Genomic DNA, 288,358 nt, shown 5'->3' with positions numbered 1-288,358 from the left:
ACGGAAACTTGTTAAACCGTCATTGACCAATGAAATTAAAGTATTTTACATGGAGGTAAGATAAATCATATTATTACAGCTACACGGCCGCATGTTCCTAGCGGGAGAACGGGGTCGTGGACGCTAACGCCATCCGTGACAAGCAGTGCAAGTGGACCAGGATCTGCAATATCGAACTGTCAACTGATCATGGCGCAACGTTTAACGTAGAGGGACGCAACTGTTCACAATGAACTGTAAGGTTTTCATAAAACAGTCGAAGAACCCAATCTGATTAATGGTGGAACAAGTACAATGATAGTGAAAGGCGTATTTTAGAGTGAGCTCCAGGGATGACGGATGAATGGATTCATCTCCAAATGATGGAGAGCATTAACTGACCTACGACGCCCTACAAAGGTCCTCACGTCAAATGGAGATAACAAAGGAGGGTATTGGCTAACTGTTATCTACAGCGTTACACTGGTTTTGAAGAAATCCCCAATGAAAGTTGCTAAATATCATGAAAAACTCCTATTGTTATCTTATTTTCGCAATATCACTGTAAGCCTGCTAGATATAAATAAGACTTTTCATGGACCCGTGAAAATCCGACTTAAAACAGGGTGCCGTTGTACAAAGGTGATCGTATATGCCATACCTTAACATACACGTACGAGCGTCTTAGCGCTAAGGTTGCTTTGTACAACTTTGATCTTCAGTAGCCCATGCTCGCCGTAAGAGGCGACTAACGGGATCGGGTGGTCAGTTTCGCTGACTTGGTTGACACATGTCATCGCAATCCAATGTTCATGGTGTTAATAACTGGATTGTGTGATTCAGAGTCGATTATTAACAGACTGCTGTCATATAGCTGGAACGTTGCGTTCAACAATAAGCAAACAACATTATGCAGTAGACATCCACAGTCTGGTGGACATAGCTTCTACCTGGGAGGTTCGATGCTTTGGCGGCATGTAGAAAGACGTTTAAAGCGAATTATTGGCGCTCGGCAGAAAAAACAAGGATAAACCAAGGACTGGTCAGTTCGGTATACTGTGTTTGGCTAGTACCAAAACACCAGCAGAAGCCCTCACACTCTCAGGTGTGTCGCAATGCAGGCGCAACACAATCGTGGCGTGTCAACCCATCATCTTTACAACAATAAGCAAAGGTTCTATATCTAGTCATTTTCATTTTATGACTGTAAGACTGACACACATGGTCCTCGTCAGTTGTAAACTATATTTAAGTGTGGGAAATCTAATTTTATATAAATTATGTAACGTACATAAATAAATCCATATGAATAATTGAACATATACATACTTATCAGATAGTTGAGGTATCACGGGGAAAATGTAATGGTTTGATTAAACATACATGAATAAATCCATAGATAAATACATATCAGATTTGCTGTAAAGGAGATGTCGTATTAAGAGAATAGTGGAATGACTTGATGATACAAGCTGATGACAGTAAACCATCTGGTTCTTTAGTATAACCATTGAACTTTAGTTTGGGCAGGGGGTCACAATCAAATATATACTCAAATAGTCAACATCACAGTCATGTTGATCTAATAGGAGAGTATAGCCTTGTTCCTTATCTTCACAGGTAGTTGTTGTCGACGATGCTAACGTCTGTCCAGTACCTTCCATAGTGTTCCACTGGGAGTTATACATTTATGTTGGATAAAAAAAACTACTGCTTAAAAGCGGCATGTCTAGTACAGACCTACCGCCGTGCGAATCCAACCTTTTAACCACATCACAAACAGTCTTCATTAAATTTGAGATTTCAGCTGTTGTCCTCCTTGAGTGTGGAGTACCCCAAGGTGCTCCGTTTGAGCCAGTTCTTTTTACATTATACACGCAGCCACTTGGAGCCATGATTGAATAAAAATGACTCAGTCGCAAATGACTCTACGACACTTTGCTGACAATTTCCCAACTGCTCTTCGCCTCTGACGTTAGAGCATCGCATCCACTCCATGAAATGTTGCCTATTAACTTCCTGTTATTCAGGTACAGTAACATCATCTGCTCTAACACTTCGTGATGACGAGGTAGGCTATGACGTTATTCCAGCCACAGTCTGACATGTCCTGTTGCTGTATATGCTCCAACAGTCTGTCATAGAAGGCGCTGACCACGTCCAGTCTGGACGCTCGGGATCTGCTGGACAAAGCCTGCAGGAAAATATGTTCTGTCCAGGATCGGATTGACCAAACAAATCTTCCAACTGATGTTTCTCCATCTTCCATCCCACCTGGAATCAGTAATAAGGATGCTACAATTGCAAGGCAGACAGACACATTAATGGGCTTTGCATTTTTTTCCTCATTGTCATAATACAATTACTCATTTAAACTTTATATTTATTCTGATGAAGTCGCATATTGCACTATGTTATTAGACAAGCTATGTATGTGTATCCACAATAGTACCAGTACAGCGGCAATAGCAAAAAGGAAATAATTGCAATAGAAGGTAATACCATTTTCAATACCATATCATACCACACCACACCACACCACACTATATTATATTATATGTACTGGAGATAGTCCCCATTGTCTTTACTAGTGCCTGTATACCGCATGTCATGCTGTAGGGTTCCTGGTGGCAGATCTCCAGGGACTTGATACGGAGGCCTGCCTTGACGACCGGGGAGTCGTCACAGAATGGTGCTCTCAGTTCCTCCTCACTTCTGTAGTAGGAGGAGTAGTTGGCTGCTTCGTACTCACTCTGAAGTTCAGGAACATCATCAGTGCCTGCTATGTATTGTATAGTAATATCAGCGGTGTACTTAACCCTCACCCTGGGTCCCTTCTGTTAGTCGCAGGCCCTGGGGCACTAATCTGTTTTTCTTTTCTTAAACAAGAAAAGTCTATGCCTTGTAAATATGAAAACCTATCAATACAGGTTCAGGAAATCACTATGGAGGTATTGCAGAGACTAGTAAAAGAAAAGGGGGTAAGAGTGTTGACGAACTGCGCCAAATCATCAAGGATACAAAACCAACTTGGTGTAACCGTGACTGTTGTCCAACCAAGTTACTACTTCAAATCATTGATTGTGTTCTGCCAGTTATTACCAAAGTTGTCAACTTGAGCCTGTCAACTGGAGCGGTTCCTGTAAGCTTCAAGACAGCTGTCATTAAGCCCACAATCAAGAAGCCTTCACTTGATCAAGACATCTTGAAAAATTACAGGCCAATATCCAACTTATCTTTTATTGTCCAAAGTCTTGGAGAAATTTGTAAACATCCAACTTTTGGACCACATGGAGCCATTGTCCCTTGCTGAGAAGTGGTATCAAGGCGCAACAATGTAACATAGAGCTTGGGCGATGCGACCGGGCCAGAGGGTTAACTAACAGTATCTACATGAATGGAATGACACAACGAATATCACCCTCGTCACAAAACAATTGCACCAAAAACATGAAGACAAAACGCCAACTCGAGGTCGAAGTCACTTTTTGCGCCCAGTAGATTTGGTGTAAATGTTTCTGCTGTGTTCTATGTCTTTATAAATACGAAATTACAAACGTAACGATCAAAGCCGCATTGCTTCTTTGACCTCAACATTTCATGGTCAGAATTTGTGTCGAGTGCATACACATCCTTTTACGAAAAACATCATAAAATCATAATATAGAAAAATGATTGTTGTGGCGTAATCTGTTAAAACACATAAACTGGGATGAACTGTATTTACACTGCGATGTTTGAAGACCTACATCCTTACCTATGTTCACGGAGAAATAATAGCATCACATCAGTTATCAAGTTACATGCTACTGTCATTTAAAGTTTTTATGTTTTTATCTTTTCAGCAAATGTAATCGTTTCAGCAAATACCTTAGTGATTACACGCAAATTCCGGAACAATCTCCATACTGTCGTCATAGCAACCCAGAGATTTTGTAAATGAACTCTGCTCTGGCCATATCGTCTTTTGGAGTCTTCCGCAGGGAGTATCAACATCATATATCCACCTATGATGGAACTAATATTATATACAACACAGTCGTTTTCATAATATACTGAGTCAAAAAAGAAACTTCACATTCTTTCTTCAGGGCACTATAAAAGAACAAGAGATGGTAAGATGGTTAAATTGTTATTATTTCATTGCTGAGGTCTGTGTGATGTACTCGATACACTGGTGACAGTGCCATAATCAGTTCCATTAGGCAACACCGCCGTTCCAAAACATGGGTATACAGAATGTCAAGGTCACAAGAATAAAAATGCGAAATTTCTCAGTTCAGTATTATCGTGTATGGCCGCCCCGCTATTCACCACTGCCAAACACCGTCTCCTCATCGACTGCCTGATGCTTGTGAACACGTGGTTGGGGATTCTGCGCCATTGCTCTTGAAAGGCAGCGCCAGAAGTTCCTGCAAATTCTGAGGTTGGTTCCTAAGACCACGAAGCCTTCTCCCAAGAGCATCCCAAACGTGCTCTATTGGATTAAGGTCAGGGGACCTCGATGGCCAGTCCATGACGTTGATTCCAGCGTTTTGAAGGAAATTTCGTGTCAAAATCGCGGTATGCGGCCGAGCATTATCATGCTGGAACTGTAGACCTGGGCCATGAGCCGCCATAAAAGGAACGAGTTCAGGGGTGAGCACCTGGTCGCGGTAAGCAGCAGCTGTGAGGTTTCCACGGATGACCAGAAGTCGGGAACGATTGTTCCACAGAAAGCACCCCCGCACCATGCAACTTCAGCCCCGAATCTGTCGACTTCCTGTACACAACATTGGGCATACCGTTCACGACGTCGTCTCCAGACTCTATGCCTGCCGTCCGCGAATCTGAGGGTAAACCTGGATTCATCGCTAAAGACGACTCGATTCCAGTCTCTCTGGGTCCATCGGAGGTGACGTATATTATATTATATGTACTGGAGATAGTCCCCATTGTCTCTTTAGGTAGTGCCTGTATACCGCATGTCATGCTGTAGGGGTTCCTGGTGGCAGATCTCCAGGGACTTGATACGGAGGCCTGCCTTGACCACCTGGGGAGTCGTCACAGAATGGTGCTCTCAGTTCCTCCTCACTTCTGTAGTAGGAGGAGTAGTTGGCTGCTTCGTACTCACTCTGAAGTTCAGGAACATCATCAGTGCCTGCTATGTATTGTATAGTAATATCAGCGGTGTACTTAACCCTCACCCCGGGTCCCTTCTGTTAGTCGCAGGCCCTGGGGCACTAATCTTTTTTCTTTCCTTAAACAAGAAAAGTCTATGCCTTGCAAATATGAAAACCTATCAATACAGGTTCAGGAAATCACTATGGAGGTATTGCAGAGACTAAGTAAAAGAAAAGGGGTAAGAGTGTTGACGAACTGCGTCAAATCATCAAGGATACAAAACCAACTTGGTGTAACCGTGACTGTTGTCCAACCAAGTTACTACTTCAAATCATTGATTGTGTTCTGCCAGTTATTACCAAAGTTGTCAACTTGAGCCTGTCAACTGGAGCGGTTCCTGTAAGCTTCAAGACAGCTGTCATTAAGCCTACAATCAAGAAGCCTTCACTTGATCAGACATCTTGAAAAATTACAGGCCAATATATATCCAACTTATCTTTTATTGTCCCAAGTCTTGGAGAAATTTGTAAACATCCAACTTTTTGGACCACATGGAGCCATTGTCCCTTGCTGACAAGTGGTATCAAGGCGCAACAATGTAACATAGAGCTTGGGCGATGCGACCGGGCCAGAGGGTTAACTAACAGTATCTACATGAATGGAATGACACAACGAATATCACCCTCGTCACAAAACAATTGCACAAAAACATGAAGACAAAACGCCAACTCGAGGTCGAAGTCACTTTTGCGCCCAGTAGATTTGGTGTAAATGTTTCTGCTGTGTTCTATGTCTTTATAAATACGAAATTACAAACGTAACGATCAAAGCCGCATTGCTTCTTTGACCTCAACATTTCATGGTCAGAATTTGTGTCGAGTGCATACACATCCTTTTACGAAAACATCATAAAATCATAATATAGAAAAAGAATGATTGTTGTGGCGTAATCTGTTAAAACACATAAACTGGGATGAACTGTATTTACACTGCGATGTTTGAAGACCTACATTCTTACCTATGTTCACGGAGAAATAATAGCATCACATCAGTTATCAAGTTACATGCTACTGTCATTTAAAGTTTTAATGTTTTTATCTTTTCAGCAAATGTAATCGTTTCAGCAAATACCTTAGTGATTACACGCAAATTCCGGAACAATCTCCATACTGTCGTCATAGCAACCCAGAGATTTTGTAAATGAACTCTGCTCTGGCCATATCGTCTTTCGGAGTCTTCCGCAGGGAGTATCAACATCATATATCCACCTATGATGGAACTAATATTATATACAACACAGTCGTTTTCATAATATACTGAGTCAAAAAAGAAACTTCACATTCTTTCTTCAGGGCACTATAAAAGAACAAGAGATGGTAAGATGGTTAAATTGTTATTATTTCATTGCTGAGGTCTGTGTGATGTACTCGATACACTGACAGTGCCATAATCAGTTCCATTAGGCAACACCGCCGTTCCAAAACATGGGTATACAGAATGTCAAGGTCACAAGAATAAAAATGCGAAATTTCTCAGTTCAATATCGTGTATGGCCGCCCCGCGCATTCACCACTGCCAAACACCGTCTCCTCATCGACTGCCTGATGCTTGTGAACACGTGGTTGGGGATTCTGCGCCATTGCTCTTGAAAGGCAGCGCCAAGTTCCTGCAAATTCTGAGGTTGGTTCCTAAGACCACGAAGCCTTCTCCCAAGAGCATCCCAAACGTGCTCTATTGGATTAAGGTCAGGGGACCTCGATGGCCAGTCCATGACGTTGATTCCAGCGTTTTGAAGGAAATTTCGTGTCAAAATCGCGGTATGCGGCCGAGCATTATCATGCTGGAACTGTAGACCTGGGCCATGAGCCGCCATAAAAGGAACGAGTTCAGGGGTGAGCACCTGGTCGCGGTAAGCAGCAGCTGTGAGGTTTCCACGGATGACCAGAAGTCGGGAACGATTGTTCCCACAGAAAGCACCCCACACCATGCAACTTCAGCCCCCGAATCTGTCGACTTCCTGTACACAACATTGGGCATACCGTTCACGACGTCGTCTCCAGACTCTATGCCTGCCGTCCGCGAATCTGAGGGTAAACCTGATTCATCGCTAAAGACGACTTCGATTCCAGTCTCTCTGGGTCCATCGGAGGTGACGTTGGGCCCACAGCAGACGTTGACGTTGATGAAACGGTGTGAATATTGGCCCACGATATGGACGTCGAGAGTGGAGATTGGCAGCCCGCAATCGATTTCGAAAGGTCTGTGAGGACAGTCGACCTCTAAACATCTCAGCCCTGGTTCGTGTAGCCGGCAGAAATCTGTCACGTAGGTGACGTAGGACGATTTAACGGTCTTCTGCTCGTGACGTCACACGGGGACGACCCGACCTTGGGCGATCAGAAGTGGTGCCAGTTTGTTGTAGACGACCTCGCAAGCCATACACAGTACGACGGCTGCATCCCATTGCTCTTGCGACGTCAATAACTGATCTTCCCGCTTGCAACATGCCAACGGCACGTTCACGTTGCACATTTGACAATCGTGGCATTTCAAGTACCGTTAGAACTGTGGTTTAAAATAGTTTTTTTCAATTCTTGAGGCCAATGCAAACACGTGCATATGAAGAAAACTGCGAAGATCACGTGATCGATTGCACGTGCAAAACCTGACTAACGTCATTTGCAGGACGAATTGATGGGTTTGAGTGGGTTTTGCTAACGTCTTTCTAGAGTGGAAAGATAGGGATCCCATGTCGGATACATAGATGTATCATCAGAGAACAATTATTCATTATTTTTCAAATTACATTTTGTGAAGTTTCTTTTTTTACTCAGTATATGTACAGAGTGATGTCTCGAATACAAGGCACATTTTAGGAATATTAATATATACATTGTTGGTGTTTGAAATAAGAAATACAGTTCGCTCTACCACCATGTATAGTGTAACAAAAGAACAGTTTAGCCCTGAACTATCATAATTAAAGCACTAGTACTGTCAGTGCCTTGATCTTTTATCGAAGCATCTTAGAATCATGAATAATCTTGCTACATTTCGCCAATAACCACATATAATATTACTGTACCAGGTTTTATTTCCTTGGCTCTGTTCAGGAGGAACTGTTGCCATTCGTCACGCGCCTGCGCCCCCACTACATCGGTTTCATCACGTGAGGCATCAGGGAACGAAAACAAGGAGTCTTTGTATGACACAGAGCTGAAATACAAATGTCATACTCTTGTTCTCAACATTGTAACACTGCCAAATGTTAATGAACATGCTAGAAAATCTAGAGATTTGAATGTAGTGTACATCTGTCCATAACATGACCCATCAACTGATATGAGCCCAAGGAGGCATCTCGCCATTCACGTTGCACAGAATATGCTAGCATGCTTACCTGGACAGATAGTGAACTGACCAGAAACTGACCAGCATGTGGAAGGTGTTGTCAGGGACACACTGCTCATAGAAACTGGCGGGACACATGGACATGTAGACTTTTGGGTGATCTCTAGACACCTTGCCGTTACCTACAGGAAGGAAGAGTGGACAGCTGGGCACATACGACGAGTATAAACTGTGTATAAAGTCCACATACACACACCCACACACACTGCTACACAGACACGTATATATAAGAAGAGTCCAGATATTTCTTCTTGTCAAAACACGTTTATCTACACAGGATCTTTCGCCGTTCATCGGTTCTTTACTTGTACAAGGAAAACTAAGTGTCGGCAGAGGCGTCGCGTAACGGTAACTTGTTAAGAATATTTCAAGATTTAAAAGAATTATCAATAACACTATAAAAAGATAAACACACTAATATATTCACACTTACCAAGTGATCATAACAACTCATCATTTATGCCATGACTTTATTTCTACTGTTCCTTTACCACCAATGGTGGTTTGTCGGAATAAAATATTGAAGTGAACTGACAATATATGTGATACAATGTCTGTATGTTCAATTATAGGCAATTACCTATGCCTGGAGCATACTAGTATACGATTATATAATAGTCTTGGTTTTGCTTTTTAATACATAAGTTGTTCAGAGATTATAACCACGTTGCCCTCATAAAACAGTACAAGCGCTTACTGCAAACTGTGTGAATCAAAGCATTGAAGTCGTTGTTGGCCAGGTCTTCATAGATTATATGAACGGGCACCTGGCCTCCGTGTCGTTGTTTCAGGGAATCTTCAAGGAAAGGTAAGTTTAAAACGTTATCGCCAGGTTTGGACAATAGTTTCGATCATGCAAGGAAACAGATTCCATTGGGCCAAACAGCAAACTTGGAGTGAAAATGATATGAATGAAAGTACTGGTGACACGAGGTGGTAGATAAAGATGTAAATATGTCCTGCCGTAAATGTTTCATCCAACAGCCTCAGCGTTCTCTTAATAAGGACAGTGAGATATGGGATACAGGGATTGGGAAGGGCAGGGGCCATGGGCCATTTTGTACATTAGAATAAAAAATGGCCCATTAAAATTTTAGAGTTTACTATTGATACGAAGAGAAGTGGCCCATTCTAAATTCAGAAAATGGCTAATAATCCTGAAAATGGCCCATTGTCAAAGTTCTCAATCCTATTCCCTGGGGATACATTCTGATTTTTTTATGCAGAGTGGTTTTGAGTTACCAACTATGTCCAAACCAATTTAGATGTTTCACCTTCAGGTAACATGCAAATACAGCTTGGAGATTACCTATGACACATCCAAATATCTCCTGGGTTGAGACACCGTCGCGGCATCCATAGTCTCCAACTGTAAAGGTGTCTCCTTTTGCGATTACTAGTGTATCTTTCCAGATCAGAAAAAAACATTTCATCACCATCTGTCAAAATGTGCAAGATTTAACGTCTGTCAAAACAAACACGCTTCAATATCTGTCAAAATGTACAAAATTTAACATCTGTCATAACGTTCAAGATGTAACGTCTGTAAAATTCTACCAGATTTAACTTCTGCCAAATTGTACACGATTTAACGTCTATCAAAATGTACAGTATTTAACGTCAGTCAAAATGTGCCACAACTAACGTCTGAAAAAATGTCATGTCCATGTTCAGGCAGATTCATTTTGTTACACTGCCCAAGCAGGGAGGTTGCTGACTGTATAAGGTATGTCCCTATACTCAGGATATTATGGATTTCTAATGAAGGCATCAGTTTGATCTTCATTGTGTGGATTACTTGGGAACTTGTTCCACTGATCAGTCAGGATCTGGAAGGGGTTATCTTTCTTTTCAGGCACTATATCACACCACAATTCTTTAAAAATAAACAATGCATTTCTCTCAATTATACGAACTATCAGCCCTCAGGAAAGCTACCATATAATTTCTTTTAAAAAATAGGTATTTAGATTACAATATGAAACTAAAAATTTCGAATGAATTAATGCAACGTTGCATTAAATCGAATCTGGCGCCCTCTACCGGCCGAACATTATTTCAAGCGAACACCAACGAGTTATGTCCCTTGGAATGCTCTTTACGAATATCCTACGCACAACCTGTGATTGAAACCAGTTCGCAAACACCGACAGTTTTTGATGTACAGAGCAATTGTTTATACATGTATTCCATAATTGGCAAGAGTTCTCTGTTTGTAAGCTATTCGCCTCGAAGTTTCAATTATCGATTTCAGGCAAGTCGTAAGGGATAATAAGACTTTTATTGCATCAAAAGGAAGCTGAAGTGAGTGCACATGCCCCAATATGTTTTATATAGGCCAAAATATTGTCGAAAATGTGTGACATTGTGACTTTAACGCAGGATTCGTCAGACGTGATAACAAATAAAACAGTCGTATCAGATAATGCTATCCCTAAATAATGAGCAGGTTAGATATCCCCACATTCCCCATGTGAGATCCTGTGTAAACTAGGTCGTGGTTACAGTACCTATGATCTGATGGACTGTTGCATCAAAGTAGCGTCCTTGAGATTGCAAGGAGGAGCCCACAGCTTGTGTGTAGTGGTCAGAGTTCATGGCGCTGTAGCCAATTCCAAACGTTACGGACGGTAAGGATTAAAAGTCACTCGAGTGGTGTCTGGAAATAGACAAGCTGGTTCTGAATACGAATTGTGTAGTTAAACAAGAACGTTCGCTTCCTATCTGGACTGTGGATCCTAGCCTACCATTACACATGGCTTCTTACACCAGCTGATGTCAGCGATGACAGGGGCTGCCCGTACCATGTATACCACGTCACTACAGAGGAATGCGCTTTTTCAGACTTACGTTACAAACATATGTTATATTTGGGAACATTATTCTCAACCCAAAAAGTACTAGAATCTCTACTTTACTAAGATAGTGTAATCCTAAATATAACATATGTTACATTTGACCACTTTCTAAAATGGCATTGTGTATTTAATTACGTTACAAAGTTTTAGACAAATGTATTTATATCTTATCATATGTTCATCATTGCCCGGCAGGCGTGGTAGCCTAGTGGTTTAAGCGTTCGCTCGTCACTCCGATAACCCGGGTTCAATTAACCCCATAGGTACAAAATGTGAAACCCTTATTTGTGTCCCCCGCCGTGATATTGCTGGAATATTGCTAACAGCTAACGACCATACTCACTCACACATCATTGTCCGTGCAGTCATTCTTCTTTTCCAACAGAAAAGAGCAAGCGTCTAATGGGTTAAATGTCACGAGGCACCAACAGTGTTGCAACAGCAGCAACATCCGAAATACACATTAACTTTAATGATATTGAAACGAAAAAAACATTTCAAAGGTAGCCCAAAGGGAAATACACCCTTTGCCGTCCTGCCACATTTTTAACAAACATTAATGCTAAGTGCTGCTTGTACTTGGACAACTGCTTCAGGAAGAGGTGTTAAAGTAGTGAACGTTATATTGCGTCAGATGCCAATGTAATATATTTTTTATAGCGTATGACTTCACTTACTGTAGAGATGTAATGAATATAACAGCTGTCTTTGTGAGATGACATAATCTACCTGTACATGCTGCATCCGATTATAATATAAAATGGCCTGTTATCTTTAATGTATAAAAACTCACCCTTTTTCTGTATATTTGTATAGGATAGGAAATGCCTGGTTGTTGATTATCTCTGATACAGGTTTGCCATTGGGGAAGCAGTTGTGTGATATATATCAAAGAAGCATCTTCAGTGGTCACTTCATAATTGTTATAGGTCTATATGCATAATAATTATTATCATTTACAATCTGTTTGTCCGTGAGTGTGAAAATTTCTTTGTTAATTGTAACTCCTATTCAAAGGGAGACATTAAGAGCGAAGAAAGAAAAAGGTTCCTGCCTTCAAACTTCGATTAGGAATATGGAAAGCTGAAGGGTATACCAATTAGCACCATACCTTGAAGTTTCTACGAGAACATCAACAATACCCAGTGATCTGCCATCTAAGAACTAACTGACGGCACTTGAATTTGGATTTGAAATATCATCACTTCGCGTTCATCGCAACGTCCCACTTTGTAACGCGAAGGTGGCACGATCTACATAGGCGAGGCTGTGAGATGACAGCTTAATGGCCCGTGTGACATCCTCATCACGTGCTGTTTAATATATGGTGTTACTCGTACATGTTCTGAATTACATTTTAGGTGCGCGAAATTGTTTACAAACGGCGATGAAATAAGTTCTCGTGATTCTGATAAAATGCAGCTTTGTTCGGTTTAAAAGTATCACAAACACGGTCAGCTGTTTTTACATGCTTCTGATTGTCTTTGTTCATGGAGAATTGTGCACAAAATGCCTTCACTATTTCATTAATGACAATGAAGTCGGATTTTAACAAGAGATCATGCAGTCTACATACGTGGTAAACTCACCTCTAAATCTGCTATAAGATGACAGTGCGCAGAAATGTGCGGAAGTGATTTGCGTATAATCGCGTGGTACGTCACGTGGTACTATTCAGGAAGCGAGATTGTATTCACGACTCTTACAGTTTATGGTATATTCATCGAAAGATTGTGCCAACTAATGCCTAAAAGAATAATTATGCAGGCAGTTGAAAGTAATAGATAGCAAGGCGTCTTTTATAAAATAAATGAGGCTAACAGTTTTAATGGACAAAAAGTGTTTTAGCAGCAATGGCTGAAAATATCTTGTCTTCATACTAAATCAAAGCAGCCAAAAGAGGTTCATTAAAATACCAGCAACACTTCTATACTAACACCGGAATCTTTAACATCGGAAATCTTCCATAGCCACTTCTCAGTTCAGATGGGATCCAGAATCCCCCCAGCTTCAACCCCCATCAGGGCGAAACTATCATTGTAGCAGGAAGGCAACTGCTTACATCTGAAAAAAACCACAATTTTATACACTTACAAACGCACAGGTAAATCTCGATTTGCCACCTATGCAGTCAATAATTAACCCAGGCTCAACACATTCGAACATGACACTTTTTGTGTAAAATCGGTAACTTTATGCCCGTTAGGAGTGAGTGAGTGAGTGAGTTGGGTTTTACGCCGCTTTTAGTAATATTCTTGCAATATTCTTGCTGGGGACATCAGAAATGGGCCTCACACATAGTCGCTTTATTACTTTCATTATAATGATAGGTCAGCTCTCACATTTTAAAGGTTGCCTTGTGCCCTCGCACGAATGGTTTAAATTTGCTTCACATAAAAATAGCACCAGTTGTAAATCAACTTTTTGCCAAGCCATGTTTACTGCTATTTTATGCATAACCCACCCACCCAACCCAACCCTCAACCCACCCCCAAAATGCAAACACACAAAAAGAGAGAGAAATAGGAAGGAAAATCCAAATAACATTTAAAACAGATACCCTCAGAATTAAAGTAAACAGATGATGTTCACTATATTTATTTTTTAAAGAATACAGATCCCTATATGTAACGCATTAAGCTTGCAGCTTAAGACGGCGCCATCAATACAAGTGACCACACTGATTAGTGAAAGTATATATTTTAGTAGGGTGTATGACAGGGCGGTGTGAGACGTTGTTGGATAAAAGTAACTGTATTAGCCGCAAGTGTGAGATATATCAGTTCCTAAATCAAGGAAATAGAAGCACATAGAGTAAATTAATATAATTTTGTTATGTAAAGAAACAATACAACAGAGAGAAAATGTGTTCGCCAAAACTCTTGGCTTGTCATAATTATGTCCGCAACACTGTGCCGTTCACATCACAAAGAAAGTGTTCTGAAGCACTTGTAAAATATACGTAAAGCTCGACTCCAGATAGGTAAAGCTATAGAGAATCTCACCCAAGTGTCTTCTGATATCAATTATATCAACACGAGTTGATAAAGTAACAAATATCCGAGGCTTGCCGAGGATATTTTTACTTTATCAACGAGTGTTGATATATTTGATATCAGAAGACACGAGGGTGAGATTCTATTTATCATCCAAAATCACTCTTCATGTACAAAATCTACTGTCAAAACGATATCTCCTAGGAGATATCGTTTGATCTCACACAAGCGATATCTCCTGTGGAACACAGTTTTGGATGATAAATCACTTTCCCCGCCATTATTCGAAAATATAAACAAAGCGTTAAGGTCTTGGATTATTCATCCCGACAAGCGATAATTTAGAACAGGATTTACTAGTTTCTTTAGTTCAAGTGACTATCACATTACATAACAGAATCCATCAGCATTGCATGGTTACTCTCGTAGAGACTGTGTGTAATGTCAAACTTTATTTCAGCTTTTATTTCTATCATTGTCATAATCATTTTGATAACAAAATTGACACAATCTCCAAGTCTTTGGGGTATTGACATGTTAAAGAAAAGGACATTGTTCGGTGTTACTGACAATGAGTGTTGCGACTGTGTTTTGTGTGCTCATATTTCCATCTTTTAAAAGCGATGTTGGCGATGAAGATCAAGATCTATTTCATGTATGTGTGTAAATCAGAACCTGTTCACACTCACCTAGCTCTGCTCATTATTTAATATGACCACAGGTGGCTTTCAAGCGTTCGGCATGTGAAAAATCTTGTCACAATTTGATGAAGTATTGTGGGAGATGATAGCAACTGAAGAACACGTGACCATAGTTATTACAATATGAATTCCTATATATTGTACATACAAAGGAATCATCACGAGTGGTTTTATTATGGGAAATATCAACTGAGTCTCAGTGTGTAGTCTACGTGGGTAGTCAGTGAAGGAACCACACAAATTTCACGTTCTTCCGAAATAAACGGTATGTAACGAAACCTGGTGGAGTTTTCTCATCGAAAATATACTCGGTCGCTCGTCACGCCGAAGTCCCGGGTTCGATTCCCCACATGGGTACAATGTGTGAAGACTATTTCTGGTGTCCTCTGCCATGGTACAGGTGGAATATTGCTAAAAGCGGCGTAAAATCATACTCACTCAGCCACTCCATATACTGTCACACCTACTGCAGTAAACTGCGTGAACCCCTGTTAATCTCATTTATCAAATGTCGGGTTGGTTTCTCGACTGAATAAGGCCAAGGGATAAAATCATCATCCGCTGGGGTCATATGCGGATAGAGATGCAAATATGAAAGGTCAAGAAGATACTCGTTTGAGTGTTTACAGGAACAATATGGCGTCGCCCTTCTCAATCAATCGAGTCAGAATGTCACCGCCGGTAACATTGAGAAACTACTGGGACAATTGTTATCATTATCAAAACAAAAGTGTCTGAGATACTGAAATTCTGTGTCTAACTAGGACCTAGCTGGCTGAGATATGTTACAAGTTTGGGCAACTTTGGACATATAGCCTAAATTGCGAAACCATTTAACCGAGGACACAAACCAAACGTTTTCCTTATCTGTGCTTGTCGACATAAGTGGCCCTAGATTTTTCCCCAATTTAAAACAGTTGGGTTTACTTGAAATGCATCCCAATTGTTGCTTTGTTATTCTGCGTACGTCGCGTAATGCAAAAGAAGTGAGACGCTCAAGTAGGTATACATATATTACATGCAATTAAACCAACCATCGGTTACACCTACTTGCGTTGTCAGTCCAGATTTGAAGAGGTCATCTTGCGACGATGTCGTATTGGCCACCCAAGATATACTCATGACTACCTATGAAAGGTGAGGATCCTCCGTTTTGCATCCCTTGTGATGAAAATATCGCGGTCAAGCAAGTCCTGCTTGACTGTATTGATTTTTCAATCACAAGTGATAAATATTTCAGTGCAAAAACAGTTAAGGATCTTTTTAGTAATGTCAATTGTCATTTAATTACTGATTTTTTAATAGAAATTGAACTAACTGAAACATTTTGGATAATATGTTTTGCAGATATATGTCTTTTTTATGTGTGGAAGTAAAAACTAGTATCTGAGATTGTTAGTGGCTGTATCCTCAAAGGGGGTTAAAGTATTATGAAATTATTGTCCTCATAAGAGGTCACGTAAGTCCCGAAATATTCTAAAGAAATTTCAACTTACCAGATTTTTTAAGCGAAGTATTTTTGTCATTTTAAATTATGACTAATTTTGACGACAATCGCCAGCGGCTGAAGGGTTGATATAAATTCAGCTAGGGTCCATGCAGCTAGCAAAAGTACTGTAAGTCCCCATGGTCCCTAGTATGGTGATCAGTCTTCAGTTGCTGCTGATTTATAGCCCCTTTTTATATATACTGTACTGTTGTCTATAGTGATACCTTTTATGAAAGCATATTAGTTTTAAGTTAAGAGCTGTGATACTCTAGTATTTTTTCTGTCTTTAGACGACAGGCGTTTACGTTCTAAATTTATTGATTTTAATATTCATATATAAATTGTTCTCGTCACAATATGGATGAAATATTGCCGATGTGACGCTATATATCAACTCACTCCCTCATTGTGAACGTCGCACTCTGCACTTCCTTATGTCGTGAAAGGGCAGGCAAAACAAACCTAGACAAAGGTTGGAGTGGCGTCCCTTTGATGAAGGGGCGTAACTCTAGATAGGTGACAGATATATGTAGAAACAATATGTGTGGTCATGTGTTATTTTGCCTTGTAAAACAAGGGAAAAAGTTAAAACTGCCGCGTTTTGTCGCTGAAGCTGTTTACAGTTATACAAAGATGACGTTTTGGCGCTGAAGCTGTTTACAGTTATACAAAGATGACGTTGTGGAAAGATTTGGAAATATTCTGAAAATCACCTATGCGTTTCCGTTTTGAAGAGTGTATATTAATGCGACTATTACACGGGAATCTAGATTGTTTAGGTAACGTTCATGGAAGAGACGAAACGGTGTTTGGACAACAGAATTTAAGAATGACATTATATGATAAAGAGGTTATCATGCTTATGTGTTTTGGGATGGTAAATATCTTGCATTAAGAATAAACACTACGTAATAAACCAGCCGAGGTTCGCTAAATACAATGTGCATTTCTAATACAGGATAGGACAAAATCCCAAAACACTCGCGCGATGACCTCTTTTTATCTAAACTGAGTTACGTGACGACGTACAAATTTAAGCACGTTGTAAACAAGTTAACCTTGAAATCTGTACGCTGTTTTTTTTAAACAATAAACTACTTATAATCGGGTTAACGCTTTATTTATAAAGCAAAAACACAACAAAACCACTATGCTTGATTAAGCTTTAATAAAAAACTTTTAATTATGACAAAATAAGAATTTAAATAATATTTGGCACAAATGAAACAAGGAAAAGAACAATTTATCATGAACACAGTGGTTACTAGTTTGAACTACTTTCTCCACTCTCAAAATAAAGCCCTCATATTTTAGACAGCAACTTGACCTGGTCAGGACATATCAGGGATCATTGGTCATTAATGAGTAAAACTTCAAAACATTCAGATCCCAAACATTGCGGAACACTTGAAAAAGAATTAAGAACACAACTTCAAACCGAACTTAACAATCTAGTTAAATGTAAAATCTTTGAAGGGCATGTAGAAGTGGAATGCAAGATTTATGTGTGTCAACTTCATTCACAATATACAAGTTGACATCCATAAATCTTGCTTTTCTCAGTTAAATGTAATTTTCACCACGATCATTCTCACCACCATTACCACAGTTGCCACGATCGTCAAGGTTTCCGAGTGTTACGAAGTTTTCCGAATGAAAATAATAATATCTTTAGAAATAATGATACTTTAGCAACAGAAATTCTCAAACCCAAATTTTGAAAATAAGAAAACGATTCCAAATTTGGTCATCAAGAAATTTATCAATTTTTGGAAGAATATTGCTTTCTAAAGGGGAAGGTTGTTCAAGGCTCATATACCAAAGCAGTATGATGCAGGTTCCAGCAAGTTTGTGAAAAGAAATCAATGTGGAATTGTTTAGATTTAGTTGGAATTATAAGAATGAAAAAGTGGAAAGAACAACAATGCTGAATGTAAAAGAACTAGGGGAGCTCCAGCTTTGGATTTTACCAGTATGAGTAAGGCACTCTGGTTGGCATGGATACCAAGATATTATTCCTCTGATGGAAGCTGGAAATTGTTTTTAGATAAAGGTTTGAAAAATGTAGGAGGGTTATCTTTTGTTCTAAAATGTAATTATGGCCTAAGAAAATTGCATATTGCTGTACCATCATTTTATAGATGTATGTTAAAGGGTTGGAGAGAAACTGTCAACATTGATGAAGATATATTTAATCAAATAATTTGGAATAATAAATTAGTCATTTTAAATAAGAAGTCTGTGTATAATGATGAATGGGTAAAAGCTGGCATTGTATATGTTAGAGATTTGCTTGATGAAAATGGACAGTTAAGAACTAGACTAGAGTTACAAAAGACATATAATTTGAATATTAACAGTAGGTATTTGTATAATATCAAACGAGCTGTTCAAAGGGCAATAGGGAGCAATATGTTTTATAAATATAGTTCAAAAATTCAGTTTTTGTTAAACACACCACCTAAATAACAGGGAAATATTATGAATGATAAGATTAAGTCTAGGCACTTTTATTCAATGATTGTGGATAACAAAGTCACTTTACCATAAAGATTTAATGATTCATCACATACTAGCAAAATGTACGGTCTCTTTACAACCCTCACCCGTTATCCAACAAGTTAAAAGAACTGCAAGTCAAGGTTATACACAATATTGTGCCATGTAAGAAATGGTTGTTTAAACTTCAATTAAGTGAATCACCAGAATGTGACGACTGTAAAACTTTGGAAGACGTTTCCCATTATTTCTATAATTGTAAAAATATTACTTCAATGATTAATGATTATGTAAAGTTTCTTTCTAAGTATGCACAGTAACAATTTTCTGTAGAATCCATCTTGTACGGTTCAACAGATCACTTTGACCCAATATTTGAGTTTTTAAATATGCATTTAAAATACTTTATATATAAGTCTCACAATACCGATATCAAAGTTTCTATGAAGCATTTCATTATAGATTTGTAATATGCTCTGGAAATATATAAATGTATATAGGTAAAGTTTGTGTATGTAGAAGCACTCATGTTAGATTTACAATAGAAATTATAATTGGTAAAAGGTTAATGCTATAAACCAGTAGTCCCTGACCACTTGGACGTGTATGGTTTATGTAAAACCGTGGTTACCGAGGCTGAATTAAAGACTGTAAAAAAAAAAAGTTTTCCGAATGCATGTCAAAATACCGGTTTTCGATCAACGTATCGCAATACGTATCGTTTTCATGTCTGAACCGGTTAATACCGGTAAACCGGTTATATTGCGTAGCCCTATTTGATGCTAACGTATTTTACGTTGTCTAACGATGTATTAATAACAACAAAACAGAATTCATCGTTATTGGCACCAAAAACAGCTTCATAAACTTGATAATTTTACCATTGATGCAGGAGGGCACTGTGTATCCACATTGAAGCAAGTTAAAAACTTGGGAATAATTTTTGATAAAAATCTTTCTCCAGAGAGCCATGCCCTAAATATCTCCAGAACAGCAAACTTCCATCTAGCAAGCATTGGCAAAATAAGAAACTATCTTGACCTTGAGACCAGCAGACTCCTCGTCCATGCATATGTGACCTCAAGGTTGGATTACTGCAATGCGTTGTTGGCTGGATCTAGTTCTATCTCCCATCTGCAGAGGATCCAGAACAAGGCAGCTCGCATTGTTACAAGGACCAAACCTCGTGAGCATATCACGCCTGTACTAAATAAATTACATTGGCTCCCAGTCCGGCTTAGGGTGGTGTACAAAGTCTTATCACTGACCTACGCTGCTCTGCACAATGATAACTCCCCTCTCTACCTAAAGGACCTGATCCAGATGTATACACCAGAACGATATCTCCGATCTCAGAATATGTACAATCTCTCGGTTCTCTCAACATCCACTAAACTTGCTGATCGTGCCTTCTCCAAAGTTGCCCCTACCTTGTGGAACAATCTACCATTTGAACTCAAAACAGCAAGCTCTCACAAATCCTTCCAGAACTGTCTAAAAACTTTCCTGTTTAATCAAGCATATGATATGTAAATTATCTACCCTGTTCAGCGCCATTGAGCAGCTCAAAGTTGGAAAATAGGCCCTATACAAATTAATTATTATTATTATTATTATTATTATATTATTTAACGTTAAGAGTTGAATAGATTTCCCAGTAGTGAACAGTGCATAAGAAACAAAGCACAAAGCAGAAGTTCACGTCAATGTTTATTCCTCAATTTGCATGTTGTTTTGAAGCTGTAGCTGAATAGTGAAGAAAGAATCTGATATAGAAAAGTTTTACAGAAAACTCTATCGTGACAAGTTATAAGAAACGTTGTTATAACGTTATGAGGAAGCCAAAACATAACTTTTCCTCGGCGTAAATTTGCAACGTTTTTATTACGTTGTGACATAACGTTATGAAATGACGTAAAACTAACGTTGTGACAACGTTGTGTCATGACGTTACCTATCTACAGCCTTCCCACAACTTTGCAAAACGTTGTGTGTCAGCTGGGAATGGCAGTACACAAAGGAACGGCAGTACATTCAAAATGGCAAGATCATATCAATAGTGGTCAAAGCAAAAACGTCATCAAGCCAACTTTACTTTATTCGACGTTATTATCAACATTAAACGAACCTGAGATTGTGAATTATTATGACACCCTATGGATGATAAACTGTTAATATCAGACAATCTTTGAAACTGTACTTTTAATATTTGTTTGTTGCTTATCACCGCACTAAGCAGCTCCGCAGCTATATGTCGGCGCTCTGTAAATATTCGGGTCTGGAGTAGACGGTCAAGTGATTGACATCATGAGCATCGATCTGCCGACCTGTGATACTATTATTTGCATCAAGTGAGCCTGACCACCTGATCCCGTTAGTCGCCTTTCACGACATGCATGGATTGCTGAAGACCAGTTCTAACCGGATATTCACGGGTTACTGTTATCGTATACCCTAGAACCTTGAATCTCCATAAAAATAAAAATAGTTCTGGTCGTGTTTGTGAGATGCCTTAAACGCTGCTTTGAACAAATGCACAGGATATGGAAAAAAGCAGAAATGTCAATCATCATTCTTTAGTATCTTTCAAATCTGAAGCAAATTTTTCGTTAAGTTATCATCAAGGAATATGTTCCTAGTCTACCACTGTGTCTGTTGACAGTGAGTGAGTGAGTGAGTGAGTGAGTGAGTGAGTGAGTTTGGTTTTACGCCACTTTTAGCAATATTCCAGCAATATCACGGCGGGGGACACCAGAAATGGGCTTAACACATTGTACCCATGTGGGGAATCGAACCCGGGTCTTCGGCGTGACGAGCGAACACCTTAACCACTGGGCTACCCCACCGCCCCGTCTTTTGACAGTACCCTATGTTGGCAATAATTAGTAAATAATTATGAATACAAAAAATCACAAGTGAAGAAATGTCATTGAAAGCATTATATGTCATCACCTTGAGAAACAAACTTAAAACCTTTCCACCAAACGAAACTGTGTTATCTGTGAACATGACGTTTGAATTATTGATATATATTTCTGGGTCGCAATAGTTGCCAGAACAATGTACCTACTGTTATCTGAATGGACAATGCTGACCTACACTTGAGTGGATCCTTTCTTCATAATTATGTCGTTAGAAACGCAAATGCTCACGTTGATAGTGTTGATTGGTGACTAAAAAATCTCGTTTACTGTTTTCAAAGGATGGATATGTTCGTTTCAAAAGACATTTACTCTCAACAAGCGTATTCTTGGTCACTCAAAGATCTGTGTGATGAACTACAGGTTCTGGAGTTCACCTTGAATGGTTGATTATCTATACGAATGAAATGGGCCTAGTCAGGGCGTCAAAACTGATTGATCGTTTATCATCATATGATATGAGTCCTTCATAATAGTTTCTAACTCGATGAAACATGTATATAATAATTTCATGCGTCAGTAATTGAGATATGCAACTACTGCTGCTTAGTTACAATATTCTAACATTAGGCAAGGCGGCTCGGGCGACGTCTGATACCAACTGATCTGAACACTCTGTCCGGGGGCGGTGGGGTAGTCTAGTGGTTAAAGCGTTCGCTCGTCACGCCGAAGACCCGTGTTCGATTTCCCACATGGGTACAATGTGTTAAGCCCATTTCTGGTGTCCCCCGCCGTGATATTGCTGGAATATTGCTTAAACTGAACTCACAAACTCACTCTGCCCTGAACATGTAATGGTAGGAAATTATTCATATATATACTCTCCCAAAAAAGAAACGCATCATGAAAATAGCAATTTCATCTAGCAATGAATTAAAACGTGATTCATTTTACAAAAGGTTTTGCTCTGTTTATGAGTCCTATGGTGTTTATGTTTTGAAACATCACAACAAAACGCACCATCCGTAAAATACCCGTATTTAACAGCATGATTTTCAATTTGGGCGTGTAGTGTCACAGAATACACAATTCACATGCAATGCACGTGAAAGTTGGGGATCAGATAGTCTCAATGATGGGTATAAAAGGCTGATCGCTGTCTGTCGATTATTCACTGTATTTGGAATATTGTTGACGAACGCAAAATGCCACGTCTAAGTGAAGCCAACCGTCATATCGCCATTGGTTTGCTTGAAGCTGGCCAGTCTCAACGCATGAATGTTCACCAAAGCACCATTTCACGGCTCTGGGAGAGATATCGCCGGCAGAATGCGGTAGCAGATGCCCCTTCGTAGTGGGCGACCTCGAGCGACCACTGCGGCGCAGGATCGCTACATCCGGGTACATCACCTGCGTCATCGAACAGCTTCGGCGACCAGTACCGCTCGACAAATACCCGGATTGAGGAGGCTTTCTGCACAGACCGTCAGGAACAGGTTGAGAGAGGCTGGTTTACGCCAGAAGACCTTATTTTGGCCCTGTGCTTCGACAACAACATCGTCGACATCGAGTTCAATGGTGCACCAACGTTCAGGCCTGAACCTACCGAATTGGCGTAGAATCTGGTTCAGTGATGAATCACGATTTCTATTGGAACGACGCGATGGAAGAATGCGGGTGTACAGACGTCGACGTGAACGTTTCGCCGACGCTTGCGTTCCCCAGGTGGACAGATTCGGCCGGGAAGTGTTATGATGTGGGGAGCGATCACCTGCCGTAGGAGAAGTGATTTGGTGATGATCCAGGGCAACCTGACAGCTCAACGGTACTGTGACGAAATCCTACGCCCACACCTCCTTCCAATCATTGATCGCCAGAGGGAGTTGTTTCAACAGGACAATGCCAGGCCCCACACAGCACGTCACACTAGAGACTTCCTCCAGAACCACAACATCAATGTGCTCCCCTGGCCCTCAAGATCACCGGACTTAAACCCGATCGAACATCTGTGGGCTGCCCTGGACAGACGGGTGCGACGCCGTAACCCTCAGCCCCAGACACTTCAGCAACTCGCACAGGCACTACAGGCAGAGTGGGCTGCGATTGGGCAACACGAGATTCTGAGACTTATTCGTTCGATGCCGAGGCGATGCCGTGCAGTTCTGGATGCCCACGGTGGTCACACGAGGTATTGACTTCAGCGCCACCACACGTCTCCATGTGACACTCAAACTGACTTTCCTCGAGTTGGTGCCAAAGACGGATAAGTCTGCATTCCCAGTGTGCACTATCGCTATATTTCATTGACTCATAAAGCCAACAAGATGTTTCAAAATAAACATAAAAATACAGTTGAAATTCCTATATGCGTTTCTTTTTTGGGAGAGTATATTTTAGGCTTTAAACCTCTTTCGTGTAAATCACGAGCACAGGTATGATGTTTGAACTAGGAAGCAGAATCCGAAAGAACAGGATTGTAACTTACGATCATACGTTACACGCGATGGCCAACTGGACAGCGAACTCAAGTCAAAACATTGATTACACAACAGTCTCGTTTCCTGCTGACTGGGTTCCGTCCTATTGCGCAACTTAGTACAATATCCAGTCCAGAATTTTGAGACCAATTCATTCAACTGGATACATTAATATTAATCAGTATTATTTGATACATCTAACCACTTGTACATTGCAACACTACGCTCCTTCTAGTCCTTGCAAACACGTCGTGCAGCATGCTATGTCGTACAGCTTGCTCTCATAAACGGAAACGTGGAAATCGTAGAAATCTCAAAACGAGGCTCTGCCGCTAGAGAAGTTTGGCGGTCTGGTACGGACTTGATATTATATCAATCATATTGTCCTTTGTAAAACCATACTGACTAAGCGCAAAGAACACATAACAAGTGTAACCAGTGAGACAGACGAATTTTGGCTCATTTTACGACTTCATCAAACAGGGGCAGTCTGTGACGGCTTAGTTAAAGACATGCTGCCTACACCTCACCATAAAATACAGAAATACGATGTTATTAAATTTTAAAATTAAAATTAACTTGTAAATACCATTTTCTTATGAAACAAGGTATTGGAATTCAGTGTAACCATAGTTGTTTGTGGTGTCTCTTTTTACTTTCACACGAGAAAATTGGGATCTGTTGAAAAGTAGGTCACTGCCTGAATAGGTTAATGAGACTTAAGTTTCGGTTTGCGGCCTCCCTTTCAAGTGAGTGAGTGAGTGAGTGCAAGGGGCAGTTTGTGATTTAGTTTGTTTGTTGTTTAACGCCACACTCAGCAATATTCCAGCTATATGGAGACGGTCTGTAAATAATCGAGTCTGGACCAGACAATCCAGTGATCAACAGCATGAGCATCGATCTACGCAATTGGGATACGATGACATGTGTCAACCAAGTCAGCGAGCCTGACCGCCCGATCCCGTTAGTCGCCTCTTACGAGAAGCTTGGGTTACTGAAGATCAATTTTAACCCGGATCTCCACGGGTCTGTGTGGATGAGATATAGACTGAGTGTTCTTTGAACATTATTAAAGAAGTGTGTCTGAATCGGAAATATATAGTTATCAAAGAAAATGATATGGCGTCTGGTTACGATTGACGAATCATAGTGTTGTACTGAGTGATGAAACTCTAAACACCACGATCGTCAACATCCCCATCGGGTACCACTTCGCAACACCATCAATCATCCAGACATGCGGCGGCAGCCGGAATCTATGTCTGAACACACCACTTCGATGTGCGATATAGACAAATACAACACGCGTGATACCCACCAGTCACTATCTCCTCGTGTAGTGCTGTATCCTGGATGGAGGAGTTGAGGCGTGTGCCAAGATTAGGGTCAAAGTCATCATGAACACAGATGGACTGACGTGTTCAGGTAAACCTGTGTATACAGGTCATGGGTTTTCCAAGGACGGGCTCCAATTATTGACACAAAAGAACTGGAGTCAGGGTACATGTCATTACTGAAAGACACCCATGTACTCCACATTGTTGACACCATACACAGAGAACTAAAGTCAGGGTACATGTAATTACTGACAGACACCCTTGTACTCCACATTGTTGACACCATAAACAGAGAACTAAAGTCAGGGTACATGTAATTACTGAAAGACACCCATAAACAGAGAACTGTACTCCATGGACATTGTTGACACCATAAACAGAGAACTAAAGTCAGGGTACATGTAATTACTGACAGACAGTACACCACCATAAACAGAGAACTAAAGTCAGGGTACATGTACATTGTTGACACCATAAACAGAGAACTAAAGTCAGGGTACATGTAATTACTGACAGACACCCCTGTACTCCACATTGTTGACACCATAAACAGAGAACTAAAGTCAGGCTTCATGTACATGTAATTACTGACAGACACCCTTCATGTACTCCACATTGTTGACAAAGTCAGGCTACATGTAATTACTGACAACAGACACCACATTGAACTGAAGTCAGGTAATTACTGACGGACCAACATTTAACACATCTTAAGTCTCTGTGTTGTTGAATTGTTAATTCAAAATCACCAGAGCACTGATCACTAACCACCGCATATGACCTTTACAGTGCTATGATATGCATATTGTGAAAATCGTGTTTTTATTAATCGCACGTGCGCGTTATCCGTCAACTGCATGGAACTGCAGCGGAGTGGGAACGAGCCATTGGAATGTCGCAGATGTGGCTTCGAACAGCCATGTTGCCAGCAAGTCCGGCTGTACAAGGCAGACCGTCATCAAACTGATGTGAATCGTCAACCTGACAGTCCCAGAAGGGCGAGAGTGACCACCCAGCAAGATGACAAACACCTGCGCAACCGGTATACTCACAGTGACGTCATCAGTATCAACAGGCACACAATGATAAGACGACTGTGTGATGTGGGCATCCGGGCTTATCTCGTCAACATCATCGGAATCGTCTACGTTGGGCTTGGAATGAGAGGTGATAGCAAAGTTGGATTTGGGTACAATATCTATGGTGTTTCGGCAACACGTCGACAGTGTCGAACTTTCAAGTCACAGCCGAAACACTTTTCAAAATATTTACGACCGTGTCTCTGTGTTTTAGAAAATAATCTCAAAACCCCAAGGGTGGACTTTCTAGTTATACGTTCTAGTTATACACAGAATTTTACTCACATACCTTGTGAAGAAACCTGGAACAGAATAAAAGAACACTTATACTTTCATGTGTTACCTTATTCATAAGTGAAGGAATACAGTGAAAGTAAACAGACATACATTTTCAAGTCAACATGTTATTTGTTGTCCTTCAAGAAGTCTGCTGGTTCATGCTTACACACATTGTACACGGAGTGTCTACACCCTAGGAATATCAACAGAGCCAGGGTAAGGCAGCAAGTATGAGAAAGAGGTTATCTAGACACAATGATATGTCAGTTCATATAACCGTCATGCATCTCAAAATAACAAACAAATATTAAAGTAAAGGGCACGCAGGTGAAAATTAGTTTCACAAAACTAACGTTATTGTTGGTTACAGTAGCGTAAAATGCAATTGGCATTGCACAAACTAATGTTTCAAATGTTCACGACAGATTATGTATGATTGACACTGAGGGTCGTGTTACGTTCTACAATTACATGTGCAAGATTTTTGTCATCATTTCTTACATGTAAAACATATACTAAAGGACAAAAGTAAATGTGCATAACATAAAATTGCAAAGAATAAACTTATTTTAAAATTTTCTAAAATAACCCTAAATAAACATGTAGCAGAGCATTTTGCATGGAATGTGATGTCACGTATCGTGCGTGGTATGTGTACTTTGTGCGCAATGAACTTACTTACTTTTTTCATGCTTTGTGAGACCTGATATTGAAAATAGAAAAATTGAAGTTGATTGTCCTCTAGCCTGTGAATGTTGTGGGGAAACATGTTAATTTCACCCCTAAACTGCACGCCGTACAGCATGATGAACATTATCACGGTTAACTCAAGCTGCCTTTGGGGCGCCAGAAGGTTAAAATGACTTATCCCACCAGGTACCCATATTCTGCTGAGTGAACAGAGATAATTTTGATCAAAAAAAAGAAGTTTATTCGTGTTCAAGGCCCCGTGGCCAAAAGTGTATATGCATAATTCCAGTGCGCATGGACATCGAGGTGATTATTTACATATAACTCAAATTAAATTGGCAGATTTCGTTTAAAAAAGATTGCAAGATATTTTAAACATTCTAAATTTTGCGAAGACATTAATAAATTAAACTTTTCAGAAAACTTGCCGAAGGTGAGACCAAATGAGTCATGTGTGCTTCGTTGTGGGGCAGGACAGAAGTCCTAGAAACTCTCAGGAGTCAAACCACCAAACACGGTCATCCATCCAAGGACTCGCTGTGACCAACGTTGCTTAACTTAACTAATTTGTGACCTGCATAGAGCACAAGTCCACATACTCGAGTTGGTGCCAAAGACGGATAAGTCTGCATTCCCAGTGTGCAATTTCGCTATATTTCATTGACTCATAAAGCCAATTAGATGTTTAAAAAAACCCATAAAAATACAGTTGAAATTCCTATATGCGTTTCTTTTTTGGGAGAGTATATATATCAAACGGGTCTAGTTGCACTATGTTTGGGAACCTGGATCTCTGCAAACACACCTCAGTGTTATGTCAGATGCCTGCCTCATATCTCAATACACTAACCAGAGCTTACTGAGCAAACATACACAGGTTGCTAGGAAAATTGAACCGTCAATAAACACTCGCAACTGTATGAAACATACCACAGATCATAAAGGCAAATAACTAATTGATTCAAATGAATTATTTCGAAATTTGTAAAAGAAAGCTCGTGCATAAAAAAATGAATCGTTAAAAGATCACCATTTAACAATGACAGAAATTGTTAATAAAAACCTAATTTAATGTCACTGACTATAAATTATCTAAATTAGTGATGTACATCTATTCTGGTTTCTGAAACCTACAAGAGACTACGCTACGTCCACACGATGTATTCCGTTAAATGCCAGATACAGCGAAGATATATATTTGACATCAAGCATATAGTTAGGTTATATTTAGGTTCAAGTCTTTGATCATTGGTTGATTGATTTGTAACTGTCCTTTTTCACAAGAGCTTTGAATATCAAAGCTTGTTACTTTATGCCGTACTTAGCATGCTTTGTTTGTTTGATTCTGTATGTCCGCACTCCAGCTATATGGCGGCGGTCTGTAGATAATCGAATCTGGGCTAGACAATCCAGTGATCAACAGCATGAACATCGATCTACACATCATGCAAAAAACGAATTCAGTCAAGAAAATAAATAGTTTATAATTGTTTCGAGCACAGAAAAGAGAATATCCAAATTGTATCTCTGCAGTGAATGCCTCTGGGAAATTCGCTGTTGAAATTCCATGAAAAACAAACAGTTTTATTTAATTCAAATATATTAATTTATGAATAATAATTTGTTTATAAATGATGTACCACTGAGAATGAGTGAATTAAATGGTCCAGGAATGGCCACCAATGTCCTTTTCTCAAATTTTACTACTATGTCTTCGCCGAGCATCTGCAACCATAGTTTGCTCTCGTGGAGCAACCGTCTTCACAGCCAAGGTGTTTCGGTAAGTGACTGGTGTTTACTACAGTTTTAGTTAAGCTTTGTGAAACAGTCTTATACCAGGGCGCATATGTGGAGTTAACTCCGCGGGTGTCGATGTTCGACTGGTTTGTGACTGAGGCTGGTTTAACGCCGCTTGGATCAGTGTTCCAGATACTTCATAGCGCCTCAGGGGCGGTGGGGTAGCCTAGTGGTTAAAGCGTTGGCTCGTCACGCCGAAGACCGCGTTCGAATCCCAACATGGGTACAATATGTGAAGCCCATTTCTGGTGTCCCCCGCCGTGATGTTGCTGGAATATTGCTAAAAGCGGCGTAAAACCAAACTCAGTCAGTCAGTCATAGCGCCTCAGCTGAATGCGTGGCATGTTCCCATTTCGCCTTCATCCCATTTCGCCTACAGCTTTAAAACAATAATTTATGGCCTGGTGATTGTTATTTCATGCATGAGTAATACGTTTACCCCCTTCAGATATAAATGAAATCTCCCTTAGTTTTCCTTTAATTTGATTAGTTACACGTGCAGGCAAAATGTTTTTCTGCATTAAAATAAAAACGTTTTTCTTTCATATGCAAAGCACGATATGATGCGGGTCCCAGTAACCAAAGTGTTCGAATCCACGAGCAGGGGCATGGTGGAGACAAACCAAGAATGAAACTGGCGTCGAACCGGGATTCGAGGGTTGGGTCTCATTTCGCCTACATCCCATTTTGCCCATGTAGGCGAATAGGGAATAGAAAAATGCACCCCTGTTGAGAGAAGGGACTTGACTTAGTGGAAGTAAGGAAGGTCAGTTTCACAATGTATGAGTAAAAAGATTAGTATATCATTGTCTTTAAAGGAAGTCAGCTTTTAATCAGTGTTTATATAAGCAATTGGCTTGAGGATTAAGGTTATGAATGTCAAACAGTTTGTGATTATAAACAAATATTAATCCTTTTCTTGCACATGAGTAAAAGGGATTGTGTACATAGTTTTACTTAGCTATTTAATATAAGATTAAAAGAGCAAAGTTAAAACTAATTACTTTGTTTAAAATTGGGATAGGATGATCTCATACTGATGTATAAAATGGGAAAGTCAAAAGGCTAGAAAGTCATCGAAAATGGCTAATCTTCAGCAAGCAGAGTCACAGAGGGGAGAAAGACAAGTTTTGCATGCAGGCCACAGGTACCGCCTGAATGTGGAGCGTCAGCTAGCTACACACTGGAAGTGTGTGATCCAGGATGCAGAGGAAGATGCAGTACCATTGTTTTATCATTTGCTATAATTAAAAATATGAAAGAAACACTTTGTTTTATGTTAATGCAAAAAGCCATTTTGTCTGCATGCACTACTAATCAAATTAAAGGAGAACTAAGGGAGATTCCATTTATATCTGAAGGGGGTAAACTTATTACTCATGCATGAAATAACAATCACCAGGCCATAAATTGTTGTTTTAAGACTGTAGGCGAAATGGGATGTAGGCGAAATGGGAGCATACCGGCTTCGAACCACACCGGCTTCAGGCGGGCCCAAACGACGCAGATCCAACACAGCGCATTGGTTACTGGGTCCCCTGTACTGCCTCCAAGCTAAACTGCGTAAAACTAAACTCACTCACTCACTCACTCAAAGTACGCCTGATTGATACTTATTTCCGTGACAAAAATAGGCAATCTTATGGTCAAGGTGTTAGCTCCTAAGATGTCTGATTTCCATCATTGTTGCAATGTGTGAAGACCATTTCTAAAGGCCGGAATATCATTTGAGAACTGTTCAAATTTTACAGTGACGGTTCATGACAGCTGGTGATCACGTTTTGCGTGAGCCGGTTACGCAAGGTGGGTCAACGCTCAGGTCGACAAGGTTTTTATGGGGATGTAGGACGAAGAATTAGTCCTAAGTTCCTCAGTCGTTAATCACATATAACACAATCATTGAGAAGAAATAGGTCCACTGGTGATGTCGCCTCTACTACAAGTCAAGAAAACAATTGTAATCATTCGAGCATTAAAACAGAAGCCTAATTACCAGTACAGATGTAACATGGGATTAGCGATGGACACATACAGTGCAGGGTAATTGAGTGATAATCTCCTAATGTCCATGAATAGCGTCTAAATAGGTATACTCCAACCTAGGAAAGAAGTTGACATATTTTACATGAGTTAGCCAATCAGAGTTATTTAGTCACTTCGTGGCATGGGCACTTCGTGGCTTATATAACACTGATAAGTTAAACACTGTGTCCTTGTCTGCATCCTACTGTCGGAGTCCTTGATACTGTGAGAGAAATGTCAACAACAGTTGGTTGGTCAGAATCTGAGTAGAGTGGGCTACTTTGTTCCTGTGATGACACGTCTTCATATCTCTGTCTTCCTTGCAGACGGCACACTACAAACATCGTGTGTCGTGTATAGTATTCTACCTTGAAGGCCCAAATTTGGCGAACACTCCTTGATGGATTCTCATTCTCCAGTTGGGTTGTTTACAGGAATGCTTCCAACCTATCAGCTGATAGTGACAACCCCATGTGACATTCACACGTCATTGTCATCCGTTATAAATACCCGGCCCAGTTGTCGTTTGTCTCACAGTTATGGCGGGTGTCCATGATGTTGTCGTTCTGCTCGCCAATTCTTGGATTAGGCTGTTCATCAGCGGGCTCAAATTCACATCTGGGATCTTCTATGTGGCCCTCCTGCAAGAGTTCCAGCTTACATCTGGCGTAACTTCGTGGATCACAACCTTGCAATATTTCGTTAATGCACTAACATGTATGTTAATTAATGATGAAATTCCCTATTTTCGCTTGTACCATATGTTTACGTGTTTTTTCAGTGAATAATTGACTTGCTTTTGCATGTGTCTGTGACTGGATGGAGCCACGTGTGGGGTAGGATAAGTTTATGATATTCTGTAAACACTATTTGATCAGATAACATTCTTCTGACAAGGCACTATGGACTCGAGTTGCTGTGATTATGGAAATGATTTTATCGCTTCTCTTCCAGCACTGAATGACCAAACTTGCCCACTATTTTCACACAGTAATAAAATAATAGGGCTTCAATTGAATATTGTTCTCCTCAATGAGGTCCGATGCTATATCATAATACGGTTCGTATGTCCGCTCTCCTCAGTGAACACGAATATATTGAATTTTTGTATCTATTGAAAGACAAGTAAATGGACACCATTTATTTTACTTTTAAAAGATATTTTTCAAATAGACATATCATGTTTTAAAACATATTGTATGCCTATCCTTGTACCGTGGGTAGTCCCAAGACATGTTTTCTTTCTTTATGTACTGAGGCCAAAATGTATGAATAATGAAAATGTTGATCGTTACTGAATGCTATCTATTTGTTTGACCAAAGTCATGCGTTCTTAAATTATTTTAACAGATTAAAATGCCACGGGGGTGTCATTTTTCATTTTAAAATGAAAACCCTCCGTAGTTATTTTTTACCTTTTTTGCGCAATATGAAGAGATATGAAATGATATCAGTGACATGATATCCTAAGATTGCGTTTCAGATATTCGTAGGAACCCCTTATGGCGTCGTATAGTGTAACTATTTTAGTACAGTCTGTCTTTGGTAAACGCATGATAGGGAAAAGGTTGATTCACCTGTATTATGTGTTCTGTGATTACAAATTGAATGACCTTTGTTACCTGCTAGGTGCTGTAGGAGGGATACTCGTGAGGCGCTATGGCAGCAGGATCACCACCATGGCGGGAGGAACCATCATGTTCCTGGGCATGCTGACCAGTGGCTTCGCTACGCAAATCTCCCATGTATTCATAACATTTGGAGTCGTGTCAGGTAGGTACACAAGATCTACACGTTTTACAACATATCTCATTCTCATCACAGGGTCGTGCAAAAGTGAACAACTTCCATTCCTTTAAATATCGACATACTGGCTTGAAGGGGCGGCGGGGTAGCCTAGTGGTTAAAGCGTTCGCTCGTCACGCCGAAGACCCGGGTTCGATTCCCCACATGGGGACAATGTGTGAAGCCTATTTCTGGTATCCCCCGCCGTGATATTGCTGGAATCTTGCTAAAAACTAAACTCACTCACTCACTGGCTTGAATATAACGACATACATCATGTTGCCTGTATTGATCAGGAGATTACTGCAGGCAGATTCAGATCTGTTTTCTATCCCTTTAGTGCCAAGCTCCAGTGTTTTTAAGAATTAGTAGCATCTTCAAAGGCCTTTTTAATATGACGCGTCAAAATATATCACAGTACTTGCATACAAACATACTACGACCTTATGTAAAGTTCTTTCAAAAAGTAAAGAAACACCTATTTCAGACATTATACTTTCTTTCAAAAGTAGTAATAGTGTTCTCATTGAACAATATTGACACATAACATTGGAGTGAATATTTAAAAGCCTATTCTCATATTTTGATTTTCCCCTGAAGGCAGACTATCTTACACACGCTGTGGAATATATAGATCATTGCATTAGTTTTTACACAGGTAAACGGTATACAGTACAACCAGAAATTATTCAGAATTTAAAGATTTTAATTTTTTTTTTAAAACTCCAGATTCAAAGACAGGTGAACAGTTAGTATTTTGTCAAGTCACCATAGGCAGCAATGTAGGCTTCAATGCGGCGGGGCATACTACTGATCAAAGAAGTTAGAAAGTCGTGGTCCATGCTGTCCCAATATCGGAACACCTCTTCTTTCATTTCAGCAATATTTGTCAGATTTTTCTTATTGACACTTTCCTTCATAAGTCCCCAAACATTTTCTATTGGATTTAGGTCAGGGCCATAGCTTGGCCAATCTAATAATGTCATATTTTGGGTCCGAAACAAGGCCTGTGAATGCTTTGAACGATGTTTTGGGTCGTTGTCCTGCTGGAAAATCAATTTTTGTCCATAGAACACGTGAGCACATGGAAGTACATGTCCCTCGAGAATATCTGTGTACCGCTCACTGTTTGTATTCCCTTCAAATACACAGAGGGGCGTTGCCCCTAACACAGATATGCCACCCCACACGTTAAATTTCGGACTGTACTTTGGGCGCTGATACAAAGGTTTTGTTGGTTTGTATGGTCCAGAATTTCAGTGTATTAGAACAGCCACACAGAACTTTCATCTGAGAAAATCACATTGTCCCAGTTGAAATTTCTATGCTGTAAGCACCAGTTCAACCTTCGCTCCTTTTGTTCAGGTTTCATGATAGGTGATGGAATTCCTCGACTTTTCTGCCAACCCATTGCATGCAGCTCAGTTCTAATTGTCTCCTTACAGACAGCCTCATATCCAGCCTTAAGTTTTCTAAACTCGTTAGTTTGTTTTTAGAAACAAGAATACCAAGCCGCCTCCGACAGTCAATTTTCTGGGCCTACCTGTGCCTCCCTGGTGCTCAATGCCATATCCATTTGCAGTATTTTTCCAAACACGATAAACAGTGGACAAAGGGATGCCTGTTCTACTTGAAATCACTTTAGCTGATCTGATGTCCTTGTTATATACTCTAAAATCAACTTCCTCTTCTCTAAATCATCCATACTGAGGATCACTGAAAATGTCGTCTGCTAGCAAGTAAACAAAGGGGGATAACTCTTCACAAACTAATGAAAAGGGATTAACGGAGTTGTCTCTCTTGAATGAAACCAAGCGCTTGATAGCTGGTCAAGGTTGTTTATACTAGAAATCCAATTAAACATATTCCTAAAATTCTCAATAATTTCTGGTCATACTATATATTATTTACATTAACACGTTTTCAGTGTTTTAGTCTGAAAATATTATATGTGGAAGTACATCATATGTTGTCATATGGAAAACATGTTTGAGGAAAATGCGATTATGACGCGATAGAGAATATATACATTTATTACTCGCCCGTGTAAGATGCTGCAGTGTAATATTTTTACAGCAGTATAACACTAGTGTAATACCGCTAAACATATGACATCATAATGGTTACAGTTATGACGTCACAATGCTAATACCTCTGTCACAATGGCATTAGACCTTACTTGACTCGAGGAAAGAAAGATGACTCAAGTCATCACACGCAGTTTCTATCAATTTATGTTGGAGAGTAATAAACAGAATACTAAACTCGCTTCCGTGAAATACCATTTCTATTAAACTCGTGAATGATTTAGTATCAAACTCGCTTTCGTTCGTTTGAAACCAAATCATTATCTCATTTTATAAAAATGGTATTACACGGAAGGTCGTTTAGTATCCTCTATGTATCTGATATTAATCTTTTTGTCCATCTGATATTAATCTTTGTACAACTGTCCAAATGGATGAAACATGTCCTTGCACAAAGAGCGATGTAGTGTTCATCCATATATTATTATCCTTCCTTACTACTCCAAAACCCGTGAAGATCCGGGTTAAAATTGGTCTTCAGCAACCCATGTTTGTCGTAAGATGATGAACGGGATTTGGTGGCCAGTCTCGCTGGTTTGGTTGACACATGCCATCGTAATTGCGTAGATCGATGTTCATGCTGTTTATCACCGGATTGTCTGGTCCAGACTCGATTATTTACAGACCGCCGCCATGTAGCTGGAATATTGCTGAGTGCGGCGTAAAACAACAAACAACCCCATTCCTCTATGTCACCATGAAGAATAGTTTCGTAAGACAAATGTTTCTTCACAAGAAGGTTTAAACAATATTAAATGCCAAATTACACCGTTCATATTCATTCTTAATCCCAGTTTGGCATGGACAAAGACGTAACTATACCGTCTCGTCCTTCAGGTATCGGATCAGGCCTTACTTACATCGGATCTTTCGAAGCCCTGAAGGTCAGCTTTACTACACACAGGAACCTGGCGTTTGGCTTTGGAGGTTTCATCAGTAGCATGGGCATTGTGGTTTATCCTCCGCTGTTGCAGTACCTCATTGACACGCTGTACTGGAGGGGGATGTTCCAAGTGATGGCAGCTCTCTACCTCAACATCGTTGTCACAGCCTACTTGTTTCCAGGTCGAGAGGAAGCGTCCCCGGATGATGACGTGGACGTTATTAGCGACATTCTGACCGACATCATCGTCACAGAGAGATTTGTGGAATACGAGCCAGGTGATGAACTCAGAGTGTATGAAGTTGACGTCGGGGTTCAGGACGACTTCAGTGACCAGAGCTCCAGTGATGCGGCTTCGCAGACAAAGCAGGATGTTCAGTCCATTAAACTGTCAGCTGATTATGATGATAATACCCATATAGCGAGTCAGGCCATTGAACAAGGAGACCTGTCTGTAGCGGATTCTGTTGAGAAAGAACCTGAAAATACCAATGACGACGATACACCTGAATCTGCAAAGAGTCCACTTAAAGATAACGCACCTGGTAAGAGTACAGGTGAAGATGACAAACCTGAAATGACTACAGATGAAGATAACACACCTGGAAAAAACACAGATGAAGATAACACACCTGGAAAAAGTACAGATGAAGATAACACACCTGAAAAAAGCACAGATGAAGATAACACACCTGAAAACTATACACATGTAACGTTTGATGCTGGAAAGAATAACACTGAGGACGATGTCAGGAACTACGACACTATTCAGATCATCAAAACAAAGTTCGAGCCTAACGGTAACGATGTAGGCGTATACAACGTAGCATTTGAAGACATAGACGAAACTTCCACACACGATTATCATGTTGGCACCGATACAAATCACCAAAATAATGTTATTGCTGCGTCAAACAGGACATTTAAAAAAAATCGCCAAAGATAAGTCACGAAGAAGGAGCAGTGTCATGGAAATAGAAGTCATAAAACATCCCTCTTCTCGAAAGAAGAAGTGGTACAAACGGTTGCATGGATCTCTAGAGAATAGCCAAGGATACTACATGTTTGTATTAAGTGGTATTATATCACTGTTCGGAGGAAGCATTCTAACAGGCCACCTCTCAGCCCACATCCTTGACTACTACCACACTGATAACTTCGCAGCCTCTATGTCCTACAGCCTTTGGTGTATCAGCAGCCATTGGGAAACTGATCCACGGCTTTCTGGCTACCAACAACAGAGTCAACCCAGCTTTTCTTTACATTGGTTTTGGGATTTTGGCCGGTTTGTTGACGTTCGTATTTCTCATTGACATTTCCCTCGTGGTGCTGTACGGCTATGTAGTGTTGTTCAGTATATGCTATGCAAGCAGAGGAGGTGCTGTGTTGCCAGCCATGATGATCCGTCTGGCAGGAGAAGACAACTTCGCCCTGGCCCTTGGTGTCTATAGCCTTGTGACTGCTGTAGGCTATCTTGTTGGAGCACCTGTAGCGGGTAAGTAGTAACAGTAATATACCTTTTTCATGGTTGCACACCAGCCATGTGAATTGACGTTTATTGTCCACTGTTTAAATCTTCAGTATCTCAGTTATTTATTCAACTGTTGTTTCTGTGTTACCACTGATTTTTAGAGACCCTTTCTTTTCATTTTCAAAGCTATTTTACATTTTCGCCAAATTGAATCTTCGTTGGAACATACTCTTGTACTATGGTTATACTCTTTTGTTGTGGTTTCATATTTTGTGAGTTATTAATTAGTCGCGTCAGCAGTATTCTCATGATGACGTAAGATTAAAACAGAATCGAGTGTCCTAGATTTGAGTGTCTGTTAGGTTCACACTCCCCTCCAGGTTGTGTCAGTGTAAATGTTCTCCAAGCAAACATGCGGCAGATGGTAAAAATTAAAAACTTTCATTAAATATGCAAACACGATATGGTGCTGACAGACCACAGTTTATAATTGGGCGAAGCAATGTCAGCGTATCCTAAACTTTTCAAAGGGGATAACTTCAGACAGCAAAGTGAATTACCTCAGTCGTACGCTAGTGATCCGCTACCTGTGCTCAAGGTCAAGACTGATCTTGTCCAACCTCCTTGTCTGTCTGTGCCATCATGGCTGCTATCAAACAGATCAATGTCTACACAGAGCGTCGATGAGGTTTCCTCCAGAACTATGCTCAAAGATACTGAAATATTTGCTCACGTGGTACTGTTTGAAGCGTCGGTAAAATATGCCCTATACCATTCATGTGTGCATGAGATTCAGACTTTGACGGGAAGATTTTTCAGTAAATGCTTTCAACTGCCGTTTTATTGATTTTACAACTTGAGGGAACTGGGACAGCAGAAATGTGTTACACACATTATAACCTTGCAGGGGATCGAACGCTACCCTAACTGAGAAATGCTTTAACCACTTGACTACCCGACCATCTTTTCTAAACAAGACACTGTAAAAACATTAGTTGCCGTTTCAGCTACTCCATACATATAATGTGTTGGTTAGATCAGTCAGTCAGGACCAAGTTACCGGGGTTAGATCAGTCAGTCAGGACCATGTTACCTGGTTAGATCAGTCAGTCAGGATCATGTTACCGGGGTTAGATCAGTCAGTCAGGATCATGTTACCTGGGTTAGATCAGTCAGTCAGGATCATGTTACCGGGGTTAGATCAGTGAGTCAGGATCATGTTACCGGGGTTAGATCAGTCAGTCAGGACCATGTTACCGGGGTTAGATCAGTCAGTCAGATCAGTCAGGATCATATTACCGGGGTTAGATCAGTCAGTCAGATCAGTTACCTGAGATCAGTCTGTCAGGATGTTCAGGACCGTTACCGGTCAGTTAGATCAGTCAGTCAGTCAGGATCATGTTACCGGGGTTAGATCAGTCAGTCAGGATCATGTTACCGGGGTTAGATCAGTCAGTCAGGATCATGTTACCGGGGTTAGATCAGTCAGTCAGGATCATGTTACCGGGGTTAGATCAGTCAGTCATCATGTTACCTCATGTTAGTCAGTCAGGATCATGTTACCTGGATCATAGTTACCGGGGTTAGATCAGTCAGGATCATGTTACCGGGTTAGATCAGTCAGTCAGGATCATGTTACCAGTCAGATCATGGGTTAGATCAGTCAGTCAGGATCATCAGTTACCGGGGTTAGATCAGTCAGTCAGGATCATGTTACCGGGGTTAGTCACCATGTTAGATCAGTCAGTCAGGATCATGTTACCTGGTTAGATCAGTCAGTCAGATCATGTTACCTGGGTTAGATCAGTCAGTCAGGATCATGTTACCAGTCAGTCAGGATCATAGATCAGGACCATGTTACCGGGTTAGATCAGTCAGATCATGTTACCTGGGGGTTAGATCAGTCAGTCAGGATCATATTACCGGGTTAGTTAGAACAGGCTATTAACCTGTTACCGCATTTAAATTGTCCATGTATGTTGATAATAACATGTAGAAATATTTGTATTAGGTTTTCATTACTGAAGGTCAGTGTTCATTAGGGACCGTTCATAATTTATGGGGTGGGGGTGGGGGTGATGATTTTAAGGGTCACCCATTTTGTTCTAGGGAGGTAGTGGGGCAGCAATTGTGTACAAATGTGGTAGGGGTCAGCAATTTTGTACACATAAATATGTTTAAAAATTATAGGAAGGGGGGGGGTAATTGATTTTGTACATGACATGCAGGAAGGGGGGTCACTTACTTTGTACATAAATTTTAGTGGGGGTCATTCACATTGTACATGCTACTCCATAAAAATCATCATCACTCCCTAGCCATAATTTATGAATGGTCCCTTCAATATTTATGATATTCTGCGGATTATAGCATACTGTTTATTGTATACCCGTCTCCTTCAGGCTGGATTTTCGACTCCACCCATTCCTACAAGTGGCCCTTCGTCATGTCGGCCATATCCCTGACGTCATCATCGCTCATCCTTCTTGTACCCTGCGCCTGGAGGACAAAGTCCTGAACTCTGACCCTTTGTGTCAACACTTTGCCCACGTGTTCTCCACCGCACGTGTCCTACCACAGAGGTCAAGGTATGACGCTTGGCATTGCAAGTGTTCTGCAGAAGACTTGTTTAACGAGGCTCCCTAAAACCTGATTCCAACTTACCCTACTGACAAGATGTGCGGGTGGAACATAAGCGGGATGTGCTGGAAGAAACATGAGTGCTGAGATGCATGTCGTTATAAACTCTAGTTGGTGTTGAGAGATTTAATGAGACTGATACAATGTGACAATATGTTATCTTTATTCAGGTTTAAGGGATTCAAATACTCCCACGCCGCCCGCGCACAACCGCTTGTATCTATAGGGATCACAGGCTTACTAAGATAAGCAGTCTTCGTGAAGACTCACTCTCAAAGTCTGTCCTTAATATACATTGCCCTTCTCTTTTATGATTTATTTCTGAAGTTACGTGTATGTCAATATTTATTTTATCTAAGATCGCGTTCAACATTATTTTGCTAACATAGTTGTTGGTTGGTTGGTTGTTTTACGCCGTACTCAACAATATTCCAGCTATATGGCGGCGGTCTGTACATATTCGAGCGTCGACCAGACAACCCAGTGATCAACACCATGAGCATCGATCTACGCAATTCGGATACGATGACGTTTGTCAACCAAGTTGTTGACACATAACCATGCATGCACGTACTTGTAATATTTAGGACTTAAACCTATTTTAAGACGCTAAAGCACTGAGATACCATAACGTTTAACATGGACACGTTACTCATAGTGTGTTGGGGCGGTGGGGTAGCCTAATGGTTAAAGCGTTGGCTCGTCACGCCGAAGGCCCGGGTTCGAATCCCCACATGGGCACAATGTGTGAAGCCCATTTCTGGTGTCCCCGCCGTGATGTTGCTGGAAAATTGCTCAAAGCGGCGTAAAACCAAACTCAGTCAGTCAGTCGGTCATAGTGTGCTGGCTCACACGGGATCCTTGTCTCATAATTTTAAGCTGAGCGCCAGGGTAACAATAAGTAACATATTTCGTCTTTTGGTATCGACGCAGCCTTAGGATCGAACCCCAGGCATTCCGAGTTTCAGTCTTATTCTTGTCATCACTGGCGAATATCCCCAAAACTAGAGGTTCGGGAGACAGTGTTACGAGAAAACACCCTTGTGTGCTCTCGTGTTTTAGCGTTGTGTTCGAAAGGACAAGTTTTATACAATAAAGTGCTACATGTTTATATATATCAAATCTGTCATTGATGTTTGTTTGTTGTGTAACGCTCAGAAATATTAGCTGGAGGCGCCTGTATATGATCGAGTCTGAACCCGAGAAACCAGTGGTTGATGTGGTGAGCAACACACCATACTCTCGGGTTGCGAGGACACCCAATCAACCAAATCATCGTACCCGACCACCCGATCCACTAATTCGCCTTGTACGACAAGCATACGTTGCTGGTGCGTCTAGGGCAGTTGGGTAGCCTAGTGGTTAAAGCGTCCGCTCGTCACGCCGAAGACCCGGGTTCGATTCCAAACATGGGTGCAGTGTGTGAAGGCAATTTCTGGTGTTCCCCGCCGTGATGTTGCTCGACTATTGCTAAAAGCGGGATGAAACCATACTCACTCACTCACTTGCTGGCTGGTGATTCGAATCATGCTGATAGACTAAAATCCTTTTGCTTGATTACGATCGTTTGATGTTACACAGAATTGAGTACAAACTTGCGTCGCGTCAGGCCTTAATCCTACATTATGCCTTGACATAACTTAAAGTATTTTCAGTGTGCATTCAGACAGGGTTATTCACGTACTGGTCTTGTCGTCGAGCCACGCCTTGTCGGCTTCAGATTCGCAGATTGCAGGGATAAACTGGTACAAGAACAATACCCCAGAGATGATTCCCTCTCTAACGGCGGGTATGTCGTTGCAGCTGCACAATCTGATTATAGTGCGTGTTGGGTGAGTGAGTGTTTTGTGGGGGACTATACTATACCAACAAGGCTCCCCCACTGTCAAGGGTGCACGGTACAGAACCACAGCCCTCGCATGTCGCATGTACCCTTATACATCACGGGGCATTTGGCTAGCCTAGTGGTTAAAACTATCACTCGCGATGTCAAAGACCCGGGTTTCTTATTCCTCAAATGTGTACAATGTGTGAAACCCAGTTCTGGTGTCCCAAACCGAGATGTTGCTGAAATGTTGAATAAAACCTCACTCACTCACTCACTCACTCACTCACTCACTCACTCACTCACTCACTCACTCACTCACTCACTCACTCACTCACTCACTCACTCACTCACTCACTCACTCACTCACTCACTCACTCACTCACTCACTCACTCACTCACTCATACATCAGGTCACATGCCAGCTAAACCCAGGCGTAATATGCAGCTTACTGTAGTAAAGAACAAACACTCACCCGACGTTAGCTAAGTTTCAAATGAAACATAGACATTTTCCGATGCTCTGGGCATGCTCTGTTGCTCTGTGAAGCTATGCAAACCCCTGTGTATAATTAGGTCGGGTGTGACTGGACCACCAGCTGTAGGTAGTGTGCATATTAGGAGCTACGCACACAGACATTGATGTTCATCTATGCATTCCAGGTATGCGCAACACGACTCTGTTTATTGTTACACCGACAACTTCCATACAAGGTCGGCCTATCGTCACCGCATTACCTTCTTTAATTGTACCGCCACGACAAGCAATAAAGTCGTCGTACTTTCTCATGAGACCTACTAATTAAGACTATATGATTATCATTTTGAAACCTGCATGCGTGATGTGCCTTTCATTGACGCAACCAATAACGTGTGTATATGCATGCCTGTCAATGCAATCGTGCAGGTGAGCGCATAAAAGTGAATGTGCATGCATGAGCGTCTTAATATCAATGATGGTATCCGACTATGTGTGTGTGTGCATGCAGATTAGTGCATGCGTGTGCGTATGTCCCGACTTACGGTTGTGTACGTAAGTTTGTGTTTGGAATCTGAGTGATGCGTTATTTAAGTGAGTGAGTTTAGTTTAACGCATCCTCGATAATCTCCAGGGTATACGTTCCGATAAATCTCCACTTTACCCTGGATGATCTAAGGCTCGAGCCGATGATTTTATTACCTCCCTTGGTTGGCTTTTTATCCAATCAGGTGTCTACGCTGGGAAGTTGAGCGTACCAATCACAACTCACTTTCGCTTTTTAAATTATCTAACCGATTAAACTTGGCAACACAATAATATATTGTTGCAGAAGTACTCTGAAAGAGGTAGAAGGAGTTCTTGCATATATTTTTCAAGATTTCAGACCTGTCAATTTGTCTGTATGTTTTTCCCCAAAATCTGAGTCGCACTCCGAACCAACTTTCGCGACTGCGACCGCTATCTTTGTTGATAGTGGCATGCTCGGTTGTAACCGCGGCTTATCTGATTGGCTACTGTGAGAATGCGGAGCCAGCAAAGGGGGGTAATAAAATCATCGGCTCGAGCCGTAGATGCATCCAGGGTATAGTGGAGATTTATCGGAACGTTTTCCCTGGAGATTATCGAGGATGAGTTTAACGCCGCACTCAGCAAAATTCCAGCTATATGGCGGCGGTCTGTAAATAATCATGTCTGGACCAGACAATCCTGTGGTCATTATTTAAGTAACAGCATGGAAACTATGAATTATTCAAACTGATGCTCTGAGTTGAAAAATACGTGCGTCAGTGTACACTAGCGTGTATGCGTTTTTTCGTTCATACGACTTCGTTTACGTGTACGTGGGAGTTCAAGGTCAGAAGTTCCCCAGCAGCCATGCTCGGCTTGTTAAATGAGATGATTATAGTGCTATGTTAAATACATGTTAAATATTTGAGTTATCCTGACATCCCTTTGTGAACGGTCCAGCCGGATCAGGGTGCTGTTATACAAAACAAGCTTAATACTACGGCAAGTCTATGTTAAGGTATGGGAGTTACGAACACCCTAGCGCTAAGATCGCTTTGTACAACGGCACCAAGGTGGGCAGGTTCGATGACTGCGTGTCACCCTACCCCGACAGTAAGGCTCGTTGTTCACACTATTAATCGCTGGATTGTTTAGTTCAGAATCGATTATCAACAAACAACCATCATGTAGTGAGTGAGTGAGTACACAATCATGTGCACTTGTAACAACCCACGAATCCGTTGGTATATGACCAGATGGTGGCCACATGAACAAGTGCAAACACCCAGTTGCGGGTACAGCAACGTGCAGCAAACTTGGACAAAGTACTGTGGCTATGTGTCCCAGTCCACCCAGCTGTCAATGGGTACCTCGTAAGGATGAGAAAGCTGCAATAACTCGGTGCGCCTTGTGGCTGCCAGGGTTGTATGATCCCCGGGGAGTTGAGATTGATAATTCGATGTGCCGTTCAGATTGACATCCAATGATCGAGGGAAAAATCCCAGCGCCTTGAGCATGTACTAGTTGCGTGGATATGTGCGCTATTTAAATATCCTATAATAATAATGATAATAATATTTGTTGCTACAAGTGGCATTCATAAATAAGTTTATTAAAATCTACCTCCTTTAACTTCCCAATTGGAACTTGAACCTCGAGGTAGTGAGTGAGTGAATATGGTTTTACGCCGCTTTTAGCAATATTCCGGCAATATCACGGCGGAGGACACCAGAAATGGGATTCACACATTGTACCCGTGTGGGGAATCGAACCCGGGTCTTCGGCGTGACGAGCGAACGCTTTACCCACTAGGCTACCCCACCGCCCCCACCATCATGTAGCTTGCAATGATCACATTTCTGGGAGTAGCGTTAAAAACAAACAATTAATCAACCAAAACATACGTACGTTCACGTGTTTGTAATCTTCTGTAACCCATCCTTGTCGTAAGAGGTGACTAATGGGATCGGGTTTTCAGGCTCACTGACTTGGTTGACACATGTCATCGTATCCCAACTGCGTAGGTAGATGTTCATGCTGTTGATCACTGGATCGTCTGGTCCAGACTCGATTATTTACAGACCGCCGCCATATAGCTGGAATATTGCTTAGCGCGGCGTAAAACAAAATTCACTCACGTGTTTGTGCGTGCGTATGCGTGTCCAGATTTGCTAAAGCCTGTGTTCTGCTTGGTTTAAGACAGCCACATAATTACTTAAAGTTAACATGTAGTGACACATAGACCTGCATGTCGTGTACATGATGCTTGACTGCTCCAGTCTGAGTTTAAACACAACTGTTCCGGGCTGCTGCACCGTCCTCCATAACTACAGTCCAACCAACACTGGATGGGGAATTAAATGAACTGCTCACAAGGGAAATATGTTTTTCAGTTCTGCTGTGAAAAGGCTTTACCACTCAGTGTTATTGTTCAACAAAGATGTTAACTCAGATGATGGATGGGGGTGGGAGAATGATAGGGGGGTGTGGTGGTGGTGATGTACGGGGGAGGTATCCGGACTGAACCATGATGGGACTTCTAATAGTTGTCTGCGGACACAAATACATGCACAAATGACTCTCAAATATTAACAAGAAAAATATTTATTTATATTTACGGAGTTAGTAATAATCTCTGTAGAATCAGACTCAACGAAGAGCAAATATAGTAATACTGTACCGCCGTGGAAATTCCCTCGTGGATCGTGTAACCAGATGGGACTGATTTCAGACAGGTGCCCGGAGGTCGTGAGAGAGTACTGTCTTCGTCTTCAACTGTATCACCATATTCCCACCTACTCATTTGTTTGTAATGTAGTCTAGTAGCCTAGTGGTTAACACGTTCGCTCGTCACGCCGAAGACCCGGGTTCGAGTCCCCACATGGGTACAATGCGTGAAGCTCATTTCTGGTGTCCCCCGCCGTGATATTGCTGGAATATTGCTAAAAGCGTCTTAAACGCATACTGACTCATTTTTTTCTGATTTTTACTGATTCATGTGACATAAACTACAGGGCAAAACACGTTTTCACTTTGAACCAAAGCAGAAAATATTCGCCAAAACGCAAAACGTCCCGATAACAACGCAGCTGCCCATCTTTGTACAAATCGTGCATTTTTCAAAACGTGAAAAAAAGTTATTGTGGGACGTAGGTCCAAATGCACGCGCAAGATTGTGGAATGAATACCGATGTTGGACAGAGCATGCATGCACTAACAAAATATCCACCAAAAGTACGCAAGCGGAAGTAGATATGAATTGGTCGAAAGCACTCAAAGATACTTTGCCAGATGTATTCAGGGCTTTGGCAAACGTTTCTCATCTGTATGTGGAGTATGGATGGCTACATAGATAAATGTCGACTGTTATTTCTTGGTAGACTATGCAACAGCCAATGCGACTCCTCCTTTAAGGATTTATTCTGTGCCCAATTAGCCACATTTCAAAATAGAACAGCGTCGCATAGTATAAGAGACACACTTCTTCAAACCATTATAAAATACAATCTTTTTAAATATGTGAGAGATTATCTTGAAATTGGGAAGTTTCCATATAAATCATCATGGCGTAAAATAGTTATTAACTGTGTTAATGAAACTGAAACTGAACGATGGGCTACTCAAGTCTGTGTGAGACAGGATATGTCCAGACACCGCCTAACCCACTGTACCTATGGTGTACATAGACTATATTGTTTGATGTATGTTTATCCACAATATAGAGACATCTTACAATTTTGTGTCGAGGAAAATTTTCAAAATATTGTGAACTCTGTGAAAGACACTGTAATGACTATGACTGCCATATAATTCTACATTGTGAACATTATATGTACAACAGGAATCAGTTCTTTTCCAAACTTTTAGATCTTTTTCATGTCAATGTGTCTGTACAAATAGAATAACTGCCCGAAGATGAATTCCTGTTTCTCTTTTCTTGAGGTGAAATACCGGTTACTGAACACATTGATGAACTGTCATGGAGATGTATGATTGTCCTATTTTGTAAATATCTGTATTCCATGGTATCCTCACTCAAGTGTGTATTGTAGATCCTTCCTCGCCTTTGCTCTGTACATGTGTATACCCGCCTTGTGAATATGTTGTTGTAAATATTTGGTGTATATATGTAAATGATCTTCGGATTGAAATCTGGAGGAAATAAAGACATTCATTCATTCATTCATTCATTCATTCATTCATTCATTCATTCATTCATTCATTCATTCACTAGAAATGGTGATCGGTATACCAGTATGGGGGATTCACAACGTCAGCTTGCATGAATCTTTCACCATAGGCAAATTGATAAACCGCTAACAGCAAACAGGCCAGACTCAAGATCGGGAAGACCACGAGTCACGACACCGTCCCAAGACGGCTACATCAGGCAGATCCACCTTAGGAACAGATTCGTGACGGCGACGTCAACAGCGCAACACTAGAACACGCCATCAACAGAAGAACATTCCTTCGACGACTTGGTATTGCTGCTAAACGAGCCTACCGCCCCTTCCGTGGAATGGCTTTGACCCGTCTACACCGTCAACGAAGTCTGCAATGGGCACAACCAACGTGAGTGTCAGCGACGTGACTGGGAGAGAGTGCCATTTACAGATGAAAGTCGGTTCAGAATCAATGTCAGATTTCGAGATTGTCAATGTGGTGGAGAGCCACTGGTGCGAAACTGCGTTCAAGAAGTTCATCTGTTCGATGGAGGTGGCGTCATGGTATGGGGCGGCATTTGTGTCCAGAGAACTACAAGAATGGTTATCATCTGAGGACATCGGAATGCGCAGGGATACAGGGATGAAATGATGAGACCTTTTGTGGCGCCCTTTACTTGACAACATATTGCCTTGGCCAGCGCGTGCTCCAGACATTGACCCAATTTACCATCTCTGGAATCGCCTTGATCGTTAGCTGAGACAGCATGTACCACCTCCGGGGACCGACAGGAACTTGAACAGATCGTCATTGAGGAAACGTGTGTAAGGATGCCCAGGGTGGACACAGTCGCTGTTGATGACGTGTCCCCTGACTCCTGTCTTATTATATGACTCAAATGCAAGGCCAGCATAACAATGAATTTTTAGTCAAATTATTGGAAAATGATTCTTTCTGTAAAATATTTATCATAAATCTCATATACATCTTTGTTTCTATTTTTGGTCAAGTGAAGTCAGTGATAACTTTCTGTTTCCAGGTAGTTTACAGTAAGTAACATGTATGGTAATTTCCCGATAAACTTCAGTTGTTTAACGCTATTTGTTAACATAGTTCAGCAGAAGCGTGTTGACGAACATGCACACGAAACATTATTGTCCACAGAACATGCACATGAAACATTATTGTCCACAGAACATGCACACGAAACATTATTGTCCACAGAACATGCACACGAAACACTATTGTCCACAGAACATGCACACGAAACACTATTGTCCACAGAACATGCACACGAAACACTACTGTCCACAGAAAATGCACACGAAACACTATTGTCCACAGAACATGCACACGAAACACTATTGTCCACAGAACATTATCACGAAACACTATTGTCCACAGAACGGAACATTATTGTTCACAGAATATGCACACGAAACACTATTGTCGACAGAAAATGCACACGAAACACTATTGCCCACAGACAATGCAATCGAAACACTGTTGTCCACAGAAAATGCATACGAAACACTATTGTCCACAGAACGAAACATTATTGTTCACAGAACATACACACGAAACACTATTGTCCACAGAAAATGCACACGAAACACTATTTTCCACAGAACAAAACACTATTTTCCACAGAACATGCACTGTAAAATGTGACTTCAGAGCCCCTGTTGTAACTGTACGACTATCGCAGTCCTATACCTCCTATGCAGAAGTCTTTGTTGGAAGCTCGTCCCTGGTCGATATTCCAGTGTCTATGTAGTGAGTGAGTGAGTATAGTTTTACGCCACACTCAGCAATATTCTAGCTTTATGGCGGCGGTCTGTAAATAATCAAGTCTGAACCAGACAATCCAGTGATCAACAACATGAATGTCTATTTAACAAGTATAAGACACTAATTCTTCACGGTGTAAATTTCTAAGTGTGAATAGCGTAAGCATGTACATCGTATAAAGTATATATGTTTACGCTGATATTATAATATTTTGTACGTACGACAAGCCATGTCTATTTGCTAGTGATCCAGCGAGTTTGAGGTGTGGAGATCGAGCCCACCTGTGACCGGGTGTAAAAACCTTGGAGTCAACTTTATGTGCAGACTCTTTCAGTGTTGTCACAACCCCTAGTGTACAGTACACAATCCGAAAGATGTCCGAAAAGACATTAATTTAAAAATAGTCGATTTTCATAAACATCTGGGTTTAATCTTCACGTCTAACGGGAGTTGGCATCATCATATTGAAAACATTATCAAAAAGACATAAAAACTGATTGGAGCATTTCGGAAATTAAAGTTCCTACTAAATAGAAGAACACTAGCGAACATATATACTGTATTTATAAGGCCACACTTTGAGTACGCATGCGAGGTATGGGATGCATGTTTGATTGAACAAGCTAATAGATTAGAAAAACTTCAACTTCAACTATGCAGCTCGCATAGTTACTGGTCTTCCAGTTCATTGTATTATGAAACGGGATGGGATCTACTTTCTGAGAGAAGGAGAAGACGCAAATTAACATTATTATATATAAAATTTAAAAAGGTCTGACACCAGTTTTTCTTCAGGATTTACTCCCATCTGTAGTAGGCAACCAGACAAGTAATGAGTTAAGAAACTCCAATAACTTTAATCAACCATGTACAAGACTGAGGTACTCAACGTCATCTTTTATTCCATCAACAGTTAAAGTGTGGAATAATATTCCCTTAGCTACTAGAAATTGCAACTCTGTTGCATCGTTTAAATCTTATATCCACGTGAAGGAAAAATGCGCACCTATATATTATTCATATGGAATAAGGAAGTTCAATGTTATGCACACTAGATTAAGATATATGACGAGTACACTTAATTATGATTTATTTAGAATAAATGTGAAAAATGATGCATCATGTCAATGTGGCCATAGATGTGAGAACATTTTTCATTACTTCCTTGAATGTCCATTGTATACTATTCAAAGATATAAACTTTTTAAATCTTTAGAACATATTGTCAAAAATAGAACACTGATTGATATTAATCTTATCTTACATGGCAATGCAGGTCTCTCAATCACTGAAAACCAGAATGTTTTCAAATACATACATATCTATATCTTTCAAACAAAACGCTTTCTCAGTTAGCATCTGTTGTACATATCCTAGCCTATGTCTGTCACTTGTGTACATGTACTTTGTTGTAAGATGAATTGTGTAATTATCCGGAGAGGGCTTTTTTTAAGTTGGATAACTTGAATGAATAAAATATGTTTAAAACAAGTACACAATCTTGGGCACTTAAAAGAACCCACGAATCCGTTGGTATATGACCAGATGGTGGCCACATGAATAAGTGCAAACACCCAGTTGCGGGTACAGCAACGTGCAGCAAACTTGGACAAAGTACTGTGACTATATGTCCCAGTCCACCCAGCTGTGAATGGGTACCTCGTTAGTGTGAGAAAGCCGTGAAACCGTAAGGGTGAAGCCTTGTGGCTGCCAGAGTTGTATGATCCCCGGGGAGTTGAGATTGATAATACGATGTGCCATTGAGATTGACATCCAATGATCGAGGGGAAAATCCCAGCGCCTTGAGCATGTACTAGTTGCGTGAATATGTGCGCTATTTAAATATCCTATAATAACAATGATAATAATATTTGTTGCTACAAGTGGCATTCATGAACAAGTTTATTAACATCTACCTCCTTTAACTTCCCAATTGGAACTTGAACGTCGAGGTAGTGAGTGAGTGAGTATGGTTTTACGCCGCCTTTAGCAATATTCCAGCAACATCACGGCGGGGGACACCAGAAATGGGCCGCACACATTGTACCCATGTGGGGATCGAACCCGGGTCTTCGGCGTGACGAGCGAACGCTTTAACCACTGAGCTGAGGTAACTGGAGTTTCAGTTCCTTATATATTCGTAATCTACTCAAGCATAATTGTGTTTTCAAGTTGAAAACGCCATGTGTTTATTATAATCCAAGTAGTGATATATTTCTGGATACACACATTCCCAGTTAATCGTTACAAGTCACGTAACAATAGGCATTAGTTGCCGCGAATGACTAAGTATTATGTTAGGATTTAACACTAGTGCTCCAGCAGTGATTCACTGCAACAATCTGGAAATATCCCAGTTACACATACGTATTACTGAGGAGAACACTGGCTTATATAAATTTGCAAATCGATCTGTTTACATATATTTTTCATAGAATCTGAATTGTTTGTTTGAATGACGTGCTCTCCATCAATAGCAGGTCAGGTCATAAGGTATGACCGAGCGTGCTGCTGTAAAGTTCATTTCTCTTACTCGATCGGCTTGTACATGATCAGTGTTGTCAATCAGTTGTCAATATCAGATGAGGGTGGTGACCTGACCCGGTCATGCTGACTGTCAACACCCGTCATCCCGGGTTGGAGGGACTGTAGCAAAATATCACTGCAGGGATAAGGTAAACTAAATATATCTCTAAGTTATAACAAGTAAACAGGGGCCCGGTGTGGAGACGACATGGTGTTCGCTATACTAGAAAACCGGTTTTGGGAAGCGAATGCCTTGTGTGACGGTATTGTGAGAAGGTGAATAGCGAAATAGGTCTTCTGTCGATTTACTGAATATTGCATACCTGCCTTCTCCAACTTCAACGGGCCAGCCGCTCTTTCAGTGTAGCAAAAGCCCTGACAGAGAGGGGTGCAGAAGGGATGACATATTGCCCTCACCCCCGGGATCTGGACGTACGGCTTGGTTGTTATTGGCTTGTCGATAGCGTGTCTGTTGCATCAGCGGGTATGGCGAGCATTGTGTAGAAGGTGGAAACCTGGTGTCAATTTCACTGCATTTCAAGTGCTTCGCTTGGAGTTTTAGAGATTTGGAGTGAAAGATAATTCAATATGAATCACTTTGGTGGGGCAAAGGAGTCCCTTCATTATCCGGATCTGGCTCAACGGATGCAGATCCAGAAGAACACATTCACCAACTGGCTCAATGAGCAGCTGAAGTCCAGGAACATCGTCATCCACGACATCAGGACCGACTTCCACGACGGCGTCAACCTTCTGGCCCTGGTGGAGGAACTACAACATCGGAGATTCGGGGGTGTTGTTAAGCATCCAGTGAAACATTTTGAGAAGTTACAGAATGTGTCTGTGGCTCTTGATGCCATCTCCCGGGACGGCGTGCGCATCGTCAACATCGGTAAGTTAACACGTCATTGCATGCAACAGTATGATACATTGCTATTGAAAGAGATAAATTATAACACTGCACACAACTGAGGTGTGTGTGTGTGTGTGTGTGTGTGTGTGGGGGGAGGGGGTTGTTGTTTAAGATGGGGGTCTGGATATAGTTTGGTGTGGGTATGGAGGGGGAGGAGTGGTTACTGGGATGAAGGGGGTGAGGGATGCGGATGGGGGTGGTTAAGATGAAGGCTGGCGTTGGGGATGCCGATGAGGATGGAGAGGCATAGTGTAGTTGACAGCACATATAAATAATATTGCAGACAACATCTGTTTTGTATCTCTTTTCAGCATATATTATCATTTATGTTTGATCAGATCAACAACTGTTCGTATTGTACATATCATCAACAGTGTCTGATTGCAGCCTGTACTATTGTGGAAAGATAGTGTCTTGTGTAGCCTCATCACAGATACGCATCGATGAGTTCAGCCTCTTGGCTGTCACAGAAGCCCATGTATTTTCACGTTCTGTTTACCGTGAATAGAACATCTTGTTACACCCTCTGTCTGAAAACGGTCTTTGTTAAATCCTTAAATCCATGAATTATTGACAAAACTCAGTTTAAGCTAAACGCGAGTCTGCATCTCATTGTTTGCATGGAATGAATTAATTTTACATAAAAGTTGATCGATCGCACTCTGTGTGACACATGTCACAACGTTATTAATTGTTATCGGCAAGACAGTGTTTGCAGAACGAAATCAATTACGTTCTGTGGGTTGTTAAAAATAACATGACAAAACACAAAGAATACCCCAGGTCGTATCATATCTACCCAGCGAGTGGTATACATGGGACCACATCGTTTTATCACGTACAACCAGATCTCTGTACTCAACACAAGTGTATAATCGATCTAAACTAGGTTTTACCTCAGGCGATGTACGTATTGCTGAATATTTGATAACCTAGAAACCTACGGATGCAAGAGAAACAAGTACAGATTGTTAAAACCTGTATTTATCTAGGTTTTTGTTGTATTATGTAGCAACCGCCGTTACTACCATAGGTACTGGCATGACATGACATTACATCAATGATCGTAGCACATGAATATGTCTGAGAGTGAATTCATTCTACTTCAGCTGTCATGAGCTTGTATACCAGTGTGCTGTGATATGTACATTACTGTTGACAGACCAGCTGAGACACATAGCAGCACACCTTGTACATGGTTAAACTTCACATGTCCAGTACACTGTGTCATTCTGATAGACTACCAAATACAAGTTTGCCGTACAGGGTTATTGTAGAGAGAGAATATGTGAAGGTTCTGGTATCTATTTTGACAATAAACAAAACGAAGTGCGTTTAAGTTTTCACTGGTATATCTCTCCGACCCGAGAAATAGAAATCCTAATGCTTCCTGTAAGCCGGTCAGGGAGTGTTATTAAAATGTCAAGAGTACCTGACGCGATGTGCTATATATAACCAGTATATGTAAGGTAGGGCATGTTTAGAAGGAATGTGACCCACGTTACACTGATGAGAGATAATTCGTACCTCCAATAGAATAAAATGGATACGAATACTATAACTTTATACTGTTTCTCGTGTTTTTTTCACGAGATCATCTAGACACTCAGTAATATTTCCGCTTTATGACGGCAGCCAGTATTAATGGAGTATGGACTGGACAATCCAGTGATGGACAGTGTGAACAATGACCAGGGACTCCTTTCACGAAGCAACCTTTACTAAGGTTAACCTTAACTCCCATTCTTTAACATTGCACTAAGGTTACCTTAGTGACTTACGATCACCTTAGTGCTTTGTGAAAGGAGGCCCAGGTCGTGGATAGAATATGATGTCACTCAGTCAACCAGGTTACCAGGTACATTACAGCCTCGTGCTAGTTACAGATAGGATTGCATACAGAGTATTAGTCTATTGGTTTAGATCTCGTTGATTTATGTATAACTATTCGTATATGTCAACATGAACCTTTGATGATTATATACAGAAGCGCGCAGAGACACATCCACGCGTACGCACGCACAAATACGCATACGCAGAATGTATGGCTGGATTGCGATGTGATTGATAGCATCATGACGTACCGCGTGTCCCGCCGTCACATTGTATATTAGTGGAAGTGCGCTATGCCCAACGAATACTTCGTGTTTGAAATTTAATAGCGAATATATCATATGGAGTGTTTAGTTTATGATGTACGTATGACTCATCTCAACTTTTAAATCCACCCGTGAAGATACGGGTAGAACTGATCTTCAGTAACCCATGCTTGTCGTAAGAGGCGACAAACGGGACCGGGTGGTCAGGCTCGCTGACTTGACTGACACATATCGTATCTCAATTGCGTAGATCGATGCTAATGCTGCTGAACACTGGATTGTCTGGTCCAGACTCGATTATTTACAGACCGCCGCCATATAGCTGGAATATTGCTGAGTGCGGCGTAAACCTAAACTCACTCTCTCGCTTTTGAATCCAATGTAGCCATTTCAGAGGTTACTGTAATAATCTTGGAAACCGATCAGATGCATGACAGCGATTCGTGGAAGAGCTGTTTGAGACAAAGTGGTAGTTCGGGTAGCCTAGTGGCTAAGCGTTCGCACGCCGAAGACCCGGGTTCGATTCCCCACATGGGTACAATGTGTGAAGCCCATATATGGTTCCCCCGATCGTGTTATTGTTGGAATATTGCTAAAAGCGGCGTAAAACTATACTCACTCCCGTTGCACACTGATGTCAGCACCGCTTCAACCATGCCAGAACAGAACACCGCAGTGACATGTGACCACCAAGACGTATATTATAGGACTCTCGTGTAGCTAACAGCTTCACAAAGGACGGATTAACGGATTATAAGAGACTTTAATGAGGCAATGGGACTACACGGGCTAGTGAAGGTCGGGACTGAGGCGAAAAGCTTTGTCAATGCATATCATAATCTTGCCTGCATATGTAATCTTTATATTTTTTATATTATGAGAAATATGTTTATATTTTCTTATGTTATTTTCATAATCATGTCCTAAAAAACTACCACACCTTGAGTGACTGACTGACTGAGTTTGGTTTTACGCCTCTTTTAGCAATATTCCAGCAACATCACGGCGGGGAACACCAGAAATGGGCTTCACACATTGTACCCATGTGGGGATTCGAACCCGGGTCTTCGGCGTGACGAGCCAACACCTTGAGTGAAGTCCATGCAGTAACGTGTCTCAATATAGACAGCTGTGTTTGAGTCTCTGTGATGGAATCGCAAACTGCCAATCGTGTGGGGTCGATGTCGACGTTCCTGTAATTGTATTGCCTAGATGTGTAGAGAAGCAACACTATATTTCTAATGTGAAGTTTACACGACATGTTGATTTTCCATTAAATCAGAGACGGGTCACGTGACATTGACGCTGATTTTCTATTGGATCAGAGGCGGCTCACATGACCTTAATGCTGACGTTCATAAACACATTTTAACGTTCGTGTATGTTTCACGAGACTAAAACATGTATACAATGACGGACTATCTCAACATTCCAGGCACTGTAACAGTGTGCGAAATAGCCACTGGCCCGCTAGCCCGTGGCTAGTAAAAATCCAGTCGGGCAAGTAAATCTCCAGTCACTAGCCCGACTTGCTAGTGAATTTTCATGGGGTCATTTTGTAAATATACCACTCTCTCCGACTTGTTAAGTTATAATACACTTTTAAATCATGCAAGATGATGAAACCCGTGCCATGCCGACAACATCTTATTCTCATCTCTTTTTGTAACATTTTGCTCAGTTTCTACATTCAAATTTCGGGCTAGTGAATAGCACTGAATACTTATGTGGACTAATAATTTTCAGGCATAGCCAGCCCGACTGGCAAGATAATTTGGAAGAAATTTTATCATCACGGACATACTCTTTACTCGGGCACTTCAATATAAACAACAAGTTGTTTATGTTAGAATATCTACGTTTGGGCCAACCGTAGCGTACCCGAAGAAAGCAAAAGATAGACTGCATCCAACACTGACAGTCACCAACATTTTACAGTTATCTATAAAATGTTCAATGCCTATTTCGAAACATCTTAATTATCACCTTCAAGTGACTGGTTAGTCTGGAAAGGAAGAATAGCCGTTCATGTATCCACATATTCACACGGTTAGAATGTTCAAACTCAATGCTCAATGAACTCAATTAATGTGAAAGTATTCTGAAATATGTATCTAGATGTTACATGAGCGGTGGGGATTCCAGGGAATAATGGCACCAACAATGCTGCCTCGTAGTGTTGGATTGAAGGGTCACCATGCTGTGACGCGTTTGATTCTTCAGCAAGGTGCCCAGTAACAGTGATCTGTGATCACCCTGTCAATCACTTGTTTGTTTGTGATCACATCCACTATTTGAACTAATATCGGCTGAGTCAGGAACCCAGACTACTGCACCATGTCCTTAACACGTGAACCTATTCATGTGGTGGTGTGTGGTCATGTGATTAGACCTCAGGTCACAAATCAGTTGAAGTTGAACAACGTTGGTCGCTCCTCGGATGGTTGACCGTGTTTGGCAGCTTGACTCCTGAGAGTTTCTAGGACTTCAGTCCTGTCTCACAACGAAGCACATGTGATACATGTGGTCTCACCTAAGGCAAGTGAGTTTGTTAAAAATTGCCTCTGTTCACTCAGCAGAAAATGGGTACCCGGTGGGATAGGTCATGTGAGTATTAACCTTCTAGCGCCTCACAGGCAGCTTGTGTTATCCGGGGTAATAATAACCAGATAGTTTGGGCACTTCGAGGATGCATTATGCGTGGAGAAAAGCACATGATAAATGGACTATTATAATTTATTATTATTATTACTAACCAACCATGGTCACAGTGAGTGTATCTAACATGTCAGGGATTGTTCATACAGAAACAATGAGTTGAAACTCCCATTTACTGTCTCCATCTCCCAGCTGAATGTAGGCGGTGTGGCTTCACGTGTGCACCACCTCACGTCATGGTTCACTTGTGCATAGAGCTGAGAATATTGAAGGGGGTCGCATGGTGAATGGAATCAGCCATGCAAGGAGAATTGTGGGACTTTAGATTTGAAGACGAGCTTTGATCTAACATGAAGCAACTCAGTCTCTGCACGGAGTACATCTATACCCATCTGGGTGAATACATGTACCATTGTCAAACATGTTGGTAAAGTGAACAGACAGTTGGTCCCATATGTGTGACTGGGTGCATTTACGTCAGAATCCATAGTCTTCTATTTCCGATACACGATCACATGATCTCCATATTACGTATTCTGAAAAAAGTTGATGGTTCAAATTATACCATTTAATGTATGTCGTGTATTAATATGTACATGTATTAGGTTTTCGTGAAGCATCCCAGTGAATGTTCCTCCAACACGAAGTAACGTCACATGTTACTTTTGTCAGTCCAAAGTCGTTTATTGTCACGTCACAGCCTATTAAAGCCTTTGTCACGGACATTAACGATACATCTCCTTCATACCAATTTTCTCAGGTTTATTGAGTTGATACAATATATGGTTTGATATTTTTTTCTGTTTACGTTTTCTTAAAACGCCTTGAGTTCAACAGTTTCAAATATTTTTAAATTTCAACTGCACACATATTTGTTTTACAAAGAGGTGGTGTCGCCTAGCAACGCGCAGTAGAGGTACAACATTGCTGTGGGTCACTGAAACACGTGGAAACATTGCGGAAATGAATGTGTAGCATGACTGTCAGATGTGCGCTGTCGAGATATGTGACAGTTGAACATAAGAAAATATGACAGGCACCACCTCACAACCTTCCCTTCAGCTGTGCTACCGCAACCTCGGCCTCATAATGTATTCTTATCATGACATCAACTATCATTGTTATGATCATGACATCAACTATCATTGTTCTTATCATGACATCAGCTATCATTGTTCTTATCATGACATCAACTATCATTGTTATCATCATGACATCAACTATCATTGTTATTATCATGACATCAACTATCATTGTTATCATCATGACATCAACTATCATTGTTATTATCATGACATCAACTATCATTGTTTTATCATGACATCAACTATCATTGTTATTATGACATGATCATCATGACATCAACTATCATTGTTATTATCATGACATCAACTATCATTGTTATCGTCATGACATCAACTATTATTGTTCTTATCATGACATCAACTATCATTGTTCTTATCATGACATCAACTATCATTTGTTCTTATCATGACATCAACTATCATTATTGTAAACAATCATCAACTATCATTGTTATTATCATGACACCAACTATTATTGTTATTATCATGACATCAACTATTATTGTTATTATCATGACACCAACTATCATTGTTATTATCATGACATCAACTATCATTGTTATTATCATGACATCAACTATCATTGTTATCATCATGACATCAACTATCATTGTTCTTATCATGACATCAACTATCATTGTTCTTATCATGACATCAACTATATTATCATGACATCATGACATTGTTCAACTATGACATCAACTATCATTATTATCATGACATCAACTATTATTGTTATTATCATGACATCAACTATTATTGTTCTTATCATGACATCAACTATCATTGTTATTATCATGACATCAACATCATTGTTATTATTCTTATCATGATCATCAACTATTATTGTTATCATTATCATGACATCAACAACTATCATTGTTCTTAACACTTGACATCAACGGTGAATGTTCTGGATCATGATTTCAACTAAAATGTGCATGTGGATATTCGCCAGTATGACATCCCTGATCTACTTTTTGTTAGTACATGGACATTTGTTGTTTAACTTTATTTTGGGTGTATTTGTTTTACGCGTATTTATCGTTGTCATTATCCTAGCTATAGGTTGTGGGTTTGAATGCTAGATTTAACATAGTATACCCATATTAGGTTACCACCAACTCCAAGATAGTTAGTTTCAACGACAATTTCAGAAGTTGCCAGGGTGGGTAGGGTAGCCATTGAAAGAACCTTTGCCTCGTCCAATCAAAGGCCAGGGCACAATCACAAGCAACGCAACCACACGCAACCACACACAACCACACGCAACCGCACACAACCACACGCAACCACACTCAGCACACAACCACACGCAACCACACCCAACGCACACACGCAACCACACGCAACCACACACACAACCACACACAAAACCAAACAGCAACCACACACAGCACACGCAACCACACGCAACCACACACAACCACACGCAACGCACGCACAACACGCAACCACACGCAACCACACACAACCACACGCATCCACACACAACCACACGCACCCAAACATAACCACACGCAACCACACACAACCACACGCAACCACACGCAATCACACACAACCACACACAATACTCACTCAGACACTCACTCACTCACTCACTCAGAAACTGCCCTACTTTCTCATTCACTCCCTCAAACAGACCTACTCACTCACTGACTGGCTGACCCAACTTATAAGCAACACACCCCTCAAATGTTTTCACTGATTAAAACATCAGTATAGAGGCAATCAAAACAAAACATTTGGGCACACTGATTGTGGTACTGGCACTGACAGCGTCAGAAACATCATTTCCATGAACATACTTGCGCATTCCTCTGACATGTAATAATCCAGAACAGATAAACACTATACTACAGAAGGGGTCCATCGTTCTTGTCATTCAGGCCAGCAAGTATGTTGACTCAAGGCAGGAATAACATGCAGCCTGCACCAAATCAAACACCCATTTGTCAGGGAGCTTGGTTCTCGTCATTGAGCGAATTCAGAAAAGTTTGAACCGTCGTGTTGAGTGATACAGAAGCCCCAGGATGAGATGGAGAGGTGTTATCAATAGTTCTCATTCTGCAGCTATTGAAATACGTGGATGTACACAGTATACATCCACTGGAACAGTGAGTGAGTTACGTTTTACGCCGCTTTTAGCAATACTCTAGCAATATCATGGCGGGTGACACAAGAAATAGGTTTCACACATTGTGCCCATGTGGGGAATTGAACTCAGGTCTTCGGCGTGACGAGAGAACGCCTTAACCACTAGGCTACCCCACCGCCCATCCACTAGAACAGATGACTGTTAGAAGATGTTCCTAAACCCCCAGTGTCATTACCATATGACAGCACCAAGTTACCATCACCTAGGAATGTTGATCAAATCGATGCTACAGAACCCGTGTGAACAATGCTCGGTCCCATCTCTCTGTTCAATTTAACCCTCCATTATACCTTTGTTTTTATATGCTTTGTGCACTGAGTAATACACCCGACGATGTACATGCTCAGGGACATATCAACAGAAACTCTGCCATCTTTGAATAAGAGACATTCAACCAAGGTATATTTATGATTGACAATTTGCCAATATAACAATGTACGTGACCCGCTCTGGCCTTTTTTGCACCGTCATGCCAGCTGATTCTATATGGAGGTGGATTATATACCGTGGAAGAGATTGGTGGGCTGACCCCAACTGTCAACACACACTCGTCACTTTCTCTATCATATTGGGCCGGCTAGTCAGCCAATTGCCTGAACATCTACATCTACATAAACCACGTTCAGTACAAAGGACTGTGAGGCTTTGCAAGGAAAAACAGATTCACGTCTAGTTAACAGGAATATATCATCTCTCGCGTGACATTTTCTGACTATGCCTTTGCACACGAACGTGCTTTTAATCCAATGAATATGAAAATCCACAGACAAAACGATATTGGCATTGTTATCGTGAATATTATAAATATTTAAGTACTGAAATAATTGAATGAAGGTTGGGATGATCCTGCTACAGACACCCTGGTTATGCTTATGATCACCTCAAGGCCCTTGACCCCTCAACACAGCTTAGTCAGCAAATGGGACTTCTCCCAGGAAGTGCTGCCTGGTCGAACCCTTCAAGAACCCTGTACACTCCCCAACACTGCAGTCGTCTGCATGGTATAGATTGTCAGAAGGGCTATGCTCCTTGCCACAAACCCGGGTACTCTTCAAGTGCCAGTCAAGATATTGTAATACACACGTGACATTTCCTAAACGAGGTTCGCATATTTGCCGTGTCTTTCCTGAATCTTGTCAATCAAAATGTGTCAAAAGGGGCAGAGAAATTCAATGGCATAAATAATTTCATTGGTAATTTATAAAACGAACAAGGTCAGGTTTGTTGGCTTGGATATGTCTCAGGCTTGGATACGTGTTCCAAAAATGTTTATAATTGTCACTTTCCATGACGCTCTACACACATTCAGGGTCATACCATTGATTGTCCTGTGAGTTACAAACCCAAGCATGTTGAAGGCTGTACTGAAATACCTAGCAACGGCGTCATACTTTAGATACTGTGTTTGTGCCGACGCTGGGCATCCGATATCGAGGTTTTGGACAGTCTCAAATTCATAAACATCATTGTTGCAGTTGTTATCATCATCATCGTTGTTGTTATCATTACCATTAGTGGTTGTTATAATCTTCATTGTTGTTATCATTGTTGTCGTTATCATCTTCATTGTTGTTTTATTGTTGCTGTTGTTATCATCATCATCGTTGTTGTTATCATTACCATTAGTGGTTCTTATAATCTTCATTGTTGTTATCACTGTTGTCGTTATCATCATCATCGTTGTTGTTATCATTACCATTAGTGGTTGTTATAATCTTCATTGTTGTTATCATTGTTGTCGTTATCATCTTCATTGTTGTTTTATTGTTGCTGTTGTTATCATCATCATCATCGTTGTTGTTATCATCTTCATTAGTTGTTCTTGTAATCTTCATTGTTGTTATCATTGTTGTCGTTATCATCATCATCGTTGTTGTTATCATTACCATTAGTGGTTCTTATAATCTTCATTGTTGTTATCATTGTTGTCGTTATCATCATCATCGTTGTTGTTATCATTACCATTAGTGGTTCTTATAATCTTCATTGTTGTTATCATTGTTGTTGTTGTCATCTTCATTGTTCTTGTTGTTCTCATCATCACCACTGTTGCTGTTATCATCATCATCATCGTTGCTGTTATCATCATCATCATTTTTGGGGGTTATTATCATTATGAGGACAATATAGTATAGCGGCTTTTACCGGGTTATTCTGGGTGTTGCATCATCATGTTCTCTGCCCACACATATGAGCAGGCCAAATAACGGTAACATTCACTCGGGTCAGGAGCTCTGCTATCGTATAACATGAACCAGTGAAGTGCCATACAGTAGGCCATGTACATGGTAAGCGGTTCTTTGTGACCGCTCTCACCACCACTAGTTACTGTGTGATACAATGACGGTATACACAACGAAGGGAAACCAGATATTCAATACTTCTCGAGGTTGGCTTAGTTCACCATTCAAACGTTTTGGTCGGCAGCATTCCCACCTGTAATTACCCTGTTGAGGAATAATGCTCTTTGTTCATGCTTCATTTTCAGTATTGTTAAGTCAGAACAAACAGAACAAGCACATACGATCTAAACTAAATAGACCTCTGCGTAGATGCACAGGTTGCTTAACAAGGCAGCCACATACTAAATATGGGGACGTCTTAAAATAATCCGTTTTCCTATCTCGATGCGTTTGCCAAAGGTTCCAGAACATCGCAGTGCATGACCAAGACAGTATTTCAAATAGTGGTGTCACGATTCATCGATAATCGATGTTTGCATCGTCCACTACGCGATACGAGTGCATCGATACAAAACACATTTAGGCAATATATCAGGTTATTTATATCGCAAGGGTCAGTGATACATCGATGTATTGCCACAAGAGATTATATATCCCGATACAGCTTAAATACTACTTAAAGTTGTCAGAAGTATTGCATTAGGAATAGGAAGGGAGTCTCTTTGAAATCCTTTGAATGTTAAAAACAAATTTAACCTTATCGGAATTTGTCTGTGTCTGTTACCTTTGTTACATGAACAAAGGAGTTGGTGTATAAGTGAAAGTGTGTGAACATTTTTCAAACTCTGTGAACTGTAGAATACTTGTCTTCATTTATTAACAACTATGAACGATGTCTTAACTTTGTTAAGAAAGAGAACAAAGAGAAGGTAAAAATTAGAAAGCATACTTTAGAGTTGTTTCAGTGATTCCGAATTTAGATATAAATTACATTGAATTGATTGTGAAAGCATTGGTGCAGAAACACAACTGAACAAGGAAAACTTCAGTTTCAAATTTTAGATCAAGGTATGCTGAATATGTTTGACTGAACCTTCTTTAGCATTAAATGAACAACTTCTTAAGTGTGTGTGGATGAAACACATGTTCTGCTGTATAACCAATGAAGTTTCAGTCATATATGTTCTGTTATTAAAATTGTAAAATATCGGGATACGTATCGTATCGCCACCATTGTATCGTGATGATAATTGTCTCGCAGGTTCCTTATCAATACTTTCATGATATATCGCCTCGCCTCATCAAACTGGTATCGGGTTATACCGTCTCGCCACTCAGGCCACGATACACAGCTCTAATTTCAAAGGCTGTGGGTTCTACCGTGTAAAATGAAATAATGCGATTAGAAACAAAACGAGACGTCTTGATATGCGTGTAAGCTGAAATGAAATGGAAATAGTTGTTTCAACGAATTATGGTCATCCACACAATCAAACAGTTACGTCAGTGTCAAATTCGGCTTTTATGTTTAGCATCATGAGAGATAGGCCGTTTATGATTTGTCAATTGTGTAGACTCTCGACTGAAGATTGCATTAACTTTTTGTCGTATTTCACGTACAGTGAAAAGAGTGTTATTTTCTAATTTCAAATTTTCATTGTTTGACAACTTGTATACCTTATTATCCTTCTGTAAATGACTTGTGGCAACTGCTATATTTCTATACAACACGTACCATAAACAAAACACATTGACAGCCAGACACAGGTCAAATGGCTACCACTGGTCTGGCATAACGCATGTCAGCCCACTGATGTGTGGTTGATTGAGGTATGTTCACAATAACTACAACTGACAGGGTCTCCGGTAAAGAGGCGACACTTAACGCCTACAGCACTAAGCTGCCTGATGATTACCTTCATTCCATGCTCACCGTGTTCTTCAGTTCTCTGTACTCTTGTACAACATGTCAGGTGATATATCACCACATGTTTGATCGATCAGTATGTAGGTGGTAGAAGAATGATTGATACCAAAGAAAAATGATTTTATCACTCTTTGAATGTGCTGCATTACTTTTTTTTCTCCAGTTCTTTGGGTATTCATTTTTCCATTATACACACGTTCACCTGATCCAAACAAAAATGTTACAAAACAGTATGGGTACATTTCGTTCTGTCATTGTTTCCCCAAAATAATCTTAGTAATTATACCCAATGATCGGAGAGTGACATTGAATGAACACCATAACGTGTGTAAGTACAACGACCCTCGTAAATTCAGATGGGATTAATGATAAGCAATAATCAAACTTAACAAAATGTCCAGATTAAGAAAACATATCCTTTGTATATTTGAAATTTCGACGGATTGTCTCCGTTTCTGATATTTCAGTGTGTCAAGCACTGGTACACGACGAAGTCTTACATTTATTGATTGTATCTTAAACTTAGTCTACAGAAATGTCTTAAACAAGCATCGCCTACTTTCAAATATTCATTATGAAGACGTTCATATCATAAAGGTCATGCATTATCAAAAGTAATGAACACCTACTTGGCCTACATCCACAGTGCACAAAGGTTAATACGAGCATCTACTTGGCCTTCATTCACAGTCCACACAGATTAATAGGAACACCTACCTTGCCTACGTCTACAGTCCACACAGATTAATAGGAACAACTACATCGCCTGCATCCACAGTCCACACAGATTAATAGGAACACCTACTTCGCCTACATCTACAGTCCACACAGATTAATAGGAACACCTACTTCGCCTACATCAACAGTCCACACAGATTAATAGGAACACCTACTTGGCCTACATCCACAGTCCACACAGATTAATAGGAACACCTACTTGGCCTTCCATCCAACAGTCCACACATTAATAGGAACACCTACTTGGCCTACATCAACAGTCCACACAGATTAATAGGAACACCTACTTGGCCTACATCAACAGTCCACACAGATTAATAGGAACACCTACCTTGGCCTACGTCACAGTCCACACCTTAATAGGAAAACTACTTGGCCTACATCTACAGTGCACACAGATTAATAGGAACAACTACATCGCCTGCATCCACAGTCCACACAGATTAATAGGAACACCTACTGAACCTACGTCTACAGTCCACACAGATTAATAGGAACACCTACCTGGCCTACATCCACAGTCCACACAGATTAATAGGAACACCTACCTCGCCTACGTCAACAGTCCACACAGATTAATAGGAACACCTACATCCACAGTCCACACAGATTAATAGGAACACCTACTGAACCTACATCTACAGTCCACACAGATTAATAGGAACACCTACCTGGCCTACATCCACAGTCCACAGATTATTAATAGGAACACCTACCTCGCCTACATCCACAGTCCACACACAGATTAATAGGAACACCTACATCCACAGTCCACACAGATTAATAGGAACACCTACCTCGCCTACATCCACAGTCCACACAGATTAATAGGAACACCTACCTGGCCTACATCCACAGTCCACAGATTAATAGGAACACCTACCTCGCCTACATCCACAGTCCACACGGATTAATAGGAACACCTACATCCACAGTCTACACAGATTAATAGGAACACCTACCTCGCCTACATCCACAGTCCACACAGATTAATAGGAACACCTACACTTCCCTACATCCACAGTCCACACAGATTAATAGGAACACCTACCTCGCCTACATCCACAGTCCACACAGATTAATGGGAACACCTACCTGGTCTACATCCACAGTCCACAGATTAATAGGTACGCCTACCTCGCCTACATCTACAATCCACACAGATTAATAGGAAAAACTACATCCACAGTCTACACAGATTAATAGGAACACCTACCTCGCCTACATCCACAGTCCACACAGATTAATTGGAACACCTACCTGGCCTACATCCACAGTCCACAGATTAATAGGAACACCTACCTCGCCTACATCCACAGTCCACACAGATTAATGGGAACACCTACCTGGCCTACATCCACAGTCCACAGATTAATAGGAACACCTACCTCGCCTACATCCACAGTCCACACAGATTAATAGGAACACCCCCCGTGCCTACACTTACGCACGCACACACACACACACACACACACACACACACACACAAGAACACACACATACTTGGCCTACATCAACAACACAAGAACGCATGCTTGGCCTACATCAACAACATCCATACCATGGCCTGCCAGCTGTATTGTCATCATACCTCGCCTTATAATCAGTTGTATGGGGATCTTGCTCAGTATTCACATCACTTAAGTATTTCTTTTCACTAAGAATAATAAGCGATGTGCTTTGCTGGCATGAATACCTGAACATCAGACTGCCTATCCCACATAAAGCGTGTATCAATAGAAAAGCAAAGTGCTGCATGTTTTCTGTAGCGCACTGTGACTGAGGACAGTGCTTTACAATTATATCATGGATGAAGTCATACTAGGCCTCATGTACAGATGGGAAAATAGAGGGTGAAGAATATCACTGAAGCCTGTCACCACTGGGAGATGGGTGAACATGTATGTTTACAATGTGACGAAGGTTTTTGACACAAAGTCATACAGTTCAACATTATAACACTTCACAAAATACATGCCAAAAGGAAATAGTTTAGCTAACTCAACTAGTGTCTAATCTCCATGTGCCGATTACCATACACACGATTGGCCTTTCTGTCATGACAGCAATCTATCTCAGATAGATATATATATGGTGCCAGGAAAGGGGCCCCTTCGTCAAGCGAATCAGAAAACATATCAATTATCAATTCATCTTGGGTCACGCACTTCCTCAAAGATAAATTGTCTCTTGAAACTACAGTTCTAACACTTTCAGTCATACCTTTGCATTTGATCGTATCAGAAGTAAAAGAGACAACCTTGAAAGTCCAACAAGGACAAATTGTCATTCATTTAAAAGTGTCTATTAATGTGAATACCAGTATTTTCCGTATCTTCAAAAGATGACATATCTGCTTATAATCACACTCTCGTTGTCTTTTATTCCATGTGGAATGCAACTCATATATAATTTCACTGACTTATATTTTACCCAGGAACATTTAATAATATATGTTTTGAGAATAGTCTTCTGGTGAATAGTTCAGACATCGATATCTTCACAATGTGCAGTCCCTGTGAGTAACTGTATCTATGCTGGCATGCATGGATAATAACATTCTTCACTGTTTACAAATACCCTGGGGTCACGACCTCGGAATGTTTTGTAGTCCTCTTAGTGATGCCTCATTGATCCGAACACATTACTGTGATCACCTACTTACTAGGCATTTGGGTAGTAACATCACATGTCCAGATAAACAACATATATATTTGATATCAGAAGACACGAGGGTGACATTATATTCATCAAAATCATTCCCCATCAGTTATCAGTATAAGAATGGATTTATCTGAACACAAAACTGCCATTAGGTTTCTTGAGCAGTGATCTCAGTGAGGTCATAGCATTGTGACGTCAAACAACTTCATGACATCAAAGCATTGTGGTGTCATGACAGTTCAATTGTTGCGACGATGTGGATATCACTTGGAGATATCGCTTGGTCTCACACAAGCGATATCTACTGTGATAGCCGGTTGTGGAGTGTTTACACCTTCTAGATATTTGGGGACGCTAATTTGGTGGCTCGTCACACGACGTAGGTCCGGGTTCGAGTCTCCGAATGGGAGCAAAACGACGCTCATTCTTGGTGTTTCCCGTCCCGCCCCTTGCCGTGATATGATCATAAAAATGATTTACGCAGGGTTCACATATTTCCTATGTGTAATAGTATATTATGTATGTAGCAATGGTCAAGTCACTGTCAGTATTCAGGTGACGATTACTTTTCATTTTTACCTGGCTTGGACATCTTTGTGCAGTGAATTAGATCAATTTTAGTTATAGATTGGCGTCTTTGTCCGATGTCTGTCATCAAACATAGTCCCGCCTTGTATGTCTAGAAAGAAATGTTTACACTTGCACTGGTTCATTACATAATATAACACTATATGACGTTTAGCCCAATGGGAAACTGAAACTTGGTTCACTCGGGGCATCATCTTTTAATAAAATTTGAGCGAATATATATATTATTTATTACCACAGGTAAAGTGAAGTACAATCAATGACATCAGTTTCAGGAGTATATGGCAACTGAGAGTAAAGTCAAGGTTTTGTTGACCAAACCACCGAGGAAGTGAAAGATGTCATGGCACAGTACAGTTTAGTTTCCATGCATGTTTTACCGCTGGGTGATAGTGTATTTTATCCATTGTAAGGGAGACTAGTTCAACCGAGTTATATAATAGTTTCAATGCATCCTTTACCCCTAGGGCGATAGTGCATTTTACCCACTGTTAGGGAATTATAGTTTATCATGCATGTTTTACCTTCCGGGCGATAGTGCATTTTACCCACTGTTAGGGAATTATAGTTTATCATGCATGTTTTACCTTCCGGGCGATAGTGCATTTTACCCACTGTTAGGGAATTATAGTTTTCATGCATGTTTTACCTTCCGGGCGATAGTGCATTCTACCCACTGTTAGGGAATTATAGTTTTCATAGTAAACTCTGTCAAAAAGAAACGCAACCCCTGTATTTTAGAGATTTTGATCTGAAGTTTTAGGACGACACGGCATTTTATTATTTAAGACAGAAGTCTGAAATTTGGCAGAATAATAACCCAGATGGGCATGTTTAAAATTGTCATTTCAAAAGTCATCTCACAGACACCAGTTTGTCACCAGGGGGCGTCTTTCTCAGTATCTCGTATGAGCACCACGCGCTGCAATCACTGCACGGCATCTCCTTTGACAAGAACGGATAAGACGCCGGATTCTTTCCTGGGGAATGGCTCTCCACTCTCCTGCAGTGCAACGGCGAGCTGTTGCAGCGTCTGTGGCGGCGGCTGACGTTGACGTACGCGTCGATCCAGAGTATCCTACAGGTGTTCAATAGGGTTGAGGTCTGGTGATTTAGAGGGTCATGGCAAGACATTGACGTTGGAATTCTGCAGAAAGTTCATTGTTGCACGTGCAGTATGAGGCCGGGCGTTGTCCCGTTGAAAAATCTGTGTCTGTTGGTCAATAATCGGGAGAAGGTGAAGCTCTAACACGTGGTTGATGTAACGTTGGCTGTCAGGTTCCCTGGAACGATCACCAAGTCTGATTTCTGGTTGTATGAGATGGTTCCCAAACCATGACGCTTTCTCCGCCAAATCTGTCCACCTGTCGGACGCAGATGGGCGTAAAAACGTTTATGACGTCTCCTATACAGACGCTGTCTTCCGTCGTGACGCTGCAAAAGAAAACGTGATTCATCAGAAAACCAGATTCGCCTCCAGTTTTGTAAAGTCCGTATCCTTACGTTGTTGCACCACCTGAGTCGTCGGCGTCGATGTAGGGGGCGTAGTACAGGTCCAACAACTGGTCTACAGGCACGTAAACCCGCTTCTTCAGACGGTTCCTAATCGTTTGAGCTGACACTCTCCTCAAACCTGGTATTTGTGTGGCAGTCACGGTTGGTAGGGCATGCCGATTACGCAGGTGATGGACCCGGATGTACCGATCTTGAAGGGGGTCGTGATTCTTGGCCTTCCACTTCGGGCGATCGTTGGTCAAATTGAAGTTGTTGTAGCGGCTCCAAAGTCGGGATATCGTTGTTTTGTGAACATTTAGGGTGCCGTGCAACAGTTCCAAAACTTTCTCCGGCTTGAACACGACCAATGGCGATATTTCGGTCGGCAGCACTCAATCGTGGCATTTTTAACACAGCTTTCGGCGACAAAATGAATGAATATAATACGGAAGCACATGGGCTTTTATACACCCCTACATTAACTGCCATTTTCATGATTTGCATGTGTTTTTGTGCGAAGTCACCATGAGGGTCATTTCATGCGTTGTGACGGAATAAGCAATAAAATACACTTATGCGTACAAATGCAGTTGTTTGGATGGTAATCTTCATTAATTACGTGTATCATTTCAATACATCTGAATAAAATTTTAGTTTGGAAGCAATAACTTCCATTCAAACGAATTTTTCATATCTGAGGACAGGGGTTGCGTTTCTTTTTGACAGAGTTTATATATATATATATAGTATAGTATATATTATACGGTCTGCAGCAGTAACACAAGGCGCGTTAGGTATTTCGTTGTAGCGACCATGTGTCAATGTCGTCCACTCAACTAACAACGTTGTCTTAAAGACACTGCCCATATGCATACAGTGTATATCACATGACAATCATATCTGAATGGAATCCGCCCATGGTAGTTTATGCACACGGTGGCTGAAGGTAAATATTGATGCAGTTTAAATAAATACCCAATCCTTCAGTGAGGGTACACCAGTAACTGATCTATCCTAGTTTACAGAGTGTAACCCCTGTACATACTGACATGGCAACACGCGTGGGTGACGCTCTATCGCCTTGCTTGGCAATACATGTGTAGGCGGACACTCGGAATACAGGTATCTTGTACATATCAAACCTGTTTGTCAAGTAACACCGACCAGTAGGATCCTCACGTCGTGAATGTTTCTGTTGTTAAAGTACTGTACTGAACTATGCTCGGGCGCAGTCTCGGGTGCAGAAGAGACTTCAAAGCCAAATATACAATTAATCTATTATTAAAAAACTGGTGTGCAGCTATTCTCGAGAAGTGGGTCTTTTAAAAAGAACCTTTATAGAAATAGATAGCACTTTGATACATGTTACGTGGACTGTTTTTTTTTTGTAAAACAAGAGTGGTTTGAAGAATTCATCAGTTCGACTCATGCGTTGATGTGCAGTATTAATTAGCATGAATCAACGATGCATCAGCAATGCAGGTATTCATGCATGTATCAACGATGCACAGTTTTCATGCACAGTCTGCACCCATGAAGATCCGGGTTTGCATCAACCCGTGCTGCTCGTAAGAACCAACTAACGGGATCGGATGGTCAGATGGTCAGACTCGCATGTCATCGTATCAGAGTTGTGGAGATCGATGCTGACGATGTCAATGACTATTCTGTCAGATCCAGACTTGAGTATGTATAGACCACTGTCGTTCAGGTGGTATATTGCGGCGTTCAACAACTAACAGATAGGTAGCTGCTGGGTTAATATTGCATTGATGTACATATTCATATATACCTGGGTCTAAAGGACTGTTGATCTGTTCCCAACTCTATTCCCCACAGTGATATATAGATGCAAATCTGACCACCGGATTCACCTCGTCACCTCCAAAGGCAAGCATTCCTTACTGGGGTCCTACCATGGAGTATCAAGTGATCAAATTGTCACCAATCCTACTATCTAATGGATTTATACGGGTCTTAGGACAGACTGCAGGGAACATTCGTAAAACGGTATCTTCAAGAGGTTTGGTGCTTTCGATATATGGAAAATATTGACGACATCTGCATATCAAGAAGGTGCTGACTATTTGCAATCAGATTTGATTGAACTATATTTGGAAATACGGACAAATCGGCGAACTTCCTACATTTGTCTCCCACAACTGGATTGTTCATAGATTGTACGATTCTTGTAGCAGCGAGAATCGTTACACGCACCCAGAAGTACTCTCACATCACGCCGATACTGAAGTCAGTACACTGGCTCCCGGTTGAGGAGAGGATAGTGTTTAAAGTACTCTGTATCACATTCAAGAGTCTAAAAGGCATGTCACCAGAATATCTAAGTGAACTGCTAACCCCCTACAAACCATCCAGACAACTGCGGTCTGAAAGAGGATTCTTTTTGAAAACTTCTTCTTATAGACTGGCCTCTCATGGAAAGCGTTCTTTCGGTGCTTGTGCTCCATCCCTGTGGAATGAACTGCACCTCGCCTTAAAACTGCCCCCATCTTTTGCTGCTTTCAAATCACATCTCTTTTTACTGCACTATTAACTCTATTCAAACGTTGTTATTATTATTTTGTAGCGCTTTGAGCACCCACTTAGTGGTTGTATTCAGCGCTATATAAATTTCCAGTATTATGTTTTACAGATTAAAGATGAAAATGCAGCAGATTATTATTATGTTTTACAGATTAAAGATAATATGCAGCAGAGAGGGTTCGGGTGATCAATATTATTATGATTATTATTATTATCATTATTAGAGCGCGCAATGGTACTTTCGTCAAACAATTTCTGTTAGTCCTGAAGCTTGAAATCAGATTGATCTCGAATATGATATGAGAAATTGTCGCCAAGGTTGTCATCAACTTTGTGGCACCTTCTGCTATCACTGGATGGCTGAGTTGATTTATTAGGCGTAATACAGACCCACCCCAAATTCCAGCCAGGGACACACGACCTTCTGTAAACAAACCACCAATTACCCTCAACAATGAAATAACGTATACTGTTGTTGGTCAGCCAAGTCTCAGTACATCCAAGTGTTTATATGAGAATATCGAACTGTGTAGGTTACACAGAGGTTGCTGTAATATATACTCTATGTTTACGTTGCTGGGCAAATCCAGGACATAAGAGGAGATCAGACCGATACGTCCACAGCCGATGTCTACTCGTGCGAGTGGTTAACCAACACTTCTTATCTTCCCGATCAAAAACTTGTCCTCGTTTTCACTGAAACAACAAAGGTATGGCTGATGGCCGTCTTAAGATATACTGGTTTCTGAACCTAATGACTTAGTGTTTGTAGATACACTGTTGAGAAGGTTGATCGTGGTCACAGGTATGTTTGCAATACTGTGGTATATATCGATTATCAGATTCGGAAAATATTGCCAGTGTTTTTTAGACTGAAGTTATGAGCTTTTGCATTGCTGTTAGTGTTTAAGTCACCGTGTACAGGAATAAACATTTCGGTGAGTGAGTGAGTGAAGTTGTATCTCAGCAGTCTGAAATGGGATGTTGTTGTAGAGTGATATAGTTCTTACAGGTCACATACTGTGAAACGTGTCGGATGTGGGATTACACTTTATCAATTAAGTAGACTTTTTGGTTGAGTCCTATCCGGGATTCGAAACCCCACTCTCAGAGTGCGATTCAGCGATCTAACGCCACTTAACCAACGCGGCTTCCACAAATATTTGTGTTGAGATCTGACAGTATAAATCAGCACAGCTCCCATAGCCGGAGGCGGTGAACATTGTTATGCTGTGAATGCATGTACAATGTATGTACACGTTGTTGAAGCCAGGGATGGTAATATTGTTGGTAAATCTTAACACCTCGTCGGGGAATCTCATATTCAAACCCAGATCACAGGATCCTGGCCAACCTAAGGGAAACCACTCTTGTCCCTAGCCCGTTATGTATAGACAAAAAGAAAGAATTATCGATGATAAATACAATTATCGTCCCGGCCAAAGTACACGATTGTTAACACTGTTTAACTTGTCCAAGGAGACACATAAAGATGTCCAAACAATATGTCACCATACAGATATCATAGCACAATAAATACTGAACAGAGTCGTCCCAGCACAACACCGGTGGGACATACTGCACATCTTACAAACTCCATGTTGTAAGCACAATTCAAGTTTTCCCACCAGCGAAAGTCCACAAGGAGAAAAGATACACTGTAAATACGTCCCGTTATTGTCCCAGCGTGTGAACACACACACTGGAGAGTCTAACAACATCCTTCGTATATATGCTTATGAAGGATTGCGTTTGTATAAAGGGCGTTCTTGGTTTGAGCTCAGTAAGTATGGCTGTGTCTAGCTTGATGAGTCACAGGTGTGTGTGAGCTGGTGATAGCCGGTGTGTGTGTGTGTGTGTGTGTGTGTGTGTGCCGCTGTCTGTCTGTCTGTCTGTATCTCTTTCTCTCTCTCTGCCTCTGTCTCTCTGCCTCTCTCTCTGTCTCTTTCTCCCTCTCTCTCTCCCCCTGCCTCTGTCTCTCTGCGCTCTTTGCCTGTCTGTCTCTGTGTATGTGTGACTCTCTCTGTCTGCCTCTGTCTCTGCCTCTCTCTCTCTCTCTGCCTCTCTCTCTCTCTCTCTCTCTCTCTCTCTCTTGCCTGTCTGTCTCTCTCTCTCTCTCTCTCTCTCCTCCTGTGTCTCTCTCTCTCTCTCTCTCTCTGCCTCTCTCTCTGCCTCTCTCTCTCTCTCTCTCTCTGTCTCTCCTCTCTCTCTGCGCTCTTTCTCTCTGTCTGTCTCTCTCTCTCTCTCTCTCTGCCTCTCTCTCTCTCTCTCTCTCTCTCTCTCTCTCTGCCTCTGTCTTTCTGCGCTCTTTGCCTGTCTGTCTCTGTGTATGTGTGACTCTCTCTCTCTCTCTCTCTCTCTGCCTCTGTCTCTCTCTCTCTGCCTCTGTCTCTCTCTCTCTCTCCCCCTGCCTCTGTCTCTCTGCGCCCTTTGCCTGTCTGTCTCTGTGTATGTGTGACTCTCTCTCTTTCTCTCTCTGTGTGTGTGTGTGTACAAAAGCATGTTTGAATCTGAGTAGATATACCTGTGTATATGAAAGTTTTTGCGGGCCGTATGTGTCTTCCGAATATAGGGCACTTATTAGTAAGATGGTATTTAAGTCTGTAATACACACGAGACGCATGCACATTTTACGTGTTTGTAAATACAAACTTCACAATTCATCATGTCACAAGTTGACAGGAAAAGCTATAGCTAAGCGGAAAAGGTTATAATCATCTATTAGATAGTAGTCTTGCATAATATTCCTTCACCTTTTAGTGTTGTTTTTGTATCAGTTTATTCCACCCTTTTCAAAGAGAAAACATGCACAACCTCATTGATATGGATGATTTTACCACTGTAAAGCGGCTGCAGGTTTCAACATGCAAACACCGTGGTATAGAAGAATGATCTATTCGTGGAAGTGTTCTATTTTCACTTATCCAGCCCATGACTAGTTCTCCAAGCAGTGTATGTACCTGTCTATTCAGCCCCACAACCTGCCCTCGATGCAACACTGTCTAATTGTATAAATTATTCAGGTTGCCACAATGAGGTCTGGTGTGGAGATCCCCCTATCGTTTTATGGAGGGGTGTGGAGGTCACATACATTTAAACACTTTCGTATTATCAACTAAGCCTTGCTGTCACAGAACACGGTGCAAATAATTACAAGGTGACGGCGCGTTACGACAGCAAGGTCTTGGCGGTGTCTCTCTACTTCATAAACACTGAAACATCCTTGACCTTCAATGTAGAGTGTCTTCATCCGCTACGTTTGCATCGACCTACTTCAAAACAAAATATACGTGCACTGACGGTGTGAAAGGGAGAAAACCAAAGCGCGATAATAAAGAATGTTGGTCGTAAGGCTGGAGATATTCAAAACCCTGGTCGGCGACACGACGGGAACGTGTGGTAGTTTCACTGAATGAATATCAGTGTAGGTGGCGCTGCGCTTGGGAGAATTCAACATTGTGAAAATGCCTAGGGTATTATTCCATTGACCTAGTTCAATAATACCGGTAAATTAGTTGGTTCAGCTTCTTGGCATACCACCACCTGTACACAAACTTCCAGGTATCACACGACAACCTTAAGTTCCCCGCGGGTTGTTTACCAAAATAAGTCTGCGTGTGTGAACACTGCAGAAGGAGTTTGCAACAATACCTAAACCCTAACACACTGTTTGCGAGAGAGAAAAAAACTTGTTCACTTCTCTCTAATATTTTAGCCATCAATTTTAACAATTTTCAAGCTCGAGTTAAACGTTAGAGTATCAGGCTCAGATCTGATATAGCCTAATTATAACATGGTTCTGAGGTGCGGTCAGGTAGCCCAGTGGTTAAAGCCTTCGCTCGTCACGCTGAAGACCCGAGTTCGATTCCCTACATGGATACAATGTGTGAAGCCTATTTCTGATGTCCCCAATCGTGATCTTGCTGGGAAATTGCTAAAAGCCGTGTAAAACCATACTCACTAATTACGTCTGTAGCAAAATGGCGTCGGTATTTGAGGGAGTAAAGAATAGAAAAAAATTTGTCGCTTTGAGTTAACTGGAGAATAATCGTAAGTAACTAGCTATTCAAGCAGTATTTTTTGCTCAGAAAAATCCATTATCGAGGAGGTATCACAACGTGAGAAGGTCAGTCATAATATATCCCTTCACAAATACCTGCCTATTGTTCCGTGAAAAGCTTACATTTCGTCCCGGTGTGCTTGGGTAACTTCTTAGTGTTCATTGAAATACTTCAGCGCCTCACCCGCTTAGTCTTTACACTAGACTCCACAAGAATGATGTAAGCATGTAAAGTATCTACGTTGATACTCTACGATCATCCGTAAGCGTATATACATAAACTATTGTTTGAACGGCATCGATCCATTAATGTCTATAGATTATGATCAAACTAATTCCATACCTGCCTGAAAACACCCAAAATACATTTTATAATAGCAACGATAATAACGCATTGCCTGCGTAGATCAGACCACAGACCGTCGACAAGTGTTACGTTAATAACAGATTGCATGCCTGGATAAGATAACATGATTACTATCGGTCACATAATGCATTATTCATAGATGTATGTTTTTATATTGATATAATGTTGGTGTACAATGGAGAGGTGATTTGGAACTTAGGCTCGTTAATGATGTAGTGCCTGAACAGCTCAGTGTCAACAGGACGGACGGAATGTTTAAATACAGAGGGGCCTACGTTACGTTACAATTACCACAGCACAACACAAGCACGGTGTAGACATTATCTGCAGTATGTGTACTCATTAAAGCAACTGCCGCACGCCTCTGGAGTCGGATCAGTTTATAACCTAATTTGATATCATATTGATTTCGAACTGTGTAAAGCAAAGAAAAATATACAATCGACATTTAATTTCGTACGGTCTATATTTATTGCAAAATGAGCAATAATATTGGTATTATTTTGTATGTTTACAGGAGATAATTTGCAGAAACAATGCTGATGCAACTGCAAATTTCAAATAAGCTGAGCGGCAAAAATAAAGTATATCAATTTAAATGTAGCTGAAATAGAAACAACTGTTGAATTTCATTAGGTCGATAGTTGCTTTACAGAATACTTTGGTCAGAAATGAATTTGCAAGCGCATAACCCGACCATGTTGAAATATTTGGCGCCCAAAAAAAAATAAACTTAGGCTCAGTATTATTCGTTACACTGCTATACTGAGTCTAACAAAACCTAGTAGAAGGTCGCGTCAGCTAACCTTTTGGACTGACCAATCAGAACATACTAAATGGCGAACGTTAGCATTCGCACATACCGTGTGAACCTTACCTAAAAACTCGAACGATTCCGAATGCTATTTTCCGCACGATCGCTTCCGAGTGATACACGCAATGAGTAAACAGTCGCTGAAAATAGCGTGTTTGTCAATATTCAAGGAAGTCATCTTGCGAAAATATAAGCAAATAGTAACCATGTCATTAGAAACCAATAAGCGTATATACTGCAGGTCAAATATCTGTGTTTTATGCGGATTTTCGTTTGTTGATAGATCAGTGTCAGCGACCAGGGAAGAGAAAATCAAAAACCGTTTTGTAAGTCCCGCCGAACCCTAACAAGTAGTCGTTGTCTGATTGGTTATATCCGTTCGGCCGTCTCGCGTTTGACTGGACGGTCATAGGTCGCTCAAATGTTAGCTGACACGTCCGTCCTTCTACTAGGTTTTGTTATACTGAGTATAGCAGTGTAACGAATAATACTGAGCCTAAGTTTACAGACTGCCCAAAAAACAATTTCCTAATTTTTAAGGTAAGATGTCTGTGAACACATGGGCAGTTGTGTGTTAAATATCATAAATATTCTTATTTAAATGTTATAAATCTTTTCATGTTTTAAAAACAAAACTTGTAGAAGGTTTTTTTTTCTTTGAATGTTGAGTAAGTACCGGTGTAAGTCCATTGTTAGGATACTCGGTGAATCTGTACAACTATATTGTTTTATGGCCATTCATTTTGCGCAGATTAGCAAACATAGTAATTACAAATAGTAGCTGAAAGAAAACACACTCGAAACAGAAACATGTCCTTCAAAGTTAACATTCATTTCAAGGTATGTCCCGTTCTTCAAGTAGATGTATGGATGCTCTAGCAGGTTGTGCATGTACATGAATACACTGTTTATATAGACGACGTATAATAACCAATGGCAACTGAATAATTACCAGTGTTATAGTTGAGACCTGAAGAGAACAAGCAGTTGCACCTAAACGCCGTCAGGAATGCATTAAGTTGCAGTGGTTTCCCTGCTGGAGACCTACCTCCTTCAGTGAGCGGGACTCTCGCTGGATGTAGTCATATGAAACTTTGGAAGAGCAAATATGTACACATATTTTATGAGTATATCCGAAAGAATGTTTGCATGGGCTGTACCAACAGAGGTAGGATGTGGTATGTTTTCGTCTAGCAAACAGATATTGTTTGACACAAGCTTGAGTTTGGTTTGGTATGATCGCGTTGTTGGTATGTTTCTGTACTTCCATTCACACTCACAGTAACTTTGACATCTGCAGTATCTACCTGGTGTGATGTAGCGGTTGGTGTTGCATACTTTGGCGTTAAAACGTTAACCTAATAATGAGAGAAACCTTGAACTTGATATTTAGGGCGGTGGGGTAGCCTAGTGGTTAAAGCGTTCGCTCGTCATGCCGAAGACCCTGGTTCGATTCCCCACATTGGTACAATATGTGAAGCCCATTTCTTGTGTCCCCAGCCCTGATATTGCTGGAATATTACTATAATCGGCGTAAAACACACTCACTCACTTTATATTTACACCTTTGAAACATTCTATAACAATAATCGGGAAACGTGTCAACACAGAGAACGTTAGAGAACCATGATATATAATTGGGTAACGTCAGTTAGAACAGATGGTAACTTTCACTTTTCTCACGCTTGACGAAAGTGCCATGGAAATAAACTGTCAAGATATAATCTGAATGCATAATAGAATAAGTCAAGTCAAGCAACGAAGATTTAACGGTTGAAAGTGCTGCTTATAGATTTAGCATTAATCGTTATATGCAAATTAGCGTGTTATGCAACACGTGGCCTGCTGTTATAGGAAATCATCACAGTGTGGACGAAGGGTCACGTGCATATAATTATACGATCACGTGCCAAGTTTGCCGAAGTAAAGAACATAGTCATATGTGGCTGGTGACTGTCAAACTGGTTTGATAAGTTGGTGTCACATATAGCGACAAGATTCTTCCACATCCATGAAATACATCCACTAAAACCAGAATCGACTGTACGATCCCAACGCTGTCATGTGTTTATGAATCATTTTAGTGATGACACAAAGTGCTTGCGGAAAGGTGAGCGTGTCCTGTCGGTGCCCCTCGTCATAGGCACATGCAAAGGCTAGTCAATTATTCATCTGAAACAAAACACGGCGAAGCATGATACAACTCGAAGTAGAGACAGACAGACAGACAGTTGGAGGCCAGTTGACTGAACTGTTCGGCATACTGCATAGTGATGTGTTGTGTGTGAATACAGCATGTTAGAATAGCATTTGATGTATGAATGATATTCTCTTCAGAGAAAAGACCAATGCTCTTAGGGTTTTGCTATCTGCTATAAGATGAGATCTAACTTTTGGTCCATCCGTCTTGATGGATCTCGATGATAGTATAGGGTAACCACGTGTATCTATCTGACTTACTTTGAGGGGGGACGGTGGGGTAGCCTAGTGGTTAAAGCCCATTTCTGGCGTCCTCCGCCGTGATATTGCTGGAATATTGCTAACAGCGGCGTAAAACTAAACTCACTCACTCACTCATCACTGTTTGGGCAGTTAATCAAGACAGACTTTGGCAGTGATGTTTCATATTTCCATGTTTTTTTTAAAATAAAACAAGTTTCTTTGACACATGATATAGTTTCCGAATGAACATCTATGCCCAAAACATTAATATAAAACATCTTGTACGCACAACACTGAACACATGTAAGTGGCTCGTTATTAAACTTGCTCAGCATATTTCGCTCATATCCTAAACGAGTCCATAGAAGCAGCATTCCTAGTGGACAAGCATACCGGCAAGGTAAGCCCTGCTGAATAAAGACGTTTAGCTGACTGTGGCAGTTACCTCAGCTCTTCTAATTCGGACACTAATACAATATGATGTCCATTCCAGATCCAAATACGGAATAGTGCAATAACTGTGTCACACATACGTCAAACTGGGAATTGTCCTCCACGTGTATACCAATAATATTATTGAAAGGTTAACGGTTCCTTGACACCCACTGAGACACAAGGGCCGTAAGATCTTGTATTAGGAATGGTGTTGTGGTTTAAATCTAATGATGAATCTGCGATGAAAACTTCAAATGTGTAAAATGTCACACTTTATAAAAACGAGCATTCTGCACAAGCAATGGCTGATGTTGAACTGTGTTAAGAATTTCAGCAACACGAACAATGCAGGTGCCCATTGAGATCCTCTCTCTCATATATGCTTAATTACTTACACAATTATGCACACACAGGCGCACACGCACACAAACGCAGACACGCACACAGGCACACTCCCGAACGTGCATACAATTACAATCATAATCACGTATACAGCATATGTATGCCTTCCACTAGATATCTACCTTTCTGGCGAAACCTAGCCACACAGCCTTACAAAAGAGGGGTCACAGTCAATTTCCTTACGCTACAACTCAAATCCTTAATCTACAAAGGGACGCTACTCTAATCAAACCATTGTCGATGCTTGATACCACCCGGTCAACGGTAGTCCACTTACATGTAAATCTAGATTGTTTGGAAGCAGATATTGTTTGGGCTAATACTGTAGTGTGTTGTTTCCAGACAGTGCCGTGGTGACAGAGGGCAACGTGAAGCTCCTGCTCGGCCTCATATGGCAGGTGATTCTACGTTATCAAGTTGGACTGTCAGCCGTGCAACATCGGCAGTGGATTCTCAAATGGATACAGGCAGTGATACCGCAGTACCGGGTTAGGAACTTTACAACCGACTGGAATGACGGCTTGGCATTACAGTGAGTTGATGTACCATTGAGATGATGTGGTACAGTGAGTTGATACACCTTCGTGTACTGAGGTGGTAGAGTGAGTTGATACACCTTCGTGTACTGAGGTGGTACAGTGAGTTGATTCACCTTCGTGTACTGAGGTGGTACAGTGATATGATACACCTTTGTGTACTGAGGTGGTAGATTGAGTTCATACACCTTCGTGTACTGAGGTGGTACAGTGAGTTGATACACCCTCGTGTACTGAGGTGGTAGTTGAGTTGATACACCCTCGTGTACTGAGGTGGTAGAGCGAGTTGATACACCTTGATGTACTGAGGTGGTAGAGTGAGTTGATACACCTTGATGTACTGAGGTGGTAGAGTGAGTTGATACACCTTGATGTACTGAGGTGGAACAGTGAGTTGATACACTGACTGACTGACTGAGTTTGGTTTTACGCCGCTTTTAGCAATATTCCAGCAATATCACGGCGGAGGACACCAGAAATGGGCTTCACACATTGTACCCATGTGAGGATTCGAACCCGGGTCTTCGGCGTGACGAGCAAACGCTTTAACCACTAGGCTACCCCACCGCCCGAGTTGATACACCTTCGTGTATATATATGTTCTGAAGTGGTACACCTTCGTGTAGTGAGGTGATACAGTGAGTTGATACACCTTGATGTACTGAGGTGGTACAGTGAGTCGATACACCTTCGTGTACTGAGGTTGAACAGTTAGTTGTACCACCGCGGTATAGCGAGATGATATATTGCCGTTGAAGGCACTTAATGAGATCACTTAATCATTTCACGTTGCTTTCAGGTAACAATCTGTACAATTACATGACATTTATCATAGGTAGAGTGATCTTCCAGCAACAAGCATCCGAACTGGCAGGCTACATGGTAGTTAGTAAGTGGGTAGAAGGGAGAATATTCGTGATTGGCTGGTATATTTTAATACGGTCGTAGCGGGTCCATGATACCCAGTTATACGTTATAAAAGTCGTGAGATAGATCCAGCCAGCAAACAATACTTGAACGGAAAAGTTCCAAAGATCCAAAGATTATCTGCAGAGTGAACCTTGAGTGAAGATAATCAAGAATGTCTAGACACAACTTCGACACAAACGATTAAGTCGATATACCACCTGGGTTGTTAGAATATCTAGGAACTAATTTTGGGCGAGATAAACGCTGTATCTATAGATGAATGCATAAGGGCACGGTAGAGGATGATATATAGGCGCATGAGTTCAAGTGAAGTGACACACAGCTCCGGCATATCGCGAAAATTCATTCTCTAAAAACCTTTTTCTTGCAGTGCACTGTTGGAATTCTGCAAGCCAGGAATCTGCCCCAACTGGCATCACCTAAACAGAGACAACAAGTGAGTACCGAGTAAGACAACAAGTGAGTACCGAGTAAGACAACAAGTAAGTACCGAGTAAGACAACAAGAGAGTACCGAGTAAGACAACAAGAGAGTACCGAGTAAGACAACAAGAGAGTACCGAGTAAGACAACAAGAGAGTACAGAGTAAGACAACAAGTGAGTACCGAGTAAGACAACAAGTGAGTACCGAGTAAGACAACAAGAGAGTACCGAGTAAGACAACAAGTGAGTACCGAGTAAGACAACAAGAGTACCGAGTAAGACAACAAGTGAGTACCGAGTAAGACAACAAGTGAGTACCGAGTAAGACAACAAGTGACAAGTACCGAGTAAGACAACAAGGAGAGTACCGAGTAAGACAACAAGAGAGAGTACCGAGTAAGACAACAAGAGAGTACCGAGTAAGACAACAAGAGAGTACCGAGTAAGACAACAAGAGAGTACCGAGTAAGACAACAAGTGAGTACCCGAGTAAGAAGAAACAAGAGAGTACCGAGTAAGACAACAAGTGAGTACCGAGTAAGACAACAAGAGAGTACCGAGTAAGACAACAAGTGAGTACCGAGTAAGACAACAAGTGAGTACCGAGTAAGACAACAAGAGAGTACCGAGTAAGACAACAAGAGAGTACCGAGTAAGACAACAAGAGAGTACCGAGTAAGACAACAAGAGAGTACCGAGTAAGACAACAAGAGAGTACCGAGTAAGACAACAAGTGAGTACCGAGTAAGACAACAAGAGAGTACCGAGTAAGACAACAAGAGAGTACCGAGTAAGACAACAAGAGAGTACCGAGTAAGACAACAAGTACCGAGTAAGACAACAAGAGAGTACCGAGTAAGACAACAAGAGAGTACCGAGTAAGACAACAAGAGAGTACCGAGTAAGACAACAAGTGAGTACCGAGTAAGACAACAAGTGAGTACCGAGTAAGACAACAAGTGAGTACCGAGTAAGACAACAAGTGAGTACCGAGTAAGACAACAAGTGAGTACCGAGTAAGACAACAAGAGAGTACCGAGTAAGACAACAAGTGAGTACCGAGTAAGACAACAAGAGAGTACCGAGTAAGACAACAAGTGAGTACCGAGTAAGACAACAAGAGAGTACCGAGTAAGACAACAAGAGAGTACCGAGTAAGACAACAAGAGAGTACCGAGTAAGACAACAAGTGAGTACCGAGTAAGACATGGTACCGGAACTGGGTATATCTATGGTCATGATCTTCACAACTGGATTGCTTGGTCCAGACTTGATTATTCAAAGACAACTGTCTTATAACTGAAATATTGCTGAATCTGGGGTTAAGTAACCCAAATGAGAAATCCTCTTAACAGTCTATTGACATTCAGGTATGCAGTGCATGTAATACTGCTATAATACTCATCCCTCTTTTATAACCGGAGAAACTGGTTTAACAAGAATAAAACCACCCAATGCACTAAGCAGTGAACGAAACAGTCAGGGGTGGCCTTAGCTATACTAATGGAAGCCATGCATTCGAAAACAGACTTTCTCTACAACCTACGCTTGATTGACAATTAGTATTCAAACATTGCATGAAACAGCTCATAATGGCATGATTCAGAGGCTGGAATAGATATGAATGGCTCGAAGATTTTGCAATTGCATTTTCAATAGACATGAAAAGTTCTCATCCCACGGGTCGTCACGCTCCAGAGCCATCCGATAATTCGAAAACATTCAACCCACTAGGTGCAGCAACCTGAACACGGTACGCATGGCTCGTCGTAGAGTTATGAAGAAGAAAGGAGAAAAATATTATATTAATTTGTCACATGTTATAAACATGTGTACATGTCGATACAATACATCACTTGGTAAAATATAACATCTCAGGAGACGCAAGAATGGCCAGACTGTGTACAGATAGACAGCGGTATCACCATAGTAAAACAATAATAATTAATATATAACGCAGTGAAGCTATGCGTAAACACTCACGGGTTATACGGTCTTATTCTTACGTCTTACCTCCGTTATACATTTAAGTACTTACGCAGCTACGTGCTGTTGTTATTGCGCAGTTAAGACGAAGATGGACGAATAGATTTACAGTGATTACATCTTGCCATAAATCATATTTTATGTCAGAATAAAAAGGACAACTAAACAGAAAATGTACTTCATCCTCAAGCGAGTCTCTGAACTGACGTATGAATTCTATTTGCAACGAGTGAAGGTTTAAAGCTGACAATGTCTATTACGAAAGGAAGAGTACCACATGATATATATTTTACTCCTATACTACGGTGAGACCTTGGTAGGATTTCAGTAACACAACTTTCTGGTACCAATAGTCTCTTAAAGCGTCAGTATGTACGAAGCTTATATTGATGTAAACTTGACGTTGACTATTAAATGCAGCGTGCCGTCACGCCGTCACACCGTCACACCGTCAGTGAGTCAATGCGAGCCCTCTGTGGATACCGATAGGGGATATGGCCAAGCAGACAGCTGGGGGGTGGCATACAAGTGTACCTCTATCGACGTTGGGTTTATTCAACAGATAGTTGTTAGTCACTCAAGGATCATTATTAAATGTTAACTTAATCGTGGCAGATTAAAGGTCGTGATGAAATCAAAGTAATGTAACGTGAAAGTGAGACAACAGGAACGTCAGCTCAGGCTTCCCGGATAATGATCTGTGTGAGAAGGTGGCGAAGTGTAAGAGTATTTCTGTAATAGCACACTGGGGGAGCCTCTTATGGAAGCCACTCAAACAGTGTTGACAGACCAAACACCCTTAAGTGGACGATTCTATAGTTTTACTTGTTTTAATATGAACAAAAAATCAATAGAAGTAGTGAGTGATTGAACGTCGTTCAATGCTATAAGGTATCTTTAGTGTTCCGAGCGAAGTATTTACTCACTTAGTTGTCATTACCTTACTGGACAAATGAGGAAACTCCAACATTGCGGCACACAATGTCATCAAAATCCTCCACACTTGTTAAAGTATACATAAGAAACTGCATTATGCGATGTTGATTACTGTCGACATCTAGGAAATATCCTTAAATGAAAGATATGTTTTCAATATGAAAACATATTGAAAGTATGTATTTTATAGGTACCAAAAGAGTGTTAGTTTCAGTGTGAGAGAGAGTTGTGTTTTACGCCACATTGAACTGTTTACATTTGCCACAGCGTGTTATCTTCATCTGGATGGAAAGTCCGGCGTTGTGGAGATTAGAGATCAAGGTGGCTACACTGTGGCTAAACCCATGCATATATCAAACCAGAGCTACTTTAGAATTACAACCCAGGATCTCAGGATCCTGACACGACAAAGAGACACAAGTCTGCAGAGAGATTTGAGGTGTTCAAGACGAATGTGTCAGCCGCGCTCCCAAATCTAGTATATTAACCTTTGGCCGTATATGTTTAATAAAACAGCGCAAACTCTCGTGGACGGCATCAGCTGGGTGACCTGACATTGATGACTCTATACAGAGTGGGCGTTGCCTTAAAGTTGCATGTCACTCGGTGGCGTCAAGGACGCTGAGAAGTAACACTGTAACACTGCTAACCAACATGCTGCTAACAGGAAGGGTTACAAGGACGCTGCTGTAGACAGTGAGACAGTACAACTGCTGTAACCAACATGCTGTAACAGGAAGGGTTACAAGGACGCTGAGACGAGACAGCTGTAACAGGAAGGGTTACAAGGACGCTGAGACAGTTATACTGTAAACATGCAACATTACAAGCGCTGTAACAGGAAGGGTTACAAGGACGCCGAGACAGTAATACTGTAACCAACATGCTGTAACAGGAAGGGTTACAAGGAGTTCTAGATAATCCATACACGGTGATGTACTCATGGTTGTTGATGACAAAGCACCAGTTCACATTCAGCCAGACTTTTTATGTCATTACCGTCAATAACAAATTAGCACGTATGCCTAGGCGGTTGGTTTTCTTTATGTAAGTATTTACAATGTCGTGGCTTTAATAGTGGATGCAAAGTGTACTAGGGCGACGATGTGTGGGCAGTAGAGTCTCAAGTACGGGCATATTTGTGTGGACAAAATGTTATCTCTAATATTGCACTGTGACTAACGCATTAGGGACCCTTCATAATTTATGGCTGGGGTGGGGTGGGGGGTGGGTGGGTGGGGTGTTGTCACCCATTTTATTCGGTGTGTGTGTGTGTGTGTGTGTGTGTGTGTTTGTCACCCATTTTATTCGTGGTGGGGGATGGGTTTAATAATTTTTGTACACATGAATTAGAGGGGTCAGCAATTTTGTGCTTAATAATATTTAAGATTATGCTTAAATATTAGGGGTAAATTTTGCACATGGCACGCATGTTACTTTGGACATAAATTTTAGGGGTGGGGATTCACATTGTACATGCTGCACAATTAAAATCATCATCACGCACACACACACACACCCCACGCCCCACCCCTAGCCATATATTATGAACGCTCCTTTACAATGTTAATTTTTGGGGCAAAATGTTAGGCCTAAATCGCACAGTTACTAATACATTATCTTAGTAACTTTTTTGGTTACCACCATTCACAACAGTTCAAGTATGAAATATGAAAATGTACCCATCAGACGATGTTTTACCAGCCATGGATATCTTGTATAAAATCATGCCTTTATAATGCCGAGTAGAAGCTTGAACAATGCATATTGCCTGAGGTGGGGAGTCTCATTGTTAAGTACAGGTAATGTCATTCAGGAGCGCAACTCTCCGTCAGGGCGGAATGTGGATATTCTGGCGAACAGAACCGCCTCCGTAGGAGGCAGCTATGTGCTGGATCATATTATATTAAGGCGAACCACTCACTTAGAACTAAGTTTAATACGAAGGGGCTTCCAGGCAATGGAAATGCCAGCGTTGTCGCTTCTCCCTGCGTGGGGAAATAGCCTTGTCTGTTTTGTACAGTCGACCGGTCGCGACCGGTCATTAGTTTTCCAGAGTAAATGAAACTGCAGAAGCTATGTCATATTCATGTGAAGTTTATGTTGCGACCGTACATTAAACACCAGGGTAGCTGTGTACTATGGTGCGGTACGGGTACATTAATATGTTCAGACAGGGCGTTGAAGGTACACTGGTTGTAGCGTCAAGCTTCGTGTAGTCCACACAGAGTTGTCTACCTTGGTGACACGTTGAAATGAAACTTCAGACAGTATCTGCAACCTCAGCATGATTTAATTAGGGATGCAAAGATTTATATAAAAGCATGAAAACATACATTCAACTCAGTAGGTTTGTACACACACGGGTGAATGGGAGAACATATCAGTGAAAAAACATCGGGTCATCTGATGAATGATTTGTTTGTTGTTAAACGCCGAACTCAGCAATATTTCCAGCTACATGGCGGCGATCTGTACATAATCGAGTCTGGACCAGACACTCAACCGTATGAGCATCGATTTGTACAATTGGGATACCATGAGATTCATAAACCAGGTCAGCGAGCCTGACCACCCGATCCCGTTAGTCGCCTCTTAGACAAGCATGGGTTGCTGAAGACCAATTCTAACACGTACGGGTAACTTGATGAATGAATGAATGAATGAATGAATGAATGAATGAATGAATGAATGAATGAATGAATGGGTTGAGACGCCAATGTCAACATTTGTTCATCTGATTAAAACAAGTAAATTTCATTCAAATAGTTATTGGAAAAGTACCTGGAACTGTAACCCACTGATGTCATCCTTCAGATTAAACAACTGCCGCAATGCCATGAAGTTGGCGAAGCAGCACTTTGACATCCCCCTTGTGCTGCGTCCCGAGGACCTATGTTCCCCCGAGCTGGACGACCGATCCGCCATCACCTACCTCTCCTACTTCATCCGACTCAACGCCCCCGGGTACGACGCCACCATCGACTGTGTACAGAAGAGGATCCGGACGAGGACAATCACCAACTTTACGGTAAGACGGGAATTGCGTTAAAAGTCAATGTGAATAAAACTTCTCAGATAATGACGACGGGTTACTTTGTGGAGGGAATTTCCGCAGGACATTGACGTTTGACACTTTGCAGAGACCCTCGTGTACAGATCCGCCCTATAGCTGGAATATTGCTGAGTGCAGCGTAAAACTAAACTCACTAAACTCGTGTACAGGTTTGGTGTTGACAAACCAGGGAAAGGTAATCAGGGTAAATCTGGGATTCGAACCAACGACGTGTCCAGCTCGACCACGGTAAACGTGGCACACATCCCTTTTACGTGTAAACTTGTCTGTAGTTACTTCGACGGTTATCCAACTCTAGTCGATGTTGCAGACATGCGACATTGGAATTGAACTAATATAATCCCAATATAATGTGAAGTCACAACACGGGCTATTAGAACTATCGAGGGGTCAATCCGTATCCGGCAAATATCGACCTAAGATATTAGATTAAAATAATTATAAGCCACAGGCAACCAAAATGTACGGATACTGATACGGGTGGATGTAAATGCAACAGTATTTTTTCTGATACGGATGCTTGTAAAAGAATACGAACAGGTATAAACGGACGACAGATGACTTGGGCCCGTGGACAGCGGTGTGACATATACTGACAGATTCAACTAGGCCATTAAATGGTCGGTAAGAACAAGTGGGTTCCTTAGCCGTACATGTTCCAACAAAGGTAACCCGTGAAGATCCGGGTTAGATTTGATCTTCAGTAACCCATGCTTAGCGTAAAAGGCGACTAAAGGGATCGAGTGGTCTCGCTGACTTGGTTGACACATGTCATCGTATCCCATTTGCGTAGATTGATGCCCATGATGCTGATCACTGGATTGTCTGGTCCAGACTCGATTATTTACAGACCGCCGCCATATAGCTGGAAAAACTAACTCACTCACTCAATCCAACGAAGGCGGTTTGAATCCCAGATTCGACCTAAATATACTATTTAGTTTGTGAGAAGAAAACATTCCTTCACGACCTACATCACCTGGACGTTCCCCAAACAGCATATTGCCATGTGCTGATAAAACGTAAAATCCCTTTACAACAAAATAATTCACTCTTTAGAGACGAATTTCGTGAGTATGGTTTTACGCTGCTTTTAGCAATATCCCAGCAATATCAGGGCGGGGGACACCAGAAATGGGCTTCACAAGTTGTACCCATTTCGGGAATCGAACCCGAGTCTTCGGCGTGACGGCTTTAACCACTAGGCTACCTCACCGCCCCAATCTAGTGATGAAATTATCTCTACTTCTCAAACGGAATATGGGATTCGAACCTAGGATTAAAGATTTCCGGTACGCTCAAGGGTTTTAATCTGCACAGCCAAGGTGACCCAGCGACTTGGTACAACATTAGTGTTTCAGCTATTCTGAGTCAGAATAGTGGTTGACAGTGTGAACACTGAATCCTGAATCCTGGTCATACTTTCTGGCTAGTTGCTCGTCTATCGAAATTTGTGCATGGACTCTTAAAACACAGACACGGGTATGTCAATAAATATATCACTATACCAGTTCTCTCCTGAAAATAACCAAAATAATGCGATCTCATAAAAGTACTTGGAGGGATTCATTCAGTCTTAAAAGAGATATTAAGTAATTCAATATGTTTTTTAATCACTTTTCTGTATTGAAACTTTTGGAAGTTCCCATGACATAAGAAAAGCATGTACTTACTATGGGTAAACTATCTGCGTCAATGGACTGTTCACCTGTTGTAGGATTCATGATTAAACCTTGACATTCAGCTGTCAACTGAGGGTGATCGTGAACTGACAGAAAGGTCGTGTAATGATTTATCTATGGATCAATAGGAAACCAGTTTATTCAGAGAAAAATATTCAGAAATGTCTTACCTACAACTCGGCTTTCAGTGATGAAATGATACGACTGAATGGACCGATATGACATGCAAAACTTTTCAGACCCGTTCCATTAAACATATCAAATGATCCGGAAGCAAATATTCACTCTTGTATACAAGTGCAAAACAGCAATCCTTCAAGAAGTCTCCCACAAAGCGTGATCTGCCTCTGGCTAAAGCTCTATAGCTAGGTGTCTCCGACTTGTAATATTCTCCCTTCACCACTGTGTGTGACAGCTAGCCGGGTTTGAGTCATCCTTTATGAGAAATTGCATTTGAATAACAGGCCTGCCTTCACAAAGGTGTTCCCACCAGTGATAATACGGGGTACAAACTGAGGGAAGAAAGTATACGAAGAATGATGGATTGAAGGTGTGGTGGACGATGTCCGCTGGAATGTTTTCTTACGATTTTGACTCTGATGAGGTCGAATCTCTTCCTCAGACCGACTGGCACGATGGTCGAGCCCTGTGTGAACTGGTCAAGGTGTCCGGAGGCCCAGTCCCTGGGTGGCCGGAATTAAGAGGATCGTCTATCCAGACTCTACAACAAGGTGAGCTTCTCTGCCCATATCTTTTAATAGCTAACGCTAACACAACTTGACAGTGCTAGCACTATGAACAATATCTGTTTCTTTTGACGACAGATTATGGCGTTGTATAGTTGCTTTCAGTCGGGTGGTCCCGTTACGTTAATGTGATCCGTTATTGAATGCCAAGTCGTAAATAGCCCTTTGTATTTTTAGATCTGCCTTGTAAAGGAAACATGTACGACAACTACTTTCACCTGACTTGCATAATGATAGACGTGCACTGAATATAATTGATCGAATAGAAGTACGATACTTTTAGGTCGTGAGACGTTGTTAAGAGAGTGGTGACATTGTCTACGTTGCTCTTCAGGCATAGAAGGAGGGAGAGATTTAGGAGTGGAGCCCCTCCTGACGGCAGAGGAAATCCGAGAGGAAAATCAGGAACATCTTGGCATCATGGCGTACACAGCCCAGTTCCTTCCTTTCACTCAGGTCGTCACCAAGACGGATCACAACCTCTCCAGAACCGACTACAACGTCAACAAGGTGGACAGAAGCAGCTACAATGTCTCAGCTTCGGAAAGTAGGAATTACAATGTCTCAGAAAGGAGAAACTACAGCTTTGAGAAGACGGATCACGCAGAATATAACGTGTCAACAAAGATGGACATTAATCAAAACAGGGTAAGCAGAATAGAACTCCATAAAGCAGAGGAGTACAACAGGTACATTGCAGAATACTTTCTGATTACAGAGGGGAAATATCTGGAAATATATGGTGTATCAATACTGTTGCAAGTGTTGTCACCCGGGATCTATTCGACTTTGAGGGTTTAATATATTTCGCATTTTCAGGATGATTTGTCTAGAGAGAAGACTTTAAAGGAATTAGATTGTATGCAGTGTGGGTTGGAAAGGGTGTAAAGCGGTATACGGGGTACGTTTGACCATATGCAGTAGCACATGATTTGATCTTTACCTCTTGTGTATTGATGATAGGCTGATGTTTGACCCCATGCACTGTCACATGATTTCATCTTTACCTCTTGTGTATTAATGATAGGCTGATGTTTGACCCCATGCACTGTCACATGATTTCATCTTTACCTCTTGTGTATTGATGATAGGCTGATGTTTGACCCATGCACTGTCACATGATTTCATCTTTACCTCATGTGTATTGATGATAGGCTGATGTTTGACCCCATGCACTGTCACGTGATTTCATCTTTACCTCTTGTGTATTAATGATAGGCTGATGTTTGACCCCATGCACTGTCACATGATTTCATCTTTACCTCATGTGTATTGATGATAGGCTGATGTTTTACCTCTTTTGTGTATTGATGATAGGCATGACTGTCACATGATTTCATCTTTACCTCTTGTGTATTGATGATAGGCTGATGTTTGACCCCATGCACTGTCACATGATTTCATCTTTACCTCTTGTGTATTGATGATAGGCTGATGTTTGACCCCATGCACTGTCACATGATTTCATCTTTACCTCTTGTGTATTGATGATAGGCTGATGTTTGACCCCATGCACTGTCACATGATTTCATCTTTACCTCTTGTGTATTAATGATAGGCTGATGTTTGACCCCATGCACTGTCACATGATTTCATCTTTACCTCTTGTGTATTGATGATAGGCTGATGTTTTACCCATAGCACTGTCACATGATTTCATCTTTACCTCTTGTGTATTAATGATAGGCTGATGTTTGACCCATGCACTGTCACATGATTTCATCTTTACCTCATGTGTATTGATGATAGGCTGATGTTTGACCCCATGCACTGTCACATGATTTCATCTTTACCTCTTGTGTATTGATGATAGGCTGATGTTTGACCCCATGCACTGTCACATGATTTCATCTTTACCTCTTGTGTATTGATGATAGGCTGATGTTTGACCCCATGCACTGTCACATGATTTCATCTTTACCTCTTGTGTATTAATGATAGGCTGATGTTTGACCCCATGCACTGTCACATGATTTCATCTTTACCTCTTGTGTATTGATGATAGGCTGATGTTTTACCCATAGCACTGTCACATGATTTCATCTTTACCTCATGTGTATTGATGATAGGCTGATGTTTGACCCCATTGCACTGTCACGTGATTTCATCTTTACCTCTTGTGTATTGATGATAGGCTGATGTTTGACCCATAGCACTGTCACATGATTTCATCTTTACCTCTTGTGTATTGATGATAGGCTGATGTTTGACCCAATTGCACTGTCACGTGATTTCATCTTTACCTCTTGTGTATTAATGATAGGCTGATGTTTGACCCCATGCACTGTCACATGATTTCATCTTTACCTCTTGTGTATTGATGATAGGCTGATGTTTTACCCATAGCACTGTCACATGATTTCATCTTTACCTCTTGTGTATTGATGATAGGCTGATGTTTGACCCCATGCACTGTCACGTGATTTCATCTTTACCTCTTGTGTATTAATGATAGGCTGATGATAGGCTGATGTTTCATCTTTACCCCATGCATGATAGGCTGATGTTTGACCCAATCACTGTCACGATTTCATCTTTACCTCTTGTGTATTGATGATAGGCTGATGTTTGACCCCATGCACTGTCACATGATTTCATCTTTACCTCTTGTGTATTGATGATAGGCTGATGTTTGACCCCATGCACTGTCACATGATTTCATCTTTACCTCTTGTGTATTGATGATAGGCTGATGTTTGACCCCATGCACTGTCACGTGATTTCATCTTTACCTCTTGTGTTGATGATTGATGATAGGCACTGATGTTTCTTTACCCATTAATGATACTGTCCCCATGCACTGTCACATGATTTCATCTTTACCTCTTGTGTATTGATGATAGGCTGATGTTTGACCCCATGCACTGTCACATGATTTCATCTTTACCTCTTGTGTATTAATGATAGGCTGATGTTTGACCCCATGCACTGTCACATGATTTCATCTTTACCTCTTGTGTATTGATGATAGGCTGATGTTTGACCCATGCACTGTCACATGATTTCATCTTTACCTCTTGTGTATTGATGATAGGCTGATGTTTGACCCCATGCACTGTCACATGATTTCATCTTCATCACATGCATATTGATCTTAGTTGGCATTCTAGAGGTTGATGAGTAAAAACCGAAGCATATGGCTTCATGTCTATTGCATAGAGTGACGTTTCGGTGTAGATTCTTATATTGTTATCAAGCTAAATGTGACTACAGCAAGGTGATGAGAAGTATGAATACATTGAAAAGTAGCTAAAGTTAAATGATAATAAGCAGCACATACCTAGAGGAACAAATAGCACAGCTCATGAAGGCAACCTACTGTATGCTTGAATGCTAACTGGAACGTATATTCTATCGTTTGATTCACTCTTCGTAGGCTGATGGTAAATAATTCCCTTGATCCCTTTTGATCGCAGGTTTGTGGCGATTCGATGGCTTCCACGATATCTTCATATATACCATGTGTTATGTTTGATTGGCAGTTTCGAAGTTGATGAGTAATAAGGTGACGTAGGCTATCATCGCTAATTAATCTTATCAGCCATTTATATTTTGTTCCGACTCATAAACAGCTGGCTTCCTCCTGTTGATTCTGCATCAATTTTCAATATCATTTGTTGTTGTTGTTGTTGTTGTAAAACCGTGTTAGATGTATATAAGTCTATTGTGTATTGTGGGACGGTGGGGTAGCCTAGTGGGTAAAGCGTTGGCTCGTCACGCCGAAGACCCGGGTTCGAATCCCCACATGGGCACAATGTGTGAAGCCCATTTCTGGTGTCCCCCGCCGTGATATTGCTGGAATATTGCTAAAAGCGGCGTAAAACCAAACTCAGTCAGTCAGTATTGTGTATGGCAGTACTTGCTTGTACATGCTTCAATCACAACCGTATCAGGATCTACACCGAAACGTCTCATCATATCATAATAAAGAAATTGTCATCCATAAAGCATCCTACCGTTTTTAAGATCATGTTGTTTCAATAGTCAGCCTGAATTAGAAACAACAAATGAGCCAAGTAACAAACGGATATTGCATGTTAGGTGCAGCTGTTCCCTCAAGTCATGAAATGCTATGTTTCTACATATTTACCTTCATTTGCTAGTTGGATTAATGGAAAAGTCCCTTTAACCACATATGTATGAACACTATTTACGTGTTTATTCACACGCACTTTTTTATACTCTATTTGTTCCAAAACTGATCATAGGAAACGCTAGGGCGACAGTATTGTTACAGAGGTGTTTGAACAGACACGTTCTGACTTCAAGAAGCCAATGAATTGGGTCACTTGTGTGTTGCGGAGGTGTTTTGTTAGGTCACGTGACACGCATTGATACTGCGTGACATTGAGTCCGATGTATTTATGTATACAAGGAGGTCTGGCTTGAATAGAAGAGCTGAGGTAACTGCCACAGTCAGCTAAACGTCTTTATTCAGCAGGGCTTACCTTGCCGGTATGCTTGTCCATTAGGAATGCTGCTTCTATGGACTCGTTAGGATATGAGCGAAATATGCTGAGCAAGTTTAAAAACGTGCCACTTACATGTGTTCGGTGTTGTGCGTACAAGATGTTTTATATTAATGTTTTGTGCATAGATGTTCATTCGGAAACTATATCACGTGTCAAAGAAACATTTTTATTTATTTTTAAAAACCATGGAAATATGAAACGTCAACGCCAAAGTCGATTTATGATTTTGTAACTGTTATCTAAAGCATATTGGATCCACTCATCCGAATTAGTGCTCCTAAATCCCTTGCTACTCAGGAAGCACTGTACACTATACGGTAACATGAATACACCTAGGTAATGGAAACTGGCCACGACCGGCGACTGGTATCATTAAACACGTTCAAATGGATTTTAGTAGCTAACCCTCCATTAAATCAAGGGACTGATCATTTATTGTAGATCAATGAGGGGGAGCGTCTCGACATTGGTCTTAGGAGTGTATATTATTTTGTATTCTGTTTAACTGACTCCACCGTTCCCCCATGCGACGTTTAAGCCCCACCCTCTTAATCTCAAGCACCCTCCCCTCGTTCCCAATGAACATCGACTAGACCTTCAGTAGGCTGTTATTACATATATGTTCAATGGCACCATAAGCATGAGTAAATACACTTTACAACATGTGGCAGGTACTTCATGTTGCCCTGCCTATTCCAATTCTACAGGCGTTATCTGAAGACAAAATCCGTAACGGGAATTACTTCATAAAAAGTCAAATTAAAATGATTCAGAAAATTCAGTACGCTTTCAGCTATAAGACGTACTCACCTGACCTGGCGTATTGTCGAATCGATGATCTCTATCTGTGTGATGAAACAAACACTAAAGCATGCGGGCACAACGACCAACCAGATAACACCATTGATGAATGCCATACGTCCACATTTTTCTGTCTGCGTTACGGGGATGTCCATCAGCTTCCATGACGTCAGGGACACCGGCAACGTCTTGCTACATAAACTTGTAACCTTAAGGTGTGAACAGTGTCAACTACAGCAGGGAAACGTATGTCGTAGGTCTCCAGCATGTGCAAGGATACCGTCAGTGAAATTTTCATTTGAGACTTTTAAAGGAGTGTTACTATTATACAGCAAGTATGACCATCACTTTACGAAGTCCACAAATCATGAAGGGAGGTGTGCGTCTCAGAATGCCTCTGGGGGATGTACAGTCGGAGAAGATGCATATGGAGGAACATCACAAAGAGAAGAACATGGAGAAACATGTTGAGAAACATATGGAGCAGAACATATCGGAGAACCATATGGACCTTAGAATGACGGAAACACGTTCTGAAATGTGGCAGTCTGACCGCCAGTTGGAGGAGATGGACATGGAAACCCAGGTGCTTGAGGAACACCATTCGGAACGCCATTCAGAACACCACATGGAACATCGCATGGAACACTTCCATACACAGGAGACCAGGCATCAGGAACATGTACACAAACGCAAAGTGTCGTTTCGAGACAATAAGGTAAACGATGACTCGATACACACTCGAGACAATAAGGTAAACGATGACTCGATACACACTCGAGACAATAAGGTAAACGATGACTCGATACACACTCGAGACAATAAGGTAAACGATGACTCGATACACACTCGATACAATAAGGTAAACGATGACTCGATACACACTCGAGACAACAAGGTAAACGATGGCTCAAGACAAATTCTACAATGTTGGTCTGTTTGTGTTCTGTGCAAAATGGAATCTGTTTTAGCGAATGGCCGTGATTAATTCTTCTCTGGCGTTGACTTTTCATATTCAAGAAAGGGAATTTTATGTATTTTGTGACTTTTTATTAGTATTAAATCGAAACGTCATTTACCAGGATGGACATATGATCGTTACCAAGCAACGGGAACAAAGACATTTGTAACTGCCTCAGGACATAGGTGTCATCCTTCGTGTAACAAAGGGCGTGCACCGGTTGCTATGCAACTCAGATGTTAATGTGATTTACACAAAGCATTTACATATTGCAAACCCTGTCAGGTAGGCTCCTAGTTGTATATATACGTTTATAAGATTGTATGAAAGCTAGTTATTGCCTGACGTGTCAGTGTGTAAGCATTACACCTATTTCCTTAAGTACAACAATGTCAAATGAGTTTTGTTACTTTATAAAAACGTACTGACTAGAAATTCAAATATGTTTTGATATTCACCATACTTTAAATTCTTTGAGGAGTTGTTATGATTGCATCATAATAAACACCATGGGTGTAAATATCTAAATTCTATATTTACTTCTGGCATAGTGTGGATTGTACCTTGTAAATTAACACGTGTGACTTGTCAGTTAAAGTGCTCAGATTTTAGATATAGTGATAGGCGCTGTGGGCGAGAAATGTCGCCTGTCTGGTTTACCCAGTAAGACCATTTATCTGCTTTGCATTCCTTGTGACGTGGATACTGCTCACACAGACAACCTGCTTGCTGAAGCATGCCCACTCTACCTTATAATGACATTGCTGGGTTGTAGAATATATTTAAACCAGATAGAATACAACGCTGTACAACACGACCTGGACTGGGTGAATTTAGTTTTATGCCGCTTGCAGCAATATGGCAGCGCCATATAAACTGGGGACATGTGGGGAATCGAATCCGGGCCTTCGGAGTGTCAGGCGAATGCTTTTAAAGCAAAAACAACATTATTCAAATAATTGTACCTATGGGAAACTGGTATTCGGAGGTTGGGGCAAAATACATGTACTTCGATTACGGCATATACAGCAGATTTGTTAAATATCTGTGGTAGACATGTGGAGAACGTTTACAGAATAGGCGCATCAGTGATACACATGTTGTCCATTCACTATTTTGATTTGCAGCACATGTTCCCGTTTTTTATTCTGAAAACTACATTTGCCTTTGCATGTGCTTTTATTACACGTGCAAATACAAACATAACAGCACCTAATTCTAAACATGGTTTCCAGAGGGTTTTCAGCGTTTCTGATATTTTCTAAAGACGCCCAGTACAGCGACAAAATATATCTCGGATGTGTTTAGGCCAAGAGTTGCGTGTTGGCGGGACGGGTACCACACATGGGCTGAGATGTGTTCACCTTTTCGCGAACACCTGGTGTGAATACTATTTGCTATATTCATAAACTAAGGACTGCATCTTTTCTGAGATGTAGGTAGATCGTTTTGAAATATTCCTTCGCTACATAAATATTACACGTCTAGAAGCATCCCCACAAACGATGGCTGTAGTAAAAGGTTCCCTTGTTGTCGCCTCCATGAGCGCTAATAGACTGCATCAGATAGCGCAAAACACGTACATTGAAAAGAGAATAAAACGTTTGCATATTTAGTTTAAGATACCAGGTAGAACTGAATTAAAGTTGGAACTGTGTTGTACATGGAATACATGGAATAGCAGTATTTGTTAGAATCGATATCATTCCATGACTTGGTGAATCATATGTGGCTGTGATAAACAAAATAGTTGGGTTTTTATAATATACCCGTTAGTTCGTTCTAAGCGGGTGCGTTTTAAACCTAGTTTTCTGTACTTCTTCCAATCAACACGTCCATAGTGTTACTAATCAGAATGTGTGTACACTGATGTACGCATGAGAGAATTACTGGATATGTGTCTTGAAGCTAACACTTTACATTTGCAGGTAGTCAGGATTTTGCAGCATATATATATATATATATGATATAGGAATGTATGGGATATTGTGTGTTCCCCGTCGAACATCTTCTATCACAAGCACATAAGAACGGTCCCTATATGCGAGGTCGACATGCGGTATCTCGACATGCGGTATCCCTACATGATACCCATTGGACGTTTGTGTTCCAGGTCGCCGTGTATGACGACGAGATCAATTCCAGCCACGCCCCAACCATCAGCTCCCAAGCTCCATCCTTCCATCTCGTGAAGTCTCCTGGCACCACCACCAACAACGTCATGTCGCCCAGAGTCGACCTGCAGATGGAGTCGTACAAGTTCGACACGTACTCTGTTGGGGTGATCATTGACTCTAAGGTAACTCGACCACTGATCCATGTTTACGTCTGTCCTTCACGATTGGCTGATCGCTGATGTCGAGTTGTGGGTATTTGAAGAAAGGAAAGCTGAAGCATCTTGTGCATCTGACACATAACTAATGTCTGTCAGTTTTCACACAGCATCAGTTTATGCATCACTACTCATAGTGGATTGTGGTTGAACATTACTGAGTCAGGGTGACAGATTCACCACGTGTAAGAGTTGTCATCCATAGATAGTAAGTGAGTGAGTGAGTTTAGTTTTACGCCACACTCTGCAATATTCCAGCTATATGGCGGCGGTCTGTAAATAACTGAGTCTTGGCCAGACCAGTGATCAACAGCATGAGCATCGATCCATGCAATTGGGATTCGATGACATGAAGATCAATTCTAACCCGGATCTTCACAGGTCTCTTCCATAGTTAGACAGCGTGGTGTATACTGGCTATACGTCAGTTAAATGTACCTAAAGTTTCCAAATATATTCATTTTCTGTATGAATCTAAATTGTCAGTGTTCAGTCAAATGTGAGTAACGGACGACTATCTAAAGGTTTCCTTTTTTCATTTGTGATGTTCCTATTGATGAAAAGGCCTAAGTACATGCCTTCTTTGTGAGTGTAGGTCTTCCATGACCTCTCACGTCATTTGTTTATACTTGATTGCTCGGAATACTCTAGATAAAATAAAGCTCAATCAACCAGTCTGTCACTGATCGGAACTTTACGTATGGTTCCTCTGTGTTCAGATGTCACCTCCGTTTGACTCCGAGAAGATCCGTGTGGAGGCTGAGGCCCCGAGTGGGCGTATCATCAAGATGACCGGTGACGGCCACTACACAGCACAGTTCATGCCATCCGAGATCGGTCAGTAACGGCTATAATGCGCGACCATTATAATGTTATAATGCTATAATGCGCGGCCATTATGTCATAATGCTATAATGCGCGACCATTATAATGTTATGAAGCTATAATGCGTGACCATTATAATGTTATAATGCTACAATACGTGACCATTATAATGTTATAATGCTATCATGCGTGACCATTATAATGTTATAATGCTATAATACGTGACCATTATAATGTTATAAAGCTATAATGCGTGACCATTTTAATGTTATAATGCTATCAATGCGTGACCATTATAATGTTATAATGCTACAATACGTGACCATTATAATGTTATAAAGCTATAATGCGTGACCATTATAATGTTATAATGCTATAATGCGTGACCATTATAATGTTATAATGCTACAATACGTGACCATTATAATGTTATAAAGCTATAATGCGTGACCATTATAATGTTATAAAGCTATAATGCGTGACCATTATAATGTTATAAAGCTATAATGCGTGACCATTATAATGTTATAATGCTATAATGCGTGACCATTATAATGTTATAAAGCTATAATGCGTGACCATTATAATGTTATAAAGCTATAATGCGTGACCATTATAATGTTATAATGCTATAATGCGTGACCATTATAATGTTATAATGCTATAATACGTGACCATTATAATGTTATAATGCTATAATGCGTGACCATTATAATGTTATAAAGCTACAATACGTGACCATTATAATGTTATAATGCTATCATGCGCGACCATTATAATGTTATAATGCTACAATACGTGACCATTATAATGTTATAATGCTATCATGCGTGACCATTATAATGTTATAATGCTACAATACGTGACCATTATAATGTCATAATGCTATCATGCGTGACAACTATAATGTTATAATGCTATCATGCGTGACAACTATAATGTTATAATGCTATCATGCGTGACCATGTTTATGGAACCAAACGGTATACGACCACTGAGAGGAATCATGATATATCGGAATCCATAAACATATGCAACTGGTAACTAGCAGCAGGGAAATGGTTATTTTCATGTTCATCAATTCCATTTATTGACATATACTGCAAATTTTATACTGCGTTAACTTCGCGCAATCCGTTTATGAGAACTTGTGAGCACATTTACGTCAAATGAAACTCATTCTAACGTTTCTTGAAGACAACATATTTCATTCAATACAATCGAAAGTAGAACCCCGTTTTTAATCTAGAACATGATACGAAATATCTGTTGTTCATTTTAAAATAAAACGATTTATCATCCTGCCATACGTACCTGTGAATGCGGATCTACATTTAAACTGTTTTAATCCCCAGGTCGATGGCGCGTCGATCTCTACTACAACAACCGCCACATCGACGGCTGCCCCATTGACGTGTGTGACCCCTCTCAGGTCCGGGTGTGTGAGCTCAAAGGAGGCGGTGTGGCCAAAATGCAGGAGTTCAAAGGTACTGTATCTCCCTTCCTTTAGTATTCTTTAGACAGCGAAAATGCGGAATGTGGCCGCTATCCCCACTATTCGAGCCATCAACTGAAATTATGTAAAATAAATATTGCACAAATTGACTATAGAATGCCAATCAAAGAAGTCAAATGGAAATGACCTAATGCACGAGAATTGTATATACTATATATGGTAATTGTGTGTCACCAGTGGACTGTACGCGGGCTGGTGACGGTGAAGTGCAGGTGGACATCAAGCACCAGGGCAGGAAGGTGCCCGTGGCCATCACACAGCCCTCTAAGGGCATGTACAGGGTCACCTACAGCCCATACGATGCCGGCCCCTACTTAATCAACGTCCAGTTCAACAGGGCAGAAGTCAGAGGTGGGTACACATTTTGGCTTCTTATCTCGATATTGGAGAAAAATGACAGATGTTTAACACCTTTGTGAAACCCACGAACATTTACATGTCTGATTCGAACTGATGATATTTCACATGTATGTGCAATGGATGGTAGAGCCATAGACGATTGTCTCCCTTTGGCCCTGCACGTAAAATAAAGTATGGGATCAAAGAAACTGGGTTACGTATTACCCCCTTCCCTGAGAGATGTGCACAGCATCAATCAAACAGTTTTATCAGATCAGAGGATGAGATCTATAAATTATGAGTATTAAGAGGGAAAGTAAAGAGTTTATTGAAGCGATGGAAGTTGCAGACCGTTTACACCTTAGCTCTATGAACACTATAACCATGGTTATGGCTGATATTAAAATCTGGTAAAGGAAATGTAAAGAGGAAGTGTTTAACCAAAACCTTTCTTGTAGCAGTGGGCATATGGTACAAACAATACACACATAGTTTAGATGCTACATGATTCCCGTGTGTCGGAAAAACCTTATCCGTCAAATATACGGCCAACAACATTGATAACGGTGAATTATGAACACTGAATTCAACAACAGAGCATAAAGATATAGGTACATGTAAAGAGACGAGAAACAACACCTGCTACACACATGGTGTTTAGATCTGGATAGTGCCTATTGTGACAAGTTAGGCAAAACAGTAAGGTAATGATTGCAACCAAACATCATCCTGGATGTTATACTGAGTTGCAGTGTTATGCTGGTTGTGTTGTGTTTTACAGACTCGGACTTCCACAGCTCCGACCCCGAGGAGAGGCAGAGAAAGGCCGTGTTCATCACCTCTATAGAGCGGGAGAATGGATTATTCAAGATAAAGGCATCATGTACGATAGCATATTGACACCATTACATCATTTACTTTGATTGATATCATTGTTATCATGATAACAAAAGTCTTATCTTTCTTATCGTTTTGAATATATCTCAATGTGGGACCTTTATTCTAAAGGCTTCTGGAATAACACGAAACGTCTAAATAAAAGATGATGTCTAACGCCGTTTAATCAGTACGTCATACGACGTCAGCATAATATCAATGTACCCGTGACGATCCGGGTTAAAATGGTCATCAGGAATTGACGGGGTCGTGTGGGCAGACTCGCTGACTTGGTCTGTTATTATCATTTTATCCCCAGAGCGATGCTCATGATGTCACCCACTGGATTGTCTAGTTCAGACTGGAATGTTAAGTTCAGACTGGATTGTCTAGTTCAGACTCGAGTGTCTAGTTCAGACTCGATTGAGTACAAGCTTGAATATTGCTGAATGCGGCGTTAAAAAGCAATCACAATAACAACAATTTATGCATGAAATATTCCAAGAATTAGTCCTGTACTAAGTCTTAGATTGTCGTCAGCTCCGTGTCTCACACAGTACCAACCTGAACACATTACTCCTGATCCTAAGCTATACTGATTTGTTCAGAAGTACCAATTGTCTTAGGCAAGACTGTCTTGTAACAAACCCTGTTCCCAGTAAACCAAATGTAGTGTGTCTATGACAATGTTTGGATGTACTGGTTGTAACTGACTCATATTTGGGTGACTGTTCAGGCGACTGGGAGATCGACTACATGACCGGCGGGCCCTTCATCTGCCACATCACCGACTCCTCCGACATCCAGGTGTACGGCATGCAGGACGGCACCATCACCAGCTCCCCACAACTCATCGGTAAGCCACAGGCAGACCCAATAACACCTGGTCATACAGGAATAGTAGCGATGTTCGCAATCCAACACATGGCAGCGAAATTAAAATAAATGTTTTTAGGAAATTTTTAAAATTACGTGTGGTACCATTAGGTCAGGAGATGATTACCTTTTGTCATCTGGTGTCATCACTGATTTTTCGTGGTCATGTTAGAAGTTCCGTCTATTCATTCTTCATTTTAGTGGTTCATTCATATGATCTTTAAAGATATTTTGCCCTTTTCACCAAAAGGTATCTGTTTCATAGGATAGTCGAGGGGACATAGCGTTCGCTCGTCACACACACCAACGTCCGCCGTGATATTGCTGGAACATTGCTAAATGCGGCGTAAAACTATACTCACTCACTGGGGTAGTCACGGCTGGGTATTCTTTTACACGTACGTGCTACATAGTGATGAAACATATCTGATTAGACTAAAGTTTTATCTCCCAAAATATGTAGTATAAAGAGAACCAAACAACTCCATTTAAATTAAAATGGATGACCAGTAAGCTCAGAGATTCGGAAGAAATCTAGACTTGTTTTATGTAGGGCTTTTGCATTGCAGAAAGGGTTGGGGGAGGGGGCGAAAAAATAATGTTGTTCAGGGTCTGACAGACAGGCTACATATCCGACCCACCTTTAAAATCTGGTCAGTCGTCTACAGTACAAGACACAGGGCTTGCAATATAATATCTTGTGTGGATTGCTATGTTTTGATACGTGGTGATAATGAGTTGTCTTCCCGCGTCTACCAGCGGACTGTACGAAGGTCGGGGATGGTGTGCTGGAGGCTGAGGTCACCCACAAGGGTCTGCGGTACCCTGGCAAGGTCAAGAAGGACAAGCCGGGGATATACAGGGTCACCTTCAAACCCAAGGGACCAGGCGTCTACAAGATCTGGCTGCATTTCGACGGCCAACCTGTGAAAGGTACTCGGAGTTTGAAGAGTCTGACAAGTCGATCTTCAATTCTGCTAATACAGCTTATGTTTTATAAGACAACCAACGAGTTCCAAACAACTAAGGATTAAGTGTCCCATAGGAATTAATGTTGTGACTTGGGACTTTTCCAAGGGATTTGGGAGTTGCTAATTGTTATTCCTGTACAATTACTCCTGGTCTCTCGACTTAACGTGAGAAACTGCGAATATTCTCTTCTAAATTGAAGACATCGAGAAAATATTGCGATGATTAAAAGGGCTATACAACCTTCTGTGACTATTAAGGGCAATACTTTCACATGACGCTGCTAACATTCGACTTGGACTGATGAATCAGCATGATGCTAAAGTAAGAATTAAATGCTTTGTGGGAATTACTCAAAATGTATTTGTATATTATGGAACAAGCTTTTATGGATAACAACTTCTTTATTTCGTGAGTGCGACGTTTCGATACAGATTCTTGTACCGTTGTCAAGCAAGAGTGATACATAAAGTGGAGGAGCTGCATATTTATGCTGTGTATAACAATGAAACTACATACACTGTGATTGACAAAGGAAACAACATAATTGCCATAATTGGTTAAGCAGTAAGCTGATGAAGCCGATGAGTATACAAAGGATAGTGAATGGAAGCCAGAGATGTATAAATACAGGAGTGGTACAATGAAGGAGATGTTAAGCTTACTGCCTAACCAATTATGGTAATTATGTTGTTTCCTTTGTCAATCACAATGTATGTAGTTTCATTGTTATACACAGTATAAATATGCAGCTCCTCCACTTCATGTATCACTCTTGCTTGACAACGGTAGAAGAATCTGTATCGAAACGTCGCACTCACGAAATAAAGAAGTTGTTATCCATAAAAACTTGTTCCATATTGTACGTCTCAACTTCTAAAATGCCACTCAAACAAGTTATTTGTATATTGCACGTGTGTGATCTCCCTGACAGGTTCCCCCTTCATCCAGGAGATAGACGAGCTGCAGTCGCCAGTAGCCACAGGGGAGGGGCTGGAGCGAGCCATCGTGGACAGACCCGCCACCTTCATTGTCGACCCTCGCGGCTTCCCCGGCAACGTGTCGGTTAACGTTCATGGTAGGCAGTCGGTTGAACCGTGCCTTGCTAGAAATAGGTCGGTGATTTTAGGATGAAATGTCGGAAATATCCTTTTAGAATCAGTGAGAAATCATGATCAAGTTATTCACCTGCCAACATGAAACATATAAACAAGTAGAAAAACAATTTTTTTTTAAATATTCATTAGAATAAATCGTACTAACATTACTTCATTCATCTCTATACGATATTAGAGTAAACACAACCGGATGGTCCCTCTATATAGGTTAACCGGTTCTCCGGTCAGTTTTACTTCGGCGTGTGGGGCGGTGGGATAGCCCAGTGATTAAAGCGTTGACTCGTCACGCAGAAGACCCGGGTTTGATGTGTGAAGCACATTTCTGGTGTCCCCCGCCATGATCTTACTGTAATATTGCTAAAAGCAGCGTAAAACTAATCTCACTCACTCACTACTTCGGCGTGTCCTGCAGTGTGGATTACCAAAGTTCCTGTTCATGTTAGGAGAATTGCTGCAGAACTAACATTTCTGATTAACTTTGACATGACACTTCAGGTCCCACCTACCCCATCAAGAGCATGATTGAACCTCAGCCAGACAACACTCTGAGGGTGCACTACACGCCGGCTGAGAAGGGCAAACATCTGATCAATGTCAGGGTCGACGGCAAAGACATTGAAGGTCAGTCTGTGCGGGCCTTCCTTCTAAATCTGTGTTTTAATATGACTTGATGTTTTTTGTTGGTTACATGATGCTAACAAATATATGACAATCCTTTCCCTACAATGTTTTTAAACTTGGAGACTTAAATAGGAAACCAGTGTATACCATAAAACGATAAATTGTCAGTTTCCATATTGAATTTAGAGAAGGTAACATGCAAAAAAACACAAAATGGGCGTGTGTTGCCAAGTAGTTCCGTTCAGTGGCAAAAAGGTTCTGTGTAGCCATTCTTAATTGACAAATCCGAAACTGTTTTACAGAAAGCCCGTTCAAACCTATGGTGGTTGACCCCTTCCTTGTGCGTGTGTCCGGGGGATGGCGCCCCCTCGTGGACGACAAGGGAGTCATCCCACTGGTAGTCGATAAGGAGAAGCAACTTCCGTTTGATGCCTCCGAGGCTGGACCAGGTAACTCAAGGATAACGTCTTGTACAACATGCCGGGAAAGCAGACACTATTTTTATTCATTTGTAATCTGACCTGTAGATTTAAAATATAATATTTCAACACAATCATAGAATTTAGTTTTCTAATAATAAGATTTCGGGGAATTACTATATAATAGTACTATTCGGATAAATAAAACTGACAGCTGTGTACAGCTGACAGCAGTTTTTTGATAGCATACCATATTATTATGAATAGCAATACCAATATACCCTCTAATCTGGACGATATAACTCGATACTAAATCGTCCGGATTACGCTGAAGTTCCCACACCTTCATTATGTGTTGGACTAACGGGATAGTAGTGTATACGGCTTGTACTATACCCAGCTGTGAACATATATCCAGTCTATATCCGAGTGTCTTACCCCCAGGGGAACTGACTGCTGAGGTCCGGGGACCGTCTGGGAAGATCCCTGTAGCCGTCGACCAGAGAAACGACGGCAGGAACACCGTCATCTTCACCCCAAGGGAGCAAGGTAGGCAGTCTGTACAGACTACTGTGCTGTCTATGGTGGAGTCTGTTTTGACTGATGCTTCATTACATCATGATAATAACCATATTTCAAGAAGAGAAAACGCTCTGTGTCAACTTCCTTTGTATCGATCAGTAAAGATCCGGGTTTAATTAATCTTCAGCAACCCATGCTTGTCGTGAGAGGTGACAACTGGGATCGGGTGTTCCGACTGATGCATGTCACTGCATTCCAGTTGCGGAGATGCACCTGACCATGGTGTCATTTACTGGACTTTCTGGTCCAGACTCCGTTATTTACAGACCACTGACATACATATTGATGAGTCCTTATTGTCTTTTAACGACATCCCAGTCCAGTTTTCTTCAAACTGACAAAAGCTGACACTGATAAAGTTCACTGATCATATTCTACGCGATCGCCAATCTTATAATTTCATCTATTGAAACTATTTGTTGTAAAGCCTCTATAAAACTGGTTTCCATAATTCCAGGAAGCAGAAAGGAATACAGTAAAGTAGGTTGCATACTCACCATAGATGCTTCCGTTTCATCAGGGATACTCTACAACATTATATAGTCTCCCTGGTTTCATACATCAGGGATACTCTACAACATTATATAGTCTCCCTGGTTTCATACATCAGGGATACTCTACAACATTATATAGTCTCCCTGGTTTCATACATCAGGGATACTCTACAACATTATATAGTCTCCCTGGTTTCATACATCAGGGATACTCTACAACATTATATAGTCTCCCTGGTTTCATACATCAGGGATACTCTACAACATTATATAGTCTCCCTGGTTTCATACAGCAGGGATACTCTTCAACATTATATAGTCTCCCTGGTTTAATACATCAGGGATACTCTACAACATTATATAGTCTCCCTGGTTTCATACATCAGGGATACTCTACAACATTATATAGTCTCCCTGGTTTCATACATCAGGGATACTCATTATATAGTCTCCCTGAGCTTCATACATCAGGGATACTCTACAACATTATATAGTCTCCCTGGTTTCATACATCAGGGATACTCTACAACATTATATAGTCTCCCTGGTTTCATACATCAGGGATACTCTACAACATTATATAGTCTCCCTGGTTTCATACAGCAGGGATACTCTACAACATTATATAGTCTCCCTGGTTTCATACATCAGGGATACTCTACAACATTATATAGTCTCCCTGGTTTCATACATCAGGGATACTCTACAACATTATATAGTCTCCCTGGTTTCATACAGCAGGGATACTCTACAACAGTATATAGTCTCCCTGGTTTCATACAGCAGGGATACTCTACAACATTATATAGTCTCCCTGGTTTCATACAGCAGGGATACTCTACAACATTATATAGTCTCCCTGGTTTCATACATCATTATTACTCAATATGTAGGTGCTCGATGTTCGAGAAGCCATGACCTTCTTTGTTAACTTTCACAACAAAGACGACAGGTAGAAGGTCCTCTATGTTCATGCTCCAATATAATAACAGCCAGTCAATTGCCCTACTGTTTCAAGATCATCTAACAAGCCTGTGTTTTGTTGCAGGCAAGCATGACATCCATGTTCGGTGGGGCGGCTTTCCCCTTCAGAGATCGCCTTACATGGGTTATGCAACGTACCGACCGAATGAGCCCGAGCCTGAGCCCTACCCTAACGTCCGGCTGGTGCCGGTGCCCCTGAAACGTCCCGAGCCAGTATCACCCAAGTCGTCTTTCGCAGGCTCCACGAATGGCGACCCATATCGAGTGAGCATTCACGGCTCAGAGCCTGCCATCTACCGCCCACCGTCCCGACCCTCGTCCGTGATGGTCCCCACACCTATTGTTGAAGCTATCAAATACTACCCACCCACGGAGAGTGTCCCTACTTCACCCAAGCATCGGGGGCCGCTCAAGGTGGTCCTCAGTGGTCGAGGACTTAAAGAAGCCAGCGTGGATCAACCAGCTACATTCTACATTGACGGCTCGAAGGCAGGGGATGGTGAGTGGCAGTATCAGACCAAGATGTTCAAGTCATTTCTAGATTCTTGGTTTAGATCCGATAATTTCTTTCCCAAAAATTGTAAAGAGGTTTACGAATAATCCTTTGATTGGTGTCCCACGGAGGCCAGGGAACATTCGTAGTACTTTACCGCTGGCTGCCAAGGTCTAGGTTTGTTAAATACAAGTCGCCCCCTGTGAGATTGAAGGGAGGAATTGGCCTTGGGAATCAGAGTCATGAGGGCGTGTCATCGTACCGCGACGACATGACACGTGGCACACATCATCGGCCACTGGCATATATTGCCTGGTCTCGGCTGTTCACAACAACAAAAACAATTCCGGGTTGTTTGGGGGCAACAATATTTTGTTTGCAGCACACATTGCATACAGATGCATTATATGTTCAATAACACGAAGCTTTACCTTGTAGGTATTCCCGATGCAGACCTAACCAAGGCCAGTAACGGTAAGCGTGTCCCTGTCCACGTTGAGTCTGTCCGACCCAGGGTGTTCAAGTGCGACTACACACCTAGAGAGCCCGGGGCATACCTTCTGAAACTCAAGTGGAATGACCATCCGCTCAAAGGATCACCTTTCAGGGTGAATGTCCGCAGTCCACCACAGCCTAAACGGGTAGCCCTGACTGGTGACTGGGCAAAGGGTGGAATCTTGGGGAAGGATCTGGATCTTAGGATTGACCCTCGGGAAGCTGGTCCAGGTACGTCTGGTTACTGCACTCGCACTACACAGGGTCCTGCCTAGTTGGCAAAGTACAGCTGCGTCTGGTCCTCTAACTTACTGTATCAGCTATTGTATAAATCTATGCATCAAACCAGTGTTTGTCCATAACCCTGTAGAGCTGCAGGCCCTAAGGACCCAGAACCATAAAAAGTTGTGGGTCCTGATCAGAATGTGACATAGGCCTTAAATTTTAATATGGAAATCTTAGTTATTGGGGATGAGAAAGCTGTCGGCCATAAGGAAATGCAGAAAACCAAAGCTGTTGGTCTGAATGGTTTTCAGTTGGCTTCGGGTTCGAACGCTGCATCAAATGGATGTTTACAAATGAGATAAAGGTTAATTACTATATCTGATGGTGGAATATAAGTTATCCAGGAAATCACAACTAGAAAAGCTGATGCTCGTAATTCAAAGTCCCCTTGGTTGAAGTTACCGTACTTCTACAGGGACAATATTTACGCATGTTACACTTGTTACAACGTTCGTGTCTAAATCGGAATAATCACTAGTCAGTGGGGCACAGATTCTCTTTAATACAGAGAGAGGAACAGCTTGATTGCCATAGACCTATGGTCTGCAAGCTCCAGGTGCTAGACAATGATGAACAGTTGCTAAGGAAAACCCATTAAAGCCGCGAAGAGTGTCCAGTACTGGCTTACTGCACCATGTAGCCAAACACAGAATAGACTCCACCTCGTTGTAGCATTTAATTATTGTGGCAGCTGAGCCCAGAGTGATGCATGTCTTCGTGAACTGGCGATTATCATTTCATCATTCGTTTGCTACATTTTTTAAACGTTTCTGATATTGGCATGTACTTTGAACAGTAGTCCCTGTGTTATTCCATACAGGCGAGCTGACTGTCAAGTGCACAGGGCCACGCAAGGAGCCAGTCCCATGCAAGCTGATCGACAACTTTGACGGTACCAGGAGGGTAAAGGTGACACCTAACACAACAGGAAGGCACATTGTGGAGATCAAGTACGACAACGAACATGTCATGGGTACGTAGACTCATCTGGGTCAGAAACTCGTACTTCCAAAAAAGTCTGCATTTGTTTTGGTTCATGAGTAGATAGTATCAGTTGATCGTGTTTGTGTTCACCTACAGGCAGTCCCTATGCTATCGACATCCGAGCGAGCACCACGCTGGGGGATGTGAAGGTGTGGGGTCCTGGGCTGGAGGGTCCGGGTCTGATGAACGACTTCCGCTCCCACTTCTGGGTGGACACGACAGGAGCCGGGGCCGGCGAACTGAGAGTCCGAATCATGGGGCCGAAAGGTGGGTACAACGATTGAGTATCCAGGCCAATGGGACTCTTGTAATGTAAGAGTGATCAGTGACAGACATAGCATGACATCAATGGGACACTCGAACTAGTCTTGTAATGTAAGAGTGAGCAGTGACAGGCATAGGCATGACATCAATGGGACACTCGAACTAGTCTTGTAATGTAAGAGTGAGCAGTGACAGACATAGGCATGACATCAATGGGACACTCGAACTAGTCTTGTATTGACAATGCCAATGTAGCTCCAAGACCATTTAACCCAAATCACACATACATTACATCTCAAACATCACTGGAAACATGGCCCAGGATGTGAGTATTGCAAAACATAGGTGGTTGGCACACACTGTTTGGTTTGGATTTGTTATGCTGAACGTCAGTATTAAACCCTAACATTTTGTCTGAGTTTCAATAATAATCTGTCTCAACTATCTCATACAGTTGGTGTATTACCAAGCATCAGTAGCCCAGGTAACAACCGCCATACAAATTCACTCCATCCTCTTTGTGCAGGTGCTTTCCACGTGAAGATGCGGAAGGCCAGCCAGAAGGACAAGCTGTACCAGGCATTCTACAACCCAGTGGAGCCTGGAATCTACACCATCTACGTCCAGTGGTCTGGACATCACGTCACAGGGAGCCCCTACACAATCCTCCTGGCCAGAAATAAGGACGAGTTGTACAGGCTGCAGCGTGATGGAAGTGTGACCAGCAACTTCTCCAAACCCCCATCCCCGAGGGATGTGTTATACTGAGCCCTGCCAAACCACACCATGCCCAATGAGAGATCTGTCGCTAGGAGAACGTATACCCCTGCTGTGGGCTTATAACATCAAATATGGTTCAAAACTATCTTTGTGCATATACTTGGAAATGGGAAGATTGAAGCCCATTGAATGTGGGTTAAGCCTGTACTCATTTCCTACAGTTGTATCACGGGCATTGACCCAGCTACTTGCCCACCTCCGAAAATGTGTGGGTTGAGAGAGTTGTTAAAGTGGTTGTTCATTTATGCCAAATACTGGCCCACCCACCCTTTAATCTTTCTACAAATGATGTCTATACCTGAGATTCGCTATAGTGAATAAATGAATTCATATCTTTTTGACCGGTATGGTAGGCAAGTGGTTAAAGCATTTGCTTATCACGCCTAAGACCACAGTTCATTTCCCCCAAGAGTTAGTTGTGTCTGCACAATTGGGTACAAACGTCTGTGAGTCACAGGACAAATACTTGAGTCTGCCACCATATGAAACTATTTGGGACATCATCTCACAAGTGTGTGCTATTTCTGATGACTGGTCTCCTTACACATGACCATGCTATCCCTGTTACTTAAGAGCACATTTGTTGTACAAACCACTGATATTATGATCTCAAGGGTATGGCCGAGCAGGCTTTCTAGGTAATGTATTTTTGTTAGGAGGAGAGCTGTACGATTAATATGCAGGCTTATTTCCCCAAAGAGAACATGAAATCCTGTTTGAACAACCATCAGACAAATTGTAGAATGCCCGAACCAGACTCAACTCAAACGGAATATTCGCTTTCCAAGGTTATTCAGATTTCCGCCAAAATCTACCGACAGGTTATTTTGTTTGACTTAGACTGAGAAAACTTACAGTCGAAACAGGTATTTTCTATCCTTTAACTTGGAATCTCAATTTGATCCACAGTATAGACAAACATGCCTTCCAGATCGAGACTGCTCCCTGGTGCTATTTATGTATATTTCACAAAGTGGAACCAGTTCGGTTATCTTTACATACCCCCTGTGTCAATGTTGTGTTTTTTAAGATTTTTTTATGATTATGTCAAATATTAGTTGTGATATGCAGTTATTGCAGCTGGTATTTTAATATGCAGCTGATATTTATGTATGACGGTTACTTAATCTGTGATCTATGTTTGTAGCAGCTTCTCATGTACTCACATGACTGTTTCAGGGAGGTAATCCATCCTACACAACCAAGCTATACCTACCCAACATTTCATAACAGAAATACAGTGAATCAGTCAGACCAAATGAGCATCTTAATTTCGAAAGTTTATTTAGCGCAATCCATACCATCTCCACTCTAAAAATACTGAGTACTGGATGGGTAGCCCATAGACTGATTCAGAGAGGGGATGCAGGGGTCCCCCCCCCCTCCTTTGTGCTGAAAGTTTATTAAAAGACCATTAAAACTCTCGTGTAAATGAAGCGTGCACCCCCCTTTCTCAAGAGTGTTAAACAACACACACACACACACACACACACACACACACACACCGCTCAAAAAGCTTTATCCGCCCCTGTTGCCTACGTGCTGGCTTAATATTAATTGTATCTGGGTTTGATGATTACAATGGGTTACATGGTCCACTCGTCCCAAACTTTTACAAATGGTTGGTTTTCTCAAATTTGCCTATCAACCAATGACTTAATGTATTTTGTTTGCACATGAGGTTACATCCCTGAAGCAGTTATGGCGTCTAGACAGTGCTATACTAGGAGCTGATGTATTTACTTACTTTCTTCAACATTAGGTTGGCAGAAATACTCACAAAACACAGTTTACTGGTTCCGAATTTGATAATGGTGTGTCAACAATGACCCTGTACCATTCAAGATGATATACTATAGACATGACATGTACTGTTCCTAGTTGATATACTGAACATAGTTATGGCATATACTTTGGCAGTTCCAGTAGTCATTGTATGTTAACAGTACATGCATTTAGAGACTAGGGAAGGGAGAGCACTCTATATCCCAGTGCTATTCTGCTGTACCATCTACTGAAGTATGCAAGTGTAGGACTGTTGGGTGCTTGGCATTCAATACATCAGCTGAAACTTGTATGAAATACTCAATTATATAAACGTGCAAGACATTAAATGGTTTAAGTAGGACACATTAAAAACTTCAAAGGTGACATCCTGATAAATAAAGAGAAAATACTTTTTTCAATTACAGCAGCTGAATATTACTGAAGTCACATGTTCATATTATGGTGTCAAATCCATATTGTTGTCAGCCTCACCAAACTTGTTCTAATATTTTGTCTGAAAATGTAAAAGATTTAAATACTGAAGAATATATAGATCACGGCAAGCGGTTTTTCTTTTCCCGAGATGGGAAATGACCAAGCTGGGTCCTCTAGTAATTACTTGTCAGGAAGCTGTGCCTGAACAACATCAGTATCTCCATGTGCCAGGTTAGCCTAGTGGTTGAGGCATTCAACAGAAACCAGGAGTTTGAATCCCTACATGATCCAATTGAGCAACCCTGTCCTACCTGTGATATTTAACATACAAGCAACATTGATTCATACTCATTTCCTCTCTGGTACATTGTCAAATAATTACATCTGCCATTTCTAAATTTCAGAAGGATGTATGAATCACAAATGTTAATGATTTATTCTGGCAAGGCTAAGATGTCATTGCAAAACAGGTATTCCCATTACGGACGTCAGCTCCATGCTGTGCAGTAGGCAGCCAATATTCACTGGATGTACCACTTGGAGATGCTAAGGCCCAGTGTTCTGATGCCCTTCCTTGGTGTTGAGGTCTATATAGTTGAGTGGTGAGGTGTGCAATATATTACAGTTGGAACGTCAGTAGTAGATTAGCTGTCACAGATATAGCATATCATCAACATACTTAGCTATAACAAAATTATTTTGAAATAAACACTTATTTACAATTTTGTGACATTTTCATTCTGCTTTGGAACAACAATGCCTAAATCGCTGGTACAACATCTGTCTACTGATCCATCACTACATCTGCCTACTGATTCCTACAACCTGGGACATCTGCCTACTGGGACATCAGCCTACTGATCCTTACATCACTTGGACATCTGCCTACTGATCCCTACATCACTGGGACAACACCTGCCTACTGATCCCTAAATCACTGGTACAACATCTGCCTACTGATTCATCCCTACTGATCCCTACATCACTGGGACATCTGCCTACTGATTCTTACATCACTGGGACAACATCTGCCTACCTATTCCTACATCACTGGTATAACATCTGCCTACTGATCCCTACATCACTGGGACATCTGCCTACTGATCCCTACATCACTGGGACAACATCTGCCTACTGATCCCTACATCACTGGTACAACATCTGCCTACTGATTCATCCCTACTGATCCCTACATCACTGGGACATCTGCCTACTGATTCTTACATCACTGGGACAACATCTGCCTACCTATTCCTACATCACTGGTATAACATCTGCCTACTGATCTCTACATCACTTGGACATCTGCCTACTGATCCCTACATCACTGGACAACACCTGCCTACTGATCCCTACATCACTGGTATAACATCTGCCTACTGATTCATCCCTACTGATCTGCCTACTGATTCTTACATCACTGGGACAACATCTGCCTACTTATTCCTACATCATTGGGACAACATCTGCCTCTTGATTCATCCCTTCTGATTCCTACATGGCTGGGACATCTGCCTACTGATCCCTACATCACTGGGACAAGATCTGCCTACTGATCCCTCCCTACATCACTGGGACAACATCTGCCTACTGATTCCTACATCACTGGGACAACATCTGCCTACTGATCCCTACATCCCTGGGTCAACATCTGCCTACTGATCCCTACATGTCTGGGACAACATCTGCCTACTGATCCCTCCCTCATCTCTGGGACATCTGCCTACTGATCCCTTCATCACTGAGACAACATCTGCCTACTGATCCCTCCTCACATCACTGTGACAATATCTGCCTACTGATTCCTACATCACTGGGACAACATCTGCCTACTGATTCCTACATCACTGGGACAACATCTGCCCAGTGATAACAGCCTGCTGACGATATCTGGGAAAAGAGATGGAAGATGAATCGTCAAAGAAAGAGAACTAACCAAGATTAAAGTTCATATTTTTATCAAACATAAAAAATAACATTTTATAAAATTGGATGAAATATATGAAGACTGCCATCACTTGCAGCAGATAACAATGTTCCCTGTTTCCATGGGTACCAGAGATGCTGGGATGTCAAGATGACCTGTGATTGGTCTTCTCTGTCAGCGATGTGGCCCTGGTGAACAAAGACTGGTGTGACAACCTCCGTATCTCCCCACTTGCTTCGATCATAGATCTGTACACAGCCATCAACACCTGGAATACAACAACCAGTATTGTCAGCATCACTCAGCAAGTGTAGGGGTGATATGGCAAGTTGGATGTATGTGCAAGCCATGCCAAACACAACAGTAACAAAAGACATATAAATCTATCAGATATATTGACAGGTTTATACTGTAAGCACAGACACAGCAACATCCTCAATATCTGATATCTGGGAGTCAGAGCAGTGAAATAATCCTTACCTGTGACTGCCACCAAGTCTGGATTAGTTGGGCATATCTGTGGACAGAAGATGGAGAGGCTTACACATAGCAGATAGGGACAGTTTACACAGGAGATAGGAACGGTTTACATAGGAGATAGGGGACGGTTTACACAGGAGATAAGGACGGTTTACACAGGAGATAAGGACAGATAACACAGGAGATAAGGACGGTTTACACAGGAGATAAGGACGGTTTACACAGGAGATAAGGACGGTTTACACTGGAGATAAGGATGGTTTACACAGGAGATAAGGACGGTTTACACAGGAGATAAGGACAGATAACACAGGAGATAAGGACGGATAACACAGGAGATAAGGACGGTTTACACAGGAGATAAGGACGGATAACACAGGAGATAAGGATGGTTTACACAGGAGATAAGGACGGTTTACAAAGGAGATAAGGATGGATAACACAGGAGATAAGGACAGTTTACACAGGAGATAAGGACGGTTTACACAGGAGATAAGGACGGTTTACACAGGAGATAAGGACGGATAACACAGGAGATAAGGATGGTTTACACAGGAGATAAGGATGGATTACACACAGGAGATAAGGAGATAAGGATGGTTTACACAGGTTTACACAGGAGATAAGGACAGTTTACACAGGAGATAAGGACAGGAGATAAGGACGGATTTACACAGGGAGATAAGGAGGTTTTACACAGGAGATAAGGACGGATTTACACAGGAGATAAGGACGGTTTACACAGGAGATAAGGACAGTTTTACACAGGAGATAAGGATGGTTTACACAGATAGATAAGGACGGTTTACACAGGAGATAGGGACAGTTTACACAGGAGATAAGGATGGTTTACACACAGGAGATAGGGACAGTTTAGGAGATAAGGATGGTTTACACAGGAGATAAGGACAGTTTACACAGGAGACCGTTTTACACAGGAGATAAGGACGGATAACACAGGAGATAAGGACACTTTACACAGGAGATAAGGACGGTTTTACACAGGAGATAAGGATGATTTACACAGGTTTACACAGGAGATAGGGACAGTTTGTACAGGAGATAAGGATGGTTTACACAGGAGATAAGGATGGCTTTACCCAGTTTAGGACGGTTTACACAGGAGATAAGGACGGTTTACACAGGAGATAAGGACAGTTTAGGACAGTTTACACAGGAGATAGGGACGGTTTGCACAGGAGATAAGGATGGTTTACACAGGAGATAAGGGCAGTTTACACAGGATATAAGGATGGTTTACACAGGAGATAAGGACGGTTTACACAGGAGATAAGGACACTTTACACAGGAGATAAGGATGGTTTACACAGGATATATGGACAGTTTACACAGGATATACACAGGAGATAAGGACAGTTTACACTGGAGATAGGGACGGTTTACACAGGAGATAGGGACGGTTTACACAGGAGATAAGGATGGTTTACACAGGAGATAAGGATGGTTTACACAGGAGATAAGGACACTATACACAGGAGATAAGGACAGTTTACACAGGATATAAGGATGGTTTACACAGGAGATAAGGACGGTTAACACATGAGATAAGGACGGTTTACACAGTATATAAGGACAGTTTACACAGGAGATAAGGACAGTTTACACAGGAGATAAGGACGGTTTACACAGGAGATAAGGACGGTTTACACAGTAGATAAGGACAGTTTACACAGGACATAAGGACAGTTTACACAGGAGATAAGGACAGTTTACACAGGAGATAAGGACAGTTTACACAGGAGATAAGGACAGCTTACACAGGAGATAAGGACGGTTTACACAGGAGATAAGGACAGTTTACACAGGATATAAGGACAGTTTACACAGGAGATAAGGACAGTTTACACAGGAGATAAGGACGGTTAACACATGAGATAAGGACGGTTTACACAGTATATAAGGACAGTTTACACAGGAGATAAGGACAGTTTACACAGGATATACACAGGAGATAAGGACAGTTTACACAGGAGATAAGGACAGTTTACACTGACTGACTGACTGACTGAGTATGGTTTTACGCCGTTTTTAGCAATATATTATAGCAATATCACAGAGGGGGACACCAGAAATCGGCTTCACAAATTGTACCCATGTTGGGAATCGAACCCGGGCCTTCGGCGTGACGAGTGAACGCTTTAACCACTAGGCTACCCCACCGCCACGACAGTTTACACAGGAGATAAGGACAGTTAACACAGGATATAAGGACAGTTTACACAGGATATACACAGGAGATAAGGACAGTTTACACAGGACTGACTGACTGACTGAGTATGGTTTTACGCCGCTTTTAGCAATATTCCAGCAATATCACGGCGGGGGACACCAGAAATGGGCTTCACTCATTGTACCCATGTGGGGATTCGAACCCGGGTCTTCGGCGTGACGAGCCAACACTTTAACCACTAGACTACCCCACCGCCCCAGTTTACACAGGAGATAATGACAGTTTACACAGGACATAAGGACAGTTTACACAGGAGATAAGGATGGTTTACACAGGAGATAAGGATGGTTTACACAGGAGATAAGGACAGTTTACACAGGATATACACAGGAGATAAGTTTACACAGGATATACACAGGAGATAAGGAAGATATTGTGGCCCATCATCTAGTCTGGATCAGGATTGCTACAAGAACATTACAAGTGGTGTGAGAGGACCAGACAGAGGTTTGATACCACTCCCTTCTGTCCTCCAGGAACATGACCAGCACTGTGTGGTCTCACCAGCAAACCCTAAAGGTCTGCCAGTCTCTTAGCATCACTAATTGACTATCTTCAACTTCAACATGGCACTTACACTGAGAGTTATCTCCCCTGGTTCAGCTTGCTGGAGTTTTGTCTGTACACTGTTCACACAATGCTTCAAGTTCCTGCAGTCCCGAACATGAATGTCACCACTACTACACATCTGCAACACCACAGTCTGTGACTTGTCTCCACACAGCGTCCACGTCTCCCTGCTGGAACAAGTGTTGGTCACCTGCTCCACTGTTATGTTACGTGATCGAGGGTCTAGAAGGAACAGTTCCCCAGACACAAGACCCGAAGTCAACACACAGGTGTCGTATAGAAGCATGTTTGAAATCATAATGTCTTGCTGACAATCTGAAGATAAAAGATCAAACTTTTCATGTTACTTTTCGAGAATATGAGTGAGTGAGTTTAGTTTATCGCCACACTCAGCAATATTCCAGCTATATGGCAGCGTTCAGTAAATATTCGAGTCTGGACCAGACAATCTAGTGATCAACAGCATGAGTATCAATATACACAATTGGGATACAATGACGTGTCAAACATGTCAGCAAGCCTGACCACCCGATCCCGTAAGTCACCTCTTTCGACAAGCATGGGTTACTGAAGATTAATTCTAACCCAGATCTTGATGCTCTGTAAGACTTCCGCCCGTATCCCCCTAAATTTGAACGATGAGGAAACGTTTCTTTGTGTGGCATTTTTAGAAGTTGGATATTTCTTTCAGTATGTTCAGATACAATTAAAGAATCATGTTAAAACTCATCCTTATCAGATGAGGAGTATATATTCAGGTGATATGATTTGACTAGAATGAAATTGACGGGGGGATACGGGCGGAAGTCTTACCGGATGCTCATACCCATGCCGGTTTAGACAGTGTTAATTACAGTTAAAATTGCTTGTTGGGACCGGAAAGTCGTGCCGGAATACAGAATAGACAGGTGCCAGATTAGACAATGTTTTAATGATCATAATATCGTTCTAAAATTCAGGGACAGAAATTTTATGCCGGTTGGGAGAGTGTGCCGGATCAGACAGGTGACGGTGTTGGCAGGTTTCACTGTTCATTATCAGCAGAATGCATTTCCAAAAGAAAAGTAAATAATTATAACATTGAAAGTGTGTTTGAAACTAACCTCGTGTGTCGGCCACTGTTTGCTGTGTGTTGATGTCACCTACAGAGATGCTGGACAGATGGGAGCCAAACATCAATCGGTGGGCATCCAAAACACACAACTTTGCTGAATGGCTGAAAAAGGGGAGATAAGTACTGTATATAATTCAACACATATCACAGACAAGTGCTTGGTGGCTCGACAAGGGGAGATAATTACTGTATATAATTAACCATAAATCACACAATTAAAAGTGACCATATTTTTTCATATTTAGCACTAGTTTTGTTTACATGATGACTATACTGAATGTGACCAGTTATTTGAGCGGTTGACATTTTGTGCGGAGCTGGGGTTGGTCTGTTTAGCTTCCTGTACTCGGAAAAGGAGCTGGCTGAGGTGGTCATCTTATATACTTTCATTGCTTCTTTAAGGCCAGACTATGCCCACATGTACATGTAATTGCTGTTGATAGCTTACTTAATTAAAAAAAATATATAACATTACTACTGACGCCTTTGTGTAACCTTTAATGCAGGAGGGCTGGACAAGGGGAGATAAGTACTTATCTCCCCTTGTCTGACCATCCAACTGGGGAGATAACACATTGTATATAAATGTTACATATGGTTAAAGAAAACCTAAGCAACAATTTATCAAAAGATATTTGCTTCCTAGGAACCCTCAATTTTCCTCACTGCACAGCTTGCACAAGCCCTATCTTAGCATCAGGATTTCAGGTATAGTCAACCTCACCATGTCGAGTTCTTGCTGCACAAATCACCTATTTTCTCAATGAGATCTGAAACAGAAAATAACCAAAATCTGTCTAAAGAGTAACAAATGCCAGACGAAGATTGCAAGTTTGGAAATTTTAATATAAATTGTATATTTATATACTTATCCTATCTCACGACTTGCACCTCTCTCTCTCATGAGGAAACTGCCAGCCTTCTGTCTTAGTAAAGTAATAAACCTTTAGTCTGAATGATGCATAGCAGTAGCAAGCACTACGATCTGATTTTTATATGATTGTGTTCGGACCTTATGTGTCAATGTGAAGCAGTGTGCGAAATAGCCACTGGCCCGCTAGCCCGTGGCTAGTAAAAATCCAGTCGGGCCAGTAAATCTCCACAGTCACTGGTCCGATTGGCTAGTGAAATTTCATAGGGTCATTTTGTAAATATCTCACTCTCTCTGACTTGTTAAGATATAATACTCTTTTAAATGATGCACGATTATGGCCTGATAAAAATGTTAGCAGTTTAATGATGAAACCTGTGTTCACACTCGAATTTCGGGCTAGTGAATTATTTTGTGGGCTAGTAACTTTCAGGCATAGCTAGCCCGACTGGCTAGCAAAATTTGGAAACTATTTCCCACACTGGTGTGAAGTTGCATCACTGTGTTTTACTGGCCTGATGTATGAGATGTCTCTACACATTCAAACCTAAATTTTTAAACTTATCCTATCTCACGACTTGCACCTAGCTCTCTTGCTTTGACTTTTAGTGGAATGACTGTAAACTTTTTTCCATAGGCCTCCTTGTTCATTTGCCCGTGCACTCCATGCTGCTCTCCTTAATTAGCTTCCTAGTTCATAATAAAGCTTGCAGCATGCTCCACTAATTGCCCACGTGACTACCTTGAATGATCATTCTCTTTCTTGTCGCATGACTGTGTGGACGTGCTGTATATTAGGGATATTATTTCACCCTAACAATTGTTAATCTTATTCTATCTCACGACTTGCACTTATCCCACGGTTGGACGGCGGGCCGCAGATTACCCTTCTGTCTGGACAGTGCGAACAGCTGGTCTTGGAGCTGTGTGGACTGATGACAACCGTAGATAGCGATGTACAAGGGAGGCCTGTTACTCATGCACGCAACTCCTATGCTTGTAGTGGGTTCTCCGGAACCCCTTGGCTTACTATGCACAACGACTCCCAGGGAGTAGGTAGCTAACGTAGTACCCTTGAGTTTCTTAGTAGTGCGGAGATGTTGGAGAAACTCAGCAACGACCTGAGCCGAGGTGGAAGTGGGAGATGCAATTCCCCTAAGCTTGCAATAGTCTTCAAACTTCTTCCACTTGTTGTCGTACAAGGAACAGGTCGAAGTACGATGCGCTGAAGTGATAGCTGTGGCTAGCCCTCACCTCACCTCCGATGAACTGGAGTTTCTCAGTCGGTATTAGTTCCGATTTCGCGATGTTCAACAGCCACCCTAATTGTCTGAGCAGCGTGGTGGTGAACTGTAGCTGGCGAAGCAATACGATCGGATCCTGTTGAGCCTGGATGCAATCGTCTATGTAGCTTTCGAAGGTGATCCCTTGAAAGTGGAGGAAGCTTGGTAATTAGGGTAAAAAGCCAAGGGGCCGTGGAAATTCCAAATGGCAGGACTTTCCATTGGTAGTGATTCCCATTGAACACGAGGCGAAGGTACTTCCGGTGTTCTGGATGTATCGGAACGTGAAGATAAGCATCCTGAAGATCTAGGCTGATGAGGAAGTCTCCCTTCTTCAGGATGGTGCGTAAAAGGTTGATCGACACCATCCTGAAGAGAGGCGGTGGAAGCAGGAATTGGGCATTGAACAACTTCATATTGAAGATGAGCCGGAGTTCGTTGGAATTTTTCTTTGGAACCAAGAAGATGGGGGAGTAGAATCCTGGAGTGACAGGCGATGGACCTAGGAGCTCTATCGAGAGTTTGTCTAATAGCGTACCTATTGTGGATTGCAGAGTCTGAAGCTGGTCCACAGGATATGAGCGATGAGCCGGATGCGACGTCAGAGGTGGACTGCCAATAACGGGTATCTGATGGCCATGAAGTAGCAGGTTGGTGACGTACGGATCTTTGAGGATGGTCCACTTCGGGGCGAAGATCTGCAATCTCCCGCCTACCGGAGTGTTGTAAATCGGACGACTGGGGGCGGGAGGTCCCAATTGTGCGATTGTCTCAAGCCGCCACTGCTTCCCGGCGCTGGTCCCTGGGCCAGAGTTGGTCCTGGGGGTGCGATGGGAGGAACCACCATGGCCAGATCTGTTTCCTCTGCCACGGCCTTGAGTGGATGGGCCACGAAAAAGAATGTGTAAATCTGGAACGGTAGGGGGGAACTGTGCAGTTCGACGCTGTTTTAATGAGTCCTGGAGCTGTGACTTCTGTATCTTTAACAGTTCAATCGAGACTTGAAAGTGGGTTTCTTTATCAACTTTATTAGATACTTCTTGGATGCTACCATTGAAGAGGGAGTCAGTAAACCAAGGCTGGCGAAACAGTTCTGTTTAAAATCGCTCCTCCCATGAAGAGATGTTAGGGGTCCACGTCGGCGAACAGCAAGAGTGTAGCCCACAAAATGAGACAACTGATCCAGGATAATTTCAAACTGGTCCATAGCTAAAGTCATGCATCCTCTGATGTTAGCGTCTTGATCAGAGTAAGTATGCTCCAGAGCAGTGTTAACAGCGTCGACTGTTGCAATCACGCAACTAATAGATGGCAATGTCTTTCTCACGGCTGAATCCATGTGAGCCAACTCTCGGTCCTCAATAAGGTAGGGCGAAGCAGCTCGTTTGCCACACAGGGTTCCAATATCCTCATCAACTGTTGGAGCCGTAGAGATTTTTGTTAGGCCGTGGACATGAGAGGTAGAAGGATTATATCTGGGAGCAGAGAATCCGTCTTAATTCGTTTCAGGCTCTTGAAACCATCATTTAGTGTACTGGATAATTTCAGAATACAAGGTCGAGGTGGTAGGGTGATGGTAGACCAATATCGGTTCCTAAGAGTATAAGAGTGATCCAGGTCATCTGCTGAAGTACTCAAGGGAAGTTGGAGCTCCTCAACAATCCAAAGGAGTACCTGAGGTGTCTCAACTGCTGCAAAGCTACCCCCAGGGGTCGATAACTCAGAGTGAGCGGGAGATGCAGGCCTGGCTATTTGGACTGGATCAATCTCAGGAGGTGGACCAGATGAAGAGCCAGGAGCTACCGAAGCCGGATGGGCTGGAGTAGACGGCTGTATTTGGTTCCAGGCTGAGGTTATGGCCCTGATCATCATATTTAGATCCGGAGTCGCTGTAGGAGTGGAATTGTTATCAGGTTCCCATGACTCAGCGATGATTCTAGAGTGAGTCGAAGGATTCTCAGAGCATGTAGACGGAACATCGTAAGAGACTGTAGGCCTATTAGTGGTATCAGAGCAATGATCACCCGAACGTCGGTCAGAGGAACTGTATCGAGATCTCGACGTGGCAAGTACCGAAGTAGGTTGGTAAGCCGGTGATCTGGATTCCCTAGTATGGCTAGGTGATCTGGTATGATATGAAGAACTAGTCCGGGTCGCTGTAGTTCCATTTGGTGATCTGGTTCTGATTGGAGCTCTGGTTCGACCATCTGAATAGCATCGGTCATGAGAAGTGGATCTGTACTGTGATCCCGATTGATCAATGGCTCTGTAAGGTGATCTAGATCGTATAGGTGACCTGGGTTGGTAAGATGATCTGGATTTGTAAAGTGATCTCGACCGAACAGGTGATCTGGGTTTGCAGTTGCGATCTGGCTTGATTTGGTGATCTGGATTGGATAGGTGATCTACTTTGATGTTGTGATATGGATCGGTTCAGTGATCTGGATCGGTCTGGCGATCTACTTCGATGTTGTCATCTGGATCGGGTAGGTGACCTAGATTGGTCCGGTGATCTGATTCGAAGTTGTGATCTGGATCCATTCGGTGATCTGGATCGGTCCGGTGATCTGATTCGAAGTTGTGATCTGGATCCATTCGGTGATCTGGATCGATTAGGTGATCTGGATTAGTCCGATGATCTACTTCGACGTTGTGATCTGGATCGGTTCGGTGATCTGATTCGAAGTTGTGATCTGGACCCGTTTGGTGATCTGGATCGGTTAGGTGATCTGGATTGATCAGGTGATGTGGATCGTAGTTGTGCTCTGGATCCATCCGGTGATCTAGATCGGGCTTGTGATGGTGATCTGGATTGTGAAGGTGATCTAGATCGTTGTGGTGATCTAGAATGATGTGGTGATCGGGATCGGGCGATTAGGGTGATGTGGTGATCGGATCGATCGGGCGATTAGGTGACGAAACCTGAAGTGTTGATTCATGATGAAAGTCCCCCGGTGACGCTGTTGTAGCCGGTTCAACGAACTTTGGGGAGACAGTTGGCTGGTTGAACGCGGTTGGCCAGGCTCCAAACAAACTGAGACAGTCGAGGGGATATGTACCGATGATCTGGATGATGATAGTGTCGATCTAAGGTCCCCTGGTAGTGTAGATGGGACAGGCAACAAAGAATTGTTGATCACAACCACCTGTGAGTGATCTGACGCTATGGAAGGAGGTGATTGATGCGTATGTAATAGGTGCCGAACGTCCTCAGATAAGTAAGAATCTGATGAAGCGTCCATAACATCCTCTTGAACCACAGACGTTGCTCTCTTGCGTGAAGGTACGATTTTCTGTCGCTGTAACTTGATACGCTTGGCAGGAGTGGGATCAGATTCTGTTAATTTCCTGTCCCTATCGGCGATTCTCCGGGAGCAAACACGAAGGTAGGCCTTAAAATCCTCATCTTTTAGTGAATTACACTTGCCACATCGTTTGTTCCAGTTACATTGTCCAATACAGTCACTGCAAGACAAGTGAGGGTCAAGGGACGAATAATTCGTCTTGCATTGAGCACAAACTTTCCTTTTCCTTGACTGATTATGAGTTTTCCCCATGATGTTAGGGTGAAATAATGTCCCTAATATACAGCACGTCCACAAAGTCATGCGACATGAAAGAGAATGATCATTCAAGGTAGTCACGTGGGCAATTAGTGGAGCATGCTGCAAGCTTTATTATGAACTAGGAAGCTAATTACGGAGAGCAGCATGGAGTGCACGGGCAAATGAACAAGGAGGCCTATGGAAAAAAGTTTACAGTTGTTCCACTAAAAGTTGAAGCAAGAGAGCTAGGTGCAAGTCGTGAGATAGGATAAGTTTAGAAATTTAGGTTTGAATGTGTAGAGACATCTCATACATCAGGCCAGTAAAACACAGTGATGCAACTTCACACCAGTGTGCGAAATAGTTTCCAAATTTTGCTAGCCAGTCGGGCTAGCTATGCCTGAAAGTTACTAGCCCACAAAATAATTCACTAGCCCGAAATTCGAGTGTGAACACAGGTTTCATCATTAAGCTGCTAACATTTTTATCAGGCCATAATCGTGCATGATTTAAAAGAGTATTATATCTTATCAAGTCAGAGAGAGTGAGATATTTACAAAATGACCCTATGAAATTTCACTAGCCAGTCGGACCAGTGACTGAGGAGATTTACTGGCCTCGACTGGATTTTTACTAGCCACGGGCTATTTCGTACACTGCTTCACACTGACAAATGAAGGTCCGAACACAATCAGAGTAGTGCTTGCTACTGCTATGCATCAGTCAGACTAAAGGTTTATTACTTCACTAAGACAGAAGGCTTGCAGTTTCCTCATGGGACCTGGAAGAATTATCTGAGCAGATTTCATGAAAACAGATTGTTGTTGTTAGAGCCAATATGGGGAGGAGAGTAGTGGTGGTTCGATTAATTGAAATAATCGAAGATTGGTCGCAGTGACTAAACGACCAAGCAATTGATCATGTTTTCTCATAATTGAACACAAACAATTCTTGAAAACGTTTTGCATTAACAATATTTTTCACAAGGTTGGTTTTGTCTGTTACACTTCATAAGCACTTCAAGCTTGTTCCAAGTCATTATTGAATTTATCTTAAAGACTCCAAGAAATTAATGTTTCTAACATACTAGTCATCCTTTAAAAAATGTGCAATTTGCAAAAAGAAAATCAAAGAACTACATGTTTTATTCTTTTTGTTTTTGCTCGAACAAAAATAACCAGGAAAATTTCATAAATGACGCTAACCAATTATTTTCGATGATTGATCGATTGTAATGAACCAATCATCAATAATGGGATTTTAACCAATTCCCAACACTAGAGGAGAGTATGATAATAACCAACTTACATCATTCACAGGAGAGACAATGTTTTATGTTGATACCGGTTTTACAATAAGGCTCATTGGAAGCTTACAAGGGTAACTGAAGCTGACATACAATCAGCTGATTACACAAAATAAATATGAAACTGTTGACATGGTATATTTGCTAGTTTACATTTCATGTTCTTTCTTATAAACAACTTACTTCCATCTTCTGATCCAAGCTGCCAGGTTTCTACAGAGTTGTCTCCCCTGACACAGGCCAACACTTTCCTGAATCACATACACCCATCGTAATGCAAACAAATTCAAATTCAAGTAAAACAGCAAATGATCAGGGTAACTTTATATCGTCCTTGTGCTAATCCATTGAGATGGGTCTAAATTGACTTTTCTTCCAAAATGCATATAGTAACACGAGTCATCAGGCCCCACAAATATCAACGAAAAAAATCATCTGATAGTTACTTCAAGTCCAACTTGATGAGAGAATTTCTGTCTAATCTGTCCGCCTGTATACAAGAGTAGTTACTAAGCTATTTAAACAATAACGTGGAAATCGATAAAACTAAAAATGCCAAATATCCACAAATAGAAAAAGGCACCACTTTAGGGTCTGTTCGATATATCTACCAATTTTTGTTGAAAAATATTGAATATTTTTTTAGTTATGCTCAAAAAAAGAAAGATAGCAGACAGACAGACAGACAGTCAGATGGATATGGACATAACTGGATAAAAAGAAGACATGAAACAAATGTTGTTCTTTTGAAGGCCAACATACATGAAATTCAACAGTGAGTGAGTGAGTTGGGGTTTTTTTACGCCGCTTTTAGCTATGTTCCAGTAATATCATGGCGGGGGACACCATAAATGGGCTTCACACATTGTACCCATGTGGGGAATCGAACCCGGGCCTCTGGCGGACGAGCAAATGCTTTAACCACTAAGCTACCCCACCGCCCCAGACGCCGAAATAAAACTGACCGGTGAACGGGTTACCCTCTATAGAGGGTCCATCCGATTGTGTTTACTCTGATATAGCATTGAGATGAATGACATAATGCCGCCCCTGAAATTCAACAGTATTTTTAAAATCTACATCTAGAATTATATCATTAGCATGATTTGTGGAAGATGTTCACTGTAATTGACCATTGTTAATGCTGCTTCTAGATACATGGCTGTAGACTGACCTATAGTCCTGTCCAGTGTCCACTGACTGTCCCAGGTGATGTAGGGATATGATAGAGCTGTCTGTGAAGCCGCCATTCACCAACTGGAAATCGCGGTCTTTTGTCAAACCATTCTGTGCATGAAGAAATATTCAAAGTTAACACATTTCAAAGAGCTCTACCCCTGTAATTTATTGGACATCTAGGTAGACTGGGGACCAGTAGTCCTGGGACCATACAGACAGCCTGTTGTTGTGTCCCGATGGTGTGGATCATTAATCAGGACTTGAGCAAGACTTGATTTACTGGACGTCCAGGTAGACTGGGGACCAGGTAGTCAGGTCCTGTATGTTTCCATGGTTACTTCAAATTTGATCATTGTCACCGTCCAGGTAGATACACCCATGGTTACTTCAAATATCATCTGTGACTGTCTGCAAATCAACTCTCCAATGTGTCAGATATGGAGATGACAACTCTGCTCATTAATTCTCAGCAGTTTCCAGAACACAAGTAGTTTTTGTAATGTTTCTTTTCTACTAATATATTCTTTAAATTACTGTTTAATACCCGTATAAATGATGTAAACCCCTGTGTAGACTACACACCTCCTTTAACATAGCAGAGCATGCACTGGGAGAAGAAACGTAGGGGACCGTTCATAATTTATGGCTAGGGGGGTGATGATGATTTTAAGGGAGGATCATACATTTTCTGGAGGGTTGAGGGTTGGGGATGAGGTGGTAATCAATTTGTACACATGTACTGGGCATGTGTGTGTGTGTGTGTAAGCTAAGGTATCTATAAATATGTTTCTAAGATGCTTCGATGAAAGATCAAAGGTGCCGACAGTACTTTATCAGACGATAATGTGCACTTTTTGCATTTTCATCACAATGAATTTTCGTCACTGCGCCATTCTAGTCTGCCCCCTCGTAATCGAACCATTTTACATTACGTCACAATGTAAGCGACGTCACGATGCATGTCAGTTGTCATCGCCTCGTACGGCCTCCTACAGTAAACTACTCCGTTGCATCCCGTTTCTTGGTTTGCAGTTGCTTCACGCAGCTAACATCACTGATGGAAACATTACGTTTATGTTTTCCGACGGTTAAAATGTCTCAATTCGACTCACAAGTTTTCAGCGACACGGTAACGTTCGCAATGTTTACATTCCCACAATGCAATCGTGGAATGTCGCTTGACTACTCAGCTTCATCTGTATGTACTGATCTAAACTTACGTTGTAGAAATGCGACTTTCATATTGCCCCATATGGTTTAAGTTAATCACAGATGTCATTTTAAAAATTAAAAAGATAATTAATCTGAACGTAAACCGTCATCAAACTGTGTATCATTTGATTTTTTCTGGTAACGTTCGTCTTAACGTAGGGGGCCAGACTCATCAATAGAACAGCGCGCCAGTTAGCCCTGTGCGAGGATTCTTAATTTAGGTCACCGACACCGTCGTTTGTTTTCTGCCTTAGATTAATCATAATTATCTTTAGAAAGTATTAAAGTAGGAAAGCATCCTCGTGCTTTAACTATAATATTTCGGTCGGGGCGAAAGTGTGATTTATTACACTATACATGGTGGTAGAGCGAACTGTATTTCTTAATTAAAAGCCACACATATCAGTCAGACACTGAACAATGTTGTAATCAGCTCGAGACTAATGACAACATCGGACTATACCCACAGCACTGTCTTCCTGCACACAGATCTGGGCAGGGAGGGACAACTCCAGGAGTTCATGTTTCTTTTCATCTGATGTCGCAACAACCAAACCTGCACAAACAAAACAGCATTTTGAACAGCATATAGATGAACACAATCAGTAGTTATAGCTATTTCAAAACTACCTTTGTAATAAGCATGTTCATGAAAACATTAAACAGAGTTAGAACAAGATGACATAACGTTACCAAAGGCACACATTGTAACCATGGTTACACACAAACACCCAGATCACACATTGTAACCATGATGACACAATCAGCCAGATTACATATTGTAACCATGATGACACACAAACAAGCAGGTCACACACTGTAACCATGATGACACACAATCAGCCAGATCACACATTGTAACTATGACACACAAACAAGTAGGTCACACATTGTAACCATGATGACACACAAACAAGCAGGTCACACACTGTAACCATGATGACACACAATCATCCCGATCACATATTGTAACCATAGTGACACATAATCAGCCAGATCACACATTGTAACTATGACACACAAACAAGCAGGTCACACATTGTAACCATGATGACACACAAACAAGCAGGTCACACACTGTAACCATGATGACACACAATCAGCCAGATCACACATTGTAACTATGACACACAATCATCCAGGTCACACACTGTAACCATGATGACACACAATCAGCCAGATCACACATTGTAACTATGACACACAATCATCCAGGTCACACACTGTAACCATGATGACACACAAACACCCAGGTCACACATGGTACATAACCATGATGACACACCATCATCCAGATCACACATTGTAACCATGATGACACACAATCATCCAGATCACACACTGTAACCATGATGACACACAATCATCCAGATCACACATTGTAACCATGACACACAATCATCCAGATCACACACTGTAACCATGATGACACACAATCATCCAGATCACACATTGTAACTATGACACACAAACACCCAGATCACACACTGTAACCATGATGACACACAATCATCCAGATCACACATTTTAACCATCATGACAAACAATCTTCCAGATCACATATTGTAACCATGATGACACACAAACAAGCAGGTCACAAATTGTAACCATGATGACACACAATCATCCAGATCACATATTGTAACCATGATGACACACAATCATCCAGATCACACATTGTAACCATGATGACACACAATCATCCCAGATCACACATTGTAACCATGATGACACACCATCATCAAGATCACACATTGTAACCATGATGACACACAATCATCCAGATCACACACTGTAACCGTGATGACACACCATCATCCAGATCACACATTGTAACCATGACACAATCATCCAGATCACAAATTGTAACCATGATGACACACCATCATCCAGATCACACATTGTAACCATGATGACACACCATCATCCAGATCACACATTGTAACCATGATGACACACCATCATCCAGATCACACATTGTAACCACGATGACACACCATCATCTAGATCACACATTGTAACCATGATGACACACCATCATCCAGATCACACATTGTAACCATGATGACACACAATCATCCAGATCACACATTGTCACCATGATGACACACAATCATCCAGATCACACACTGTAACCATGACACACCATCATCCAGATCACACACTGTAACCATGATGACACACAATCATCCAGATCACACACTGTAACCATGATGACACACCATCATCTAGATCACACATTGTAACCATGATGACACACCATCATCCAGATCACACATTGTAACCATGATGACACACAATCATCCAGATCACACACTGTAACCATGATGACACACAATCATCCAGATCACACACTGTAACCATGATGACACACAATCATCTAGATCACACATTGTAACCATGATGACACACCATCATCCAGATCACACATTGTAACTATGACACACAATCATCCAGATCACAAATTGTAACCATCATGACACACAATCAAGATCACACATTGTAACCATGATGACACAATCATCCAGATCACACATTGTAACCATGATGACACACAATCAAGATCACACATTGTAACCATGATGACACAATCATCCAGATCACACATTGTAACCATGATGACACACAATCATCAAGATCACACATTTGTAACCATGATGACACACCATCATCCAGATCACACATTGTAACCATGATGACACAATCATCCAGATCACACATTGTAACCATGATGACACAATCATCCAGATCACACATTGTAACCATGATGACACAATCAGCCAGATCACACATTGTAACCATGACACAATCAGCCAGATCACACATTGTAACCATGGCGACACAATCAGCCAGATCACACATTTTAACCATGACACAATCAGCCAGATCACACATTGTAACCATGGCGACACAATCAGCCAGATCACACATTCTAACCATGACACAATCAGCCAGATCACACATTGTAACCATGGCGACACACAAACACCAAGGTCACACAATGTAACCTTGATGACACACAAATACCCAGGTCACATATTGTAAACATGATGACACACAAACACCAAGGTCACACATTGTAACCATGGTGACACACAAGTAGCCTAATCACGTATTGTAACCATGATGAAACACAATCGTCCTCGTCACACATTGTAACTATAGTGACACGCAATCACCCAGGTCACACATTGTAACCATGGTGACACACAATCAGCCTGGTCACACATTGTAACCATGGTGACACACAATCACCCAGGTCACACATTGTAACCATGGTGACACACAAATCCCTGTGTCCTACTGACACAGACTTATGAGAACTAATAGAATTGACCTGACCAGCTGTGCTTATGCTCTTAACTACTGTCTGAAATAGAAAAAAACTGTATTTTTCAAAGTCCAAAGCGACTTATTTAGAACAGACCATGGCTTTATGCATATTAGTGTGCGATGATATTGTATTTCCAAGGACACTTTTAAAATGCCTCTTTTTAAACTAGACTTAGCTTCATTATAAACGATAGCTGATGTAAAAAAATACAAACTTTAATACTGAAACCATCAAGGATGTAGCTACCATGGAGCCTCACTATCACTATAAAAAGAAACAGGTTGGAGGGTTGTCTCAAAAGCCAAACCAGGATGAGTGTCAGAGAAAGTGGTTGGGGTTATACTGGGGAATAGAGATATCAGCTAAGATCAGATAATCCTTTAGGGGAATTAAACTGGGGGAAGTAAACGGCATGTCTTAACAATTAACAAATAATTTCCAGTCCTGTCGATTTTGGGGTGGTCTTGCCACCTATATATTTTGAGACATTTAATACGATAGTTGATTTAAGCTTTTCTATGGGTATCATATTCTTTTACATATCTCAACATAAACTATATGAAAGACACGTAATATGATAATCAATAGATGAGACATATTCAATACACATGAAAAAAGCATAAAATATCTTTGAGATGACCCCTTGTGCCTGTAGGCAGCACATGCATTTCATACCAGGTGAGTCGACGGTCCGTCGTCATACCTGGCTAAGCAACCTAATTGCCATCTATAGTCTGACCTATTGTTTTCAGCAGCTATTCGTATTTTTTCTAAGTTTTGCCGGTTTTACAAGTAAACATGCATTTCTGGATATCCTATTACACATCCCACTGAACCCAGTTAGGCCGATGTGGGTTGTTTCAACATATGCTACTTGCAGTTGTGTAAATTTTACGGATACAGAGTAATAGCACTAAAAACATTTTTTGTCTATTTCCGACAGTACTTTAGTTCTGTTGCCCAATGACTTATAGACTTACGATCAGATGACAGCCAATCAGAAGCCTGGACTGGTTTGTGCAGGTCGTACATGTGTAGGGTCTTGTACCTGGAACAACTCAGACCGTCAGAATCACACCAATACCACTGCCAGCAAGACCACTAGATGGACCTTACCATTCTGCACGATGTACTACTTACAGGTTTTTGACATTTGAATAACCTACAGCTTCTGAGGAAATATCCTCAATCTTCCTAAGAACACCCAAACATTACTGTAACAATGAGACCCGCTTGATGTTCAACGCTGCTGTTATATGAGGCTGACATACAATATGAGGGTAACGCTATTTTTCAGGGCATTATCATTTGCAGAAGCCTGAGGTCTTTCATTAACTGCCCGACGCAGGAGGGCAGTTGAAAAGACCGAGGGCTTCTGCAAATGATAATGCCCTGAAAAATAGCGATACCGTTACTATAGCCTTGACCTTTGCCCATACTACCAGCCGCCATTTTTCTCAGAGCTCAAAAACGTTACAGTTCCAGTCGTTTTTCATTGCCGTATGTCGTAATTTATGGTACAATTGTTACGGTTGACACCGACAAGAAAGTGCATAAAGGCACAGGTACATGTGATGAATGGGAGTCAGAAATTTCGTCAATAATGAACCCAAGTTCAAACGGGCCGTATGTGATTGAATATCAACAGCTGAGCTACTTATGACGTCACCTAACAACGGGCTTGATAATGGCCCGTCGTCAAGCATTTTGCAGGCATTATCAAGTTACAGTGGCTCATTTCTGATAACGTGAGGGCGTTTTAATGATAATTCTATCCATTTTAGCTATAAAGAATGGTAAACAGGCTGAACCTGGACTTCGTATCACTGATCATAGGATTCTTCCACACTATGGGCAGTGACCATGTACAGTGAATGGCAGCAAGATGGACTGGCCAACCATGCTTTCCAATGAAAAAATACATGTGGTCTCACCTTAAGCAAGTCATTTGTTCAAAATTGCCTTTGTTCACCCAGTGAAAATGGGTACCGGGTGGGATATGTCATGTGACTATTAACCTTCCAGTGCCTCACAAGCAGCTTGGGTTATCCGGGGTAATAATAATCAGATTGTTAGCGCTATGGGCATTCATCTAGTGAATCAAGTTTAGGGCATTATAAACTCATATAAGAACTTACTTTTTTATAGAGTCAAACAGCCAGTCATCTTCCAGTGCCATGGTGTAAGTCAAGTCTTGGGCTTCACCTTCTGTCACTGAAGGAAGGTTGTGTGGGATCTGTATCCGACAAGACAGAAATATGTAACATATATACTACCCATCAAAAGTTTAGACTCAATTTAAAGCACTCACTATATGTTATGTATATGTATGTGGTTACATCAAGATGAATTTCTCCACCAACTACAATACACCAGTTCATAACTAAACAGTACCTTTAAACAGTATGGAATATTTTGCAAAAAGCTAGTTTAGAACAGTGGACAAGTAAGTGGCTACATTTACACTAGTGAGTCTAAACTTTTGATGGGTAGTATATTTGGGATTACACTTTCTCAGTGGGGATGGTGTATTTATATTAACTGCAGAAAGCATCATGTACTTAAGGGTGCTCTTATTCTTTCCTCAGGTAAACCTCACCTAAATATGTCCATAAAATGTTGCTCAAGGTTGCATAGAAACGTAAATATTTGCAAGTCACATTTTCTCAAAAGTAAGGTGAAAGGTAGGATTTTTCATATATTTCTCATTGAAAAGAAAATTCATTTGAGAGTAAAATATTTTGCTTATTTCCAAACCAGAATGGCAACAATTATGCACATGCTGAACTAAGGGCCATAAAAACATTGTCTCTTGTAAAGCATGAATACATCCTTTTCTTAGGATAATACATCCCATGTGCAGTGAATATACCAATGTACACACCTTGTAGAAGAAAACTGGAGGTAGCATATACCACAGTTAAACACAAACTATTAAAATACCAGTATACCTGTTGTGAGCAAAGAATAGAGGCAGATAGTGACTTGGCTGTGTTTAACACTGCCTTATTACCCCTTCAGTTTAAACAGTTTCCAGTTACAATACTTATATCACTGAATGTCAGTTCAAAAAAGGAGGAAGGCATGAAGTGATGTAGGTCTTACATGTTTAAATCCTCCATAATCTCCAGGGTATACGTCCACTAGTGGAGATTTATCAGAATGTATACCCTGGAGATTAGTGGAGATGAAGTGATGTAGGCAATAATAATAATAATAAGAGTATTAATATCGCGCTGACTTCCACAACACAAGGGCAATGCTCAAAGCGCTGACAAGTCACAGTTCATATGTACAAGAAAATACAAGGATACATGTTTACCACTTTGGTGAAACACACAACCACAGGCAGTGCTGAGACATAATGATGGCCTGACATACCCGAGGGCTACGATGGAGAACGTGAAAACATCAGGAGCATCAAGGTCATGGTGTGCTTCAGGCACAGCAGACAATTCATTCAGCACTATATCACCTCGGAGTTTGTAGATAACATCCAATATAAACATGCATTGAGATCACCTTGGAGTTTGTAGATAACATCCAATATAAACATGCATTGAGATCACCTTGGAGTTTGTAGATAACATCCAATATAAACATGCATTGAGATCACCTTGGAGTTTGTACATAACATCCAATATAAACATGCATTGAGATCACCTTGGAGTTTGTAGATAACATCAAACATTAACATGAATTGAGTGAGTGAGTGAGTGAGTGAGTTGAGTTTTATGCCGCACTCAGCAATATTCCAGCTATATGGCGGCGGTCTGTAAATAATCGAGTCTGGACTGGACAAACCAGTGTTCAACATCATGAGCATCGACCTGGGCAATTGGGAACCGTGGACATGTGTCAACTAAGCCAGCGAGCCTGACCACCTGATCCCGTTTGTTGCCTCTTACGACAAGCATGGGTTACTGAAGGTTCATTCTAACCCGGTCCTTCACACGCTAAACATGAATTGAGATCTCCTCAAAGTTTGCAGATAACATCAAATATAAATCAAGATCGAATATAAACATTCAATTAGATCACCTCCTAGTTTTGTAAATAACAACGAATATTAACGTGCATTGCGATCACAACCAGGTTAGATGTGTGAGACTGATCTTAACCAATCGGTGTGAGAATATTTGTATTTTCCAAGTGTAACAAGTTTAGTTTTATGCCGCTTTCAGTAATATTCCAGCAATATCACAGCAGGGGAACACAAGAATTGGGCTTCACACATTGTACCCATGTGGGGAATCAAACCCGAGCCTTCAGCGTGACGAGCGAACGCTTAAACTGCCGGGCTACCCCACCACCCCTGTTTTCCAAGTGACTTCTGTTACATGTCTTAATCTCGGATTACACATACTCCTGTGATAATCTCGAAATTATCAACACTTTGTTATTAATTGTAGTAAAAAGGACTGATTTTTTAAATCATTTGTATAATGTAAGGTTTATCACAAATCAACAAAATGTCAACAATGTGCTTTGACAGCATTCGAGTGAGATACCTTCTTACATAATCATAATAATCTGTGAGTATTACATCAGAGACCATGATAAATCAAATATATGGACTCTGATTATATCACACTTACTGGCGTTGTGTTATGTCTACTTTACTGAACAGGGTGTGAAACCACTACCACAGGAGCCATTGTCTACACTTTTAATAATCTCTCATCCTGGGCCTTATGTATAATACAGAGTGTTACATAACAAGTATTAACAACAGTTTCCACAAGTTTGCTTTGAGACCGACTTCGCCACAGATAAAAGCAAAGTTATTGTCCTTGTAAAGGCACAAAATTGATACTGAAAGATGAGCTTGAACTGGACAGATAAACAATTGTGACTTTTACAAACTGTTGCTACAAATATAGTGATAAGTGATGGTGTTGCAATTGACGATGCATTCTTTCACCATTGACTGCTTTCAGTTTCGTACAAAATAATAAGAAAATCTCTGATCTTACATTCCAAGGGTTTCTCAACTTGAGTAGAACATGTTTTAAACCAAGGTCTGTTTACAAATATGGTATCAAGCTACACCCCTCATGTCCCTCCCTTCATTTTTTATAGCATGATAAACAACTCCCCATATTCATTTAGTTCTAAAATGAAAGTATGTGACTTCCTTATCATGTGAAGCCTATATATGACAGTTGTACACAAGTAAACTTGACACACATAGGAAACATTAAACATTAGAACAGAACCACAATTATTCTATTTCCTTTTTACACTTCACACTCTTCTTCCTGTCAGCACACTAAAAGTCCAAAATGGAGACATCTTCATCAATACCCTATGGCACACTTGAAACAACTGCTCCGTGAACAGATCGATCATAATTATGCATTGCAGCTTGTAGTCAACATCACAACTTTTCATACATCACACTCTCAAGTATCAGTTCTATCCCTTTTTGAGGCCATGAATCTCCACCATCAACTGGTCCTCTGCTATATGTGGCCTGATACAACACATGGTCCATATGTCCACAATATAAGCATAGTTTGTACTCACTCAAACAATCTCTTAGCATTTGAACTGTGCTCTTTAATAAACTGTCCTTAATATAGAAAGGATTGAAAATTCTTAGTTTGTTGTTTTTATGGGTATATTGTTTCATCTAAAATTCTCATTTAATGTGTAAGATAGTAGGTCTTGAGCTGTGTCGGGACTATTAAAGAATTTCTTTTGGGACAACTTGTCAAAATTTTACAGTACAGGCTAAGTTCAATCGACTGTTCACAATCCATAATAGTAATTCCATTGTTTTCGATTTGGTTAATATGTTCTGTCTCCCTCAAGAATATCACAAGACCCACAAGACAATAGATTCGACAAAACATGGAAAATCGATCGCATACATAAGCCTACATTTTCTCTCTATTTTGATTACTGCCTGTAGTAGCATCATTACCATAACGAGATGAGAGTGAGATGTTCACTGTGCTAATTATGTTCAAATAGGATACCTCAACGCCATACAGTCTCTTATAATTAACAAGAAGTCCACGGTGTAATTACCAGAGTACATTTATTGATTGTCTCAACTAATGAGATGCAGTCACTCAGCCCACTTCGAAAGGTGCACATACAACACGTGTTGCGCATGACGGAAATTCCGGAAGCGGAAGTCAATGCCCTTGGCGTTGTGCCTACCGATTTTGCGTACGGCGTGGTATCCCAGCAGACGAGTCTTGTTTATACCAGTGATTTTACAGTAAGTGTAATTGTTTGCTTGTAACACTTCGAACTGTGGTTGGTTATGAAGATCTGGCTTCTTATGCTACAGGTCCATGTTTTGTGTTGATCGCCATTTACTTGAAGGTCGACGTTCTGTTGCAGAAGCTGCAGTCTCAAACAGTCCTAGACTATTATGACGCTGCTGGTATTATAATGTAACTTAGATAAAGAGTGATCTAATAAAGTGTCATACAGTCTATAAGAGTTCATTTTCAGATTGAAGAGGCATTAAGCAAACTGTTCGCTCGTTCTCATACTTAACGGTTCACTGAAGGGTAAAATATCTGGAAAACACCTATCTAAATACCATATTTCCAGCGAGGCGTAAGGACGTACCCTCGTTAACCATGTTAACAGTTTGTAAACTCGTACATCGAGTAATATTACCAGTTTGTAGGCACAATCAACTTGTGTGTGATAGTCCAAGTGAAATGTTGAAACCTGTGGTTACGGATGAGGTATCTGTGAAGAAACCTTGGAATGTGTGGGCGTCTGGCATGGATGCTGCATAAGTGTATTAATTCGTCAGGGGTTGCCTGAGGTCATGGGTTCCCAGGGTACTCTATGTTTCGGGACATGGGCCAATTTGGAAAGACTGTATGGCATGACTGACAATGCTTTAGGAATAAACAATATATTCAGTGATGTTGATTAAAGATCAGTGTTCACGAATAGCGTCTGACCCTCTGACAAATCCGGCAGATTCGCCAAAGGTCCGATAGAAGTCTACAACCCACCGACCCCAGTGTCTGACTGTATATTTCACAATGACTTTGACTGAACTTGTTATATGTGACATGTGACATTTGTTTGCTGTTTATAAATCTTATGTTTGTTAATAATTTCAATGCCAATGATAAGAAATGTTAAATCTGAAATGTGTGTTTAATTTTATTCTTTGGGTCATGTGAATTTTCAGTGGGTCAGACAGACATCTGAAGCTTACAGGACCCAATGTCCTGTTACTTTGAAACACCATTCGTGAACACTGAAGATTCATATTAGCCAAAGGGTTATAAACTGCCTAGGTGTCCAGACACACACATCAGTTGAAGTTGGTAGTCAGTTGATATCTCAAAGGACTTTTTCTCCATAAATACTTATCACAAGGCAGGGAAATCTCTTTGCAGTGCTTCAGGGATAAACAATATATTCAGTGATGTTGATTAAAGATACATATTCACAGGGATTGGGAAAGGCAGGGGCCATGGTCCATTAAGCACATTAGAATAAAAATGGCCCATTATAATTTTGAAATTTACTATTGATACAAGGGCAGTGGCCCATTCTAAATTCAAAAATGACTAATAATCCTGAAAATGGCCCATTGTCAAAGTTCTCTATCCCAATCCTGTCTTAGCCAAAGGCACTGCAAAACTAGGTGTCCAGACACACACATCAGTTGAAGTTGGTAGTCAGTTGATATCTCAAAGGACTTTTTCTCCATAAATACTTATCACAAGGCAGGAAAATCTCTTTGCAGTGCTTCAGGGATAAACGATATATTCAGTGATGTTGATTAAAGATACATTTTAGCCAAAGGGTTATAAATTGCACGGCAAAACTAGGTGTCCAGACACACACTTCAGTTGAAGTTGGTAGTCAGTTAATATCTCAAAGGACTTTCTCTCCATAAATACTTATTACAAGGCAGGGAAATCTCTTTTCCTCACAAATTTCTCAAATAATGCCAACACAAAGACAAACTATCATTAACCATGTGTTAACATCTATGCACTCAAATAGCACTTTTGCTTTGGGCAGAGTGTTCATAATCATTAGTTATGCTGCAGACTATTGCTGATGATTCATTGCTTCTTACAATGTCATAAATACTTGAATCATCAGTTAGTGAGATCACATTACACTGTGAATAGAACTGGGTGAGGTGAAATGGGGCTTAATGTCATGCTTGAGAATATTTCGCTCATATGACGACATGCATGCATGTGTAATTTTGTGTATGTGTGGCTGCTTATACTAGCCCAAACTTAAACTGGTATTATACTATAGTGCTAGCTCACTGAGATACCATGATGCAGTTAAGCATGAATACCCCACTCAGACACATTATATTAACTCCGAGCCGAACAGTCCTTGATGTACCCATTAATGCTGAGTGCCAGGCAGGGACCAACAAGTACCATATTTTAACGTCTTTTGGCATGACGAGGTTGGGGATCGAACCCAGAACCTTCTGTTCTCCGGGTGAAATAGAATTGGGAATAGCGTTAATACTCAGTTATCTATCATGTCTATTGTAATGTTAGAAGAACCACCAGGCCAGTGGTAAGTGTAGCGGCCATGAAAATTCTGAATCCAGTGCTGGGATTCCAACCACTGACCTTCGGATCCGAGATCAGATGCCTTGTCGGGGGAAGTTGTCCACATGACCAAAGAGGTTAACCCTGTCAGCAAGCAGACACAGTCAGGACGTCATCTGTGGGATGACTCCACACCCTGATACATAAACATGGATGAACATGGTAGCATGAGCAGAGGATCACCGTTTAATGAGCATCCATTTTTTTAAAACTCTATTTTAAGAGACAGGGGTGGAAATAAGTTTAAAATTGCTAGTGTACTCCGGTACAGTGGCACATGTAAAGTCACTTGCCCTGATTATTTTCCCACTATACCGACCGTTTTCTTGCTGATTTTTTAAATAAACAACATAATAAAACATTGGAAAGTCAACTGGACACCGGTACAGTGTGATATACAAATTTGCTTGCCCGACAGAAAAAAACACTGGACTAAGACGTCGGGCAATGGGTTATTTCCACCCCTGAGAGATTTTAGAGCTGTATTTCAGCTTGACTGAAAACAGAGTTGAGCTTCAGAATCAGTTATGTACAGTACTTGAGGCAGTTTTGTCATGTCTCTTTTCATAATTTCACCATCATGTTCATCTCTCTCTTCACCATCATCTCATATTCTCCACGTTATTATAATTGGACATTTTCAAAGAATTCATTTCAGAGTAATCCTTGACAAACCTAATTGGATAGCAGATTGAACAGATATTTTTTTAATATGTATGGAAAATTGATTGAACAAATGAAACTGAAAAAATACAATGTGTGGCTCTATAAGTAGTATAAGCATTGTTAAGAAAAGTGTTAAAACCTAGCAAAATATATCATCATGATCATGTACTTGATCCTTGCAGAAATTATATTTCATATTAATTTTCCATTGCACATATGTTGCAACAAGGGAGATATTTTGCAATGAAGATAGTATGCCAGGCCATTGAATACACAGTATGCCTAACATGCTAAATGCAGTAAAGGCTACCACTAAGGCCAAAAATAAAATATGTCCCTTTCCTATTGCATGCTTTTTTAAAAATAGGGTAGGTGAGTCGGTTTTATCTTCTTCTTTTTTAACTTTGTTTTTGTTTTATAGTAGCATCAGGTAGGCACCTGCGGTCTTCACGGATACCATATCATGTAGTGACAATGCCTTATGATGAAACATTGAAAGATTTCTTTATCATACCATTATTTATGGTATATATTTCATTATTTGCAGATTTGGTCAGTGAGGACCCATTATGCCAATTCAATGCAATCCATTTTAGCCCTACGTACACTGAAAAACATGAAAATATCATAATTGATTTGGATGAAAATGATGAGTTGAAATGCACTCCAGTCATGATATTGACTTGGTCAAAAAAGATTTACGGTCGGGGATGGGTTTAGGATAGGGTTGGTCGGGGTACCGGAAACTGACCTTCTTTTTTTTTGCCTAATCAGTTGTCTTTATGTACAAGGTTGTAGTGGATACAGATTACAGATTATAGAGTCTTCCAAATTCACCTGTAACCTGAGCGTATTAAGTAAGTGTTGTTTCTATCCATGAACAAATTCTGTCGAACTCAGACTGTCCATTTTCTGATTTTTTCACTTTGTCTTTGAGTTGTGTTTCAAACAAGTTATGTTTCAAACAACTCCCTGTGGCAATTAAGGTAGATCTCCAGAGAATGGATTATGATGTTGTTATTAAAAATCTTTGAACTTTAAGAATAAGAACTTTGACAAGGGGCCATTTTCACTAATTTCAGGATTATGAGCCATTTCCTGAATTTAGAATGGACCGTTGCCCTTGTATCAATAGTAAACTTCAAAATTGTAATGGGCCATTTTTTATGCTAATGTGCAAAATGGCCCATGGCCCCTGCCTTTCCCAATCCCTGTACATGTCAAGAGGTTGCAGGGTCCAACTTGGCCCTCATTATTCCTGGGACCCACAAACAAGGAATCCTGACTGAGTCAACCATGGACAATGTCCAGCTTAACAATAGAAAGATCTTATCTATTTAATGTGTGTAATGAGTTTAAGAAACCTCAACTGATTCAAGTGTTTTTGTCAGATTTAATGAAGATTAGCTGTACAAATTTGTAGGGCTACAATTTGTCCAAACATGTGCTCTTTCTGGTCATTGCTGAAATCAGGGTTAGACAAGGCCACTAGTTTGTCCCAAGTAAGTGAATATCTGGAAGGATTTGGTACACTGACTGGTGAACATGGTGGATTACTGGAATATCAGTCATGTTGTCTGTGCCATTGATCAATCCCAAATTAAACATTCAAATTCTTTCTAATGGGGCATCTGAATATGTTTCATGAGTCAGGATAAGTATAAAATATCAATTTTATTCAGAAAATTACATATTTGTTTTTGTTGAATGCTTTGTAAAATTTTCTTGTTTATCTTCAACAAAAAAACTTTCCGTAATCAGTCAACCATGGTCAAGGACGTATCTTAACATGTAGTGTGTTTACTATGTGAAATATGTCAGCAGTTTGAGCTGAGATATTGTTTGCCTGAACATGGCTTACAAATTTGAGTGTTATTATTGTGTGGTCAATTCATAACTGGGCTTTATGGACCAAGCAGAATATATCCCTGACCTGGGTGGGGTGATTGTAACCACAGGTCATGTTCATGGTGTTAGGATGTAAACTTTCCCATTTACCACTGCTGGGATTTGGAAGCAGTGGTGTATGAAATTAAACCGCCACCCTGAGGAGCTTTTCCCTTCGGGTGTTTATGACATGCCCAGAAGTCTTTTATCAAGTTGATAGACATCTATTGTGAATATTTCTTGATTTCACCTTTTCAAGAGTGGTAAGATTTATTATATGTCTCTATTCTGATTCAGGATTCTGTGCCTTAAGTATACATTTGACATGCTTGAGACAAATTCTAGTGGGCAACCTTTTAATTAATGTTCCTCATCAATGCTTATGTATCTTATGTCAATCAGTTCCATGGTCAGTTGTGTATTTGTTTCTTGCACCATGTTCAGCAAAAGGTTGGTTATTGTACTTTGTTTGCTGTCAGTTTAGAAATATTTATCTTGATGAGGACATTATTAATGAGGACAGTAGGATATATTCAGCTTAAATCACCAATTGAGTTCTATGTTTTAATGTTTTTAACTCTGTTGACATCATTATCTCTTGTCAACAAGCATCTTGAAAATTTCAGTTTGATAAGTAGCCTTGGTAACTATGGAAACGCTGTCAACAACAAGTTTGCTCCAGTTACACATGAAACCTCTTCACCGCTGTGTTGGTGTCAACTACGCTGTGTTGGTGTCAATTTATGTCAGCCACTTTTAGCATGCTTCATGTATCTCCAATGCAATAATTAATCAAGTAATTAATTCCACCAAGGACAGCATTATCAAATCAATGAACATCCTTCAAATCTGAAACTAATACCCAGTGTTGCAGATGGTTAGTGTGGCATGATCAAACCATATATGGCAAAAGACATACCACTGGATCTTGGTGATTATTAAGTATGGGAAAATTTTCATGAGCTGCTTCACTACTAATCACAGAATTGCACTTTGAACATATATGACACAGTTATGTGATAATGACCCCATGCACCTCAACACTTGAAGTTCAAAGTCCACACCTATGTACTTATGAACCGACCCACTCAGGAATTTTATCACTATCCGTCCATGAAGGCTGGGTTAAGAAATAAACCTGTATCCGGTGTAAATCTGATCAGTCACACAGTCTAGCTGGTAAGTACGCAGCTTCTGCACTAATCAACGAGCCAAGTCATTGATTGCATGTCTATTACAGTTTGTATGAGGGTGCTGCATGGTTATATTGTTCATGGTGTTAATGTCAGTGCTGTCAATTGCTGTCGATATATCTTGTTGACGGTAAGACAGACAACACAACTGATAAACATTTCGAACATTCACTGCTGTCACCATTTGACACAGTTTTCAGTTTTGTTACTGAAGTAATAGCTTGGTACATAATGTAACTTAAGTAATTATGATCATATTATATGTAATTGGTGTATGTATGTTGCAATACAAATGATGTGTGCGGGGGTGTAGGTTTATGCGTTACTTATTGAGCTTGGTGTTTTTACTGGATAATATCTGCTTATTACTTGCACTAGACTCAGCAACAACTTGAGCTGTGTTATGTCTTGGGTTTATCGTGATTAGTTTGTATAGAATTACATGATGGATGTGTTTCAGTCTGTGGTTCTCATTTCCAGGGGAAAGATCTAATCTCAACATGTTCATTTTATCATTTGTAGTCTGTAGCATGTAAGTGCACATGTTTTTCATTCTGAAGAATATTGCAATTATTAACTGCTTATTGTAATTTGAACTAATATTATCAGCTGATAATTGTTATTATCACTTCTACTCTTATATTGATCATCCCTCGTGCTGACTTGTGTGTTCTATGGACTGTAGTGTCTGGCTTTATTGAGTTTTATTGAACATAAAGTTACATCATTTACTGGTTGAGTGTGACACTGTTTTGAGTTGTCCCAAAGAAATGTGCCGTGCCACAAACTCTTAACAAGACACGACCCGTGAAGATCCGGGGTAGAATAGGTCTTCAGCAACCCATGCTTGCACCAAAAGGCGACTATGCTTGTCGCAAGAGGTGACTAACGGGATCGGGTGGTCAGGCTTGCTGACTTGGTTGACACATGTCATCAGTTCCCAATTGCGCAGATCGATGGTCATGCTGTTGATAACTGGATTGTCTGGTCCAGACTCGTTTATTTACAGACCGCCGCCGCCATATAGCTGGAATATTGCTGAGTGTGGCGTAAAACTAAACTAACTAACTCACTCACTTAACAAAACACTGGTTCTGATGTATGTTTTGTACTGTCCAGCAATGTCAGTGTCAATGCTTTCATCATGTGTGTACCAGGCAGTACTGACCTGGATAGAATATATACATGATCAGTGATAGTGAAGTTAAAAACTCACTTTGTATGTAATCTCATTTACTCAACATGCTCAGATGTATGTAAATGGTCTTCAGTTTGATCATCATGATTGTGATAGAGGATAATTAATATTTTGGTTAGTCCTTTTCTTGTGGGTAAAATATAGTGGTGGTTAACACTCACAATATGCAGATCGATAATCTGAGCTCTGTAGTAGATCAATAATGGATTGTAATCATAAACTCCACACAAAACTCATGTGGGCAGTAACAGGACACAATCAGAACACATACCATGATCAAGACGACTGAGGATATTCCTGTTGAGACACGCTTGGGAGTTGCTTATGTTTAGATTTAACAAGCATGATGATAAGAAACATACTTTGTAAAGTTTAATTTGATGTTTCATTTTTTTATGAATTCTGATTAGTCTCCCGAGCTCATTGATAATCGCTGATGCAAGCAAGATCGATCGATTGACTGATTATTCGATCAATCACTCCAGCACTAGTAAAATATGGTAATATACTGTTATTGGTGTTGCTGATCCTGCTGAGTCAATGTGTGTTGTGTTTCTTCTCTCACTGATTTATACTTCATGTATGATATACACCGGATCAAGATTAAAGACTGAACTTGACCTCAATCATGTTGGTTAGGCCAGTTGGGTGTCACGATAAAATACATGGTCTTTATTTATGAATTTGGGGTTAGCTTTGTTAGTGATAAATAAATACACACTAAAAAGAAGATCATTTTGAATTAACAGTAGTTTGAAATTTTAACATACTGAAACACCAAGTTCCACTCCAAACAATCCGACAGTTCAGTGTACACTTATGTTCTCGTCAAGAAGTGTAAAAGCAATACTAAGGGTTTCACATTGGTGTAAATTTATTCAGACAATGTCCGATTGTCATGAAAACTGTCCGAAAGGTAATTTTGAAATTTGTTTTGAAAAAATATTGTGATGAAGATTTTCTTTTCAAAAGTTGATGAAATCATGAAAATTTCCTAGTTCTTTTTTTCTGCAGCAAATACATTGTTTATGTGACAACATTTTGATTTCAGAGTTAGTGAACAGCGTGATGTTGATGACATTTTATTGCACAGGGAACATGATAAATGATACTATGTATCATGTGTAATACTAGGCAGTAAGACTGTTATGATTCACCTGCATATTAGGTGAATCAAACTGTATCCTGTTATGAATTCAATTAATTATTCGTTATCACTAGAATTCAATATTCACTCATTTTTAAGGAAGAATGGTTTTCACATGAATTGGTCTGTTATGTTTCAAAGTGCGATAGCATGATAGATATGGAATATATCCTGACCAAGCAGAATAATAGTCAACACTCTTATATTTATATATATTTGACAATAATGCCATTTTTTAATAAATTAACACTGTCGACATGCTCAAAACATGTCAATATATTTTGTTATTAATAATATTATTAAAATAACATGAAAAATACATCAACCGTTGACTTGTTATCGCATTTGAGTAAAAGTCCTTTGTGTCCAATACTTTTTATTCATGCTAAGACTTTATTAAGTTACAGTCATATTCACCTCATCGTATATTAGTGGTTTTGATTAATTGAAATAATCGAGGATTGGTCGCAGTGACCAAGCGACCAAGCAGTCTATCATTCTATGTATACACAATGCCATTTAGAAATTGTTCAAATGAAACATATGTTATATTTGGGATTAAACGCTCTTATATTTATCTTATTTATCCTATATTCATATGTGCTCTCTGTGATGATGTACAGCAAATTCCCATTCAGGGTAATATAATTTTTTCTTCTCCTCTTCTTTCTTCTACTTTCTCAGTAAAGTACAGATTCTAGTTCTTTTGTTTGGACTCAGCCCAACTCAAAAGATTTTTGGACTACTGTTTTAGTGTTTGAAACACTTGACAATGGAACATGTCTTAGAAGTTGTCAGAGCCTGAAACATGTTTAATTCTTAGTCATGACTGAATATTTCTTGAGGACTCCAGGAAGTTTATGTTCATGATATATTAGTCATCACTCTAAAGTAGCCAGTAATGCATGTTTTTACATAGGCTGTAAAATTTGCCAATGCAGTTTGTTTGCACAGTTTCTAATAAAACAAAAATTAACAGAGAACCACGTTATGCTTATCTGCAATAACAACCAGGGCCTAGATTTTCAAAGATCTCTTAGCGCTATGATAGTCGTAAGTTAATGTTAATGTATGGCACTTACGACTATCTTAGAGCTAAGAAAGCTTCGAAAATCTAGGCCTTGAATTAGTGAATAAGAAAATCTGAAAAATGACACTAACCAATTGGTAATGAACCAATTATCAATTATGAGATTTCAACCAATTTCCAACATTATACTTAGTTATTTGTTGTAGCCCAGCTAGGCAGTTTTGACTTTGGTGTCATAAATATGTGTAAAGAGCACTTCCTAACTGTTACTGTGTTAGCCTTAAAGTTCCATATTTCTACACTTGTTCAGGCATCTGTGGAGTTGTCACGTTTTTGCTGGTGTGCTATTTCTTGTGGGAGTTACGATATTTGATCCCACAAAACATGCAGATGGAGCGATGGTCCATGCAAGGCTGTGGAAGTTCTAGACTAACGCTTAGTCCCTGAATATATAATTTTGATAGTAACATACAAACCCATTTAAATTGAAAAGGAGCCCCAGGGAGACCAGAGATCCTGAACCTGGGGAAATCTAGACTTGCTTCATTTAGGGTTTTAGCATTGCAGGGAGGGCTAGGCTGTAGGGAAAATAATATGGTTCAGGGACTGTGAGACAGACTATGGAAGTTCCACATTTCTCAGTTGCTGGGAAACTGACTGAAGGTATAAAACATGGGACTGGGGGGAGTGGAGGAAGGGTCCTAGGGGTTGTGGGGTTGGGACACTTTAATTATTGCTATCAGTTGTCTGTGAAATGTTGCTTGACTTGTTTATATCTGGAGGTCTGGCATACTCTAATCTTTGAGGACATGGCGGCATTAGGCTTGTTTTTGGTATTTCCCTTTTTAACAGATAAGGATAGGTTCGTGTGACCCAAGTAAAGAACCAGACAAATTTTCTACATTCCTTGAAGAATATACTACCCGTCTCATGTGGGTATATTGGGTATTTGGGTGTGTTTTCTGAAGTTTACGACATCTTTCCAATTGAGTGCTAAATTTTCTTTTTCCATTCCTACCCAGGTTTTGGGTTGCGGAATATGGGCTCAACCCTGTTTTAGGGTACCGGTGTAGCAGGCCATTTCTTCCCCGGTCTAAACTTTCCCCGGGGAAGTTTTGTCCTAGGATATTCTTATCCCAGGGAAAGTTTGGGCTAGGCTTAAAGGGCCGCCACACACACCCCCGTTCAAACTAGGATATTTTGTTTTGTTTTCAATGAAAATGGGGGAGATTATGGCCTAGGTAGGCTACTCCTTCTCCACACTTGTTTTTATATCAAAAGGTGGAGAACACGTTATTACAAACATGAAACTAACAATAGTTTTTACTTAAATTTTGGTATGCAGTTTTGCCAAATAGTCCATTCTTGCCTCTGTCTTGGGTGTAGTGATTTGAATGCATACATGTTTGAACGGCATATATCTCTAAATCCATCCTGCTCCTGCCGCCATTCCTATGAAGACACATTGCATTAGTTCTTCATCTGTCCAAATCATGTCACCATAAGATGTAAACATTCAATCACACATTTGATGGGTAAATAAGATGTAATATACACAGGTTGCTTGCTCTCTAATCATGATGTTTATTATCTAATATTTGTTGTACTTATGTAGAAATGTTATGTATAAACATTATTCACATAAACTTGTTTACTAATCCATAATCACTTTTGGTGAATGAATTATTATTTTTAATAATTTGGAATTGTGTTGTGTTCATGATTATTTTTACCAGTGGTTGTTTATATTTTAGTACTCATGTCACAGAGATGCATATTGATACAAAACTATTTCCTGTTCAGCTAAAGTGTCTACTACATATATTTCTGTACCTGTCCTAGTAACTCCAAGTAACTTTGTAATCCTGATACGTTCTACCTCATGAGGGGCGGTGGGGTGGCCTAATGGTTAAAGCGTTGGCTCGTCAGCGAAGACCCGGGTTCGAATCCCCACATGGGTACAATGTGTGAAGCCCATTTCTGGTGTCCCCCGCTGTGATGTTGCTGGAATATTGCTAAAAGCGGCGTAAAACCAAACTCAGTCAGTCAGTCTACCTCATGATTATTTGATCATTATTGATATATAGGAAGATAAATGATGCAAAAGATTCATGCTTTGTTTCATGACATCTGCATCATTTGATTAACTGTATATACATGCTCTTACATACTTTTGATACTTTGCTTTTATGCTTGCTTTTCCTTTTAATCTCACCTTATATAAGGCTATTGAAACAAAATGGGAACCATGTACATGTTATATATGAAGAAGAAGATGACCTGAAAATTGTTAATGAAACTTGACATCAACATGAATATCTTATCAATGTGTTCACGTGAATAGCTATGTCTTGTTTTCATTTCTGACTTTTTCAAGACGGACATAAACATGAAAACAAGGTTGGGGAAGAAATAGACTAGTTAAGCCAGAATCTCCCCCTTTTGATATAAAAGCAATGGTGGGAAAGAAGTACTTAGCCTTTAAAGTTCATTCAATGGGGAAAGTTTGGCATTCTTTCCCGGGTAAGATTAAGCCTAGGGGAGGGAAGTTTATCCTAGGCCAAAGTTTCCCCCGTGAAGGTTTGGCCAGGGGGAAAGTTTGGCCTGTTACACCGGGTACATATCTGTATTTTGACTTAGTTTAGGGTACATTTGTGTATACAGAAACACACCTGGGGTGCATATGTGTAGTAACTGTGGCAACAACGACCCATTCAACACAACTAAACATACCATAGCAACTTTATTGTGACCATTGTCAGGATTGAAACACCATGAAATTATAGTAGGTGAGAGAAATATGTATAATCATGTTGTTAATGAAGGAACTATGGTACACCCTATAAAACGTATAGTCACAACAAATAGTCATGACATGGTCATTGTATCGATAGGAATTGTGAAAAATGACTAAAATGTGGAATTCTATTCACTAAATTATTTTTTCATTATCATGATCAAAGGACTATAGTCTGTTTGCAGTGAAAACGTACCCATGAATTTCACTTTAAACAAAAAAGTAAATCGGATAAAGTGAAATTAAGATTGCGAATCCTCATAATTTACTTTGCCAATTGAACATGTAAATCTCAGAATTTATTCAACTTAGAATATAAGTTGTTTAACAAACGATCATAGATTCAAATCGCTATTATTGGTTTGCATTACAAGGGGGTAAGCGAATTAGTTGGAAAAGTGAAACAATTGCATGTGCGGTATGTGATGAGTGTTAACTTAGACCAACCCTACTGGTTCTCTGTGTTTCATTTAATGTGCATACCCCCTTGTAATACAAAACAATAACAGCGATTTGAAACTATGATCATTTGTTAAACAACTTTTATCCTAAGTTGAATACAATTCTGAGATTTAAATGTTCAATTGGCAAGGTATAATTATGAGGATTCGCAATCTTAATTTCACTTTATCCGATTTAATTTTTTGCTTAAAGTGAAATTCATCGGTACGTTTTCACTGCAAACAGACTATAGTGACAAAAAAGATCTTATAAATTTGATGTTGAACCATTGATGAAGTTTCACTGTCAACACACTTTTGTGTGATAATGTATATGAGGTCTCTCAGGAACCTTTATGTCAGATTTCAGTTTCAATCATAATAGTAGGATAATGTATCATTTGTACATGACATCCCGTTTTCTATAGGTTCAGTTGGATGTTACTGACTCCACTCCACTCCGCTCCATTCAACCATCTCTCTAGAAAATTGTAATGGTTAAGTATGTCATAAAGTTTGCATTTCTCTCCAAATCAGTTTTGTTGAGTAAAGAAATGAGTTTGTGATAAAAGTCTTGAAGCAAATACTTCATGGCTCAGAGATTTGGAGTGTTATTTGCCCTTGGGACAGGGACACAATCCTAAAGTATTGTCACCCCAGCATGACTGTTTTATGTCCTTGAAGCGTTTTTAACTCATCATGCTAACACAGCGTGTAAATGTCCTTGCTTTACAGCACTGAATATCCTCATGATACAGATACTATATGTCCCTGTTTACCAGTACCTTCTTGTAATGTATACCATTGTATACAGTGTACTAGTTTACTAACTACTGATCATGCTGATAGCAGGGTATGAAACTCCCAAACATTTCAGCCAGACCAAAGGGCTGGTTTAGATGTAAAACCCTGACCAAACCTTACCTGCCGGGAGTGCCCACAAAATATCTACATATACATATCTAAATTTTAACCCGACCGTGGGGCAAGTGAATTTGAGAATCTGGTAGTCTATGTTGAAAATAACCCGTCCCAGGCGGTCAAGGCAGGTCAGGCAGGCCGGTATTTCGAACGCTGCTGAAAGTGATAGCATCACACACAACTAAACAAAGGTCCAGGAAGGAAAACCTGTTGTGTGTCACTGTTGAAGTTTATTTCTGGCCATGGTATTGTTTTTCATTGTGTCTGCATATACCAGTATCAAGCTCAAATAGATACTTTTAACATTCTCACAATGAAATAAGTAAAATGGCTTCGTTGATGCATTTGTAAAGTATCTTGTAGTTATCATCCATATGAGGGTATTTATGACGCAAAAATGTGCATCCTCTACTAGTGGTGTTCCTATTAATTGAAATAATTGAAGATTGGTCGCAGTGACCAAACGACCAAGCAATCGATCACATTTTCTCTTAATCGAACATAAAGCGATTTTGGAACTACTGTTTTAGTCTTTGAAATACTTGACAATGGAACATATCTTAGAAGTTAGTCAGGGTCTGAAAACATGTTTATTTCTTAGAAAACTCACTTCACTAACTGAAAAGTCATGACTGAATGTTTCTCTAAGACTCCAGGAAGTTTATGTTCATGATATATTAGTCATCACTTCAACTTTAATGTAGCAAGTTGCAACATGTTATACTTTTCTGCAGTAACAACCTGGATAGGAAAATCTGAAAAATGACGCTAACCAATTTTTTCCGATGATTGTTCGTTGGTAAAATTGTGAGATTTCAACCAATTCCCAACGCTATCCTCAACACAAATGTATAGAATGGATGCACAGAAATAAAGGCTTGCATCCCAAGGGATGCACAATAATTTTCTTCTAAGTCCTGGAATTAAAATGACTATCAAATTTGACAGTATGCTACTCTAGTTCGTCACTTCACAAGAACCTCATATTTGCAGTAAGGACCCCTGAAATCAAATACTGAGTGGCCCTTGGACTTGTTTTCATATCACAAGTACGCACTCGCAAAGGTAGCCGGGAACCAGGTTAGTATTGGAAGTAGCGCCTTGCGAGACTTACAGGCCCTATTAAGATGACTTTCAAATTCTGCAGTATTCTTTCTACACTAATTCGTCACTTCACAAGGAGTGAAAACCCTGCCTACAAATGCTCTTATCCTATACATTTTTCATATTAAGCTGAAATTATTATGAGGGCATCCCTCTGCATTCAGAAAGACTAACCAGTTGATGAAATCATAAATATCTTGGAAACGTAATTTGTTTTGAACACCATCTGTTGAGTATGTTAAATGCCATGTGTACAAATTGAATGGTTACAAGATAGCACATGGCTGAAGCAGTTAAATAGTTCATGTAACAGGTTTGCACAGATAGTTTTGCATTGCATTGTGCTAAATTAGCTTTCAAAATTAATTTTATAAGATGTTTATTGGATGGGATGAATTGAATCATTCAGTCCAAAAATATTTGATTGAGCTTTCATTCTGTGATATATTGGCTGTCTGGGTGTTATGCCCTGGTTATTAATACACAAGAGCATTTATTAAACACCACCTGAACCCAAGGGCAGTTTTTACTATTTTGTTCCAAACATGTGATCATGCCCTAGAATACATACTACCGGTAGGATGCAGATGTAAAACATGGCCTTCACACATTTCAAAAGTCAGCGGTCTTGTTTTCATGTACAGTGGAAATAACTTTAAAATTGATAGTGTTCTCACAGTACAGTGGCACATGTAAAGTTACTTGCCCTGATAATTTTTCTACTTTACCGACTGTTTCCTGCTGATTTTTAAATAAACAACATAATTAACATTGGAAGGTCAACTGGACACCGGTACAGTGTGATATACAAATTTGCTTGCCCGACAGAAAAAAACACTGGACTCAAACGTCAGGCAATGGGTTATTTCCACCCCTTTTTCAGAAAATCCACCATGGCAAGTTACTGGCATGCATGATGCAAGGATGTATTGTCACGGCATCAGATCTTACTGGAACACTAACCACTCAGCTATTGATCAACTTGTGAGGAAGCACGTAGCTATCAGTGAAGTAAAGGATCGCCCCAAACCTGGAAGACCCAGTCAAGACGCCATGCCCCATGCCAAAGAACTGCACTGATAATGAAGAGTGAGAGAGTCCAACCCTCTGCCAGTACCAGTAGGAGGCAGCTGGCAGCTGGTCCAATCATATGTACCTTCCTTACAGATAGTCATGGACACTGACGTCTGGCACAGAGAAGTCTCCCAGAAATCAACAACATGATGGCATGTCATTGTGTTCATTTCTCTGATGAAAGCTGCCATCCTGTGCTCATTACCGATGGAGATGATCTATGTACCATTTGCAGAATGCCACAAGGAGCCCTATGAACCCCACTGAACATCTTTAGGACTATCTTTGGTGCAAAGTTGAAGCTAGAAACTCTCCTATTCAAAATCTGCAAGGATTGATGCAGGCACTCCATGTGGAATGCCAAAGTATGCTGATGGTGTGAATTGGATGCTTGATTGCCAGCATGAGAACACTGGCAGAAGATATCTGTCCGGTCATCATTGGTGGTTCATTCAATCACAACAATCACTATTTGTGAATTGTGTGACTATCAGAATGGTGGCATAGTTATGGTGACAATACTTTCCAGCACTGTTGATATTTACGCATTCCGCTCAGATTGCAAGTAAACTGTTACCTTATTTCAATTTCAGATTTCTGGGTTTTTTAAAAGAGTAAAATATGTTTCAGTTGCCCGGTACCTCTTTATATGCAGAATTTGGTTTTCAAAGCATATACAACAAGTTGTAGTGTCTTCGTACTTATCATGATCATGTAATAAATGTGGGTGGCGCTGGATTAATGCTGTGTATATGGTTTCATGTGTATTGTCAGCTGTCATGTTTGGGTCAGGCCAAAATGTCTGTACATAGGACCCGTGACAACTATGCTACCATATTATCTTGCAGGAAATATTGTCAATGGTTGTTAACTCATCTTGGATTGTACATAACTGATATAACATTATATATTTTCTTCAAGAATATCTTGAATCATGAGACTAAGGGTTAAAGAAACAATGTTGGATATGTTCAAGAGAAAACTGACATGGGTTTTGGTTTTCTTTTCTCCAAGAACCATCATCCTTTTTTCTGTATGGGAAGTTCCAAAGGTCTGGCTAATTAGAAAATGCAATAGGTTAAGATTGGTTCGGCAAGTGGTAGTGGTACCTCCTCCAATTAAAGCCAAGAGTGAACATATTTGAAGCTGGATCATACATACGGAAATACTGCTGTGTCTATAATATTAACAATTGTTACACTCACAGCACTAAGCATGGAAGTCAACATGGAATCTGTGTCATTATTCTCACGTTGAGATAAAAGAAATTACTAGACCTGTGATATACATACTGTAACAAGCAAATGCTATTGATCCCATAGTCCCTTCCTCCTAACAAGTAACATGGCTTTGAAATTTTGCACAAGTATTTTTAACTCTGGACAGGAGAATTTTGACACTTTTCGTTCCTGGAAAGCTATTACTGGTCATATGAAAGCTGAGTCGAGTCGGTGTCAAGTAGTTCGATGAAATTGGCCTCAAAATATGCTTAACATAGCTGCAAATTATGACTGCTTCAGGGATTGGGATAGAACACTTTGACAATGGGCCATTTTCTGGATTATGACCCATATTCTGAATTTAGAATGGGCCACTGCCCTTGTATCAATAATAAATTTCAAAATTTTAATGGTGCCATTTTTTTTATTCTAATGTGCTTAATGGACCATGGCCCCTGCCTTTCCCTATCCCTGCTGCTTGTTTTTCATCCATCTTTCCAGAATCAGTGAGTTTCCATGATTTGTATCTAGCCTACAAATGCCAGTTTTGGATCGTGATGTAAGTGATGTGTTTGATTAAAGATAGCAGCTATTTGACAGTAAACACTGGAAAGTATGACATTTAAATGACAATTGTTGTGTGAGTGTTCAGCTGGTGGGTTGGAGGGTAAATACACATGACCCAGCTGGTGTTTTGTATTTACTCTATCTAGAAGGCAGACATTCTTACTAACAATTATAATCAGGCTCCAAACTTAGCTGGCTCCAGCCCTAACACTCAGTGGTTAGCCTACTCTTTGGAGGTTTTGCCATGTATATCTGTAAGAATGACTGACTTATAAAAGTTTTATTTGATTGAATTCCTTCAGTTTAAACTTTTCTATCCATTTCAGGCAAGAGGATGATCCGGTGACAGTATGGGCGACGTATTTATCCAAGCAGTGTTTGGTCTGATCAAGGCAGTGGTGTTTGTCTATGACGTTGTGGCGTACATCCCATACTATATCGCATACAGACCACAGGCCACCCTCAACAGATCCAAAAGGATGAAAGTAGGTCAATAAGCATTGATAAATTGTAGATTTCAAATGAGAACAATATTCAAATTCTTATTCAACATGTTAAAAAGCATGTTTGTAAACAGTGTGTTATTTTGATTCTCTTAGATGAAAGAAAACAGTGACATCACAGATACTCTTATTTTGAACTAAGCTTCTACAGCTCATAATATCAGGAAGCATCAGAATTTTCCCTTTCTGCCCTTCTAGCTGACTACTATATCATACTCAAGACAACATCTAATAAAGCTAATAGTTCAGTTGTGAATATACTGAGAGCTCATTTGTAAGTAGATTAGTCTAAGTTGATTTCAGAAGATGCTTTATCACATGTTCACACCGTAAGGAAAACAGTAATAAATTTGATCAAACTGCCATATTGGAATGTATCATACTTGCAGCAAGGATTAAAAAACTATAACGCTGAGCTAAAAAGCCATTCACGCAGAACCCCTTTCCATGTTTTGAGATATAGGACACTGGAACTACATGTCATCTCAAACATGAGAGTTAATATACTCAGCAGCAAAGAAAATGTCAGTACGAATTCAAACTTAGATAGGCACTGTAATCAAATCATTACAGAAATGGACATAATATGCGGATCGAAAACTTTTTTGTGTACAATATCTTGACACATCAATGCATAACTCACCACAATTCGAAGACATTAAGTGAACGTTTGCAGTCCATTCAGACTCTTGACTTCAGTATCTAGTGTGACCACAATGAGCGGCAATAACTGCAGCACAGCATCTATGCATGGAGTGCACCAATCGATTGATGAAGGTCATGGGCACCTGGAAACACACTCTGAGAAAAGCCTGGCACAATACATCGGCTGTGTTCGGTCTTGGTATGACATTATTCAGTCTCCTCTGAATTTCATCCCAAAGCTGTTCAACTGGGTTTAAATCAGGACTAAGGGCTGGCCACTGCATAATCTTGACACCGTTCTGCTGTAGGAAGTCCCGTGTAGCTCTGGCAGTATGGGCCCAGGCGTTATCATGCTGGAAAATGTTGTTTTGGTGATGTGCGCAATGTGGTATGATGTGGGGCCTGAGAGCTTGGTCGATGTAGCGCACCGCTGTGATGCCGCCTCCTCTCCCTGGACCAAGGTTCTGGAACACAGGACCCACTCTCTGGTTCAGGCCTATTCCACCCCATACCATGATGCTTGCACCTCCCCATGAGTCTCTTTCCATAACACATTGGTCTGATTAACGCTGGCCACGTCGTCATCATATTCTTGTTCTGGCATCTGCAGTTGATACGCAGTGCCGACTCTCATCTGTGAATAGAACAGTTCTCCATTGCCTGTATCGCCAGTTTTGGTGTTGTAGAGCAAACTGTAGACGTTCACACCGATGACGAGGGGGTAAGGTCTACAGCAATGGAGGTTCACGCTGTTAAGACATCGGTGTACTGTATCAGTACTGATTGGTCTTCTGTGTGTTCCCACTGTCGAGTGTGCTGTTTCAGATGCCTGCATGTAAGGATTCTGTACATGCTGTCGCACAACATGGCGGTCTTGTCGTCTTGTGGTCACCCTTGCTCTGCCAGTACGGGGGCGATCATTTGTTGTGTGGGTGGCCCGGAAACATTGCTGCAGCCTGTAGAAGGTCCGAACATTGACCTGGAAGTGATTGGCAACGGCTTGTGCAGTGTGGCCAGCTTCAAGTTCAAGTCTTCCTAGCACCTGGTTCCTCTGAGCTGTCGTCGCAGCATCCTGCTGACGTTGTAATGTGAATGTTTCAACCAGGTTTTAGGGTGCATTTTATGGGGCTGGTCCTTGTGAACAGCACGTGCAGCAAGAGTTATATGAAAGACATGGAGAACAGCATACCATCTCCGAGATCAGGTTGCGTTTTTGAGACCATTTTCTGGGTTCCTTTCTGAGTTTGGGAAGGAATGTCTTTGCTCAGGTAAAGTTGGAGATGTTGTCAAAAATATACAATCAAAACATTTAAATGAGTTTATAGTTATCCGTTTCTGCGAAGGAAAATTCCAAACTGACGTTTCTTTTGCTGCTTAGTATATATCGGGAAAAGATGGACAGGACAGCACAGGGTGAATTTTATATGTGTAATTCTTAGGATATGAGACTTGCTACAAAACAAGCACTGCAACAGGTTTGGCACATCTCCAATAGTTGTTTCTGTTTCCTTGCTGGGATGGGGAAAATTCTAAATCTAGACAAAGCATCTCTCAACAATTTAAGAACTTCCGAATCAGTCAAAGGACATGCAAGATAAATATGTGACGAATCATTTAGCTTAGTCTGAAGTGTTTGAAGATGAGTAACGGATTGCATCCTGTGAGGTCACTGTTACGACAGAGTTGTTCACCTCTCACATGTCCAGTGAAGGAGGTGTTTCCTCTCCCTGCACTTGATACATTGTACAGATAGATGCACAGTCGGGACAGTGCTACATGGTGGATGGAGAACATCTGCGTAATACTGGAGCTCTGGGTATTGTGTTACAGCCCCATATGTGGCTTACTGTGACAGATGACTTGTTCCATCTCAAGGCTTTGAAATGATGGTAATTCTGCTAGTCCATGACCAAATATTCAGGAAGGACCAGTGATATTTCCTTGTGGACTACAAATTTTAAAGTAATGTGGAAGAGAGGTCTGTGGAAGAGCAGTTTTGAAGACTACAGAAAATAAGCCACTGAGTGTGTGTGTGTATGCCTGTGTGCATGCACACATGCGAAAAATATTTTCCATCCACAGCACCAACCTTCTGATTTAGTTTAATGACTTAGCTTGTAACATCTGTCCAATGAGAATTTTCCTAACATGAGACTGGTGCACTGGTTGTTTTGTATTTAATTGAGTTTCAAATGAGTTCATTTTCTAGGATATTGATCATGTTGGTATGCTATCAAAATTGATAATGTTTGTAATGATATAGATGAATGTTCTTTGAAATGTATTATTGTTAATAGGAGACATAAAATGCCACAATGCCATGTGTGTGTTACTGCTAAATGATAAAATACTATTTATGGTGTTACATTGTTATAGTTTGGGGTCTCAGTATTGTATGGTGTACAGTTGAAAATTTTGATGTAATCTTCATAATCTTCATGTGTGACAAAGTGTCCAGTTGCTGAAGATCTCTTATATGAACGAATATGCTAATTCTCCTCCAGTTCACTTTTTTGCAACTAACAGCTTCAACTTTTCCTGATGGAAGTATGATTTGTCTTGATATATTTTTTCACTCAACCGTGTATGCTTGATACTATGATAAGGCATTGCCATGCTTCACTTTCTCGTATTTCACACCATACAATATTTCCATGACGTTGATGATGATGATGATGATGATGATGATGATGATTTCTGTCCTCAGGCTACTCCAGTAGATGGGTCCTATGGGTCCCCTTACCGTTATGCAGATAACAGCACACTTACAACCAGCCTATTTCCGGAGTGCAGCACTCTAGATCATCTGTTCCTGCGGGCTGTCCAGCTGCACACAGACGGACCATGTCTCGGTACACGGGAGCTGCTACGCGAGGAAGATGAGGTCCAGCCCAATGGCAGAGTATTCAAGAAGGTACAGTACCACTTACTCTCACACAAACTAAGTGAAATTTCATAAGGCTATAGAGGTGGACATTGAATTGTTAGTTTTTCGAGTGTGTATGTTGATGTTTGCTTAAATGATTTTCGCATATTCCAGGTGCTGCTGGGCGATTATAAATGGCTCACCTATGCACAAGTGTTTGAGCGAGCTACCAACTTTGGCAGTGGTGTATTGGCTTGCTCACAGAGACCAAGGAAGAACATTGTGATATTTGCAGATACCCGTGCCGAGTGGATGATTGCAGCACAGGCCTGCTTCAAGTATAACTTTCCAGGTATTTCAATCAGCCAGAGACGAAAGTGGGAAAGAAGCCTGAGACTTCAGCTGCTAGTCTGATGCCCATGTCTAGTAACAATCTGTTTGGTCCAGTTAAGATTTTGAGGAAATGTTATCCGATAAATGCTATATTACTAACGCTGTAACGATTCATTTGCGGTAAATCAAACTGTATCCCTTCATGAATACAACTTGTTATTAGCAATCACTGGAATGGAATATATCATTATATATTTTTTAGAAATGGAGTGTTTTCACTTGAATTTGGGTGTTATTTATCAAAATGATGTATGCAAAATGGAATATATCCAAGCCAGGTAGAATCATAGTCAACAATCTTATGTATTTAATTTGACACTAATGTGGTCACTAGTCATTGTGGATTTGTTGTAGCCCCAGATAACTCTGACATTTCCTGAAGATGGTAACAGCTAAGTTTGGTCTGGTGGGCTCAAGAAATTAGGACACAGACTGGGAAAGGGGCTTAGTTGTGGCATCTCTTGTTTACTGTTACCTTATTTACACAGTTCATATAGAATAAAGCGTAAGCTCTTCCTGCTATCGGTCCTGTTTTATATGTTTAGTGTTTAAAACAGCTATGTAGTGTTTAAAAGTTTGAAAGTCCTTTTGGTCATTGATGCTTTCATTAAGTTTTTGAGATAAGGGTCTAGATTAAGACACGGGCACTTCACCTTAGGTTTCATTCTGATTTTAAACTCTCCTATGTTTAATAATAAAGAAAAGTATTAATGACAGTTATTAGCATTTGTTTGAAAAACAAATTGCAGTATATTTTGTTCTGACATTTTGTTTGCTGTTTTCAGTGGTGACGTTGTATGCCACGCTAGGACAGGATGCAATTGTCCATGGCATCACAGAGTCGGAGGTGACACATGTCATCACATCAGACAGTCTTTTGTCCAAGTTTGAGGTAGGAGTGCTGCAACATTTGTAACTTCCCCAAGGGGATTTCTGCTTGTTTTAAAAGGCGACTGTGGATTCGATGGTCAGGCTTAGCAACATGCCTAATTGCATGTCCTTGTACTTTGGCAGTTGTTCACAGGAAATGGGGGGCATATAGGTTTGAGCTCTGTCCATCCGTCCGAGAAAGGACTATAGATAATGATTTGGAATGTGTTTTCAGGACATGTATGCCTTGATGGAATTCGAAAACGGAAACCATGTTACAATATGTTACAGAGTTATGTCCCTTATCATGCATTTCTTGACTTAGTTCACGGTATCCCCAATGGGGACAGATTTTCTCAGAAACCGTTATAGATAAGGAAATCAAATTTGATGTGTGTTTCCAGGACATGAATACTTTGATGAAGTTCCAAAACGAAATCTGTTACAATTTGTTACAGAGTTATGTCCCTTGTCATGCATTTCTTGACTCATTCGCAACTACTCGTCCCTTTCCGTAACCTGAAAGAAGACTCGTACTCCTCTCATAGCCATTTTACTGAACTTGACTCCGTCTGAGCTCAAATATCGCAGAGAGAAAGAAATGGTCTAGTCGCCAAACTATTTTCAAGGGCATGTAACTTGTTATTTGGAAAACAAACATGGCATCCACGCCAAGGAAATTACCTCAAAGGGTATGTTTAACATGCTTAAATACTTTCCTACACCATCATGTCAATATATCCTCGTTATGAAAATTCAGGAAACCCAGGAGGACTATGCAATAATTAAAATATACTTCAAGTGTCTGGAAAAAAATGATGCAAGCCGAAATGAAAATTATTTCACCTAACTATATCGACCCAATTTCTTCTCTACTTACACGCATTCTGATTGGCTGGGGGAATATTTCTGGCTACGAGAGGGGTACGAGTGTTCTTTCAGGTTACGGAAAGAGACGAGTAGTTATGAATGTTCTTGACTTAGTGCATGGAATCCCTAATGGGGACAGATTTGCTCAGTAGCCGTTATGGATAGGGAAACAATTTGGTATGTATTTTCAGGACACAAATGCCTTGATGGACTTCGAAAACGGAAACTGTGTTACAATTCTTTACAGATTTATGGCCCTTGTCATGTGTTTCTTGACTTAGTTCACGGTATCCCCAATGGGAACAGATTTTCTCAGTAACCATTATAGATAAGGAAACCATATTTGGTATGTGTTTTCAGGACATGAATGTCGTGATGGAGTTAAAAAACATTAACCTATGGCGGGAGATATTGATTACCATGTCTTGTTAATCACTGGATTGTTGGCCTAGATTAAGTTCTTTACAGAACAAAGTTCTATAGGATGTAATATTTCTGAGTACTGTGTATAACAACCGACAGTAATAAAAGCGAACAATTGCATGTCTGTGAATAATGTCACTGTGATTTGCAGTGTTTGATTGCTATATGGGTATTTCATGGTCCTTCTTGCCCATAAACATATGCACAGACAGATAGAGGGGAACCTTTAGATTTCCAGAAGTCTCCAGAGCAAGCGTTTTCAAATAAAATAAAGGCATTCATGCATACAGAAGATTGCTGTGCACCTGTTTGTTTCTTCTGTCTATTCTGTGTATGCCAGTTTCTAGTGACTCACCTGATTGTGATGACCGGGGGCCAGAAACTGCCTGCTGTCCAGATTGTCTTGTAGATCTATTCATTGCTTCTATTATCCACAATCCAACTGTAATGTGTATGTTGTGTGTGCCAGGGTCTGATGGACCGAATCCCTCTGGTGACTCACCTGATTGTGATGACCGGGGACAAGAAACTGCCTGCTGTCAAGAACTTTCCCAGTCGGGTTAAGGTGCTCAGTATGACAGATGTGGAGTACATGGGAGCCCAACCAGAAAACTGTAAGTGCCATTTCTCTCATAAAACACAGTACCAGTTTTTCACTTATCTTGCTTTTGGGGTCCGAAATCTTTCTAAACATAGTGCATAGATTGTTTCTTAGGGGCAGTCGCCGCCGTGTAGCTGGAATATTGCTGAGTGCGGCGTAAAAGTAAACTCACTCACTCACTCTTAAGGCAGTCAACTGATCCCTTGGTTTCAGTATCTTGGGTATCTTCAAACTGATGAGTAGAAACATTAGAAATACAAATTCTGCTCAAAATTTGGATTTAGGTGACTATTACTCTGTTCATATTGCCCCGAGGGTGTAACCTGTTGCATTAATTCACAAAAGCATTATACAATGATAGACGAGTGAGCATGCAGCTACACTATTGGGTGTTTGAAAGTTGTCATCCATATTTGTACAGAAGCTGCTCAAAATCATTTGAGTAGTATTGATTCATTTTTCATGTTGTATATAAATATGCAGCTGAACTGTTCTAGATAGTGTTGTTTTTCTCAGTAATCTAGGGACAGTAGGTCATAATAGATTATATATTAATCTTTTGCCTTACTACCATGCGGGCAGTGGGGTAGCCTAGTGGTTAAAGGGTTTGCTTGTCATGCCAACGACCTGGGTTCGATTCCCACATGGATACAATGTGTGAAGCCCATTTCTGGTGTCCCCCGCCATGATATTGCTGGAATATTGCTAAAAGCGGCGTAAAACTCAGCTTCTTACTCTCACTCACTACTACCATGCACACCACCTTACGTCATTGTAATGTCCCATAGCAATTACAGATAAAGGAAATCTATGCATGTGTGTTGCTTTGCTTCTTTTCCTGAAATATGCTATATACAATGTTTATATGTTTCAGTGCAAACCCCTGTCACTCACCCAAGTCGAGAAGACATAGCTGTCATCATGTACACCAGTGGCTCCACAGGGTTACCCAAGGGTTAGTTAGCTATTGACTTTGGTTCACATAACAATCAGCAATATCATTGATGACCACATACAATTCACTGATTGTTGACAGTGCTGCTCCATGATCCAAAACCGCCTCCATGGTGAAGTGGTTAGAGCGTCTGCTTGGAGAGTGGAAGGTCGCGGGTTCGATCCCTGACCGCGTCATACCAAAAGATGTTAAAATATGGTACTTGTTGGTCCCTGCCTGGCGCTTGGCATTAATGGGTACACCAAAGACTGGTCGGCTCGGAGTCAGTATAATGTGTCTGAGTGGGGTATTCATGCTTCACTGCGACATGGTATCTCAGTGGGCTAGCACTATAACACCAGCTTAAGTCTGGGCTAGTACAAGCAGCCACACATACACATAAACACGCATGCACGTCGTCATTAGAGCGAAATATTCTCAAGCACGGCGTAAAACCCAATTTCACATCACCTCACCTCCATGATCCAAAACAGGCAGGGCTCTGTTCCATGAAACAATCTTTGCTCTAAGGTAATTCTAACTCCCATACTACACCGACTTCGAGATCGCCTCTCAGGTCTTTGGATTTGGCTGAGAAAATGTTGACAGCCTCAAGAAGTTTAGAAAGAAATACACAGGTGTCTTTGTTTTCCAGACAACAGATGGATTTAGATGTGTCATGATTACACTGACTGCTTGGATTTACATGTTGTTAGAAGCAGGCCATTGTGTGTGAATTTGCCAAAGTGGTAACATGCCTGAGACATGTGCTGTACTTCCTCATCATTTGACAGAGTGGTGGGGTAGCCTAGTGGTTGAAATGTTTGCTCGTCGTGCTTAAGACCCAGGTTTGATTTCACACAAGGGTACAATGTGTGAAGCCCATTTCTGGTGTCCCCTGCTGTGATATTGCTGGAATATTGCTAAAATGGGATGTGCCTTTAAAAGTGTTTCACAGCCGGTTGAAACCTATGGTCACTGGTATGAAGTCCAGATTAGCTCTGATTATTGTTCTAGGTTCGACAGCGCCATACCCTTACATAGGACTAAGGTTTTACCAAAGAGATATATGTCTGATTCAGACTTACAAGCAAACAGATCGTAATATCTATGAAATTCTGTTTGTAACAGCATCAAGTCCAGCTCACTGACTCCCACTTTGCATTAGTTTTGAACTTGTTCTGAACAAACTTTGCCCGACATGAAGTCTGATATTTTTGTTGCAGGTGTTCTTATCAGCCATGGCAACCTGATGGCAGGCATGTCTGGCCAGTGTGAACGGATACCAAATTTGGCGTAGGTGATCCTTCAGATATTGAAGTTCAGATATTTCTCCTCGCTTATATTCATATGTTCTATGGGGTGAGTGATGGATGATTTTAAGGGGGGGTTCACCCATTTTGTTCAGAGGAGGTAGGGGGGCCAGCAATTTTGTACATAATATATGCATACATAATATTTCATGCTGTATCTTTTTCATGGGGACCTTTCATAATTTATAACTAAGGAAGGTGATGATGATTCTTATGAAGAAGCATGTACAATTTTTTTAGCATTATCTTTAATATTTTATATTTTGCAGTATGAGTTATTGGTTTTTGTGATTTCAGACCACCAGACATCTACATTGGTTATCTCCCCTTAGCTCATGTGTTGGAACTCAGTGCAGGTACGGAGAAGTAATTCTTTGGAGTTTCTTGGACAATTTATCTGGATAAAATTCATGGATTTTCTGAATAAGATACGGGTTGTCAGTAATTAACATGAAATCTGTCCATCTTCATTCTTATACACGCAGTGTTTAACTCTTTCATAATATATTTCATGAATTGAGAAATCTGTTGGTATTGACTATTGTACAGTATGAAGTACCTGAAGTATGTCATAAAGTGGTTTACATAGAAAACCACTGGCAGTCCCAGATAAGATTCCAAGGACAAGTGAAAAGTGATTGTATTCACCTGTGACCTGTGAGTAATATATTGATACGTGTGTTGTTGTTCCAGAGCTGTCCTGTGTTGCCCATGGTGTTTGTATCGGCTACTCCTCCCCTCTTACTCTCACGGACCAGGTACAGTATGCTTACTATGACAACAATAAAAACAGTTTTGCTTTTAAATATCATGTCTCACTTTGAAAATGGATAATAAAATTAAAATAGTTTCCGCTAACTGTAGGGGACTAGCTGACAAACAAAAGAGAAGAGAGATTATGAACATTTGGAGAAAACGTAAAGCCACCGTTATATGCCTGCAAGACATACACATCTCTGAAAAAGACGAGAATACCATGAGGAATGAATGGGGTTTGAAATGTATCATATCACCATTTCGGTCAAATTCTAGAGGTGTTGCAATATTGTTTAACAATGATAGAGAGATCGATATTCATAAATATAAGAAAGATGAGAATGGTAATTTCATCATTGTTGACATAAGTATCGATGGTATAAGAATAACCCTAGCCACTATCTATGGCCCTAACCAAGATACTTGAGATTTTTATAGAAATCTATTTAATCAAATTGATGCATTCGATAATGAATCAATTGTGCTCTGTGGTGATTGGAATGTGGTACTTGACCCAACTATAGATCTAGAGAACTACAAACATATTAATAACCCTAATGCAAGAAATATTATTTTGGAAAAAATAGATCAACTTAACTTGACAGATATCTGGCGTGATCTTAATAGTAATACGAGAAAGTATACTTGGTGGAAAAAACCCTAGACAGCAAGCCAGGTTAGATTTTTGGTCTCCCACGATGTTGGTTGTATGACAGTAGACACCGAAATTCTTCCTGGTTATAAATCTGACCATTCTACCATAACACTTACTTTTCAAATAATAATAACACAAGAGGAAAAGGCTACTGGAAATTTAACACCTCTTTACTGCGAGACAAAGAATACATAAAAATAGTAAGGACCGAGATAGAACTAGCCAAACAGCAATATACATTTAATAACTATACCGAAGATATAAAGAATATTGATGAAAATGACTTGCTCTTAAATATCGATGACTGTCTCTTTCTGGAAACTTTGTTGATGAATATTAGAGGTAAATCAATATCCTACAGCTCCTACATTAAGAAATTAAAAAAGAAAAACTAAAAATTGGAAGCCAAAATAACTGATACTGAAGACACAATCCATTAGGAACTTTCAAAATATAGATGAGGCTCTCTTATCTGATCTATCCACATATAAGTTAGAACTTGAAAAAATCAAAGAGGAAGAGGTCAAAGGTATCCAAATTAGAAACAGAATGTTATGGCAGGAAGAAGGCGAAAAACCTTCAAAATATTTTTGTAACCTTGAAAACAGACAATTTACTAGTAAAGCCATTAACTGTCTGTTGTCAGACGACGATGAGTTAATTACTGACGAAAAGGACATTTTGTGTAGGCAAAACAATTTTATCAAGATCTATATGCTGAAAAAGATAACAAGATAGACCACAGTGAAATACTATCTGAACTTAACGTGCCTGTTCTTCCAAGCACTTTGACAGAAAAACTAGAAGAGCCAATAAATATGAATGAAATACTAAATGCCTTGAAATCTATGAAAAACGATAAAAGTCCCGGTATTGATGGATATTCAATAGAGTTTTTCAAATTCTTTTGGTGTGATCTGGGAAAATGGATATTTCGTTATATAAATGAAGTGTTTAAAAATAATTATCTTACTTTAACTATGAACAGGGGAGTAATAACTTGTATACCTAAGCAAGGAAAAGACAGAAAACTGCTAAAAAACCGGCGTCCAATTTCTCTGTTGAATTCCGTGTATAAACTGATTAGTGCTTGCATTACTAATAGATTAAAATGTACCCTCGATTATTTAATACAGGAAAATCAGACTGGCTTTATTCCAGGGAGATGTATTAGTGAAAATATAAGATTTTTCCTTATCCTGACTCATGCTCTTTTGCTTGTCCCCTTCCTCTTGCGAACATAGTGGAACACTTGTATCTCCTTAATTGAAGCTCCCTTCAATGTAAAATCACTAATTGGTACTCACCCACGAGTTACCTCCCCTGCCGTAAACGCGGGAACAGGTGTCGCCACCCTCTGGCCTCATGCTTCACTCTCTCCTTCTTCGCCCAGTGAGCAGGATGTGAGAGCGCCTGTGTCTCCTTACACACTATATCCTTTGGTTTTCTTAGTTAGTTACCTTTTATAGTTTACTATAAAGGTATAGCTAGTATCCTTCAGTTATTTGCATTAATAATTAATCGTATTTCTACTGTTTATTCAATGGAGTTCGCGATTGTTCAGCTAGTTTTACATTGATGAAAAACTGTACTATTTGTAGATTACGCTTTTTCCGCTTCGCGGATCCGCATGGTATGCCCTAGTTGTACTACCTTGTGCGTTTGACTCACGCTGCAGTTACTGCATAAATTTAACCAATTCTGCCTTTGATAAATACCATCTTTGCGCCTTGAGACGCGGTTGCAGATAGGTCACGAAACTAGGTGTAGACATGGCCGATACGCCGGATTGCCCATCCAGTCAACTGCTGTCGAAAGTGATCCCTCCCCGCCTGGTGTTCTGCTTGAGACCCCATCGGAAGAGGGACGTGGGATGCAGTCCGTCACCTCTAAGAAGCGACCGGCCTCTCCAGACATCCAGTCATCGCAGACAAAGTCCAAGAGGGCCTCAACGCCTTCTCAACGCAGACTTCGTACCCCAGGGCAGCCGCCTTCCTCCAAAGGGAAATCTACTTAAGTCATCGAAACTTTCTCAGACGAGATCGCTCCAGCAGCAGAATTGGGCCTCTACGATGACCAGCCTATCATCATACCCGACATACGCCACAAGAAGCTTACCAGTGACAGCTTACAGTGACGCCAGCAGAGATCAACAAGCAGCCTGATGCCTCTACACTGATGTCAGACGAGATCGCTGAGGGCCCCACCGCTAACACAGCAGAAAGGGCACCATCTACTACGCCGCAGATCATCCCAAACGATCTTATGAAACAGATCATGATTATGATGGAAGGCCACTATAGACTGGAGAAGCAGCCATCCCAGGGTCCGAAGCCTTCGGCGGCTCCAACGTGAGACAGCACCCCAGGGGCACCATCTGTCAACGTAGCAGCCACGACAAAAGCAGCCTTCGCGCGAAGGAAGTCACAGACCACCTCGACGAAGGACCCAGATGTACAGCCTTCGCGAAGGCCTTCGGCGGGAAGAATCATCACCTTCTTCGGGCCATACTCAGTTATGGAATCTGATCACCAGACCACACGCAAAGCCTTCGCTAAGGTCATATCATCGCTCCCCAGGACCGGACGATATTTGGCTTTCGCTGGCGCTTCGCGAAGCGACACCTGAACCCAGATCGTCTTCATCTAAAAGATCAGCAAGGACTACACAAGAGCTTCGCTGGCTATCAGTCCCCCATAGATCGCCAAGAAGGTCAACCTATCGATATAGATCACCAAGACGATCACCTCGCCGATCACCACGTCGATCACCTCACAGGTCTGCACATAAGCCTACAACTAGATCTCCACAAGCGTCAAACGATATAGAGATAGAGCCACACAGCCCTACATCAGAAGAGCAACAACCTCTTATCTATGATGATGGAATGGAAGATGATGGAGGAATTATTTTCTCAGATGCAGAGATAAGATATTGATGGTCAATAATCTAGATCTCTCATCACCTTCCAAGAGTGGCAATAAGGCGCAGACTTATCTGATGAAAGAAGATGACGCAGATGCTATTACACTACCCCCAATCGACCCGACATGGGCGGTACCTCAGAACCTAGATACAGCATTTAACAAAGCCACAAAGGTTCAGACGCCACATCTGCCAAATTTCAGCGCCAAGAAGTTCTCCACGCATAATATGGAACCCTTCTTCAAAGCGCAAGACATCGATGAGAACTATAAGCTGATCTCCGATGCCAAGAACAAGTACTACAAGATTGATGATCGGAAATTGGTTCAGATAGAAACCATGACGAAGGCGTATGTTCTTCGGTCTAAATAGATCTAGAACAATAAATGAGACACTTATCTCCAGATTTCGGAACACGACCTCTGAAGATGACAGAATGATTTACTCGGCCCTACTGATGCAAAAGAAGGACCAGCAGTTTTTAACAGATCATCTGACGCCTGTCTCAGCAGCACTGACCTTAGCTCGTCAGTCAAGGCCTCCTAGCTTCCTGCAACTGGGGTGAGAACTTTACAGCTCCACTATATACAGCCCCGTGGTCTTCCCCATCCATATTTGACGGAGGAATAGACACAGTCTCCAAAGAAGTCACCAAGGATTCTAGAGAAGTCCTGATGATTAAATCGATGGACACGCTTAGCCAGTGTCATCCGACAGACTTCACAAAGATACTCAGGGAGATCTAAATTCACGGGCCTACAAAGAGCTAGAGACAGGAAGATTGCCAGTTCCAGGGGAAGAGATTCTTTTCGTCGCCCATATGGCAACTATATAGGAGGGTCAGGACGAGGCAGGACACCCAGAGGTTCCCGCAACTATAAACGCTGAAAGACAGGTTCGAACGACTGAGTCTTCCACCCCAGCCGCTCCAGTACAACCGCCACAAGTGGGTGGACGCCTTCAACTACACTGGGAAAACTGGGGAATACTTCAAGACACCTATGTCTCCAACATTCTTCAACGCTGATTTCGTGATCCCACTACAGGCCAAGCCTCCACTAACAGTCAACCCTCACAAGTTCGAGGTAGAGGCACAACAACTACTAAAGTTAAGAGAGGCGGTTACATTACTCCTAACCAAGCAGGCCATAGAAGTAATAGAGCAAGGAAACATCGAACCAGGTTTCTACTCCCCAGTTTTCCTAGTACCCAAGAAGAACTCCAAGGAGAAATACAGACTCATTTACAACATGAGCTTCTTCAACAAGACTTACTTAAACAGACCACCCAGGTTCACTATGATACATCTACCGCAGCTACGCAGATGATTCGCCCCATGGACTACATGGGCAGTATAGATCTACAAGATGCTTATCTGCACATCCCAATACATCCCTAATCCAGGAAATACCTTCGGGTTTACGCTAGACGGGTTACATTACCAGTGGAAAGTACTCCCATTCGAATAGCATCAGCCCCATGGTTATTCACGAGGATAACGAAAACCGATTGTTATCTATCTACATCGCCAAGGGCTACGCAGTGCGCTCTTCCTCGACGACGGGATACAAGTAGATCAAGATCCACAGCATCTCAAACTACAGTTAAACTACATCATAAAGCTACTAACACAGCTGGGATGGTTAGTAAACTTACACAAGTCGGACCTAGTACCATCGCGAAGATCTGCAATTCCTAGGAACTGATTTATCACCAATCTCAACCGTATAGTCGCATTCAGAAGACCGCTGGCTCAAGATCCAACAGATCATTCCACCAGCTCTACTGTCACCGCTACCACTTCGACAATGGCAGAGCTTACTAGGTCTTCTAACATCAGCCCAAGACTTGACAGTCATAGGCAGATTACAGTTACGTCCGCTACAGGTCTTCGCCAATACACATCTCGACGACCTACAACCATTCAGTCTACCGATACATCTCAGACCTCATCTATTATGGTGGACAAAGAAATCGAATGTCTGCGAAGGGATTTGTTTAGCAGAGCAGGAATTCAAGACCCATTTATATGTAGACGCTGCCTCCAAGGTTGGGGAGCTCATCTCTCCAACCGACGGCATCAGGGTTATGGACTCAGCTAGAAAGCAAACTCCACATAAACGCATTAGAGATGAAAGCTGTAATCAACGCCATAAGACATTGGAGCAACATTCTACAGAATGCGCACCTGATGATACATACCGACAACTCGACAGTGGCGCTTTATGTGAACAGACAAGGCTCAACGAGATCGCCGAACCTTTGAATTTAACCTTTCAACTGTTCAATTAATCCAAGATCTAAATCTACATGTCAAAGCATGCCACATTCTCGAGCCAGGAATATACTAGCAGACGACTCTCTCGCCACATCTACCGTCGCCGACAGAATGGATGCTCAATACAGAGATATTTGCACAGATAATCAAGCAAATAGGAGCCCGCTAGTAGATCTATTCGCCACAAGGTTCAACAATCAACTACCGACATTCGTGTCACCAGTGCCAGACCCACAAGCATGGGCAACAGACGCTCTAAGCATTTCATGGAAGGCCTCAATGCGTATCGCTGTCACTTCCCCAGCAATAATAATACCTCTAGTATTACAGAAAATCAACCAAACGCAGAGCCTACAACTCACTTTGGTCACTACTCTATTGGTCGGCCAGAGAACGTGGTTTCCCGCCTTTAATACAAGATATCGGTCAACCGGCACTAGAACTACCCAAGCGCCAAAAACCTGTTAATACATCCTCACACCAAACAGGTGCACAGAAACCCAGAAGTATTCAAACTTCACGTGCATGGACTGTATTAAAATGTGTTTAAACAAGAGAGGATATTCTACCAGGGCGCAAAAGCGTCACGCTTGCCTTTACGATACTCAACGCGTAACTTGTACGATGACAAGTGGCAAAGTTTCAAAAATTATGCAACAAACAAGGGTTTTACAGCGAGAGATGCTACGATCCTCAAGTGGCAGACTATTTGTGTTACTTACGGCAAAACAAACATTTAAAAGGCTCTCGACATTGTCAACATATCTTGCCGCACTTAGTTCTGTGATTTCTATGAGAACGGGTGTTAAATTAACAAGAACACCAGAGTTACTGGCCTTACTACGCGCTTTCCGATTGAGGACCAAAAGCGAAATTCCACTTCCAGCTTGGGATCTGAATGTAGTTTTACGACACCTCACAAGTGAGGATTACGAACCATTGAATCGATTAACGCTTGAATTTCTCTCACAGAAAACAGTCTTCCTGTTATCGCTAGCCACGGCAGCCAGAATATCTGAAATTCATGCTCTAGATTATGAGAGGATACAGTTTGATGAAAATCAAAAGACAGCGCACCTGGGATTAAGATGGGATTTCATCGCCAAAAATCAACTACCAGGTCAACCAGACAGGTTATTTCACATCCCTCGCGCTTATCCTCAATTCTTGGATCTCAAGATACATTGGACTTATCTCTATGCCCAGTAATGAGCTCTCATAATCTATTTACGCCGTTTCCAAAACAAGGCTAAGATCGCCAGAAGATTGTTCATCCCGCTATCGCCACAAATCAGACAGAAGTCTCTCGCACTCACCATATCAATATGGATAAGAACTGTCATTTTACGCCTATAAGGCAGCAGGACTGGACCCTCCAACAGCATCAAATCCCCATGAAATCAGGGCATTGGCATCCACCCTCTTCATGGTAACTGTTCATTGAATACAATTATGGAAGGATGCTTTGGAAATCTAACATGGTGTTTGCTAATCACTATCTCAGAGATATCACCACCGAGGACGCCTCTGGCATTCATCATTTCGGTCCTTGGTCCTCGCCAGCAATTGACAGTCCCTCAGAGGCTTAATATTCACCCCCACGAGATTATTAGATATATGATACATATATTCACTAGCTTATAACTCCATGGAGTTCTAGGGCTATGTACATATTTAGCTTAGGTTATTCAACCTTAAGCTCATACTGAGTTATATTCAGTGTACAGCTACGTTAGAGTAGCAGTTTATATATATATATTGATATATCAGTATATTAGTAAGGTAATACCCCACTTATAGTGTATATATCTATGGCTTATTATAAGGAAATATCCTAAGTCTCAATGCCTTATGAAGTTCCCGCAGGGGTTATTACAATATCACTTACTTAAATCACTAATTAATCCAAAGTATTCTGTTTACCCACCACCTCCGTGTGGATTCTACAAGAAGAGAGCATGAGTCAGGATAAGGAAAAATATGTAATTTTCTGAGTAAAATTGATATTTTATACTTATCCTGACTCATGAGGTTAGCTCCTCCCATCCTCCCCACATAACACTTTGGATTTCCCTGTAAATTCAAGTGTTGGGCTCGCAAAATCAGGAGAGAGTGAAGCATGAGGCCAGAGGGTGGCGACACCTGTTCCCGCCCTTACGGCAGGGGAGGTAACTCGTGGGTGAGTACCAATTAGTGATTTTACATTGAAGGGAGCTTCAATTAAGGAGATACAAGTGTTCCACTATGTTCGCAAGAGGAAGGGGACAAGCAAAAGAGCATGAGTCAGGATAAGTATAAAATATCAATTTTACTCAGAAAATTACATACTCCTTTATGACATTATTTTTGAAACTCGAAAACAAAACATTAAGGGGCTCCTGCTGTTAATTGACTTTGAAAAGGCCTTTGATACTGTTTCAAAACCTTTCATCTATTCTGTTATGAAAAAGTTCGGATTTGGCAACTATATGCTCAAATGGATATCGCTTTTAACAAGTAATGCCACTTCATGTGTCATTCAAAATGGCCACTTATCTGACTTTTTCCCTAATTCGAGAGGCTGTCGTCAAGGGGACCCAATTTCACCGTGCCTTTTTTCTTTTGTTGCCGAAATTCTAGGCATTATGATCCGTGAGAATTCTGATATCAAGGGTATTGTACTAAACCGTAAGGAATATAAACTAGGCCAATATGCTGATGACACTCAGCTTTTCCTGGATGGCACAGAGGATAGTCTAAAGGCAGCTATGGATACACTCTCTCTTTTATAGGATCTCTGGATTGAAAATTAATGTTGATAAAACTAAAGCAATATGGTTAGGGGCTATGATTAATAGTAAAGATATTATCTGTAGGAATATATATTGGATTGGGTTTCTGGTAACTTTGAGGTGTTGGGTATAGTATTAAATGCTAAGTTGAATCGACCTCTGGGTCATAAACACAAAAAGAATGGCTCAAATACTGAATACATTAGGAAATTGGCTTAAGAAGACATTTAACTGTTATCGGAAAATTACAGTTATTAAAACTCTAGCTCTTTCCTCCTTGGTTCATATCTTCACAGCTCTACCTAATCCACCAAATGCTTTTATTAAAGATTTAGAGCAAAAATTTTTCTTTTCTATGGAATGGGAAACCCGATAAAATAAAAAGAGTAACATTAAAAAAGGACCACCGGGAGGGGGGAATTAGGATGACAGATATCCTTTCTTTCATCGATTCACTAAAAATAACAGCATTGAAAAGATGCCTTTGTAGAGCTCCTCGCAATAACCCTTGCAATGTTCCCATTATATCATTACTTCAATTAGGAGCTAATAGTGATCTATCTAAGGAAGTGGATAACCTTTATTGGAAGGATGTGTTTCAGGCATGGACGAGGTATATATCATCTTTTAAAATTGATCAACATGACTATGAGAAAATACTTCATGAACCGTTGTGGCTAAACCATCAATTTGTTAACTCTTCTCTGTTTATCTCTAGTTGGTTTAATAAGGGTGTTACTGAGATTAAAGACTTATGTAACTCTGATGGACTACTATCTTTTGATGACTTTAAGAATAGATTTAAAGTTAAAGGTACCTTTTTGGATTACAATAGAGTTTTGAGTAGTATTCCCAATACATGGAAAGCCACATTAAATGACTATAAACTAGAAAATCAAAATCTTGGTATTAATGCAGCGATATTAACTCTGCTTACACCTTCAAAAGGCTGTAGAATATTTTACTTAACAAATTGATCAAATCAGATAGATTGCCTGATGTGTGTAGAAAATGGGAAGTTGTGATAAATATTGCTATACCCTGGGACGCTATTTTCTTAAATTATAGAAAATGTACTAAGGATATTAAACTCTTGGATTTTCAGTACAGATTCATTCACAAAGCTATCTACACAAGAAAAGAACTAGTAAAGATGAAAATAATTGATAATGATCACTGTATATTCTGTAAAAAGAATCTGAGGACATTGTACATGTGTATGTTTCATGTGATATTGTCCAGACTTTTGGAATGACTTAAGTACATATATTAAAAACACTGTTAATATTAATATCCTATTTACAAAATTTACTATATTACTGGGGATTAACACTGGCTACCTTTTTATTGATAATATCATTCTTGCGGGAAAAAGATTCATATATTTATCTAGTATTAATGATAGAAAACCATCCTTGGACACATTTCTAAACTCACTAAAAACAATTCTATCAATTGAAAGATATATAGCCAAAAAAATAATAACATGACAAAGTTCCAGAGAAAATGGCCCAAGGAATTGAAACTGTAGTATTCTTCTTAGATAAATATATGATACAATACCTACTATAAAGTGCTAATAACTACTATAAAAGCTCTACTCCTATTATATTATATCTAGCTATACTGTGTGCTATGAACTGAAATAACATCTCAAATTAAAATACTTATTTATATAAGTGTAGCATGCGCTATATACAGTATTGTTCTGGCGGATTAAATTGTTACTAGGTCATAATGGATATTTCATTACACTATTTTTTGTATAATGATTTTCCATGAAAATCAAGTGTAATATGTGTTAGCTCAAGACTATACCCTCTTAATATTTGATGCATATGTCATGCTTGTTTTACTATTTCACTAAATGATACTCAAATATCACCATGTATGCTTCACTGAAAGTTTGTCTTACTACATCACCAAATGATACTTAAATATCAACCCTGCACGCTTCTCTGAAATGCTTGTCTATTACTGTTTTTCATCAAGTGTCCTTATGCCATCCTATATCCTCTTAGTAGTTGATCCATATGTCATGATTGTTTTATTATTACACCAAATGATACTCAAATACTACCATGTATGCTTCACTGAAAAGCGTGTCTTACTACTTCACCAAATGATACTTAAATATCACCCTGCATGCTTCATTGAGATGTTTGTCTACTACTGTATTTCGTCAAATGTCATTATACCATCCTGTATGCTCCACTGGAATGTGGAACAGTGTGGCAGGGGATATTGATGATCATTTCTTCTTGTTTACAGACTGTCGCCATATAGCTGGAATGTGACGCTAAACAACAAACGAGTATAACACTTTGACACTGATTATATTTTCTTTTTTTCAGTCCAGTAAGATAAAGAAAGGCAGTAAAGGTGATGTGTCCATACTGAATCCTACTCTGATGGCGGCCGTTCCTGTAAGTATTTACACTTCAGTATATAATTCTGTTTGTATTCTGCAGGAAATGCCTTGTTTCATTCACCACTGTCTCTGATAGTAACTAAGCAAATGTGTTTCAGGTGATAATGGATAGGATCTACAAGGGTGTGTGGGACAAAGTCAATGGTGGAGGGAAGGTGGGACAAGCACTGTTTTCATTTGCCTATGAGTACAAGAGGAAACAGTTTGAGAATGGATATGACACACCGCTTCTGAACAAGTTAGTCTCTTATTTCAGCATGATCGGCTGGAATTGTTACTTATTAATGTGATTGATCATATAGTTAAATTTTTAACTAATCCTGCACTACTTACTTCCTGCACTTATTGCTTACAGCTCGAAAAGGCGTGGCTTGCCAGACGATGTTAAAAGACGTAGAACTGCAATCACTTCCTGGTCTTGGCTGCGCATGCATCACGGGAAGGTGACATCAGCCACCTCAGATTATTGCTTTTCGCACGCCTCACTAGACGTGTGGGTTGCCAGCTGTTCTTTGTATCCTACGGGATTTTTTGTGTGTGTGCTTAATAAACTGACTTTGTGTGTATTATTATTTTTGTCCTCTACGAGAAGTGTAGGTATTATCTTTCTCTTGTTATTTTAGTTCAGTAGTTCTGTTTAGTGATGTCGTTCGTTTATAACACTGTCCCGTCATCACTCTATCACTACGCCATTACAACACTTCGCCGTATTTGTAGTCGTGTTTTATTTGGTTCAGGCTTATATACTATACCATATGATAGTGGTATATTTATTATGTCTGTATTATGGTCTCTTTATCATTCAGTTTTTTGAGACTTTGTTCTCAACTATGCTGTTGTGTTCATTACCATTGTATGTAATGTTGTCATGTGCGTTTACTGGGTTTTCTGCTTTATTGCAGATCCATGTACAGCGCAAGTTGTATACATTGTAGGGGTGGGAAGTCTTGTAGAGACCCTCATCCCCGATGTTTGAATTGTACCACTCAATGTTTCCTTGGCCATAAATGTGCCAGCTGCGCTTTTCTTTCACCCAAGAGTTTCTCCGTTTATCTCCAGGTTTCTAGGAAGCGCCTGGGACAACAGAGACGGAAGAATATGTCTTCTACTTCGCTACATCTACATCCAGTGTTGCAGCGTCCACTGTTTCTCCGAGTGCATCTGTCACCAGCATCAAGATGATGACCTCGCCTCTTATGTCACCACGCGTTACAGCGTTTAGCGCTTCGGCGCTTGGCGCTCCCTCACCTCCTCCACTGTTGCTGATGTTGTCACCGCAGCGACCGATGGGTCAGCAGTTTGCGCCGTGTCAGGCACCCCAGGCTCCTGTGTCGCAGTCCTTTCAAGTGTTCCTGGGGCAGGCACCTTATGCGTATCACCCATCTGCAGGGTTTCCAATGCCTCAGGCGTCTATGATGCAGACGCCATACGGCCACTAGCAGTTTGATGTGTCCACGCTCAGCACTCTCTTGACTTTATTATCAGGTCAAGCCGGTACCTCAGCGCCTATGCCGTTTATGCCACCAGCAACATCGGCACCTCTCCCCCTTACAGCGCCTTTGCCACCTTTGCCACCTCCGACAATTACGGCACCTCTGCCTCCTCCAGCATCAGTGCCTATCCTGTCTACTGTGTCAGCCCCTGTGGTCACTGACCTGCGTGTGCATAATTCGTCGGCAAGGCTTCCTCTCCTTTTCTTCATGGGATTCAGAGTTTCAATGGAAATTATTCCACCAACCCTGGTCATCGTTGACACTGTTTAACAACGCCATTCATGACATTTATTGGGAGGTGTGTGAATTTGCCAAAGGGGAGACTGCCTTGAAAGCTTTTCAAAAGGGACAACGTCCTTCCTCCATGCCATCCAACACCTACCAGCCTCGGCGACCGTCTGTTCGGCGTGCCAGAAACACAGCGCCGTCTCGTGGCAGGGGACATGGTGCCAAGCCTAGATCAGACAGGGGAGGATATCAACGTCGCCGTGCTCCTGCCCAGGGCGAAGGGGCAAGTGAAGTGAGGGACATGCACGACTGGACACTCCCACCTCCAGTCGTCCCAGTTTATCCTACACCGGTAGGTGGGAGAATAGGGATCTTTTTGGAAAATTGGTCCTTCCTAGAGAATCAATACGTCACCGATATATTGAGGCAGGGGTTTCGGCTCCCCATCCTCTCCGATCCACCTCTGACGCTGTTCCCACTCCGGCACAATCACTCCAAGATTCAACACGACCTCTGAGCGGAAAACAGCGATTCTGTTGGAGAAAAGAGCCATCGAATTACTCCCGTATCCCGTCACAACACCAGGGTTTTATTCTCCAATATTCTTAGTGCCGAAGAAAGGGTCGACGAAAATGAGGATGATTCACAATCTGTCCTATTTCAACGAGACTTTCCAGGAACGTCCTCCGCACTTCCGAATGACGTTCCTCGAATACCTCAAATCTATGGTATGCGTCAAGTTTTCCTCATCAGCCTGGACCTGCAGGATGCACACCTCTATGTTCCAATCAACATTTCCAATGGGCTGTCGTCCCATTTGGAATTTCAACGGTCGCGTATCACAACTCCTATTTCCCGGTATCTTCATTTGAGGGGCATCAATTTCGACCCGTACCTGGACGATTGCCTTATGCACCTGTTAGACCTTCTGCTTCTTATACAACAACGGGATTTCACCCTTCGTCTGTTGCGCCAACTAGGTTGGCTGGTCAACTTGGACAAATCGGAGCTTGTCCCGTCTCACACTCTGACATTCATCGGAGGCCATTTCCAGACGGACAAGAACCTAGTTCAGATTCCTCTGGACAGGTGGGACAAGATTCAGTCTCTGATTCCACGTGCGCTCTCCGAACCTCTGTCTCTCCGAGAGTGGCAGGCACTCTTGGGATTGTTGATGTCGGCGCACAATCGTACCAGCAGAGGGCATCTTCAACTGAATCTTACCAGCAGAGGGCATCTTCAACTTCGTCCTCTGCAGCGCTTTCTTCAACCATACATTCGTCTGGCAGACGTTCATCAACGGTTTTGTCTTCCACCTCAGTTACATCGCTATCTTCTTTGGTGGACTCGCCCATTGAACATCTTAGGAGGAGTCTCTTTGACAGAGCGGCCTCCGGATTACCAACTGTTCGTGGACGCCATGCAGGGTTGGGGCGCTCACTTACACGACCAGACAGCCGCCGGCCTTTGGTCGAGTCAACACCAAAGCTGGCATATAAACAGTCTGGAGTTTGTGGCTGTGATCCTTGCTAGTCATCGACTACGAGGAACTTGTCTTCTGGTGGCCACAGACTACACCACGGTGGTATGGTACATCCGGAAGCAAGGGTCGACACGCTCACAGTTTCTTCTCGGTCAGACTTTTCGGCTCTTTCAACTGGTTGACGATCTCCACATTCTGTTGAGAGTTCAGCATATTCTGGGTAGCCGCAGTATACTAGCAGACGCTCTCTCGAGACCCAACAGAGTTGCTCCCACAGAATGGATGCTACACAAGGAGGCCTTCACTCTCCTAAGTCCCACACTGGGTTGATCAAACATAGATCTGTTTGCCACCAGCCAAAACCATCAACTGCCAGTGTATGTGTCCCCAGTCCCAGATTCAGCGGCTTGGGCGGTGGATGCTCTGAGCCTATCGTGGGAGGGGCTTCACGCGTATTCGTTTCCGCCACCAGTTCTTCTACCCAAAGTTCTCGCTAAAGTCAAGGAGACAACTTGCCTGCGACTGATTTTAGTCGCGCCTTGGTGGCCGGCCAGGAACTGGTTTCTTTTTCTAAAAAGTCTAGTGGTAGGAGATCCCTTCCCTCTACCCAAGTGGAGGAATGTTCTCGTGCACCCTCACAGCCATCTCCCTGCATCCTGCTCCAGATCGGTTCAATCTGCACTCATGGACCATTTGCAGAAAGCACTGAGTGCTAAGGGTTTTCGACCAGAGCAGCCAAAGCCATTGCAACGGTGCACAGAACTTTTACTAGACAGTTGTATGACGACAAGTGGCAGTCGTTTGAACGATTTTGTGTTATCAGGAAGCAGGATCCGCTGAAAGTGTCTCCTCAGTTCATAGCAGACTTCCTACTTTATCTTAAGGCGTCTGAAGGGAGGCACCATTGCCACGTATTTGGCGGCAATTAGCTCAGTTTTAGCGGTTTCCACTGACAGAAGGATTTCCAAAATCCCAGAATTACAGGCCATGCTTCGTTCGTTCAGACTTGAAGACCAGAAGTTGAAGTTTCTTCCGCCGGCATGGAATCTCAACACTGTTTTAGACCATCTCCATGGTGCACCTTATGAACCTCTTGAGAACGCTTCCCTCACTGATTTATCCAGGAAGACGGTTTTTCTTTTGTCTTTAGCGGACGAAAAAACAACTACCAGGTCAACCTGATTGACAGTTTTCCATTCCGCCATTATCATCTATTGTTGGCACTGAAGACGATGCTGAATTGCTTTTATGCCCGATTCGTGCGCTCAAAACTTACATTGATCGCACCAAAGGCGTCCATGGTACAAGGAAACGGTTATTTCTTCCCCTATCCCGGGCGTCACATTCAGATGTCAGCAAAAACACAATTGCCTTATGGTTAAGAACGACCATTCTTCAGGCATATAAAGTGGCTGGGCTGGACCCTCCTACGTCCTCTCATCCCCACGAGATTCGAGAACTTGCTTCGACTATGGCACTTCACAGTAATTGTACTGTGTCATCCATTATGCAAGGTTGTTTTGGGCGGTCGGACACAGTTTTTGCCAGTCAATATTTGCATGACTGGCTGTCAAGGACGTTAACGATGTCCACAGCTTCGGACCATTGGTGGTTGCTCAGCAACTCGCCATTCCCCGAAGAAAGTGATCCTCCTGCCTTGTGGTTTTCTTCCCACGGACCACCATGTGGGGAATGAGTTGTTTTTCTTCAGAAACAACTAGGTATGTCAGTTAAGGAGTTATCCTTGTATTTCAAGTCCATGCTTTTACTACATTCCTTAAGCTTCGCCAGCTTTAAAATTAGTGGTTTCTTTTCATTTAAGACTCAGTCTTATTTGGCGAATTACCACTACCTGATCGTCACTTTCGCTGATTCGCTCTCTGTTATAGGCGATTACCAACACTTCCCGAGCACGGGATTTACGGATTGAGCTCGCTGCTATTACATAAGCGGGCGATCCCTCAGATGACATGCCCACCTTCCAGCCTGTCGGATAAAAGTGCAGGAAGTAAGTAGTACAGGATAAGTTAAAATTTTTAGTAAAATCTAAATATTTTTGTATTGGTATCCTTATCCTGCACTACTTATGATAAGGGCCCACCCTGGCGCTATCAGCTACCTCCCCGCTTTATTTGCCATCTGTGGGATTTCTGTCAATAATCTGAGGTGGCTGACGGATGCGCAGACGAATAGCAGCCGAGACCAGGAAGTGATTGCAGTTCTACGTCTTTTAACATCGTCTGGCAAGCCACGCCTTTTCGAGCCATAAGCAATAAGTGCAGGAAGTAAGTAGTGCAGATTTTACTAATATTCGTAGTTGCTTGTTTGATAATCCATTACGTCCCTCAAATGCAATCATCCATTTATGTATCGTGATTGAGTTTAGTTTTACACCACACTCAGCAATATTCCAGCTATATTGTGACAGTCTGTAAATAATGAGTCTGGACCAGACAATCCAGTGATCAACAGCATGAGCATCGATCTACACAAATGGGAACCAATGACATGCGTCAACCAAGTTAGCGAGCCTGACCACCCGATCCCGTTTGACGCCTCTTACAACATGCATGGGTTACTGAATATCACATCCTCATGGTTCTCCATATTTATCATTAATGGTAAACATGATATAGCTAATATAGAATTGTGCTCTCTGACATCCTTGCATATTTTTTATTCCTGGTTTTTATTTTTTCCAAGATTTCCATATATTTATGTTATGTTATATTATGTCTAAATCAATTTCCCCGTTTTTACTAAAATAGGGTTCAACTTGTAGGAGTGTTAACTCCCATAATTACATTTTCCTGGACACAAGTTATAGACTGTTTCCTATGGTTTTACTTGAAACTGTCACTCTAGATTCTAAACATGCTGAATGAATTGTTTCAGACTTGTCTTCAGCAAGATCTGTAAGCTCCTGGGAGGAAAAGTGAGACTGATGCTGTGTGGTGGGGCTCCCCTGTCGGATGCAACACAGCGCTTCATGAACATCTGCTTCTGTTGCCCTGTTGGTCAGGGATATGGCCTCACAGAGACATGTGGTGCAGGAACTGTCACTGAAGGTAGAGTAGACAGATGGATTGGATGTTTCATGAGATTTGTGCCAGATGATTGGAGAACAGAATATACTGCTAAAAGCTGAATGTATTATCTATCCTGAGGACTTATACAGTAATAATGTGTGTTCCAGTGACAGACCTCAGCACAGGAAGAGTTGGAGCCCCCTTGCAGTGTTGCGAGATCAGACTACGTGACTGGCCTGAAGGTACACCCATGTTTGTCTTAGTTTACCTTACTTTATGGAAATGATTGGTTAAGAATACACATACCTAGTTTCCATTTATCCTTGATGCTTTCTTACAGTTAAACATTTTCCAACATCAGTATTGTCAATATTATTCTTTACTACATGTATTTAGTTAAGTGTATGAGCATAGAGTAGGAATGTTTATGGTGCAACAGCTTTTGATCAAATGTCAGTAGTTACATGGTGGAGCAGTTGTAAGGAGGTTGCAGTAATGGTGATTGGTGAGGTGAGATGAAAGTTGTTCAATGTCGTCTTTTATGATTATTGCTCATAGTTTAGTGTTGTTTATGGTTACTGAAAGATCTTAAGGTGTTGTAAATCACACTTACGTTTATTAGCTTTGCCCCATCTGATGTTGTTCTGTCTTTAAAAGGTAACTACACCAGTGCCGACAAGCCCTGCCCTCGAGGGGAGATCTTGGTGGGTGGTGGCAATGTCTCCATGGGCTACTACAAGAATGAAGAGAAGACCAAGGAAGACTTCACTGAAATTGGAGGCATCAGATACTTCTGTACTGGAGATATTGGTCAATTCGATGCAGACGGATGTTTGAGAATCATAGGTCACTATCAAGTTTTCTTATTGTGCCTTAATTATCTAGTATACAGATGCTGTGGGTTAGAAAAGGGATCCAGTCACTGGGAATAATGTGGAGTGCAAAACAACAAAATAAGCAAATTGTACTGTAAGGAAGTCATAAATTGTCAATACAATTCTTGAAAGATTAAAATATATTTGAATTGAAGAGGAATGATAACACTTCGAGTCAACTCTTGTTGTAGCTTAATAGTGCTCTTGTCGTAATTGTCTAATTTCCTTTTACTGGTTTGAAACATGCAGTAGAATTATTTCTTGACTATTCAATATGAGTTTGATAACTAGCATTACACAAGAGGAAATCATTAACAATAACGAGATGAGGCTTCAAGCTATTCACTTTTGCCATATTTGTCTCGTTATGCATTGACCTTAGTTCATTAATATTTACTGCTGCTGAGATTATGTCTTTAAAAACTTTGTTTTATGGCTCTGTAAAGTAATAAATCTTTTCCTTACTATCCCAAACCACACTGTGTCAATATTAACTGGGTATACTTAATGAGTCTTCATCAGCTGGACTTTCCTTTTTAATACAAACAACATGTTTCCATATGCATTTCAGATGCCAGTGTATATTAGAACTCACTTCCTCATTTCAACATCAATGTTATGTTCCCCAGATCGTAAGAAGGACCTTGTTAAGCTTCAGGCTGGAGAGTATGTGTCCCTGTCCAAGGTGGAGACAGCTGTGAAGATGTCCTCACTGGTGGACCAGGTCTGCGTGTGTGCAGACAGTCTCTACAACTACACAGTGGCACTTGTTGTCCCCAACCAAAACAACCTGACCAAGCTGGCCCAAGAACTTGGCATTAATGGGATGGAGTTCAACCAGCTGTGTGAAAACACCAACCTGGTCAAAGAGGTTCACAAGAGGCTGTGTGCATTGTCGGCTAAATGTTAGTATATCTTAAATACTGGGTTTTTCATGATAGGTAATTTGTGTTGTGTATTTCATGCAATTATATTCTGAAATCATTCTCTTCTCACAGAGGTTACTTGTCATATCTTCCTACAAACCTCTGTTCTAATACGGCCCTTTCATGGTGTGAGTGTTCAGGATTCGTGATTGGTTGAAGTCATATTTAGTTGTGCAGTCAGTGAAATTGTTTCAAAAGTGATCATTCGCAAGGCCTCAGTAATTTCCATATGCTTTGGGAAAACTGGAATCTCTTCCCCTGCCCGATGCGCAAATGTTTCTTCTAGACAGAACTCAGTCATTTAATGCCGGATCAATGGCGTCTCCATCGCCCTCGTTGACAACGGACAAGCTTACCATTAAATGCCTTGTGTGTCACATCAACACAAGTCCCCAGCAGAGAAGAGGGATATTTGTGGCCCCATTCTGATTGGATAGAAAGAAGGGAGATAATTCGTGTTGCGCTTTTTTGCCACTAGGGGATTTTACGAGAACCGGGAAATATGGCCGAATTAGAACAGAGGTTCGTATGATGATATAACAATTAACAACCAGATATATAATTGTTTCAGCGGCATTTTTAAAGTTGGTTAGTAAATAGTGAAACATACAACTTTATGAATAACAACTTCTTTTTGCATAGAGTGATGTCTTGATGTAGATTTTTACACTGTTATCAAGCAAACAGTGATAACTTGATAACAGTGAAAACATGAACATCAAATGTCACTGTTCCATATGCCAGAACTTGTTATCATTAAAGTTGTACTCTTCAAGAAAAAGATATACTGTAAACGTATTATATTTCGCGCAGGTTTTATTTTCGTGCTTTTCGTAGAAAACATTTTAGCTGAAAATTTATACACCGCGAATAAATCTGTCATTCGTTCAGTCTAGCAACGCTCGCCCCCGAGTTGTTACCATAACACATCAAGTTTGAAGACAGAAATCTACGGGAATCTTAAAATGACGACTGATTGTAGCATAAAGAATCATACTTAACTGTCGCTGTAATGGATTTCCCAAAACATAATTAAATAATGAGCCAAATCCCATCGCCGAATTAGCGAAAACAGCAATGTGTGTTGTGGCCGCCATGGAAATTGGTCACATGTTCTATTTCGACCAATCGTAGTGACAGATGGTTTGATACAAAACAGATTACCATGAAACGACTCGGAAAGAAATAATACAGCAGTATTTTATTTATTCATTAAGATTTTATTTACCAGTACATCATGAAGCGAATAGTCACTTAACACTCAATCATCTCATTCACAACAACCCGGCTTGTTTGAAATCACAAAGAGCTTCATATACACATTCGCAATGCCATCGTCAGATCGTCAGAATTCGGAACATAAGACTGATGTGTTTTTCATCTCTTTATATACTAGTACTTGCATCACGATATCTCACTTCCTAAGCACTTAATACTGCCGTGAGTAAACGGATTACTGTGTACTAGTATATCGCACAGATAGGGATTTCCTGTGAGTAAGCAATAAACGCCGCCTGACAGGTTAAGCCACTCTGTTTGTTTTCACTGCTATTAGTGGCGGCCAAACAGCTGGCAGTTCCGGCAATTACTGATTGCGCGAATAATTGACCGCGCGATGTAGTCTAAACTGTCAATTCCGCGAAAATTGCACCACGCGAAAATAAGTACGTTTACAGTATACTTCAAATATAATCTCATCTTTTCCATCGTTTCTCCACAGCTAAGCTGGAGAAGTTTGAGATCCCACAGAGAATCAAGTTATGTCCAGAAGGCTGGACACCAGAGACTGGCCTGGTGACGGATGCCTTCAAACTGAAGCGGAGAAACATTGAAGCCCATTTCAAGGCAGACATACGCTCCATGTACAGTTGACATTAAAGCCTACATAAAGTGTGTTGTGTAGTAGGAGTGTTCACCACAGAAGCGCCAAGTCACACGGGATAAGTCCACGATGATTCAAGATTTGAAACTAGTTATACACAGTGTGAGTTACATATCCTATAGCATTGATTGGCACTGATGGTTGTTACTGATACTCCATACATACATCATCAACCAATTGATAGGTGTGCTATACAGAACTATAACTACCGCCCTTTTTAGCCTAGTTCATAAAGTATTGTCTTTTAAGCTATTTTCTGCTCAAGTTCATGTTCCTAATTTTATTCCCTCCATCCCTTTGCTAAGACTCTTTGTTGTAAAGTTTAAGAATTTAAGTATACAGTGTTACCCTATAGATGAAGCATTCCATGTGTTTAGTAGTAGCTGGTAGTAGACAGCTTCTGAATTACCTTGCTGTAACCAGCGGTGTTATCACCAGTAATACACTGTGAGCTTAATGTTGCTGTGTTGCAGTCAGGGTGTGGTGTGAAGTGATATGAGATCAGTTTACCAGCTGTAGTTGGCCCCTCGGTGATAGATTGTGTCCTATTGTGTCAAGGTCCATGTACTCTTAGTATCCCCTTAGGGAATTCCACCCTACAAATGGTAGCTGGATGATTTCATGTCATTGTTTCCCTACTACTGGTCATAATTAACAAGAGCATGTATTCATGAAACCCTGTTTAAATGATTTGCTGTAAACCACTTTGTGTTTCTTACATAAGGGGCAGTGGGGTAGTGCAGTAGGTAAAGTGGTTATCACGCCGGAAGCGAGGTTCGATTCCTCACATGGGTACAATGTTGCTGGAATGTTGCAAGAAGTGGCGTAAACGCATACTCACTCACTCACTTCTTACATGATGCCACTTATGATGAGGCTCAAAGTAATATAATCTCAACTGATAATGATAAATTTCATTTGGAGAACTACTAATCATTTAGTGAATCGGTTCTGTCATTTCAAGGCCATTTTAACTTATTGAATCTAGAAGACAAATACATGTATTTCAAATCACTTGACAGTGAGTGAATTTGATTTTGATTTTGAGAGAAATTTCTTCCAAACTGAAGTTTAGAGCTAGTAAGTGGGATATGAGAACATATAGCATGTCTTAACATAAACACAGTGAACTATGTAGTACTTGGTATAATCCAAACCATTCTGTGTGTACATGGACCAGTGACACAGTGGAAGGACAGCCTTGCTCATATCATATTTAATATACTCGTACATACATACCACATCTATTTACCTTGTTTTTGTATCATGAATTTATCTTAATTATCTCACAACTTGTGTCACACATCGTGTAATCAGCTTCAGATTATCACCGTTACTCAAAGATCCAGTCATAACAAGATCTGATATTTATGGCACATCATATCCCATCAGTATGCAGAGAAATACATACCCAATTATTTAACATTTCTGTTTGTCATTGTTGCAATGATTATACTTTTTGTTCAAGTTTAATAATTCTAAAGATTAGGTCAGACTTTTTTGTATTTTTCAGTTACCTGGTTTGAGTGATTTTACACTTTTTGTTACTGTATTATCTTCACATATATCAAGTCAAAGAATTTTACACTATTTTTTAGTGATTAAGATGTGATGTTCTGTCGTCATGAATAGACAGTTTCCAAGTTATTTAGTTGGATGTTGAATTTCCATGTTAGCCATTATTATTGAATTATTGTTATGGAATTACCATCACCATATTGAGGATTTATTCGTGATATTGACACCAAGGTGATGATGCTTCTGGTGTATGGTTCAAATGTTATTGTGAGAGTTAACATAGACATATTTTGCTGTTAAAACAGTATGGAGCTCTGCATGGTTGTCACTAGGATCCGGTTGAATTAAATTTTATTTTAGACGGTCATACTCAACAAACTCTCCTATCAACATGCTTGTTATTGATGTGCGTTAAATATGTGCTAATTATATGTGCAATGTGATTGTAGTTAGTTGAGTGAGAAGATGAAATCAACGAATGATTGTAGTGAAACTGACAAGATGAATATCTGAGTGACAGGTGCCTGAATTCAGCATGGCTTGCTTGGTGAGCACTGTGTGTATCTTAAAGTTAACTGCATATGGTTTTGAAGTGAAAACATGGTTTTATGTTGTATCAGAGGCTTCAAGAAATGCTAACTGAATGGTTGTATTTAATTAGTGTCAGTTGTTCAGATCACCAATACTGGCACCATTCATGTTTTAGTAATGTTTACTTAAACACTTTCTTTACCAGCACCTGGAACCAGGGTACAACTTTTGCATCATGAATGATGCTCTGTGTTCCTGAAAGTGAAAAATGTGATACATTATCATGTGGCAACGTGAAATGATAGTTAAAAGTGTGATTGTTTGTGGTTATATATGCACAGCACTGACAGCCTTACTAGTTTACAATTTACGCTTATTGTACATTTCAATCAGATGATGGTCTGTTTCTCCTGATCATGGCAATAATATTCACTTGCTACAATGACTGTAGCAAACTAATAATTTCTTATTTCTTCTGTTGTGCATTTATTTTCATGACTGGTGATTGCCCCCATGTGATCCTGACAACTTCTTAGACAAAATACTATGTGTAGGTTGACTAAAGTTTGATGAGTTCATTACTTCTAATTATCGTAGAATTAATTGATTGCCATAAGAAAAGTGTTCCAGATGAGTTAGAAATGTTCTTGTTAGACAAGAGTATAAACAGCATTGTGTATTTGATAGCATCATCATTAAACCTTTCATCCATCTAGGCTGATGATGAGTATATTCCATAGTACCAATACAGCTTATCTTCATTCTAGATTCCATTCACTGTATCTTGATTATCAATAAAGTGCTGTCATTCAAAGGTCGTATCTTTATTTGTCTCGCCTTAGGTTTTTAAATGATATTTCAGAAGTAACATATGTTATATTTGGGATTACACTTTCTTAATAAGGTACAGTACTTTTTGGGTTGAGTCCCATCCGGAATTCGAACCCACACCCTCAGAGTCACACACTTAATTGCCAGCACACAATATAAGTCGCCTAACACGCTCAGCTACCGCGACTTCCACAAAAATGGAAGTCAGACAACTGATTTTTCAGAAGGACATTACCATTGTGTAACATATTCAAAAATAGAACTGATCCAAAGCAACTTATCGAAGGAGCCTTCTTTCCAACGATCATACAATGCTATCCTCTCTGAGAAGTCAAGAACAGGTCAGGTTTGCCATTCTTTGAATGTATCAGCTGTCTGGTGGGAGTATATATACATATTTCTTACAAGTCTCAGATAATTTCAACTTCAAGTTTCAATACAGAAAGTAACTGCATGATATAAATAGAGTAAGTGGTGTGTTACTGAAAATAACAACATAGTATTTGGTCAGTGTTTTATAACAAATTTATTGCAAGACACACACCTACAGTTTGGCATGAAATGCATGTGGACCCGTTTTTTTGTAAATATCTCTTCATCCAATGACCCAATCGATCTCAAACTGTGCAAGTGGATGTTTTGTCAGACAACCTAATCACATGGTAAATCACCGATTTTATGCATTTGTATTAAAGAATCTGTCTTTGTAACTGTCAACAAAATAAACAGAAGAACGGAGACGGCTTGCAGAGGGAGGGAGCCAATGACCTGTAACAGCGGCAGTGTTGGGTCATAAAGGTAAATGCACGTGCAGTTCATGATAGTTACCTGTGCACTGCACAGTGATAGACCGTTTGGATCATTCACATTGACTACTAGCTGTCATCATGAAAGCTTATTCATATGATGCTAAACGTTTAATTAGAAATGTGTTGAATTTTTTTTTAAAAAGAGAGCAAACGTAGCAAACCGATTTATAAGGTGTCGGATTACATGAAACGTACAACTGTTGCTCTTGGCATGAAAAAGAACATCGTGCTAAAAATTGTGAACAATTAACCAACAAATAATAAACAAAACCTTGTACAAAAAGGTAGGCATCCAAAGATAGATTCTTTTGACATCAGGGTCATCAGCATAGCTGACCTACATTGACGAACGTTGACCTTTATGACCCAACACTGAAAGAGGTCTGGAGAAGCAAACGACTGGCCATGGGGGTACAGCAATGATACAGTGCTACAAAACGCCTGTTACAACAGGTGCAACATATCAGATGGATGGGCATTGTATACTCCTACAAAGTGGCGTTACCTTCTTGCCTTTGCTCAAAGAACAGAACATAATCTCGAATCATGTTTTCCCAGGAGCTATCATTATTCAGATTTCCATTGACAATGACAAGCTTTGTTCTCCCTGAGGTCAGATCGAATCGCATTCCATTACACTTAGCGCCCCCTTCCCCCGCCAAATTGACAACATTGAGTGACACAAGCATTGTTTGGTTAAAGACGCTTGGTGTGTCTGCCGGTGACGAAGTAGCAAAACATGGGTGTGTCGCCCTCAGTTGTGTACGGTTCGCTCACTAATTGGTTTCAAGCTAAGAATGGTGCCAACTGTTAATCTGTCCAGTAAAGGTTGTCCAGACGTGACGTAATAAGTGGATGACCGGTCCGGGGCAAATCTAGTGTAACCATGCACCACCTACTTTTTTATGTGATAAGTACGAAAATACTACCTGTTGATCCTTTTAAGCCTAATTACGCATATTAAACAAAGTTGAAACAATTTCCTTGTAATCTGAGTAGAATACACATAAACGTGAATATCAACAAGGTCATAAAGTATGGTCACCATGACTACGCCACCAATCTGATTGTCACACAGTTTTCAAATACAGATTGCTGTGATTGTGTGAACCATCACCCACGACCAGATCAGTACGTGGTGCAGCCACCTCTCGCACACATAACACCTTCTAGCCTCCTCTTAGTACTGGCGATGAAGGGTCGAATTCCTCTCCCATTCCTCATGGAGTGCCCGCGTTATTTCCTGCAGATTTTTGATAGGAGGATCAGTAGCTCGAACCTGTCTTCGAAGATAGTCAGGAAGATGTCCGATGGGGTTCCTATATCGGGGCTCTATGCGGCTATGGTAATGTTCCGAAGGCGTGGTTCTGCGAATGGCCGATGGCAGCTCGAGAACGGTGAGGTCTAGCATTGTGCTCCATGTATATCGGACAACTGGAGAGGTAATGGTTACCTACATGTTTCACGCCTGCTACCCAGTGCTTCCTGTTGATAACGTTGACCTTGAAGTGTATAAGGTACTGTAATGAGATCCAGTTTGCAATCAGACGAAATGCAACCTCGCGCCAAGGGTTCAGATGCATTGGCCATCACCTGTGGTATGCCTCGTTAAGACGTTCCATACGCGACAACGGCCGCGGCGTGGAAGATGGCGACTTTCATTAATGAAGACCATGTCTTCAAGTTTTCTCGGAGCCTGCACCATGCCACACATGCATGCCTGTTCCTCTGTAAGGAAGGGACGTCGGATCGGATGTGACCTGAGTCTAGCAGCCCACAGCCTCCTTGTGATGGTACCGGCAGAGAGTCGGACTCCCACTGTCCATTTCCGGCGCAGTTCTTCGGCATGGATCATGAGATTGCGTCTTGCCTGGGTCTTCCAGGTTTTGGACGATCCTTTACTTCACTTGTAGCTACAAAATGTCGACTAATTACCTCGAGCTCGTGGTTAATGTTCAAGTTAGTACCGACCTTGCGATAGGACATCCCTGCTTTATACATGCCAGTGGGCTTCACCAAGTAGTGATCGACCGGCGTTGATTGACTCCGACATATCTCCAAATCTACCCAATCGTAAATTAAAAATGAAGTTCCCCTACTTTTTTAAAGAGTATATGTTCAACTCGCTTAATGAACCAGTTAACTCTCCTGGTGTTATATATATAGTGTTAAGACCCCGTTAGTGACAGTATATACCATGATGTCAGTTTTGATGTTACAAGCCCCCTGTGTCTCATCACACAGCCCATTCAATTCAAGATATTGCATATGTTTTGCATCTGTTTCATTTTTTATCTTTGTCTACACATCGAGATATACCGATAATTATGTTATAAAAAATTTAGTTTCCATTAAGAAAATATCCTAAAATGTGAAAAGTTACTTCCATTTGACTAGATATCCAGTGTTTGTTGTATTGGTTGTTCGGCTCCAAATGCTGTCGATCAAGCCCCTTGGAGAGCGAGCGATGCAGTCAATTTGGTGAAAAAAGATATATAATTATTGTCCTGAACATCATTCTCACATTAGTAGCAACATATCGTTCCATTGATGCAAAACGAGAGGAAAAGCGCACAGAAAGCCTTGCATTTGGCCAAGCGTGTTTACAAATAAATGTCCATGATATGCAATTTTGGTGTGGCCGAGATGCATTGCTGTTAGTATTTGTGTGTTTGTTTGTTGTTTACGCTGCACTCAGCAATATTCCAGCTATATGGCGGCGGGCTGTAAATGATCGAGTCTGCCATGGACCATGTAATCAAGTGATCTGCGCCATGTGCATCGATCTACGCAATTGGGATACGATGACATGTGTCAACCAAGATCCCGTTAGTCGCCTCCCTCGACAAGCATAGGTTGCTGAAGACTATTATTCTAACCCAGATCTCACGGGTTCTGATGATGTAATGCTAAGTCAGTACTACCCCGAAATGTGAGTTAACTCTTAAAGGAACAAATCACAAACTGCCATGCCATTTTCACTTCTGATTTTATTAATTCTGTTCCAAAAATTTACAACAAATATAGAATAGAAGAATATCTGTTTATAAGTATCATCGGATATAAACAACAGTACTCAAATATGAAAGTTAGATAAAAATATATGTTTCACTGCCAAGCGTACTATTTGTCAGTTTTTCAATAATATGTGTAGGCAAGAAGCATTATGCGACTATAGGTAAGAGGTGCATTCTTGTAATCTGAGTAGAATACACATAAACGTGAATATCAACAAGGTCATAAAGTATGGTCACCATGACTACGCCACCAATCTGATTGTCACACAGTTTTCAAATACAGATTGCTGTGATTGTGTGAACCATCACCCACGACCAGATCAGTACGTGGTGCAGCCACCTCTCGCACACATAACACCTTCTAGCCTCCTCTTAGTACTGGCGATGAAGGGTCGAATTCCTCTCCCATTCCTCATGGAGTGCCCGCGTTATTTCCTGCAGATTTTGATAGGAGGATCAGTAGCTCGAACCTGTCTTCGAAGATAGTCAGGAAGATGTCCGATGGGGTTCCTATATCGGGGCTCTATGCGGCTATGGTAATGTTCCGAAGGCGTGGTTCTGCGAATGGCCGATGGCAGCTCGAGAACGGTGAGGTCTAGCATTGTGCTCCATGTATATCGGACAACTGGAGAGGTAATGGTTACCTACATGTTTCACGCCTGCTACCCAGTGCTTCCTGTTGATAACGTTGACCTTGAAGTGTATAAGGTACTGTAATGAGATCCAGTTTGCAATCAGACGAAATGCAACCTCGCGCCAAGGGTTCAGATGCATTGGCCATCACCTGTGGTATGCCTCGTTAAGACGTTCCATACGCGACAACGGCCGCGGCGTGGAAGATGGCGACTTTCATTAATGAAGACCATGTCTTCAAGTTTTCTCGGAGCCTGCACCATGCCACACATGCATGCCTGTTCCTCTGTAAGGAAGGGACGTCGGATCGGATGTGACCTGAGTCTAGCAGCCCACAGCCTCCTTGTGATGGTACCGGCAGAGAGTCGGACTCCCACTGTCCATTTCCGGCGCAGTTCTTCGGCATGGATCATGAGATTGCGTCTTGCCTGGGTCTTCCAGGTTTTGGACGATCCTTTACTTCACTTGTAGCTACAAAATGTCGACTAATTACCTCGAGCTCGTGGTTAATGTTCAAGTTAGTACCGACTTTGCGATAGGACATCCCTGCTTTATACATGCCAGTGGGCTTCACCAAGTAGTGATCGACCGGCGTTGATTGACTCCGACATATCTCCAAATCTACCCAATCGTAAATTAAAAATGAAGTTCCCCTACTTTTTTAAAGAGTATATGTTCAACTCGCTTAATGAACCAGTTAACTCTCCTGGTGTTATATATATAGTGTTAAGACCCCGTTAGTGACAGTATATACCATGATGTCAGTTTTGATGTTACAAGCCCCCTGTGTCTCATCACACAGCCCATTCAATTCAAGATATTGCATATGTTTTGCATCTGTTTCATTTTTATCTTTGTCTACACATCGAGATATACCGATAATTATGTTATAAAAATTTAGTTTCCATTAAGAAAATATCCTAAAATGTGAAAAGTTACTTCCATTTGACTAGATATCCTGTGTTTGTTGTATTGGTTGTTCGGCTCCAAATGCTGTCGATCAAGCCCCTTGGGGAGCGAGCGATGCAGTCACTTTGGTGAAAAAAGATATATTGTCCTGAACATCATTCTCACATTTGTAGCAACATATCGCTCCAATGATGCAAAACGAGAGGAAAAGCGCACAGAAAGCCTTGCATTTGGCCAAATAAATGTCCATGATATGCAATATTGCTGTGGCCGAGATGCATTGCTGTTAGTAGTTGCTTGTTTGTTGCTTAACGCTGCACTCAGCAATATTCCAGCTATATGGCGACGGGCTGTAAATGATCGAGTCTGCCATGGCCCATGTAATCAAGTGATCTACGTCATGTGCATCGATCTACGCAATTCGGATACGTATCGATGACATGTGTCAACCAAGACAACGAGTGTGTCCACCCGATCCCGTTAGTCGCCTCCCTCGACAAGCATAGGTTGCTGAAGACCAATTCTAACCCAGATGTTCACGGGTTCTGATGATGTAATGCTAAGTCAACACTACCCCGAAATGTGAGTTAACTCTTAAAGGAACAAATCACTAACTGCCATGCCATTTTCACTTCTGATTTTATTAATTCTGTTCCAAAAATTTACAACAAATATAGAATAGAAGAATATCTGTTTATAAGTATCATCGGATATAAACAACAGTACTCAAATATGAAAGTTAGATAAAAATATATGTTTCACTGCCAAGCGTACTATTTGTCAGTTTTTCAATAATATGTGTAGGCAAGAAGCATTATGCGACTATAGGTAAGAGGTGCATTCTTGAAAACTTAAGGAACCCAAATATATCTATACTCATGAACATTAGGCTGATTCCTTTGCACGCTAAATTGTACGCCGTACAAGCAAGCATATAGCCACAGACCCATACACCGGTCGAATAACCAGGGGCCCGTTTCACAAAGCGATCATAGCGTTACGATTCTCTTAAGCTTTTGTTTAAGTATAGGAGTTACGATCATCTTACCGCTACGATCGCTTTGTGGAACGGTATACCCAGGGACCGGTTTCACAAAGCGATCGTAGTCTATGTTAAAGTATGGGAGCTACGATCACCTTAGCGTTACGATCGCTTTGAGAAATGGAGCCCTGGGCCTAGATTTTAGAAGCTCTCTTAACGCTAAGATAGTCGTAAATTAATGTTAATGTATGGCACTTACGACTATCTTAGGGCTAAGAGAGGTTCGAAAATCTAGGCCCTGCTTCTCATTATCTACGGACATACCGATCAGTCAGGGTTTTACCTCGACTCACAGACTTGGGGGCCCGGGGGGACTCCCAGTTATCAGTTAACTCCCAGTTATCGGTTTTACGGGTCCTTTCAGGAAATACGAGGGTCCTGTGAAGTAACAGTGAAGAGAACTGTATGTTTTGATAATTTCTTTTAACCCTGGAATGAATCATTGATAATGTGGTGGATGAAATTATGCAAGAAGCTGCTGTGAAAGAAACTGAAAAAAAACTCTGTGTAGTAGGTACAATGGATAGTATTGTGCGTCCCTTTGAACGCAGCGATTTATTTTCTGCCTCCATTCCCTACATTTCTGAGTACTGGACGCGTAAAACCCTGCGATATATATGTCACATAAAATGTTTACCAATTAGCGCTTATACCAGCTGATAAGACAGAAATAATATTATCTTTTCAAAAATACCTTTCTACAGAAAACAAATACTTTAATGAAATCAAAGGGGATCCCAGAATTATTGTTTATATGAGGCTTTTAGGCAATCCATCCATACTTATTCCAGATTTGAGCTGGACTCCTGGAATGTATTCCATAGGGTCACGGAGACACCTCTCAATAACCCTAGTGAGTGAGTGATTGAGTTTAGTTCTACGCCGCTTTTAGCAATATTCCAGCAATATCACGACAGGGGACACCAGGCATGGGCTTCACACATTGTACCCATGATGGGAATCGAACCCGGATCTTCGGTGTGATGAGCGAACGCTTTAACTATAGGCTACCTCGCCGCCCCTCAGTACACCTAATTACTGAGTAATAATTATAGTAATGCAAGCAGAGGAAGTTGGAAGGGTGGGGTGGGGGTTAAATGGATAAATTATTGCTTGTTCCTGCAGATGATCCCTTATGTTTCTGTGTTACAAAGAACACTAGTTCGTCAGAAAAAACAACAACAACAAAAACCAAGTCAAAACATTGATTACACAACAGTCTCGTTTCCTCCTATTGCGCAACTTAGTACAATAACCAGTCTATAATTTTGCGACCAACTCATTCAACTGGATATATAAATATTAATCAGTATTATTTGATACATCTAATCACTTGTATATTGCAACATTACGCTCCTTCCAATCCTTGCAAACACGTCGTGCATCGTGCTTTACAGCGTGCTCTGACAAACGGAAATCTGGAAATCGTGAAAATCTCAAAACGAGGCTCGGCCGCTAGAAAAGTTTGGCGGTCTGGTACGGACTTGATATTATATCAATCGCATTGTACGTTACAAAAATACACTTAAGAAGCGCAATGAACACATAACAGTTGAAACCAGTGAGCCAGATGAATTGTGAATCATTTTACGACTTCATCAAACAGGATCAGTCTGTGACGTCTGAGTTAAGGTCATGCTGCCTAAACATCGCCATCAAATATACAAATACGATGGTATTAAAGTTTAAAATTAAAATTCATTTTTAAATGCCATTTTGTTATGTAACAAGGAACTGGAATTGAGTGTAACCATAGTTGTGTGTTGTGTCTCTTTTCACTTTCACACGAAAAAATTCGGATCGGCTGAAAGGTAGGTCATTGTCTGAATTGGTTAATGAAACTCATGTTTCGGTTTGCCAAACAAAACAAAACAAAACAAAACAAAATAAAACATACAAACTATTGCATATGGAAATTAAAGCGGTCAGTTTGCCTAACATATGCCATGTGCCTCAAGGTGCATCTATGTAAATTATGTGCAGGAACAAGGTTATCTGATTATATTACTTCCGGCACAGTCATACGTTACTGCGGAGTACGAATGGCAAGATCAGTACAGCAAGCAGCTGAGGCAACACTCCATGCGACCCAGCACCACTACACACGACAGGTGGTCTTTCCGTTGTCATGGGAACGTAGTTTTCCAACCAATCGTCCACAATTTCCTCCAAGACATTCAGAGGCATTCTTCCGTTCTCTAGAATGACGGCGTGAAAGTCCCGGATGTTAAACTGATTCCCTGAAAAAAAGGCATATTTTGTTAATTTAAATATTATCAGTTGTCTTGATTTGTTTACCGAACTTGTCCTAACCTGCACTGAGAGCGTAAAGTGTGAGTAAACCTAGGAAGAACCCTATATGCGAGACATGCACATGTTTGGTTAAAGGACATCAATGACGAGATACGGATGTGATGCAGCTGACGATTGTAACATCCTGGTCCTAGATTTTCGAAGCTCTCTTAGCGCTAAGATAGTCGTATCTGCCATTCATTAACATTAACTTGCGACTTTCTTAGCGCTAAGAAAGTTTCGAAAATCTAGGCCCTGTTTGGTTTCTGGCTTAGTGTGCTCTGCAACAACGTGTGACAAGCTATGACGTAATACCCCGTTCACACTTGAGGCGGAATGAGCCGGAATGCCGTCAGAAAGAAAATTCCTGGAAATTCGAACTGCATTCTAAAACTTCTTACTCCATTCCGAATGCTCTCCAAATATTCGTGTCAATTCTTGTAATATGCCCGAATGTTTTGAACTTGTTTAAAAATTTCGAGGTACATTCGAAGTGGAAAAATATCGAACAACATTTGAAGTGTATTCTAACTGCATTCTAAATATTCTTACTTCATTCTAACTGCATTGGAAATATGCTGAACGTATTCGAGGGAGAATCGAAAATCAAGCCACTTCAAATCCTGCAAGAATGTCCCGAATGCGCCTCGAATGTATTTCGATTGCTGGTGAAATTTAGGTGGAATATTCTTCAAACGTGTCGGAATATTTCGATTGCACTTGGAATACAGCTCGAATGTACATCGAATACACCTCGAATACAGTCAGAACGTCCCGAATGCTCTTCAAATGAGCCCTGACGTTATCAGAACACTGCCGAATAGCATAAAAACGTAGCCACCTGTCACTGAAACTTCAGATATCATTCACATCTTGAAGCTGCGCAAGTTGTCTCCAGCCTCCTGGCACCACGTTGTGCTGCTCATCTTCCTCATCCACCATGCCATTGTGGGAATTAGGAGAACGAGTCCCCATCAAGTTGTGCAGGCAGACGCAGCATTCAATGATGTCCTTCACAACGGAAGACCTTGGCAGCATGGTGGTGAGGAGGATTTGCCAACTCTGGGCCATGATTCCAAATGCATTTCCACTACCCGTCGGCCCCTGCTGATCCTGTAGTTGTAGTTTCTCTCGTCTCTCTGGAGAGTCCTATGACCATACGGTTTCATCAAGAAGGTCCTTATTCCAAAGGCATCATCTTAAAGAATAAAGGCATACGCTCGTCATCTTGGGGTATGGGGAACGGATAAGGAAATCCCATGCTCCCGTCTTCAAGGCAATCTTTGAGCTTGCACTCGTTGCAGATCTGAGCATCAGAAATACTTCCTTAAGCACCAACGTCCACCCACAGGAAATTGTAATTCCATCCACAGGGTCCAGGAAGACCACAAAAAAGATGCCCTTGTAGTTGTGGTACCATGAGCCGCTCTTGGCAGGTTTCCTAATGGCCACATGTTTGTCATCTAAAGCTCCTACAGCATCAGGACTATTCCACCTGTTTCTGAATGCCTCTTCAGTGGGTGCCCATTCTTCTGGAGTGGTAGGGCAGATGATAAACGCATCCTTGTATTCCTCCACAATGACCTTACATACTTCTGGGCTGATCGGGCTGATTGTGTTCCTTGCCACGTGGAAGCTGTACATGATGCTGGGGTACCTATCACCTGAAGCCAGGAACCTCAATGTGATTGCTAGCTTCAAGCCTGGAGGTAGCACCTTTAAATATATGTATCCTGCTTCTGTATTCTTGGTCCCACTTTCTGCACCAACTCATCAAATGTGGCAGGCTCCATCCTAAGGTAGGTGAAGAATGACTGCGTGTCCTCAACTCTGAGCTCCTCCATCAGTCTTGTGTAATGACCATACAGTCTCCTCCTTTCCTCTGTCAGCCATGGTCTGGTCTGGAATCTCTTGAGTCTTCTCCTGTTTCTTCTCCTGGTCTCCTCCACATCCCTTTCAATCAGGGCTTGCTAGAGGACAGCAATCTGGAGCAACGCAACATAGTCCAGGTGGTCCATACTCTATGGGAGTTGGGCAGTGACTGATGAATAGTCCAGATTCAACAGGTTTTTATACCCCATCTTGGAACATTCCGGCAGCATTCTTGATGCATTTCGGACATTCTTGTTACATTCTAAGTGCATTTGAAGGACATTTGAAATATTCGAGCTGCAGTTTGTTTAATTCTTTAACATTCGATCCATATTAGGATCCATTCCAAGAGGGTTCTGAACGCATTCTATGTAAATTCGTACAGCATTCGAGGTGCGTTCCAACTGAAATTCGAGTGCTATTCACGCAGCAATCGAACCGGCCTCGTACGGCAGTAAAATTCATTTTAAGTATTCTTAGTGTATTCCAACGGCATTCTAATTATTCCTACTGTATTCCGATTCATTCGAGCTGCATACGTGATCTAGTACATTTGGAATGAATAAGAATCATTCGATGCGGGTTCGAAGTGCGCACTAAGTATTCCAACAGCATTCTTACAAAGCTTGAAAAAATTGTTTATTTTGACATTCTCTCCCGAATGCGGTTCGATATTTTGGAAATATCTTTTTTCTGGCTGATTCTCCTTGATTCCTGTCAATTCGAAATACGTGTGAAGGTCCCTTAAAGCTCAAAACGACCGCTTTCAACTAAATATCCTGTTATGTAGCCAGTGTTGAAAAAAAGGCTCAAACACGAAGTGACGCGATGGAAGGTAACTGGAGAAAGACCATGATAACAGTCGAAAGAACCAGCATTTTTCAGTCTAAGAAACCTCATTTTGGATATAATGGGCAGCTTCGAACCAGCCTATAAAATATTAGCAATATTACCAAAGTTAGAAAATTTCGACTAGATCCTCCACACATTAACCAAATAAATTAAGCACATCACTGAAAAAAGATATCCATTGATATTTAAAAACTGTTCATTTCAGAGCATTCCAAAACAATGGTTATGGTCTAATGTAAATCAAAAATACTTTTAATAACATTAATATCTGATCCTTATCAGATCTGGATGTAGACATTGTAAGTTATTGAAGTGAAGGCGCTGATTTCACTTTATAGAAATGTTTTAAATGAAATTTTACATTTGCATTATAAACGTTATAGGGTTTCTATGCCTGAAAAAGATATTTATATACTTATACATTTGTCATGCATTTAAAATAGAATTGTGTTACAGTACCAATATTCCAGTTATCATGATTGAGAAGATAGATAATGGTAATAGACAACGGTGTGTTTTTAAACACAATCCATATTACAAATTTCCAAATAGATTTAAATTATCAGATGTACATCACTGTAACCCGACATGGTAACATGTGTAGTTTGGCTTGGGAACAGTTTCACGAAGCAGACATAGACTAAAGTGAACATTCACGCTCGTAGAAGTTATGCCATATTTGCGCCATGTTGATACCATGGTTTGGGCTGTTTCAAGGAATGCTTTCGAAAAAAAACCGTAATCATCGTCCTTTCCAATAGAATGTCACGACTGGATCTCTTACCGTTTTTTGAGGCATGAAAATCAGCAAAAGAGTTATCTACCGTGGCAGGTGCTCCGAGCAGACTACGAAGCGCAATAAAATGGCGGACAATAGCAAAAAGAAATCCGAAAGAAAACCTATTCGGTCACAGAATGAATGATTCTAACATAAAAAAAAGTTGGCAGCCTTTCAAAGGGTTTTGGTTTCATGGACAGATTTCCGCCCGTAACCCCCGTTTTATTTTTATCATTCTATGCCTAAGAACAATAGTTTTTATCAAAAAACCTTAACACTAATCCTTACCCAAACCCTAACCCTAAACCAAAACCTAATCCTTAAACCTTACACCAAACCCTAAAACCTCGGAATAATCACAATAAATAGAATACATTTCAAGCGGGGGTTACGGGCGGAACTCTTACCGGTTTGTTCTCTCTCATTAAACATCACGAACAACCGAAAGAGTAAGATTTTGGATGAGAGACCAGGTGAGTGCATTTCTCTGCCATTGAACATACAACATGAAGGATGTGTGGTATTTGCCGTTTAGAAGTGTGGCGCTTGAGGTTAAGCGGATGCAGTCTAATTAAATAGCGATACAGTTGAAATTACACCTACTTGACGTCACATAGATCAATAGGTTTAGTTGCGTAGGGTAGGTTATCCCCAATCATTTGACCTTGAGTCATTGGATAAAACATGAATGTATTCTGTAGCGGGTCCATGAGTCCTTCTGTAAGATTTCAATCAAATCTACATACTCCTAAGTACAGACTGGGCAAGACAGACGCCATAAGTTGGAGCCGACAGTATCATGGCTGTTTTTCAGAGGACAATTCGCGGTTGGAAAATTTAAATCATCCCTTATGTCACATAGCTTCCTGCAGATGGTTGCTGTTATTTGAATTTCAATCCATAGATCTGTGGTTTCTTTGAATTTCTTTTATTTCCAACTCGGACAGATAGATTCACAAATTATTCAACAAACAATATCTTAAATCTTAAAATTGTCCTGTACTGTTTTAATTACTGTTTGAAATCCCTCACTGATTGGTTTTTATCGGTGTTTGAAATCGTCACATTTTGATATGGAAACAGAAAAATGGATAGTCATTGTAGGTATCTTCCCATAAGACAGACCGCTTAAAACAAAACATTTTATGGTTGGTTGCATAAAAACATCCTGTTCTCCAGTTATTTGCAAAAACAAATTCAACAACAAAAAAGTCAAGGGAAAAATAACTATTATAAAACATCCCATTCTCCTTTTGCTTTGTTTATACCGTATTTTATATATACTATTTCACTTTCATCATCAAATAATCTCAAGTAATAGAAATATCCTGTTCACCAGTTATTTGCAAAAACTAATTCAAGAACAACTATTGTAAACACGTCCTATTCTCCAGTCATTTATACTTGTATTTTACTTGAATAAATACTTTAATTTTATTAGTTAGGTTCAAATGTGGTTCAGAGAAATTGATGATAATATTGTTATGACTTGTTGAATAAATACATTATCAATACTGATTGTTTTTAGTTTATTACTTTTCCTCCCCAAATCAATGAATTTTTTCCTATGACTTTTTTCCCTACAACCTCTAGAAGTACCTGGGGCGCACCTTTCTGGGATGGGACATACTCTGCTCTTCTTAGGCCAGCTCATTAATTAAATAGGGTTGGACAGCATGGCTAAGCTATTTATTGTACTCATTGAGTCTGTCTTATGGGAGGTCTGTCTTTTGGGAGTGAACCTCATTGTAAGTTATTTTTTGTGGTTTCAACACTGTACGTTACAGATACTAAACATTTTAATTTATATTTTCTTATATATTGCCATCTGCACTTTGTATTTTGACTATTATGTTTTCTATGATTATTTTAAAACTATATTTTTTAATCCATCATGTATTCAAAATAGAATTGTCCTACAGTTTAATTTAAAAATCCAATCGTAACCTGCAGGAAATGATGGTAACTAGAGAAAACACACTGCCAGACAACAGCTGTATACACCATCCTTATTATATATGTTGAACTGGTTTTCAGCGATTACATCTCTTTGAAATGAACATGGTAACATCTGCTCATTTTAAATAGTTTCTCACTCTGATCAGTGATATATTCCTTCTAAATTACTTCCCAATCCACAATTTACTCAAATTTACCTGTTGTATTGTAACATAATTAGATCTGCAAATGTCCAGTAGTGTACAACTCACTTTACTGTCACCGACACTACAACACACGCATTGTCAATTACTGGTAAATAATGCGGTTAATGTATTAGATTGTTTCAGATAGAGTCCAGTCAAAATGTGACAAAACCTCAAAATAATTGGTACAGAAATAATTTGAGTGTTTTCAACATGTTTAAGTTATAACTAATGAGTATTAAAACGTCCTCCTTTGAAATATGATGCTAAGTCCTATTTTCGGGGGTACAAAGTTTAAAAATTGAAATCTTCAGTAAATAATTTTATAAATCTCATATTGAGACCCAACTTTACCTTTTTATATATATTTTCAAAGAGTAGACAAGGTACTACCAATAGATGAATTAGAAAAGTCAAATAATGTTTTCCGAAGTCCTATTTTGGGGTAAAAAGTTAAAAAAAAAAAATTCGGATAATATTGTTTTAAATTTTATATTGAGACACAAGTGTACTTTTTCAGAGCATATATTTTCTATTTTCAAGGGTAAAATAAACACAACGTCAGGAACATGCAATTTAGTTCCTCTTATTGCCTCATCAAAGTTATGATTAATCTGAAAGGGAACTATCCTCTGTCAATATGGAGAAGCTGTTATATCTCTAAAACTAACACATATTCATTCATAAACTTTGAACAGAGAGAGGGGTCAATTTATGAACTTGAGCCCTGTGCTAGTTTAAGATGATGAAATGTGTACTTATTGTTTCCTTGGCAATACGTTTGACTTTGTCCATGGTAGTATACTTGCAGTAGTATACTTGGTAGTATACGGCTATACCCAAAGCCAATAGGAGTTCAATTAAGAAACTAAGTGGTGCCTTTGCTCTCCAGGTAGTTGTCCATCTCACCAAGTTTAAGTTTACTAGAAGAAGAGTGTACTTAGTGCTAAAGACTGAAATCCACATCAATATTTTTCTGCAGTAACCTCATGGAACCGATTGAAGTACAGAGGACCAGATCATGCATGATGGAACTTCCATGTCAACATATGGGTGACAAATTCTCACAGTAAATCCATTACAGTGTCCTATGTGAGATATTATCTGTCAAATACAACCAGCTGACTTCCACGTGAATCTGAATCTGTGTAGATAACTTGACTCTGGTTAACCTAATGTATGTGGCTTGTTGAAATGTGTACCGACATTGTACGTCTTTGTCTTGACCGCTCACAAACACGTAAGTTGAGCAAATACAGCTTTGGGTCTGGGATTCAGGTTGATCATAGGCACGAAGGTGATATAACTCAATACAGAGAATGATACAATCTAGTGATTCATGTTATATTCTACATGAATTGTTCAAGACATCAAGCAATTTGATTCAGCATCTCCGTAACATATGAACCCAGGACATATGAACCCATACCTTTTAGCGCATCAACACCTCAGCATTCTTGGCAAACAGTCGCCTAATTGGCAAAAACGTCATCGGTATGCGTTAATCCATGTTCTCAGATTGATCTTCATTATCTGTTGCAAATTAAATGAACTGACCCTGTGTACACCCATTTTCGGAAGCGTTGCACTTAGCTCCTCTTCTGTAACTAGAGATTGTAATAATGAACTAGATATAAATTAACATATCGGTTGGTTTGAACTAAAGTGATGGTGACCCTGAACAATAAGGGCTTGACAGAGATACCCTTGGTCTCATAGTCAGTATATCTGAATTTATTTTGAGTATCATGCTTGGGGACAATGCTATTCCAGTAACAGAGGATATTCTGTGTACAGGAACTCCAATAATTTGAAGGGTTGTGTTCAGGCTAACTTGAATATTTGAGATGTGGTTGGGTGAGGTGATTTGATGCAAAGGTGCTTGCAATAGTTTTTCACTTACCGGTACATTGAAATGTACATGATTTCATGACAGTTACCCCCAACAACATGTTATACCGTGGGATATATAACCATCCGTCTGTCAGTCAGAGATCTTTTCGTTTCCTGAGCAAAATTTAAAGATGGTTGATAAACAAGCATGCGCTACCTACGGTTTAAGTATTTGAAATACTTAAAGAATTTGTCCATGAGGTATTTCATTTTCAAAAATACTAATATTATTGATCTTCTGAAACCCATGCTTGTCGTAAGAGGAGACCTATGGGATCGGTTGGTCAGGCTCGCTGACTTGATTGACACAAGTCATCGTATCCAATTTGCGTAGATCGATGCTCATGCTGTTGATCACTGGATTGTCTGGTCCAGAGTTGATTATTTACAGACAGCCGCCATAGCTGGAATATTGCTGATTGCGGCGTAAAACTAAACTCACTCACTACAAGGAGCCTAAGTTAATGATTTACCAGTTTTAAGAAAAAGATGTTCTTCAGTAAAATTATGTTATACATCTAATTTATGTGAATTAGTTTCAAGTTTTTTCATGAAAATTTAAGTCCGTTTTTCCAATGATTTCAAATATACCAGTTATACTTTAAATATTTGCAAGGGTTCACTCAATTCTGCTCACATAAGGGGGGCAGTGGGGTAGCCTAGTGGTTTAAGCGTTCGCTCCTCATGCCGAAGACCCGGGTTCGATTTCCCACATGGGTACAATGTATGAAGCCCATTTCTATTGTCCCCCACCGTGATAATGCTGGAATATTACTAAAAGCGGCGTAAAAACACACTCACTCACCCCGCCCTCATAATAATATGTAGTTGCCAGTTAAAGTTAAAAGAGAACAAACTTATCCTTCAATCTCCTTTTGAAATTGTTTTTAAATTAATACCAAAGAAAATCTAAATGGTAATATATTTTCCTAATCTATCATTCTGGCATATGTTTCTTCAAGTTTTGTTAAATCTTGATATATAATTTCCCTTATATCACCAAGTTGCGTAGTCTTACAAGACTGCAGTGCATATAGTTCTGTGGGCTAATTATGGCAGCAGAATTACCTCAGTCCTCCTCCTCATCTCGTTTAATTGAAGCTTTTATCTGTCTTTTAATCCTTAATCTATTTGGCTAACTATAGCCTCATTTAGATAGGGTTTTATAAAAGATATAACCTTTCCTTTCCGTTCTGTTACTTCAACCTATTGTAAACAAAGGGGAGATAACTCTCATTTACTTGTTTCCAGTGTGCTGGAGTGTCAAAAATCCAAGTTCAAGCCTCATGTCATAATTTTTAAATTAAAGTTTTAATTTTCATTATTTACTATTTTGGACACATCAGTTGCATGTTTTGCAAGATTTTATACCATTTTCTGGACTTACTTTCAGAATTAAAAAAAAATAAATAATTGAAAAATACTATTTTTCATAGTTTTGCCCACAAAAAGCCACTTAGCCATCAACATCCGAGGGAGGATTTTTTATATACTGTTTATATAACTATTGTAAACGATATAAACACAAAACCATTTCTGTACCAATTTTTGGGAGGTTCAGTGATTTTTTCCACTTATTTTACTGGACTAATACGATTTAGTAGAGGTGTATAACGTTATACTTGATCAAGTGTGAATTCCAGGAATGTATCACTATCCGGGGTCTGGATGCTTTAGGGGTAAGGTGTGGTGTGGAACCTTCCACAAGCATAGACAAATCCAGCATAGTATCGACATTTCTGGAAGGCTTTTTAGACAATTTAAGGTGGCAAGCGCAGCTCATATTATAGCAAGAACAGCGTCATGTGAAGATCATTTTCACCCTGGATGCTCAGATTCGGCCTATTTACTTTAAAGCTTGGCCACCGAGCACTGGTGCCAGGTTGATATTTTATCACTGACCTATTACCACATTGTATTGTATCAGAGACCATAATCCACCACAAAATATATGGTCTCTGATTGTGTACTACAACTGGATTTCCAGACTTCTATGTTAACTATTTGTGAAATCGACACGTAACAACAGTATATAACATGAAATGCCGATTGCAAAACCTGATAAGGTCGTTTTCACCATTACGTGGTTTACTGTTTCAACTGAGCAAACATGGTCCTCCTTGATCCTTGATATATCATAAAAGATATATTTCAAAACATGGCAAGAAGTAAGGATATACTCCGAAACGTTGTGTTCCTCATAATAAAGAAGTTAAACTCTCTTCCTTATGTATATCACTTATAAATGCCATTCAAAGACCCGGGGGCCGTTTTACAAAACTCTCGTAAGCCTAAAATCTCGCAGGTTTTCTCGCAGCAATCGTACCTCCTATACTGTAACACAGACTTACGACTGTCGTACCCCCTATACTGTAACACAGACCTACGACTGTTGTACCTCCTATACTGTAACACAGACCTACGACTGTCGTACCTTCTATACTGTAACACAGACTTACGACTGTCGTACCTCCTATACTGTAACACAGACTTACGACTTTCGTACCTTCTATATTGTAACACAGACCTACGACTTTCGTACCTCCTATACTGTAACACAGACCTACGACTTTCGTACCTCCTATACTGTAACACAGACCTACGACTGTCGTACCTTCTATACTGTAACACAGACCTACGACTGCCGTACCTTCTATACTGTAACACAGACTTACGACTGTCGTACCTTCTATACTGTAACACAGACTTACGACTGTCGTACCTTCTATACTGTAACACAGACCTACGACTGTCGTACCTTCTATACTGTAACACAGACCTACGACTGTCGTACCTCCTATACTGTAACACAGACTTACGACTGTCGTACCTCCTATACTGTAACACAGACTTACGACTTTCGTACCTCCTATGCTGTAACACAGACTTACGACTGTCGTACCTTCTATACTGTAACACAGACTTACGACTATCGTACCTCCTATACTGTAACACAGACTTACGACTGTCGTACCTCCTATACTGTAACACAGACCTACGACTGTCGTACCTCCTATACTGTAACACAGACCTACGACTGTCGTACCTTCTATACTGTAACACAGACCTACGACTGTCGTACCTTCTATACTGTAACACAGACTTACGACAGTCGTACCTCCTATACTGTAACACAGACCTACGACTGTCGTACCTCCTATACTGTAACACAGACTTACCACAGACGTAGCGCTACGATAGTTTTGGGAAACGTAGCACTGATGTATATGGTGTCTCACCGTCTATGGTATAGGCACTAGCATGGAGGAGACCACATGCATTTAAGAAACAGGGTTTCCCTACGACCACGTGTAGTGGAATAAAGTATAGTTTTGCCCTGGACTGGTGTAGTTAAAGCATAAAGGCGCGTATGTCCGAGAGCTTTGAGGCTACAATAGACGTCAGCATAGCTAAATGACGTTTTACTTAAATATAAATTTACAAATTTATAGATAGTTTAGATTTTCAAGGGTAATGAACCGAGCGGTACAGAGTCGGTTTGATTTGCCCTGCTAATTTATTCTGCATAAAATCACTGAAGATACTGTAGATCAGCATTTGTCTATTTTCATTTTGTGTCCGTGATTTTCAAAGTCATGATTAATTGATTCCCTTTGAACAACCATGTTTACAGATAACAACCATGTTTACAGATAACAACCATGTTTACAGATAAGCAGACAGTAGGGAATTCTACACTGAACTTGTTTTACATCCAATTGGACCACAAATATACTTGAAACGTGTTTGTAATTCAGGGTACGTCTATGTGTCCATGCAAATGCATAACGAACACAACTTTGTGTTCACGGAATAAACCCACTTAACCAGAAACCACAAACCCACTTAACGATCTTCGGAATTCATCTAACATTGCACAAGAAAGGTCAAAGTTCGAATATCAACCACAGAAATATAATGCACGTGCTACGAGTCAATCGTTTTTGATACCGGTTCCCGTAGTACCATGTATGTATTAATAGAGAATAACGATGAGATATTTTCATAAGGGTATTTCATATGGTTTGTTCAGAGATACCAACCCTCCCGAATTTATGGGAATCATCCCGAAAAAACGCATGTCGAATCCGCCATTCCGACAAAGCCAAATTCATTCCGATTTTTAAAAAAAAGATATAGATAGTCTTACTTACTGGAGGGCTAGGATCATCTTTGACAATAAATAATGAGAATTAAATAAATATAACACTTTATTTACAGAAGTTCTCAAATTGTTTACACAAGAAAGTAATCCGGAAGTTGAGTAGGCTGAATGATAAACTCCACACACTGTTTACTTTATTCACTTAACATTCACAAACACTGCTGCCGAGTACTGCAAACCGGTTTCAGTTGTATAAGGATCGCTATGTGTAATGCCATTGAAAAGTTTCGTTCCTTGAGTGCAACAATTTATAGGGATCCCTAATTTGTTGGGAAATTCCTAATTTTGTCTATCTTAGGGAGCTCAGATTCCTAATTGCACCAATCTGGGGTTATCATCTCTGTCCTTTACACAAAGGACATATTTTCCATAATTCGAAACGTATCCAAGTATCCATTTATCCAATTGTCATATATTATGAAGAACATACCTTCTCAATAACCTTATTTTGCGAATTGTTGGAGTAACTGGTCCACTAAATGTTATAACAAACAAACATCCGAGGACGATACGTACCATAAAGATTATCCTTACTGTTATTTTACCAGTGACAACTAACTCCTTACTGTTATTTTACAAGTAACACTAAAAATATCAGTAGTCGAATAGTCGTTAGAATGGAAGTTAGTAAAGGTCTTTATAACTGTATTGGATATGTTCAACTCCGCCCTACCAAGTCTTTGCTCTGCACGTTTTCTCAGCTCCAGGATCTTCAATTCGCCTATCTTGTAGGTGAGCGCTTGGCCAGGCCATGTGATGTAGCGGTCTATCTCTGTCGCGGCTGTCGCATAGGTGAAGGCGGTGTAGTTGAGGACATACTGAATGGCCTGTTCTCTCTCCCAGCTGTAACACACATGCTTACACAGTGGACAACAGTAGCATTACGACCGCCGTAACATCTGTAACTAATACAGCTAAAAAAAAATAATCACAACTTAAAATGTGGTGGCAAGTAGTGCCGTGTACAGTGCAAGTCTCAAAAGAAGATTCAACGTCAGAAGGAAGAGACGACGTGATCGGGTGATCAGCCTTGCTGACAGTGGGTTGTCCGGAATATTTCTGAGTTCAGTTAAACAGCAAAGTCATGCAGGTTTTATGGTTGACGCTCTTTGTCTTTGTTTTTATTTTCCATTAATGGAATATGATATGTGAAAAAGGGTATTGTAACACCCTCCTGTGTGATCATATGTCGGTCTTTGACTTGAACAAATGTTACTCCGGCACACCACTAAATGACCTAGATATTCCATGAAGTCAGCTTGTTGTAAATTCTCAATAGTGACATTAGAATCGTTAGGTATGTTTTGAAAACGTTTGACACTAAACGTCAAGTTACACATGGTGCACATACTTGAAATAATGCATCCCAGTGTCAACGACCAGTCGGCAAGCGCGGAATATCTCTGAACTGTATCGGCCCATTCTACAACAAAACAAAGGTATTACAATTTGACGATACAAAACACTGAAAATACATCAATATGATCAGTCCCGAAAACAGATCTAAAGAGCCAATTTTGGGCTATACATTCCCGAAAATGCTGCGAAACGTTCTCTGCAGGTTTAGAAGCGAACCAAATATGGCATGCAGGATGAAAGCTGGAAGTTTGCCCTTTTTCTGTGCCCACTTCATAAGTAATGAAGCTACTGTGTACAAGAATGCTTAGCTGCTGTTGGTACTGCATATACATACGTGACATGGACACCAAACCAAAATTACATAATTGAGTCTTGATTGACTTTAATGCTAAAACGCAAGCCTCGTATAACAGTTTTCTTGAATGTGACTACACCGCTGAATATTACATCAAAATATTTGGAAATGGGCTTTGACGGACGTTGACTTACAATTCCATGTCGTCCTTGTAGAGTCCCACTTCTTCGCCGAGGCCTTCTGCATACAACGCCCATCCCTTGAACATAATCAAATCTCGTGTCGTCATTTACTGATCATTTTCAGAACCTCCAAATGTCAATATTTCTGAAACTGCAAAGTATGCTCCCATTACTGCTGTCTACATTCATTTGCCTCGTAATTGTGTTGTGTAAAATAGGAGAACTACATTTACTGTGCTATAATGCAATCCCTACGGTATTAAAGTGCTAATATCATGCTCTATTATGTTGAACTCACAGTGTTAAGTGTCAAAACAAGACTAAGTCAGTGTTACAAATTATCTCCTGTCCTATAATAGGATGCTACAATAGTGGCATCAGAGGTCCTACTGTTGAATTTATTGAGCAGGGTTTGTGCATCTGGCACTCACCTCGCTGAAAGAGGCGAAGATAGGAAACCCCACAGGTGTATCCAAGTACATGTCGAACACGGCGTTCTTACGAAAGCTTGGCATGTTTGAGGTCAGAGAATAGCTGATCTGTGGTAAGGAGAAACAAAATAGATTCGATATTCATGATTATGTGTGAGATTTGAGCATAGCTGATCTGGGGAAAGAAGAAAAAGAATATACTTAAATATTCATGCTGAGATCTGTGATCTGTAAGAAGAAACAGAATATACTTAAATATTCATGATTATGTGTGAGATCTGAGCATAGCTGATCTGTGGTAAGGAGAAACAGAATAGATTCGATATTCATGATTATGTGTGAGATTTGAGCATAGCTGATCTGTGGAAAGAAGAAAAAGAATATATTTAAATATTCATGATTATGCGTGAGATCTGAGCATAGCTGATCTGTGGTAAGGAGAAACATAATAGATTCGATATTCATGATTATGTGTGAGATTTGAGCATAGCTGATCTGTGGAAAGAGAAAAGAATATACTTAAAATATTCATGATTATGTGTGAGATTTGAGCATAGCTGATCTGTGGTAAGGAGAAACATAATAGATTCGATATTTATGATTATGTGTGAGATTTGAGCATAGCTGATCTGTGGAAAGAAGAAAAAGAATATATTTCAATATTCATGTTCATGCGTGAGATCTGAGCATAGCTGATCTGTGGTAAGGAGAAACATAATAGATTCGATATTCATAATTATGTGTGAGATCTGAGCAAAGCTGATCTGTGGAAAGAAGAAAAAGAATATATTTCAATATTCATGTTCATGTGTGAGATCTGAGCATAGCTGATCTGTGGTAAGAAGAAACAGAATAGATTCAATATTCATGTTCATGTGTGAGATCTGAGCATAGCTGATCTGTGGTAAGAAGAAAAAGAATATATTTCAATATTCATGTTCATGCGTGAGATCTGAGCATAGCTGATCTGTGGTAAGGAGAAACATAATAGATTCGATATTCATAATTATGTGTGAGATCTGAGCATAGCTGATTTGTGGTAAGAAGAAACAGAATATGCTTAAATATTCATGTTCATGTGTGAGGTTTGAGCAAAGCTTATTTGTCATAAGAAGGAACAGCATATACTTCTATATTCATATTCATGTGAGGTTTGCGCAAAGCTGGTTTGTGGTAAAAGAAACACATGTTTATCGCACGTATCGTCATATATTCATATCATAATTATGTTTGGAATTTATTTTAGATATGCAAATGTTTCGATCAAAAGCGAGGATGACGTGTACCACGTGTACCACGTCATTAAACAAATATAGTGTTTCAGTAAAATGCTCTTACAGCTTGGAAAATCAGTCTTCGTAATAAGTCAATGTGAAGGCCCCTCAACTAACGACTACTCACAGATGGCAAGTTATTGGTATGCGGAATGCAGGCATGTCATTGAGGGCCATTGCAGGGATGTTGGTTGTCAGCCATCGAGTATCATCCCATTGGCGAAAAAACCCCAACAAACTAATGACGTTAAGTACCACAAGTGACAACTCCTAGGGACAATATGGCCCTTCTCACAATGCATCTTCTGTTCGTGTCAATTGTTAAAAACAAAGTGGCTTCCACATCGTCGTTTGTCTAATAGAACGGTCCGAAATCACCTAGGGTTCAGGCCCAGACGACCCATCAGACGGCCGTTGTCATCGCTAGAGCACAGAGCAGCACGGCGGTCGGACGAAAGTCTATTTCATTTGGTCATGACCGATGGCCGAGCTCGTGTTTGGCCCCGCAGGAACACATAATATTTACACATTATACGAGGGGCGATCAAAAAGCATGTAGCCTCAACAAGAAATGATTTAAGTGCAGTTGTTTTTATGTTGTTTTTTCTACATATTATCTGTCAGCCTCAAGTAAATTGATTTTGCTATGTTTCACCCTCACGATCCCCATTTGGTGGACTTTTTATCTTGGTACCCCCCCAAAATGCAAAATCTGCAATAAATACAGCACAAACTTCAGAGAACGAAATATGCAGGAAACATTTTGAATGTTTAAGCTAGGATCAAACTTAGATATTGAAGTGCATAAAAAAGCATTTTGAAACTACAAGTCCAGTGATTCCCCCTTCATGTTTACTGAAAGAGCTTGTTACGGAGACACTACCCAACCCCTTTCAGATGACGTAATCATAAGGACATAACTTATTCTAATGTTTTTACATATCTATACACGATGCCAATGGTGCAGGCTAAATACTGAATGTTCACACAAGTGTCAATTCTCAATATATTGTAAACAGTGCAAGTTTGTATATCTGGACACAATGTCACAGATTAAAATGAGGATGCCCTTTAAAAACAGCCCCTCAAGCAATTCAAAAGTTTGAATGTTGATTATGACGGATAGTTAAATATTATACTGAACATATTTTATATGATGTTATCTGAGGGCATACCATTATCCAAGATGTATCAAATGACAGTTCAGTATACCCCAAATGTTGTGATGACAAATATCTCGTTAGCCACATTACCCACATATGTGAAATTGCGGATATGGCTTTGCTAATGATTCCTTCAAAATACAATGGAAGCTTGTTAAACATTGGACATTGAGAATACCTTCAGGCTACCTACTTCCTGATGGCCCCTCGTATGTACAACACAAAAGTACCGTTTTCTCGCGGGTCCATTGATGGTGTGAGGGTGCCTCTCACATGACTGCAAAGTTGACCTTGTGACGAATAGACTAAATCTGAATGGACAACGTTACATCACTGAAATCCTAGGCAGGGTAGTTGTACCACATTTCCATGACCATCCTCTGAATGCTAGGCTAAACGACAATGCTAGGCCACATCGTGCACGTGCCGTTTGTGATTTCTTGCGTCAACAGGCGGTAGCAACTCGTCACTAGTCCAGATCTCAATCCATCATGATGCGTCAGAGAGATTCTCCAGTACAAAATTTTATCAAGAAAGGAAGGCAATACCTCAACGTCTGATACAGTCACTGGGAATGAGAGTCAGGGAGGTCGGCAGTCGGCAGAGGTTACACCAGATAATGGCATTATGCTAGGTTAGTGATACGTATGTATATGTCTTGAGAATTGTATGCCAGAATCTTGAAATTGACCGCACTTGATGTCATATAACCATTGATATCAACACGTCAAAATGAGAAATTTTGGGTCGTGTTTGCTTCTCTGAATAAACAGGTAAATAAAATGGTATAGTTTTTCATTCTTTCAGACTGGCCATCTGATTATTCCTTAAGGGCCAGTGTGTCCAGATATCAATTAATTAAATTTAGGGTTAAATATGTTCGTTTACTGTGGTCAATGATAATTGATACTTTGAAAAATATGGGGTGTTGCGATGCTGTTTACGATATCTTATAGATACAATTACGTGTAAAAGTTTATAGATGCGCGTGTGGTTATGGATGTACTACTGCCTGTAAATGTTGTTAAGCGTGTCATAAAGATACCATTCATTGTAAATGTTGGAAGATGCATGTCAGCGTATGGAGAATCATTAATTGTAAATATCGTCAGCCTGTGTCAGTTAACAGACCATACCTGTAAATGATGACCTGGGCTCGCTTCATGCATTGTCAGCGCCAACAAGCTGAATTTTGGTCTGAATACAAAAAACAACATACAATAACATACAGATGCTAACAACCAAACTTAGAGATAGCATGATTAAGAGCGAAAATACCACGACAAAAATGAAACTGCTAGTTAGAAAATGACTGCTTGACAGGTGCAACCAAAGAAGAAAGTAGAACCTATGCACATGGAACTTAATTAAGCATCCTCTGTTTCAGAACGGTGATATGAATTGAAAGGTGTCAAAACTTTCAAACTTCAAGAAGGCCAGTAATGTCTGATTATCAGACGGAAGATTGAATAAGTGATTACAGAAGAAAAACAAAACAAATGTAGGCAGTAGGTTAATTTGTATGCTCCACACGTATGAAACACTGTTGATGTGGACAAGCAGCTTATTGAATACATATTGCCCTGGCACGACACATGCCGAGATAGTGCTAGATCTCGCTGTCCGTATAGCCCCCGTGAAACCGAGGTGTTTGACATCAGTATCTCGTGTATCTGCCTCGTGCATGGATGACAGTCTTCAGCCTTCTCCTCATGCCACCAGTGAGCCTGCGGATACATTCCGGCACCAAATGACTCCCCATTTAGGAGGGACCATTGCCAGCAAACGGCAACCAAGAATATCAAGGGAGAGTGTCAATAGTATTATTCCGCAAGATCTGTCCCACAGGACAGGAACGATGTGTCCTAGCATTGTCGTCCATGAGCATGAGCGGGAAGCCACAGGGTGGTTATCAAAATGAGGCATAGCAATTCGATCAGGAATGTCCGTGATGTAACGCCGGCCATTAAGATTTCCCCGTACAGTCAACAATGTCGATTTACAGTCATGGGAGACACATCGTCACACCATAACTGGGCCTCCATCAAAGGGAACTGTAGGATGAATGTTCCTCGGGACATAAACAGTATTAATGCGCCTCCAAACTCTCAGACGACCTTACGTCTGACCAACGGATCCGTCTCCAGGTGCTAATATTGCAGCGCCGTGGAGCAAAACCACCACTGCCTTCCATATTCAGGAGTCAGACCTGGACGCCTGATGATTCTTCGGGACCTCAGATCAAGAGCATTGAGACGGTTACCCACGGTCATGGCTGACTAACGTGTGTTGGGCATCCAGAGTTGATTCAAAGGAATGCTCGTGGCTAAGGGTTGACGCCAGACGTAACGGACCAGATTGCTACCTTGAGTGGTCTTCACGGGTTGTCCTGGTCGATCTTTGACAGGGCCTGTTTGTATGTGCTACAGGATAGGTCTTCTGATGGCAGAGTGGAAGTAACCAAGCTGACACCAAATGGCCTTTAATGACACACCAGCTGCATGCATACCCCCTATCCGCCATCTCAGTGTCAATGAAAGTCTTCTCCATGCCAGGTGTTAATGGGTTAGATTGTGTGGACGAGGCGGATGGCACATTCACAAGTGTTACCCTTGAACGACCAGGCAGAAATACTGCTTTTCATGATATGAATGGATAGCATACTTTACATGCATGTGGGTTGTGTTGTACCAAACCCTTTATAACTGATTCCTTGTTTTCAATACTTGAAATATGCTACAAAACAATGGTATCATATCACCATCGTCGATACCTTCATCACCGTGATGAAATATATTGGGTGGGATGGGGTGCTTGATTAAGTTCCATGTGTATTCAAGGTACACAAAATTCAGACAAATAATATATTCATTCTTCCGTGAATTCCAGATGTCCATATTTCAGTACAATTATACCATTATACGTGATATAGAGACCATATCCTGTTTGATATAGTGTATACATAGTTTGTATCCTACATGTCTCCAGGTCTCAGAACATTTGCTGTAAACACCCCTGGCACTCGGCCGTCCGCTGTCCCCCTCGAGTATGTGCCTTGTGGTCCATCGTTGGGCATCGGCACCACGCTGAAGTTGATTGAAGAAACAAATATCTTCTTAAACGTTTTCGAATTTTACGCCTACCCAAACTTGAAAAAAACGTCTTGATCTTTATCGACGCTACTAGACTGACACTTAGGTAAATATATAATTAAGGAGAAAACACATTGCTCTTGTATTACTGATAGGGCTGCGTCAATGATGATGTGTCTAAAGTCATAACAGGTTTGTTGACATCGAATTTTCAGACTTCATTCCATACATTTTCATTATTTTATACTGGGCAGTGGTCTTAGCTAGTAGATGATACGCTCGTAGCAAGAGCAAGTATCAACCAGGTCAAAAAACAGACCCAACTCTGTCGACTTTAAGACATATAGTCTTACTGATGACTTATCCCGACCGGGGTTCACTAGGGGGATCAGTTGGAATATTGGGGACACGTTCATGTACGATAAACAGTATCAGGGCTAATGTTCTGTTCTGTATGTTCCACTGACAACCTCTACTTACATGACTGGAAGACCTGGCAAGTTTTGAAGAGTTTGGGGAGGGAAGGATCCACATCTTTGATGATCTGTTTGTACGCCTGCAGTAGTTCTTCCTGAAATGTAGGCATGATTTGTGTGCTTGGGTCCATTTAATTGAATTGATCACCCATTCACAGATACGAGTTGGATACTCCCCAAGATTGACAGTGATTCAATAAATACAGCTAACACCTTTATGTCGAAGTTAAGATACCAAGAGTTATACCCTGAGTTATCTGAGTATTCACACAATCGAAAAATAATTTGGCATATATCTCCTGACTAACATGAAGAATGACTTACACAGAAACACGAATTTGCGAATTAGTTTAAATAAGATGCTCAACTGCCGTCACTGGTTCACACCTAGTTTCGATAGATTTTACTGGTTATTATTTTTTGAAGGTGTACGAATATCTGATCCCGCTATCCCCTCAGTAAATGCAGTCCCTCTGCTTGGTTGTTCAGTCATGTTGCTGATCGTACCTATTCATTTCGATGGCTATCCGTCATTTGTACCTCAAGACAGCCGTAATTTCAATCTATCAAAGTTCGACACAACCTTGTTTGGCTGTATTGCGAAATAGAGTGTTCCAAGTTTGTAATTCGTACCGCTTATGAACCTGTAACTGTGCCACACTGTGTCAAGTCTAGTCAAGTCAAGTTTATTGTATTCAAGGCCTCCGGCCCATATACAAGGAGTTACATACATATACATAACTACAGTACATAATACAATGGCAATTATAATGGTTATTGCTTAGATAACCTATCATTTCTCAAGACAACAGCATGTTTTACAAATAGAGAAAGGTTGCGGATAACAGTTTCATTTCTAGAAGTGAGAATCGAGACAAAGGCTATTGTTGGATATTTTGATAGATAATTACTTGAAATATATTTACTTCTAAGATCACCATAATATGGACATACAAATATAAAATGAATTTCATCTTCAATAGATGAAGTGCATAATGGACAAATTCTCATATTTCTGTCTATAGACAATCTTCTACCTTTATTAATACTTAAATCTAATAAACCTAGTCGGAGCTGAACAAATGTGCGTCTGATATTTCTTGATGTCAATACAGATAAATATATTTCTGGTTGGATAAGTCTCTTAAAGGACCTATGTAGATCATACCTTGAACTATTTTCGAGAGTCGAATGCCATTCTTGATGGAACATATTAATTGACTGTTCTCGGAAACGTTTAAGAAACATTACCCACTGTCTGATTTAACCATGCAAATCCAAAGCCATGAGAAAATAAAAGGTTTCTAATATGTGAAGCCCAAGTTGTCTTGCCCATGTTATCAAGATGAACAAGCATATTATAAGCTATTTTAGGTATTCGTTGTTCATACATTTCCAGAATCTTAAGCCAATACTTCAAACATCTGATTTGTGAATTTATATAAACTGGATATCTCCCACATTCCCCATAAACCATACAATTTGGCGTTGCTTGTCCAACATTTAGAAATCTTTTACAAGCTAAGAAGTGAAGTTTCTCAAGACATTCTTGACGCTGAAACCCCCAAACTTCTGACCCATAAAGCATAATCGGTTGAATTTGTGATTCAAATAGTTTGAAAAATATGTTTGGAGTGAAGGCACCTATATTCTGAGAAACAGACATAACATTTATGAAAGCCTTCTTTGCACGTGATTGCAAATAAAGAACACTTTTTTTAAAATTCATCGTGTGAGAAAACATAAGACCAAGGTAGGTATAGTGATAAACGATAGTCAGTAACTTGCCATTGAAAAACCATTTCTCTTTTGAAGCGACGGGACCGCCTCTTCTGAAGATTACAATATTTGTTTTCTCGAAATTAACAAAGAGTTTCCAGTCGTTTGTGTAACGTTCTAAGATATTGAGTTGATTTTGTAAGCCAGTAATAGTATCGGACACCAAGATCACATCATCAGCAAAAAGTAGGATGAAAATTTCAAGCATATCAGGAAACATTTGAACGCCGTGTTTACCAGAGATTGTAATATCGTAATACAGTTCACTTATAAAGAAAGAAAACAACATTGGACTTAAGATACAGCCCTGTCGTAACCCTATGGGACAATCAAAGAAGTCGGTTACATCATCACCACAACGTACACACGATTTTATGTTAGAATACATTGACTTTAGAATATTATACATTTTTCCTTGTAAACCAGATTTTTTTAAACAATACCACAATTTGGAACGATCTGCAGAGTCAAAAGCTTGCTTGAAATCAACCAAAGCAACATATAATTTGTGCTTACTTCGTGAAAGACATTTTTGGATTATGGCATATAATGTGAAAATATGATCTGCAGTTGAATATTCTTTCCTAAAACCGGCTTGGCATTCAGGAATCAGGTTTCTCATATTTGACCAATTTGAAATTCTGTTATTTAATATGGTTGTAAATACCTTGCCTAAAATACTCATTAACGATATACCTCTATAGTTATCCGGGTTGTCTAAAGCTCCTTTTTTATGTAATGGAACAATAATTGAACGAGACCAGTTATCTGGAAATACACCTTTGTCAAATATAGAATTGAAACATTTCCGTCGGAAGGGCATTAACTCTACCTGAGAACATTTTATCATTTCAATCACAACGTTGTCAGGTCCAGATGCCTTACCAATCTTTAAATGAGTAATCGCATTTTTAATTTCATCATCAGAAATTTGTGTTTCTAAAATCAATTTATCTATTTCTTACTTCAGTCTGCTTCAATAGCGAAAATGAATCGAGCAAAGTTACGTAGCAACACTGAAGGCGATATGTTACGTTGGGGTCTCCTGATATTATCTCGTGCCCCCAAAATGATCCATTTCACCATGTTCCTTCCAGCCATGTTGACCTATCTTACTCTCAAGTAGTAGAACACAAGTCATGTTCCTTCCAGCCATGTTGACCTATCTTACTCTCAAGTAGTAGAACACAAGCCACGTTCCTTCCAGTCACGTAGAGCTATCTTATCCCTTATGAGAACACAAGCCGTGTTCCTTCCAGCCACGTAGAGCTATCGTACTCTCAAGGAGAAGAACACAAGCCATGTTCCTTCCAGCCACGTAGAGCTATCTTACTCTCAAGGAGAAGAACACAAGCCATGTTCCTTCCAGCCACGTAGAGCTATCTTACTCTCAAGGAGAAGAACACAAGCCATGTTCCTTCCAGCCACGTAGAGATATCTTACTCTCAATGAGTAGAACACAAGCCATGTTCCTTCCAGCCACGTAGAGCTATCTTACTCTCAAAGAGTACAACACAAGCCATGTTCCTTCCAGCCACGTAGAGATATCTTACTCTCAATGAGTAGAACACAAGCCATGTTCCTTCCAGCCACGTAGAGCTATCTTACTCTCAAGAAGAAGAACACAAGCCATGTTCCTTCCAGCCACGTAGAGCTATCTTACTCTCAAGGAGTACAACACAAACGTCGTCTTCTCCGTTCTTTCAAAACGTTTTATGGTAGACATGTGGATGGCATTTCCACATTTTATGTATCAGTGACAAAAAGTATGTCCGATGTAATTCAGTGTTTTGAATATATCATACTTTCTCGAAAGTTTTCGGTTTAATCGTTGACTAGGCTTAGCATGTGTTTATAAAGAGTGGTAACGTCTTTTCGCGGACACCTGGTGTCCTTATTATTTGATATTGATTCTTAAGCATTGTCTGCAGTATCTCATGGTGTCAATCACTGGCCCAGACTCGATCAGACCGCTTCGTACAGCTGTAATACTGCTGAAGGCGTCAAACAAACACATACTCATGAGTTAGTCAGAACTGAACAATCGACTCTGCTTTTAGCAGATATTTCTTGTGGATTGTGGAAAGGTTTTGTCGTTTCTATTTACAGTTATCTGTAGGCCCTACCCACTCTGTACAGATATCTTACCCCCGTGGTGTAGAAATACTGTGACTGGTTCATGATGACAGTGAAGTAGTCCCTGACAGAGAGATTGTAGCCTTGCTTGTTTATAATCTGGAAGAAGACCAAGGATATATCACAATATATTGTTGACAACTATGTCTAATCACAAAGTGGTGAAATACTGATGACATAGAGTGCGTCATCATAATAATCCCTAAAACTTGTTGTGGCATTAGTTGTGTTAGTATTTGATTGTATGATATCACCCATTCTAAGTTATGGGTCTGAAGTCTGGGGCACATCCTACTGTAATACTATTGAATCTGTCCATATTAAATTTTGTAAATATGTTTTGAAACTTGGAAAATCCACCTGTAACAATATGGCCTTGGGTGAATGTGGAAGAGTGCCTTTACAGTTTACTTATACGACCAATGCAGTGCAATACTGGTGCTGACTTCTAAACATGCCTCACTATAGATTACCAAAACAGTGTTATTTTCTGCTATTATCTCTAGACAGGGAAGGACGAAATTCACTGTCAACTAGAATTAAAAATATTCTCTTTCAATTTGGTTTTGGATTTATTTGGATAAGCCAGGCAATTGGTGATCACAAAATATTTATTGAATCATTTAAACAGGGACTACATGATAATTTATTCCAATCCTGGCAATCATCTTTGGACAGTAGCTGTAAATGTTTTTGCTATAAGCAATTCAAATCTTTGTTGAATGTAGAGAGCTACTTGATAAATAATGATATCCCTCAATATTTAAAAATTATATATGCCCGATTGCGGTGTTGTAATTTTAAACAAGCAGTTGAAACTGGTAGATACATGAATGTTGTATATAATGAAAGGCATTGCCTGTTTTGTACATTAAATGGTATTTTCGTTGTTGAAGATGAATGGCATGTGTTTTATATCTGTGATGCATATTCTCATATCAGAAATAAGTACATATCAAAATATTTTAGTAAATGTCCTTCAGTTATTAATTTTATATCTATATTACAGAGTAAAAATGTTAATATCATCAAGGATGTATGTCTATTTTTATACTTTGTTGACAAAAAACACAAATCTAAATGAAATACATATGTGCTCTAATTATCCATCAAATTATGTACACGTATTTTGGGCCGGAGGCCTGTTACTGAAATAAAATTCTGTTCTGTTCTGTTCTGATAGTATTTGTGTTCAAACTCTCAGTTGTCCAGTCACCGTTCAGTTCGCGAAGACCTTATCGATGGAGATTTACTCACTCCTTCTAGAGTTACCCTCAATGAGGATTTACCCCTCCACGAACACTTACCACCTATGTAAAGATTTACCCCCTTGTAAAAGACAAAATATTGATTGATATCAACTTCTTTATTGTATACACAACGTTTCTGGGCTTTACCTTGCCCCTTCGTCAGGTGAATGACATCCATAATATTTTGTCTTATACTTGAATACCAACTTCAATATGCCTCTTAAGAACATGATTTACCCCCTGCCTGAAGATTTTCCCACTTGTAAAGCGTTACTCCATTTACTGGTCCAGTGAGATTTACCTTCATCATGAGTTGTTCTATCCTGGCAACCTCCCTCTTCCCCGTCTCATGGACGTCCTCGGGGCTGGTGTCCAGTGACAAGTACGCCTTCATGCATGCCTTGTAGTACTCTCCCCCGTTGGGTAATGAACCGACACCGACATTAGAGCGTGTGACGTAGTCCTGTGAACAAGCATCTATACATCTAACCCATCTAAACATACATGTACGTACACTGCCAGTGGTATATTATAAACCTGCATAATATTATATATTATTATGAAGAGGCGAAGTTCAGCTGTTTACAGTCGTACATATTTGAAGAGAAATCCAGATTGTGGAAATTCAAAATATTACGAAGCACGAGTCGACGTCTAAATATACATGTATAAAATATATTGCATTTCATTCTTGATATGGATGTTGATCTCTCTGGCGTACGCGCATTCAGCAACCAGTTCTGTTCCAAACATGCATCATGTGATTGCGATCTGGAAATGGGTAAAGTTGCTACCGCCTCTTGACACAAGGAATCACCAACGCCATTCTCACGATGTGGTATAGACTTGTCGTCCATGAAAACTGGCCGTGCATATAACAGGTGCTCTGGGGTCTAAAGAGCGACTATAAAATTCTTCATTTAAACCGTAGTTTCTATCACAAACACCTCTATGTCTTACGTTAAAATTAAACCCTGTCCAAATTTATTGCTATTAGTAGTTGTATACACACATTAGTTAAATACGACTTCAGATCTCTCAAGCTATCCAGGACTGAGGCGACAGCAGATGTTGCTCTGTCGATGATTGTTTGCCTGTCAGAAGAACAAGAGGACGGCGTGAGCCATAAAATTCTAAGGTTTATATCACGCTCTGGAAGTCAACAAACCAGGTTAGAGCAACAAACATGTACATTGAGATACATTCACACTAACGAGGTCATGCCATGATTGCCTTTAATTGAGGGCCTACCGTCCCACACAGCTAATTTCAGATGATTGCTAGTGAACCACAAGGTATCTAAGGAGTCCATAATGAACTACGGGGACACGGGCGTTCATTGATGTTAATTGGCAGTTGGCATTATACGCATTTAGGGCAACTGTGCCACATTGAAAACAAAAGGGATTTGGGGTGAATCGTTTATTATCTCCTCCACTCATATATAGTTAAATGTGTTCATTTTATCATTAGACCTTAAATGTCCCGCTTCCTGTACCTCTCTGCCTCACTGTAGCCGATCCTGTTGCTGTCCACGCTTCGGATGAACGGCCTGTACAGTGGCGACGACTTGTTGTCTGTGATATTGGTAACTTGGTCAAACTGCTCAGGTAGCCGAAACTGAAGCAACACAACATCAAACATATTTTCTTCAGATGTGAGACACAATGTGGGTGCATGTGACGTGGGTGAGCCTACCTTCTCGTCATTACTACCTGTGTAGTACAGATTCCCACTCGGCTCATCTGTATCCAAGAACATCTGTATCCAACAACATCTGTATCCAACAAGTCATAATATGTAATCCACAATGGACCCGATTCGCCAGTTTCGCTAGTTCGCATGACACATCATAGTATGAAATTATTAGTCAACTATCGTTCGATGTCAGATTAGACAATTAAATATTGTTAAACCAATAAAAATATGTTTATAAATTAGACGGTTTTACGAACTATACGTACTGAGATACTGTCGCAATGTGGTTAACACTGAAATAGTGCAATATCAATATTCCATTTCAGACCTAGGCATTGGAACGGAATACCTCGACTGGAGCCGACAGAACTGGTCGCAAGAGACCACTAACTTAATTATGAGATCGGTTCACTGTTTGCCTCCTCACCCCGACGGCATGGATCAGTGACAGGGCCGTCAGTTCCTGGTATTCCTGTTCTACGATTGATAATTCACAATTGATGGGAACATCAAGACTTACATATACCTTTCTATACACGTTGAACTGATAAAAACATTAAGACCTACATATACATTCCTATTCACCTTCAGATGATCAGAACATCAAGACTTACATATACCTTCCTATACACCTTCAGATGATCAGAACATCAAGACTTACATATACTTTCCAATACACCTTCAGATGATCAGAACATCAAGACTTACATATACATTCCTATACACCTTCAGATGATCATACACCTTCAGATGATCAGAACATCAAGACTTACATATACATTCCTATACATATACATTCCCAATACACCTTCAGATGATCAGAACATCAAGACTTACATATACCTTCCTATACACCTTCAGATGATCAGAACATCAAGACTTACATCAAGATGATCAGAACATCAAGACTTACATATACCTTCCTATACACCTTCAGATGATCAGAACATCAAGACTTACATAGACACCTTCAGATGATCAGAACATCAAGACTTACACCTTCAGATGATCAGAACATCAAGACTTACATATATACCCTTCCAATACACCTTCAGATGATCAGAACATCAAGAGAACATCAAGACTTACATATACCTTCCTATACACCTTCAGATGATGATCAGAACATCAAGACTTGATCAGAACATCAAGACTTACATATGCCTTCCTATACACCTTCAGATGATCAGAACATCAAGACTTACATATACCTTCCTATATTCAGATGATCTTCCTATACACCTTCAGATGATCAGAACATCAAGACTTACATATACCTTCCTATACACCTTCAGATGATCAGAACATCAAGACTTACATATACCTTCCAATACACCTTCAGATGATCAGAACATCAAGACTTACATATACCTTCCTATACACCTTCAGATGATCAGAACATCAAGACTTACATATGCCTTTCCTATACACCTTCAGATGATCAGAACATCAAGACTTACATATACCTTTCTATACACCTTCAGATGATCAGAAAATCAAGACGTACATATGCCTTCATGTTAATTCAGCTCCCTAATAATTCCTGATAAGGAGCAACCAGTAGTTCTGACCAGTACTACATAGGCCCTCTATTCTATAGTTATGGCTCTGTGTAGGCTATCGTTATACTTACTATGGATGCGTTGTGGTACGTTGTTCCATTCCGTACGGCTTGCTGGAAACTCTCTTTTATCTCAGATATCTGTGTAAACATAATACAACAGTAGAAAACAACTGAAATATATGTATGTTGTACTTTAACGGAAAAACGTAACTGTGCTTCATATAAAGTTCAATAAAAGTAGACTTTTTCTGAAATTATCTTTCATTTTTCAATCAGGAGATAAACATCATGTGTTTGCCAATTTCCAGGTGTTATTGAGTATGTGAAGCAGGAGAATCCAATTGGAACCGACGGCGTCAGCCGGAGGTTTCAAATGAAATATTCCCGTGCTTCCAATACTCAATAACACCCGGAAATTGGCCAACACATGATGTTTATCGACATTGTAAACATCAAAGTAAACCAAAAGGTCCACACACGTTTTTGTGTCTGCGCTCATGGACATCGACTACGGGTACAGCAGTGAAATGTCATCAGCCGGCCGTTTCGGCTGTCTCCCTATCGTAGCATCTAGAACTGCTCATTTGTGACGTCATTCAGACTTTACGTCACAATATGATTTGAATGACGTCATCACAGCTGACGACGTAACAATACAATGGTGTGAGCGATGTTTGTATGTATTAATACGCAGCGAATTTCCGGGAATCGAATACCATTTGATCATGTTTTTCAACCAATCAGATTAAAGAACACAGTGACTTTTGGTTTACAATACACATTAATGGAAGAATCTCCACTGCTTTGAGGTCGTGATTCACAGTTTGCGCATGCATGGTCATGCTGGGTGCACAGTTTTCATGTTTGCGTGTTTGTTTCCATGGTCCTCACATGCATACTATCTGAAACCAGTCAGCACATAATTAGGAGATAAACACATGATGTTTATCGACATTGTGGCCTACCTTTAGAATACAGCACCACAAACTTTAAAAATACGTCATAATACCCTTTTACGTAATGTAATGTGATTTTGTTCGAAAGCACGTTCTCGAAACAATGCCTTATGACGCCTGCATGGCAACACGGTTGTCTGGCTCAGCGAGGGCGTATAAGCTCCGCTCACTGGTGTTTCATCTCTACGAGCTATGTCATTGCATAAGCCCAACGATGTTGAGAGTTTCCAGTAGTTGTATACCGGCGGATGCGCAATATTTTGCAAGCACCAGTTTGAAATATTTTTCTTTTTTCACTAATACGCTCATATTTATTTGTATTACGGGCTGCTGAGGTGTTATGTTTTGTGTATTTTGTATTTTTTAATTTTTTAAATTTACATATATATATTTGTCATTCAGTAATTTGCACCATTACATAGAAAAGTGTTTTATTAGTATTTTATTTTTCGAAGCGGTAATAATGCATTACACTAGACACGTCAGTCGTGTTTGCGCCAGTTCGGTCAATGCATTCTATTTATTAGGATTAATTCAAGGGATTGGGGTTAGGGTTAGGGCTAGGGCTAGGGCTAGGGCTAGGGCTAGGGCTAGGGCTAGGGCTAGGGCTAGGGCTAGGGACTAGGGTTAGGGTTAGGGTTTAGGTTTAGGGTTAGGGTTGGGGTTGGGGACCTAATGCAATATATAGTAGGTACATGTCCGGTGGTTCGGTCAATGCATTCTATTTATTAGGATTATTTCAAGTGGTTAGGGTTAGGGTTAGGGCTGAGGGTTTAGGGTTTAGGGTTTAGGGTTAGGGTTAGGGTTAGGGTTAGGGTTAGGGTTAGGGACCTAATCCAATATAGCAGGTACATGTCCGGTGTAATACGTGAGTACCATTTGTTGTTTTTCCTTTTTGCATTTTAATACTTTTTTTCACACAAAAACGGGAAACCAAAAACGTCGAAAGTACATTATGAAATGGGTTAATGTAGAAATTTTGGGCTAATGGAAATTGGTCTGGAATTTGCACTCAAGCCTCTTTCACACGCAACATAAATTTTGTAAAGTAATGATTCGAAGGCTAACTCACCCTCGTGCCGTCACTACACATGCTCATGTCTCCCTCGTTCCTTAGTGCGATCCACATTATCCTTACAGTGTTCCCTACATCACTTTTCTGTCACAAAATCACCGATTTATATAAAAGCGCGTCATTCATGCATGCACCGTGAAATCTACGTCTGACGCCTGACGTCAACAACCCTTTTCAGTTTGAGGCATATCGGCTCATTCCACGCCACACGTTAATTTGTAGATTACGGAATGGGACGAGTGTGCCAAATGGCATCGGATCCATTCGGCAATTGTCCGGAGAATAAAATCACGAGACACCAAGTCTACCCGTAGCATTCGTAATTGTCCGTGACCTATTCGACTCTTTCCGTTCATTTCCGTGACGTCACAGGAATGACTCGATAAATTTGCACATTGTGCAACAGTGTGGACGTAGCTCAGTCGGTTAGCTGTCGAGCTAACAATCCGAAGGTCGCGGGTTCGCGTCCGACGGGTTCTCTAAACTGGTTGCTTGTCTTAATGACACGTGACCTACGGCGAGAGATCGTCCTCACGAGAAGTTGTGGTGCTGTATTCTAAAGGTGGTGGTACGTTGTTCCATTCCGTACGGCTTGCTGGAAACTCTCTTTTATCTCAGATATCTGTGTAAACATAATACAACAGTAGAAAACAACTGAAATATATGTATGTTGTAATTTAACGGAAAACGTAACTGTGCTTCATATAAAGTTCAATAAAAGTAGACTTTTTCTGAAATTATCTTTCATTTTTCAATCAGGAGATAAACATCATAGTTGTGCCAATTTCCAGGTGTTATTGAGTATGTGAAGCAGGAGAATCCAATTGGAACCGACGGCGTCAGCCGGAGGTTTCAAATGAAATATTCCCGTGCTTCCAATACTCAATAACACCCGGAAATTGGCCAACACATGATGTTTATCGACATTGTAAACATCAAAGTAAACCAAAAGGTCCACACACGTTTTTGTGTCTGCGCTCATGGACATCGACTACGGGTACAGCAGTGAAATGTCATCAGCCGGCCGTTTCGGCTGTCTCCCTATCGTAGCATCTAGAACTGCTCATTTGTGACGTCATTCAGACTTTACGTCACAATATGATTTGAATGACGTCATCACAGCTGACGACGTAACAATACAATGGTGTGAGCGATGTTTGTATGTATTAATACGCAGCGAATTTCCGGGAATCGAATACCATTTGATCATGTTTTTCAACCAATCAGATTAAAGAACACAGTGACTTTTGGTTTACAATACACATTAATGGAATGACGTCATCACAGCTGACGACGTAACAATACAATGGTGTGAGCGATGTTTGTATGTATTAATACGCAGCGAATTTCCGGGAATCGAATACCATTTGATAATGTTTTTCAACCAATCAGATTAAAGAACACAGTGACTTTTGGTTTACAATACACATTAATGGAAGAATCTCCACTGCTTTGAGGTCGTGATTCACAGTTTGCGCATGCATGGTCATGCTGGGTGTACAGGTTTCATGTTTGCGTGTTTGTTTCCATGGTCCTCACATGCGTACTATCTGAAACCAGTCAGCACATAATTAGGAGATAAACACATGATGTTTATCGACATTGTAAACACAAAAGTAAACCAAAGGGTCCACACACGTTTTTTGTGTCTGCACTCATTGACATCGAGTACGGGTACAGCAGTGAAATGTCATCAGCCGGCCGTTTCGGCTGTATCCCTATCGTAGCATCTGGAACTGCTCATTTGTGACGTCATTCAGACTTTACGTCACAATATGATTTTGAATGACGTCATCACATCTGACGACGTAACAATACAATGGTGTGAGCGATGTTTGTCCATATTAATACGCAGCGAATTTCCGGGAATCTAATACCACTCGATCATGTTTTTCAACCAATCAGATTAATGAACACAGTTACTTTTGGTCTGCAATTTATGTTTAGCGATCAGGTGCCCATGATATCAGCTTTCTTCATAACGCTAACCCAATACCCCGGCTTGAGGTGGAGATGTATTGGGGAATATAACGACCAATGGGACACCTGAACATTACTAATGTCAGTTTGAATGACGTGTGCTGGGACGCCAACGTTATTGGGTCGACATCACTCGACATCATGTTCTACCATTTAATATTAAGAGGGGCCGTAATACTTCTGTACTGCCATGGCTACAGAACATGTCTGGTATGAGATGGAGTAACGCCTACGACAGGTTTAGAATCAGCCACGCCAACTAAATGGCCCAACTCAGGCTGTTTCCAATCATGTAGTATCTTTAGAGCGCCGTCGCTGCCTCACCTGTCTAAATTGTGGTTACACCCAATATAGATATTTTGAGTTATTACAATGCCACCCTTTAAAGGTGTGCAGCTATTTCCCCTGTTGTCGGGTATGTGTTTTCCCAATGCATTTCTTGTGATAACACATTGATCTGAAGGAATGAAAATATTGTATGTTGTTAATTTCAATAGCGTAAGATTTAGACCACATTACATGACACATGGGTGTTTTTTCAGCCAGGATTTAAACACATTATGAAATACAGTAATAATAATATGCATAAAGGAATTTTACTCCCAGTTTGACTTCAGACCTGATTACAATATTTCGGTTCACAGATGCCGTTTACATCAAACTGACTGCCTTGTATTGTACGCTGTGAACATCCTATACCGAATTCATGACGTCACCAATTGGTATTCCGGAAATAGCTGGAATAAATACTTTCGTCGACGGTTTCACAAAATACGTGTTGTTGTGATACCTGTTGTGGTAGCAGAGTCAGTCTGTGAAGGTAATTCTCCACATCACCCCTCGTGTTCATGGGGAAGCTCGTCATCCGGTTCACATCCATCTGGACTCCTTCAAGGAAGTTCACGGGATTCAAGTTAACGTAGCTAAAACAGGAAACATCTTGTTATTCCATGTTCATTTTATCTGATAGTATCAGCCATACATTTGCTGCGCTTGACACTTCAGTTACGCACGCGACACAGAAAATCTCCGCTGATCCGCAAGCCGTAAACGAACTGTTTTGCTATGCATTTAATAAGATATAAGCTGCATTTCCAACATTGATGTTGGTGCCGCTACGTTGACACTGCGTTGGGTGGATAGTACCAATTATAATGTATCTATGGATATGTCAGTATCTCAATTGTGAATTTTGAAAGTAAGTATTTTAGTAAGCTCGGTGGCGGGTTCAGGGGCTGCTCTGCGCGTCCCTCGGAATACGACACCTGAATGTTTGCATGTGGCTGTCGGCTGGTGTGTATTTCATTCTAGGCTTGATTACATAGCTTTATCGAAAGTTTTTTAAAGAAAACTATTATTATGTTTGTGTATAGTCATCCTTGCAGCCATAGCATATAGACACAGCTATCACATATCTGTTCTTAACTCACAATCTCCACTGGTACCCGTCTCGAAAGGCTTCTAGTGTGTAACGGAGTATTTTATAGCTGACTTTATCCTGACGGGTCAGCTCGTCCTCCGAGATGTTTACTAAGCGCTCGTACAGTCCGTCAACATGGTACTGCGGCAGACAACGACAAACAAAGTCACATTATGTGATACGTGGAGCAGCTATACATGTACACGTTCCTTACATAGGCCCATGTGGTGTAATGGACATCTAAACTCTACATTGAGTATGGTATGTGACTTTAGGCATCGTCTCCCGAGTGTACGTATAGATAAAGAATTGTTAGATAACCTGCAGATTAAGGCTTTGTCTCTGAATATATATAATTTTGATAGCAACAAATAATCCCAATTATATTTGAAAAGGAGCCCCAGTCTGATGGGAGTTTCAGAATCTGAGGAAATCTAGACTTGCTTCATGAAGGATTTAGCATTGCAGGGAGGGATCTGCATGAAAATAATGCGGTTCGAAGCCTGTAAGACAGACTAAATGACTTGCTCCAAACAAGCGAAGGCTGTGATCTGATCCAAATCATCTCCCTATTAAAAGAATGCATATATACTTCTCATCAAAAGTTTAGACTCACTACTGTATATAGCCACTTACTTCAGGCAACTGTTCTCAACTAAATTTGGCAAAATATGCCCTACTGTTTTAAGGTACTGTTTACACATGAACTGATGTATTGTAGAACAAATTCGTAACGTTGAAAAGATCATTGTCATGAGTTTAGTTAAATGATGAAAATCAGTGAAAAATGGCGAATTCTGAACAAAACTTTACACCACAACGCAGCTGTTCACATGCACGATATTTGCACATAGTTTTCAGCAATTTGGTGCTTGTTCCTCCTGCCATTCAGCTGCATAAAGTTTGCTGTTGTATCCCCAAAGTTAGTGGAGAAATCAAACTTCGATGTAACCAAATATATATATATATATACGCACAAAATGTCCAAAATAGTACAGGTGTTCAGTCATAAATATTACATAGATAAATAAAAACAGAATGCCTTTTTCTCCAACATGTTTCGTTCTTTACTCTTCAGGAGATTGTCAATCTTTGACAATCTCCTTGAAGAGTAAAGAACGAAACATGTTGGAGAAAAAGGCATTCTGTTTTTATCTATATCTATGTAATATATATATATATATATATATGCATATAGATGCATATATATATATATATATATATATATATATATATATTATTTAACAATTTATATATATGTGCATAACATATAGTGAGTGTTTTAAGTGAGTCTAAACTTTTGAAGAGAAGTATATGTCAATTCCATTATAAGGCATTGGTAAAAAGGAATACTCTGTATAAAGTAATGATTTTGTATTTGAAGCATTTATGGCAAATCGTATTCCCCTGTTATGTGACATTCCATGGTAGCGAGAGGCAGGATGTGCACCTTATATTGGTCATATCTGGAGAAGTTGAAGGACTCCAAGCGGTCGTTGAAAGTATAGACGTTACGTGACGTCGCTGTTCTTGGTCTCTGGCTCAGCCGAAATGTTTGGAATTCTTCAGCCAAGGAAGCCAACATTTGACTGCCTGTTTCATCTGAAGCAGGGAACAATTCTGGCGCATCAATATACATATATACCTACATCATCTACAGTACAGGCGCATCAATATATATATATACCTACATCATCTACAATACAGGATTGGTAAACCTATGGCGATATATAGGTACGATTATGACATTGCGACATTATGTCAAATCCTCACAGCATGACATGACTCTTTGAACTGTCACCTTCTATCAGAACATTCTTACAACTCCTGAAGGCGCTTTATCCACCCTTGTAAATAGGCCATGGGTTGATGTCATGTGGTAAGCGTCGTCTCGTCACTTTCTATCAGACTGACTGACTGACTGAGTTTGGTTTTACGATGCTTTTAGCAATATTCCAGCAACATCACGGCGGGGGACAAGCAAGCGTCCTCGTACTTTAACTATAATAGTTCAGGGCAAAAGTGTGCTTTATTACACTAAACATGGTGGTAGAGCGAATTGTATTTCTTAAATCAAAGATCGTGACCGACTATATGACATTTAAACAAAATGGCGTCTGCCTCTCGACTGGATGTTAACAATCAGTGAAACATATTCTGACAAGCTTAAAACTGCTATAAAAATGGTCAATTATGTTTTAATTTGAGTGTGCAAACCACTCAGTGCATCAAATAGCTTTCATAAAGCAGTGAAAGTCGGTAAAATATATCTGTACAAAGTGAACACAAAAACAGCTGATTGAACGGTTTTCGAACTCTGGGCACGGCGTACGTCATATTATGACGTCATACGATTGTTAGCGCTTCAGCTTCTCGGCGGAGAGCTTGGCGGTTACCATGGCAGCGGGTAATATTTTTTCCAAGTGTCATCCTCCTGGGAGGGGTGACACGGGAACTTGTTAAAGCGTCATGGACCAATGAAATTTAAGTATTGCACATGAATGTGAGATAAAGTTGAATGACGATCGGTAATTGATGAATGGACGGTCCCACTGTCAAGCCTATATCTTCGTTCATCGTATATCAATATCGATGGTGTACAGTTTAAGACGTCAGATACACTTTTTAATCTCAGAAAGAAGAAACTAGTTTGTAGGACCTTATCGGAGTATTTGACATTCCAAATGACCTCATAAGCACTGAAACGTCAAAACAAAATTAATTAAATTTTGAACAACGCACATGACACGCGAAAGTGAGGGGGGGGGGTTGTCTTTGCCCTCCAAATGTCAGGTGTATTTAGTTCATTCCAATTACAATTTTTATAACTGAGTCAGACATAAAAAAAGACGTCTACAAGTTGGCAGAACGTGATGTTGAAACAATGGGGCTAGCTTCAGTAACGTTCTAAGCGAGTCCACGTAATCATAAACAACGATGTATTACGTCTTTCACAATCCCTGCTCCTTATCTAGTCAAGCCTGTGTGCTTGGACCAGGCAATAGACACATGGCGACCTCCATCGGCCTGACCGGCTCAGGGTTAACTGACAGGCCGATATAACACTCATACGTGGAGCCTGGAGACAGCACGAACGAAAATTCCAAACATGGATTATTTTTAAGGCGAAACATTTTGCAAAATAAACATTTTGGGTGTGAAATATATAACAGTCGTTCGTTTTAAAAAAACAATGTATGATTGTATAATTTTCATTAGGTGAAATTTACTGTGAGACACAGGTTTGAACGTGAATTAGATAATAACATAGTTTACTTTCCAAGTCTGAAACCCATGGACCACAAAACTGTCGGCGCCGAACGTGATGTTGTAAACAACGACCCTAGCTTCAAAGACATTTTCGCGCGAGTAGAAATAATAACGCTTTCTTATATGCAAGCCATCATTACTACGCTTTAATCTAACTTTAAAGGTCGTTTGGTGAAATCACCATTGTATTTTAAGTCAATGTAATATAATTCGTGCATACATTGAGCTATTAATGACTACTGTGAGAATAGTATTTAATTGATACTAAACTATTAATTTCAAATTTGTAATGGGGTAGCCCTGGGTTTCGAACACCCAAGTTTTACACTACTCTTAGTAGCGAGTTTGGAGGTCATGATATCTGGAAACGGGTTAGGACAAGTTTACTTGATACCTTACAAAGGTATATTAAACCTGATGTCAACAAACAGTAAACTGCTGTGACCAGGAACTCAAAGTTACAACATATTATAGTTAGTAAAAGCGGGCGGTGGGGGTAGTCTAGTGGTTAAAGCGTTGGCTCGTCATGCCGAAGATCCGGTTCGAATCCCCACATGGGTACAATGAGTGGAGCCCATTTCTGGTGTCTCCCGCCGTGATATTGCTGGAATATTGCTAAAAGCGGCGTAAAACAAAACTCAGTCAGTCAGTCAGTCAGTTAGTTAAAACCGTAGTTTGTTATATGCAAACAGCCCTGAAAATGGATGGCGCTAGAGCGTCGGGCCTATACCGGACTGTTACGGCACTAAAGAACCCCTCGAGGGGAGTCACGCCGCAACGAGTAGGAGAGTCACCGAGAGGAGCGTGAAAGCTTGGGACGCAAGCCTGAGTGGAGCCGCCTCGGGTGCAGATCTTGGTGGTAGTAGCATATATTCACTACAATATGCAGCAAGTGGCTCGGACAAAACATACCAGTTCGTTATATCCGAAATAAACACAGACATCTTCATAGAGTATGGGCCAAATATTGTATGAAGTTTGTAGCAAGCTCCTCTATGAAGGTTCACACACCAGTGAACTGACACAATGGTTGAAGTCAGTACTTTAACAAGCGTCGCCAAATACGTTCGCCCAATCGCATGGCGTCATTGCCCTATCGCTTCGCCCCATTGCCCCATCGCCTCGCCTCTCGTCTCATCGCCCAATCGCATTGCGTCATCGCCCCATCGCATCGACCCATCGCCTCGCCTCTCGTCTCATCGCCCAATCACCCAATCGCATTGCGCCATCGCCCTATCGCATCGCCCAATCCGATTGCGTCATCGCCCTACCGCGCAGCCTCTCGTCTCATCCCCCAATCGCCCAATCGCATTGCGTCATCGCCCTATTGCATCGACCCATCGCCTCGCCTCTCGTCTCATCGCCCCCTCGCCCAATCGCATTGCGTCATCGCCCTATCGCCCCATCGCATCGCCTCTAGTGTCATCGCCCTATCACATTGCGTCATCGCCCCATCGCATCGCCCAATCGCATTGCGTCATCGCCCTATCGCATCGCCTCTCGTCTCATCGCCCCATCGCCCAATCGCATCGCGTCATCGCCCTATCGCATCGAATCATCGCCCCATCGCATCGCCTCATCGCCCCATCGGATCGAATCATCACTCAACTGCACTTGTACTCTAGACAGACCTATTTCATATGTCAATATACACAACTTACCAACACCTCGGGTGAAATCACAGTTAAGGAGTAGCAAAATGCACACGCCCAAAACCATTCTGAAACAGACATAATTGTTGCAACACTGACAAGACCAACTTTAGAGTACGACAACAAAACTATACAATATCACAGATTTATGAAAACAAGATGATAATATATACCGTTCGCTTCTGGCATTTTTGATATTAGAAGCATGCTCGTTGTAAACTGTATATATCATTGGTGACAAAGTGTGTTATAATGTGTGACAAAGTTATGTTATGCGTTCTGGAGCGGACTGACTCGTCCTACACTACATAACCTTGTACTGGTATGCAGCCTCAGACAAGGTGTGTTCCACGCGCACGTAATACATTCATGAACACAAACTCGAGGCAAGGATTTTGTCGGTTGCATGATTAATACAATACAAATTATGCATACTGCGGGGTTTGTGTACTACTGTGTGACGTTTTATCGTCCTCTTGCTAGCCACCGACCAGTACATGGGCAATTACTCTCATTACAGTTTGTCTGATGTGAGATTGAAAAAATCTGTAATTGATGAAAACCGACTATTGAATACAATGGCATGGTGATAGTTGAGAGTGGATGCGACTATTGATTACAATGGCATGGTGATAGTTGAGAGTGGATGCGACTATTGAATACAATGGCATGGTGATAGTTGAGAGTGGATGCGACTATTGAATACAATGGCATGGTGATAGTTGAGAGTGGATGCGACTATTGAATACAATGGCATGGTGATAGTTGAGAGGTGGTTAAGAGTGGATGCGATTGAATACAATGGCATATAGTTGAGGATGGATGCGACTATTGAATACAATGGCATGGTGATAGTTGAGAGTGGGTGCGACTATGTTTGAGGATACTACTTTCACAAACTCCAAATATATACATTGATATTAATTCAACTCACAATGACATTCTAAAAGTTGCTGAGTGAATATGCAAACATATAGCTTTGTATAAATCAGCTCCTAGTGTACAATGATGTAAGGCTCAATACAATACGTTTCCAAATGCATCAAACCAGAAGTCTTTTCCATAAAGTTGTAATCTTTTCATATTTTACTACGGATAATACTTTCCGCCAATATGACTCTTCTCTATACAAGCGCACGCAATGTTCTTACACAAAAACACGACAAAAAAGCTTAAAATGTACATACTATTTTCAGTGGGTATTTGAAATACTTCAGGAGCATAAAATATCACAAGGTTTATAAATGGCAACTGAATCATCAACATCAGGTCGGTTTTTTCACCCATCCGTCGAGGGTGAGGCCTGTTATAATTCACCTTTGCGTAATACTTGTTCAAATGTGACTAGATATGATTTTTACGCCGTTTTCCAATATTGCAGTAAGATTCCGACGGCGTACACTTAGCATGAGACTTAGCATGAGCATGTACCCGGGAGGAGAATCGAACCCAGGCATTTTGCGTGATTAACGAACGCCTTAGACATCGGGCTTCCCCGGCACACCGAGGTCGAACATAACAAGTACAGCACAATCAATCAGATACTAACCAACTAAAGATCATTTTGATTCAACTACATGTATCGTGATTGCGAGTATCAATCTTTGCTATCGTGATTGCTCATACAGAAATGAACTCAACGGTTTTCACACAGTATGTTGAGGAACAATTGCTGCCAGCTCTGCCGTACCAAAGTCTTGTTGTCATGGACAATGCTCCCTATCACAGTGTTCGAGATCTAAACAATAGGTGCCCAACTTCCAATACAAAGAAGTCAGATATGCAGCAATGGCTAACAAATAACAATATACAATTTCAATTAAGGCCACTAAACCACAGTTGTACTCTTTGATTAAACCTAACAAACCTCCAACCACATATAACATTGACAACATGCTACGCCAACACGGCCATAAGGTCTTGAGATTACCACCGTACCACTGTGATCTCAAGCCAATCGCACTTATCTGGGGAGACCTTAAAAGTACAGTGGCCCGGAAAAATCAATCATTCAAGTTGAATGATGTCAAGTACATTGTCAACACTGCTATATGTGACAGTGACATTGCACGTTGGCATGCATGTGTTGAACATGTCAAGAAGGTGGAGAAAGAGTACTGGTCGCTCCATTACCCCTACTAGTACTGTATACCTCACAGCCGCACCACTCAACTGACTGAGCTACATCTACTTTATCGAGAGCTAGAAAATACTGTAGACAGCAATCTTGTGTAGTTCGAATATCGCAGGCGTCGACTATCTTTCCAACAAAATGCTGGGGTCGAAAAAGTCATCTTGGCAGAACAAATCTACAACCTTTGAAGGTCTACCTACATTCGTAGACGATATATACGTGTTTGGCTACCTCCAACGCAAAGACTGCGTGTTTGCAAGAACGCCAAGGTATCACGGCGGGCGTTTGTGCACGACTGGAAAGGGAAGGTTCCGCACAACTCGTCGTTTCCAGAATCTCCATCGCAGTACAAGAGTCTTTGGCAAACCCCAAACATGTGCAAACAAATATCCTACACACGATAGGAATACGAGAAGACAACTGTGGAGCAATACGGAGCACCATCGCTAGAATAGAGAGAGAGACCGGAAAGAAAGCGAAAGACAAGTGGCAAGAACTATATCCGGAAGAGAAGGCATACGCTCTATTCGTAGCAAAGATAGACGTTTCCGAAATACCCATTGGCAAGCTACAAACGTCGATTCCAAAACTAGAACGCCAACTACTAGCACACGGCTATGGGCTGTATTCTATCGACTATACAAGAGATTTTTCTGGTGTACTGGACCGCAAGCGACTGGTGGAATACCTTTGGAAGAAACATGGTTTCCGAGAGCAAGGAGACTTGGCTTCTGCTATGCAGTCGAACAGTCCAACAATTCTAGACAATACGGGTAGTGTTGGGGCCCACGTCTGTACTTGGGTCGAAACCTGGAATGGCTATACAATGCGAACGAAACTCTACAACAAGGTTGTTTCCAATTTCGAAGCAGGAGAAGTCCGGGAGCAAATCGGAGGACATCTGGCAGACTATGTGGATTGCCCAAACCAACACTTGCGGAAAACTTTCCTGCATCCAGACGTGCAAGCCCGTGGTTGTACTCGCATAGAAGTTTCGCTCAACGCACATCCACACAACTCGGAAGAAATAGCAAACGATTTGGTAGAACAAACTCTACAGATGGTATCTCCTCCAGACACCAACTTGTTCGTAGTACAACCACCAGCAAAACAATGGGAAAACCTATCGAAATGTCTAGACCGCTGTCTCGTTCTGGCAGATCGCCCACAGGGCACCATCTTCGTAGTTTGGTATGCACATTCGGAGACGGGTAGAATTTCTGGGGTCCGTATTGCCCCTACAAGAGCAGACGACGATGCTACGTGGGAGAAAGCGATAGAATGGGCTGCAGCAGATTTTGGTTTCCGAGCATGTCCAATATTTCGGGTAGATATACTCTCCGCTACAGATACTGGTGTGGAGCTAGGTCCACTACGTTGCTATACAAAGGATCCCGATGCCAAAACGATACTGTCTGCGAGTAGAAGACCAACCCAGCTACATCCAAATGGAGCAGATCCAAGTATTCTATTGCCTTCTTGCAAAACAGTAGAGTGGGAATGGAGAACAGCCAAATGTAGCACCATAGGCAAGGCTTCTTCCAAATTCCAACTGCAGGAAGTACCAGAGATTGCAAAAGACAGAGAAGTATATTCTGGATCTACTAGGGGTCGAGGAAAACGATTGCAAGAAATACAAGAAGCAGCACGCGTGGAAGAATGGAGAAGAGAAGCATGGGCTATCCTAGAAGGCAGAAAGACAGCACGGCAGATAGAACAAGAGCAGCGTAGAGAAAAAGAACTGGAGCGACTAGGAGAAATAGTACGGGAGAAAAAGGAATACACAAAGCGATCGGAAGAAGCTCGCAAAGAGGTAGAAACGGCTCTACGAAATACACAAACGAAAAAAATAGCAGACGTTGCAAATACTACATGGTCCATTCTAGGATACCGCAAACAACCAGAAGGACAAACATCCAGCAGAGTAGTCTTGTTGCAAAAAGGCGTAGAAATGCCAATTGTGGTTTGGGCAAACAAAAGATTGGAGCGTGTGCTGGAAGAGAACCACGACTTTGTGGAGACCACTACGGACAAATACGGACGAAAAACGTGTTGGATACCAAGAGGCTTGGCCAGCAACGAAGAATACCCTGTTGGCCTGCACATCCGCATAGAACCCACCAGAACTTTCCAGAAAGATGGAAGGACCATATTCTGGAATCCTATTGCCGTAGTAGTTGCCCCAGATCCTAGAAAGCTATCTTCTATAGAAACCGAAGAGATAGAGCAAGACTACAACGACCTGCTAGACGAAAAAATGCAAACCATTGTGGTAGAGACTGCAATAGCCCCACTTCCAAAGGATACAACCAAACTTCTAGATGTCGAGCCTGGAAAATACATGTGCAGAAAGTTTGCCGCTGCAACATTCCGAGGGAAAGCAAGAATTGTATTGTATCTGCTGCCAGTGGGGGGAAGATGGGAACCCCACCACAGACATCGAAATACCGACATATGGATACTTTCTAGAGAAGGAAATAGAAAAACTTGGTGGAGTAGAAGCCCTGCGGAAAGGAGACAGCTTGCTTCTCTGTAGAGTAGGTCAGGAAAAGACAACACCACAAAAAAACAAAGATAGACTGGTGTCTGTAGTATACAGCTAGAAACAAATAGTCCCACCAGGGATACAGAATAGAATACCTCTCGCGTACCCAACGATATACATTCTGCTACGATTTGCAAACTGTTTTGCTGTATGTTTGCCAAAGTGGCCTAGTATACGAGCTGGTTGGTCTATTGGGCCTTCCCCAGCCATTTCTCGTAGTTTTTCGTCCACAGAAGAATACTCCATAGGGTCCTCTTTCCAGTATGCAGCCTCTGCTTTGTTGAATTCCTCGAATGGGAAGCGAGGTGTATTTCCTCTGCTGTATACAATATGCATGCTCGAGATGTATACACAGTAAAGTATATACTTCGAATTGGGCACAATATTTTTTTTTTCTAGTCCATGTGGAAGGGGTCCCTATGTTTTGGTGTTGCTGTTGTCATCTCGTGGGCCTGCTTGTGGACCGGCGGTGGTGGTGTGCTGTGCTTCCAGGTCTTGTGGATGACCTTCCAGAGAAAAAGAGCGGCTAGCCAAAGGTAGGTCCACCTTTGGGCTGTTTCTAGCATCTGCCGCACCTTCTGGATATCCAGACGGGTCTCTTCTTGTTCCTCATTGACGTTTTCTATTTCCTCCCGGAGTTCTTCCTCGTCGTCCTTGTCCACCCATAGCCGTGTGCTAGTAGTTGGCGTTCTAGTTTTGCAATCGACGTTTGTAGCTTGCCAATGGGTATTTCGAAAACGTCTATCTTTGCAACGAATAGAGCGTATGCCTTCTCTTCCGGATATAGTTCTTGCCACTTGTCTTTCGCTTTCTTTCCGGTCTCTCTCTCTTCTAGCGATGGTGCTCCGTATTGCTCCACAGTTGTCTTCTCGTATTCCTATCATGTGTAGGATATTTGTTTGCACATGTTTGGGGTTTGCCAATGACTCTTGTACTGCGATGGAGATTCTGGAAACGACGAGTTGTGCGGAACCTTCCCTTCCAGTCGTGCACGATACCTTGGTGTTCTTGCAAACGCAGTCTTTGCGTTGGAGGTAGCCAAACACGTATATATCGTCTACGAATGTAGGTAGACCTTCAAAAGGTTGTAGATTTGTTCTGCCAAGATGTCCAGCAAGATAGTCGGCGCCGGCGATATTCGACACAAGATTGCTGTCTACAGTATTTTCTAGGAGTAGATGTGCCCCTACAGACTTTTCGACCCGCAGGCCCATTTGTTGGAAAGTCGTTTCGGTTGCCATCTTCTGCTATATGTAGTGCTATTCATTGAAACTACCAAACCTCTAATTCGAAATTTTCGACTACTGTTGCGGGGGAAAAAATACAACAAGGTAGTACCAATCCTAGTAGTCCTGACCATTTTTGTGCTCTCGATAAACCGACACACTTCAGCCATGTCCCCGGTAGCTCAGTCAGTTGAGTGGTGCGGCTGTGAGGTATACATGTGGGTTCGTATCCCGCTGGTGTTTTATAATAGTAGGGGTAATGGAGCGAGATCTAAGGGCCTGACAAAAGCCTTATTTGTGAAATAAGGCTTTGCAGAGGCTTTTGTTGGACTTGGTCTCATACCCCAATTCCCCCTACTACTATATAACTTCTTTTAACAATGACAGCACTGACTAATTCCAACGACTTATAGTGTAAGATGAAACACACATTTCACATAAAAGTATCATGAAAATATCAGTATTAACGATCTATACGCTTAAAGCTATTAGAAATGCATTGCTTAATTTGGAATGTGAACGACATCAAAACATAACACTTTTGTCTTCATTCTATCTTTTCTTCAATGAGTGTGCATGATTGTGTGTGCTTGTGTCCGAGGGAACGGGGCTTTAACAGTTGTTGAGTTCTAACCATAGGTGGTACGATTAATGATTTAGTGTAAAAAACTTTCTGTGTTCTTTAAATGCATTTCCACTTAGGTATAAACAAAATATGACATTAACATTACAAATTTAAAGATTTTAACCTGCAGAATAATTCTCACTAATGGGTTTTGTGGTTAATGTTGAACAACTCAGAGAAACAAACTCCGTATGATGGTTAACAGTTGGCACCCACCTTATCCTATTCACCACCCCTTTATACCTGTCACGTGCATAGCTGACCTACATTGACGAACGTTGACCTTTATGACCCAACACTGCCGCTGTTAAAGGTCATTGGCTCCCTCCCTCTGCAAGCAGTCTGCGTTCTGCTGTTTATTTTGTTGACAGTTACATAGACAGATTCTTTAATACAAATGCATCACATCGGTGATTTACAATGTGATTAGGTTGTCTGACAAAACATCCACTTGCACAGTTTGAAATCGATTGGATCATTGGATGAAGAGATATTTACAAAAGAAACGGGTCCACATGCATTTCATGCCAAACTATAAGTTCCAGTCTCCAACTATTGCTACTGAATCATTTTAAATTTTAAAATATTTTCAAATAGATTAATATAAAATTGAGGATCATCATTATTAGGTCCATAGAGATTAGTTAGTGTTATTCTTTTATCTTCTATTGAGATATCAGCAATAATATAATTGACATTTTCATCTATTAAGGTCCTATGTATCTTGATATCAGTATCATTATTAAAGAGTATAGCAACACCTCTAGAATTAGATTTGAAAGGAGCTATGGTGGACTGTAAACCCCATTCATTCTCATGATATTTGAGTTGGATTCATCAATATGAATAATCTTGCAAGCATATTATGGAATATAATTTGTTCCTATATATTCATCAATTCTTTTCTTTTACATTTATTTGCAAGTCCGCTACAATTAGCGGAGATTAATGTGATTTATTTTATATTACTCATTGTCATTAAGGTTAATTTTCATAGGGAATGGTATCAGTACATGTCCAGTCTGTTTAGAAATTTTATCATTGCAAATTGACTGGTGAAATAAGCGCTCAAACAATGTCTGTGAGAAATCATGAAATACAAGTTTTACTATAGTGATCTGAAGGGAACCATTTTTTCTTAACAAATGAAACGAATGTATAAACAGAAAAATATGATTGCTAAAACAAAACAACGAGCCGACCCTGCTCCTAATCTTTGATATCCAGTGAAAGAAGAATAAGCCCCAAATGTGCAATTATGACAGAGTCATAGTCAAATTCGAAATACATCAAACGACGATACATACAGTCGTTGCTTGCGTGAGATAAACTTATCTCAAACGTTCAATTCAATAATTGGAGTAAAAACACATGGAATGCAAGTAATAATAGATATTCGAACCCGAGCTGAGTACACGCATCCTACTGAATAAAACCATTCGGTAGTTAGTCCCGGAGTGAATGCACCAGCTATAAATAGTACACCACGTGTGGTTGTTTGTAAACATTGGACACGATAAGACAGTGTGTCCTTCTTGTAAAAGTAACCCACAGAACACATTCCCTTGTTTGATCGCCCCTTATATATATGCACACTTAAGTATATCATAATTAAGTCCAGCTAGTATGCAATCAATTAACATATTGATGATTTTTTTCTTGAAATAGACAGCTAATTACATAGCTAGAGCCACACAGTGTTATACATCCATGAATAGGATATAGGACTGTCAGAGTGTTTCCTCTAGTCCAATTTTCTTCCAGGTGTCTTGTGCATTTTTCCTTATTTGGAGGGAAATGTCGATTCCTTTCTCAACTATTTTCGTCCGAAGTTTATGTGATTTTCGCAGTTCGTAAGCTTTATTAGCCAGTCGACGAGATAGATTACTTACACTGTAGAATGAAATACAGTACTTACACTGTAGAGTGAGATACAGTACTTACACTGTAGAATGAGATACAGTACTTACACTGTAGAATGAGATACAGTACTTACACTGTAGAATGAGATACAGTACTTACACTGTAGAGTAATGGTTAGTCCTGGAAATGTCAGCATATGATAGGCGACTTCATGTGAAATACCTGTCGGGATATAAGCTATAAACAGTAAAGGAAAAAGAGCGCAGAAGAACTCATCCCTTTCTATGCTCAACACATATAGTAACACATGATCCTGAATACGTGCCGTAGTAAGATTGTGATATTTTAATAGTCTTTTGAATGTTTGTATCACAACAATTTGTGTAGAGATCAGCGCTCATGCAGGTTAACTTATAAACTAACATAAAAAACAGAAATCCCAAGAATACCCAATCTCGGTTATTTTCTGAAACAGGTTCCATTGGACGTGAAAGGCAACATAGTGCTAAAGATGCAGATACGTCATCTATAAACCGCTTTACTTGTCAAAATCAAAGGCAATGCTTACCTGGGTCCAACCTTGAATCTGGAATTCGTGCTCTGTCACTCTCTGCTGCCCCTTGACCCTGGTCACGAAAGTGAACAGCCATACTAATATGAATAACTGTACAACAGAGACCTATACAGTCATGTTTTAGAGTGAGAGGCTGTACTGCCCGCACGAACCATACGGTCAGTCACTGTCCGCTGGATCCGTGGCAGGATGAAAGACCAACTGTATTTGCAGATAGTTGGATTTGAAGTCTGTTTTTCTACATGACATGCCAAAGCTACAACCACCAGGCTATTTCACTGATGAAGTATATTTGACAATGAGATTAAACGCTTTTGATCTGCTAATTGTACCTTTTCCTATTTTGAGTAGGAGTACAACCACATTGTAATGTTTCCCAAAACAGACGGTGAACTTTCCGTCCTGAATTACAAGTGTGGTCGTGATCTTCCTGTTTTAATGTTCAGTAACTCACCCATGTATATTTTAGGTTTGACTGGGAGGCCTACCTTCTGAAGTAGTTGCTTCTTTAACATCTCATTCTCTTTTTCCACCTGCTTAAGAGACATTTGGCCTGCTCATATGATGAGATTTCATCTGTATAATAGACTTCTCACGTCGGGCTGCCTCTATTCTCAACTTGTCATTTTCCTGAAGAAACAAAAAGCAACTTAAGTGAAAAAGCGACATTTGTTTCATGATGAAAATGAAATCGGTGAAGTTTTTAAAAAGGTGTTATGTCCATTTGAATAGTGAGTACTTTGCACTCAAGGGAACATTTGAGGTTGCTTCAAGTATTGAAACATTAAAAACTGACCAATTTTAGTCGCTCCAGCTGATCAACCAGTTGTTTGTCTGGAGCACTGGCAGTATGTGAATTGCTTGAGTCCCGCCCTTCGAGATGATCTTTAATGTAGGGCTGAACCTTTTCCAGTATCTGAAGGAAGGTGTCGTATCCCGTTCTACCTTTCCTGGGCAGGATGCACAACAGTTCATCGCTCTTGGCAGCTAGTCCATGTTTACATATGCACCTTTCTTTATCCGTAAGGCTGAACACCTCCCGTTGATACAGTTCATCCAGAATCTTTTCCACATCCAGGTGTTCCTTCAGGTACACATGATTACGTTGCAGTATCTCTCTGTGTGACATGGTTGAAGTGTCTGCAAAAGGTTTACACATTTACAAGTTATTGGATATGTCAGATAGAACGTCAGTTCCATCAAACTTCAACCATCAAGTGTAACATATATTATTTTTAGGATTACTCTTGTAAGTAAAGTAGAGATTCTGGTACTTTTGTTGGGTTGAGTCCCATGCGGGATTCCAGTCAGTCACCTAATCGCCAGCACACATTGTTAACCGCCTAACCCGCTCAGCCACCGTGGCTTCCACAAAAATGGAAGTCGGACAACTGCTAGTCTGGACTGCGGACTTTGTGTACCTCTCTAATAAGCATAAATTGGCACGGCTCCCATGGCTGGAATCTATGAGTGAGTGAGTTTAGTTTTACGCCGCACTCAGCAATATTCCAGCTAGATGGCGGCAGTCTGTAAATATCGAATCTGGACCAGACAATCCAGTGACAAACAGCATGAGCATCGATCTGCGCAATTGGGAACTGATGACATGTGTCAACCAAGTCATTACCTGATCCCGTTAGTCGCCTCTTACGACAAGCATATCTTACTGAAGGCCAGTTTTCTAACCCGGACACTTCCTGGGTCTGGAATCTGTGAAAAGACAATGACATTTAGAAAGTAGTCAAATGTAGCATATGTTATATTTGGGATTACACTTTCTCAGTAAAGTACAGATTCTAGTACTTTTGTTGGGTTGAGCGTTTCAGGCGGCTGACTTTGTGTGCTGGCGATTAGGTGCCTGACTCTGAGGATGTGGGTTCGAAACCCGGATGAGACTCAACCCAACAAAAGTACTAGAATCTGTACTTTAATAAGAAAGTGTAATCCCAAATATATTAAGATTGGTAAAGATAGAGTAGCTAGTTTTAGATTTATGTCTACCTGTGAAATGTGTTTTGTAACACAATAGGCAGTGTTCCAGCCTGTGACGCTATTCAGCATCACCACGTTTAGGCTTAACGATGTGAGGGTCAATAATGACACCATTACTGGCTGGCAGTGCAGTCGGTTGATTACACCAGCTTTGTGTTTCGACCCCTAAATAACACGAGGTGGACAAATTGGACAGTTTGTGATTTGGCGCTGGTCACCAGTTGGCGATAGAGACTCAGCCAATTAGCTAAGAAATCACTGTATAAACGGCGTGTTCAACGAAATCAGTAGAGAGACAGAGGAGGGCGCTGAACACTGACCAGAACCAGACCAGCCGAGCAGTCCAGCAGGAACCAGACCCAGAAGACCAACAGCTTAACTCGTGGAAGACCAACAACCTGAGATTAGCTCCGACCAAACCTGGTTTGAACTCAGCCCCTGTCTCTCTGACGGTCTCTGCCACGCCTTTTTCTGATCATTGTTAGCGGAGTAGTAGAAATTAAAGACCGTTGCTGTAAAACCACGATTCGTTTTCGTTGTTGTGCTACAGGTTATACTGGTATTAGGTGAAGTTTGTTTGTAGATATCTGTGCGTTAAGTAGGTGTCCTCGTGGTTGGGAAAAAGTAATGCCCCAGTGTTTGATTGGGGGTTTGTGCTTATGTCATTTAGTGGCTGCCTGCATGGGTATGGAGTTTGGTTGTGATTGTTGTGGTTTTCCTGGGTTCTAAAGGTTGCGTTGTAGCTTTCCACATGTTTATCCCCGTTTTCGTGTGCTTCTTGTGGTGTATTGAAGGGAGGTAAATGTTCCACTCGGTTAGTGTTTTATGGGTTGACTTTTGGAGTGTAGGTGATGAATTGAAAATGAGAGTTCATCATCAAAGGGACGAGAATCTGATTGGCTGATAGGAAGGGACGTGAATCTGATTGGTCAATCCTCACTGTGTCGATGACGTCATGCTAAAAATAGATACCTGTGTATTTCAAACGGTTGTGCAATGACCGGGGAAAACCTCGAGCTATTGAAAGGTATACCTTTGTTAAGCCACATGTGGTTGTATCCACTAAAGTAAATATTGAAAGCAGGGAGGTAACCTAAATGAACATTTAGGTATTGTAACATTATATTGTTGACTTCATAGAGAGTAAATGTTAGGTGACCTTTCACAGTGAAGTGACAAGTAGGTCACACAGAGCGAGACAGCTGTGTATTATATAAAGCTAGGTTATGTTTTTGTAGCCGGGTGTGGTGTGTAATGTCCAGCCACTGGGCTGCTAGTCATAACAAGAGCAGTTCTCGATGAAGGATGAAGTTTATTTAGGTTTAAAGTTGGGAGGAAGGCTGAAAACAGGGAACCTCCCTCCTATAAGAGTTCATGCAGAATGTATAATGTAAGCCAAATAGTTTAAATGGCTGAAGCACATGGTTGAAGACCATATTGAAGCACATGGTTGAAGACCATGTGCTCAGTCAGAGTTACAAAATATGCAGTAACTGGTAAATATTTAGATAAATGTATGAAATAATATTGTAATTAAATATGTTTTATAATTATGAAGTTGTGAGATACCCTTTAATGAATAGTATTTGTTTACAGAGCAAAGTACAGAAAGATAAGAATATTGAAATCTTTCTCACCTGAAAACAGAGAACCTCCCTCCTATAAGAGTTCATGCAGAATGCATGAGGAGGGCAGGTGAGAAGGGAAGTTCAGAGAGGGGGGCCAAAAGGCCAATCAGAATACATGTAGCATCTGACAGATGTCAAAGGAAGTCAGATGCTGGACAGTTATATTAGGTGGTGGAAGTGTCTAAAAATAGAGAAGGGGAACTCCAGGTGAAGCTGGAGAACTCAGAGGCTGCTAAGGGTATTGAAAATTGAAGATGTTAGTGGTCTGACATTCAACTGCAGACAAGGACAACATATAATACAAATAGCATGAAATGATGATGATGATGATGATGATGATGATGATGAAGTGGATGACAATGTGTATATATAAATGTATATGACAATACTGTGGGGGGTTATGAGAGGGTGGTACTTAAGTGGTAATAACTCAGTCAGAGGTAAAGCCACCACCCTGTTACATTTGCTTTGATAACATTTCTCCTACAACCATGCCCGTGGAAGGATGGAAAGAGTATTTGTCCAGCATTTACTTTAATCCCAAACACCCAGCTTCCTTCTCGGGTTCAACTAAGTTATATCACATGGTGAAAATGAAGGGAAATTTAATATCAGCTTACATCACATCAAAAAGTGGCTCGCTTCTCAAGATGCCTATTCATTTCAGCGACCTCTTTAAGCAGAACAGAGTGATCTCAACTGGTTTGAACGATCGGTGTGATATAGACTTGGCTGATGTTTCCAATATGGCCTCTGACAATGACTGTGTAAAATACTTATTGATAGCTATCAATGTATTCACACGATTTCTATGGGTGGAACCCCTTAATAATAACACACCAGACGCAGTCCTTAAGGCCATGAAGAAGATATTTGCTAGTGCTACTCTTCCACACATTATCAGATCCGACAAAGGTCGTGAATTTTTTTTCATAAACAGCTTCAGAAACATTCATAAACCTTGTCTTCTTTATGACTATTCGTTGCACCATAAATTCAATTAGTAAGCGTTATTGCCATCAACTTCACTGGTAAATTACTGATCGTTGTTCATTTTGCCATCTTTAATGTGTAGGGCGGTGGGATAGCCTAGTGGTTAAAGCGTTGGCTCGTCACGACGAAGACCCGGGTTCGATTCCCCACATGGGCATAATGTGTTAAGCCCATTTCTGGTGTCCCCAGTCGTGATATTGCTGGAATATTTCTAAAAGCGGCGTAAAACTAAACTCAGTCAGTCAGTCTTTAATGTGTGCGTCACATTTGTACGTACATTGTACGTAATGGGAGAGACATTGAAACACACACTATTGTTATTCGCTTGTTTAGCAATCCCGAAGGCCATTAGAACGAGAAAATAGCAAGGATGTGTAGAGGGTGTTCATGTGGTTTTACGACAAAGGAGACTACTGGAAACTAAATGTTCTCGACGGAAAGTGTGTTTTGTAATATACTGATTGGATAACTGTAATGCCCACACTCACCAAATACTCATGTTCCCATACATGTCAGGATCAAACTGATTTTCTCCACCGTTTTAGCAAGACACTGTACATTTTATTTCATCTTTTTCCAGTTCTTCTGAACGCAACCATATTTCACGTGATACGTTACTCTTTGCTGTAATAAAGTGTAATCTTTTTACGCATAACTGTAATAAGTTGTAGTTTTTCTGATGAAGAAATATTCAAGAATATGCCTTACATGTCATGTACAGGTCAATCGCAAGGGAAATGTTTGTCAGTATATGTAGTATCAGTACGAGTTCATCAGATCGATAGCTTTTACAAAAGCCAATCTAATGCTAAATAGCATTTTTTCTGATCGTTTGCAGTTTAGAAGTAATGACATATTTATAAATATAACCTGATAAGTGGTTTAGTTATCGTAATCCCATACTCTCAAGTCGAGAGATTGACAAAACTGCAATGCGGAATACTAAAAAATAATAATACTTTTTTGCGTTGATTGTGTGTATTTTTTCCGTGGTTATCTGTTTGGTTTTATTTGTAAAACGTTCTTCTAAAAGGTTTCATAGATTAGAATCAATTTCTTTGTTTATATGTCCGTATTTTAATAAGAGTTGAGCCTTTCCATGGCTTGCTGGAGCTTGAAAATATACAGTTGCATAACCTTCACAGAGCCTAAGTAGGTTCGTGAAACTGTTCGTAGTGGCTGAATTCAGCCACCTTTGTTAGACCATATACACAGACCATACTGGTACTCCTTACGTTCAGATGGGACACCCAACAGATTTTATCCCTGCATTTTGAATGGACCCACCTTCTTGACTGGGATATGGACTTAAGTTGTTTCCGAAAAATGTACTGTGTTTGGCGTGGTCATATTGTCCAAACAGTGCTACTGGCTCAGTAGAGACAGAAGTTGAAAGCAGGAGCTAGCTTACCGATTGGGGTGTGATTAGGGTGCTGATTATGACCCTGATGAACTGAATATTATTGTGACAATTTATACAACTTTCTTTCATGACAACATCATTCCTACTCGGGAAATAAAGTTCTGTCCAAATAATAAGCCCTAAGTAAGAAAAGAATTAAAACTTCTTTTGAACGATACGAAGCGAGCCTTTAATTAACATGACAGGATTCGTTTACACAGCATTGAGAGGGAAATCAACTGTAAAATACGAGAGTGTAACGAACAGTTCAAGGATAAAGTACAAGCAGAATTTAGACGGAATAACGGCAGGAAAGCAGGAAAGCTTGGCAAGGGGTGAAAACAAATTTTATTCGAAAGAAATAGGATCTGTTGAACAATATGCACGGTGATGCTTACAAGCCACGCATATCCCAAGACTAAGTAGTCTTTAGATTTTTGAGAATAGATATAAGGAAATCATCAGCCCCGGATTGTTTAAGGGTTGTTCTGCTGAGAGAATGTAGAGAAAATTATCATTTATTTTTTGTAAAATGTATCTGGTCTCTTCGGACACTCATATCACACCTAGATCATGGAAGCTTTCCAAATAATACCAGTAAACAAAAAGAACAAACCTACAGCTAATAATGACTTAAGACATGTTGTTTTAACTTAAGATGCAGTGAAGTGTTTTTTGAACGTATTGTGTTTTGTATGCTCCTAAATCATGTCGATACTCGTTTAGATCCTTTGCAATTCGCGTATAGAGCGAGACAAGGTGTGGAGGATGCTAATGTTTAATTACTTAACTGTATATCAACATCTTGAAAAACCTGCTGCTTAAGTCATAATTTGTTTGTAGGCTTCCCCTCAGTCTTTAACACCATCTTTTGATAAAGGAATTGATTGATTTAAACATATGTCCCCGCTCTAGTTAAATGGATAACCTCCTTTCCAATATGTCAAACTGAAAAGTTCTCGTTCTCAGACTGAAAACCGGTGCTCGGCAAGAATGTGTATTTGGGGAACCTTTCTATAAAACGTGTGTACAATCCATCCCCCTGTCCTCTATTCGGTGTTGCTTCGGTTCTATTTCACTCAGTTATGAAAACAAACAAAACAAGATTATAAAACAAGGACAGAAAATTACTAATCGTATCTTTAAGAGAATAAATGAAGTTTACGGAGGAAAGGCTCTGAATTTAACTACAGAAATTATGACTGATCCCTCTCGTGTTTTACATGAATGTTATGACACGTTACCCCCTGGCCTCCGGTATAATGTACCGACGTGCAAATCCAAGCGTTATTAAATGTCTTTTGTACCATTATCAATTTCTTTGTTGAATAACCATTTATCTTGGCCATTGCTTTGTACATTTGTGGGTACCTTTAATTGTCTTTTTATGTATTTGTGCTCATTCAGATGTAAGACAATTCCCTCACGGGCAATAAAGAATTATCTTTTCCTATCTTTCACTGTACATGTGTGGATTTATAGTCATTTTTATTACAGAGAAGAAACGAAGCATGGTAATAAATTAATGATTTGAAACATATTTTATTGGATTTGCAACTCAGTTATTTGTTGTGACATTTCCCAGACATGTATAAACTTTATGATAAACTGGTCAATTACTGCAGAATAATAATCATAACAATAGTCATGTGTGGTTGCAAAATGTTTGACAGTTTAAATAAATAAGTCATACTTACAAGTTTACACAATGTCATGTTTATTTTATTGTCTAATTCAAGGCGTCATAAATAAGTGACTTCTTGGTGTCAGTCATGGTGATATCTGCGCCACTTATCACCTTCATGTTGACTGTAAAGTCATCTGGCCGCCCAACACTAAACATGGGAAGAAGAGACTCGCTCCACTCAACATCCACCTTGGCTAAAACAACCTCTCTGTTGAGGTCAATGAAGGCGAGTCTCCCCCTCCCCACATCCAGCACAACGCCATAGTGGAGGGTGGCCTGTGTGCCGGGTGTGTCAGACATTGTGTTACTGTGACACATCCCTCCTTTCTCTGGTGATACACCCTGGTACAGAGACTCCCCTGGTGTGTGTCACAGCTCCCTACACTGACACACCAGGAGCGGGGCTGTAGCCAAACATACCCCTCACTGTCTACCCGGCTCTCCTCCACCACACCCACCTCCAGGACAGGCCACAACCACCCTTCACGCGCCACACCCACCCTAGAGTGGGTCTCCCAATATTGTGGTGTGTGGGGGGCAGGGGTGACAGTAGAGGGGCATGGAGGAAGGGGGATGGGGGTGGAGGCACATGTTCCCTCATATTTCCGTAACTTGTCCCTGGCGCTGTCTTCTGTGGCGGACGGCGAGTTGACCAGCTCACCGTCTGAAGTTACGTGGCACATGTCTGGGTTGGCTCGTGCAGCGTCCATTTGTAGTTGAGGGCCTGGAAATATACATGTTTTTTACAGTTTAACAAATTTTCCGACTTCAGACATAATTATTAATAGTCATTTTATTGCCAATATCTTATCAATTATCTATGTGCACGAGTGCATGAACTTAGGATACCTATCTGTAAACTATACCTTCCAGTTGACAGGAAACATATGTACAACTTTGAGTGAGTGAGTGGGAGAGAGAGGAAAAGAGAGAGCGTGTGTGTACATGTTTTGCATTTCTATTTCAATGTATAGATTAACGAATAGGTATTCTGAACTTTCTGGAGCCTTCTTATGTGTTCAGTAGAGTCCGGTGAGAAGGCTATTGCAATAAAAAAGTGATTTCTGCAAGTATATAAGCAATAAATATATAAAATATGAGTCCTCTATCTGGATGTGGTTATGTGTGTGTGTGACTATTATATATTTTGTAGAGTGGGAATAAGTCTAGTAATTTCCCACCTTGACTATTGCAATAGCCTTCTCCCCGGACTCTCTACAGATCACATAGACAGGCTCCAGAAGGTTCAGAATACCGCAGCCAGAAGTAGTTCTTTATCTTCCAAATATGTAGAGATTATTACACTTCATTTTTCATATCTTCCCCGATATCATCCCGAGACACCCATATTTGAGCGTGTGGAAGCTTTCGGCCACACTTGCTCGCCATTACAGATTTGTTTACAGGACATGCAGAAAGAAAACAGCTATTTGATTGGTCGCCATTTATAGGTGAGTCAAGCAGTGAAGGGTTACCAAACCAAGACTGGTATTCTATCTGAGTTGCGCATCTTAATTGCGTTTAGAATTATTCAAGATTCTTGTAATCGCGAATATTTGGAGATGAATTGATACGCTACGCAACATGATTTTGATGTATTAGGTAAATACGCATTGTTATGTTTACATAGCGTAAACGTAAATACTTAGTGTTTTCATACGCTGGCATTTATTTTTCTTGCGTATTTCAAGTTTTGTTTAGCGTATTATACGCAAATACGCAGCTTATCTGGAACTCTGGATACTACTGGTGGTGGGACATGGATTATTATAGGGAATGGGGATACGGGATCACTTCTCACCTTGGCCTTATTTCGGGCTAATTCAGCTCCCAGCGACCCCTAAAAATAATGATCCACGAGCTGCGGCATCGTTTGATGTCCTTTCCCTTTTCAATATCCCCATTACCTATACTGTTTTATCCATTGATTTATTTTCCTTGAGCACTACTGAACCCGAAGGCATAATTCATGATACCATACGCGAGAAATGTTTCGGCTGCGCCGTGGCCTCTGTAGATCACAGGCTCTTTTGTTTGTCCGTTGCATCAGACAACCACATCCCCAAACCCACTAACTTTGCGCTCCTGCTTTGTGTTTTGTACGTGAAACTTTGCTCGGTCGTGGCGGGCGTGTCGTGTTCCGCCAGTTATATCAGGGTTTCGAAGTCCGCGTAGATGACGTAGGGCACGGGCATTTGATGTTTATGATTGATAAATTTGAGAATGTTTTTCTTTTTTTGGGCATGTCTATTCTGATCTATTCTGTCCCACCCCTCAGCAGTCCTGCCTGTGTGCTTCTAACAGGTCGGCTCGACTATAACTGTGCAGACATCTTTCACAAAAATGCTTCTCTTCTTCATGAGAGGATTGGTCGTACATCAGTCTGCTCAAACTTTTGATCCACGTATGGTGAATTTTACCCTCCTTCTCAACCAGCAATAAATTGATTCTGGGTATGTTTTCCGGAGTGGTGATTGTTCTGTATACGATAGTAGGATCCCCCAAGTGTCCGAAGATAGCCAAATTGTCTGACTGTAGTCATGTTGTATACCATATGAATGTTCTTCTCTAATGGGTTGTATACCATATGACTTTGTTTCTCTTAACGGCTGTACACCATATGGATTTCCATGGTGTTGACAAACAAAAAAATTTCTAAAAGTTAATCTTCCTGAGTCTCTTAATTTCACTCATAAAATCTGCATGTCTTTTATTAATAGGTTTCATTCTTACTTTGTCAGCCCCATGTGCTTTGCTCAAAGAATACTGACCTTTGACCCCTATTACACATATTTTGCATGTGTAATTGGGACAGCACACAGGGATACTACTCGTGGATGGAACATGGGCTGTCAACACATATGGATACTACTGGTGGGTGGGACATGGGTTGTCAACACACATGGATACTACTGGTGGGTGGGACATGGGTTGTCAACACACATGGATACTACTGGTGGGTGGAACATGGGCTGTCAACACACATGGATACTACTGGTGGGTGGGACATGGGCTGTCAACACATATGGATGGGACATGGGTTGTCAACACACATGGATACTACTGGTGGGTGGGACATGGGCTGTCAGCACACATGGATACTACTGGTGGCTGGGACATGGGTTGTCAACACACATGGATACTACTGGTGGGTGGGACATGGGCTGTCAACACACATGGATACTACTGGTGGGTGGGACATGGGTTGTCAACACACATGGATACTACTGGTGGGTGGAACATGGGCTGTCAGCACACATGGATACTACTGGTGGCTGGGACATGGGTTGTCAACACACATGGATACTACTGGTGGGTGGGACATAGGCTGTCAACACACATGGATACTACTGGTGGCTGGGACATGGGTTGTCAACACACATGGATACTACTGGTGGGTGGGACATAGGGCTGTCAACACACATGGATACTACTGGTGGGTGGGACATGGGATGTCAACACACATGGATACTACTGGTGGGTGGGACAAGGGTTGTCAACACACATGGATACTACTGGTGGGTGGGACATAGGCTGTCAACACACATGGATACTACTGGTGGGTGGGACAAGGGTTGTCAACACACATGGATACTACTGGTGGGTGGGACATGGGTTGTCAACACATATGGATACTACTGGTGGGTGGGACAAGGGTTGTCAACACACATGGATACTACTGGTGGGTGGGACATGGGTTGTCAACACACATGGATACTACTGGTGGGTGGGACATGGGTTGTCAACACACATGGATACTACTGGTGGGTGGGACAAGGGTTGTCAACACACATGGATACTACTGGTGGGTGGAACATGGGCTGTCAGCACACATGGATACTACTGGTGGCTGGGACATGGGTTGTCAACACACATGGATACTACTGGTGGGTGGAACATGGGCTGTCAGCACACATGGATACTACTGGTGGCTGGGACATGGGTTGTCAACACACATGGATACTACTGGTGGGTGGAACATGGGCTGTCAGCACACATGGATACTACTGGTGGGTGGGACATGGGCTGTCAACACACATGGATACTACTGGTGGGTGGGACATGGGTTGTCAACACACATGGATACTACTGGTGGGTGGAACATGGGCTGTCAGCACACATGGATACTACTGGTGGGTGGGACATGGGTTGTCAACACACATGGATACTACTGGTGGGTGGGACAAGGGTTGTCAACACACATGGATACTACTGGTGGGTGGAACATGGGCTGTCAACACACATGGATACTACTGGTGGGTGGGACAAGGGTTGTCAACACACATGGATACTACTGGTGGGTGGGACATGGGTTGTCAACACATATGGATACTACTGGTGGGTGGGACAAGGGTTGTCAACACACATTGGATACTACTGGTGGGTGGGACATGGGTTGTCAACACACATGGATACTACTGGTGGGTGGGACATGGGCTGTCAACACATATGGATACTACTGGTGGGTGGGACATGGGTTGTCAACACACATGGATACTACTGGTGGGTGGGACATGGGCTGTCAACACACATGGATACTACTGGTGGGTGGGACATGGGTTGTCAACACATGGATACTACTGGTGGGTGGGACATGGGTTGTCAACACATATGGATACTACTGCTGGGGTGGGACAAAGGGTTGTCAACACACATGGATACTACTGGTGGGTGGGACATGGGCTGTCAACACACATGGATACTACTGGTGGGTTGGACAAGGGTTGTTCCACTCCGTCCACACATGTCCCACCCACCCACCAGTAGTATCCGTGTGTTGACAACCCATGTCCACCACATAGTATCCGATGATTGAGTTGACAACCCATTGCCTCGTATCCCACCCACCACTGGTAATATCATATTGACAACCACCCATGTCCCACGAACCAGTGAGTATCCAAGTACTGACAACCCGACCAGTAGTATCCCACCCATACCAATAGTATCCATGTGTGTGACAACCCATGTCCCACCCATGGGTTGTCAACACACATGGATACTACTGGTGGGTAGGACATGGGTTGTCGACACACACGGATACTACTGGTGGGTGGGACATGGGTTGTCAACACACATGGATACTACTGGTGGGTGGGACATGGGTTGTAAACACACATGGATACTACTGGTGGGTGGTGACATGGGTTGTCAACACACATGGATACTACTGTTGGGTGGGACATGGGTTGTCAACACACATGGATACTACTGTTGGGTGGGACAAGGGTTGTCAACACACATGGATACTACTGGTTACTACTGGTGGGTGGGACATTGGTTGTCAACACACATGGTTGCTACTGGTGGGTGATACATGGGCTGTCAACACACATGGATACTACTGGTGGGTGGGACATAGGTTGTCAGCACACATGGATACTACTGGTGGCTGGGACATGGGTTGTCAACACACATGGATACTACTGGTGGGTGGGACATGGGTTGTAAATACACATGGATACTACTGGTTGGCATGGTATGGGTTGTTAGTACACCCAGGTACCACTGGTGGGTTGTCAACATACATACACAGACATACAGACATAAGTAGTAAACACAGATTCATAAGAAATCCTAAAATGGATATTTTCGCATTTCCCCTGTTAGAAAAACGTATTACAAATGACATGTTTGAATTATATAAAGGCGGAAAATTTGTTTCAAAGGGAATTTACCAGTCACATGGTTTTTTTTATCTCTACAGCAATCGCCAGTATATTATTTTTTGTGATGAAATTGATTTTGTTTAACGGCGAAAAGACGTTTTGAGAGACTGAGCTTAAGAACAATGACATGTTTGCGATATCTTAAAAACGATGCACTGAGTCAGCTGCATATTCGGGAAAGTACGTATGCACGTACAACGTTAACATGTGGTAACGACGCATTGTCGCGTTGTCTCGAGTTAGAAACACATTGAAAACATTGTCCCCACTTGACACATACATAATTGCATCAGACAAATGCGACCTGTTAAATTGGGCAACAACGGGGCAAGGTAACATATTTTTTTGACAAAATCGCTGTTCTCGCATTATGGCGTTTAAGTAAAGTATACTCATGCCAATAATGGTTGTCACCCCCTCCCACTAGCACACACCCCCACACCCACACCCCACACCCCTTCTCCAATAAAAAAAATTGAAGGGGGTGACAACCATTATTGGCATGAGTATATTATTCAAAGCGCGTTAGCGGGACAATGCGACATTTGGTGCCACATATGCTGTGCTACACACTGTCGCAGTTTTGTTCATGTTAATAATTTAGGCTTGGTTGTGAAACGGTGACATGGTTCCAATATTCCATGAACTACATTCAATACCTAATATCTTTAAAAAGTTTTCTTTCACTCTTTCCTTTGGTTATGAAATTCACATGTGGCCTTTGCTAAACACTTATTACACTATTTTAGAACAGATACATTGCCCACACTGTAGAGTGAGATACATTACTTACAGTGAAGAGTGAGATACATTACTTATAATGTAGAGTGAGATACATTACTTACATTGTAGAGTGAGATACATTACTTACATTGAAGAGTGAGATACATTACTTACACTGTAGAGTGAGATGTAGACTTAAGATGAGATACACTACTTACACTGTAGAGTGAGATACATTACTTATGAAATACATTACTGACACTGTAGAGTGAGATACATTACTTACACTTAAGAGTGAGATACATTACTTACAGTGTAGAGTGAGATACATTACTTACACTGTAGAGTGAGATACATTACTTACATTGAAGAGTGAGATACATTACTTTCACTGTAGAGTGAGATACACTACTTACACTGTAGAGTGAGATACACTACTTACACTGTAGAGTGAGATACATTACTTTCACTGTAGAGTGAGATACATTACTTACACTGTAGAGTGAGATACACTACTTACACTGTAGAGAGATGTTTTGTCCTGGAAACATCAGCGTATGATAAGCGACGTCATGTGAAATACCTGTCGGGATATAAGCTGTAAGCAATAAAGGAAATAGAGCACAGAGGAACTCTTGGCTTTCTATGCTCAACACATATAGTTACACATGATCGTAAATACGTACCGTAGTAAGATATTCAAATGTTAAAAGTCTTGTTTGCATCACAACAATGTATGTGTTATTGGGTGACTGGACGAATTCATTAACGAAGAATTAATACAGCTTAACCAATAAACTACATAAAAAGTCAAAGCCAGAGAATTCCCAGCCTCGGTTATGTGCTGAAACAGGCTTCACTGGAACGCAGATGCAGATACGTCCTCTATAAACGTGTCACAATCTATGACAATGCTTACCTGTGTCCAACCTTGAATCAGGGAATTCTTGTTCTGTCACTCTCTGCTGCCCCTTGATTCTGGTCACGAAAGTGAGCAATGATATAATAATATGACTAACTGTACCACAGAGAACTATACAGTCATGTTATAGAGTGAGTGGTTATACTGCCCGCACGAACCACACAGTCAGTTACTGTCCGCACGATCTGAACCAGCTGTATTTGTTGGATTTGAAGTCCGTTCTTCTACATGACGTGCCAAAGCTACAACCACCAGGCTATTTCACTGATGAAGTATATTTGACAATGAGATTAAACGCTTTTGACCTGCTAATTGTACCTTTTCCTATTTTGAGTAGGGGTACAACGCCATTGTAACGTTTCCCAAAACAGACGGTGAACTTTCCGTCCTGAATTACATATGTAGTCGTGATCTTCCCGTCATAATGTTCAGTAACTCACCCATGTATATTTTAGGTTTGACTGGGAGGCGTACCTTCTGAAGTAGTTGCTTCTTTAACATCTCATTCTCTTTTTCGACCTGTCTAAGAAACTTCTCACGTCGGGCTGCCTCCATTCTTGACTTTTCGTTTTCCTAAACAAACACAACTCAATTAATTTGAAAAAGCGACATTTGTTTCATGATGAAAATCAAACCCGTGAAGTTTTTAAAAAGGTGTTATGTCCATCAGAATAGTGAGGACTGTGCACTCAAGGGAAATTTAAGGTAGCTTCAAGTATTGAAACATTACAAACAAACCATTTTTAGGCGCTCCAGCTGATCCACCAGCTGTTTGTCTGGAGCACTGGCAGTATGTGAATCGCTTGAGTCCTGCCCTTCGAGATGATCTTTTATGTAGGGCTGAACCGTTTCCAGTATCTGAAGGAAGGTGTCGTATCCCTTTTTACCTTTCCTAGGCAGGATGCACAACAGTTCATCGCTCTGGGCAGCTAGTCCATGTTTACCTATGCACCTTTCTTTATCCATAAGGCTGAACACCTGCCGTTGATACAGTTCATCCAGAATCTTTGCCACATCCAGTTGTTCCTTCAGGTACACATGATTACGTTGTAGTATCTCTCTGTGTGACATGGTTGAAGTGTCTGCAAAAGGTTTATACATGTACAATTTATTGGATATGTCAGATAGAACGTCAGTTCTGTCAAACGTCAACTATCAAGTGTAACATATATTATTTTTAGGATTACTCTTTGTTAGTAAAGTAGAGATTCTGGTACTTTTGTTGGGTTGAGTCCCATGCGGGATTCGAACACACACACTCTAAGTCAAGCACCTAATCACCAGCCCACAAAGTCAGCCGCTTAACGCGCTCAGCCATCACGGCTTCCACAAAAATGAAATTGGGACAACTGGTAGTCTAGACTGCGGACTTTGTGTACCTCTCTGATAATCGTAAATTGACACGGCTCCCATGGCCGAAATCTATGAAAATACAATGACATTTAGAAAGTAGTTAAATGTAACATAAGTTATATTTGGGATTACATTTTCTTAGTAAAGTACAGATTCTAGTACTTTTGTTGGGTTGGGTCCCATCAGTGGGCAGGATTTGTAGTTGTGTGTGTTGGTTTCCAGTGAGTTTTAGACACCATTCTGTGTTGATTGTAGTGCGTGCCGTGTTAGGTTGTTTCTGATTTGGATCGTTTCCCCAGCACTCCGAGTACTGCGTGCACAGGGATCTAAACAAACTCAAATAGGGAGCCCGATTTAGTTAGTGAGTTAGTTAGGTTTTATATATTTAGTTTACTATTGATGTTGATGTTTGGTATATTTGTTTCAAATAGTTTGAGAGTCTTGTTCTGTTTCTTTGCTAGCGGGTAGTGTGGTACTGTACGGATGCCCATGAGTTCAGCCGTAAATATACGGATTGTCTGTCGGGCAGTCTGTGTGATTTGGTTTGTATTATTTAGTTTTGTCTGATAGTATGAGATGCAGACCCTGTGTGCTTTGAACCCGGGTCGGAGGACTCGTCTGTGTATATGTGACACACAATTGATGTGCTATGTTGATCTGCATTTATGATTTTTATACATAACCTTTTACGTTTCTATTTCCTGTGTCCACCATAGGACCGGAAGGTTATCTACTTCAGGGAGTTTAAAGGGTATGAAACAAACCTTGGCAACATAATTCCGGGGTTTTATCTCCTAGTTAGGTTTGGTTTATCTGAATACATACATGGTTTGGCAATTTCAGCCAGCCAGCTTTTGTAAAATAAAAGTAAAGTGATTGGTGAGTATTTTCCGGATTCCTTATTCGCATTGCCTACTGTGATATGTAGAGTTGAAATTACCAGATCGATACCAGATTTCGCTATCTAGCTGGTTTGTTTTGTTCAGGCGTATTTAAGTGTTTGTGCGAGACGGCTATGAGTTGCCTTTAGTATCTCCTTGTCGTTTACACCCCAGGAGGTATGATGGACGCTAAAAACATAAGTTTATAATGGATTAGTGCCTACCTTGAGGACCGTCAATGTCCCAGGCTTACTGGCGTTTTTCATTGGCATATGTTACTGATATCTATTGATTCATTGTGGCTTGCTTGGATACTTTCGTTTCTAGGTTAGAATTACTTATGTTTATCTTGTATGGCTTATATCCCCTAACATAAATATTCAAGCACCCGATGGCTTTACCTGGACGAGATTTGACTTGATCGAAACTTGATTATTTGTAACTTAAAGGTCACATGCAACGTAAAACACAACTTTGCAGATTCTGATACCTTTCGGTATGGACATGCCGAAACAAATCGTCAAAATGCAAATTCAACTTATAAAGTTGAAAAAAAACCGCGATGAAAAAACCGCGCGAAATCAGGTTCAAACGTTTTACTAATTTTCCCCAGACTTTTCTGGGAAAACGGGTTTCAACAGCTGGGCTGCGCTCATAGCATGTGCACAGTGAAATAGGTTCGCGCAGCTTGGAAGCGGGTTGTCGGGTGAATACTCGGTGAAGGCTTTGGTGTGAGCTATTTTCATAATGTTTTGTTGATATCTCAGGCGCGCGAGCTTTATATGTTATGACAGTAAATTAACTGTTTATATAATTTCATTTGTCTATTTCACCACACGTTCTTCTTACCGAGACACTTTCTCAGTTCGATGCTTAAAAGCAATGTCATTATTTAGCGTTGACACAATTTCTAACTGTGATATAGATATGTCGTTGTCACAGACAAAACTCAATGTCTTGTTTTATTGACACCTGTGTGTCTGCCTGCCTGTCTGCTAATGACAATATTCAATACACAACTGCGATCACTGACCACATGCAATTTGAACTTAACACCAATCAGGCTATACACCATAAACAAAACGCATTGATTTATGGCCCGAGTTCGGTCTCTGTCACATTATGTAATTACACAGACAGGGCAGGTGTGATGCTTGAACACATGACGTATTATGATGTCTGTTGATTGCAAAATGTTATACACAAAATATGAGCATGTATTTACAAAACCCAACATCTCTATATATACACACACAAATGAGCCATGAAGGCGTCATCTGCTAATGAACCAGCCGTTACACTTGAGTGCACACCCACCCGCTCTGACTGGGTTCGGTATCCCGGCTGCTTCGTTTCGAGGGAGAGTAAACCCAAATTACAAAATATTGCACTTTTGATTTGCGATTATTCGCTTATAATTTTGTTTATTTGTTTTTCATAATCAGCAATGCATATTATATGTCATGAAGAAGTGATAATTGTGTTTTAATTATGTTTGATTTTTGGTTGCATGTGACCTTTAATTATGGGATGCCATACGGGATGTTTGCAGTGCATTTATGTATATGTTTGGATTTGATTTAAATTTGAATGTTGGTGACGGTTTTGCGTTGCGTTGGTGTCAGGTAACTATGTTTGTGCTGGATTCCCACTGTGGCCAGTAAGGCCCTGGATATTGGATGCAATGAATGTGGATGTTATGGTGGTAAGGAGCACGTACAGCGAGTTTGTTAGTGAGGGATTTGTTTTAAACAAAGTTTTGGGGTTGTGCATATGAAGAGTTAGTTGTTTGGAGTCAGGGTGGGTTGTACCTTCGTTGTAAGACGTGCTTGTTTCACCACGATTTGTAGCTTATGTATCTATCTGCCCATTGAGTAAGTGAGTGTCCATAGGGGCAATGGTTTGCAAGTGAAGTGTGTGTGGTGATTTTAGTAGTGTATGCACCACGGGGGCACATGGGCCTGGTATGGTGGTACTTTAGACGTTTTAGAACACTGCTTGACTGGTTTAAAGAGCTGACTTATTTGGTATTTTTAAAACATAATGGCTACGGCTAGAAGGGTGGGATGGTCTTTACCGTTTCGAGTGGAATGAATGCGTGATGTACATGCATCTCTGACTTCGCGATCTGCTTTGGCCTTCTTGGAAAATAAGTTGGGCCAGTTCGGGATGCCCAACATGAGACGGGATTCATGTATCTAATTCATTTTGCAAAAGCCTTCGTGATATGGAAAGTTAATCGGAAACCTGTAGAAATTTAATATAGGATTAGGGATTTCTTTTCGTTTTGAACAAAAATCATACTTTGATAGCAGAGTAGGAGCGTTAGTTAGGTGGAAGAGCATGGTTGAGAAAAATAGAATGCGCCAAGATCGTTAGTGTTTGTGAGTAGGGTTTGTGCTTATATGGTGTGACTTTATTGGCGGCTGCCTGCGCTGGAATTATGGGTTTGATTATAGTTGTTGTGGTGTAGGTGTTTTGTTGGCGGCTGTCTGCACGGGTGTGGGAGGTTTAGTTATAGTTGTTGTGGTGTGGTGTTTTTTGTTGGCGGCTGTCTGCATGGAGTACAGGAGTTTAGGTTATGGTTATTTGTAGTGATGTGTTTTGTTGGCGGCTGCCTGCGTAGGAGTCAATGGAGTTTAGGTTATAGTTATTTGTGGTGATGTGTTTTGTTGGCGGCTGCCTGCATGGGTCAATGGGTTTAGTTATAGTTGTTATGGTGATGTGTTTGGTTGGCGGCTGCCTGCATGGAGTGTGGGAGTTTAGTTATGGTTTATTTGTGGTGCATGGTATTTTGTTGGCGGCTGCCTGCTTTTAGATATGGAGTTTAGTTATGGATTGTTGTTGTGGTGTGAGTGTTTTGTTGGTGGCTGCCTGCATGGGTGTAGAGTTTAGTTATAGTTGTTGTGGTGTATTGGTGTTTGTTGGCGGCTGCACCAGCATGGTTAATGGAGTTTGGATTTATGGTTGTGAAGATTTTATAGTGATGTGTTTTGTTGGCGGCTGCCTGCCAGGTGTGGAGGAGGTTGGTTATGGATTTATTTGTGGTGTGTGTGTTTGTTGGCGGCTGCCTTCATGGAGTGTAAGGTTTGGTTATGGTTGTTGTAGTGATGTAATGTTTGTTGGCGGCTGCCTGCCATGGATTATGGAGGTTAGTTATAGTTGTTATTTGTAAGTGTGAGTGTTTTGTTGGGCGGCTGCCTTCTTCCTTCTTTTCCTTCATTCCACCATCTCCTTCCATTCCATGTCTCCTTCCTTCCTCCTTCATTATTCTATATTTCACTACCTACCATTCCATTCATTCTTCCTTCTACCATTCCATTATTTCCATCCTCCTTCTCTTCTTCCACTACCATCTCCTTCATTCTACCTATTATGTCTCTTTTCCTTCCATATATTTTTCTACCATCTTCTTCTTTTCTTCTCTTCCTTCATTATTCCATTCCTTCCTTCTTTCCATTCATGTCTCTTCTTCCTCCATTATATTATATTTTCCTTTTCTCCTTCTCCATTATTCCTTCCATTCCATTATCCATTCTTCATTCATTCTTTTCTTTCTTCCACTACTACTGTCTCCATTCTTTCTTTTCCTTCTTCTTCATTCATTATTTTCTTCTTTTCCTTGTCTCCTTCATTATTTTCTGTCTTCTACCATTCCATTATTCTTCTTCCATTATTATATTTCTTCTATTCTCTGTGTTCCATTCTCATTATTCTTTTTTCTCATTCATTCTTCTTTTTCTACCATCTCCTTTTCTTCTTCTATTATTTTCCATTCTTTTCCATTCCATTCTGTCTCTTCCTTTTCTCCATTCCTTCTTCTGTCTCTTCTTCACTTCCTGTGTCTCGTGTTAAATTGGCTATGTGTAAGTATTTTATTACTTGCTTCCTTCATAGAGTGTAAGAGTTAGATTATAGATTTATGATATAAAATTATTTCAGCCCCAGCTACTTACTTTGCTATGGAATTTAGATTATAAGATTGTATGTGAGAGTATATTTGTTAATTGCTACATGGAATTATAGAGGTGGAATTCTATAGATTTATTTGTAATAATTATGAGTATTATTTTATTGCTTGGCTACCTTCACTTCAAATTATATGGGATTTAGATTTATAGATTGTTGCTTGATATGAGTATTTTGTGCAGCTGCTTGCTATTAGGAGTTTAGTTATAGTTGTTGTGGTGTGGTGTTTTGTTGGTGGCTGCCTGCATGGGTGTGGAGTTGGTTATGGTTGTTGTGGTGTGGTGTTTTGTTAGCGGCTACCTGCTTGGTTGTGGAGTTTGGTTATAGTTGTTGTGGTGTGGTGTTTTGTTGGCGGCTGCCTGCATGGAGTGTGGAGTTTGGTTATAGGTTGTTGTGAGTGTGGTGTTTTGTTGGCGGCTGCACCTGCATGGAGTGTGGAGTTTAGTTATGGATTGTTGTGGTGTGGTGTTTTTGTTGGCGGCTGCCTGCATGGAGTTATGGAGTTTAGTTATGGTTGTTGTGGTGTGGTGTTTTGTTGAGTTGGCTGCCTGCATGGGTGTGGAGTTGGTTATGGATTTATTTGTGGTGTGGTGTTGTTTTGTTGCTTGGCTGCCACCTGCATGGTTTAATGAGTTTGGTTATGGTTGTTGCTTGTAGTGATGTGTTTGTTGGCGGCTGCACATGGGTGTATGGAGGAGTTAGTTATGGCTGTTGTGATGTGTTTGTTGGCGGCTGCCAGTATGGGTGTGGAGGTTGGATTATGGTTGTTTAGTGAGGGTGTGGGGTGTTTTTGGAAATTTGGCAGCTGCCTTCATGGGTGTGGGAGTTTGGTTATAAGTTGTTGTGATGTAGTGTTTTGTTGCAGCTGCTTGCACAGCTGTGGAGTTTAGTTATAGTTGTGTGGTGATGTGTTTGTTGGTACCACCATGGGTGTGGGAGGTTAGTTGGATTTGTTGTGGTGTGGTATTTTGTTGGCGGCTGCCTTCATGGGAGTTAATGGAGTTTAGATTATGGTTGTTGTGATGTGGTGTTTTGTTGCGGCTACTTGCACAGCTGTAAAGGTTTAGTTATAGTTGTTGTGGTGATGTGTTTTGTTGGTGGGTGCACCAGCATGGGTATGGGATTTAGTTATGGTTGTGAGTGGTGAGTGTTCTGTTGGTGCCTATCTTCACTGAGTGTATGGAGTTTAGTTATGGTTACTGTGGTGTGTTGTGTTTTGTTAGCGGCTACTTACTGCATGGAGTGTGGAGTTTAGTTATAGTTTATTTGTGGTGATGTGTTTTGTTGGCGGCTACCTGCATGGAGTGTGGGGGATTTAGTTATAGTTATTTGTGGTGATGTGGTTTGCACATTTGGCTACCTGCACAGGTGTGGAGTTTAGTTATAGTTTGTTGTCGTGTGAGGGTGTTTTATTTGGCGGCTGCCACCGTAGGTATGGAGTTTGGTTATGGTTGTTGTGAATTGTGAATTACATTTGGTGGCTGCCTGCATGGAATGGGATTTAGTTATAGTTGTTTGTGGTGTGGTGTTTGGCGGCTGCCTTCATGGAATTAATGGAAGGTTGGTTATAGTTTGTTGTGGTGCTTGGTGTTTTGTTGTCCTTTCTGCCTTCATAGATTGTGGGATTTGGTTATGGATTTGTTGTGGTGTGGTGTTTTATTGGCGGCTGCCTGCCTGCGGCTGTGGAGTTTGGTTATGGTTGTTGGGGTGTGGTGTTTTGTTGAAGGTGGGTTGCCAGCATGGGTGTGGAGTTAGTTATGGTTGTTGTGGTGTGTGAGGGTGTTTTGTTGGTGGCTGTCTTCATGAGTGGAGTTTGGTTATGGTTACTGTGGTGTGGTGTTTGTTGGCGGCTACCTGCATGGGTGTACAGTTTGGTTATAAGTTATTTGTGGTGATGTGTGTTTTGTTGGCGGCTACCTGCGGGGTGTGCAGTTTAGTTTATAGTTGTTGTGGTGATGTGGTTTGTTGGCGACTGCCAGCATGGAGTGTGGAATTGGATTTATGGTTATTTGTAGTTGTGAATTGTTTGTTGTGACGCTACCTGCATGGAGTATGGAGTTTGGTTATGGTTGTTGTGATAGCCGGTGTTTGTTGGCGACTACCTGCATGGGTCAATGGGATTTTATTATAGTTTATTTGTAGTGATATGGTTTGTTGGCGGCTGCCTGGCATGGAGTGTGGAGTTTAGTTATGGTTGTTGTAGTGATGTGGTTTGTTGGCGGCTGCCTGCTGGGTGTGGTGTTTGGTTATGGTTATTTGTAGTGATAGTGTTTTGTTGGCGGTTGTCAGTATGGGTGTGGAGTTTGGATTCCATGGTTTATCATCTCATCAGCTAATGCACCCTACATTATAATAAGTTTTATTATATGGTTGTTGTGGTGATGTGGTTTGTTGGCGGCTGCCTGCGTAGGTGTGGAGTTTAGTTTATAGTTTATTTGTGGTGTGGTGTTTTGTTGGCGGCTACCTGCATTTGGTAATGGAGTTTGTTATGGTTGTTGTGGTGATGTGTTTTGTTGGCGGCTGCCTGCATGGGTGTGGAGTTTGGATTTATGGTTGTTGTGGTGTGGTGTTTGTTGGCGGCTGTCAGTATGGGTGTGGAGTTATGGTTATAGTTTGTTGTGGTGTGGTGTTTTGTTGGCGGCTGCTGGCATGGAATGTAGGTTTGGTTATGGTTGTTTAATGGTGATGTGTTTTGTTGGCGGCTGCCTGCATGGAATTATGGAGTTTGGTTATGAGTTGTTGGTGTGCTTGGTAAAAGATTATGTTGTTAGCTACTGCTGCATTTGTGTAATGGGATTTTTGTTATATGGTTATTTGTGAGTGATGTGTGTTTTGTTGGCGGCTGCCTGCCATGGAGTGTATGGAGTTTAGTTATGGTTGTTTGTGGTGTGGTGTTTTGTTGCGGCTGCCTGCACGGCTGTGGGGGACTTTAGTTATGGTTGTTGGGGATTGTGGTGTTTTGTTGGTGGAGATTGCATAGCATGGGTGTGGAGTTTAGTTATGGTTGTTGTGGTGCAGTGTTAGTGTTTGTTGGCGGCTGCCTGGATGGAATTAATGGAGTTTGGTTATAGTTGTTGTGGTGATGTGGTGATGTTTTGTTGGCGGCTGCCTGCACGGGTGTGGAGGATTTGAACGTTATGGTTGTTGGGGTTCTTAATTGTTTTGTTTGGTGGAATTGCCAGCATGGTGTGGCTGGAGTTATAGATTATAGTTGTTGTGAATTGTGGTGACATTTGCGGCTGCCTACACAGACGATTGTGGAGTTTAGTTATGGTTACCATTTGTGAGGTGTGGTGTTTTGTTGCGGCTGCCTGCTGCACATGTGGAGTTTGGTTATAGTTGTTGGGGTGTGGTGTTGTTTTGTTGGTGGAGTGCACCAGCAGCTAGGTGTAGAGTTAGATTATATGGATTTATTAGGGTGCTTGGTGTTTTGTTAGCGGCTGCGCCTGCATGGGTTAATGGAGTTTAGTTATGGATTTGTTTAGTGCCTTGTGGTGTTTTGTTGCGGCTGCCTGCACACGGCTGTGGGAGTTTGGTTATGGTTGTTGGGGTGTGGTGTTTTGTTTGGTGGGTGCACCCAGCATTAGGTGTGGAATTTAGTTATGGATTTGTTGTAAGGTGTGAGTGTTGTTTTGTTGTGGCTGCCTGGATGGAATTAATGGAGTTTGGTTATGGTTATTTGTGGTGATGTGTTTTGTTGGCGGCTGCCTGCGTGGGTAATGGAGTTTGGTTATGAAACTGTTGTGATGTGTTTTGTTGGCAGCTGCCTGCGGAGTGTGGAGTTGTGGTTATGGTTATTTGTTGTAGTGATGTGTTTTGTTTGGCGGCTGCCTGCATGGGTGTAATAAGATTTGGTTATGGTTGTTGTGGTGATGTGGTTTGTTGGCGGCTGCGCTGCCTTCATTGTAGATTAATGGAATTTGGATTTATAGTTTATTTGTGGTTGTGGAATTATGGTGTTTAGTTGCTTCTGCATGGGTGTAATGGAGATTTGGTTATAGTTGTTTGTGAGTGAGTGTGTTTTGTTAGGTGGCTGCCTTAGTAGTATGGGGTGTAGGAGTTTGGTTATAGTTTATTTGTGGTTGTGAAAATTGTTTTGTTGCGGCTGCCTGCACGGCTCAATGGAGTTTAGTTATAGTTGTTGGGAGGGTGTGTGAGTGTTTTGTTGGTGGGTGCCAGCATGGGGTGCTTGGAGTTTAGTTATAAGTTGTGTAATGGTGTAGTGTTTTGTTGGCGGCTGCCTGTGGATGGAAATTAATGGAGGTTTGGTTATATGGTTGTGTGTGGTGATGTGTTTTGTTGGCTGCATGGAATGGGTGTGGAGTTTTAGTTACCAAAGCTGTTGTGATGTGTTTTGTTGGCGGCTGCCGGGTGTTGGAATTATGGGATTTAGTTATGGTTGTTTGTGGTGATAATGTTTTACGGTGGCGGCTGCCTGCATGGGTGATATGGAGGGATTTGGTTATATGGACATTGTGGTGATGTGGTTTGTTGGCAGGCTGCCTTCATTTGTAGTGTGGGGAATTTGGTTATGGTTATTTGTTGTAGATTGTAGTTATTTTGTTGGCGGCTACCTGCATGGAATTAATGGAGATTTGGTTATGGATTTATTTGTGGTGATGTGTTTTGTTAGAGTGGCTGCCAGTATGGGTATTGGAGTTTAGTTATAGTTGTTGTGGTTGTGAGTGTTTTGTTGGCGACTTCTACCCTGCATGGATTAATGGGATTTGGTTATAGTTATGTATGTAGTGAAATGAATGTGTTTGTTGGCGGCTGCCTGCGTGGAGTGTGGAGATTTAGTTATAGATTTATTTGTAATTTGATATGTTTTATTTGGTAGCTGCCCTCCATTAAGTGTGGAGTTTAAAGTTATATTTTATTGTAGAATTGTAATTGTTTTGTTTAGCGGCTGCCTTCATGGGTAATAATGGAGTTAGTTATAAGATTTATTATGGTGATGTGTTTATTTGTGACTGCTGCCTGCATGGAGTGTGGAGTTTGGTTATGGATTTATTATATGAAGTGAGAGTATATTTTATTTAGGAAGCTACTTACCTGCAGGTGTAATGAGTTTGGTTATGGTTGTTGTGGTGAGTAATGAGGTTTGATGGTGGCTGCCAGCATAGCATAGGTGTGGGAATTTAGTTATAAGTTGTTGTTGTGGTGTGAGTGCGTGTTTTGTTGGTGGCTGCCTGCATGGGTGTGCAGTTTAGTTGCATGGCTGTTGTGATGTGTGTTTTGTTGCTTGGCGGCTGCCTGCACGGAATGGAGTTTAGTTATGGTTGTTATTTGTAGTGATGTGTTTTGTTGCTTGGCTGCCTGCATTAGATTAATAGAAGTTTAGATTATGGTTATTGTGTGGTGATGTGGATTTGTTGGCGGCTGCCAGCATGGAGTGGAATGGAATTGGTTAGTGGTTATTTGTGGGTGTGGTTATTTTGTTGGCAGCTACACTCAGTAGATTAATGGAGTTTAGTTATGGTTATTGTGGTGGTGTATGTGTTTGTTGGTGAAAACATACTAGCATGGAGTGTAGGTTTAGTTATGGATTTATTTGTGGTGTGGTGTTTTGTTGGCGGCTACCTGCATGGTTAATGGAGTTTGGTTATAGTTGTTTGTAGTGAGTGTGTTTTTGTTGGCAGCTGCCACCAAAGCTGGGTCAATGGGAGTTTGGGTTATATGGTTGTTGTGGTGAGTGTGTTTTGTTGGTAGGCTACCTCCATGGAGTGTATGGGAGTTTGAGTTATGTTTGTTGTGGTGTGGTATTAAACTTGGCAGCTGCCTTCATGGAGTGTATGGAGTTTGGTTATGGATTGTTATAGTGATGTATGTGTTTTGTTGGCGGCCTGCCTAGCATGGGTAATGGAGTTTGTAGTTATAGATTTATTGTATAGGTGATATATTTTGTTGGCGACTACTTACTGCATAGATTAATGGGATTTGGTTATGGTTATTTGTGGTGATGTGTTTTGTTGGTGGCTGCCTGCATGGGTGTGGAGTTTAGTTATGAAGTTGTTGGGGTGTGAATTGTTTTTTAGTTGGTTTGCTGCCTTCATGGAGTGTGGAGTTTAGTTATTTTTTATTTGTGGTGCTGAGGTGTTTGTTGGTGGCTGCCCACATGGGTGTGGAGTTTAGTTATAGTTGTTTGTGGTAGATGTGTGTTTGTTGGTGGCTGCCAGCAGCACATGGGATTGTGGAGTTTGGTTATGGTTGTTGTAGTTGTGGAGTTTGTTGACGGCTTGAAGGCCTCCATGGAGGTGTGGGAGTTTGGTTATGGTTTATTTGTGGTGAGTGTGTTTTGTTGGTGAAAAGCTTATAGCATGGGTGTGGGAGTTGGTTACTTAAGTTGTTGTGTGGTGTAGGTGTTTTGTTGGCGACTACACTGCATGGTGGTTGTGGAGTTTGGTTATGGTTGTTTATGGTGATTAATGTTTGGTTGGCGGCTGCCTGCTGGATTTGGTAAGAGTTTGGTTATGGTTGTTGTGGTTTGATGTGTTTTGTTGTTGTGGCTACCTCCATGGAGATTGTGGAGTTTAGTTATATTTGTTTGTGAGTGTAGTGAGTATTGTTGGCGGCTCACCTTCATGGAATTAATGGGAGTTTGGTTATAGATTTATTATGGTGATGTGTTTTGTTAGCTGGCTACCTGCATGGAGTGTGGGATTTGGTTTATAGTTATATTATGGTGATGTATTTTGTTTGAAGCGCTACCTGCACGGGTGTAAGAGTTTAGTTATAGTTATTTGTGTGGTGATGTGTGGTTTGATAGGTGAGCTGCCTTAGCATGGGTGTGGGATTTGGTTATGGTTATTGTGTGGTGTGGTGTTTGTTGTTGAAAGGCTGCCAGCATGGGTGTAGTAAGGATTTAGTTATAGTGCCGCTGGTGTGTGGTGTTTTGTTGGCGAGCTGCCTGCATGGAGTAATGGAGTTTGGTTGCGGTTGTATTGTAGGTGATGTGTTTTGTTAGGCGGCTACCTGCATGGAGTTATGAGTTTGGTTATGAGATTTATTGTGGTGATGTGTTTTGTTTGGCAGCTGCCTGCATGGATGTAATAGAAGTTTGGTATATGGATTTGTTGTGAAGTGATGTATGTTTGTTGGCGGCTGCCTGCAAAATGGTGTGAGATTTGGTTATGGTTGTTGTGGTGAGTAATGGTTGGTTAGCTGGCTTCTGCACCAGCATGGGAGTGGGGGCTAGATTATGGTTGTTGTTGTGGTGTGGTGTTTTGTTGGCAGCTACTTACCGTGGAGTGTGGGAGGTTAGTTATGGTTATTTGTGGTGATGTGTTTTGTTGGCACGGCTACCTGTGGATGGAATGTAATGGAGTTTGGTTATGGATTTATTTGTGGTGCTGAGTGTTTTGTTGTGGCTACCTGCATAGGAGTAATACCAGTTTGGTTATGGCTATTTGGTGATGTTTTGTATTGGCGGCTGCCTGCGGGTGTAATAAGATTTAGTTATAGTTGTTGTGGTGATGTGTTTTATTGGCTGCTGCCTGCGTGGTCAGCAGAAGTTTAGTTATCCAGTTGTTTGTAATTTGTTGATGTGGTTTTGTTGGCGGCTGCCACCTGCGTAGTGTGGAGTTTGGTTGGTTTATTTGTGGTGATGTGTTATTTTGTTGGTGGCTGCCAGCATGGAATTGTGGAGTTGGTTGTAGTTATTTGTTGTGGTGTGAGTGTTTGTTGGCGGCTTTCTACCTGCATGGATTTAATGGAGTTGTAGTTATAGTTGTTTATGGTATTGATGTGTTTTATTTGGCATTTGCTGCAAAATGGAATTAATGGAGGAGTTAGTTATATAGTTGTTTATGTAGTGATGTGTTTTTTGTTGGCGGCTACTGCATGGGAGATGTGGAAGGAGTTGGTTATGGATTTATTTATGAGTGATGTGATACATTGGTAAGTGGCTACCTCCATGGAGGTGTAGGAGTTTGGTTATATGGATTTATTTGTGGTGATGTGTTTTGTTGGCGGCTACTTACTGCATGGAGTGTGGAGTTTGGATTATAGGTGTGATATGGTTGAGTGTATTTTGTTTAGCGACTGCCTGCGCGGAGTAATGGAGTTTGGTTTATGGTTCATTTGTAGGTGATGTATAGTTTGAAGTAGGTGGCTACTTAGCATGGGGATGTGGAATTTAGTTACATGGTTGTTGTGGTGTAGTAGTTGTTTTTATTGAGTGGCTGCCAGCATGGAGTTATGGAGTTTAGTTATAGTTGTTTATGGTGTGAGTGTTTTGTTGGCAGCTGCATAGCTGCTAGATTAATGGGATTTGAAGTTATGCGGTTGTTCTGGTGATGTGTTTGTTGAGTGGCTACTTAGCATGGGTGTTATGGAGTTAGTTATAGTTATTTGTAGGTGTGGTGTATTTGTTGACGGCTGCCTGCATGGTTGTGGGATTTTAGTTGCCATAGTTATTTGTGTAGTGATGTGTTTTGTTGGCTGCCTGCATGGAATTATGGAGGTTAGTTATGAATTTGTTGTGGTGATGTGTATTTTGTTGGTGGCTGCACCTCCATGGGAATTATTCAGGTTTAGTTATGTTTATTTAGTGGTGTGGTGTTTTGTTGGCAGCTGCCTTCATGGAGTAATGGAGTTTAGTTATAGTTGTGCATAATGGTGATGTAATGTTTGTTGGCAGCTGCACCTGCATGGAATTATGGGATTTAGTTATAGTTGTTATAGTGATGTATTTTTGTTGGCGACTACCTGCATGGAGTGTAATAGGTTGGTTATGGTTGTTGTGGTGATGATGTTTTGTTGGTGGCTGCCTGCATGGGAGGTGTAGGAGTTTGGTTATGGTTTATTGGGGGTGTGGTTATTTTGTTGGTTGCTGCCTTCATGGGTGTAGGAGTTTGAAAGTTTATTTTTGTTTATGAGTGAGGTGTTTGTTTAGTGGCTACCAGGCATAGGTGTGGAGTTTAGTTATGGTTGTTTGTGGTGATATATGTTTTTGTTGGTGGCTGCCAACGCATAGGAGTGTGGGATTTAGATTTATAGTTGTTGTTTGTGGTGTGAGTGTTTTGTGTGAAAAGCGGCCTCCATGGAGTATGTAAGATTTAGTTATAAGATTGTTTGTGGTGTGGTAGTGTTTTGTTGCGGCTGCCTGGATGGAATTATGGAGTTTGGTTATGGTTGTTGTGGTGATGTGTTTGTTGGCGGCTGCCAGCAGCATGGGTAATGGAGTTTGGTTATAGTTGTTGTGGTGATGTATGTTTTCTTGGTGGCTGCCTTGGCATGGGTGTAGAGTTGGATTTATGGTTGTTTGTGGGTGTGGTGTTTTGTTGGCTACCTGGATGGAGTTAATGGAGTTTAGTTATAGTTGTTATGGTGATGTGTGTTTGTTGGCGTGGCTACCTGGATGGAGTGCTGGAGTTTGGTTCTATGGTTATTTGTAGGTGAGTGTATGTTTTGTTGGCGTAGCCTGCATGGATGTGGGATTTGAAAGTTATAGCAGTTTGTTTGTGGTGTAATGGTGTTTGTTGGCGGCTGCACCTGGATGGAGTTAATGGGATTTGGTTATGGATTTATTTGTGGTGATGTGGTTTTATTGGCGGCTGCCAGCATGGGTGAAATGAGTTTAGTTATGGTTTATTTGTGGTGATGTGGTTTAATTTGGCGGCTACCAGCATGGAGGTATGGGATTTAGTTATGGTTGTTTGTGAATTGTGAATGTTTGTTGGCGGCTACCAGTCATGGAGTTAATGAGTTATGCGTTATGGTTATTTGTGAGTGTATTTTTAAATGCGAGCTGCCTACATGGGTGTGGAAGTTGGAGTTATGGTTGTTGGGGATTGTAGCCAGTGTTTTGTTGGCGGCTGCCAGCATGGGTTGTGGGATTTAGTTATGGTTGTTGTGGTGTGTAGTTTTGTTGGCGGCTGCCTGCATGGGTGTGGGATTTGGTTATGGTTGTTGTAGTGTGATGTTTATTTGTTGGCTGCTTTCTGCAGGTGTGGAATTTAGTTATAAGTTGTTGTGGTGTATGTGTATTTGTTGGCGGCTGCCTTCATGGAGTGTGGAGTTTGGTTATGATGTTGTTGTGGTGATGTAATATTATTTTGTTGGCGGCTGCCTGCATGGGTGTGGAGTTTTAGTTATGGTTGTTGTGAGTGTGTGTTTTTTGGCGGCTGCCAGCATGGAGTGTGGAGTTTAGTTATGGTTGTTAGTGGTGTAGGTGTTTTGTTGGCGGCTGCCTGCATGGGTGTGGAGTTTAGTTATAGTTGTTGTGGTGTGATATGTTTGTTGGCGGCTGCCTGCATGGAGTGTGGGGTTTAGTTATGGTTGTTGTGGTGATGTGTTTTGTTGGTGGCTGCCTCCATGGGTGTGGAGTTTAGTTATGGTTGTTATGGTGTGTGGTGTTTTGTTGGCGGCTGCCTTCATGGGTGTGGAGTTTGGTTATGGTTGTTATGGTGATGTGTTTTGTTGGCGGCTGCCTGCATGGGTGTGGAGTTTGGTTATGGTTTATTTGTGGTGATGTATTTTGTTGGCGACTGCCTGCATGGGTGTGGAGTTTGTGTTATGGCGGCTGTTGTGGTGATACGCATGTTTTTGTTGGTTGTTGGCTACCTTGCATGGGTGTGGAGTTTAGTTATGGTTGTTGTGGTGATGTGTTTTGTTGGTTGCTGCCTTCATGAGTGTGGAGTTTGGTTATTTTAGTTGTTAGGTAGTGATGTGGTTTGTTGGTGGCACCTGCCAGCATGGAATTGTGGAGATTTGGTTATGGTTATTTGTGGTGATGTGTTTTGTTGGCGGCTGCCAGCATGGAGTGTGGGAGTTTGGTTATGGTTGTTGTAGTGATGTGGTTTGTTGGCGGCTGCCAGCATGGGTGTGGAGTTTGGTTATGGTTGTTGTGGTGATGTGTTTTGTTGGCGGCTGCCTGGATGGAGTGTGGAGTTTGGTTATGGTTGTTGTAGGTGATGTGTTTTGTTGGCGGCTGCCAGCATGGGTGTGGAGTTTAGTTATGGTTGTTGTGGTGATGTGTTTTGTTGGTGGCTGCCAGCATGGGTGTGGAGGTTTGGTTATGGTTGTTGTAGTGTAGTGTGGTTTGTTGGCGGCTGCCAGGATGGGTGTAATGGAGTTTGGTTATATGAGTTGTTGTGGTGATGTGTTTTGTTGGCGGCTGCCAGCATGGGTGTAGGATTTAGTTATAGTTATTTGTGGTGATGTGTTTTGTTGGCGGCTGCCAGCATGGGTGTGTAGAATTTAGTTATGGTTGTTGTGGTGATGTGTTTTGTTGGCGGCTGCCAGCATGGAGTGTGGAGTTTAAGTTATGGTTGTATTTGTGGTGATGTGTTTTGTTGGCGGCTGCCAGCATGGAGTATGGAGTTTAGTTATAGTTGTTGTGGTGATGTGTTTTGTTGGCGGCTGCCTGGATGCGAAGCATGGGTGTGGAATTTAAAGTTATGGTTTATTGTAGTGATGTGTTTTGTTGGCGGCTACCTGCATGGAGTGTGGAGTTTGGTTATAGTTGTTTGTGGTGATGTAGTTTGTTGGCGGCTGCCAGCATGGAGTGTGGGATTTAGTTATAGTTGTTGTGTGAGTGATATGGTTTGTGTTGCGGCTGCCAGCATGGAATGTGGAGAGTTTGGTTATAGTTGTTGTGGTGATGTGTTTTGTTGGCGGCTGCCAGCATGGGTTAATGGGATTTAGTTATAGTTGTTGTGGTGATGATGTTTTTGTTGGCGGCTGCCTACATGGGTGTGGAGTTTAGTTATGGTTGTTTGTAGTGATGTGTTTTGTTGGCGGCTGCCAGCATGGAGTAATGGAGAGTTTAGTTATAGTTGTTGTGGTGTAGTGTTTTGTTGGCGGCTGCCTGCATGGGATGTGGGAGTTTAGTTATGGTTGATAGGGTGTAGTGTTTTGTTGGCGGCTGCCTGCATGGAGTGTGGAGTTTAGTTATAGTTGTTGTGGTGATGTGTTTTGTTGGCGGCTGCCAGCATGGAGTGTGGAGTTTGGTTATGGTTGTTGTAGTGATGTGGTTTGTTGGCGGCTGCCTGCATGGAGTGTAAGGAGTTTGGATTATAGTTGTTGTGGTGATGTGTTTTCTTGGCGGCTGCCAGGGTGTGAGCATAGGTATAGTAGTTGGGTTTGGTTATGCCAGGTGTTGTGGTGGTGTGATGTGATTTGTTGGCGGCTGCCAGCATGGGTGTGGGGATTTAGTTATAGTTGTTGTGGTGATGTGGTTTTGTTGGCGGCTGCCTGCATGGAGTGTGGGAGTTTAGTTATGGTTGTTGTGGTGATGTGTTTGTTGGCGGCTGCCTGCATGGAGTGTGGAGTTTGGTTATAGTTGTTGTGGTGATGTGTTTTGTTGGCGGCTGCCAGCATGGGTGTGGAGTTTAGTTATGGTTGTTGTAGTGATGTGTTTTGTTGGCGGCTGCCTGCATGGGTGTGGAGTTTAGTTATGGTTGTTGTTGTGGTGTATTGTGTTTTGTTGGCAGCTGCCTACCATGGGTGTGGAGTTTGGGTTATGGTTGTTGTGGTGATGGTGTTTGTTGGCGGCTGCCAGCATGGGTGTGGAGTTTAGTTATAGTTGTTATGGTGATGTGTGTTTTATTGGCGGCTGCCTACTAGGTGTGGAGTTTGGTTATGGTTGTTGTGGTGATGTTTTTTGTTGGCGGCTGCCAGTGCATGGTGTGGAGTTTGGTTATGGTTGTTGTGGTGTGGTGTTTTTGCCAGGCTGCCAGGATGGTGTGGATTTGGTTGGTTGTTGTGGTGATGTGTTTGTTGGCGGCTGCCTGCATGGAGTGTGTTTAGTTATAGTTTGTTATATGGTTTTTGTTGTGGTGTGGGTGTGTTTTGTTGGCCAGCTACCTGCATGGGTGTGGAGGCTACCTGCATAGTTATAGTTGTTGTGGTGTGGTGTTTTTTGTTGGCGGCTGCTTGCATGGGTGTGGGAGTTTAGTTATAGTTGTTGTGGTGATGTGTTGTTTGTTGGTGGATGCCTTCACATAGGTGTGGATGTTTAGTTATGGTTGTTATGGTGATGGTGTTTGGTTGGCGGATGCACCTGCATGGGTGTGGAGTTTGGTTATGGTTGTTATAGGTGTGGTGTTTTGTTGGCGGCTGCCTGCATGGGTGTGGAGGTTTAGTTATAGTTTGTTTGTGGTGATGTGTTTTGTTGGCTGGCTGCCTGCATTAGGTGTGGTTTGGTTATAGTTGATGGGCTGATGTGTGTTTGTTGGCGGCTGCCAGCATGGGTGTGGAGTTTGGGTATGGTTGTTGTGGTGTGGTGTTTGTTGGTGGCTGCCAGCATGGGTGTGGAGTTTGGTTATGGTTGTTATGGTGTGGTGTGTTTTGTTGGCTGCCAGCATGGGTGTGTGGAGTTTGGTTATGGTTGTTGTGGTGATGTGTTTTGTGTGTTATGGGAATACTTTTCAGTTTCCTTGGTTCTAAAAAGGATGCGTTGTAGCTTTGCGTGGGTGTAGAACTATACCAGTTTTGGGTGTGCTTCTTTGGAGACGTCGAGAGGAAGATAAATGTTCCACTCGGTAGAAGTGTTTTATGGGTTGGCAGCTACAGGAATGTAGGGACTGGAGTTATTGAAGAAAACTTAGGTGTAAGATAACAGGTACCAGACACTGGTGTTACACATGTAGGATAACATAACAGGAACCAGACAAGGGTGCTACACATGTAGGATAGGACAAATGTGGGATAACAGGGACCAGACACTGTGGGATGCTACATACATATAGTGTAGGATAACAGGGACCAGACAGTGGTGTGCTACACATGGATATAGTGTAGGATAACAGGGACCAGACAGTGGGTGCTACACATGGATATAGTGTAGGGATAACAGGGACCAGACAGTGGTGCTACACATGGATATAGTGTAGGATAACAGGGACCAGACAGTGGGTGCTACACATGGATGGGATGGGCTACACATGGATATAGTGTGTGAGATATAGCAGGGACCAGACAGTGGTGCTACACATGGATATAGTGTAGGAATAACAGGGACCAGACAGTGGGTTAACACATGGATATAGTGTAGGATAACAGGGACCAGACAGTGGTGCTACACATGGATATAGTGTAGGATAACAGGGACCAGACAGTGGTGCTACACATGGATATAGTGTGGGATAACAGGGGACCAGACAGTGGTGCTACACATGGATATAGTGTAGAATAACAGGGACCAGACAGTGGTGCTACACATGGATATAGTGTAGGATAACAGGGACCAGACAGTGGTGCTACACATGGATATAGTGTAGGATAACAGGGACCAGACAGTGGTTACTACACATGGATATAGTGTAGGATAACAGGGACCAGACAGTGGTGCTACACATGGATATAGTGTAGGATAACAGGGACCAGACAGTGGTGCTACACATACACATGGATATAGTGTAGGATAACAGGGACCAGACAGTGGTGCTACACATGGATATAGTGTAGAATAACAGGGACCAGACAGTGGTGCTACACATGGATATAGTGTAGGATAACAGGGACCAGACAGTGGTGCTAACACATGGATATAGTGTAGGATAGGATAACAGGGGACACAGATAGTGGTGCTACACATGGATGGTAGTGTAGAGTGTAGGATAACAGGGACCAGACAGTGGTGCTACAGGATATAGTGTAGGATAACAGGGACCAGACAGTGGTGCTACACATGGATATAGTGTAGGATAACAGGGACCAGACAGTGGTGCTACACATGGATATAGTGTAGGATAACAGGGACCAGACAGTGGTGCTACACATGGATATAGTGTAGGATAACAGGGACCAGACAGAGGTGCTACACATGGATATAGTGTAGGATAACAGGGACCAGACAGTGGTGCTACACATGGATATAGTGTAGGATAACAGGGACCAGACAGTGGTGCTACACATGGATATAGTGTAGGATAACAGGGACCAGACAGTGGTGCTACACATGGATATAGTGTAGGATAACAGGGACCAGACAGTGGTGCTACACATGGATATAGTGTGGGATAACAGGGACCAGACAGTGGTGCTACACATGGATATAGTGTGTGGAATAACAGGGACCAGACAGTGGGTTACAGTGGGATAACAGGGACTACACATGGATGTAGTGTAGGATAACAGGGACCAGACAGTGGTGCTACACATGGATATAGTGTAGGATAACAGGGACCAGACAGTGGTGCTACACATGGATATAGTGTGGGGATATAGTAGGATAACAGGGACCAGACAGTGGTGCTACACATGGATATAGTGTAGGATAACAGGGACCAGACAGTGGGTTAACACATGGATATAGTGTAGGATAACAGGGACCAGACAGTGGTGCTACACATGGATATAGTGTAGGATAACAGGGACCAGACAGTGGTGCTACACATGGATATAGTGTGGGATAACAGGGGACCAGACAGTGGTGCTACACATGGATATAGTGTGGGATAACAGGGGACCAGACAGTGGTGCTACACATGGATATAGTGTAGGATAACAGGGACCAGACAGTGGTGCTACACATGGATATAGTGTAGGATAACAGGGACCAGACAGTGGTGCTACACATGGATATAGTGTAGGATAACAGGGACCAGACAGTGGTGCTACACATGGATATAGTGTAGGATAACAGGGACCAGACAGTGGTGCTACACATGGATATAGTGTGGGATAACAGGGACCAGACAGTGGTGCTACACATGGATATAGTGTAGGATAACAGGGACCAGACAGTGGTGCTACACATGGATATAGTGTAGGATAACAGGGACCAGACAGTGGTGCTACACATGGATATAGTGTAGGGATAACAGGGACCAGACAGTGGTGCTACCAAGACATGGATATAGTGTAGGATAACAGGGACCAGACAGTGGTGCTACACATGGATATAGTGTAGGATAACAGGGACCAGACAGTGGTGCTACACATGGATATAGTGTAGGATAACAGGGACCAGACAGTGGTGCTACACATGGATATAGTGTAGGATAACAGGGACCAGACAGTGGGTGCTACACATGGATATAGTGTAGGATAACAGGGACCAGACAGTGGTGCTACACATGGATATAGTGTAGGATAACAGGGACCAGACAGTGGTGCTACACATGGATATAGTGTAGGATAACAGGGACCAGACAGTGGTGCTACACATGGATGTAGTGTAGGATAACAGGGACCAGACAGTGGTGCTACACATGGATATAGTGTAGGATAACAGGGACCAGACAGTGGTGCTACACATGGATATAGTGTAGGATAACAGGGACCAGACAGTGGGTGCTACACATGGATATAGTGTAGGATAACGGGGACCAGACAGTGGTGCTACACATGGATATAGTGTAGGATAACAGGGACCAGACAGTGGGTACTACACACATGGATGTATAGTGTAGGATAACAGGGACCAGACAGTGGTGCTACACATGGATATAGTGTAGGATAACAGGGGACCAGACAGTGGTGCTACACATGGATATAGTGTAGGATAACAGGGACCAGACAGTGGTGCTACACATGGATATAGTGTAGGATAACAGGGACCAGACAGTGGTGCTACACATGGATATAGTGTGTAGATAACAGGGACCAGACAGTGAGTGCTACACATGGATATAGTGTGGGATAACAGGGACCAGACAGTGGTGCTACACATGGATATAGTGTGGGATAACAGGGACCAGACAGTGGTGCTACACATGGATATAGTGTGGGATAACAGGGACCAGACAGTGGTGCTACACATGGATATAGTGTAGGATAGCAGGGACCAGACAGTGGGGCTACACATGGATATAGTGTAGGATAACAGGGACCAGACAGTGGGGCTACACATGGATATAGTGTAGGATAACAAGGACCAGACACTGGGACCAAAAGAACTATGAAACAATTTGATAAGTATATAACATTAAAGGAGATTTAATGTCACAAAATGCAAGAAATATTTATACTGAATCATGTAATAGTAATGAAACATTATCAATACTTACGCAATGTCTTGTCCCGCGGGGTGACTCTCTGTCTATTGTGGTGAGTCTGGTTGCCTACAGTGGTGACAGTGGTGTTACTACAGGATGTCCGATGATAGGCGTGTATCGTTGTTACATGGAGGGGTATATGTTATGGCAACGCACTATGGTGTGTCACCTGGAGGTTTAACTTTGTAAGCAAGATATGCAGAAGACTTGCGTTTTATCACGTAACCAGCTCCTTCAAATCGATAACGCTTACGGTGTATCGATTATATTATATATGTCAGACTATTAAACACGCATTCTGGTTACAATTGACAGACGCTTCTTCACGTACAATTTACTGAGCATTTTGAAGAACAAGTTTGACAGAGCTTTGAATGTGCTAAACATGTTGGTTTCGTGAAGACATAACGTAAGCATTGCGTTCCAAATACATATTCGATTAATACAGCACGTGTACCAATATCACTTCATGTAACTAAAACAGGCACAGCTTTAGAAAACTGTTAATTATCATTAGAGAACTGTAACGAAGATATATTTGTTTACAATTCCTCATCAACCCATGCTTGTCGTAAAGAAGTAACTACCTGGATCTGATGGTCAGGGACGTTGACTTAGTTCATAACCAACATTTGCACAGAAGGATCGTCATGATGTCAATCACTGGATTGTCTGGTCATAGCTCGAAAATTAACTGACGTAATGCGACAACGTCATATCGCTGGTACGGTGTCCACTGGGGTTCAAATACGGATAGATTTGATAATATTTAACAAATGCAGGCCACTTGTTCGCTTGAATATGTGTTACAGAGGGAACTTTTGTCACCGATGTGCCAAATTTGGAAATGACCTGTAGGTGTCTACAATAAAATCATACTACAATAAAAGCTACATTAAACCGCCATCTCGTTGAAAAGTAGACTGATACGATTAACAAGGATTGACAGCGTAGGGCTTATCTAGGCAATAACATTAATATAACTCAGGATATTATTTGTAGAAATAATGATTACAAAATGCAAAGATGCGGTTGGTACAATATTCAAAGAATGTGTGGCAATTTAGTTAGTGTGGAAAAGAAGATAGAAAGAAGTAAAGGCAATGTATTTTAAGTTTAAGGGACAAGAGTTGGCTTGAAATTCGACTGTGTGACGTCATAATAGTTGCTGTGCGTCATGATTTAAATGCCCGTCATATGTGACGATGTAATATCCACCGTGGAGATATCTAAATCGTTGACCCATCCGGCTACTCTCAATATATTGGCATTGTATCTAGTCATGGTAGAAAGGGCATATACGAAAGGCCTGGCCTGACAACATTGATGTTGGAATCAAGTTCGTTGTAGAATGTAAATATGATACTTGACACGACAGTGTGGCGTTTTGTATGACAAACTTTATAACCAAAGTCAAACATAACTTAGAGTTTCTCATCACATTACGACCAGGCCACATTACATACATCTCAGGTCAGACAGTAAAGGCAACATACTGATGACTAAATCATTCAAAAGCAGATTA

At 40.9% G+C, this 288,358-nt stretch overlaps 7 protein-coding genes across 15 annotated transcripts; 3 read left to right on the top strand and 4 right to left on the bottom strand.

Annotated features, from left to right (window-relative positions):
* The first annotated feature begins 36,250 nt into the window (after positions 1 to 36,250).
* On the top strand, positions 36,251 to 40,322 carry LOC124269606. Its single transcript, XM_046704634.1, has 3 exons — positions 36,251 to 37,133; positions 37,514 to 37,828; positions 40,207 to 40,322. The coding sequence occupies exons 1-3, from the start codon at positions 36,251 to 36,253 to the stop codon at positions 40,320 to 40,322; spliced, it is 1,314 nt and encodes a 437-aa protein (XP_046560590.1).
* An 11,595-nt stretch (positions 40,323 to 51,917) lies between these two features.
* On the top strand, positions 51,918 to 116,040 carry LOC124269622 (filamin-A-like). The gene is made up of 22 exons (XM_046704657.1): positions 51,918 to 52,633; positions 81,658 to 81,847; positions 83,152 to 83,217; positions 88,944 to 89,157; positions 91,507 to 91,615; positions 91,965 to 92,278; positions 99,978 to 100,163; positions 100,916 to 101,033; positions 102,377 to 102,508; positions 102,715 to 102,888; positions 103,658 to 103,759; positions 104,489 to 104,608; positions 105,388 to 105,561; positions 106,532 to 106,675; positions 107,211 to 107,336; positions 107,639 to 107,785; positions 108,200 to 108,304; positions 109,880 to 110,314; positions 110,747 to 111,034; positions 111,909 to 112,061; positions 112,169 to 112,339; positions 112,863 to 116,040. The coding sequence occupies exons 1-22, from the start codon at positions 52,330 to 52,332 to the stop codon at positions 113,102 to 113,104; spliced, it is 4,014 nt and encodes a 1,337-aa protein (XP_046560613.1). The 5' UTR covers positions 51,918 to 52,329; the 3' UTR covers positions 113,105 to 116,040.
* Positions 116,041 to 117,259: 1,219 nt separating this feature from the next.
* LOC124269621 (WD repeat-containing protein 73-like) lies at positions 117,260 to 140,597 on the bottom strand. Of its 3 annotated transcripts, none has more exons than XM_046704654.1 (11): positions 140,427 to 140,597; positions 136,529 to 136,626; positions 135,371 to 135,438; positions 131,524 to 131,612; positions 129,840 to 129,952; positions 128,849 to 128,916; positions 122,385 to 122,430; positions 121,650 to 121,762; positions 120,554 to 120,861; positions 117,726 to 117,762; positions 117,260 to 117,513 (listed from the first exon to the last, which is right to left on the bottom strand). In XM_046704654.1, exons 1-11 carry the CDS (start codon positions 140,511 to 140,513, stop codon positions 117,299 to 117,301), a joined length of 1,242 nt encoding a protein of 413 aa, XP_046560610.1. In that variant the 5' UTR covers positions 140,514 to 140,597; the 3' UTR covers positions 117,260 to 117,298. The 3 variants fall into 3 exon arrangements, with proteins under 3 accessions (XP_046560610.1, XP_046560611.1, XP_046560612.1); XM_046704655.1 differs by having other exon boundaries at positions 140,375 to 140,449; XM_046704656.1 differs by lacking the exon at positions 140,427 to 140,597 and having other exon boundaries at positions 136,525 to 136,626.
* Positions 140,531 to 192,226, top strand: LOC124269620 (long-chain-fatty-acid--CoA ligase 4-like). Of its 3 annotated transcripts, none has more exons than XM_046704651.1 (17): positions 140,531 to 140,622; positions 158,540 to 158,698; positions 162,069 to 162,275; positions 162,402 to 162,579; positions 163,406 to 163,512; positions 165,253 to 165,397; positions 166,259 to 166,339; positions 167,545 to 167,614; positions 167,929 to 167,987; positions 168,325 to 168,389; positions 179,371 to 179,442; positions 179,546 to 179,685; positions 185,547 to 185,719; positions 185,848 to 185,922; positions 186,338 to 186,526; positions 187,185 to 187,460; positions 189,202 to 192,226. In XM_046704651.1, the coding sequence occupies exons 2-17, from the start codon at positions 158,564 to 158,566 to the stop codon at positions 189,351 to 189,353; spliced, it is 2,124 nt and encodes a 707-aa protein (XP_046560607.1). In that variant the 5' UTR covers positions 140,531 to 140,622; positions 158,540 to 158,563; the 3' UTR covers positions 189,354 to 192,226. The 3 variants fall into 3 exon arrangements, with proteins under 3 accessions (XP_046560607.1, XP_046560608.1, XP_046560609.1); XM_046704652.1 differs by lacking the exon at positions 140,531 to 140,622 and adding an exon at positions 146,604 to 146,701; XM_046704653.1 differs by lacking the exons at positions 140,531 to 140,622; positions 158,540 to 158,698 and adding an exon at positions 161,118 to 161,250.
* An 8,277-nt stretch (positions 192,227 to 200,503) lies between these two features.
* LOC124269619 lies at positions 200,504 to 221,000 on the bottom strand. The gene is made up of 8 exons (XM_046704650.1): positions 220,926 to 221,000; positions 220,332 to 220,439; positions 218,490 to 218,550; positions 214,917 to 215,024; positions 214,498 to 214,562; positions 214,001 to 214,072; positions 213,323 to 213,492; positions 200,504 to 200,893 (listed from the first exon to the last, which is right to left on the bottom strand). The coding sequence occupies exons 2-8, from the start codon at positions 220,427 to 220,429 to the stop codon at positions 200,673 to 200,675; spliced, it is 795 nt and encodes a 264-aa protein (XP_046560606.1). The 5' UTR covers positions 220,430 to 220,439; positions 220,926 to 221,000; the 3' UTR covers positions 200,504 to 200,672.
* A 10,935-nt stretch (positions 221,001 to 231,935) lies between these two features.
* LOC124269605 lies at positions 231,936 to 239,763 on the bottom strand. The gene is made up of 5 exons (XM_046704633.1): positions 239,711 to 239,763; positions 236,230 to 236,381; positions 234,790 to 234,920; positions 234,150 to 234,282; positions 231,936 to 232,001 (listed from the first exon to the last, which is right to left on the bottom strand). The coding sequence occupies exons 2-5, from the start codon at positions 236,362 to 236,364 to the stop codon at positions 231,936 to 231,938; spliced, it is 465 nt and encodes a 154-aa protein (XP_046560589.1). The 5' UTR covers positions 236,365 to 236,381; positions 239,711 to 239,763.
* An 8,898-nt stretch (positions 239,764 to 248,661) lies between these two features.
* LOC124269618 lies at positions 248,662 to 287,408 on the bottom strand. Of its 5 annotated transcripts, XR_006896552.1 has the most exons (6): positions 286,846 to 287,408; positions 264,423 to 264,766; positions 264,159 to 264,257; positions 263,682 to 263,740; positions 263,283 to 263,345; positions 256,377 to 257,094 (listed from the first exon to the last, which is right to left on the bottom strand). XR_006896552.1 is itself a non-coding variant. In XM_046704647.1 (4 exons), exons 1-3 carry the CDS (start codon positions 264,783 to 264,785, stop codon positions 263,699 to 263,701), a joined length of 504 nt encoding a protein of 167 aa, XP_046560603.1. In that variant the 5' UTR covers positions 264,786 to 264,910; the 3' UTR covers positions 256,377 to 257,094; positions 263,682 to 263,698. The 5 variants fall into 5 exon arrangements, 2 of the variants coding, with proteins under 2 accessions (XP_046560604.1, XP_046560603.1); XR_006896553.1 differs by lacking the exon at positions 286,846 to 287,408 and having other exon boundaries at positions 263,283 to 263,360; positions 264,423 to 264,910; XR_006896551.1 differs by lacking the exon at positions 286,846 to 287,408 and having other exon boundaries at positions 264,423 to 264,910.
* Between the last annotated feature and the right edge of the window lie 950 nt (positions 287,409 to 288,358).

Source organism: Haliotis rubra, unplaced genomic scaffold (genome assembly GCF_003918875.1).
Source record: "Haliotis rubra isolate DU_JTF1 unplaced genomic scaffold, ASM391887v1 Scf146, whole genome shotgun sequence".
In the NCBI taxonomy this organism is placed as follows: Eukaryota; Metazoa; Mollusca; class Gastropoda; order Lepetellida; family Haliotidae; genus Haliotis; species Haliotis rubra.
The sequence above is the reverse complement of the archived record's forward strand: the minus strand, read 5'-3'. Positions and strand labels throughout refer to the sequence as shown.

Bases quoted from the DNA above. Each gene is read 5' to 3' on its own strand.
- LOC124269606 (XM_046704634.1), top strand. From the start codon at position 36,251: ATGGACAAAGACGTAACTATACCGTCTCGTCCTTCAGGTATCGGATCA. The intron at 37,134-37,513 runs GTAACGATGTAG...TATGTCCTACAG, and splicing joins AACAAAGTTCGAGCCTAACG to CCTTTGGTGTATCAGCAGCC. The intron at 37,829-40,206 runs GTAAGTAGTAAC...CGTCTCCTTCAG, and splicing joins TGTTGGAGCACCTGTAGCGG to GCTGGATTTTCGACTCCACC.
- LOC124269622 (XM_046704657.1), top strand. From the start codon at position 52,330: ATGAATCACTTTGGTGGGGCAAAGGAGTCCCTTCATTATCCGGATCTG. The intron at 52,634-81,657 runs GTAAGTTAACAC...TGTTGTTTCCAG, and splicing joins CGTGCGCATCGTCAACATCG to ACAGTGCCGTGGTGACAGAG. The intron at 102,889-103,657 runs GTGGGTACACAT...TGTGTTTTACAG, and splicing joins CAACAGGGCAGAAGTCAGAG to ACTCGGACTTCCACAGCTCC.
- LOC124269621 (XM_046704654.1), bottom strand. From the start codon at position 140,513: ATGCGCAACACGTGTTGTATGTGCACCTTTCGAAGTGGGCTGAGTGAC. The intron at 129,953-131,523 runs GTGGGTATAGTC...CTTCATGCACAG, and splicing joins GTGTGCAGGAAGACAGTGCT to AATGGTTTGACAAAAGACCG. The intron at 117,763-120,553 runs GTAAGTGCCATG...TTCTGTCCACAG, and splicing joins CAGGGGAGATAACTCTCAGT to ATATGCCCAACTAATCCAGA.
- LOC124269620 (XM_046704651.1), top strand. From the start codon at position 158,564: ATGGGCGACGTATTTATCCAAGCAGTGTTTGGTCTGATCAAGGCAGTG. The intron at 158,699-162,068 runs GTAGGTCAATAA...TTCTGTCCTCAG, and splicing joins ACAGATCCAAAAGGATGAAA to GCTACTCCAGTAGATGGGTC. The intron at 168,390-179,370 runs GTACAGTATGCT...TCTTTTTTTCAG, and splicing joins CTCTTACTCTCACGGACCAG to TCCAGTAAGATAAAGAAAGG.
- LOC124269619 (XM_046704650.1), bottom strand. From the start codon at position 220,429: ATGCCCAACGATGGACCACAAGGCACATACTCGAGGGGGACAGCGGAC. The intron at 214,563-214,916 runs GTGAGTGCCAGA...ATTATGTTCAAG, and splicing joins TCTTCGCCTCTTTCAGCGAG to GGATGGGCGTTGTATGCAGA. The intron at 214,073-214,497 runs GTAAGTCAACGT...GTTTTGTTGTAG, and splicing joins TACAAGGACGACATGGAATT to AATGGGCCGATACAGTTCAG.
- LOC124269605 (XM_046704633.1), bottom strand. From the start codon at position 236,364: ATGTTGGCTTCCTTGGCTGAAGAATTCCAAACATTTCGGCTGAGCCAG. The intron at 234,921-236,229 runs GTGCACATCCTG...TGTCTGCCGCAG, and splicing joins CCAGATATGACCAATATAAG to TACCATGTTGACGGACTGTA. The intron at 234,283-234,789 runs GTGAGTTAAGAA...TTCCTGTTTTAG, and splicing joins GACGGGTACCAGTGGAGATT to CTACGTTAACTTGAATCCCG.
- LOC124269618 (XM_046704647.1), bottom strand. From the start codon at position 264,785: ATGTATAAACCTTTTGCAGACACTTCAACCATGTCACACAGAGAGATA. The intron at 264,258-264,422 runs GTTTGTTTGTAA...GTGTTTGTTTAG, and splicing joins AGCTGGAGCGCCTAAAAATG to GAAAACGAAAAGTCAAGAAT. The intron at 263,741-264,158 runs GTACGCCTCCCA...TTTCGTGACCAG, and splicing joins AGAAGCAACTACTTCAGAAG to AATCAAGGGGCAGCAGAGAG.